Source organism: Chiloscyllium plagiosum, unplaced genomic scaffold, assembly GCF_037043375.1.
Source record: "Chiloscyllium plagiosum isolate Xiang-an unplaced genomic scaffold, Cpla_swu_hap1 HiC_scaffold_36, whole genome shotgun sequence".
Lineage (NCBI taxonomy): Eukaryota > Metazoa > Chordata > Chondrichthyes > Orectolobiformes > Hemiscylliidae > Chiloscyllium > Chiloscyllium plagiosum.
This window is the reverse complement of record NW_028270174.1, coordinates 66,450,068-66,738,425: the sequence shown is the minus strand read 5'-3', so window position 1 is coordinate 66,738,425 and position 288,358 is coordinate 66,450,068.

The following is a 288,358-nucleotide window of genomic DNA, read 5'->3' as shown; positions in this document are numbered from 1 at the left end:
CTTTAAATCTTTGCTCTCTCACCTCCCGTTTATAGCCTCTAATTTTGGACTCACTTCCCCTTGGCTATTCACCATTCTTAGCAACCGTATTTTTTTGTAAAACTTTACAACGTCACTCCGTAGCCTCCTCTGCCCAAGAGAACTAGTTAGGACAATGTTACAAATATCTCCAACGTATCTAACAAAGCGCTGGACAATGACGGCAACTCTCCTAGATGCCAATTTTTCCACCATGTCCACCTGTAATTGTACCCCTTGGTCTCTCACTGTTCGACAACACTGGCCAGGGCCCTCCCATTAACTGTGTCATTCATCCCTGGTTTGTCTTAACAAAATCCAAAACCTGAATTAAACTCCATCTTTCATTCCCTGGTCCACTGGCCCAGTTGGTCAGAGTATTCACTGTATTCGATAACTGTATTCACTGCCCACTACACCATTAATTTGATCATCTACAAACTTACTAATAATGACTCCTATATTCTCAACCAAATCGTTTGTGTAGGTGATGCATATCAGTGGACCCAGTCCTGAACCTTATGGCACACCGCTGGTCACAGGCCTCCAGTCTGAACAACAACCCTTTCCCACCGCCCTCTGTCTCCTATTGTCAAGCCAATTTTGTATCCAGTTGGCTAGTTCCCCTTGATCCCATGTGAACTAATCTTACGAACCAGTTAACTTTGCTAAATCCTGTCAAAGACCCTGCTGACTTTAGTGTAGACAATGTATGGTCACCACTTCAACAAAAGTATCAAGTTAATGAGACCTGACTTTGTACGAACAAAGCCGTGCTGACTATCTTTCATCAATCCTTGCCTTTTCCAAATGAATGTGACTCCTGTCTGGCAGAATCACTTCTATAACTTATCCACCATTAGGCTAATTGGTCTTTAGTTCCCTGGTTTTCTATTGCAACCTTTCTTAAATAATAGAATGAAACCATATTCCTGTCATGGAGCCATAAAGCATGAAAACTGACCCTTCACTTGATACCCACCATAATCTCAAATGAAACTCATCCCAGCTGACTGTTGCTGGCCCAAATCCCTCCAAACCATTCCTGTTCACATACTCATGCAAATGTCTTTTAAACGTTGTAATTGTACCCACATGCACCAATTCCTCAGGAAGTTCATTCCACACTCAAACCACCCTCTGTGTAACAATTTGCCCCCATGTCTTTTTTTTTAAATCTCTCTCTTCGAACTTTAAAATGTGATCTCTCCTCTTGAGAATCCCCCACCCTGAGGAAAAGGCACCTACCATTAAATTGATCTATATATCGCTTTTTTTTCATAAGGCAATTTTTCAATCTCACGCCTTCCATACCCAGCAACATCCTGGTTAATCTCGTCTGAACCCCTACAACTTAATAATATCCTCCCTATAACTGGGCGGCCACAACTGGATGGAGTATTGCAGAAGAGACCTCAGCAATGTCCATATAATCTCAACATGACGTCCCAAATCCTACACTCAATGGGCTGAGCAATAGTCAAACATGCCAAGCAGTGCCTTATCCATCCTGTGAAGCAAACTTCAAGAAATATGTAACTGAACCTGGAGGTCTCTCTGCACTAAAACACTAACTGAGGCCCGAACGTTAATTGTATAAGCTCTACCCTTGTTTGTTGTACTAAATGTATTAGTTGCATTTATTCAGATTCAATACCATCTACGGTTTTTCAGCCCATTTACCCATATTATCAAGGTCCCTTTGTAATCTTAGCAAACCTCCTTCACTGTCCACTATGCCACCCTCCAGCCTTCCAGCACCTCACACTTGGCTGTCAATGGTACAAATACCTTTTCTAGGGGCTCCACCATTTCTTGCCTAACATCCCACAATGTCCTGTGATACACTTAATGAGGTCCTAGGGCTTTCCATACCTTTGTGTTTTAAAACCTCCAGCATCACCTCTTCTATAATATACACTCTTTTCAAGTCGTAGAGATGGACAGCATGGAAACAGAGCCTTTGGTCCAACTCATCCATGCTGACCAGGAGATCTAACATATCAATCCCATTTATCAGCATTTGGCCCATGTACCTTAAAACCCTTGTTATTCATATTCCCATCCAGATACCTTATAAATGTTGTCATAATATCAGTCTCTGTTACTTTCTCTCTCAGCTCATTCCATGCACGCATCACCATGTGCATGAAAAAGCTGTCGCTTCCGTCCCTTTTAAACCTTTTCCCTCTAACCTTCAACCTATGCCCTCTAGTTTTAGACTTCCCAACCCCTGGGAAAAGACCTTGAATGTTTACCCAATCCATGTCCGTCACGTTTATATAAACCTCTGTCAGGTCACCCCTCAGTCTCCGATGCTCTACGGAAAATAACCCCAGCATATTCAGCAACAACCCTGGCAACATCTTGTAAATCTGTTATGAGCACTTTCAAGTTTCACAACATCATTCCTATAGCAGGGTGACTGGAATTGCAGAGAACTCCAATTGTGGTCTAACGTATTACTCTTGTTCCCGGAGTTCCCCATTCTTTGTCCACAGTAACTTCTGGAGTGAAAATTTTGTTTAGGTTCTTAGTAAATATCCTGCAGTTCCACACATGAATTGCCTCATTGATATTTAAGAGCCCCAATTTTGGCCTGAGGTACTCGTTTACTTTTAATATTTTATACAATCACGTTTGGATTCTCCTTATCCTTCTCTGCCGAGGCTTTTTCGCATATCCTTTCTGCATTACTGATTTCTACCCAAAGTATATTCCTACAGTCCCTGTGATCCTCAGGGATTCCCTTGATCCAGCTGGCTTTCCCTGACATGTGCCCCCTTTTCCGTGACCAGACCCTCAATAGACAGCCAGCATTTCCAAATGCTGTCAGCATTGACCTACATACAAACAGGAACATGTTGGCGCTGAACGCTAAAATTTTCTCACTTTTAAAATATTCTCACTTTCCAGACTTCCCTTTCCCTGCAAATACATTCCCCAGTCACATTTTGAAAGTTCCTGGCTAATTCTATCAAGATTGGACTGGCCCCGTTTTATAAACTGAACTTGTGGATCAGGCCTGTCCTTTTCCAGAGCTATTTGTAAACTCGTTTTCCCGATCTTGTTTCCCAAGGAGTGGTCAGGTTTTGTCCCTTTCTCTTTTCAGGCCGTTTACATATTCACTGGGAGTGTTCTGGAACGCAATTACCAAATTCCTCCCTTGCAAACACTGAACACTGGCAATCCCAGTCTAAGTTTGGAAAGTTTAAAAACATCCCTAAAATTACAGCCCTATTATGATGATTGATATTGGAGATCCCCCGACATATTTGTTCCTCAATCTGCCACTGGTTATTCGGGGTTAGTAGGACAATCGTATCAAAGTGATGACACGTTCTTATTTCTGAGTTCCACGTAGCTTCATTGGGCGATCCCACTGGAATATCATCTCTAAGTACTGCTGTGATGATTCATGCAAACAAAACCCACCACCACCACGCGTCCTCTCTTGCCTCCCCTTCGATGCTTCCTGTCGCATCTCCACCTTGAAACAATGAGCTGCCAGTCCTGTCCCTCCCTCATCTGTGTTTCTGTAATCACTATAATCTCCCAGTCCCATGTTCAAATCCATGCCCTGAATTCATCTTCCTTAGCTGTCAGGCTCCTTGCAATGAAAGAAATGCAGTTTATTCATCAGTTTCCCCCCATTCCCTGTTATGTTCTTGCCTGCCTTGTCTTTTGAAATCACGCTCTTTAACTTGTGTAACAGCCTCAATCTTCGTTCTGACCTGACAACTGTTTAAGGTCCAATACTTTGCCATACCAGTTTATATCCTCTCAAGCAGCTCTAGTAATTTACCCCATCAGGATATGGGTCACCTTCCCGCTCCCAGTTCAGGTGCCTTCCCCACCCTGTCTACCTGTGCTGACCTCTTCAGGGATCAATGGACTTATCCATCAAGGTCCCTCTGTTCCTAAGTACGCCACAAGGACTGACCATTCATTATGTATGTCCGTTGCTTATTATACCTCCCACAAGTTATTACCTCACATTGATCAGAAATAAGCTCTGCTCAGATTATCATCTGATTGACATCGGACTGCAGCCTGAGACCATCCCCTCACTGTGGACAACACCCTCACCTTTCATGGCATCTGCAAACCGACTAATGACACCTTCCGCTTTCACAGCCACGCCATTAATGTACATCATAAACAACAGTGGTTCCTGCACAAATCCCTGTGGTACACCCGCTGGTGGAAGAATTTCAAACACAAAGACGTCTATCCGCTAATTTTACATCCAATTTGCCAACCTGCCTTGGATCCCAATGGCTCTTTACCTTTGGATCAGCCTTCCATGACGGACCTTGTCAAAGGCCTTATTCAAGTCCATGTAACCCACATCATCTGCACTGCCCTCATCAATATTCTTAGACACCACTTCAAAAACTGAATTCCTTAGACAGTATCTTCCTCTACTTAATCAGTGATGAGCTGAAAATGTGTTGCTGGAACAGCGCAGCAGGTCAGGTAGCATCCAGGGATCAGGAGAATCGACGTTTCGGGCATAAGCCATTCCTCAGGCTTATGCCCGAAACGTCGATTCTCCTGATCCCTGGATGCTGCCTGACCTGCTGCGCTGTTCCAGCAACACATTTTCAGCTCTGATCTCCACCATCTGCAGACCTCACTTTCTCCTCAATCAGTGATGACTAAGCTGAGTTGAGCCCTGCCTTTTCAAGTGTTGATTCATCCTCAGAATTGTTCCCAATAAGTTCCCTCCCGCTGCTGTCAGACTCCCTGTTCTGTAATTACCTTGTCTATTCCTGCTGCCCTTCCTGAACAAAGGAACCACATGAGCGATCCTCCAGTCATTCGGCACTTCATCTGTGGCCAGATCCGCCAGGGCCCCAGCAATCTCCTCCCTTACCTCCCATAGCAGCCTGGGATACATTTCATTGGGCACTGGGGATTATCTCCAACTTTACGCCAAAGAAAACATTTAATATCTCCTCGTTATTGATGGTACCATGTTATAGAACCTCACCATCCAAAATGAAGTCCCCGGCTACAATGTTTTTCTCCTGTGTAAATACAGATGGGAAGTATTCATTGAAGACCTCAACTACTTCGTCTGGCTCCATGCACAGATTGTCCCTTTGGTTTCTAACAAACCCCACTCTTTAGCTGGGAATCCTCTTCCTCTAACTATACTCATGAAATACCTTGTGACCTTTCCTTAACAGTATTTTAATGAGGATATTTCATGGCCATTCTTTGCTACTCATTTTTAAGGACCCCCTTGCACTCTTGATACTTTTGAATAACTTCGCCTGTTTCCATCGGTCTGTACCTCCTTCATCCAGCTAACATATCGCTTGACCAGTATTCGCTCTTCAGGGACCACACTGACCCTGAATTCTCACTGTATCACTTTAACATTTTTCCTCTTTCTGAATGTGAACGTAACTGCAAATAGTTCCTCCCAGTCTGTGTTTGCCAGACCCTGTCTCCTGATAGTGATAATGCCCAGTGACAGTGATATTATAACGATTAGGGGGCTTACCACAATTTGGCCTCTTCACTTCTGCAATATTCATTTTACAAAATGAATTTGAAAACTAGTGTTATGACAACCATCGTCAAAACATTACAAAAATCCTTATGTTTGCCATCTTGTCCAGCACCTACAGCCCATTCTGTCTGTAACATCCAGCCCTTACTGACCTCCCCACCTGTGTACCTTCCTCCAGCCTCTGCAGCACATGATGTCACTGTAACTTTCTCCAGTCCCCACGGCACTCCTCCATCCTGTCCTACAGTCCCCCATTACCTTTAACCCAACACCATCCATTTCACCTCCCTGTCTGTACAGAGTCCTTCAGTTCTGTAGCGTTTCCTGCCAACTCTCCCTTTGTATAACGTTCTGAAGCCACTTGAACTGTCCCAATATCTGTAACCTTGCCCTCTCTTTCCATACCTCTCTGTCTCTGTAACAAGCTCCCTTCTCTACAATGTTCCTTACCTCTGACCACCTCCAGTCAGTACTAACCTTTCCAGATCGCGAACATCCTGCAGCCACTGAAATCATTACAACCTCCTCTCAATTGTTGAAACAACTTTCATTCACACAACTGCCTCTGTCTATAACCTCAGCCAGTCCATAGAATCCTTGCTAACTCTGGAACCTCACTCAGTGTGTACAACTCTGAGTAGTACTAACTTCATTCAGTCTTCCCAACCGTCCCTACCTCTAATTGCCTGGAGATTCCACAGCCCTCCCTATTGCGTTGACCTCCTTCAGTTTCTCTCATGGACACCATCTATGTAACCTTGTCCTATTCCTGACTATATATTCCTCCTTTTCCAATAAACCCTTGTGAACTTTGGAACCTGGTTTAATGTCTGCAGTGCTCTGTATAATCAGACACAGGGATGGCTCAGTGGTTAACACACAGCCTCACTACGCCTGGGACCTGCCTTCGATTCCAGCCTTGGGCAACTGTCTGTGTGGATTTTGCATGTTCTCCCTCCGACTGTGTGGGTTTTCTCGGGCGCTCTGGTTTCATCCCACAGTCCAAACGTTGCATGATCAGTGGATTGACTATCATAAAGTGTGGTTTAGGTGAGTTAACCATGAGAAATGCAGTGTTCAATGGATAGATAGGGCGGCACGGTGGCACAGTGGTTAGCACTGCTGCCTCACAGCGCCAGAGACCCGGGTTCAATTCCCGCCTCAGGCGACTGACTGTGTGGAGTTTGCACGTTCTCCCTGTGTCTGCGTGGGTTTCCTCCGGGTGCTCCGGTTTCCTCCCACAGTCCAAAGATGTGCAGGGTCAGGTGAATTGGCCATGCTAAATTGCCCGTAGTGTTAGGTAAGGGGTAAATGTAGGGGAATGGGTGGGTTTCGCTTCGGTGGGTCGGTGTGGACTTGTTGGGCCGAAGGGCCTGTTTCCACACTGTAATCTAATCTAATCTAATCTAATCAAATCTAATCTAAAGATAGAGGGGTGGGTCTGGGTCAGATGCTCTTCAGAGGTTTGGAATGGACTGGTTGGGCCGAATGGCCTGGGTCCTAGCTGTGGAGATTCTATTCAGATTTTTGTCCAGTCCTGCCAACCATCCCTGTCCCTTGAACCTTGCCTCATCCCCAGTATTCTCCTTAACACTGTAATCTCCTCCAGTCTCTAAGACACTCCTTTCCGATGTAAACTTCTCTAGTCCTTACAAAGATTGATATGTCTGTCACCTCTACCTGTTTTTAGAACCCTCCCTATAACTATTGAAATTTGTTACACCACTCCCAATCACTGTTCCCTCCTGAAACTCCCATGAACATTCATATCTCTGAAACTCATTTGGACTGTCTCAACTTCCCTTTGACAGTGATGTGCTGAGACTTGCTCTATATCAGTGACGTAATTAAGTCTTGGCATCCCTCATTATTGTAACATCCCTCCAGTCTTACAACCCTGAGGGTCTGTAGAAGCTCTGAGTCTGCAATCTCTTCCACTCCCCATAATACATTCTCTCTGAGCTTCTCTGTCGTCAATGAAACATTCCATAACACTGTCTTTATCAGTGAAACCTTCACCAAAACACAACCTTCCCTATCTGCGTAAATCCCTACACCAGTCCCTATCCCTCCGTCTCACAGTATAACCTTCCATGTCTGTGTATTCACCTTCAGTCCCTACATCCCTCCCTATATGCGTAAAAAAATTCTCCATGCATTTTTACTTCACTCTCTTCAACAGTCCCTGTCAGTGTAATCTCTTCCAGACCTGAAAACTCTCCCTCTCTTTCACTTTCTCAGGCCACACAATCCTCACTATCTGTAATCTACTCCTATCTGAGAAACCTCCCTCTGTAAACTGTTCCAACTCTTCAACTCTCCATAAGCTGTTACAGCCCTCCTTATCTACAAATCTTCTTGCAGGCCCTTAAAGACCAACAGACTGTGGATACCCGACCACTATCCCTATCTGAGTAATCCTCTCAGGTCTCTGCAGCACTCCTGATCTGTAGAACTCACTTCAATGCCTGTGACTCTCCCAATCAAGTTTCTACAAAACCCACTATCTATTTAACACCCCCTGTCAATATTAGCTCATTCACTGTCTCCACCATCTACCCATCTCCATAACCTTTTCCAGCTCTTATACCCCCATCTGTGTAAACATCACCCTCCTCTACAACCTCCTCCTGTTAGTGCTGTGCTCCCTTATCTGTGAAACTCTCTCCAACCAAACTTCCTGCACCAATCTCTGAAAAATAGTCCAGATTCCACATCCTCCATGTCTGAACAACCTGCAGAATCTAAGCCTTCCTGTATCTATAACCATCTTCAATCATGACTGCCCTGCATAACTCTGTTTGTTCGTCCAATCAATACAAACATCTTTATCTCTGTAATCTGCTCAGCTCCCTAAAACGCTCCCTGTCTGTGATCCAGCCCTGTCCTACAAACATCCGTATCCCTGTAAACGTCTCCATCCCTCCCAAATTTCCAAACTTCATGAACCCCTGTCATCCCTGTAGCTCTCCACATTTCTGTAACCTCCTGTGGCTCAAAGGTCCTCCCACCCTGTGAAACCACCTCCCCTACCCACATCCCTCCCATTCTGGGTCCTCTGCTCCAGATCAGACCATTGCTGCCTCTGTAAAAACCTCCACTTCTGAAAACTTTTCCCATTTATGTAACCTCATTCAGACCCCATACGCTCCAGCTTCTTGCATCCTCTTCCTGGCATTGCAAACAAAACCACGTGTTTATGTAATATCCACCAGTGCATACACCCTCCTCAACTCAGTAACCTTTTGCAGTCCTAACAACACACCTAAACTGTGAAACCTCTTAATTCCCTACAGTCCTCCCTCCCTCCTCAAATGCCTTCATCACCATGCAACCTCATAATTACTGAAGCCTCATTTTGAAACTGCAAACCTCCTAGTGTCTGAAAAATCATCCTGTCCTGATATTAGTCCCTATCTCTGTAACCCCCGCAACCCTCCTGTGCCCTTCTGGGGAACATGGCAGAGGAGGGAAGATTTGTGGAGTGCGGGCCATGTTACGGAGGTAGAATCCTGGGAATTCAGATTTGGTCGAATGTCTGTGGTGTGCAGATTATTGGAGAGGACTCTAAAGACAGGATATATGACTACTTGGAAAACCATAGTTAAAATAGAGACAGTCAGCATGGGTTTGTGAGGGGCAGGTCATGCCTCACAAACCTTATTGAATCCTTTGAGGATATGGCAGAATACGTTGATGGCCCATTCAGAAAATGAGGAGGCATGGGAAACATGGAAATCTAAGAAGGGCTTATGCCCGAAACGTCGATTTTCCTGTTCCCTGGATGCTGCCTGACCTGCTGCGCTTTTCCAGCAACACATTTTCAACTCTGATCTCCAGCATCTGCAGACCTCACTTTCTCCTCATGGAAATCTATCTGTCTGGATACAGGATTGGATGGCCCCGAGAAGACAGAGTATGGCAACAGATGGACAGTATTGAGCCTGAAGCTCAGTGACCTGTGGTGTTCTGTAATAGTTGGCTCTGGGATCCTGCTCTTTGTGATTTTTATAAATAACGTGTATGTGGGTGTTTGAGAGTGGGTTAGTAAGTTTGTCAATGAAGGTTGATGAAGTCGTGGGTAATGTGGAGGGCTGTTGTTGTTTGCAATGGGATATTGACAGGACGCAGAGCTGGGCTGGAAGTGGCACATGGAGTTCAATCTGGAAAAGTGTGAAGTGATTCATTCTGGAAGGTTGCATTTGAATGCAGAATACAGGGCGAAAGGCAGAATACTTGGTAGTGTGGAAGAGCAGAGAGATCATGGGGTCCATGTCCATAGATCCTTCAAAGTTGCCACGCACATTGATAAGGTTGTTAAAAAGGCATATGTTGTGTTGGCTTTGCTGAGCAAGTGGATTGATTTTAAGAGCCATGAGGTTTTACTGCATCTTTATAGCAGCCTAGTGAGACCACACTTGGAATATTGTGTTCAGTTCTGGTCCCCTCTTTACAGGAAGGATGTGCAAGTTTTAGAGAGCGTACACAGGAGATTTATCAGGATGCTGCCTGGAATGGAGGCATTTCTTATGAAGAAAGGTTGAGGGAGCTAAGGCTTTGCTCATTGGAATGAAGAAAGGGGCGCAGCGACTTGGTAGTGCTGAACAAGATGATGAGAGGCACAGAGAGAGTGAATAGTGAGAGAAATGGTTGTTACAACGGGGTATAATTTTAAGGTCAATGGAGGATGGATAAAAGGATTGAGAATGGTATGTGGTTGGAATGCATTGACAACGGTAGTAGTAAAATTAGATGCTTTCGGGACATTTCATAGACTCTTGGGTAGGCACACGAATGATAGTAAAATGACTGGTATGTAGATTACTTTGATCTTACAGTTGGATAAAAGGTTGGCATGGCATCATGGCCGAAGGGTCCTGTGCTGTACTGTTCTGTGTTCTACGTTCCGTATGGTAAAGTGGGTAATAAGCTCAGATCAGTGTAAACGAATATGGCATTCTGGAGGAGCTAGTCACCTGGATACAAAATTGGCTTGATGGTAGGAGACAGAGGGTGATGGCAAACATGTTGTTTTTCTGAGTGGAGGCATGTGACCAGCGGTGTAGTGGGCCCACTGCTGTTTGTCATTTGGATAAATGGTTTGGATGGGAATATTGGTTTCCGGGTAAGTAAGCTTCTTGGGTGACACTGACATTGGTGGTAAAGTGGTTAGTGGAGAAAGTTATCTATGATACAACAGGATGAACAGTACTGCTGGGATTGTGGGCTGAAGAATAGCAGGTTGAGTTTAATTATATATATATGTGAGGTGTTCCATTTTGGCGAAACAAACCAGGGACTTGTACAGTTAATGTCAGGCCCTGGGTGGTGTTGTCAATCAGTGACGTAGGGACGCAGGTACACAGTTCTTTGAAAGTTGTGTCACAAGTAAACAGGCTGGTGTTTGGGATGCTTACCTTCATTGGGCAGAGCATTGAGAGTAAGAGTTGGGATGTCATGTTGTATCTGTACAAGACATTGGGAAGGCCACCATAAAAGCATTGCTGATCAGTAGGAAGAACTCATATGGTTAACCTACCTGCTTTAGGCAAGGACATCAAATATTCTAACCTGGTCTGGCCAACATTTGACTCCAGACCCACATCAATATGGCTGACTCTGAGGAGCCCTCTGGGTAATTAGCAGTGGGGTCAAAGAATGTTAGTCCAGGCAGTGACAACCACATCTCATGAATGAATAAATAAAAATACATATGTCTCTCCCTACCTCTGCAAACCCCTCCAGCTGCAGCAATCCGTATTGGCTTTGTAACACCGTTCAGGCCCTGACCACTCTCTGTAACCCTCACCACCTCCAGCACCTTCCCCTTCCCCGTTCCTGACGTGTCATTAAACCCTGACAATGATTCCCCTTCCCACTGCCCCCATCCTGCTAGCAAACCCTTTGCAATCCCTTTAACTCTTATTCCTAAAACCCTCTCTTACTTCAGAATTTTAAATAGTTTTTGGTGATCTTCTCAACCTCATACTCGACTTTGTCCTGAGTGAGGGACAGGTGTGAGTTTCTTGTTGAGTTTTTGTCTGTTTCAGTGGAATGTCCTTTTCTTGAATGGTTTACACTGTTCCTTCAACTGTTTTCCACTGTTCATTTACACACACGTTTCAGTCTTTTTAGCCTATTTACCTTGGTCAGTTTTCCTCTTAAACTCATGTAATTGGCTATTTTTGTTTTTAATTGTAGCTTGTCCTTTCTGTGATTCACTTTTAACATTTTATATTGCTTTAAACTGCACTTTATCACAATTTCCCGGAGGATCTCTCCAGGTGACATTACTCATTCACTAAGTTTCATCACACAACGGTCGATCTGACATTGTACAACTGGCTAGGGCTGTAACTATGTGTTATTCAAAGAAAAACTGAAAACAATTGTCCGAACTCCCCTTCCAATATCACTGTTGTCAGTGTAATTGTCCCAGATTATACGAATTTTGAAGTTTCACTGAATTGTCATTATGCCTTTATTAAAAATTCCAATGAGTTCCTGTTTAATGCAGCGATGAACAATGAAATGCTGTTTGGTGGTCGAAAACTGTTCTGCTGCTTGTAACCTTGGCAAGTAGTAACCAGAATTTACATTCGGACTGACTCTACGTCATGATCTGCGGCCAAATGCTTTCTCTGTAATGCCTTTGGTATCCATTATTGATAGCGATGTCCATTTTTGCCTGAAATTCCGCAAGGTTGCAAATCATTGAATATTTATGTCCACCTTTTGTTCACCCTGTAACCACGTCACCCTGGTGTCTAACTCTCTTTTATCTCTGTCACAACTCTATCTACCTTATTGCAGAGACTTTGTCCATTCCAAATAAAAACATAATATACGTTTCCTACAATTTCCTGTCACAAACCGATTCCCAGATGTACAGTTTTAGTTAAAATCTGTCCCTTCCTGTTCCTTTCTGCTTGTCTTCAGCCACATCCCCATGTTGTTCCGATGCTTCTATTCTATTTGGATTGGAAAGCTCCTTTCACCTGAAACCTGTCCCTGCATTCGCTCTGTCAGTTTGAAGCCCTGTCCATAAGCCTACTAACATGATTGGTCACGACACTGGTTCCAGCATGGTTCCAGTGGGACCATCCTAATGGATTATATTTTAAATCAGGTATGGGGTGTGGGTTTCTCTGGCTGACCAGCCTTTCTTGCCCACCCCTAGCTGCCCTTGAGCTGAGTAACTTGCTCGGCCATTTCAGAGGGTAATTGAAAGGCAATCACTTTGCTGTGAGTAAGTCGTGCAGACCACGTCAGGATGGGAAGATGTCCCTAAGTGTCTTTTTGATGAACGAACGCTATTTTGGATGTCAGCAATAGTTTTGTACTTATTAATGGATTGTTAATTGCAATTTTTAAAATGTATGGACTGCAAATTCCACCACTTCTGATGGTGGGATTCAAACCTGTCTCCAGGGTGATGTTTTGGATACATGCTCTAGCAATAATTCCACTAGGCCATTACTTCACCTGCTCAAAGGTTGTTCATTGCTGAGCAATGATGATCAATGAACCTAAACCTATTCTTCTGACATAACTGTTTCATTATGAAATCTTTCTGCACTCTGCTGATATCACTCAGTCTCTCTCCATGTGGTATCCCTCACTGTGAGGGTCTAAGTGCTGCCTCTGTCAGGGTGTCTCTCGCTTTTGCAGCTACTCCAGATCCTGAGCTAACAGAATTTTCCAATCCAGAGAGACGCAACAGCACAGGCCAGGGATGTAGACTGGGATTTTCTAGATCTCTCTGGGACTCGGTGCCATTCTCCCTGTGTAACCCTCACTGCATCAGTCTAATTTCCAATTCTGTCTATTTCTCTGCCTCCTGTCAGTAGTCAGGAATTTCCTGACTCAGTAGACTTCCCAACTACGGGTGTCTCGTCCATCACCACATTGAACATGGTTGGTCAGCCAGAGGGACAAAGGGCAGGGAGACTGGAGTCTTCAATAAATCCTTCAGTGAGGTAAGATCACTCACAGTGCACAGAGCAGGGAGCAATGAGAGAGTTCCAAATATCTGCTATCAAAAGATGACATAGATACAGTGCTGGAGGGGGAAGAGAGTACAGGCACACCCCAGGCTCAGTCACTGCCCCTACTGTCAGTTCTGTTGTTCTGAGACTCACTACTCCGCAACACTACCTGTGGCAAGTCTTGCGGAAGAGCGTCTTCAATTATTTTTAACTCCAATAACATTTCCTGTCCCTGTAACCTCCTCCTTTCCCAATAGTCCCTCCACATATTTGAAACGTACTGCATTCCAGACTAAAATCCCTATATCTGTAACTTTCTTCAGTGTCTACAACATGCTTTATCTCGGTAGTCTCCTCCTCCAATAACTGGAGGTAGAGCCATGCTGCACAGAAACGGTTCTTTGGTCCAACTAGTCCACGCTGTCCAGAGTCCCTGAACGAGTCGCATTTCCCTGCATTTGATCCATATCCCTTCAAACCTTCTCCTCTCCATGTACCTGCCCAAATGTTTTTCCCAAGTTCTTATTATACTTTTCTCTACCACGTCCCCTGGAAGCTCATTCTATACCTGCACCATCCTCTGTTTGGAAAAGTTTCTCCTCCAAACCCTTTTAAGTTTTTTTTTTCTCTCCCATCTTATAATTATGTCCTCTAGGACACAGAACATACAACATGGCAGCGCGGTACAGGCCCTTCGGCCCTCAACGTTGAGCCAACCTGTGGAATCAATCTGAAGTCCATCTAACCTTCCGTTATCCATTCTCAACCACATGCCAATCCAACGACCGTTTAAATGCCCTTAAAGTTGGCGAGTCTACTACTGTTGCAGGCAATGCATTCCATTCCGTGACTATTCTGAGTACCACTGACATCTGTCCCATATCTATTAATTAATAATAATATTAAGATCTACCTCAATGTAAAGCTATCTCCCCTCATGCTAGGCATCGCCATCCGAGGGAAAAGGCTCTCACTGTCCAACCCATCCCACCCTCTGATTATCTTGTATGTCTCAATCAATTGGCCTCAAATGTCTTCTCTCGAACAAAAACAGATTCAAGTCCCTCAGCCTTCGTCATAACTGGAGGTTATGAACCCCTTCCCTCCGTACCAGGTAACATCCTAGTAAATCTCCTTGGAACCCTTTCCAAATCTTTCACATCTTTCATCTAATGCGGTGATCTGAACCAGAGGCAACTCTCCAGATGTGGCTGCACCAGAGTTCTGTACAACTGCAGCATTATCTCATGGTTCTGAAACTACATCCCTGTACCAATAAAAGCTCACATGCTGAATGCCTTCTTAACAACCCTATCAACCTGGGTGGCAACTTTCAAGAATCTATATACATGGACACAGTGATCCTCTGCTCATCTGCACGACCCCAAGATCTGCTTTACCTACATCGACCTGTTTGGTCACCTCAAAGAAGTCAATAAGGTTTGTGGGGCATGACCGACCCTTCACAAAACCGTGCTGACTATCCCTCATCAACTTATTCATCTCCAGATGGTTATAAATGCTAGCTTTTACACACCTTCCCAACACTTTACCCAGAATCAAAGTAAGGCTCACAGGTCTATAATTACCAGGGTTGTCTCTATTCCCTTTCATGGACAAGGGGACAACATTTGTTGTCCTCCAGCCTTCTGGCACTATTCCGATAGAAAATGGGCGACATAAAGATCAAAGCCAAAGTCTCAGCAAACTCCTTCCTGGCTTCCTAGTGAAGCCAAGGATAAATCCCAACTGGCTCAATGGACTTACCGATTTTCACACTTTCCAGAATTGCTAACACCTTCTCTTTCTGCAGTTCAATCCCATCTAGTCATGGACCCCATTACCTTGGGGTAAAGACATTGGCTAATCAACTTACCTGTGCCCTTCATGATTTTCTAAACCTTTATAAGGTCACCCCTCAGCCACGTACACCCAATGAAAATGCGAAAGACAATGATATAAATATTTCTGCTCGTATCCCTGCCACTACTTTGTCACAATATTCTGGGATACATTTGTTCAGGATCTAGGGCTTTCTCTACATTTGTGTTCTAAGACCTCCAGCACCACCTCTTCTGTAATGGGGACTCTTTACAAGCCATCACTGTTTCTTTCCTTTGTTTCCTAGTCTTTGTCCGCAGTATGTTCTGACATGAAATGCTCATTTAGGCCCTCGCCCATCTCCTGTGTGTTTACAGTTGGATGGCCTCACTGATCTTTGAGGAGCCCTAGTGTCTGTCCAGTTGTTTTTGTGTAGTTGTATGCTGTAGAAAATTATTTGCATTCTCCTTAGCCTTATCTGCTAAATCTATCTCATCCCCCCCATGTTGCTTTCCAGCATATTCAGCCTCTCCGATTCTGTCAAACCCTCCAGTATCAGTAACACCTTCTTCTGATCAGGATGATCAGAATTCTATGGAGTACTCCAAAGCTGCGCTGACTATCCCTAATCAATCCTTGCCGTTGCAAATGCATGTAACTCCTGTCCCGCAGAATCGCTTCCAACAATGTACGCACCACTGACATCAAGCTAATTGGTGTTTATCTCCCTTGCTTTCCCTCGCAGTCTTTTCTAAATACTGGCACAACATTAGCCACCCTCCAGGCTCCCTGCCCATCACCCGTGGCTGCCAGTGATAGAAAAAAATCTCTTTATGGGACCCATAATTTCTTCCTGAGCTTCACACAATATCCTGGGATATGCTTGATTAGTTCCCATGGAATTGTCTCCCTTATATGCATTTAAAAACCTCCAGTACCTCCTGTTATGTGGGGTCTTCTGAAGACATCACAGTTTAATTCCCTGACATCCCCTGTCCTTCTCCACAGTAAGTTCAAACATGATATTTTTGGTTAGGATCTCACCCATCTCCTGTGATTCCACACTTGGATTGCCCCATTCATCTTCAAGGAGCCATACTCTGCCCCTAGTTAATCTTCTGTTGTTAATATACTTGTAGAATCTCTTTGGATTTTCCTCAGCCTGATCTGCAAGCGCTTTTTGTGGTCCCCTTTATGCCCTCCTGATTGCGCTCTCAAGTGAAATCCGAATTATAATCCGAATATATTTAATCTCTCCTCATTGCTAGTGCCCTCTATACCAGGAAACTTCCTGGTGAACATTCTCTGCACCCTCTCCAAAGCATGCACATCATTTTGGTAATGTGGCGACCAGAACTGTATGTAATATTCTAAATGTGACCGAATCAAAGTCCTAGACAACTGTAATGTGACCTGCCAACTTTTGTACGCGATACCCCTTCGAATAAAGGAAAGCATGCCATATTCCACCGTGACCAATTTACTGTCCTGCGTTGCCACATTTAAGGAACAATGGGCCTGAATACGCAGATCTCTCTGTACATCAATTTTCCCCAGGACTTTTCCATTTCCTGTATAGCTCACTTTCCAATTAGATCATCCGAAATGCATCACCTCACATTTGTCCGGAATAAACTCCATCTGCCATTTCCCAGCCCGCCTCTCCAATCTATCTATATTCTGCTGTATTCTCCAACAATCCCCTTCTCTATCTGCTACTCCACCAATCTTAGTGTCACCTGCAACCTGCTAATCAAGGAACCAATACCTTTCACCAAATCATTGATATGTATCACAAGCAGCAGTGGTCCCAGCACGGATCCCTGTGGAACACCACTGGTCACAGGTCTCCATTTTGAGAAATTCATTTTGCAATCATTCATGTGTCGATCTAAATATACTTAAATGTCTCTATTATATCTGTCTCTAATATCAACACTGGCAATACATTCCACCCACCCACCACACTCTGTGTAAAGAAGCTACCTCTGGCATCTCCCCTCAACCTTCCTCCAATTACCTTACAGTTTTGCCTCCTAGTTATAGCCATTTTCGCACTGGGAAAAATCTCAGGCCACCCACCCTATGTCTGCCTCTCATAATCTCGTTCCTCTATCAAGTCAATTCTCATCCTTTTTCATTCCAAAATGAAAAGCCCTGGCTCCCTCAACCTTACTTCGTTAGACCTCCCCTCCAGACCAGGCAACATCCTGATAAGTCTCCTCTGCAACCTCTCCAAAACTTACACATTTTTCCTGTAATGAGGCAACCAGAACTGAACACAATATTCTAATTGTAGTCTAACCACAGGATGTATCGAGCTGCAACATAACCTCACAGCTCTTAAACTCACGGCCCCTGCAAACGAAAGCCAACATATCATTGGCTTTCTTAACAGCCCTAACAACTTGGTTAGCAACTGTGAAGGATCCCTGGACATTGACCCAAGATTTTTCTGTTACTCCTCACTGTCAAGAATCCTGTATTAACACTGTAAAGGTTTTCTGCAGAATCCTTCAAACGTAAACCCTCCCTATTTTGGTATTTTCCTCCAGTCCCCACTACACTCTTAAACTGTGAAACCTCTTCCAGTCCCTACTATCCTCCTTTGCTCTGCAACCTCTGTAAGCATGTAGTTGTAGTCGTGTGGTTTAGGCGATGGGTTAGAAATCCATTGGGGCTTGCCCACACAGGTTCAAATTCTGCACAACATGGCGGTGGGGTTGATCGGTGCCAGTGTCCGGAGGTGTTCTCTAACCTGCTCTGTGAGAAGGTGTCCCATGTCCTCAATGTACAGGAGATGAGGAGACTGGGCGTCTTCTCACAGCGCACTTCACAAAAAGTCTCCAGGATACCTGAAAATCAACCCAATGACCAGTTGCCAAACATTTCAACTCCCCCACCCACTCTGCCAAGAACATGCAGGTCCTGGGCCTCCTCCAACCGCCACTCTCTCACCACCCGACGCCTGGAGGAAGAACGCCTTTTCTTTTGCCTTGGGACCCTTCAACCTCATGGCATCAATGTGGACTTCACCAGTTTCCTCATTTCCCCTTCCCCACTTACCGCAGTTCCAACCTTCCAGCTCAGCACCACCCTCATGACCTGTCCCATCTGTCAATCCTCCTTCCCACCAATCTGCTCCACCCTCCACTTTGACCTAGAACTCTTACCACATCTCCAAATACCTATTGCACTCCCAGCTACCTTCACCCCAATCCCACGTCCTCCCATTTATCTCTCCACCCCCGAGGCTCCCAGCCTCATTCCTGATGCAGGGCTCCAGTCCAAAACATCGACTTTCCTGCTGCTCGGATGCTGCCTTGACCTGCTGTGCTTTTCCAGTACTACACTCTCAATTCTGATCGCCAGCAGCTGCAGACCTCAATGTCTCCTGTTTATCAGATGGGTCAATGGAGTGAGGAATGGCAGATGGAGATTAATTTAGATAAATGTGAGGTGCTTCATTTTGGAAAAGCAAATCCTCACATGACTTATACACTGAATGGTAAGGTCCTAGGGAGTGTTGCTGAACAAAGAGACCTTGGAGTGCAGGTTCATAGTTCCTTGATAGCGGAGTCGCAGGTAGATAAGATAGTGATGAAGGCGTTTGGTATGCTTTCCTTTATTGGTCATAGTATCGAGCATAAGAGATGGGAGGTCATCTTGCGGTTGTACAGGACACTTGTTTGGCCACTGTTGGAATATTGCGTGCAACTCTGGTCTCATTCCTATCGGAAGGATGTTGTGAAACATCAAAGGGTTCAGAAAAGATTTACAAGGATGTTGCCCGGGTTGGAGGACTTGAGATACAACGATAGGCTGAATCGACTGGGGCTGTTTTCTGTGGAGTGTCAGAGGTTGAGGGGTGGCCTTATAGAGATTTATAAAGTCAGGAGGGGCATGGATAGGATAAACAGACAAGGTCGCTTCCCTGGGATGGGGGAGTCCAGAACGAGAGGGCATAACTTCAGGGCGGAGAGATTAAAGATTTGAAAGGGACCTACGGGGCAACCTTTTCACGCAGACAGTGCTGTGTGTACGGAATCAACTGCCAGAGGAAGTGGTGGAGGCAAGTAAACTTACAGCATTTAAAAGACATCTGGATGGCTATATGAATAGGAAGGAATTAGTGAAATAAGTGCCGGTAAATGGAACTAGAATGGTTATGATATCTGGTTGGCGTGGACGAATTGGACCGAGGGGTCTGTTTCTCTGCTGTACATCTCTATCACTCTATGAATCTATTTGTTTTTCCACTGTTCATTTACAGCCTGACATTTCAGTCTGTTTCCTCTGTTTACCTTGGTCAGTTCTCCTCTCACACTCATGTAATTGGCTTTCTTTCTGACGCTCGGGTGTGCTTTATGGTCATTTGAAAACTTAGTAATCTCTTTGAATTCCACTATATTGCAATCTCCTGGGGAATCTCTGTGTTACATCACACCTTCACTCAGCTTCATCACTCAACGGTCAATCTGAGATCAGGATATCCCTAGCCATCTGCACAATATGTTATTCAAAGAAACACTGACAAAAAGAACATTCAAAGAGCAGCTCTGATAATATCAGTGTGACTGTCCCAAATCATGCAAAGATTGAAGTCTCCTAAAACTATCATCAAGCCTTTGTTACAAATTCCAATGAATTCCTGTTTAATGCAGGGAGGAACAATGAAATGCGTCTAGGCAGCCGAAAACAAAAGTTCTTCTGCTTGGGTTTGTGACACATGGGACCCAGAATTCACATTCAGGCTAATTCAGCCACATCATCTGAGGCCAAATGCTTTCTCTGTAATGCCCTTGTTATTGATTACTGTCAGGGTTACCCATCCTGTACTCCCATTCTGCCTGAGATCCCACAAGGTTGTGGACCATTGTATATTTACGTTCCACCTTTTGTTCACCCTGTAACCACATCTCTCTGCTGACTAAATCCCATTTCTCTCTCTGCCACAAGTCTATTATCTTATTGCAGATACTTTGGCAATTGTAAAAAATATATATATAATTTATTCTTTCCCACAATGTCCTGTCGCAAACCAATTCACTGACGTACAGTTTTAGTTAAACTCTGTCCCATCCTGTTCCTTTCTGCTTGTCTTCAGTCACATTCCCATGCTGTTCCGATGTGTCACCTTTTCTCTTTGGATTTGGAAAGCTCCTTTCACCTGAACCTTGTGCCTGCATCCTCCATGTTAGCTTAAAGCCCTGTCCATAAACCTACCAACATGATTGGCAAAGACGCTGGTCCCAACGATGTTGTTTTTAATTCACTCGTAGGATTTTGCTGTCTCTGGCTGCCCAGCATTTCATGCCCACCCCCGAGCTGCCCTTGAGCTGAGTGCCTTGCTAGACTAATGCAAACGGCAGTTTAAAGTCAACTCCATTGTTCTGCATCTGGAGTCATATGTAGGTCAGAGCAGCTGCCTACCATTGATTTCCTTCCTGAACGAATATTGAGCATTCAGATGCTTTCCCTGCCACTGGCATTAAATTCTGGATGAACAGGCTAGTGAGAGTAATGTTAAGCCATCGCCTGGCCCACTCATAGCTCCCTCATCCCTGAGCACTGATCTCAGTGCACCGTGAATCAAACCCCTTCTTCGTGACCGTGGTTTGATCCTGACACCTTCCAGCAATCTGGTGCTATCATTCAGTATCTCTCCATGTGACATCTGTCATTGTGAGGGTCTAATTGCTGCCGGTGACTGCAGCTTTTGTAGTTACTCCAGATCCTGAGCCAACAGAATTCTGCACTCCAGGGAGACAAAGCAACGCAGGCCAGGGATGAATACTGGGATTTTCCAGTCTCTGTGGGACTCAGTGCCATTCTCTATATGTAACCCTCACTGTATCAGTCTATTTTCCCATTCGGTCTACTTCTCTGTCTCCTGCATATATTCAGGACGTTCTTGACTCAATAAACTTCCCAACTGCTGGGTGTTTCATCCATCATCTCATTGAACACAGATGGTCAGCCAGAGGGCAGGGAGATCTGGAGTCTTCAATAAATCCTGCAGCGAGATCAGATCACTCACAATGAACAGAGCAGAGCGAATTTAAGGGATCAAAATTTGGTCCGGAAGACCTGACACAGATACAATGCTGAAGGATGAACACAGATCATGAAGGTCCCAGACTCAATCTCCACTCTCTTGATAACTTTCAGCACTGCAGTTCAGAGACTTCCTATGGCAATATAGGAAGCTCAGTTATCAATCCTGGCCCGTGCTGCCTTAGTGAGCATCAGGACAACATAGGGGAAAGAAGGCCTCCTTAAGAAGGTGGTATTGAAATCTGGGATCTTTCTGTTCCCTATTCCCCCTCTCACAGCGTCTCTTGTCATGTGATAGAGTCATACAGCAAGGAAACACACCTTTTGGTCCATCTCATCTGCACCAGTGTCTTGAAAGGTTGTAATTGCCAGAAAAGTTCCTATTTCTATAACCCCCACCCCTCCCATTATCCTGCTGTATATTTGAAAACTACTCCAATGCTGACGACTCTCCCTATTTGTAAATTGCTCCAGTCTTGATAACATGCCCATCTCAATAATCCCATCCTGCACTCAGTACAATAATCCCATCCTGCACTCAGTAAAATAATCCCATCCTGCACTCAGTACAATAATCTCTATTTCTGTAGTTTTCCACAATAACTACAGTCCATCCTGTCTCTGTAAAATCCTCCAGCCCGGACCAAAATACCCCCCTATGTACCTTCCTCAAGCCCCAAGAGAACATGATATCACTGTAACCTTCTGCAGGCCCGATCCCATTCCTGTCTCCTGGCCTACAGCTCTACACGACCTCTGTAACCATCTCCCATGCCTACCGACCTTCTTATCTGTGTAAACACCTCCAGACCCTTTTCCAACAGAAACAATATTCCCCATCTCTGTGCGCTCCTCCCTGCACCTCAAGCACTCTCTCTTTGTGTAGCTCTGCAGTTTAGGGTGCCATGGTAGTTCAGTGGTGAGTACTGCTGCCTCACAGTGCCAGAGGCCCAGGTTCGATTCCGGTCTGGGGGGACTGTCTGCATGGAGTTAGCACATCCTCTCTGTGTCAGCATGGGTTTCCCCCAGGTGTCCCATTTTCCTCCTACAGCCTGAAGATGTGCAGATCAGGGGAATGGGCCATTCTAAACTGCCCAGAACGTTAGGTGCATCATTCAGAGGAAAGTGGGTCTGGGTGGATTACTCTTTGGACAGTTGGTGTGGACTTGTTGGTCTGAGGTGCCGTTTCCATACTGTAGGGAATCTAATAAAATCTAAACTGCGTTCCATATTACTGACCCTACAAATATCCCTCTCGGAATTAAACACCCCAGTCTCTGTAAACTCCGACAGTTGCAACATCCCTCCTTATTCGTGTAACCTGAAACCCTCTCAAAATGTGGAGACCCCACAATCCTCCCTATTTGTGTAATCCTCTCAGGTCCCTGCATTTCTCCCAATCTGTATAACCCAATCCAATGTTTGTGACTCTCCCAATCCAGTTGCTACAAGAGTCACTATCTGTGTAACATTCTCCCGTCACTATCAGCCACCCTATCAATGAAAGCTCCTCGAGTATCTCCATCCATCTAATTTTCTCCATAACCTTCTCCAGCTCTTGTAGCTTTATCTGAGTAAATATCACCCTCATCTATAACCCTCCCTACGGCAGGAACCTTTCCACAGATTCATCACCCTCTGGCTGAATAAATTCCTCCACATCTCCATTCTAAAGAGTCGTTCCTTCACTCCGAAGCTGTGCCCTTGGCCCCCAGTCTCTCTGCTTAGTTAAAACATCTCCCCACCCCCGTCTACTCCATCCAGGCACCTCAGTATTCTGAAAGTTTGAATGAAATCCTGCCACCGCCGCCTCTGAAACTTCATCAAGTACAGACTCAGAGACTTCACCAACTTCTCATATGACAAACATTTCATCGTGGGCTCTTTCTTGTAAAACTAGTTCTTGTACCCCTTCACATCCTTTATCCAGACTGTTAAGGGATAAGATGTACAGCGTGGTCTCAACACTGCCCCCTGCTGAATTCCCCTCACCAGCTCCCATCGTGTAAACGACCCCTTTATACCTGCTCTGTCTTCTGCTAATCAGCCAATCCTCTACCCATGCCAAGCATGTTGTTCTGAAATTGAAATTTCATTTCACAAACCCTGCTGGATTTGTTTTCCTGTCTGGCTGTAAACAAGCAGAGTAGATAAAAGGGAGGAATGGTTTGTCGGCATTTTCTGAAACCTTTCAACAAGGTCCCACTGAAGAGGTGGATAAGCAAAGTTGGCAAATGTGGGATTGGAGGGAACGCACTGGCATGAATAATTCTTCAACCGAAAACTAAGCGTGAATAAATGGACTGGTGCTTGACCCTAACTATTCACAAAGGGATTCGATGCATTTCATGGATGGACAAAATCTACTGCTTCCATGTTTGTTGCTGACACAGAACGAGATGGGAATGTGGATTGCGTGGAGGAAGCAAAGGGGACATGAACAGTCCATGAGCTTCCCGTGTGCAAATTCATTGATGGGATGTGGCCATACTTGCTCGGCCATCATTACCTTTCCATTTGTAATTCCCTGGAGAAGGTGGTGGTAAGCTGCCTTCTTCACCCACTGAATCTTTTAGGTGCAGGAACAGATAGATTGCTCGGAGGATGGAGCGTGGCTTGGAGGACACATTGGAAATGCTGGTGTTGACGTGCACCTGGAGCTCCTGTCCTTCCCGGGTATAGTTGTTCCGGGTTTGTGAAGGGCTGTTGAAAGGGCCTTCCTGAGTGACCTCAGTGCTGTTGTAGATATTTTATTTATTTATTCACTCGTGGTCATGAGCATTGCTGGATGTATTGTTGATTTGGAGTTGTCCCTGAGCTGTGTCCCTGAGCTGCCTTCCTGAGCCACTGCACCAGCCGTTTGAACTGTTGTTATCTGTGTACCCTCCAGCAGGCGCTACAGCACTCCTCACCTCTGTAACTGCGTACAAATAATGCAGCTCTTCCTTTATATGTGACATCCTTCTCTGCTGACAACTCTTATTGTTCATCAGAATGTCTCAGCACTTCCATTCCCATCTGTGCGAGTGATCTCTAAAATTTCTTTATTCTTCTTTACACTTCTGATCATCTATAACCTCTTCCTTTCTAAATTTGTAACCCCTCAGTATTTGTGTCTCTCCATATAACTGTATTTAATGACAGCACACGTTCCCTTCCTTTAATCTCTGTGAATTACATTGGCTGGTTGTGCTAAATTGGTACTTTTCATCCTCCTTATCCATCTTGGCTCTTCCAGCCCCTGCAATCCCACTAATTTGCAAAACTCCCATTCTCCGTGCCTCCTTATGTCCTGAGGGTCCTTTTTATTTTATTAGATTACTTACAGTGTTGAAATAGGCCTAACAAGTCCACACCAACCCTCTGAAGAGCAACCCACCCAGACCCATTCCCCAACATTTACCCCTTCACCTAACACTACGGGCAATTTAGCATGGCCAATTCACCTAACCTGCACATCTTTCGACTGTGGGAGGAAACCCACGCAGACACGGGGAGAATGTACAAACTCCACATAGACAGTTGTCCGAGACTGGAATTGAACTATGGTCTCTGGCACTGTGAGGAAGCAGTGCTTACCACTGTGCCACCGAGAAACAGTCAGGGAATAAAATAATATCCTGGTGTCTCCCTCCCAATTCAGTTTTCCGGTTTGGAAGCTGATGAAGGTGCTGGCTGCTCAGGGGAGGGCAGTCGGAGCCATGTCTGTGGTACCACAAGCAGCCTGACTGTACAGCAGGGGAAGGAGAAGGAAGGAGGAGCAATATTCACAGGGGAGTCAGGAAAGTGAAGAAGATGTCAGCGTGTCTGTAATTCCAGGATAGTGGCGTTAAGCATGTCACGGTGTCTGTAGGACATTCGTCTGTGAAGCAGTGAGCAGTCAAAGGTCATATCCATGTTGGTAGGGATGACATGGGTAGGAAGGGTGAAGTGGTCTGGGAGTCAGACCTTTTGGAGCTAGGTGGATGGTTAGCAGACAGGGCCTCAAATGTAGCAATCCCTGGAACACCCCCCGCTGCCATGTACAAGTGAGACCAGAACTCAGAGAGTTTTAGGTAGATGAGAGTGTGACTGGAACGATGGTGCAGCAGGAAGGGCTTCGGCTTCCTAGGACATTGGGACTGGTTCTGGGGAAAGCAGAAACTGTACAAGCTGAATGGGCTAACGTGACAGAGCTGGGACTGAATTTCTTACGGGGTGTTTGGGAGGAATTGAAAATAACTTGGTGTGTTTAGGATCCTAAAAGGAATATTAGAGAAGACTACCAGGATTCTCAAAATAAGGGGACATGCAGTTGGTACTAATTTACAACAACAAGTTTATCAGTGGGAGATGGAGTAAGAAAGACAGCCTTAATCTGAGGTACTCTGCATGGACATGAATGGAGTGTGCGGAGTTCCAGATGCAGATTGGTGTGTGGAAATCTGATGTACTGATCACTGAAAGCTGGCTCAATGAATGGCAGGACTGGTGTTAAATATTGCTGGGTATAAATGATTCCAAAATTATAGAAGGGAAGGGAAAGGCTGAATCTAGAAGTATTGGTTATGATTAGCGTTAGTTAAGGAGCCCAAGAGAAACAGGATCCGTCCAAGGACAGAATGAATTTGGTGCAGCTACAGAACAAAAGGTATACAATTACACTGTGAGGTACAGTCTGTCAGCAAGCAACCAAAGAAATGATGGAGAATAAATATGCAGGGTCATTTGAGAGCGATGACAATACTACAGATTAGTTATACTGAGAAACTTAATTTATCCCGATATTGACTGGGTTACTGGTGCGCAGGGTCATGAGGGGCCAGTATCCCTGGATTACATCGAGGAGACCACACTTCAGGAGTATGTGTCCAGCCCAAGAGATCATGTACTGTTGGACCTCGTGCTTTGGAAAGAGGTGGACCAAGTGGATCCAGTGTCAGTAGGGGATGGTTTTGGGGCGCAGTGATCATTTTATTATAATGTTCAGGATGATGATGGAGAATCATCATGCAAATATGCAATAATTGTGACTGAGAAACATTAGTTGACTGATGGCAGCCTTTAATCGGGCAAGAATGAAGCTGGGAACTTTTCAACAAGGCCAATGAAATGGTAGCTTTAAATAGTGGGAACCAGGTCAGATTGAGATGGGGCTGCAGTGTGACCATGACTGAGATCTGAATAATCAAAGGTTTCCGCAGTTCTACAGGAAGGATAAATAGGCCAACACAGTGAAGTAGCATTGTTTATAAAGGGTGGGGTCAGTATTATTGTGATGCTAATCAATTTACACACTGCTCCTCCCAGCCCTCTCCCCTCATCCCTGCGTATTGATTCTATCAGATATTGGTAAACTTTGAAAACTTCAGAAAATAGCAGTATAGAGAAGATCACTCTATCCACTGTCATCATTGGACAAGATGTAACATTGTTATTTAAAGTCCTAGTTCTGTCTCCCCGGATACTATAGGACTTCAGCTGCAGATCCCGGCACCTTTTTAAAATGGTTTGAGAGTTTCTGCTTTTACTCCGCTTCCATGTGTGCCTCCCAGATCCCAACCATACTCTGGGTGAAATAACAACGTTCCTCACCACTTTTCTGATATTTCAGCCAATTATATTAAATATTCACCACTGGTAAAGCAGTTTACCAAAAGGAACAAGATGCTATTTCCCTCTGTACCCAGGCCTCTGACAGCATGTGCACCCCAATCAAATCTCCTCTCAGCATCCCCCGTTCATGTCTTTCCTCAGAACTGGAGGAGAAAGTGAGGACTGCAGATGCTGGAGATCAGAAAAAAATCCTGAGGAAGGGCTTATGCCCGAAACGTCAATTCTCCCGTTCCTTGGATGCTGCCTGACCTGCTGCGCTTTTCCAGCAACAAATTTTCAGCTCTTTCCTCAGAACTGCACTTCCACTGTCACAGGGTAACGAATCTCCTCTGTACTCTCTCCAGTCCAATTCCATCCTTCCATGTGATGGGGTGACCAGAACTGCACCCCATCCCCAAGCTGTGACTGAACTCATTATTTATGCATTTCCAGCATAAGCTTCCTGCTCTGAAATTCTGCACTTTGGCAGATAGAGGAAATGATACCATTTGCTACATTAACGAGATTATTGATGTTTCCAGGTACCTTCATTTATCCGCCACACAGACTATGCTCTCATTTATTGTCCATTCCTCTCTATTGTTGATGTCCCCAAATGCCTTGCCTTACACTTCTCTGAGTTGTTTGCTCCATTCACCAGGACCCCATCGTTTCTGTTTTTAAACAGTGTGCCATGGGATCTCTCATTAAATCCAAGTAAGTCACATGCAGTTCCAAGTTACTGCCTCAAACCAATACACTCATTTTAATTACATACGATCTTCCTTGAACAAATCCAGACGAACTGTCCTGGAGTCACTGGGACTTCCTCAGTGACCGTTTATCCACTGTCTCGGAATTCCAGCCTCGACCTATTCAGTCAGTCCCTTGCTCCACATTAAACAAAGTTGCGGTATTAGCCGTTCTCCAAGCCTCCAGCACCATCCCTGCATCCAGTGAGGATTGGATAATGTAGGTAACTATAAGGCAGGGGATTTTCCCGGCTCCTTCTAACAGTCTGGAACATTGTGTTATCCCTTTTTAAGGATTTGAATCTCCTTTGTAATTCTCCGCTCCAAGTTTGTTGCTCCCAATGTTTCACACTGCATCCCTACTTTGATTCAGACAGACAGAGGCCTAAACCATCTTACGATTTAGTCAAGTCTCATTGTAGTCATGTTTTATGGAGGGTTTCTCTCCACAAGGTGAAGTGCATTTTCTCATGATACCATCCCCAATCTGCCTCATTAACCACCCTCCCTGCACACGTGGTTATCTTCTCAACTGACACTAACACGATGATCTTCCCCTTCGCCATAACAGCTGCCAACTGCCTGGATATCCCAGAATGCACCGGCCTCCCTGCTCCAGGGGCCATTACTTAAAAGGCATTACACTCTTAGATTGTCAATCTGAAATGGCCCAGGAGATAGCAGAGGGGGTAAAACTGGGGCTTCACTTTGTGGACAAGCCCATGAGGTTCTGGTGGATGGTATGGTGCACGAGAGGGACATTATCTTCCCACAGGATTGGCAGGGGAGGCCATGGCACCAGACCCTGCCAGCTTGATCCGAGGCTTACCCCTGGGTCAGTGAGGTGCTAGCCTTCTGAGTGAATGTCCAGCAGTGTAGGAAGGAGGTCAATGACCTTCTGTACTCCACCAGGATAAGTGCCACCATCTGCACTTTGTGAGCTCACCCTCACTCTATCTCTGTTACTGCACCCACCTCCCACCAAGGCTCATGTTCGCCCACTCTCACTGAATGCAGAACCTTCTCTTCGTCTTTCTCTAACCGCTTCTCTGTCCCTCTGCCCAACTCTGCCTGGTGTCTGTGCTGTCTACTCACTAACTCAGGGCACCTCGCCACCTTTTCCCCAGCTGTCCCAGCACTAACAGCTGTACCAACGTTTTCCATCTCCTTCAATAACACTTGTTAATTTTCACATTCCAGAAGGAACCGTTCCACAATAGGAGGGAAATACCCAAGAGACGCATTGGTCTCACTAACATTCAGCTCCTTGTCCTCTCACAGGGGGAGAGTCCTGAGCCCAACAACCACGAGAGGCTGACTGACCGTGTCCAAGCTCCCGGACTGGGATCTGAGACTCCACCTGACTGACTGTGCTGGGCACCGTGACTGACTGTGGACAATGATATTAAGCTTCCTGCTTTTGTGTCTGTGCTAAACACCAAGACAATACAGCAGGCAGGTGAATATTGTGTTCAGTTCTGGTTGCCTCATTACAGGAAAAATGTGTAAGTTTTGGAGAGGTTGCAGAGGAGACTTATCAGGATGTTGCCTGGTCTGGAGGGGAGGTCTAACGAAGTAAGGTTGAGGGAGCCAGGGCTTTTCATTTTGGAATGAAAAAGGATGAGAATTGACTTGATAGAGGTACGAGATTATGAGAGGCAGACATAGGGTGGGTGGCCTGAGATTTTTCCCAGTGCGAAAATGGCTATAACTAGGAGGCAAAACTGTAAGGTAATTGGAGGAAGGTTGAGGGGAGATGCCAGAGGTAGCTTCTTTACACAGAGTGTGGTGGGTGGGTGGAATGTATTGCCAGTGTTGATATTAGAGACAGATATAATAGAGACATTTAAGTATATTTAGATAGACACATGAATGATTGCAAAATGAATTTCTCAAAATGGAGACCTGTGACCAGTGGTGTTCCACAGGGATCCGTGCTGGGACCACTGCTGCTTGTGATACATATCAATGATTTGGTGAAAGGTATTGGTTCCTTGATTAGCAGGGATAAGACTGCAAGACAATAATTCTGTCAGCATTCAAGTCAGCTCAAAGTGAGTGTGTACAGACACAGAGTGAGCGGCCCAGAGGGACAGCCCATGAGCTGAGTGTGTGTATTCCTGAGCACAGTGTCCTTGCAGCAGCATTGAAATGAGAGTTGTCAGTGCACCCTGGGCTGCAGCATTGAAGTACAGAAGTGTATTGTCAGTGGGTTGGAGATGTGCCGGGATGGCATGGTGAGGCTGGCATGTGACAGATACCAGCATTGGAGGGTGTGGAGTACATGTAGCTTCTATCAGTGCAGTGTCCCCTGAGATGTTGATGTCCAAGATAGAAGGCCGTAGGAGAGTGGGGCGAGATGGAGTCACCAGTTACCAGTTCGAACTTTCATGTCAAATTCTCCATATTCCCCACAGTGTGAGGCAGGATATGAAACTGCAAGTTTTTGAGGAGAGATCTACTGAATGTGGCCGTTGATCATCAATAATAATTCAGTCAACATCTTGCCACTCGCGCACTCAAATCTTGTTTTAAAGAGCAGTCCAGCATAGGAACAGGCCCTTCAGCCCAGCAAGCCCACACTGACACATGATGCCGTTCTAAAGTTAAAAAGAAAGTTTTTGCTCCGACACCCTCTATGTCATTCTGTTCCCTACTTACTCATATTTGTGCCAAGATCCCTCTGAAACCTTGCTATATTAGCTTCTTCTCCTCTATCAATGCATTCCAGGCACTTGCACATTCTATCTGCAAAAGCAAAAATAAACCTTGCCGATCATATCTCCCGAACTTTCTCCCTTTTACCTAAAACCTATGGTGCTGAGTAATTGATATTTCTACTTTGAGAAAAAAGCTTCTAACTGTATTTCTATCTATGCCTCTGATAATTTTGTAAATATTTATCAGGTAGCCCCATAACCAGTGAAGCCCAGTTGGAAACAAACCATGTATGTTCAATTTCTCCTTCTGGCTAATATCCTCCAAACCAGACAACATCCTGGTAAAACGTTTCCATACCCTCTCCAACACTTCCACATCGTTCTGCTGGTGTGGCAACCAGTACTGTACACAATATTCTAAATGTGCCCGAAGTAAGCTTCTCTACAGCGGGAATATGGCCTGCTACTTTTCATACTGCATGCTCCAATGCCTGTCTGCAAGTTTGCCATCAGTCTTCTTGATCACTCTATCCACCCGTGTTGCCACTTTCAGGGAACTGAGGAGCTGTACACCTAGATCCCTTTGGATATTGATGCGGCCAGTAGTTTTTCCATCCACTTTATACTTCTCTCCTGCATTAGACCTTCTAAAATGCATCAAGTCACAATTGTCCAGATAAAGTTACATCTGCGTTTTCTCTGTCCAAGTCTGCAGCTGACCTATATCCTGCTGAATTCTCTGGCAATCATCCTCACAATCTGCAACTCCGTGAAAATATTTTCAGATCTCCAGTCACAAAAAACACTGTTCCGCCACGACTCTGTCTTTTATGACCAAGCAGTTCTCTGTCCATCTCACTAACTGACAGCTGATCCCATTTCACTTCACCTTCTGTATGAGCCTGCCAGAAGGAACCATATCAAAGGCCTTGCTAAGGTCCAATCGGCCAACATTTAGCCCCATGCCCTCATCAATCAATTTTGTCACTTCCTCAAAATAATCAATCAAGTTTGTGAGACAGGATCTTCCCACACAACTACATTGACTGTTGCGAGTAAGTCCATACTAGAGTACTGTTGGAGTTGCACTCATTCAGACAAGCGAATATTCCATCATATTCCTGACTTGAACCTTGGAGATTAGATTAGATTCCCTACAGTGTGGAAACAGGCCCATCAGCCCAACCAGTCCACACCAACCCTTCGAAGAGTAACCCACGCAGACCCATTCCCCTGCCCTATATTTACTCCTGACTAATGCATCTAACACTATGGGCAATTTAGCATGGCAAATTCACCTGAACTGCACATCTTTGGACTGTGGGAGAAAACTGGAGCACCCGGAGGAAACCCACGCAGACAAGGGAGGAATGTGCAAACTCCACACAGACAGTCACCAAGGCCGGAATGGAACCTAGGACTTTGGTGTTGTGAGGCAGCAGTGCTAAGCACTGAGCACTTGATAGTTACTGTACAGTGGGAGGTATGTTGGACCATGATGGTTCCTGTACAGTGGGAGGTATGTCGGACCGTGATGGTTACTGTACAGTGGGGGATATGTTGGGCCGTGATGGTTACTGTACAGTGGGGGCTTTGTCGGGTCGTGATGGTTACTGCACAGTGGGAGGTATGTCGGGTGTGATGGTTACTGTACAGTGGGAGGTATGTCGGACCGTGATGTTTACTGTACAGTGGGAGGTATGTTGGGCCGCGATGGTTCCTGTACAGTGGGAGGTACGCCAGGCTGTGACTGTTACTGTACAGTGGAAGGTATGTCGGGTCGTGATGGCTACTGTACAGTGGAAGGTATGTCGGGTGTGAGGTTGCAGACTGAGTTGTACAGAGTACGATTCTGCTGCTGCTGATGGCCCATTGCACCTCATGGATGCATCATCATTTGTTGCTCAATCTGTTTAAGGTCTGTCCCAGTAGAAACCCGTATCATGGTGAGGTGGGTCTGAAAGATGTAAAGATAGCCCTTGCTCCCGATAATGACCGTGCAGTGACCTATTCTTACCGATGTATGAAATGGAGAGGAGTATCTGCAGTAGGTAGATCGGTGATGATGTGGTCAATGATATGTTTCCCTTTTATTGATTCCCTTATAACCTGCCACAGAGCAGTCTAGCAGCCACAGGATCCAGCATCAATGCTGAACACTGTATTGATTTTGTACCAAGGAGCTACCCCCTCCGCCTGGTAACAATGATCTATAAACAACCATGTCTTGCAAGTATATCCCTTCTGGTATGCCACCTCAACTCTGTAATTCTGCACCTTGGACCCGATCCTGAATGAAGGTGTTATAAAGATGATGGGCTCCTGCAGCACATGGCCTCTTACATTGAATCCATCATAAAGCATATCCAGTGTTTGTTAGCCCCAACAATGTCAGTATCCAAACAGAATTGTACAGCTCCATTGATGGCCAGTATGATCCCAGCCCAATGACCTTGTGTGTGACTTGAGCTGGAAATCTCTGTGTAAATGTTTGCAGCATTGTTCTAACCATTAACAGCAAAGTCTTTTTACTGAAGTTTCGATAGCCTTTCATAATACCAACTTTTAGATTGCCCAATAAGCATTATATTCACCCAAGTATTCAGTTCACTTTTATAACAGCAATATGATGAAAACAGTGCCCAACTCACAGTAAGGAGCATTGAAATGATGAGTCTCATTACCGCACCCAAGACCAAATTATGATTAAATACAAGGACTTTGAAAATATACTGTTATTTTCCCTTTTATTAATATTGTGAACTCACAGTCGACTCTCCTGCTCCTCAGCGGCTACATGAATGGCTGTGTTTTTTTTCAGCACCGCACTTTTTGACTCTGATCTCCAGCATCTGCAGTCCTCACTTTCTCCCTGCTAATATTCACTCATAATCATTTTCATGGCAACAATATCACTGTGTGTTTAAACATGTTACAGTCAGATATGAGTACATTTTGAATTGCTTCTGTCTTTCTCAGAGCTCAGTAATATGGGATGTGAATGGTAGTGTCTGTGTGATGCTTGGTGTGTAGGCCATGCCTCTGAGAGACTGACAGATGGTTTAAACAGCACATCCCTTCAGCTGTTTCCAACAAACAGGTTATTGCCTGGACACTAACAGCCTGAGCTCACAAAATCCAAAGCACAGTGTACAACATTGGGCAGGTCTGGACAATATTTTCATTTTGATTTATTCATAGAATATGATTGGGCCAGCATTTATTGTCCATCCCTTGTTGCCATTGAGAAGGTGAGGGTGAGTTGCCACATTGAACCACTGCAGTCGATGTGCTATAATTAGACTTACAATACTTTGAGGATCTGACTAGAAACGTTGATGAGGGTCGAGCTGTGGATGTGGTGTATTTGGACTTCAGCAAGGCATTTGATAAGGTTCCCCATGGAAGGTTCATTCAGAAGGTCAGGAGGAGTGGGATACAGGGGAACTTAGCTGTCTGGATACAGAATTGGCTGTCCAACAGAAGACAGTGAGTTGTAATAGAAGGAAAACATTCTGCCTCGAATTGAGTAGTGTTCCACAGGGCTCTGTCCTTGGGCCTCCACTGTTTATAATTTTTATTAATGATTTGGATGAGGGGATTGAAGGATGGGTCAGCAAGATTACAGAAGACACAAAGATTGGAGGTTTCACTAACAGTATAGAGGGTTGTTGTAGGCTACAGCGGGACATTGACAGGATGCAGAAATGGGCTGAGAGGTGTCAGATGGAGTTCAACCTGGATAAATGTGAGGTGATGCATTTTGGAAGTTCGAATTTGAAAGCTGAGTACAGGATTAAGGATCGGATTCTTGGCAGTGTGGAAGAACAGACGGATCTTGGTGTGCAGATACATAGATCCCTTAAAATGGCCACCCAAGTTGACATGGTTGTTAAGAAAGCATACGGTGTTTTGGCTTTCATTAATAGGGTGATTGAGTTTAAGAGTCATGAGATATTGTTGCAGCTCTAAAACTTTGTTTAGACTGCACTTGGAATACTGCGTCCAATTCTGGTCGCCCAATTATAGGAAATATGTGGATGCTTTGGAGAGGTTCAGAGGAGGTTTACCAGGATTGGAGGGCTTATCTTATGAAGAGAGGTTGACTGAGCTCGGACTTTTTTCATTGGAGAAAAGGAGGAGGAGAGGCAAGCTAATTGAGGTACACAAGATAATGAGAGGCATAGATAGAGTCGATAGCAAGAGAGACTATTTCCCAGGGCAGAACAGGCTAACACAAGGGGTCATAGTTTTAAGCTTGTTGGAGGAAAGTATAGCGGGGATGTCAGAGGTGGGTTCTTTACACAGAGAGTTGTGAGAGCATGGAATGTGTTGCCAGCAGCAGTTGTGGAAGCAATGTCATTGGGGATATTTAACAGACTGCTGGACATGCATATGGTCACAGAACTTTGAGGGTGCATACATGAGGATCAATGGTTGGCACAACGTCGTGGGCTGAAGGGCCTGTTCTGTGCTGTACTGTTCTATGTTCTATGTTGTAATACCATTAGGGAGGCAACTTGAAACAGTGACACTGAAGGAATGGCAATATACTTCCCAATCAGGATGGTGGGTGACTTGGAACAGAATGCGAACATGATGATGACCCATGTGTCTGTGTCCCTTGTCCTTCTTCACAATCATGGTTTCAGAGATACGCTGTAAGAAACCTTGTTAAATATCTGCAGGGCATCGTGTCGATGGCAGGTCTTGCTGCTCTTGAGTGTCAGTGTATGAGGGGTGAAGCTGCATTCGCAGACAAATGGGGAGCAGGCGGGTATTTCATCGTACACACATTCAATGTGTGTCTTATAGATGGTGTGCAGGCTTTTGGAAATCATGATGTATGTTATTTCTGCAGGATTACTAGCCCTTGAAATACTCTTGTAGCCAATTAATTTATATGCGTCAAAGTGTGACGCTGGAAAAGCACAACAGGTCAGTCAGTATCTGAGATACAGGAGAGTCGAAGTTTTTCCGTAAGCCCTTCACAGAAATGGGTAATGAAATTATATGGTCAGTCCAGTTCTGGTTAACGGTAAGCCCCGGGATATTGGTCATTGGGAGTTCAGTGATGGTGTTGATATTGAACTTTAGAGGATATGATTCCATTTTCAATTATTAGAGGTAGTCGTTGTCTGGCATGTGTGCAATGGAATGGTACTTGTCACTGTTAAGCACACACCTTCATATTCCCAAGTCCTGGTTGCATTTGGATAAGGATTGCTTCAGTATCAGAGTAAATCACAAATAGTGTTGAATATTGTCCAATCATTGGTAAACATCCCCAATTGTGACTTCACTTGAGTAGGGATGGTCATTTATGAAGCAGCTAAAAATTATTGGGTCTAGGGCAGAGAGCACTCTTACAGCTCACTGATGTTGTCCCTCTCTCTGCGCTAGGAAGCTGGTTTCTAGTTCCACCTGCTCCAGACGTGTTTAGCAACATATCTGAATGCAATATTACAATATCTACCATGTGGAGCTGAGTGATGACGTGGTTAGTTGGACAGCTGGCTTGTAATGCAGATTAATACTAACAGTATGAGTTCAATTCCTGCACTGACTGAGGTGTCTGAAAAGGGCTGTCCTACTCGAACTCTCTCTCACTTGAGGCATGATGACTGTCCAGTTAATCTACCGCCAGCCGTCTTTGTCGAACGAGAGAGCAGCACTATCATCCTGTTGGGGCATGGTGCCCTAACTTTCGATTTCTGATCTACAGGCTTACCCAGAAACCCCTCCCCTTGGAAACTGCGGCAGAGCTGAGATGGTTGCTCTCCACCACCCTCAGCCACCTTCCTTTGTACCAGGTGTAACTTCTGCCAGTGCAGACAATTCCTATTTGCTCCAGGTTTGCCGTTAATCCTGGATACAACATTTGGTCAAATGCAGTTATGATCATGTTAAAAGTGCAGTCACTGTCACCTCACCTCTCGAATTCAGCTGTGTTCTCTTGTTATACATCGTTTAGCTGAAGATTGCCATCTGGAGGAGACTAAATTTGACCAACCCATCGATATTTCTGTCTGAACGTTGTTGTGCAAGTTTCAGCCTTAGCTTTCCTATTATTGTGCTGGGCTCTTCAATCTTCGAGGAAGGAGGTATTTTTGGATCCTCCTTCTCCAGTGAATTGTGTGATTGTCCACAACCACTCACCCAGACTGTATATGAGTGGATTGCAGAGATAATTGGTGATTCATTGGTTAGATCTGTGTATCATTTGCTATTTATACCATTTGATGAGTAAGGGGCCCAATTTAGTAACTTAATCATTCTGAGATGTATTTAGTGCTACTATAGGCAGGCCTTCCTGTATTCTCCATTTAACAAGGGTGTATCCCTGAGTTGATGGTCAGGATAAAGTGGAGCACATGTCAGGCAGTGATAGTGAAAATTATAGCTGGAAATGTGTTGCTGGAAAAGCGCAGCAGGTCAGGCAGCATCCAGGGAACAGGAGAATCGACGTTTCGGGCATAAGCCCTTCTTCAGGAATGAAGAAGGGCTTATGCCCGAAACGTCGATTCTCCTGTTCCCTGGATGCTGCCTGACCTGCTGCGCTTTTCCAGCAACACATTTCCAGCTCTGATCTCCAGCATCTGCAGACCTCACTTTCTCCTCCTAGTGAAAATTATACTGGAGTACAATTCTGCTGCTGTTGGTAATGACCCGAATCACCTCACACAGGCCAGTGCAAAATTCCAAAATCTATTGGAAATCTGCCATGTTTAGCGCAGTGATGGTATCACAAATATACAGGGAGTCTACACGATATAAAAGTGGAAATTTGTCTCCAGAAATACTGTGTGTGGTAGTCACCATTCCCAATACGGTCATCGAACAATGTGTCTGCAGCCAGTAGGTTGGTGAGGATGAGGTCAAGATTGTTTCTACCTGTCAGTCGTTCCCCCCGACCCTGTGCAGATGCAGTGAAGCAGTTATGTCCTTTTGGACCCTACACCTCGATCAGCAATTCTGCTGCTGTGCCCCTCTTGGTGTTGGTTTTGAAATGGCGCATCCAGTATACATTCTCCAGCTCTGTCACTCTCTCAGTGCTTCCTCCAAGTGTTGCCCAATGTAGAGGGACACTGATCCGCCAGCTGAGAAGGGGTGTCAGCAGGAGGTTTCCATATTAGTGTTTGATCTGACACTGTGAGGCTGAGAGAAGTGAATCAGCAGGAGGTTTCCGTGTCAGGCTTTGATATGGCCCCATGAGGTTTTATCATGTCACATTGTTGCTTGAGCAGTCTGGAGGATATCTCTCTCAATTCTGCCATAAGCTCCAAGGCATTAGGAAGGAGGAGTTTGCATGGTCTACAGGGCCTTTTATTTTTATTACTGCCAGCAGAAGGGCCTCTCCTGTGGGTATGACACTGACTCTTTGGCTCTTGTGACGTCCCCACGTCCTCACTATCGCTTTTTAAACTCCTCCAAACTCTATACCCCTCCCTATCTGTAACATCTTCCAAACCCTACACCCTTCACTATCTCACTAATCACCTACAAACCCTACACCCCTCCCAGTCTCTCTAGTCGACTCCAGCCTCAAACCCGTCCTATCCCTGTAACTTCCTCCAAACCTTATCCTTTCCCCATCTCTAATGTCCTCCAAATGCTATGCCTCCCTATCTCTGTAACTTCCTCCAAACCCTCCCTACCTCTCTGTACACCTCCAAACTCTACACCCCTCCCTATCTCTATCACCTACTCCAGCCCCATAACATTCCCTCTCTCTGCAAACTCCTCCAAACCCAGATCCTTCCTCATCTCTCTAACCTCATCCAAACCCTACTCCTCTCCCTAGCTCTCTCACCTCCTCCAAACCCAGATCCCTCCCTATCTCTCTAACCTCCTCCAAACCCTACACCCCTCCTTATCTCTCTCACCTACTCCAACCCCATAACACTCCCTATCTCTGCAAAGTCCGCCAAACCCATATCCTTCCTTATCTCTCTAAACTCGTCCAAAGCCTACTCCACTCACTAGCTCTCTTATCTCCTCCAAACAAAGATCCCTCCCTATCTCTCTAACCTCCCCCAAACCCTGTCCCCCTCCCTATATCTCTGACATCCTCCAAATCCTACAACCATCCCTGTCTCTCTAAACTCCTCTAAATCTGACATCCCTCCTTACCTCTCTAACCTAGTCGAAACACTACACCCTCCCTATCTCTCCAATACTCTCCATCTCCTTCACACCTGCCTATCGCTGCAACCTACTCTAAACCCAGATCCCTCCCTATCTCTCTAATCACCTCCAAAGACTACACACCTTCCTATCTCTCTAACCTCCTTCAAATTCAACACTACTCTCCATCTCTGTAATATTTTCCAACTCCTTCACCTCTCTCTAACTCTGCAACCTTCTCCAAACTCAGATCCCTTCTTATCTCTCTAACCACGTCCAAAATTTGCACCCCTCGTTATCTCTCTCACCACCTCCAAACCCTACATCCCTCCCTATTTCTCTAACCTCCTCCATCATCTACATATCTCCCTTTATCTGTGACTTACTTCAGCCCCTACAACCGACATATCTCTCTAAGCTGCTCTCAAATATACCCTTTCGCTGTAATCTTGTCCAGCCACTCCCATTCTCGATCTTTGTAAACCTCACCCAACCACGAGACTCTCATGGTCTCTGTAACCTCCTCCAGCATTTCCATACCGCCCCATAATTCTGGCATTCTCTAGTCCTCTACCTTTTATTATGTATATAACCTCCATAAACTCGTTTAGTTTAGTGAGGGAAAGGGATAGGTACATGCCACAGGGCAAGAGTTATCAATGGGGGAAGAGCAATTGTAACGTGATTTAGCAGGACTTATGATGCATAGAATGGGTAGAAAAATGCAAGGGATGGGGATAATCGAAATATGAAGCTGATTTAAAGAGCAGACATCGCGTGTCCTTAAATAGCATGCCCCTATCAGGCAGGGAGGAAGTGATAATGTAAGGGTGAACTGTGGTTTACTACAGAAATTACATCTGTTGTTAAGAAGAAGAAGGAGACTTATGTGACGATGAGACGATGGAGAGTTACAGATTAGCTACGAAGGATTTAAAGAGAGAGTTAAGAATAGCAAACAGAGGACATGAGTAGTCTTTATCAAATCGAATAAAGGAGAATCCTACAGCTTTGTATAGATACGTTAGGAAATCAAGGATAACTAGGGTAGGGATAGAGCCAGTCAAAGACAGAAGTGGGAAGTTGAGTGTGGATTCTGTGGACATCGGAGAGGTGCTAAACGAACATTTCTCATTGGTTTTCACTGAAGGATAGGAGAATATTATGGAGAAGAATGAGATGCGAGATATTTGACGAGAAAGGATCGAGGTTGGTAAGGAAGAGGTGTTATCAATTCGAGAAGGAGTGAAAGTGAAAATGTCCCCTGAGCTGTATGGGATTTACTTGAGCATTCTCTGAGGTGCTAGGGAGGAGTTGTTGAAGCCTTTGACTTTGAGTCTTCATTGTCTACAGGTTTAGTACCAGAGGACTAGAGGATTGCCAATGTTTGCCCATGGTCAAGAAGGGCAGTACAGATGACACAGGCAATTACAGACCAGTTGGCCAAATGTGTGTGTAGGAAATATTTTGGAGAGGATTATAAGAGATAGGATTTATAATCATCGAGCAAGCAACAATTTGATTGCAAATAGTCAACATGGTCATGTCTCTCAAACCTCATTGAGGTTTTGAGAAGGTGGCAGGCATGTGTAAGAGGGTAAGGCAGTTAATGTGGTGTACATGGACCCCAGTAAAGCCTTTGATAAGGTTCCACATGGTAGGCTGTTGGAGAAAATGCAGAGGCATGGGATTGAGGGTGATTTAGCAGTTTGGATTAGAAACTGGTTTTCTATAAAAGGCAGCGAGAGGTGGTTGATGGAAAATATTTGGCATGGAGTCCAGTAACTATGGTGAGCCACAAGGATCTGCTTTGGGACCACTACTGTCATTTTTATAAAGACTTAGATGCAGGCATAGGTGGATGGGTTAGTAAGTCCAAAGATGACACTAAAATCGGAGGAGTAGTGAACAGTGTGGAAATATTTTGTGGGTTGAAGAGGCACTTGGTCAAACTGCAGAATTGGGCTGACAGTTGGCAAATGGAGTTTCAATGCAGCTAAATATGAGACGATTCCTTTTGGGAAGAATACTAGGAAGGCGGGATACTTGGTCAATGGAAAGATTCTTGGTAATGTGGATGTGCAGATGGATCTTGGTTTCCATGTACATAGATCCCTGGAAGTTGCTACCTAAGTTGATTGTACTGTTAAGAAGTCAAACGGAGTGTTAGGTTTTATTGGTAGAGGTATTGAGTTCTGGAGCCGTAAGGTCATGCTGCAACTATGCAAAATGCTAGTGCAGCCACACTTGGAATATTGTGTGCAGTTCTGGTCGCCCCATTACAGGAAGGGAATGGAAGCATTGGAAAAGGTGCAGTGGAGATTTACCAGGATGTTGCCTGGTCTGGAGTGAAGGTCTTATAAGGAAAGGCTGAGAAACTTGGGTCTGTTCCCATTGGAGAGAAGAAGGCTAAGGGGGGATTTAATGGAGACATACAATGTGATCAGAAGATTAGATGGGGTAGACAGTTAAAGCCTTTGTCCTCAGATGATGACATTAGCTTGTACGAAGCGGCATAGCTACAAGACTGATGTCAGAGGCAGGTTCGTTACTCAGAGAGTGGTAAGAGCATGGAATGCCTTGCCTGCCAATGTACTTAACTCAGCCACGTTAGGGGGAATTATACAATCCTTGGATAAGCACATGGATGATGATGGAACAGTGTCGGGGGATTGGCGTAGATTAGTTCACAGGTCAGTGCAACATCGAGGGGAAAATGGCATGCTCTGCGCTGTATTGTTCTATGTTCTATAAACCCTTACATCTTCCCCACTTCAGTAACTACACGCAGTCACTGCAGCCCTTTTCATCTCTGTACCCCCTCCACCCACTTCATTCTTCTCTATCTACGTAAATTCCTCCAGCCGCTCTTCACCTCCCCACCTCTGTGATCTTCATTCATCATCGGCGGTCTTCCTGACCTCTGTCTCCTCCTCCAGCCTCTCCACACCTCTCTATCGCTGACATCCTCCAACATCTAAACCTATTCGTATCTGCATAACCTCCACCAACACATACATCTTCCAGCCCTTCACCCCTACTGATCTCTGCAATCTTTTGCAGTATCATCAGTCCTTCCTATCACTGTAGCTTCCTTCAGCGGGTATATCCTTCCATATCTCTGGACCCACTCTAGTAATTACATACTACCCTCTCGCTATAAACATCACAAGCTCCTCCATTCCTCCCTGCCTTTGGAAAAACTTACAGCCCCCACAGCCTTCTCTAATTTTGTAAAGTCTTCTAGCACACACACCCCTCCGTATCTCGGTAATCTCTCTGTTCTATTGCAGCTTCCGCTCATCTGTAACACCCTCCTGAACCTATACCTCCATGTCACTGTAACTGTATCTTACCTGGAGCTCATCCATATCGCTGTGAACTTTGAGATGGCGAATACTACATACTCGCCATTGACATGCATCCACAATCTTTGAGATGGCGAATACTACATACTCTGATACCCATTGACGGATATAATTTCACATCATCTTAGTCCCAGATAAGTTGCCCCTTATCCTGAGATCCTGTCATCATGTTTTGGATTCCCAGACCCACAGAAATAATTTCTCAGCATCGGCCCTATAAAGCTCTTTCCACTCAGAAGCTTTTGCTCCTCAAACAAATCACTTCTCCATTTCCTGAGACTCAAGAAAACTCGATTAACTCTATTCACAAATGCAGCAAGGGACACTCAGATGCCAAACAGTGAAACATTTGTGTATTATTCACTGATAGGTATCAGGCATTGCTGGGTGGCCATCATTTATTGCACATATACTGTTGTTCTGGACAAGGTGGTTGTGTGCTGCCCATGCAGCAGGACCACCCACAATAATGTTAGGGAATAAAAGGCGGAATATTCATCAAGTGACACCCACGAGACTGCGATATATCCAGTCAGGATGGTCATTGAGGTCATGTACAACTTGCAGGGTTAGTCTTTCCGTAGATCTGTTGCCCTTACTAGTTCAGATGATCAAGGCTTGAAAGGTGCTGTTGAATGGACTTTGATAAATGTCTGCAATGTATCTTGTAGCTGGTACACACTACCTCCATTGAGGGTTGATGGTGGAAGTAGTGAATGTTGTGGATGTTGTGGCAATCGTGCTAGACTACATATGTACCCTTTGATATACATGGGCAGCATAGCTGTTCTAGATATGGTCTTAGCTACATTTTGGCAATACGACTTCAATTTGTTACAATCAGTGTCTCAAAGTAATTTATTTGAACAATTATCTGCTGAAATGAGTTTGTAATTGGCTGCATGATCGCCGTGCCATTGCAATGTGGAACACAATACGATCAGGACAGGATGAGGTTGTTGAAACCTTTGTGCCTGATCCACAATTTAAGGAGATTATAACTGATTTTTCTTTAACTCCTTTTATGTCTTTGGCCCAAATTTGTCACGACCCTTCCTTCGCATAAGGGTTTCTCTCTCAGATATTCAGGTGTAAACAAAGAACGAAACAATACCAACCAAAAGAGATAGCAAGATGGGTGTTGAGTGGATAACCTGAAATGTAGGCTGTAGAGGGACAATTTGAACGATGGGGTAATGTCGTTCTCTCATTGCCTTTGCTTCTGTTGCGAATAGTTTCTTCGACAAAGACAGTTGTTCAGCTTTTCAAAGTAAAAAATAGATTGTGGTTGGCATGCATCAAGGAGGTTGCATAGTAAAAGTGGGAAATTGGGTGGAGGTAATAATGCTCATTTGAAGGGCCAGTGAGGTCAGTATAGGCTTCCTTCACTTGAACAAAACTATAATTATGAATGATCTCGGATGAATTAAGTATTCATGAAAAGACAGGAAACAGAGTGAAGTATTTACAGTTAATTTTTGTGTGGGAATGTGTGCTGTGAGGAAGATGTAAATATTTATGAATATGGAACGGGCCTCCACATGGGCAACGTCATTGCAAATGACATATGATACAGAAACGTGAATTTATCCACTTTATTGGAGAAATTAATAGACATTATATTTCATAACTGGAAAACGTTGACAAGTACAGATATAAATAAAACCCAAAGTGTCCTTGTCAATGCGCTGCTGATGTCTAACTAACAGGTGCAGCAGGCTATTTGGAAAGACAGTGGAATGAGAACCTTTATTGTAAGAGGATGTAAGCACAAGGGGAGGGACGTCTTGCTTCAGTTGGAGAGGAACTTGGTCAGACTGCACCCGGAGGACTCTGTGCAGTTTTGGTTCTTTCTCTCAGTAAATATTTTATTGCCATAGAGAGAGGAAAAGGAAGGTTCAATAAGCTTCTACCAAGGACAATGTTATCAAAGGTGTCCATGAGAAACTTGGCCTTTGTTCTCTGGTGTTTCAAGGAATGAAAATTATTTTCATTGGAAGTTACAGAACACTGATTAGATTCCTACTTCTAACTAATTTCTGGCTATTCGTGGACCATTTATAAATTCAGTTGTATTCCGAACTGTGTCTGACTCCAATGGGAGACAGATTGATGTTCTCACAAACACAGGAATAGTAGCAGACTGGATACCACAAGGCATTGGGACAGCAATATGCCCAGCAGCTCTCCGAGTATGTTCTGCCTTACTGTTCAATGATGTTTGTTCTGATAGTTCTCAACTCCACTTTCCTGCATTTTCCCCTGCTCCTATGATTCACTGACTAAATATTCCTCTTTTTGCCCAGTAGTTTTGATGGGCTGAATGACTTCCCCATATTCTTGTGAACCCAGGTTGAGGTACTGAATGAGCTTTTTTCTCTGTTTCTAGGGAAATGCGTAGTGTCTGTTACGTGAATGTTTGCTAGACTTTAACAGCACAAGTTTGAATGTTGCCTATGTCTTTTTGCTCATGGGCACAAATGGCTTCAGAATCTGAGTGCTGAAATTTTTATCTGAACATTGTGTAGTCTTCAGTGCATATCCCCACTTCGGATTGGTGTGAACTCAATTGGCTGAATGGCCTGCTTCCACACTGCAAGAATTCCCCGCTGACCAACTGCAGATGCCTGGGCTGAGGGAGATACCCTGAGAATCTCCTGCAGACATTCCCCACGGTTGAGATGATTGATGCCCACCGATAATAATCACCTTCCCTTGTGCTGCGAATAACTCCGAGCAGTGGAGAGGGCACAATCGGTTCTCATCCATGCGAGTTTGCTCAGGCTCCTTCATGCCTTCCTCAGTCTAATACTGCCTTGAGTACAGGGCCAGTCTCTCTTACCTGAGCGGCTGTGTTCCCTCTTTTATTCATATCAACAGGTCATGGTGTAGAAGCAGAGAATGGTTTCTTCAAACAGAAGGAAGTGATTGTCAGGACTTTTCTTACACAGAGAGTTAAGGGAGCTAGATCACTAATAGGGACCAGTGGTGTCCTGCAGGGATCGGTTGTGGGACCACTGCTCATTGTGATTTTTATAAATGAATTGGATGAGGAAATGGAAAGGTGGTTTAGTAAGTTTGCCGATGATGTGAAGATTTGTGGAGTGGTACATAATGTGGAGGGCTGTTGTCGGTTGCAATGGGGCATTCACAGGATGCAGAATTGGGCTGAGAACTGGCAGATGGATTTCAACCTGGAAAAGTGTGAAGTGATTATGTTTTCAAGCTCGAATGTGAATGCAGAATACAGGGTTAAAGTCGGGATTGTTGGTAGTGTGGAGGAACAGATGGATCTTGGGATCCATGTCCATAGATTCCTTACGTTTGCTACCCAAATTGTGATAGGGTTGTTAAGAAGGCATTTCGTACTTCAGTTTCCATTAGCAGGTGATTGAGATTAAGAGCCGTGAGGTAATGCTGCAGCTCTATAGCGCTTTGGCTAGACCACACTTGGAATATTGTGTTTAGTTCTGGTCACTTCATTCTAGGAAGGATAAGGAAGCTTTAGAGAGGGTGCAGAGGGAACTTACCAGGATGCTGACTGGACTAGAGATCAGGTCTTATGAAGAAAGGTTGAGGGAGCTATGGCCTTTCTAATTGGAGTGAAGCAGAATGAGAGGTGATTGGATACAGGTGTACAAGATGATGAGAGGCATAGATAGAGTGAATAGCCCCCAGAGAGATTCTTCTCCCAGCAGAAATGTCTATAACGAGGGAACGAGGGTACATAATTTTAAGGTGATTGGAGGAAGGTTTTGTGGAGATGTCAGAGTTCGAATCTTTACACAGAGAGTGTTTGTGCATTAAAGATAATGCACGAAAGTATATCGATGAGTCTGATCTTAGAGTCGGAGAAAAGATCAGCAGAGCCTTGAGGACCGAACGGCCTGTACTGTGCTGTACTGTCCTATATTCTCTGATCTACAAAAGTATTTAAAGAGACTTTAGATCGATTGTTACCAGTCATGGTGTTGAGTGCTATGAAGAATTAGGCATGAAAGACGACTTGAGACCAAGAGAAGATCAGCCATGATCTTACTGAAGGGCAAGGCAATCTTGAGGGGTGGGGTAGGGAGCGAACGACTTGCTTCTGTTTCTATGTTCTCACATTCTATTATTGGAATGTTACAGGGTGTTATTTTCCTGGAAGTTTGGTTATTGAATGTTATAGTCAGGGAGTCCAGAGGATTTTCTGAGCCATCTCTGGGTGATGTGTCCGAGCTGTATTCACAGTAAACCTGGTTTGATAACGTGACCAACAAATGGAACACATTTTGCAGAATGCGGAATCTCTGTAAAGAGAAATTAGGGGCCTCTTTGATACCCAGTCTGGGTTTTCCAATTACATTTTTCAAATCACCTAAACCGTGTGGGAAAGTATTGAGGGACTGAATAGTTTCCTCTGTTTCTGTGCACGAGGTGATAGCAGTACGTAGCCTCCCAGTGCTCTTGTCTAGCAGGTTTCAGGGGCTAAATAGAACACAGAAACATGGGACTGAAGAAAAGTAGCTGGTCATTACACACTGTGAGACTTCTCCACCAGGCACTAAGATTGTGGCTGTTCAGGTTGTGGTCTCAGCCCCACATTCCTGTCTGTATCCAATTATCCATGACTCACTTTATCCATGGACAAATACTTAACTAATGCATCTTTGAATAAATGTAAACAAAGAAGCACCACAATCTTTTGGGGAAGAGAATTTCCGCTCGAAAGGCCTTTAGAAATTTTCCTAATCCATCTTATCGAATCAGAGAGTCAGACACCACGGAAACAGACATTTTTGTCCAAATTGTCCATGCTGACCAGACATCCTAATCTGATCTAGTCCCATTTGCCAGCATTTTGCCAATATACATCTGAACCATTCTTATTTGTGTATCTATCCAGATATATTTTCAATGTCTAATTATACCCGCTTCCATGGAAGCTCATGTTCTCTGAGATAATCTTCCTCACTGTCCACTGCACCACATTTTGCTGTTATCGGTAAACTTACTAATCATGCCTCTGATAATCACATCCAAGTTGTGTATATACATGATGAAAACCAGCAAGCTCAACACTGATTCTTTCAGCACACCACTGGCCACAGGCCTCCAGTCTGGAAAATAATCCGTTACCTTCAAGACAATTTTGCATCCAATTGGTTAAATTTCCCTGGATTCCATGGGACCTAACTGCTTTAAATTTTCATTTTAATGCTGTAACTCATTTATTTTAGCTGATCTAAACATATTTTCATAATCACATATTTACTATTGTTTTGTTTCAACTATCTGATGAAACAACGTCTTTGCCAATGTCACTTCAGCTTCCTCGTCTTTACATTTTTGATCTCTCCTGTTTCAGCTGGTGACATTGGGACCTTGTTACCCCACAATCAGGAAAGATTCCAGGATAAGGTTCTTGCGTTGCTACAGTTGCCTGTGACTCCACTGGCTTTTCAACCAGAGCAGGCAGCACTTCTACCGATGAATCGTCTATATACTTTACAAGGACAAATTGTATTCCTGGAGCTGAAAGTTTGTCCAATACTCCCACCACAATTTCTCGACACTTTACTGGACACTCCATCCCTGCTTTACATAATTATGTGCTTTTTGTCTCACATGAATTCACTTTAGCAGTACCTTTTATGGAAATACTCCTTCAGGAATACACACCTTTGCATCCTTCAGCATCACAGACTGAGAGGATCCTGTGTCTCTTAATAGTGTATCCTCTTTATCTGCTTCTCCTGACCTATGTGAATGCACTTTCCCCTCGCAGGTATATTTTATAAGCAGATCTGGCATTTCCTCCTTGACCATCCTCAGATCAACTTGTGCACTCTGATGCAGCTTCCTAGCCTCCACTGCGCTTTCTGTTACTGCTCCAATAAAACTCCCAGGCTTATCCTGTTTTCTTTCATCTGTTTTCTTTTCCCTAGCCCACCAACAGAGTGATTGCCTGTGACCTAATTGATTGCAACGAAAACATCGGAGCTTTTTTGCTTCTTTGTCCCCTTCAAGGGTTTCCTTTTTACGCTGTGGTAAGTTATCCTTCGGATCTTCACTGAGATCTCCATATTCATTTCCATGTGAGGATTTCTCTATCCCTCATGAACTGAAATTGATTCGGGAAGCCAAAATGTGTTTTATGGAACAATTCATTATCATCTACCTCTTCAGCTGCTAACCTTGCGGTTTTCACTCTCTGCTCTTACACAAGAGTTTGCACTACTTCAGGCAATGAATCTTTGAATTCCTCCAAAATAATTATCTCTCTAAGTGCATCATAGATTTGCTTGATTTTTAAAGTTCTTATCCATTTATCAAAATTACTTTCTTTGACCCTTTCAAACTCAATATCAGTTTAACTAGGGTCACTCGTAAGATTCCTGAAATGTTATCTATAGGCTTCTGGCACAAGCTCATATGCACTTTCTTCATCTCCTCATACTCCCCAGATTCTCTCCTCTGATATTGTTGCAGATACCTCATTAGCTCTACCAAGTTTCATTTGGATCATCAAAACCCTCGTGGCCACTAGCCACTGCAATTGTTTCGCCACTTTTCCAAATGAAATGAAAACGATTTCTATATCCTATTCATCAAATTTAGGCAAGGTGCGAATATACTTAAAAAGTATCTCACCAGGCTTTTGACTAGCATGGGTTTGCTAATCCTCATGCTGTTCCTCACTAAGATTACATTCAGCCTCCATCGTTTTCAGCTGACTTTCCACTCTCAGTGTCCACCTCTGAAGATCAAACGCTCTCTCTTTTTGTTTCTCTCCAGCTAAAGCCATTCATTTTTTTTTCTCTTTCCTGGATAAACCAATTTGTTCTCTTTGTTTCTCTTTTAATTTTTGTCGTATTGAAAACTGCTTCATTTCTGCTTTTGACTCAAGCTGCTTTATTTGCGATTGAAGTTTAGTCATTTCTACAGACCCCATTGGAGTTTCCAGCAAATTGGAATGCTGAACTATTGCTGCAATCATCTCATCTTTCCTCACATTAGGAGGTAGCTTCAACTCTAGCTTGTCTACTAATTCCCGCAGCTTGGACTTATGTGCATTTTGTGAAACTCCCAAGGTTGATTCTCCCATCTCCAAAACATCTTTTGTGACTGTAGGAGTTATTGCTATCTGAAGCTCTGTTTACACACCAAATCCACACACGAACAAAGAGACACTAATACCTGCCACTCGTTGTCTTAATTCCGCAAAGTCCCCCCAAACTGTTATGGACCATGCCCGACCCCTCAAAACATTTTAAAGCAGGTAGACCAGACGTAATTTTGGTATTTGTTGAAGATTAGTGGAAAGTGGGTATTCACAGAGTGAATTAGCTGGTCAGACTGCTTAGTTTTAAACAAACAGACTTTATTCACCAAATTACGGAATGAAGCACATGAACTGAAACTAGAATACCCAACTAAGGTATCATATCCAACCGAGAGACTATCCAGAGTTTAGGATATTGTTCCAAAATACTTGCAACAATCCCAATAAACAAACGCTTTATCACAAACAGTAAATCTGATACAAAAAGCTTACAGGTTATGAGGTCGGAAGGACAGAAGGAAGGGGAGAGCGTCCAATTTCCATAGTCACTCTGACTCAACTAACCCCCAAACTGAACCAATCTGCCCAGCTAGAGAGTTGGCCATGTCCTCTTGATTATACAAGTTTTTATTTAAAAACTTTAAAGCGTTCTGCCTGATTAGGTATAAACAAAAGGACCCCGAATGAACCTTTCAAAAGTCAGACATATTGGAGTCTTAGGTCGTTTAGAACTTCTCTGAAGAAGAAAAATCAAGGATAACATAACCTTGTAAAAGGACTGGCTTTGTGACAACATGCCACATTTGGCTTTGGACTGAATTCAAACAATGAAGTCAATAAAGTGTGTTAACGTGCTTGTGAGTTTATATAAAAAAGTGCTGAAGCACATTGAGTGTTGGAGATACAAAAGTGCTTCATTAGATCAATTAAAGGAATGCCCAGGCATATCCACATTTCCTGTGTATTGGAGTGCAAATATATCCACTGTAATTATATTGGCTGGTGCCTGTTCTAGTCGAGGAGAGATCGACACGGTAACGACATCTAGATTGTGGTTTTTGAGGTTACAGTATTGCAAATGGACAACGGAGCAGAATCGTCGAGCTTGGGATAAGAAAACATCCACTATTCTCTCTCACAACTAACGTCACGAGAGCAATTGATGATTTGACCAATAGTCAGAGATGCCAACAATCAATCCAGTCCAATTGTCTTTGTGAATTGAAGGAACCATACTGAAAGGTGTTAACTGGATCTGTTTGTTCAGTGACTGTAATTGATGCCGGACTCCATGGATTCTAAAGATGCTACTGGATGGTATCCCTCTCCTGTTAGTAAGGGGCTTCTTGCAATGCTTTATGCTATTATAACAGCAGATGCATCGCTTCCAATGCTCACAGGGATCAGCAGCTGCAGAGACAGGAAAAGGAGAGATAAACATCTGAGAATAGACTGGAATGATCCATTACTTGATCAGAATCTGAGAACATTAGACTGGAAAGCTGCAACAATGGACAGGAGATTATCCTCGGGTCTTTTTTCTTTCCTGGTCCAGGTCAACATTACCATATCAGATATTAGGTGCACTGATGATTATCCAGGCGGGTTACTATCCTATCCTCGCTATTGTTGGTGTTCCTGGTAAGTTTCTTCATCTCTATCCATTTATTAATCTCTTTAACCATGGCAAACTTCTTTGCTATTTCTGTTATCTATATATGACAAAGACGGAAACTATTGTCTTCAGTTTCAAATGCAAATTCCATTCATTCCCCACAAATTTCAGAACCTCCCACAACACCGCCCTCACAAGCATCTGAGAACGAGACTGTTCAGAATACCGAAGTACCTTTTTTCCCTGAATTCATTTACGTCTCGGTCTTCTGTCCATTACCAAACCTATCCACTACCCGCTCGATTATATCCCCAGGCACCATCTTGGCATTAATGTTGACGCTTAATAAATCATTATTTATGCCTTGGTAAAGTTCAGACGTTATGGTTCCACCTCTCCTCTAAGCACACTTTCAGTTGCAAATATTTTGATCACAACCTTGTTCTTGTCTCTAAAGTAACTTAATGACAGGAACACTCTCTCAGAGCAGTAATGTCTGAAGAAATATAATTCAGAGGCACAGATTATTGCACAGAAAGACACTCTTCCACATCCTAACACAGATGACGTCAGAAAGTAAATTCAAATGACAGGAATTGGAAATAAAAGCAAATTTTACGAATAACAACCACAACATCTCCAGCACTTTATCAATGCGTTTATCTATTTCACTGATGTCCTTTGGTAAAGAAAACTAGCGTTATTACCTGATCTGGCTTAAGACTGATATCAGACCCACAGCAATGTGCTTGGTTCTGTACTGCCTGAAAGAATGACCACACAGTAAAAGGCATTTGGTAAGGTGAACAATGCTGCCCCTGTCAGCGATGCAGATATTCCAAGTAATAACAAAATTAAAGATTAAATACAACAAAGAATGATGCAATAGTTCAGAAACAATAAACGAAAAATGCCAGAGAAACTAAGCAGATTTAGCAGCCTCGGGTCAAGAGAAAAACAGAATTGGCAATTTGATTCTAATGACCATAGTTCAAAACTGAACACAGTTGGGAAGTAGTGTGATTGATGATGGTTCCTGCGACATCTGTTATGAAAGGGCGAAGGACTGAGTTGAATAGATGGAAAGATAGAGAGAAAGAAGCAAACAAAGGGATTGTTGATGATTAGCTGGGATGGAAATTAAAAATGAGATTAATCTTATTTATTTTTCTCCTGTTCCCATATTTCTGAAAATCATGACCATGTAAGGTGTACATCAAAGTCCCTGTTTAAAGTGATTTATGCAGATTTTTCTCTCTTCCCTGAATGTGATCATCTCCCTTTATTCATTAGTGGGATGCTGGGCCAGGATTTAATTCCCTTTCCCCATTGTTCTTGAGAAGGTGTTGGTGAGCTGCCTTCCTGACCCACTGCAGTCCGTGGGCTGTAAGTATTCAGTGCTGAGGTCGAAGCTTTTCATTTCTTTGAGGCTTTGAAGTGAGTGATATAACCGTGTGGCTGGCTTGGCCATTTCAAACTGCAACTCAAAGTTAACCAGATTGCTGTGGATCTGGAGTCCCATGTAAGCCCGACAAGGTGAAGATGGTAGATTTTCATCCCTGAAGGGCATAAGGGTGCCGTAGGACAATCGACAATGGTTTCATTGTTTCATTTGATTCTTAACTCCTGATATTTTATTGAATTCAAATTCCAACATATGACGTGATGTGATTCAGATCCGGGGTCTGATTCCTTGGATTAATATTCCGGAGATAAAACAGCTAGGCCATCACCTCCTCAGCATCACCAATCAACTCGAATGGCAACAGTGGTGTTGTTGTTGGTGTGACTTTGTTTCATAAGGCTAATAAATGATTTGGCAAAATATACCATCCTTCTCTTTTTGTATTTACGAGAAGGCAAGATGATGGGAAATGCTCTTTGTGAAATGGAGCTGGATGTTCATGGGCATGGGTCACTAACAGAATTCATACAGAACAGCCGGGTGCTGGCAGGTGGGATTAGATTAGGTTGGGATATCAGGTCGACATGGATGGGTTGGACAGAAGTGTCTGTTTCCATGCTGTACACCTCTATGACTCTATGACTCAGCAAGTAATCAGCACAATAAATGAGTAGTGTCCTTCATTGCAAAATGATTAAAGTATAAGTGTGAAGACTTCGTCCTGCAGTTGTAGAGTGTTTTTGAGACAGTATTTCTCTCATTTATAATGAATGATCTCCTTGCTACAGAGAGACAGTGTAATGGAGATTCACCAGACTAATCCCTGCGGTGATGGTACCATGAGGAGAGTGTCAAGGAAATGAATGTTTAATCTGTAACACTATAAAAAGAATAAAAAGTGATTGCATTAACCCTTGAGCATTATGAATTACCACTCATTATTTCCAAAACAAAACATTGATAGCATTAAATATAACATGCTTTCCGTGATACATGTCTTCACATTTGGACAAATACATAGATCGGAAAGATTTAGCAGGTTATAGACCAGGCGCAGAGAAATGGAGTTAGCATGGATGGACATTTTGGTCAGGATGAACTAGTTTGGGCTAAAGGGCCTGTCTCCTTGCTATAGGATTCTGTGACTCTATGATCATTTACAGAGTTCCGTAGATCTCCCATGTTGGTTGAGAGAGAGGTGCAGGTTCTGAATGAACTCTCAAGGTCTCGATGTGCAGTTGGTGTGTGACCCTGCACTGAACGTCATGTTTTTCACAACCTGTCAGCAGCCGCCCTCTGACAGCGTTCGGCATTCCCACCAGATTCTGACCTCCATACAGGACACTATCCTGTCTTCTCTGTCACTAGCCAATCTTTTTTTTTGCTAAAAGCTGTTCATTGGCTCAAGGAGACTCTGTCCTTGATGTTTTCGGAGGGACAATAAACGGGACGGGCTCCGATCAGTCTGGTTTTGTACAGACACGAAAAGGATTTTCAGAGGCCTTTTATTTATATGTAAACAGATGAAACTTCGGGCCAAAGTAGTTATGCTTTAGAAGTGACCTGTATAATGATTGGGGAGTGGTCAGCTCTTTTATCTGAGCTAGCTGAGTTGAGCTGAGCTAAGCAGTTTTCAGTTGAGTCTTGAACTGGAAGTTCAACAGGTTAGAATAGTAATGGCTCTTTCAGCCATTACTGGCTGAACGCCAAACCTTTCCTGGGTGTGCATGCAGTGACTTTGGAAATTTTACAAAAATTGAATAAGACCAAGTTGCAAGAATTAGCAGAGAAGCTGGAATTGAAACTGACTGCTTCTGTGAGGAAAGGAGAGATAATTACAGCAGTGGCTCGTCAATTAAACTTTCTGGAGAAACCATCAGAATCTATAGAGATGACAAGAATTCAGTTGCAAATGAAGCAGCTTGAGTTAGCTGCGAGAGATAAGGAAAGGGCAGCATAAATGAAACATTTGAGTTACGATTAATCGCAGAAGAGAGGGAAAAAGAGGGAGCAACTGAACAGAAAGAGAGAAAAAAGAAAGAATGGCAAAAGTGAGAGCAGCAGGAGAGAGAGAAAGAGAGAGCTTTTGAATAGCAAAACTGATATTTGAAAAGGAAAGTCAGTGTAAAATGCTGGAGATAACGGCTGAGGGTAGGTATAGTAAGGAAGTCAGTGAGGATGAGCAAGTCTTGGTCGTCAGAAGTCCAGTGAGAAACAGTTTGAGCACGTTCAAGTATTGCCTAAATTTGATAACAAGAATGTGATGCCTTTTTCATCTCATTTGAAAAGGTGACTAAATAAATGCAGTGGCCAGAGGCAATGTGGACTTTGTTGATCCAAAGGAAACTTATAGGTAGGACTGGTGAGGTATTCACATCCCTATCAGAGGAGGTATCTGGTGAGTATGAAGAGGTAAAAAAAAAAAGCCATTTTGTCTGCATAGAGCTTGTTCCAGTAGGCTATAGACAATGTTTCAGGAATCTAAGGAAGCATCGTGGTCACACCTACATTGAGTTTGAAAGGATCAAACAGACTAATTTCGATAGTTGGATGCGAGCTTTAAAAATCAAACAAAACTATGATGACCTTAGAGAGATTAGTATTTGGAAGATTTCAAAAAATCACTGTCTGAAGTAGTGCAAACTCGTGTGGAAGAGCAGAGAGTGTAAACAGTAAGGTTTGCAGCTGAAGTGGCTGTTGATTATGAACTGGTCCATAGACTTGGTTTAGCTTTCAGATACAGTTGCAGTCTATAAGAGATACAAACTGAGCAAAGAGATATCCTCACGTGCAAAGGGAAAGGAAAATCTCAGTGACGATCATAAAGATAATTTACCACGGTAAAAAAGAAAACCTTGAGGGGGACAAAGTAGTTTAAAATACTCTGGTGTTTTCATTGTAATAAAGTGGGCTACACAAAATCATAGTGTTGGTCGGCTGGGAGAAAACCAGATGTAGGATAACCACACAAGCCTGGACGTTTTGTTGGACTAGTAACAAAACGCACAAGGGAAGATAGACAACTGCCTCAGAGTGTACAAGGTGTTCAGAGGATGTGCCAGATCTGCTTATAAAATCTACATGAAAGGGTAAGATTTATTTGCATAGGCCAGAAGTAATTTTGTAAGGGGGTTCCAATATTAATTGGCATAGGATCTTTTCAGTCTGTAATGCTGAGGGATGAGGATATATGCACTTTTGAGAGACTATTGCCAGAAAATGTGCTTGTAACAGGAATTCATGATGAGACAAAAAGTTCTCAGTTATGTAAAGTTACGCTAAAGTGTCCCGAGAAGTGTAGATAATGTTTGGTAGGAGTGCTGGACAAATTCTCAGCTCCAGGAATAAAATTTGTCCTTGCAAATGATATAGCTGATTCACAGGTAGGCGTGCTGCCTTCTCTAGTTGAAAAGCCAGTGGAAATGAAAGCAACTGAAAACCTGGAGAATGTTTCTCCAGAAATTTTCCCTGATTGAATGATCACAAGATCACAGATGCACTGATTGAAGCAGGATATAGGCTCAGATAAGGAAGCTGACGTAGAGTTATCCAAAAGTTGTTTTGGATCAGTTAAGTCGAACTTAGAAGGAGCAAGTAGGAAAACATGCAAGTATTTCTAGCTCTGCTAAGCGCATTGATTTGCAGCAGAAAATGAGGAGTTACATGAGTTCTGTCAAAAGGCATTTAGCAAGAAAGAGAATGATTGCATTCCTGTGTGTTATTATTTAACAAATGATGTCTTAATGCGGAGATCAGCACACATTGAAGCAGATCAGACGTGGGCAGAAATTCATCAAATTGTTTTGCCTGTTGGGTACAGAAAGGAGATGCTGCGAGTGGCATATGAGCTACCACTTGGAGATCATTTCGTGGACAGGACAATACAGGCTGAAGTACAAAGATAATTTCACTGGCCTGTACTACGCAAAGATGTAGTTGAATTTTGCCAGATGTCTCAAACATACACAGGCAGTAAGAAGACCTGCAATTTCAATACATATTCCAGCATTTGAGGAACCTTTCAGAAGAGTCTTGATAGATTGTGTCGGCCCCTACCTCAAACACAAAGTGGGAATAAGTATTTATTAACAATAACGGATGCGTCGACTAGATTTACAGAGGCAATCCCATTATGCAGCATCACAGCTAAAAAAGTTGTAGAAAAAAATTACTTAATGTTTTTACTAGATACGGACTACCAATAGAGATCCAGACAGATCAAACCTCACATCTGAACTATTCAAGGAGGTCATGGATAACTTGGGAATAAAGCAATTCAAATCTACTGCATACTATTCGGAATCACAGCGAGCATGACAGAGATGGCATCAAAAACTGAAGACCATGTTGAAGGTTTAAGGTCAGGAATATCCAAATGATTGTGAAAAGGAAATTCCTTTTGAACTATTTGTGATCAGAGACGCACAGAATGAATTGAACAAATTCAGTCTATTTGAATTAATTTGTAGGCATGAAGTAAAAAGACCATTAACATTGGTTTAGGAGATATTAATAAGTCAGAATTCAGAGACCACCCATTTCGACGATGTGTCAAATTTTAGGGAATGATTAAATAGAGCTGCGGAGTTGGGTAGACAGCATTTAAAAGTATCGGAGCATACAATTAAACAGGAAGTGTATCAGAAATCAAAAATTCACAATTTGTACAATTGGTACCATACATTAGGAGCATCTCGGAACTGACTGCCAGACTACTGAGACCCCTAGGACTCATAATGGCACACAAACCAACAGCCACGCTCAGACAACAACTCACCAGAACAAAGGACCCGATACCCAACATGAGCAAGACGAATGTAGTGTACAAAATACCATGCAAGGACTGCACAAAACACTATATAGGACAAACAGGAAGACAGCTAACAATCCGCATACATGAACATCAACAAGCCACGAAACGACACGACCAGCTATCCTTAGTAGCCACATACGCAGACAACAAGCAACATGAATTCGACTGGGACAACACTACTATCATACGGCAAGCCAGACAGAGAACAGCCAGGGAATTCCTAGAAGCATGGCATTCATCCACAAACTCCATCAACAAACACATCGACCTGGACCCAATATACCAACCACTACAGTGGACAGCTGAAACTGACAACCCGAAGCGGCAGGGACAGACCACTATAAACACCGGAGGAAACATCAAAGAAGAGCTTCGCAGGAGGCTCCCAAGCACTGATGATGTCGCCTAGCCAGGGGACAAAACGTTTGCAACAAAAACTTCCAGCTCGGCGAACAGATCTGGTGGTTTTTAGTCATGGAAGGAACATTTAGAGCATTTATCGGCTTTGTGCGATCAACTTCAGAAGGCAGACTTGGTGGTAAACCTAGCTAAAAGTGATTTTTTTGAAATCCTAAGTCACGTTCCTGGGTCACGTTATTGGACATGGACAAATTGCCCCATGAGATACGAAAACGAAAGTTGTTGGGGAATGTTTCACACCATCGACAAAAAGAAATACGCAGTACTACGTTCCTGTGATTGACTGGATTTTACCGAAAATTTGTGCCAAACTTTAAGCAGTGCGGCTGCTCCACTCACCAAATTCTCAAGGGCAAGAACTCTCAGTGGACAGAGGACTGTCAAAAGGCATTTTACAGCCTAAAGACTGTGTTAATACTGCCCCCAGTATTAGCTACACTAGATTAGACGAAGCCTTTCAAGGTGGCTATCGTTGCCAGTGATGTGGGTATTGGTCCTATGTTCCTGCAGGAGGATGATAAGGGAATAGAAAGACCTATCAGGTATTTTTCTGGGAAGTCGAACGTTCATCCACAGAAATGTTCAACGGTGGAGAAAGAGACTTTAAAGTTGGTGTTGGCATTACACCAGAACAGTGTTTATATTACCAGCAATGCATCTGAGACAATCGTCTACTCTGATCACAACACATTGACATTTGTGGAAAATATTAAGGACAAAAATATCAGACTGTTTATATGGAGCTTGTTGCTGCTGCCATTCAATCTGACAACTGTGCATGTGGCAGGTCGCGAAAATGTGAAAGCTGATGAGTTATTGAGAGTCGAATGAGATACGGAGGTGTTAAATGGTGGGTGTACCGCGGCCTGAATTTGCATGGGTTTGTGCATGTTTGAATGTTTACAGTTAGTATAGTGTATATCTCCGTTTTGAGACTACCAACTGGGTTTGAAGGGTTAAAAATGCAGCCATCTTTTAGCACTGATGGTTTTTTTTTTTAAGTGGGGCAGACATGTCACAAAGCTAGTCCCTTTTTTGTCGAAAAGCTGTTTCTTGGCTCAAGGAGACTCTGCCCTTGTTTTTTTCAGAGGGACAATAAAACGGGGCCAAGCTCAGATCAGTCTGGTTTGGTACAGTGATGAAAAATGTTTTCAAAGGCCTTTTGTTTATATGTAAATAAATGAGACTTCAGGCCAAAGTGGTCATGCTTTATAAGTGGCCAGTATAATGAACGGAGAGTGATGAGCTATTTTAGCTGAACTAGCTGAGCTGAGCTGAGCAGTTTGCAGTTGAGTCTTGAACTGGGAAGTTCAACTGGGAGCTATGTGGAAATTCTCTCTCTTTTCTGACCTTCAACTTCAACCTGGCAGTATGTATTCCATTTATACTGGTTTATATTGGGAGTTTGCTTATTGGGACAGTTGTGTATATTTGGAACAGCATAATTAAGTCTAGCTGAATTGGTTTAATTCTGTCGTGATCCTTTATTCTGTTCATGGTGTTGCATTGCGTAATTTTATGAATAAAGCTTTTGTCTGTTTTAAAATCTAGTAGTCAACCTAGGTAAATTACTCCGGCTAATTTTCATTGTACACTTAACGAAACAAATTGCAAAGGTATCCTCTGGGCTGCCTGCTTAAAAATGTTTTAATTAGTCTAGCCTAGCCCATAACATCGCGGAGAGAAGATGCCTCCTTGGTACTTGGCACAAACCAATCACTTTCCCTCCTCATGATCAGCTAATCACGTTAACATAACACGTGTGGACCATTAGCAATGGAGCCAGGAGGAACAACATGGAGTAGTCTGTCTGTGCAGTCTGTGCCTCATAGGTTTGTCGTGTTGCAGCAACAATGACATCCTCCTATTTCAGTCTAACAGTTTGGAGGGGCTGAATGGCCTCTTCTGTTCATGTGTCAGTGTCTCGATGAACTTAATATCTTCCTCCTGACCCAAGGGCAGAGGTTCAAGGACTTCAGTGGGCAACCCTTGGTTGCTGCCTACCAGCACGTTGTGCTGACTAGACTCTATCTTCCTGAGTTATAGGAGACAAACAGAAGGCTGGAAGAACACAGCAAGCCAGGCAGCATCATGATCTGGGAAAGTCAACAGTTCAGGTATAACCATTCTTCAGAACTGGGTTGCGGTGTAGGGGGAGCTGCAGATAAATAGAGAAGGGAGTGGGGTGGGGAGATCAGGAGGATGGTGAGTTACGGCTATGTGGACACAAGTAGTATGTGCAACCTGGTTGGGTAAGGGGAGGGATGAATCCGGTTGGGATCTGAAAGGTAGGGCTGTTAGGTGGAATGGAAGACCTCCCATTCACTTCCTATTTCAATTCTCTTTCCCAATCCCTTTCCGACATAGTCATCCTTGGCCTCCTCCATTGCCACAATGAACCAAACCAGAATTTGGAGGAACAAGATCTCATCTGTCACCTGTGCAGCCCGCACCCCGGGGACACAACATTGAATTCTTCAATTTCAAATAAACTCCCTTCCAGTCCCCCGACTCCATTCCCAAGCCCTCCCCTCCCTTCCATTCCTCTGAGCAACCTTTTGTCCAGCCACCAACTGGATTCAGCGCTACCATCAACAACTTGCTGATACACTTTGTCTGTGTTCACTTATCCCCACCTCGCCACTCTGCCTCCTCATCCCTCACCCGCTACTTTATCTATAGCCCCCATTACTCCCATCCACAGCCCTGATGATGGGTTATATCCAAGGATTTCACTTCTCAAAGTCTTGATGCTGCCTTGTTTATTCTGTTCTTCCAGCTTCCTGCGTATATATTTTGGATTCCAACACCTGCTTTTATTTTAAATTGTCTTCTTGTGTAATAGGCAGGAGGGAGTGAACGGATTGTGCGTCTTGTTATCCAATAGATCTGATGGGCTGAATGGCTTCCTTATATTATTGTGAAACTAGCTAGAGTTGCTGAAGAGGTTCCTCTTTAACCGTGGAAATGTTTAGTGGCCAGCAATGCTTTTGATTAATGTTATCTATACATTAACAGCACAAGCTTGAATGTTGTTCAGATTTGATACTTTAGTACCTTAGGAGGCGACTCATTGTTCTGAACTTTGTATAATCTTCAAAGAACATCCCCACCCATGAACGTATGACAGAGGGAAAGACATTGATGAAGCAGCTGAAGATGTTTGTGCCAAAGAAGCTCCTCTGAGGATTGCCCACAGAGATATCCAGGGACTGGTAGGATTGATGTCCACCAGCCCCATTGTGCTCTGAATGATTCAACCAGCGGGGTGTTTACAACTGATGCCCATCAAGTTCAATTTTGTTCAGTCTCCTTGATATCTGGCTCAATCAAATTCTGCCATGATATCAGGGCCAGTCACTTCACGTTGTGTTCATATCTTCTATCCGTGTCAATAGGCCAAAGTATATGTGTGGGGAGTGGTTCCTTCTCTCAGGGAATAGTGATGGTTGGGGCCAGACAGTTAGGGGAGGCTAGATCACTGAAATGTTTGGGGGTTGCGAGTGGATGTCAATGGGTTTTGACCCGTGAGAGAGTCGCCGGCTACAAAAAAGTGGGGCATGTAAGAGAAATTGCAGCCGAGTGCAAATCAGCCCTGACTTACTGAATGGAAGGGCAGGTCTGAGGGGATATGTAGTTTGGTTTTATTCCATAGTCCAGTCATTTTGTGGCCTCTTCCATTCCCTGTGTTACTGACTTCAAGTAGCTGAATAGATTGATCCTATTGTTGTGCAACTGGATACTGGTGCTGCATGATCTGGGTACAGTTTTATAGGCCCGAGGGGCTTATTGGCCTCCTCCTGTAAATGTATATCAGGCTCCAGGGACTGAAAAGCCTCATTCTGTTCTGCTGTAACTGAAATCCATATCGACTAAATCTACTGCCCTTTGAGAAAGTGAACACGGCAGATGCTGGAGATCAGTGTCGAAAAGTGTGGCACTGGAAAAACACGGCAGGTCAGGCAGCATCAGAGGAACAGGAGAATCGATGTTTTGGACGTTCCTGATGAAGGGCTTGTGTCCAAAACAGATTCTCCTGCCCCTCGAATACTGCCTGACCTGCTGTGCTTTTCCAACACCATATGTTTTGAAGTCTACTGTCCCACCAAGTCAATCTTCTTGGTCACTTCATCCAATTACATTAAGAGAATTGTCAGGCACAAACTTCCTCGCACAAAGCCACACTTACTATTCCTAATCAAAGCCTGACTTTCTAAATGCATGTAAATCTTATCCCTCAGAACCTCCTCAAGTAACTTTCCTACCACGGATGTTCAACCTACTGGTCTATAGTTCCAAGGCTTTTTTTGTTCAGTTCTTCTTGGATAAGGGCACAACATTTGCTATCCTCCAGTCTTCCAGGACATTACCTGTGGTTACTGATGATCAACATTATAAGCCAGGGTCCCCGCAAATTCTTCTGGAGCCCCTTGAGGTGTTATTGGATATATCGGGTAAGGACCATGAGATTTATCCACTTTCAAACATTCTAGTACGTCCAAAATCTCCTTTACTATGATTTGGATTGTCCCTAAGATATCACCACTAACTTCTTCAAGTTCTCAAGTAAACATGTTTTTCTCCACGGTAAACATAGAATAGAAATATTCTTTGAGGACTTCACCCATTTCTTGTAGTTCCACACATACCTGTCCACATTGGTCTTCGAGGGATCCTATTTTCTATCCAGTTATTGATTTTTCTTTTAATATATTTAAAGTACCTTTTTGGATTCATCCTAATCTTCTCAGCCAGGGCTCTTTCTTGCCCCCTTTTCACCCTACTGATTTCCTTTTTCAGCAAATTTCTGCATCTCTTATATAGCTCCAGGGATTCCCTTGATCCCAGCTGCCTGGACCTGAGCCAAGCCCCAAGTTCGAACATGAACCTGTGGACCAGTTTTGTCCCTCTCCATAACTATATGAAAACTAATAGAACTATGGTTACTGGTCCCAAAGTGCTCCCCCACTATTAACTCAGTCACCTGTCCTGCCCTATTTCCTAAGAAAATGTCGAGTTTTGTCCCTTCCCGAGTAGTACACTCTATATACTGCTTCGGAAACTTTCCTGACGCATTTAACAAATTCTACCTCATCAAATCCCTTAACTCTCTAGCTGTTTCAATCTGTATTAGAAAAAATAAAATCCCCTATTATGATAACACTATTGCTCCTGCAGGTCTCCCCTCTCTCCCTGCATATTTGTTAATCTCATCCCTGTTGACTCATTGGGGGCCGGAATTACAACCCCAATCACCACACCATTCCATTCCTGTTTCTTAACTCCACCCACAAAGCCCCACTGGGTGATCCATCAGTTATTTTATTTCTGATTACTGCTGTGGTTCTCCCCTTAATCAGCAATGCAACTCCCCATCCCCTCCTTCCACCATCTCTGTCTCACCTAAGCACCTGTTCCCTAGCACATTAAGATGTCAGTCCTATCCATCACTTAGCCATAATTCTGTAATGGCTATAATATCACAGTCCCACCTACCTATCCATGCCCTGAGTTCATCGGCATTATCTGTCAGGCCTCTTGCATTGAAACAGATGCAATTTATTCCAACAGGCATTACTTTCCCTCTGTCGTTTTCCAGCCTAACCTTACTATTTCTGATTACCGTATCTCCTTCCACTTGCCTCCCTGCTCTTGAGGATACGACCACCTGCCAATCTAGTTTAAACCCTACCTTGTAACCCTCACAAAACTGGCCGCCAAGATAGTGGTATCCCCTCCAGTGCATGTCTCGGACGGTAATCTCCCTCTCAGGAGATTATCACTGTCAACGTTTTTTTATAAATGCTTCTCCTAGCTCTCTGTAATCACGTTGCAGGACCTCGTCCCTATTTCTACGGGTATCATTTGTGCCAACGAGCATAATGATTTCTGGCTGCTCACCGTCCCCCTTCAGAATGTTCTGCAGCCACTTGGAGACAGCCTGGACCCTAGCACCTGGGAGATAGCCCACCATCCTGGATTCCTGTTTGCTACCACAGAATCTCTGATCTGTCGCAATAACAATCGAACCTCCTATCTTTAATGTCCTGTACACCTTTACCCTTTCCCGCTGTGCCCCAGAGCCAGTAGTAATACCACCAACTTGGCTACTGCTACTTTCCCCTGAACGGTCATCACCCCCAACAATCCAATATGGTCTACTTGTTTTCGAGGGGAATGGCCACAGGGGATTCCTGCACTCCCTTTGCAATTCCTGATGGTCGCCCATCTACTCTCTGCCTGGAACATGACAGGAAGCAAGGAACGGCCTGTTGGATTAAATTGTGTTTATTTAAATACAACAGGACTGACAGATAAGGCTAATGAACTCAGGGCGATGGAATATTAGTCATTAAAGAAACATCAATAGGGGCGTGTCTATGAATTTGTCAGTATTTCGGATGACCCTGAGTGCATCCTAGATTAGATTACCTACAGTGTGTAAACAGGCCCTTCGGTCCAACAAGTCCGCACCGACCCACCGAAGAGCAGCCCACCCTGACCCACTCCCCTACATGCAATATTACGGGTCATTTAGCATGACCAATTCACCTAGCCTGCACATCTTTGGACTGTGGGAGGAAACCGCAGCACCCAGAGGAAACCCATGCAGACACGGGGACTATGTACAAACTCCACACAGACAGTTGCCCGAGGCAGGATTTGAACTCTGGTTGCTGCTGCTCTGAGGCAGCAGTGCTCCTGGGAGACCGTGTTAGGGAGGGATGCTGGGCGGCACGGTCGCTCATGGGTTAGCACTGCTGCCTCAGAGCACCAGCGATCAGAGTTCAAATCCTGCCTCGGGCAACTGTCTGTGTGGAGTTTCCTGTGATTTCCCGGTAACACTTGTATAAAAATCTGTCTGTCTCGGCCTTGAAGGTATTTAATGATCCAGCCTCAACACTCCTCCGAATTTTCTACAATTGTTTCCCTCTCACTGATGTGAGACTTGGTCTTTAATCTGGTGATTTGCCGACTCTATCTTCCATAAAATTCCAATTCTTCCTCAACTCCTGTATCAATTTGCTCAAGGGTCTAACGGTCACTCTCACTGAATCCAGGAACCGCTTCTCCAAACTAAAGACCCATTCGTAGGATGTGTTTAACATATTCTCTGGCTCTGTGAACAGGCTGCCCCCTTAGTCCCTAACACTCCCATTCTTTCCTGCGTTACCTTCTTCCCCTTAAAAAAAAATGACTTTGGATTCTTGCTAATCTTACCTGCTAATGTTTTATCAAGCCTCCTTCTGCTCTTCCACTAATTTTTTTTAGGTTTAGCCCTTCGCTTTCTATATTCTTTTAGGACCTTCATTGACCTGCTCATTGGTACCTGTTTTAAGCTTCTCTTTCCTTTTTCATCCTATTCTGAATTTGTGTCCACATCTGAGGTTCTCTGGCCTTGTTTTCCTAAATTTTATCTTCGGTGTAACATGCTGGACCGACACTGCCATCAATTCAATTTTAATCAACTGATCCCCCAACCCCCGCCCCACCTTGTTCTGCTACAGTTTCACCCAGAAGTAACTGCACTTTGGCCACATCCTGTCATTTGTTTCCATAAAACTTGTCTCCCCAATGCAAAAAGCTCTTATTTTTCTAACATTTTTGGGGTCATTTCCTTAGCAAAGTCTAAATGTGTGATATCACATTCACTGGTCCTATACTGCACTCCCACTTCTGCCTGGAACAGCTGACTGGTTTCATTCCCCACAGTGAGGCCCAGCACTGCACTGCCATTGTTGCATCTGCTCTATGTTGATATAAGAAGCTGTCTGGAATAAATGTCAAAATACCTGCCCCCATTTAAAAAGTTATCACTGACCTAATGAATATTTGGAATAGACATGTCTGAATGTAATGATTCTATTATTGTTTTTACACACCTCAATAACTTGGTTATATACCCGCTCCCATACTTTCCTTTATCTGTGGGTCTTTAATATATCCCTAGCAGTCTTTCTGTCATAGTTTTGATCCTGAGCTGTAACAACCAAGCCTCATTAGAAGATCATTTCAAGATGTCGTCCCTTCTTACGCCAGTGACTGACTCCATTATAAATAAGGCAACACCATTTCTTTTTTTACCCGCTCTCCTGTCCTGACTATAGTTCTGGTACCACAGAATTATGAGTTGTCAGCCTCAATATCCCTCAAACACATCTCCGTAATGGGAAAAAATGTCCTTATAAGGTTGTTCAGGAGGTGTTTGATGTGTTCATTAGCCGAGGGTTTGAGTTTTAGAGCTGCGAGGTTATGCTGCTACTCTATGGATCCCTGGTGAGTCCACACTTAGAATATTGTGATTAGTTCTGGTTGCCTCGTTATAGGAACGATGTGGAAGTTTTGGTGAGGGTGCTGAGGAGATTTATCAAGATACTGCTTGGACTAGAGGGCATGTCTTACAAAGAAAATTCGAGGGAACTCGGGTGTTTTCCTCATTGGAACGACGAAGAATGGAAAGTGACTTGACAGGGGTGTTCAAGATGATGAGTGACATAGATAGAGAGGACAGCCAGAGACTTTCTCCCCGGGTGGAAATGGTTCTCGAGGGGTATGATTGGTAATTGGAGGAAGGTTAAAGGGAGATGTCAGAGGGAGCTTTTTTACCCAAAGAGTGGTGGGTGTGTGCAATGAACAGCCAGCAGTTGTCGTAAAGTCAGCTCTATTAGGGATATTGAGATGGATAGGCAAATTAATGTTAGTATAATGAAAGGTATGTAGGTTAGTCTGATCTTAAGAGTAGGATAAAAGGACGACAGAATGTCAAAGGCCGAAGGGCCTGCACAGTGCTGCACTGTTCTACACTGTTCTATGTTTCCAGTTTCACCCAGCTTGAGGATTCCCATCAGTTGTTTAACGTATGAGGGAGTGATGTGTGTGAATCAGGAAGGTTTGGAGGGATGTAAGGCCAAAACCTCCAGTTATGGTATACATTGTTACAGTCACCTGAAAGCCAGTATAATATGTGTGGTTACTTGGACCAGACAGAATCCGCCAAGTTCAGTTATTAATGTGATTTTTGGTTTGCCGTTTGCTGCTGGTTACTTCACATAAATTTTACTGTGTGATCCATGTAGTAATCTCTGACCATTCACAAAGATGTACAATTTTATTTTGATACTGGAGAATGCGAAGGTGACATTTATTGGATATGGATTGACAGGTCTCTTTGTGAGACACAAGGCACTGCAATAGATTGTCAACTTGTGAACGTCTTCACCCATGTCTGATCGGGGTGCAGATGCATGGAGTCTGGGAGGCAGGTCAGGTTTCATCACCATAGGTAACTTGTATGGTGTGATTCTGGCTCTCCATGTCAACACGTCTGCTCTCTGGGCCAGGCTCTGACTGAAGATGAATTTTAAAATTTGGTTGATGGTCAGCCATTAGTATCTAACCTGGACAACATTTGTACCGACACTGAGACCAGTGATAGTCTGTTGACGGGTTCTCCCCCTGCCTAAGGAGGATTCCAAATTCTTTGTTTTGAAGTAGTGTTTGACTGACTGCCCTGAACCAGGTTAGAAGCTCTATGCGCAGATTTTGGAACATGCCACTGAGTCTCTCTGTATCACAGGCAGCTGTGAGGTCCAATAACACTAAATGATTTCAGATCTATTGGAAGCAATTTTCAGCGTATCTCATTGCAAGGTGGTGAGTTCACTGACCAGAACAATAATCGGATGTTTGCTATATTTCATGAATTGGGCAAAAATAAGCTGTGAATGATAATCATTCAACTGAACGATAATCTCTTAAATCAATTATTTGATTCTATATTCATGGAACTAAAATAGAAACTCCTGTCAAGAGTTTCTAATACAGAAATAAAGTATGTACATTTTCTTTTATCGAAGAAAGAACATAACTCTCGTGGTAATCAGAATTAGATATTCAATGTCAGGATTCAAAGCAATGTTTTGCCACTCCAATAATTTTAAAGTGGTTGGCTTCTGAGTGATTGCATGTTCAGAGTGAGCAAACGATTGAACATACAAATAGAATTAGCGTTCTTATACATTTTAAATAAACAATCAGTTTAATTTCTTACTGAAATGTGCGATCTTCAGCTACTTGCCAACAATATAAAAATGGCAATAATTCAACATGGACTGTGAATATTAAACTAAATAAATTATTTGTGTTATCAAATTTTAGTGAATAATAATTTGAAAACTTCTAATTTTCAGAATGAATGATGTTTAATATGAAATGTTGAGAGTGAAAAAAAAACAACGAACATAATATAATGACAGTGAAAAGTCAGAGCTTTCCAAAGGGTTTTGTGACAAGCAATGATATATTTGTTTTAGTAATTGGAAAACAACATGTAAAATATTCATGTTCTGAGTAATAATTAGACTTCATAATGAAGCTGACCTTGCAATACTTGCATTTTAAATGCTTATGCTGCACCAAATAATCAGATATTTGCGAGCATTTACATAGTGAAATAATTGGATACTGACTTTTATTCACAGCTGGCACATGATAGAGTACAAAACTTTAAAGTACAGGAGGAAGCCATTGGCCATTATGTATGAATCAGCTCCAAATATGTCTCCCAAGCACCCCTCATTTGCCAGACCTCCCTCTGTTGCCCGTTACATTAATAATTTCCAAATATATATCCAGTTCTCTTTTGAATCTTCATCCACAACTTGCCCAGCCAGACAATTCCAATTCGTAACGACTCTCGAAATAAAGACATTCTTCCTTATTTCACTCCTAGCTGTTTTGCTGACAACCTTGAAATTAGAATTCCTTGATGCTGTAATGCCAACTAATAGAGTATTCTTTTTCTACTCTGCAACTTTTTTCATACTTTTGAGCACCGCAATAAATTCACATCTTTGTCTGTTCTGCTCCTGGAACAATAAGCCTTGCAAGAACTGTAACAAACACTACACGGAAAACTAGCAGAAAACTAGTCTCCAGGATATATGAACATCAACTAGCCACAAAAGACATGATCCCAACACTAATTTCTTACATACTGATGAGGAAGTACGCCACTTGGACTAGGTCTGCATATCCATCCTAGGACACGCCAAACAGAGACAAGCACAAGAATTCCTAACCGGAACTACATCAACAAACACATCAATTTTGACTCCATCTACCATCCTCTGAGAAAAAGGGCATGAAATGACATAATAGACACAGGAAATTACATTACCAACTCAAGGAAACCGAAACATTTAAATAGAAAGTGGTAGATAACACCAGCACTTCACTGGAGGCTCACTTACTGAGTACAGTCAATGGAACAAACCAGGAACTGCCATTAGCTATTACTTCAGAATATATCAGAGTGCTCATAGCTGCCACCACATAGAATCATTGAATGAAAATGTGAGCCTGCACCACCAAGTGCATATCCAAAGGCTTTTTAAAAGTTTGTGAGATTATCTGCTCAATCACCCGCCTAGGAAATGCATTCCAGGCACATGTCACCAGGGGCCGAACGGCGGCTAAGGGTTCGTGGGCGGCATGGTGGCACGGTGGTTAGCACTGCTGCCTCACAGCGCCAGTAGACCCGGGTTCAATTCCCGCCTCAGGCGACTGACTGTGTGGAGTTTGCACATTCTCCCCGTGACTGCGTGGGTTTCCTCCGGGTGCTCCGGTTTCCTCCCACACTCCCAAAATGTGCAGATTAGGTGAATTGGCCATGCTAAATTGCCTGTAGTGTTAGGTGCAGGGGTAAATGTAGGGGAATGGGTCTGGGTGGGTGCGCTTCGGCGGGTCGGTGTGGACTTGTTGGGCCAAAGGGCCTGTTTCCACACTGTAAAAGTAATCTAATCTAATGTAATCTAATCTTAGTGGCTAGCACTCCTGCCTTAGAGCGCTGGGGACCCAGGTTTGATTCCAGCCTCAGGTGACTGCCTGTATGGATTTTGCACATTGTCCGAATGGGTTTCCTCTAGGTACTCCGGTTTCCTCCCCCAATCCAAAGATGTTCAGGTTAGGTGAATTGGCCATGCTAAATTGCACAAAGTGTTCGGGATGTGTAGGTTAGGTGCATTAGTCAGGGGTAAATATAGGAGGAACATGTTTGGGTGGGTTACGCTTTGGAGGGTCAGTGTGGATTTGTTGGGCTGAAGGGTCTGTTTCCACACATTGGAACTTTATATTATATGTCTGTGCCACTTTCTCAGTTCAGTACAGACTCCACAAACCATCTCTCAATCCCCTGCCTTTCACTTTAAGTATTTTTCCCTTTGTTTTTGACCTTTCAAGTAAGAGAAACAGCTGCTGTCTGTTCATCCTCTCCATACCCCTTATGCTCTGAACACCTGTACCAGGTTTCCTCCTCAACGTTCCCTGCTGCAAAGAAAAAAGGAGCAATTTTAGCTCTCGCCCTTCAAAATTTGAGTACTTACTTGTCTTGTTAGTTCAGATGTGCATCATCTCACATTTATCAGTGTTAAACTTCATCTGCCATTAATCTGGACATAGAAATCATCTGTTTAAATTATCCTGTAGCCTAACTCTTTCCTCCTCACTGTGAAGATCCCAGCTAATCTTTGTGTCATCCCCAGCATTAGTTATCATTCCACTGCCACCCATCTTCCACATTCTCACCATTATCATTTATGAATATCACAAACAAACCTTGATTTCCTTTTTATTCTCCACATGTTATTCACAAAGGAATAATTAAGAATTCTAGTCTCTTGTTGTTCTTTTTTTGAGGAATTTACAGAGTGATGTATTCAACACCTATTATGAGTGTGCTGCAAATACCATTTTCGACACAAAGTTAAATTCAGCTTTTACACGCTGTCCCTCAGCATGTCTTATTCATAAAGCTTGTAACTAACTTAGGTTGAACTATGGTTTGGCACCTTGCATTGGAACATTAGGCTTTTGTGTGGCACTGTCCTTTGTAACAATAGTCAGAACATAAGAAATTTTGCATCTGCAGGATGGACACAGATTCATTGCTTGTATCAGTTAATGTGATGAGGATAAATATTCAATTAAATTCTCTGTTATGGACAAACTGAAGGAGAACAAATCATATTCTCATGTCTACCTTGAATTGGAAGCAAATACATACTGTTAAAAAAATTTAAAATGTTGAGACACAACACCAGGGGAGAAAAAAAACACGTAACCTGCATTTTATGGAGATACAAAACCACAGAGTGAATGTACAATCTGATAAAGAATCAAGTGATAGAAGAAGAAGTACATCAAATCTTAATTTTCAATGGAATCAGATCCCAATTTTCCTGAACAGTGGTGGTTTTCACCCAACCTCACTTTTCCAAAAACAAGCTTTACCCAGTCATTAAAACTTCATTAGCCATTCTTCCTCCCCTTCCTCCTCTTTCTTTACAGTCCTACTTCCCTTGCACGACCCCTTCTGCTGCCACATACTCTTCCACGGATGATATCTCTTCACACCCTTCTGCCACTCCCACTGTAAGTTACACCAGTTCCCTAGTTACTCCCACTTCTACTGGCCATCCCTTACCCCTTTTTGCTTTCCAACTGGAGAGATGGGAGCTCCTGGCTTCTGTGCTGCTGATCATCTCAATCTCAGTGAATGATGAGATTGAGATGATCAATGCCAAATGTCTACTCGTGTATGTCTGTCATTGTCCAATGCACCATGAATATGGTGGGTTTTCTCCCCATACAGCGTGGAACGTTTTTTTCTGTCTCTCTGTCACAGTGCTTAACCAAACAGCCTCATCCCAAATAGGAAACACCTCTCCTCAGAATCAGACGTCCATGCGTCTGTTTGTCCTTAAATGTTGCGAGGACAGTGACCACATTGTTCAATAAGCCGTGTTCTATCCTTTTTCTCTTTAGTATTTTAACTGATTTTCCAATGTCAGTTGAGGTGAGATCAGAGTAACTTCCCTTGCCATCAAAGTAGCATTTGACTCTGTAGCATCATTCGCCCTCAGCAAACTGTGGTTAATGGAAATCAGAGGAAATTCTGTGCTAGTAATTTCCTCAATGAACAATGACACCTTCCTCAGAGCTAAAGGGAATGACAAGTAAACTCTGCCCTTTCTAGTGCCTTCCTAAACCATGGATGGATTTGTCTTATTACTAACATCAAGATACATTCAGTTTTCACAGTTTGGTCTAAAGTCTCAGAAAAGTAAGACCTTGCTGGTTGATTGTCACCCCAATGAAATCACAGTATTACAATAAGATAACGATTCCGATTATTTTCAATCAGTTACTTTCTGAGGACTGATCGTGCGATGTCGCTGCCACAGTGATCAACATTTTCTCTTCCCAACAGCATCACTTCACATTTGCTCAAGGCTGCACTATTACCCAATTTTACTTCATTCTCTAGCTCATAACTTAGAGATGCCTATGAGCCTCTGGACCCTGCCACCCCACCATACCCTGCGCTCTGAGTCCATCCCCTCCCCAAAGCCCACCTCCTGAAGTGTATTCACCATCCCTCCTAACCTTCCACGCTCCAATGCAGAATGTTCTGTACTCAGCAAGGGTCTCAGCTTTATCCCTCTGTGCCCCACTTTAATGAATTTCAGGAATGACATAATGTTGAACTCCTCTTCCACCATCTTCTCCTCGGTGTCCATTCCTTCCCCATCCTCTCCATACCCCTTATCCCATAGACCCTTCACCCAACTCCAACACTCTCCCTCAACCTGGATCCATTCCTCTGGCGTTTACTTGAATTCAGTCTGTTCAATGAGAACGCTCCATGGGAGTTTGGTTGTCTTACGTTCTCTGTATCCCCCTCACCCTATCCAATCTATCACCCTCAGAACAGATTGTATGCTGTATGCTTCGATCCAACCCTGACTATGTTACTCAGCCTGTGCCGATAAGGGTGGTGCTGCTGTAGCTCACATCTACATTTCAGAGGCTGATGTGCCAGCTCTCAGATACCTCCACATATCACCTGCTGGTCCATAACCCTACCAGAGCACATCAGGCTATTTTATTAACTAAATCTGACCACATTTTATCTGGAGATTCCCAGCCACTGGCCCCCCCTCCCCCACCACTCACCCCCACCTAACAGTCCTGAAGCTGATGGTCTTCTGATAGCAGAGTTCGCTTTTATCTCCTCCTGATAATCCACAAACAGAACTGCCTGGGCAGACCCATTGCTTCAGCTTGCTCCTGCCAAGCAGAGGGGGTGCATGGATACACACGTGGGCCCAAGTTATACCTGTTCCTTCATGAGGTACGTAGACCATTCCTTGTTCCAGTTCTATTCCAGTTCTGTTCCACAACTCTTTCTCCGATATGTAGATTATATCATCGCTGCTGCTCCTCTCTCTTGTCCAGAAATGGAAAAGATTATCCTTTCCAATTTGCACATTTCCCTCACTTTCACCTGGTCTACCTCTGACTCCTCCCTTCCTTTCCTCGACATCTCTGCTTCTATTTCTGGGGATTGACCGGTCACTGATATCCAGTATTAACCCACCGACTCCCACAGCTACCTGGAGTATACATCCTCACACCCTGTTTCCTGCAAAGACTCTATTCCATTCTCCCAGTTCCTTCGTCTCCACCGCGTTGCTTCTGATGATGTCAACTTCAAAAATTTGGCCTCTGAAATGTCCACCTTCTTCCTCAACCGATAACTCTTCAGCACTGTTATTGACAGGGCTCTCAAACAGTTCCGACCCACCTCCTGCACTTCTACCCTCAGCCTCTTTCTTCCCTGCTGCAACAGCGTTCGAGTTCCCCTTGTCCTTACCTACCATCCCACCAGCACTCACATGCAGAAGATCATCAATCTGCGTTCCCCCACCTCCAGCGAGATGCCACCACCAGACACAAATTTGCCTCCTCTCCTTTTTCCGCCTTCCGAAGCGACCAATCCTCCAGGATACCCTGGTCCGCTCGTTATTCACTGCTCAAACCTCCCCCCCCCCACCATCTCCCCCAGCCCCCACCACAGGTACACTTCACTTTTCCCTGTTGGAGGTGTTACACTTTACCATTTACCTCCTCCCTCGTCACTAACCAAGGGCCAAACATACCTCCCAGATGAAGCAGCATCCTATCAACATTTCCCACAATCCGGTCTACTACATTTGCTGCTCACATTGTGATCTGCTCTCCACTGGGGAAACTAAAGGTAGACTGGATGACTACTTCTCAGAATATCAAAGCTGTACCTATGCAAAAGACCCTGAGTTTGCAGTTGCCTGCCAGTTTAATATCCCATCCTGTTCCCTGGCCAATATCTCTGTTTCAGGCTTGCTGCAGTGTTCCAGGATATTTCAGCGCAAGCTGGAAGAACAACACTCATTTTCCGCTGGTGGACCCTGCAGCCAATCAGCCTCAACATAATGTTCAAAATGTTAGGACTGAATTCCTCAATGCCTCTACCTATACACCAGGCCGAGTTCTCGCGTGGCCTTCCATTACTCACCCCCTATTGTTAGCTGCTAACAGACTCCATTAACAGCTATTCACTCTCTGCTGTATATTAATCAACATTTTCAGGGCTAACATCCGTTCTGAGGAAGGGCCACTGAACTAGAAACGTTAACTCTGATTTCTCTGCACAGAAGCTGCAGACCTTTTGTGGAAACTTCGGTTTTTGTTTCAACAATGTCTCACAATGTTTTTGTATCACAATGCAATACGTCATGGATAGTTAGAGCTCTGTCAAACATAGGAACTGTAATTTCTCATTTAATGTCCATAAACAAATATTTGAAATTCAACAGAGATAGCAGTTTTGCTTATGTCGTACTGATCAGTCAATTTGCCACAGTTCAGAAAGAAAAAAGATATCGATAGAGGGATCTCAGCCGGTCTGGCACCATCTGAGCAGACATACACAGAATTACCTTTGATTCCAATTTGACTATTTCAGAACAGTGTCACATCATATTCGATATGTTAACTCTGTTTCTCTCTGCAGATACTTCCTTATCTGTTGCGCTTCTACCATCATTTTCTGTTTGTATTTCATGTTTCCGTATCACTATATTTTATGTTTCTTGACAGGGCTACATGCTGAATTTGGTTACATACGGACAATGTAGTCCTTTCCTGTTCCTATTATAGTGGGTGTGTCTGTGACAAATGTGCTACAGCCAAAATCTGTTTCTTCCTTAAGATTCAAAGGAAAAAAGAATATTTTTCTGATTACCCTGTAAATCTCAGGAACTCCACTTTGTTTGAAAAGAAATTTTAGAGGCAGCTGAAATTTCATGAGATAATAGGAATAGATTATTGATGGTGGAGCACTCTGTGTCCTTCGTTGAACTAGCTTGTCTACCCCCTCTCCAAAGGCTTTGATTACATATCACAGAATTATTTACAGGAAAAGTGGGGGAAACTCAGCCCATTGTCTCTTCCAGCTTGGAATGACAATATCTCTATTGTTAGTCTCCTGTACTGTCCCCATAGCCCTCCACATTTTGTTATCAGTGTCTGCCAGATATGAACAAAATGATCAAACTCAACCAAAAAATGTAAACAGAACTTAGCGGGCATGCTCAGCAGGTCTGGCAGTATCTGCAAAGAGAAATCAAAGTTAATGTTTCTGGTCCAGTGATCCTACTCAATCTGTATTCCCAATGATTAAATGGTGTGTATATGAAATATGGTTCACTTTATCACATTTAAAATTATCCTGCTTAGTTCACATTGTCATTCAGTATTGCATCACCCAAATGTTGGCTATTTCCTTGTTGTGCATTAGATTTAATTCTGTCTGTCAGAAAGAGTGATGATGACTGGGGAATATCATTGAACTTCCCATGTAGTCTCCAAAGCCACTGCCCCCATTCCACCCTATCTCCCAGCCAATAACATGTTCATTCGAACATGACTTACTAATTCATAAGTCTAAATGAATAAGTTCATTGTAATTATCACTTTTGGTTTTGGGCTGAGGCCAAAATGCGTAAAATATGGTTTACAGTAAATTTGTATATACAATTTACTGAAGAATATTCTCTATGGAAGTTTCAAAGTTGCCTTATTAGAATAGGGAGAGGAACATTCAGAGAAGTCCACACTTCCTGTCTATGTTCAGAGCAACTGTGCCCAGTGAGGGTGTGTTGGCTGGCGTTTGTTCCTGTGGAGGAGAGATCCACGCAGAAACAACATCCTGACTGTGATTCTTTTTTGGGGGTGGAGGAATTTGGGGAGAGATGGTTACAGCATAGTAAACGGACAACAAAGCAGAATCATCTAGCTTATGAAAAGATAACATCCATCATTCGCCCTCACAACTGACTTCACTAGAGCAATTGGTGATGGGAGATGTGACCAATAGCCAGCAATGCCAACATGTCGTCCAGTCCAGTTATTTTGTGAACTGAATGTGCTGTATTGAAAGCTGGGACTGTTTTCTCAGTGACTGTGATTGATGTCAGTCTCCATGCAATGTTACTGTGTCACTGGAGGGTTTCCCTCTCCTATTGTTGAGGAGCTTCATTCAGTGTGCTATCCCAGTGTGGTAGCAGATACATCAGCTCCAACACTAACAGAGATCAACAGCTGTGTAGACAGAGAGAGGTCAGATCTGAATCTGAGAATAGCGGACTGGAAGATTACAACAGTGGAGAGGAGGTTTTTCTTGAGTCTTTTCAAGATTTCCCCCTATTGGGAATTTCTACCATATCATATATTCACGGTGCTGATGATTATTGTGGACAGGGTGAAGTGTGTGCTACTACCCTATTCTTGCTACTGTTGGTGTTCTCTACCTCTGTCCATTCATTAATCCCACAAGCAAGTTTGAAATTCGTTGCAATTTCTGTTACCTATATTTGTCAGAGAAAGAAACTATTGTCTTCAGTTTCAATAGCAGTCTACATTCATTACCTATGAATTGCAGACCACTCCCTCACAAACATCTGCGAACAAAACTGTGCACAACCTCAAGATCCCTTTTTGCCCTGAACTGATTTATGTCTCCTGTTTTCTCTGTCACCAAACCTGTCCACTCCCAGCTCCTAATATCCCCAATCTTTATCTCTGTGTCAGTGCTGTTGTTGATCAAACCATTGCCTACACTTTGGTAAAAATCAGACTTGATGTTTCAAACTCTCTGCTGACCACTTTTCCAATTACAAATATTTCAGTTATAAAATTGTTCTTGTCTCGGAAGTTACTTCATGTTTAGGACATTGTATGAATGTAGGAATGTTGCTGGATGTAATTCAGAAGCAAAGTTTATTAAAGGAAAGATATTATTTCAAGTGATTTGTTTCAAGTCCACCACAGCTGATGACAAAACTTAAATAAAAATGATAAGAATTGGATTAAAAGTGAATTTCACAAAAATAACCATAAAAGCAACATTTTGTCTGAAAAACCTTCCTGTCTCACTGATCACCTTCGGTAAAGAAAACTAATGTTATTACCTGGTCTGAGTAATTTGAGACTTCAGACCCATGACAATGCGTTTTACATTATATTGGCTTGTGAAATGGCCTCAGAGTCAGGGCAATTAATGATGGTCACCAAATGCTGCCCTTGGCAGAGATGCCAACATCCCACGAAATAATAAAATTGAAAGTGAAATTAAATAAAGGATGATTCTGAAAATCTGACATTATACAAGGAAATGCAAAGAAACGAATAGAAAGTGCTGGGGATCTTTCCAGAAATGACAGCAGGTGGAAAAGAGTGTGTTTAATACCATTGACAGGGAAGTCTTTTTTGAAGGGAAGGAGGAATAAATAGAGAAAGAGAGATATAGAAGAAAAAGAGCAAACAAAGAGAATGATGATCAGCTGGGCTGGAAATAAAATGTGAGATTCACCTCATTTATTTTTCGCCATTCCCATCTTCCTGAATATCACGTGCATGTACATACAGGTATTCCCCGCTTTTCAAAAGTTCACTTTTCGCCACTTCCCATTCTGAATGAACTACATTAGCACCTTGTTTCGCTAACCAAAAGAAATCCGCACAGGATTTTCACTTTTACGAAGAAAGGCGAATTTTTTCCCCATATAAATTAGTGCTACTGCACTTTACATCATAGGAGCTTCCGAACGGTTTCGTAGGAACACTCTACTTACAGATAGCGAGGAAACCTGTATATATCTAAGATCATGTTTAATGCGATTTGATTCCCCCTGTCTGTCTTCCCTGAGTGTGGTCATCTTCTTATATTTGTTAATGGGATATGGGTATCTCTGACTGGGCCAGCATTAGTTCATTTTCACAGTTGCCTTTGAGAAGACCTTGAGCCATTGCAGGCCACGTGATTTATCTGATTCGATTTGATTTATTTTAGTCAAATATACAATGGAAAGGTTTGTTTTACGAGGAGTGCAGGCACATGATAGTAAACAGGAAAACAGAGATCGTGGGGTACTTAGCCAGGAAGAAGCTGTTACTGAACCAGCTGACATGTGTTTTCAAGCTTCTGTACCTTTTAGCATGATGGCAGAAGTTGTGGGAGATCTTTACAGGCATGAGATGGGTCTTTGGTAATGTTAGAACTAAGAAACTTCCAGTACAGGAACAGGTCATTCGGCAGTCAAAGCCTGCGCCGATCCAGATCATCCATCTAAATCAGTCGCCTATTTTCTAAGGGTCTGTATCCCTTTGCTCCCTGCCCTTTCATGTGTCTTTCTGGAAAAATCTTAAATGGAGCACCACTGGTCACAGTTCTCCATTTTGAGAAACTGCCTTCCTCTACTTCGCTCTGTACCCTGTTGCCCAGCCGGCTCTTTATCAATTTAGCTAGCACACCCTGGACACCATGAAACTTCACTTTCTCCATAACCCGACCATGGGAAAACTTATCAAGCGTCTTCCTGAAGTCCATGTACATGACATCTACAGCCCCTCCCTCATCAATCAACTTTGTCACTTCCTCAAAGAATTCTATTAATGGGTAAGACATGACCTTCCCTGCACATAACCATCTTGCCTATCACTGATAAGACCATTTTCATCCAAATGAGAATAGATCCTATCCCTCAGTATCTTCTCTCGCAGCTCCCAAACCCTGATGACAGGCTCACTGGTCTATAATTAACTGGATTATTCATGCGACCCTTCTTAAACAACTACTTTCCAGTCCTCCGGGACCTCAGTTAAGTTCAAGGATGCTACAAAGATATCTGTTAATGCCCCAACTATTTCCGCTCTTCCTTCCCTCAGTAATCTGGGATAGCAGTGGAGCTTCTCATCAAAAGGAAGAAGGTAGCTTACATAAGGCGGAGGAAGCCAGGCTCAAGATCAGCTCTAAAGGATTACAGGCAGGCGAGGAAGGAGCTCAAAAATGGTCTGAGGAGAGCCAGGAGAGGGCACGAGAAAGGCATGGCAGAACGGATTAGGGAGAGAACAAAGGCATTTTTCACTTATGTGAGGAATAACAGAATGGTCAAAGAAAGAGTAGGGCCGATCAGGTATACCATAGGGAACTTCTGTGTGGAGTTTGAGGAGGTAGGGGAAGCCCTAAATGAGCTTTTAGCTTCTGTCTTTACGAAATAAACTAACTTTGTAGTGAATGAAACCTTTGAAGAGCAGGTGTGCATGCTGAAATTGATAGAGATGGAGGAAGCTGATGTGCTGAAAATTCTGTCAAACATTAAGATTGGCAAGTCGCCAGGCCCGGACCAGATTTGTCCTCGGCTGCTTTGGGAAACGAGAAATGCAATTGCTTCGCCACTTGCGAAGATCATTGCATCCTCACTCTCCGCTGGAGTCATACCTGAGGATGGAGAGAGGCAAATGTAATTCCTCTCTTCAATAAAGGAAATAGGGAAATCCCCGGCAATTACAGACCAGTAAGTTTCATGTCTGTCGTCTGCAAGGTATTAGAAAAGGATTCTGAGGGATATGACTTATGACCATCTGGAAGAGCATGACATGATTAAATATAGTCAACACGGCTTTGTGAGGAGCAGGTCATGCCTCACAAACCTTATCGAGTTCTTTGAGGATGTTATAGAAACGTTGATGAGGGTCGAGCTGTGGACGTGGTGTATATGGACTTCAGCAAGGCATTTGATAAGGTTCCCCGTGGTAGGCTCATCCAGAAGGTCAGGAGGAATGGGATACAGGGGAACTTAGCTGTCTGGATACAGAATTGACTGGCCAACAGAAGACAGCGAGTGGTAGTCGAAGGAAAATATTCTGCCTGGAAGTCAGTGGGTGAGTGGTGTTCCACAGGGCTCTGTCCTTGGGCCTCGACTGTTTGTAATTTTTATTAATGACTTGGATGAGGGGATTGAAGGATGGGTCAGCAAGTTTGCAGACGACACAAAGGTTGGAAGTGTCATTGACAGTATAGAGGGCTGTTGTAGGCTGCAGCGTGACATTGACAGGATGCAGAGATGGGCTGAGAGGTGGCAGATGGAGTTCAACCTGGATAAATGCAAGGTGATGCATTTTGGAAGGTCGATTTTGAAAACTGAGTACAGGATTAAGGATACGATTCTTGGCAGTGTGGAGGAACAGAGGGATCTTGGTGTGCAGGTACATAGATTCCTTAAAATGGCCAAGTGGACAGGGTTGTTAAGAAAGCAGATGGCGTTTTGGCTTTCAGTAACAGGGGGATTGAGGCTAAGAGTCGTGAGATCTTGTTGCAGCTCTATAAAACTTTGGTTAGAACGCACTTGGAATACTGTGTCCAGTTCTGGTCGCCCTATTATAGGAAATATGTGCATGCTTTGGAGTGGTTTCAGAGGAGGTTTACCAGGATGCTGCCTGGACTGGAGGGCTTATTTTATGAAGAAAGGCTGACTGAGCTCGGACTTTTTTCTTTGGAGAAAAGGAGGAGGTGAGGGGACCTAATTGAGGTATACAAGATAATGAGAGGCATAGATAGAGTCGATAGGCAGAGACTATTTCCCAGGGCAGAAACGACTAACACTAACAAGCTGGCTGGAGGAAAGTATAGAGGGGATGTCAGAGGCTGGTTCTTTACACAGAGAGTTGTGAGAGCATGGAATGCGTTGCCAGCAGCAGTTATGGAAGCAAGGTCATTGGGGACATTTAAGATACTACTGGACATGCGTATGGTCACAGAAATTTGAGGGTGCGTACATGAGGATCAATGGTCGGCACAACATCGTGGGCTGGAGGACCTGTTCTGTGCTGTATTGTTCTATGTTCTATGTCCTAGATGTTGGTAGCCTTTCTGCGGCAACGAGCCGTGTAAATAGAGTGAATGGTTGGGAGATTGTCTGTGCACCCAACCTTTTGTAGTTTCTTATGGTCCTGGGCAGAGCGATGCTATATGAAGCCGTGGCGCACCTAGACAGTATGCTACCAATGGTGTATCTGTCAAAGTAGTGCATGCTGAATTTCCTGAGCCACCTGAGGAAGAAGAGGCGTTGTTGAACCTTTTAGACTGTCACACCTATGCAGGAAGACCAGGGTATATTGTCAGTTATTGTCACTCCGATGGAGTTGATCCTCTGCACTTCCTCAACCATTGCTGTAGATGACGGCGTGTTCCTTTCCTTTCTTTCTGAAGTCAATGATCAGTTCCTTACTATTGCCGAATTTGAGGGAGAGGTTATTATCAAGTCCTCAATCTCCTTTCTGTATTCTGACTCATCGTTGTTTGATATCCCTCCTGACTTGGTGATGTCATCAGCGAACATGTAGCTGGCGTTGTTTGGAATTTGACAACAGAGCCGCGTGTGTACAGGGCGTACAGTAGGGGGCTGAGGACACAGCCGTGTGTGTACAGGGAGTACAGTCGGGGGCTGAGGACACAGCCGGGTGTGTACAGGGAGTACAGTCGGGGCTGAGGACACAGCCGTGTGTGTACATGGAGTACAGTCGTGGGCTGAGGACACAGCCGTGGGTATGCAGGGAGTATAGTAGGGGGCTGAGGATACTGCTATAGGTGCACGGAGAGTACTATAGGGGGCTGAGAACACATCCTCCAGGAATTCCAGTGTTGAGTTTTATTGTGGAGAATGTGCAGATACCTATCTTCACAGATTGTGGTCTGTGTGTCAGAAACCAGGGTATCCAGTTGCAGGGGGTGGAGCCGTGATCAAGGTCACGGAGTATTGAGATCAGCGTGGAAGGGATAATGATGTTGAAGGTGGTGCTGTCGTCAATGACCAGGATTCTGGTGTAGGCATCCTTGTTGTGCAGATGCCCCAGGGATGAGTGCAGGGCAGGTATATGGCATCCGTTGTGGACCCGTTACATCAATTGGCACATTTTCGGACAACAGGTCAGGCTGGCAGAGTGAAGGTGGTGTGGGCCATAACCAGAGTTGCAGAGCACGTCATGTTTATTGAGGTCATAGCCACTGGGTGGTAGTCATTAAGGAATGTTGCACGTGCTTTCTCACTTGCAAGGATGATGATGGTCTTCTGGAAGCAGGTTGGGATTTCGGCTTCAGGAGGGTGAGGCTGAAGTTGTTTGTAAATACCTCTGCCAGTTGGGCCTCACAGGATCTGAGTGCTCAGCCGAGAACACTCTCCAGGCCTGTCGCTTTCCTTGACTTGACCTGCAGGAAGACATCATGTTTGCAGTGGTGACAGCGGGCACAGGTACATCCGAGGCTGTCAGGGCAGGTTTCATGCTGGCAGTCACAAGTCATTCATAATAGACATTCCCTCCACCACCACCCTCAGTCATCATCAACACACAGTGACATTGGTTGTTGTGAGCACCACACCGTTAGTGTTGAGACAGAGTGACATCATTAGATTGGGATTGTGCGCCATCAAGTCCTTTGTCACCATAACGGGGTAATTCACAACAATTTGGGGGCAGTGTGTGCTCCTACTGGGTGTCAGTGGTGCAGGGAGTGAAGATGTTACAGGTATAATTCCAGTCAACTCACTGCTTGAACATGAATGGAGTCAACCACCTTGTGTGCTGTGCCTTTTCAATGGTGGACAGTCCTTAGGGAGTCAGGAAGTGCCATTTACATGAACCACCTGAGGAAAGGTTGAGGCACTTGGGGCTGTTTTAATTGGAGAATAGAAGTTTTAGGGATGACTTGATAGAGGTGCACAAGATGATTAGGCGTTTAGATAGGCTTGACCATGAGAACCTTTTTCCACTTATGGAGTCAGCTATTACGAAGGGGCATAGCTTTAAATTAAGGGGTGGTAGGTATAGGACAGATGTTAGGGGTAGAATCTTTACATAGAGAGTCGTGAGTTCATGGAATGCCCTGTAAGTATCAGTGGTGGACTCTCCCTCTTTATGGGCATTTAAACGGGCATTGGATAGGCATATGGAGGATAGTGGGCTAGTTTAGGTTCGGTGGGCTTGGATCGGCGCAACATCGAGGGCCGAAGGGCCTGTACTGCACTGTATTTTTCTATATTCTATGTTCTAAAGGACGTGAGGGCATTTTTGTTACGTTTGGAGATGATACAGTGATTGTTGGATGGGCAGGCGATATTCATGAAATGGGAAGGCTGCAGAAAAGCTTGGACAGTTTAGGGCTGTGGGCAAACTCGTGGCTGATGGAATACAATACGGGAAGGTGGGAGATTATGCACTTTGGTGGGCGGACTAGAGGCAGACACTACGTTCTAATAGGATCCATTAAATCTGAAATACAAAAGGATTTTGAAGCACTCGTCCTCTGTTCTGGTTATTGTGCAGGTTCAGTTGGCAGTTAGGAAGCAAACGCAATGTTAGCATTCATTTCAAGGGAGCTAGAATACAAGAGAGGAGACATAATGCTGAGAATGTAATGGGCTATGGTCAGACGGCGTTTGGAATATTGGGAGTTATTTTGGGCACTATCTCTGGGGAAAGATCAGCTGGTGTTGGCGGTGATCCATCCTGGGGATGGTGGCTTGTCATGAGCGGCAATCTGTGTACTCGATGGAATTTAGAAGAATGGGAGGCGAGGTATCTGATAGAAACTGATTGATTACTGCAAAGATTGATACAGTCAGTGTATAGAAGATATGTTCAGTAGTCATAGCAACTATGACAAAACGGCAGTTTCACAGAGAAGGAATGGGCTGAATGGCCTCAATCTATAGCAATATCTCATGCTCTTATGGTCATGTTGTCTATTATTCAGTGCAGAATTGTAAGTCTCTGAGCAGCTCTTGTAACCCTTGTATTTGTATGTTGATTTGACTTCACGATCTGTTCAATGGTAACCCCTGTGATATGGACGATGGGAGGATTCAATGTCGGCCAGAAGTCCATTAAACGTTGAATATAAACAGCTATGTGTGAGTCTAATCTGGCAGGAATACACTGTCTCTCAAATTATTGCCATTTTCAGTCTGGTATTTTCGAAGGATCGATCCTGCTATGCTAGTGTTGCTGAATTTAACAAAATAGTTGCAATTTATCACAATACACAGTAACAATAAGTCGTCGAACACTGAACACCCATCTAATAATAGAAACGTCGATAATGTTCGATATAAGAAATACTGCTTTCCTGTTCATGTTCAAATCAGATAACCTATCCCATCGAGATGCTCAACTGGAACTATTTTAAAAAAATCTTTTTTTTGATGCGTGCATCGCTGTATGGGCCCACCATACTTGTCCGTCCCTCATTGCCCCTTTGAGAAAGTGGTGTTGAGCTGCATTCTTGAACCGCTGCAGTCCACCTGCTGTGTGTTGACTCACAATGCTATGAAGGAGGGAATTCCGGGGTTATTACCAGTAACAGTGAAGGAACGGAGATATATTTCCACATAAGGATGTTGATTGGTTTGGAAGGGAATTTATAGGTGGTGGCATTCCCATAAGTATGCTGGCCTTGTCATTCTAATGTAAGTGTTCGTGGGATTGGAAGATGCTGTCTGAGGATCTTTGCGGAATTTCTGCATTGTGTCTTGTACATAGTACACACTTCTGTTACTTAGCGACGGTGGTGGAGGGAGTGAATGCTTGTGGATGTGATGCCAACCAAATAGACTGTTTTGTCCTGGTTGGTGTCAAGCTTCTTTTGCCTTGTTGGGTCTGCACTCATTCAAGCAAGTGGGAGAATTCCATCTCATTCCTGACTTGTGACTTTTAGATGATCGACAGGCATTAGGAAGTCTGGAGGTGAGTTACTCGCGCAGTATTCTGCTCTTACATTTATGTGGTCAGTCGAGTTGAGTTTCTAATCAATTATAACCCCCAGGATATTGATAGTGGGGAACTGAGTGATGATAATGCTGCAAATACTAAGTTGTGATATTGTTTCTTATTGGTGATGGTCATTGTCTGGCATCTGTGTGGTGCAAATGTTTCTTGCCACTTGTAAGCCCAAGCATGGAGAGGGACAGATTTGTTGCATTTTGGCATGGACTGCTTCCGTATCTGAGCATTTGTGAACGGTGCGGAACATTGTGCAGTCATTGTAGAATATCCCCACGTCTAACATTATGATGGAGGGAAGGTCATTGATAAAGCAGCTGAAGATGCTTTGATCTAGGATTCATCCGGAGAGTCACTGAAGGTGTTGTCTTGTGTGGTGATGAAATGTCTGATAATGAAACTTCCAGTTCAGCGAGCTAACCTACATCCATGTTATCCTGAGGGACTATTGCACAGATGTTCTGGAGCTGAGATGACTGACTTCCAACAACAATGAACATCTTCCTATCTGTCAGGTATGACTCCAATAATGGAGTATTTTCCCGCAATACCGTTTTTGCTCGGGTTTCGTGAAGCCACGTTTGAATGAATGTAGCCTTGATGTCAAGGGTGGGAATTCAGCTCTTTCTTCTGTGTTTGAACCAAGGCTGTAATGAGGTCAGGAGTTGAGTGTCACTGGTGGAACCCAAACTGGGTGTCACTGAGCAGGTATTGCTGAGCAGGTGCTGGCTTGATAGCACTGTTGATGTCCCCTTCCATCACTTTACTGACAATGGGGAGTAGACTGATGACGTGGTATTTGGCAGGGTTGACTTTGTCCTGCTTTTTATGTACAGAACACACTTGAGCAGTTTTTCTTTTCCCCATTGTTGGTTAGTAACCATACTGAAACAGCTCGGCTAAGGGAGCGGGAAGTTCTGGAGCACAAGCCTTCAGGACTATTGTCAACATGTTAATAGGGGCCAAAAGCCTTTGCTGTATCCAGTGCCTTCAACCGTTTCTTGATATCAGTCAATTGAATTTGTAATGATGGAGAACACTGGAGGAGACCGAAGTGGATCATCCACTCGAAACTTCTGAGTGAAGAATTCTTCAGCCTTATCTTTTGCACTGATGTGCTGAGCTCCTCCATCATTGAGGTTGGGGATATTTGTGGAGCCTCCTGCTCCGGTGAGTTGTTTAATCGTCCGCCACCATCCACGATCAGATTCGTAGGACTGCAGAGCTTAGATCTGATGTGTTGGTTCTGGGATCACTTAGCTCTGCTTGTCCCTTGCATTTTATGCTATTTGGCATGCAAATAGTTCTGTTTGGAAGTTTCAGCAGATTAATATTTTATCTTTATGTATGCCTGGTTCTGCTCCTGGCTTGCCCTCCTGCACTCTCTTTTGAACCAGGTTTAATCATCTTGCTTGATGGTAATTGTTGAGTGGGGGATATGCTGGGTATATGAGATTACGGTTACAGGGACTCCCAGAGCATCGACCTCCCGACTTTATCGCACTGAGCTGCCTCCTGTGCTAGATCGGTCCTGCCTTTGGGACAGGACATATCCCCGGAGGGTGATGGTGCTGTCTGGGTTATATCTGTAAGGTAAAATTCCGTGAGTATGCCTACGTCAGGCTGTTGCTTGATTGGTCTGTAAAACAGTTGTCCCAATTTTGGCACGAGTACTCATTGTTAGTAAGGAGGACTTTGCAGGTTCGACAATAATGTTTCTAACGTTCACTTTTCCGGTATCCAGGTCAATACATCCGGTTTCATTTCTTTGAGATTTTGCAGCACATCTGACTGACTCGCTAAACCATTTCAGAGGGCGATTGAGAGTCAATCACATTGCTCTGGGTCTGGAGTCAACGGTCGGCCAGTCCAGATGAGGAATGGAAAATCAGTATATCAGTGAACCAGATGGATTTTTTTGACAATCGGCAACGATTTCATTCTCATAGGCAGAATCTTAATTCCAGGGATATTTTTAAATTATTGAATTGAATTGCCACCATCTGCAGTGGCAGGATTCGAACCTGGATCCACAGAACAGGTGCTGATTTTCTGGATTAATAATCTCGCGGTAATACCATGTTGTACTCAACTGTTATTCATTGTGTTGTCCTGTTTTGCTATTATTGTTATGTTATTGTGGAACCTCATCCTTCAGTAAATCCTGATTGAAATGCACGGTGATGAAAGTCATCCCGACTGCTCGAATTCCATTCAGTCTGTTTTATTTGAATAGAGATGTCAAGACAGCTGCACTTCAGAGAAGAACATGAATAGATAATGGTAATTGTGCACTGTACCTGTCACCAGACCAGTGCGTCTGTCCAGACACCGAAAGTACTTATTGTGGGTCAGACAACCGCGGAATTATTATAGCACAAATGGGAGTCAGACAGCCCATCGTGGGGTCACAATCTCGTCAACGGCACAATTGGAGCGAGAGAGAGTATGTGGAGATAAATTGTGTGAGAGAGAAATAAACAGAGAGAAAGAAAGAGAAGAGAGATAAACTGAGAGAGAATAGAAAGGGGAACGATTAACTGAGTGGGAGATGAAGAGGTGTTAGATGAAGGTGAAGTTAAATAGATCAAAAGACAGCATGAAGGTGGATAGATATGGACAGACAGAAGTTAGAAGTTATATTTAGAAATACCTCTGGACTGCAAGCCCTTTGTCTCAGTATCATAAACTGTGAGCAGTGTGCTGGTACTGGCTGTCAGCCCAGATCACTTGTTCCCAATAATATTACAGAGCTAAGTTACTAACAGCTAAACAAAATCCATTCGGCCAATAGATTAGTATCATAGAGAAATTGGACTTTTAAAAATAGACTATTCCAAGACCAGCAGGAAATGATGACAGTCGCCACTGTGTGCGAGACTGGTCCAGGGAATCTCAGTCAGGTGGATCACTGTCGTGGAAATTAAACTGACTGGAATCAAATGCTAACAAGAGCAAAGAAAAAGCTTTATTTTTACCTACTGCAGTTGGCCGATGCACTTGGCAAAAACGCCTTGTGTAAGGGCACTGAACATAATTAACGTATTCCTTTTATGCCCTTCTTATCACACGCTCAAGGACAAGGGCTGGGAAACATTCGAGTTCTTATTTTCTCATCCCCTTGCCGTGGACATAACTGTCTTTATGTTTTCCTTCGCTTTTTCTGCTGAATTCGACTGCTCGCCAGGCCAGGTTGAATGTTTAAAAAATTCAGCAAAGACAAGCTGTCTCTTCGACTGCACAATTCAGCAAAGTGTTTGCAACGTTCGGAAAAGTTTTAAATTTAGCATAGCATTCGCTTTCAGATTTCATACAAAATGTTACTTTTGTTAATTTCCCCTTACATTTCCCTTTTTTGTCATTTTATGGCAACAAGGACAAAGAAAACAGAGCGAGAATTAAAAAAAGAAATGTACAAAACAACATTAAAAAAAAACAGAGCCAGATATCTTTCCATCAGCGACCTTAACAGCTGCCCGTGTTGTAAGGAGCACTTCAAACGGTCCCAGTCACCTGTTCGCCTTCTCGCTTTTCCTCCTGAGGTTTTTCACCACTATCCAGTCTCCAGATCGTGCAACTTCCCCGCTGCTGATTGGGGTAGTGTTGCTTTCACTTGATTCGATGCTTGACACAAAAGTGTAGAGAACTTTACACAGTAACAAAAAATCTCATCCTCACAAAGGTCTGTTATCTGTCTTACCTTAGGTCATGGGCCCATTCCTGTAATTGGTGGCCTACCAAACAAAATCTCAAACTGGCTAAGATTAGCTCTTCCTCTCCTCGTAGATCTTATATACGTTAGCAAAACTTTGTTCATGTCAACCCTAGTTCCTCACAACATTTCGTCCATTTATATGTTTTAGGGTAGCATTTTCTCTTTCCACTGCCTCACCGCTCGCTGGGTGGTAGGCACAGTGTTGTTTCATATTTATTCCCAAATAATCACGGATCCGCTGCAAGGCATTATTGACAAATGGTGTCGCATTGTCACTACAAAGGCTTTCAGGGATGTCCCATCTTGGAATTATTTCAATTAGAAAAGCCGAGGCATGGCATCCTGTTTTGACGTGGGAAATGCTTCCAACCATTTTGAAAACATACCAACTATAATCAGACAATATATGTTCCCTCCGCTGGGAGTTAGTTCAAAGAAATCCATCTGTAAATGCTCAAAGTGTCTTTGGGATTGGGGGCGTGCTGCCTGTCTCGTCTGTAATCCCCTCCCCACATTATTAGTGGCACAGATAACACATCGTTCACAATATTTCTGGGATTAATGCGTAAATCCCTTAGTGTATCAGTGTGCCGAAATCCTGTTGTACATCTCCCGTTTTGACACATGGTCCTTACTGTGTGTCAGTTTGGCGTAGAATGGAAATAATGATTGTGGTAGACAGGCTTTACCATTAGGGCCACAACACACCCCTTCATTCATGCTGCACACTGCCCTTGTCCACTTACGCTTCTCCTCCAGCATTGCCTGTGACTGTAATTCCCGTACGTCTGCTGTTGGGGTGCGAATCTTTGTCATACACATGTCAAACTGATTACTTCGCAGCTGCTGGGCTGCCGTCCTTGCTGCTGTGTCTGCCTTCGCATTGCCTTAAGAAATAGAATCGTTATTTTTTGTGGGGGCTTCACATTTACATACAGAAATTGATTTGGGCAGTAGCACCACTTCCAGGAGGTCAGAAATCAGACCACGGTGTGTGATGGGCTTTCCAGTGGAGGTCAAGAAGCCCCTGTGTTTCCATAGGGTTCCAAAGTCGTGTACAAACCCGAATGCATATCTGCTGTCGGTGTAAATATTCACTGGCCTTCCCTCAGCCAATTTACATGCCTCAGTCAAGGCAACTGCTGAGAAAGGAATGATCCCACTTTGACTACCTCTTGAGTAGTCATTACAGCATATGCAACACATTTCTGGCCTGTCTCCTTGCTCCTGAATGTTGACCCATCCACAAAAGCCTCCATATCCGGATTCTGAAGTGGAGAATCCTGCAATTCTGGTCTAGGGCTGCAAATTTCATTAGTTACAGCAACACACTCATGTGGGTCTCCGTCTCCTTCTTTGGGGAGAAGGCTAGCAGGGTAAAGGAAGTAACATCTCTTTATTGTAATGTCAGGCGTCTCCAATAATACAGTGTTATATCTGAGCCAACGTGCTGATGATATGCGTGCTGTCTTTTACTCGGAAAGCAGTAAGGATACTACATGTGGGACCAGTAGGGTTAATTCACCATAGCTGACTATATCCCTGAATGCTACAACAGCCTTTTCAGATGCGGCCATGGTTTGCAAGCATTTAGGCCATCCTGCCGCTATGGGGTCTAGTTTAACTGAAAAACTAACCGCAATCGTTCCCCTATAAGCCTGCAACCGGGCAGAGTCATGCAGTCACGCTTCTCATCTACCGTTTGTACAAAAGGCTTGTTTGGATTCGGAATCCCCAATGTAGGTGTAGTCTATGCTGCTATCAAGCAATCATCTATACACTGCAGAAGCGCTGACCCCAGGGTTAAAACAAAAGTCTCCAGAATCCTGCATAGAGCCTCATTGTAAATGGTGGGGGACTCACAGTAACCTTTACAAAGTCATGTGAAGTTGTATGATTTCTCTTTGAATAAAAAAATCAAATCAGAATTGACTATCTAGGTGTACCAGTGCACTTAAAAATGTATTTGCTAAATCCACAACAGAGAATCATTTACTGTCCGGTGGAATTTGATCTAATATAGTACAGGAGTTAGGAACATTTGAGGCGCGCGGAACAACAGAGTTATTGCCTGAAAAGGGGGATTCAAAGATTGGAGTAATTCCTGCTATAGCCTCAGGTTTTAACGGGTATTCTGCTCTGCAGCGGTGCCGTAAATCTCTCCCGTAGCACAACTCCTGATGCACCCATTGAGTTCAGGAACCTTCCACTCAACTTTATTGGCGTTGACTCTCTGAACTGGCTTGATTTAATGACTGAATATGCTGCCCCTGTGTCTACTAAAAAAATTAACTGGTGTACCGTCCACATATAACATAGAGGTAGGCATCGACTTATAGGCATCGTTGTTATAATGGACGTATTGTCCACACTTCGCAATCGCAGTGCTCAATATCGAGGTGGGACACGTCTCAGAGCCAATAAGGTTAGTCGAAGAGATTAGCATAAGCGAGTCTTCATTGCCAAGCATAAAGGAAAGAGGCTTGCCTGTTCCTTGTGGGCTGCCGACCTCGAACTCAGTCTTCCCCTGCCAGTCACACTGCTGCCTAGCCTCCAGGGCCGAGTGAGCCTGTCTGTGCGGGCACTGTCACGCCCAGTGGTCCATTGCTCCACAAACTAAGCACCTGCCAGATCGACCTCTGCCAGCACTTCTTCTGCAACCCCTTCCTAAACCTTCCCCTCTGCCTCTCTCTTTTCCCGCAGCATATCCCTCCAATGGCTGGATGACCATTTGCATCAAAGTAAGCTGAGCTTTATGCTCTTGCTGTCCATCTTTAGTTTCCACCTATCCTTCTCCTGGGTAAGCAATTTTTCAGCATGTCTCACATTTTGTTCTATCAAATTCAGTTTTCCCGTGTCCCAGGTAATATATGTGCCTTTTACCTTTTTCACTATTTCGTCCTTCATTCCATTGATGAAGCTGTTCCTCAGGTGTTCCTCATACGCCGTTTTTTTAGCCATTATGTCGTCGGGTGGTCTCAGTCCACTATGGATGTTATGGACTTCAGTGAGGCTCGTAAGGTACTGGGACACTGTCTCACCTTCTCCTTGTTTACACATTGCAGTTTTGGTCATATCCATTCGCACTGGGAATGCCTCCCTACAGGCGATTGCCAGTGCTGAAACAAAAGCACTAAAGTCTCCATTTTCTTCCGCTTGTGGGTCGGTTGATCTGGCATGGACATTTATGGCTGACCAGTTATACATGATTTTGGTGACATCAGCACAAAGCTTTCATCCCAAGAGGCGTCTCATCGTATGCAATGTGGGACGGAGGTTGGTACAGAACTTCGTGACTTATTCGGTGAACTTATTCCCTCCAATCTTACGTGGATTAGGCAACTGCCCAGAGGCACGTCCGAAATCTTTAATGGTCCATGTTCAGTGGACCCACACTGGGCACCCTTCTGGACCTGCAACATCAACCATTGGTGCTTGCAGAACTACCTGGTAAGATGATCATACGCCAATACTCTCACCGCCTGACTCATCATCCGTCAAGGGGTGATCGCGGACAGACTCTGGATACCTTCCAGTCGTGGACTGGGCATCCTTCTTTTGGCCTTCTTCCTTCAGTTGGTTGGCTTTGGCATGCCATCGGTAATTCAGCAGACCCTGAGGCTGCGGTCGCTAACTTGGGATCTTCACCAGGCAGATCTTGGAGGGCTATTCGTCTCGGAGGGTAGCCATGTATATCAGGATCTGAAACAGACTTAAGGCACTGTTCAGCTTCGTTAGGTTGTTTTCTGCACACGTCTGCATGTGCTCTAGTGTTTGTACGTATATTTGATATGTCTTTTACTAGAGATTTCCTTTCACTGATATCAGCCTCAGCCTTCCACATATTATAAGCACTCCAATTCCTAGGTTCTATTTTCCTCTTCCGCTTCTCCTACTGTCTCTCCTCCAACCGTGACCTCAGTATTTCCAATTGCCTTTTACTAAAATCACATTCCTTGATCCACAATTCTAACTGCTTTACAGACTCTGGGCCGTAATTAATTAACATATATTGTATTGTTGGTTGGCCATTCCAAGTCCTCTGTTAACCCTCTTTTTGTTTGGTCTTGCTGAAGCCCATTTTCCGCGTTACTGGAAAAGTGTTCAGCTCTCTCGCGGTGCCGTTATCTTTTCCATTTAACTTGCCTTTACCTCTGGAGGTCTCCTCTCGCATTGGGCACGTCCGCCACAATGCCTTGTTTTTTTTGTAAACCAAGAAACCACGTACCCGGTATGTCTTTGGCGAGTCAAACTCAACCTGTGTTGATTCCAAGTCTAAAGCCACCCTTAGCCTGCTGTCTCTTAACCACTTTAGAGACGGCAATCCTTTCCCTTGAGTTTTGCTCGAATACTGTGCGAGAGTTTACTGAACCCTCTTCCTGATTAATTTATTCTCTTAGAATGAGTCCCTACATAGGATTATTAAAGCGACGGCTCTTACCCCAACACTATTCCATTCAAACCCCCAGCTATGGCGCAATCCACAGACTCCCAGTCCTCTCACGCAAAGGGGACACTTCAGTGCTCAAGATGATGTGAAGGACCGTCAAGGCGCTGCCACCTGCGCCTCCTAGGAATCTTCAGAATCTTAGCTAAACGCGGGATATTGGACGAGCCCCCACGTTTACTGTCATGGAAATTAAACTGACTGAACTCAGAAGCTATCAAGAGCAAAGAAAAAGCTTTATTTTTAACCACTGCAGGGAACCAATACACTTGGCAAAACAACGCTTTGTGTAAGGACCCGGAACAAAATTCATATATTCCTGTAAACTATTCTTATCACACGATCAAGAATAAGGGCTGGGAAACATTCGAGTTCTTATTTTCTCATTCCTTTGCCGTGGAAATAACTGTCTCTATGTTATTCTTTTCTGCTGAATTCGACTGCTCGCCAGACCAGGTTGAGTGTTTACAATGTTCAGTAAAGACATGCTGTCTCCTCGACTGCAGAATTCAGCAAACTATTAGCAAAGTTCAGAAAAGTTTGAAATTTAGAATTTATATAGCTCCATATCAGGAGTGCATTTTAACAACCTATCCCTTTGTCGTGTGCATATTTCGGTCTGTATAGAAAATCATTTATTTCCTGTATTTTGTATTGCATAAATGTATTTCATTAATGTTGTCTCTGTTAATATCTCATTGTCGATGTATCCTTGAATCTGTTCTTTGTATGAGTTATAAAGAGCACAGTTCCAATGCTAGTGATTGGGGAACATCATTGTTCCTCCGCCCAGACTGAACAGCCATGTCCCCGAATCCTCTCCACCTTCTTTCTTTTCCCCAATGTCATAACCACAATGTAAATGAAGTCCAGTAAGTGATACACCGTCACAGTTTCTTAGCATCGATAACATCAACAACATGACCCACACCAGCCCTCTCTGATTCTGGAATAACAATCTGAATATTGCAATGATTGATCTGTAGTTACAGGATGTGTTTCTCCATGTAAGAGCAGAGAAGTATGTTTATGTTCTGTTAAACGTCTGGCATCATTTCCATACCCAAGGCAGACTGAATGATTACACGCAAACAATCTTCCATCTTCAACAGTCCTTCCTTCAGTCACACTCAAATATTACACCCAGAATGCACTAATGTTCAAAGTTATTTTGAATTTTAATGAAATAGTATTGAATTGAAAGGGATTAACTGAGCTGTTTATTCAGCAATTGTGATTATGTCAGTCTCCATGGATCCTATGCGTCTCTCTTCTATGAATAAGGAATGCTTTCAGTGTTTTATCCCATCGTATGAGCGTGAGCATCACCCACACCAGTAACAGGGAACCGCTGCTTCAGAGAGAGGCTGAGGAGAGATCAGAAACTGATAGCATTAGACTGGAATGTTCCAACACTGGATCAGAATCTGTGAACATGAGACTGAAATTCAAACTTTGTGAGAAGATTTGTAGCTCGGGTGCTCGTTGTTGTGGTTCTGTTCACCGAGCTGGGAATTTGTGTTGCAGACGTTTCGTCCCTGTCTAGGTGACATCCTCAGTGCTTGGAAGCCTCCTGTGAAGCGCTTCTGTGATGTTTCTTCCGGCATTCATAGTGATTTGTATCTGCCGCTTCCGGTTGTCAGTTCCAGCTGTCCGGTGTTCCAGTGGTCGGTATATTGGGTCCAGGTTGATGTGCTTATTGATTGGATGAGTGCCATGCCTCTAGGAATTCCCTGGCTGTTCTCTGTTTGGCTTGTCCTATAATAGTCGTGTTGTCCCAGTCGAATTCATGTTGCTTGTCATCTGCGTGTGTGGCTACTAACGATAGCTGGTCATGTCGTTTCGTGACTAATTGGTGTTCATGGATGCGGATCGTTAGCTGTCTTCCTGTTTGTCCTATGTAGTGTTTTGTGCAGTTCTTGCATGGGATTTTGTACACTACATTGGTTTTGCTCATGCTGGGTATCGGGTCCTTCTTTCTGGTGAGTTGTTGTCTGAGAGTGGCTGTTGATTTGCGTGCTGTTATGAGTCCTAGTGGTCGCAGTAGTCTGGCTGTCACTGGTCGACTGGGACAACACTATTATTATAGGAAAGAAGCGCTTCACAGGAGGCTTTTTTCCTTACTCCCTTGTTAAAAAGGGGTGTCACGTTAGTGTGTTTCCAGTGCACTGGGATCGTTCCTTACTTAACTGGTTCTTGCAAGATAAACACGATTGCCTCCACTCCTTCTTCAGCTATCTCCCTTATAACACTGGAATGTGGTCCATCTTGTCAAGGTTATTTAACCACCTTCGTGTTATTCAATTTTTATTCTGTCATGTTCTCAATAGTCGTGGCCATCACACTCAGCTCTGGCCCCTCAATCTCTTGAATGTTTTACGAATTACTCGTGTCTTCCACCGTGAAAGCTGATGCAAAGTATTTATTCAGTTCCTTGACCATTTTCTCGTTCCCCACTGCTATCCCTCCAGTATCATTTTCCAGTGGTCCATTGTTCACTTTTGCCGCTCTTTTGTACTTTATATATCGGAAGAATCTGTTACAGTCTTCTTTTACATTACTGGCTAGCTTACCCCCATATTTAAAAATCTCCCTCCTTATTTTGTTTTGTTTGCACTCTATTTTGTCTTTGTAAGCTTCCCAATCCTCAGGTTTCCCACTGCACGATGCCACATTATATCCTTTATCTTTTGCTTTTATGCTATACCTGATTTCCTGTCATTGCTGTTGCACTACCTTTCCTGCCGGGCCCGTCTCCCAGTCAATTATCCCCAGCTCCTCCCTCATGTCTCTGTACTTGTCTTTATTCAGCTGTAATACCGTTGCTTCTGATTCTAACTTCTCCATCTGAAATTGCAGAGTAAATTCAATCATGTTATGATCATTGCCTCCTATGATTTCCTTCACCTTAAGCTTCCCTCATCTACTCTGCCGACACAAGTTGCTCCATGAAGCCATCTCCTCGACATTCCACAAATTACTTTTCTTGTGAAGCACTACCAACCTGAATTGCCAGTCAACCTGCATTATGAAATACCACATGGTCACTGCAATTTTACCTTTCCTTCAGATCTTTCCACCTCTTGGTGTGTCTTGCACCCCAACTCCCTGTACATACTGCATTTTTTCACCTTTTTGATTCCTCAATTCTACCGACACAGATTCTACACCATCTGACCTTACTTTATTTCTTATTATTGATCATTAGCTCAATTCCATTCTTAATAATGAGACAACTCTATCTCTCTGCCCACCTGCCTATTCTTTCGGCAGGATGAATATCCTTGAATATTCAGCTCCCAATCCTGATCCTGTTGCAGCGATATCACTGTAAAGCCCACTATATCGTACAAGCTAATTTGTGCATGAGTCACAAGCGTGTTTACCTTATTCCTTATACTGCATGCATTCTGATATAGTAGTTCAATCCTGTGTTACCCGTCGCTCTTCTTCTGATAATTTGTTTGTCCAGTCGTTGGTACCTACACTGACACTGATCACCGAATCATTCCCCTCCCGCTCCAAGTTCTGCAACCCAGATGAGATATCCCAAACCCGAGCACCAGGTAGACAACCCAAGCTTCAGGACTTTCAATCCCGATCACGGAGAACAGTATCTATGCCTCTAACTATGCTATCCCCAATTTTCCATCATTGGGCTGCATGGTGACACGGCAATGCTGCGTCACAGTGCTGGGGACTCGGATTCAATTCCAATCTCTGGGTCCTGTCTGTATGGACTTTGTACATTCCTCTGGGGTCTGGATTGGGAACATTAACTCTTTTCTCTCTCCACAGTACGTCTCTGTGTTTGCTTCAGATTTCTACCATCTAGAGTATTTTTGTTTTTGTTCGATGGAGAAATGCAGCAAATGTGACAGGTTTTTGTAAAAGCAGTCGTGCTTCGCGGGTTCCTCTGGGTGTTTAGGAATCTTGCTCCGCCATTTGTGTGAGTGCAGTGTCCCTGGCTACCCACTCCATCTCTTTCAGTCCCTCAGTCCATCGTCACTACATGCAGTCTTTCCTTGTGCCACCCCTGGGACTCCCCACACCCATTGCCTGCCTTCACAGGACTGTGCACACAACGACACTGGGAACTTTCTGACCCACTGGGGATGCTAGGTAAAGATGCTGCCATTGAAAGGAACATAATAAGTAGAATCCATTTGAATAGCAAAGCTGAGTAAACAGGTTGAATGACATCCATCTGCTCTGACATTTTCTAATCTTCTGTTTATCCTCGTACATCTGCAAACAGATGGTCAATATGTATGCCTTGTCAAATACGCTTGGTGGCGGGGATAGATATCAGATCCTCTGGTCATTGGACTGATTCAGTGGTCTCACTTTCCTGACGTCGCACTTTTTTTTTATTATCAAGTCTATCTACTTTAAAGAAAATGCCTTGATGGAGTTGTGCTGAAAGGATATTTGAATTTTGGAGACATTAGAATATGTCACGTGTGAGTGAGATTAGAAATAGGAAGATAACACAATTAACTGCACTGCCAAAGAGCTAGTAGGGGAGGCAGCACTTCTGATATGTGATCATTGGGATTCCCGGGTCGATAGAATATACACAAGAAGGACGGGATGATCCTGAACTGGCAGCAATCTCCGAATTGTGGATCGTTGGGATTCCCGGGACGGTAGGACCTACACACAAGAAGGACGGGTTGAACCTGATTTGGCAGCAATCTCCAATATGTGAATCATTGGGATTCCCGGATGGGTAGGACCGACACAAGAAGGACAGGACAGACCTGAACTGGCAGCAATCTCCTGGCAGGCAGGTTTGTCATTGTCCCTTAGGAGGGTTTAAACTAGTGTGTGGCGGGAGTGGGGAGGGTGGGGGTCAGGGAAAGGGGCGTGGGGAACGACAGCAGTAGGTCCACAGGAACAGTGACTGAGGAGAGTTGTAGATTAATATCAGTACAGCTAAGACCAACTGCAAGCAGGCAGAGTTACTGAACACAGTGGACCTGGCAGTCTGAAGTGTGCTGATGTTAATGTGAGGAGTCTGTTTGTTTGGACAGATATTTCGAGATCCCTGCATGTCAGAAAACAGGAAGAGATAACGGTTAATTGTCCGATGTGTCCTTCAGTGGATCAGCTTGTCTCTCTAGGCACCTAAAGTGTTTACTTTGGGTCAGTGAAATTCAGAATTAATACAGCACAGAGGAGGCCAATAAGGCAAGCATGCGTCCACGAGCTCTCCAACTTGACCACTTGAAAATAAAGAGAATGATCGGAGATAGGCTGAGAGGGATAGAGAGGAATAAACAGAGAGAAAGAAAGTGAACTGAGATAAACAGAGTGGCGAGAAAACGGAACAACAGAATGAGTGAGAGCAACGGATGTCAGATGAGTGTGAAGTAATCAGGAGGCAGCATGAGGAGAAATACACAGAAATTTCATTTATAAACTCCGAGAGACTGCAAACGCGTTGTCTGGTGCCATACCCTGTGATACTGGCTATCATCCCAGATCATTTACCACCAATGACATCACGGAGCTGAGTTGCTGACAGCTAATCAGAATCCAATAGACCAATAGATTGGCTCCAGAGAGAAGGTGGATTAATTTAATTATTCTGGGCCAACATCAACTTGCAACCCCTCTCGACACTGTGTGAGAGACAGGGCGAGAGAATCTCAGTGATGGGGATTACTGACAGACGGGAAATCAGGATCTCAGCTGCGGGTCAAATAATGATTGACAACGTTTGCACATCACTTCCATGGTTTTGTAATTCACATTTCAATTTATATAGCACCACATAGTAAGTGTATTTTAACAACCTTGTCTCTTTGTAGTTTTCATATTTTGGTATGTACACAAAAGTTTATTTTGCCCCTGTGTTTTGTGTTGAATAAATCAATTTTATTACGGAGGAAGAAAAGATCTGTTCCGATGGGACAGTCATCATCTGAACCGTGCTGGGACCAAAGTCCGAGTGAATCCTAACTAGGACTGTAGAACATAGATTTAAACTGATTAGGAGTGTGTGTGTGTGCAGGGTGGGGGTTCAGTTACAGGGTTTAATCAGAAAAGCCGAATTAAAAGAGGAGGTAAGAGTACAGAACTCAGGAGAGGTTATTAAAATCTCCAGCACAGACAGAAATAGGATAGAGCATCTGGGAATGTTTAACGATCAAACTTCAAGCAAACTGGTCAAATGAATGGCATGACAGAAGGTACAGTTAATACAGGACTGACCATATTATATCTGAATACATGCTGTACAAGGAATAAGGAAAATCAGCTTGTGGCACAGATTGAAATCGGCAGGTATGAGGTGATGGGCATCACGGAGAAGTGGCTGCAAGGGGATCACGATATTTAAGGACATTTATCCTATTGAAAAGAGAGGCAAGTGGGCAGAGGGAGTGAATATGAATTATTAGTAAGAAATGAAATTAAACCAATAGTAAGAAAGGAAGTAAGGTCAGATAGTGTAGAATCTGCGTGGGTGGAACTGAGGAAGCACAAAGGTAAGACAACCACATTTGGAGTCTTGTACAGGGCTCCAAAGAATAGTCAGGAGCGGGGGCAGAAGATACACCAGGTGATAGAAAAGATGTGTAGGAAAGGCAAAATACAGTGATCGTGGGTGATTTCGATATGCAGGCAGACTGGGAAAATCAGGTTGGTAGTGGATCGCAAGGAAAGAAATTACAGGAATGTCTATGCGATGTCTTTTTTTTTGCAGAAGCTTGTGGTAGAGCCCACTCGGGTAAGACGATACTGGATCTAATGAGGCAGGCTAGATAAGAAAGCTTAAGGTGAAGGGAAACTTCGGAAGCAGTGATCAGAACATGTTTGAATGTATTCTGCAATTTGAGAGAGAGAAGATATAATCAGAGGTAAGAGTATTTCAGCTGAATAAAGGCAACTACAGAGGCATAAGGGAGAAGCTGGGTAGGATTGACCGGGAGAGGGGTCCAGCAGGAAAGGCAGGGGAACAGCAATGGCAGGAGATTCCAAGATTAATTCAGAAGGCACTGCAGAGATTCATGCTGAGGAATAGAGGCATGGTACAGGAAGGACGAGGCAACTAGGGCTGGCAAGGGAAGTCAGGGATTGCATAGAAGCAAAAGGACAAGTATATAATGTGGTGAAGGGTAGTGGGACACTAGAGAATTGGGAAACTTACAACGATCAACAGAAGGTAAGATAAAAAAAAAACGGAGGGAGAATATTAAATGTCGGGGTAAGCTAACCAGTAATATAAAGGAGACTATAAGAGGTTCATTAGATAGATTAAGTGCAAAAGTGAATATGGGCCACTGGAAAATGATGTTGGAGAGACAGTAGTGGGAAACAAAGAAACGAATGAGGAACTTCGCATCCGTCTTCATGGTGGAAGATGTGAGTAATTTCCCAAAACATGAACAGAGTGAGAGGGCAGAGCTGAGTATGGTGGCTATCATCAAGAAGAACATGTTAGAAAACTGAATGGCCCGAATGTGGATAAATAATCTGGACCAGGTGGACTACACCCCAGCATTGTAAGGGAAATACCTGAAGAGGTAGTGCAAGCATAACTGGTAATCTTTCAGGAATGACTAAAATCAGGAAAGGACCAAGTAACTGGAAAATGTCTAACATGACACTCCGTTTAATAAGGGAGTTAGGCAGAAGATGGAAAATTACAGACTGATTAGCCTAACGTTAGTTCTGGGTAACATCCTGGAATCCATCTGAAGGATGGGACTTCTGAATACTTGGAGGTCTTTGGTAAAGTAGGACAGAGTCAGCATGGTCAAGGGGAGATCTGGCCTGACAAACCTGCTAGAATACATTGATTGAGTAACGAGCAGATTAGACCAAGGAGAACCAATAGATGTTATCCACTTGTTCCTGAAGAATCCTTTGACAAGGTGCCACACAGAAGGCTACTGAGAAAGATAAGGGCCCATGGTGTTAGAGGCAAGCTGCTAGTATGGATAGAAGTATGGATAGAAGCACGGCTGTCTGACAGAAAGCAGAGAGTAGGGATAAAAGGGTCCTTCTCAGGATGGCAGGCAGAGACAAGTGGTGTTCCACAAGATTCAGTGTTGGGACCACAACTATTCATTTTGTGCATTAATGATTTACATGAAGGAACTGAGGGGATTCTAGCTGGGTTTTTCAAACAGTGCAAAAATAGATAGAGGGACAGGTAGCATTGAAGCGGTGATTTAGCTGCAGGAGGGTGCTCTAGCGCATCTCCTCAACTTCCCACACCTCTGCCCTTGAACTCCACTCTTCCAAACGACAACAAGCACCCCTCTGGTGCTCGCCTTCCATCCCATCAACCTCAGGATACAACGCATCATCCTCAGACATTTCCGCCACTAAGAGTCAGACTCCACCACCTGAGATTTACTTCCCTCCCAACCCCTATCAGCAGTCTGTAGAGACCATTCCCTTCACAACTCCCTCGTGAGGTTCATGCCCCCCACCCCCACCAAGCCACCTTCCACTCCTGACACCTTCTTTGCCACTACAAGAGGTATGAAACCTGTGTCAACACCTCCCTCCTCACCTCCATCCAAGGCTCCAAACGATCTTTCTACATCAGGCAAAGAACATTCTATGATTCCAAACACTTCACCTACTCTGTCTATTGCTCCTGGTCTCCTCTCCATTGGGGAGACAGGACATCAACTTTCAGACGGTTCAGGGAACACTCTCAGACACACACACCCAACAACCCCACTTCCCTGTGCTTGAATACTTCAACTCTCCCTCCCACTGCACCAAAGACTTGCAAGTTTTTGGCCTCATCCAGCCAAATTCTAGCCAGCAGTCGTCTGGAGGAAAAATTCATCATCTTCCACCTTGGGACCCTCTAACCACACGGTATCAAGGGCAATTTCACCAGTTTGATCATCAGCCTTCCCGCCACCTTATCCCAGAACTAACCCTTCAACTCAGCACCACCCTGTTTAAATGAACTACCTGTCCATCTTCCTTCCCATCTATCCACTTCACCTTCCACTGTGACTTATCACTATCACCACCCATCTTCATCTAGCTATCGCCTTCCAGCCCCAGCCCCTCTCATTTATCTCTCAGCCCCATTTCACCCACCCCCCTCATTCCTGATGAGGACTTTATGCCTGAAACGTCGAATCTCCTGCTCCTCGGATGCTGCCTGACTGGCTGTGCATTTGTAGCACCACATGTTTTGCCTCTGATCTCCAGCATCTGCGGTCTTCACTTTCTCCTGCTGAAGGATTTTCACAGGTTTGGGGAGTGCGCAAAGAAGTGGCAGGTGGAGTATAACGTGGGAAAGTGTGACGTCATGCACTTTGCCAGGAAGAATACAGGCATGAGGAATAGCGAGCAAGTTCAGAAGTCTGAAGTGCAAAAAGACGAGGGAGTTCTAGTCCAGGAGTCTCGAAAGATAAGCTTCCAGGTTGTCAGTAGTTAGGAAGGCAAATACAATTATGGGATTTATTTCAAGAGGGCTTGAATATAAATGCAGGGATGTACTTTTGAAACTCTATAAGGCTTTGGTCAGGGCACATCTAGATGATAGTGCACAGTTTTGGGTCCCATATCTCAGTAAGGATGTACTGGCCCTGGAACGTTTTCCAAGGAGATTCACGAGAATAGTCCCAGGAATGAAAAGTTTAACATATGAAGAACATCTGAGGGCTCAGCGTCTATATTTAATAGAATTCAGAAAGATACTGGGAGGTCTAATTGAAACTTACAGAATATTGTAATGACCTGGACAGAATTGATATTGGAAATTAATTTCCAATGGTAGGAGAGACGAGGTCTCGAGGGGACAGTGTAAAGAGGAGACCGTTTAGAACAAAGGTAAGGTGGAACCTCTTCAGCCAGAGACTGGTGAATCTATGGAATTCTCTGCTACAGAAAGCTGTCGAGGCAAGGTCATTGAGTATATTTAAGAGTGAGACAGATAAGTTCTTGATTGCAAAATTGATCAAGGGTTACAGATAGAAAGCGAGAGAATGAGGATGAGAAGTTTAACCGCCATTATTGAATGGTGGAGCAGGTTCAATGCGCTGAATGGACAAATTTCTGCTCCAATGTCTTCTGGTTGCTTGGTTCATATTGGCTCTCCTCATTCCTCATTGGAGATGTATCCTGGAATTTATCTTCATATGATTTATAAAGAGTAACATTCCAATACAGATGACTGGGAAATATCATGTTCCCTCCCTCCAGTCTCAGCAGCCAAGTCTCCAATATTATAATCACACTGCAATTGAAATCCAGTGAATGATACTTAACCACATTTGATTAACATCGACAACATTAACAGTAAGACCCTCACCTGCCCTCTCTGATCTTTTGAATAGCCATCTGAATTGTGTGACACATCATATTCTCTGTTAACATATCCATGCCATTTGTCTGTGGTAACTCATGTTGTTGTAGGCACATTTTCCTGTCTGATTATGGACTAGAAAAGTTCCCTCCATATTTTACTGACATTATAATCACTGATCAGTAGTTACAGACTTTATATTTCTATTTATAAACGGAGAAACAGTTTATGTTCTGACAATCCTTTGACATTACTCCCATATCCAAGGTAGATTGAATGATTGTATACAATCAAGCTTCCATCTCCAATATTCCTTCCTTTAGTCACCCCCATATATCTCACCCCAAATGTGTAAATTTTAAACGTTGTTTTGATTTTTAATAAAATGAATATTGAAATGAAAGAGGTTAACTGGATCTATTTGTTCAGTGACTGTGATTAATGTCAATCTCTGTGGATCCTAATTATCCCAGTGGAGAGTTTGCGTCATTGAATGATAAATGGGCTCTGTAAATGTGTTATTCCATAGTATGAGTAGGAGCATCACTGACAGCACTAACAGGGATCATCAGCTCGAGTGAGAGGGGGTGAAGAGATCAGAATCTGCGAACATTAGACTGGAATGTTACAATACTTGTTCAAAATCTGAGGACCTAGAATTGGATTGTTCCAACAATGGATCAGAATCAGAGAACATTAGGCGGGAATGGTACAACAATGGGCAGGAGTTTATACTCGGGTCTTTACTATGTTTCTCGGAATCGGATAACATTAACATTGCGGATCAAGTGTATCCTTTGGATTATTCACGGTGGTTACTATCCCATCCTCGCGATAGTTGGTGTTCCTGGTAAGTCATTATATTTGTCGACTAAACCGGGTTGATCTCAATTTCTGCTCATGATATATACATTTTAGAAAGTGGAAGTCAATGTCTTCAGTTCCAAACAAAAATTCCTTTCCTTATAAATTATAACTAACAAATTACTATTTATAAATTACTCACTGATATGCGAGATGGAACCAGACTGTTCTCAAACTCCATAATTCATTTTCAACTTCACAAATATACATCTCCATGTCCTCCCCACCCACCAATCGTGTCCAATACCACCATCATTGTATCGCAGTCTCATCTCAGTCTCAGTGCAACGTCTGAATAAACCATGATTTGTGACTTTGTACAATCTGGATGCAACAGTTTTAAGTTTAGTGACATGTCCGTCACTAAATAATTGCTCTTGATGATGTTTAACTTGTTCTCTGCACATATGGGAAGACAGTTTATGATGGTCAAGCCATTGACTCAAAATTTAGAACAACAGAATATCTCATGAAGGAAATTGGTGGAATTTAAAAGCAACCATTATCATTTGTTATAAAAACCCATCTGCTTGCCCCATGTCCTTTAGGGAAGTCAATGTGTCATGCTTCTCTCGTCAGGTTTCTGTGTGACCTCTGCGATGAACATGTGGGGTACTGTACCTTTAAGAGAATTACATGCCAGCAATAACTACCTTACAGCATCATGTGCTCTGAAAAATAGATATAATGTAACCTTTGGTTGAAAAACTTGATTAGCTCATTGTCTTGAGCCAAAAACAAATTCAGCAAAACACTTTAAATTATACCCCAAAATACCCACCTCTAATCAAGTTTGAATTTAGTGTATTGACAATCGTAAAGGCCAATGACACAGTCGAATGGTTTGGGGGTACAAGACCGTGGAAAATTGTACAGTTGAGAGGAGAACTACCATACTACTAGCATGCAAAGACTGCCTGAAAAATAGCTCTCTTAAGGGTACTTTTATTGATTAGCAACTGGTGAAGCAGAATCCCCAAGAAGAAAAGAAAACAGGAATATGGTGAAGATCCGAAAGCTTCCTGGTTTTGAGGTTAGAAGTTTTGCTTTGTAAATCTTCATTCGCCGTATTATCAGACTAATATTGTGGAGGGGGAAGGTAAAAGATAGGTTAGAGGAAGAAGTTGTAAACAGTAGTTCGTTTATTATTCTCTGTTATACTTTAAGAATAAAGTTGTTAATTTTTGCTTTTAATAGTTTTGGACTCTAGAATTATCACACATTACTGCATGGGATAAATCTTTTCTCTGTTTCTGGTTTTAATTAAGCAGGAGAATTGCTCCTGTGTTGTGACACTACAAACCCCCAGCAATGTGTTTAACTCTTTACTGTCCTGTGGAATAGTTGAACCAGCCACTCAGTTCACGATCAGCATAACATATTGGCCTCACCAGGGCTGCATACATTCTGTGAGAGAAGATCAAAAGTAAACATAGCTCCCTTCCTCTGCCTCTTTCAGGTATTCTTACAGCTCATTTCTATTCAGGTAAGTGACCATCCCCTAGTTTGGGTGTATTCAATCTCATCAAAGTTCTCCCCGAGAGTGTTGCATATCTCAATAGGCAGCGCTGGTGCTGGCTTTATTGATGCTGACGTACGGATGTAAGGGACTTATGAATTCCATGACAGACGTAGTGCATAGAGAAGAAATGGCGATGTCTAAGTGAGAGAAAAGGATTATTGCGATCATTCCTGAGAGTGTTTTTGAGGCAGTTTTTGGGGTACTGTGGATAGACTTTCTCTGAAGTTTCACTGGACTGATCCCTGAGATAATGGCACCATGAGCAGTGAGTGAAGCTCAGTGAGAGAATAAGGGGTAATTGCATTGAACCTTAAGGGAGATGGACAATCACTCATGATGTTCTAAATAGGCACTGATACAGAGATGAATTCCATGGCATTTTTGTCACTCGGGTTACATGATTCTCGATAGTTTAAGAGCCTTTGCGAACGTTCCACCCAACTGCACGCACTCCCTATTTTGATTGAGACAGAGAGAGAGAAAGAGAGAGAGGTTCAGGCTTTTGAATAAACTCTCCAAATATTAATACAGTTCAATTGGTGTGTAATCCTGCAGTGAATGTCATGTTTTATCCATAATCCCGACAGGAGCCACAAGACCTTCATTATAAAAGAGTTAACTCTTCCTTGCAACATCTGACCTCAATGGAGAACATGGGTGTGTCTTATCGGAGATGGAAGATGCCTCGTTGAGACTTGACACAAAATATTTGGCTTCCCTCCTCACTGCCAGCAAATCGTGTTAAAGTAGCAAACGTTCTACAAATAGTGGAGCCAACATTAACACCATAGAGCCCTCTATCAGTGCAGTCTCAGTTTCATTGATTTGTCATGTTGGACTATCAATGACAACCTCCTTTTCCTATATAAGTGTCTCGAGGGACTGTTTAGCTTCCTCCTCGGCTCATGGAGAGGAGAAAGTGAGGTCTGCAGATGCTGGAGATCAGAGCTGAAAATGTGTTGCTGGAAAAGCGCAGCAGGTCAGGCAGCATCCCGGGAACAGGAGAATCGACGTTTCGGGCATAAGCCCCTCCTGAAGAAGGGCTTATGCCCGAAACGTCGATTCCCCTGTTCCCTGGATGCTGCCTGACCTGCTGCGCTTTTCCAGACACACATTTTCAACTCCTGGTCTCATGCAACAGGTTTAAGGGTCTGATTGGGCTCTGCCTGCTCCTGTTTAACAGCTCGGTGAACTGTCAGACCCCCTCTCTTCCTGTGGAACAGGCAGGAGGATTGAATGGGCTGTCCCTATTCTTGTTCAGTAGTTTGCTGAATGGCTTCCACATATCCGTGTGTAACCAACTTGAGATGGTGAGTGAGGTCCTCTTTGAACTGTAGAAATGCGCAGTGTCTAGCCGTGCTGTTACATGAATGTTACCGGCACTTAAACAGCTCAAAACGGAATGTTGCCCGCGTCCTGCTGCACATGGACACAGAATGGTTGATGAGGGACAAAATGCTCTGAGCATTGTGTGATCTTCAGTCCTCATCCCAACTTCAGATCTTATGATGGGGAAAAACATTGATGGAGCAGCTGAAGATGTTTGTGCTGAGGAGGTTAACCTGAGGATCTCCTGCAGAGATGTACCGGAACTGAGAGGACTGTTGGCCACTGACTACAAGCATCTTTCTTTGTGCTCTGAAAGACCCAGACAAGTGGGAAGTTACACCTCATTCCCTTTCAGCTCAAGTAATTAGGTGGCCCCGATGCCATCCTCAGTAAAATACTGCCTTGATATCAAAGCCATTCACTCTTTTCTGAGCCCCTGTATTCACCTCTTGTTCATATCAATAGGTGACGGTGTATGTGTGGGGACTGTTTTCCTCTCACGGAGGTTAATCACTGTCAGAAATTATCTGGGCTAGAGAGTTATTGGAGCTACATCACTGAAAGTATTTAAGGAGGATGTTGATGGATTTTTGACCTGTCAGAGAGCTAAGGGGTGTGACGAATTGGCATTAAAGAGGAGTTAAAGTCAGCAGTAGATCAGCCATGATTGTATACAATGGCTTGATCTTCCGAATACCGATCCTGATCTTTCTGTCCTCATACTCTGTAATTACAAAGTTAATGGTTGTAATTTTCCTAAACGTTCTGTTATTGAATGTTGCAATTAGAGAGAGTAAAGTATTTTGTGAGTCATCTCTGAGTGAGGTATGGGGGCTGTATTCATAGGGAATGTGGGTCAATAATATGACCAACAAACTGAAGCACTAGTTGCAGAAAAGAGACACTCTGGAAAGAGACCAGAGGCATCTTTCGAACCCAGCCTCTATTTTCCAAAAACATTTTCCAACTCACACTAAACCGTGCGAGATAGTCTAGAGGGAATGAATGATATCCTGTGTTACCGTAAATCAGGTATTTGGAGGAAGTGGCCTCGATCTGCTCCTTGCATGAACGTTGAGGGGTTGAATGGAACATCAGAACGTACGGCTGAGCAGCAGGAGTGGGCCACTTTTTCACCGTTCTACCACGCACAAAGATTGTGGTCTCAACAGCACTTTTCTGTCTGTATACCATTTTCCTAAATTCACTTGCCTGTCAAATGTCACCAAAGACAACTTTGAATAAATGTAAACATCCAGGCACCACATAAGTCTGGTGAAAGGAATTACACTTGAACAGCCCTTTGAGAATATCTCATTTGTGTTCCATGCAAAGTTGGAGGGTCACTGTTTCCTTTTTCAGTCCCGTTCCTCCACTGGTTACACCAATCTTAAATGCAACCAGTTTAGTGATGTGGCCAATGATATAGGTCTCAGAGTAGGTAATTCTCGCGAGAAATGTGAGACAGAGAAATTTGAACTCATAACAAATGTTAAAATGATGGAGTCGCAAGGTTTGATCAGGGCTAATTATCATGACTTTATCAGAAGGAAGTCGCATCTAATGGATTTGATTGAATTAGTTTGAGAGGTCGATTGTTTAGTTTTGGAGGAAGGCATTTGACAAATTTCCAGCTGGGAAACTGAGAAATAATGTAAAATCTCACAATATGAAGGATAACTTGACAAGTTACAAGGAAAATTGTCTTAGTGGCAGCAGGCAGAGGGTGGTGGGAGAAGGTTGTTTTTGTGACTAGAGACCAGTGTCCCCTGGTGTACCACAGGATCAGTGCTACGTCCCTTATTGTTTGTGTTATTCATAAAAAGAAGATGCGAATGTGGAGGGGGCTAGGTGGAGAGTGGGGGAGGTGTGACAAGTAACTGTATGTTTGACATAAAGATTGACCGGTTGGTTCGCAGTGAGGTGGAAGGCCTTAAGTTACAGGAAGATGCAGATGATTGGTCAGATGGGCAGATCAATGGCAGATGGAATGTAACCCTGATAAATATGAGGTAATGCACTTTGGCAGAAGGAACCAGACAGGGGAGGACTCAATGAATGGCAGCACACTGGGAAGCTCAGATTGTGCTTCTCCATACATCCTTGAATGTGACTGGACAGGTTAATGAACTAGTTAAGAATTAGACCTTGGGTGTAGCGTTTCCAAATCAGCGCGTAGATTATAAGAGCAATACAGGGCTTTGGTTCGGCCAAAGTGGAGTACTGTATGTAGCTCTGGGAGCCACATTCCAGGAAGGATGTGATTGTACTGGAGAGGGTGCAGAGGTGATTCACCAGGATGTTCCCTGGGATGGAGCATATCAGCTATGGAGAGAGGCTGGTTAAGCTCGGATTGTTTACTTTGGAGCAGAGAACGTTGAGGGGTCCGTGATTCAGGAGGATAAGATTATAAGCGACGTGGACAGGGTAGATAGACAGCAGCTGTTCCTTTTAGTCAGAGGGTCAAGAACAAAGGAGTACACTTTTAAAGTGACGAGTTTGAGGTTCAGAGAGGATTTAAATATTTTTCCACCTCGAGGATGTGGGGTTCTGGGATTACTTCCTGAGAGGGGAATTATCACAGGTAACCTCACAATCATTAAAAAGTACTTGGACGAGCACTTGGAAGTCTCATAACATTCCAGGCTATGGGCCTGGTGTAGGAAAGTGGGACTAATATAGTTCGTGCTGTATTTCTGTTGGCACAGAGTCTATGCTCCTGTGAGTGTATGGTGTGGAAGGTCAATTGTTGAGCAGTTTAAAGCAGGAATTGATGGCTTTCTGAAGAGTATATTCAAAAGGGTTAAAAGAGCAAACTGTAATAGCTTGTTAAATTATGTCAATTCGAGAAATATGACAAAACAAGTGCAGTTACCTTACAGTTTGAACCAGAGAATAGAGAATGGGAAACAGGGAAATGGCAGAACTATGAAGCCACTACTTCAGTTCTATCTTCACAGAACTTTCAAACAATACTAGGAAAACCAAGTCTGGTGTGGGAAAATGATAGAGTATATCGAACATAGAGCATAGTAAGTAAATGCTTTAGAAGAAATTATTGTGGCTGAAAGTAATGGTCATAGGCAACACTAACGTAGATTTATGAAATGGGAATTATGTTTGAGAAACAAACTGGAAGACAAATGAAAGAGAAACAATGGATGTAAAACATGTTGATTTTTAGAAAGATTTTGGGAAAGCACCAAGCCAAATTTACAAAATCAAATCTGAGTGGATTGAGGGCTAATATATGGCTATGTTTCTAGAATGGGACAGCTGGCAGGAAACGGTGAATAGAAATAGACAGACTCGTCAAGCAACAGCCTGACATTGTCTGTAAGGTATGATTCTGTGAGTATGACTATATCCCAGACACCCCAGTACCTACGCCGAATATCTCCTGTCTCATCAGTAGCACGAACACAGCAGACGTGGCGGCACAGTGGGATACAGTTGGAAGGGAATTGCTCTTGGAGTCCTCAACAGTGACTCCATATTCCATGAAGTCTCATGGCATTAGTTTGCATATGGGAAAGGAAACCTCCTGCTGATTACCATGTACCAGCCTCTCTGAACTGATGAATCAGTACTCCTCCATGATGACCAACACTTGGAGGAAGCAATGAGGGTAGCACGGATGCAAGATCTACTCTGGGTGGGGAATTTCAATGTTCACCACCAAGAGTATCTCAGCTATAGCATTACTGATTGAGCTGGCCAGGCCCCAAAGGATATAACTGCTCGACTGGTTCTTCAGCAGATGGGGAAGGAACCAACAAGAGGAAAATACATACTGACCACAGACTTACTAATACTGCCAGTTGCAGAACGTCTGTCCATGACATTATCGGTAAGAGAGACCACCGCATAGTCATTGTGGAGACAATGTCACACCTGCACATTGAGAATAACCTCCACCATTTTGGGTGGTACTATCGTGGTGCTTAATAGGGCAGACTTTGAACAGATCTAGCAGCTCAAATCTGGATGTCCATAAGGTGTTGTAGGTCATCAATAGCAGTGGAATTGTACTCCCGCATAACCTCATGGCCTGGCATATCCCTCTCACAACAATTACCATCAATCCAGAGGATCAACATTGGTTCAGTGGAGTGTGCAGGAGGGCAGGAGCAGCACAAGGAATACCTGACAATGAGGTGTCAGCCTGGTGAAGCCACCAAAGAGGACTACTTCTGCACCAGCATAAGCAGTAAGTGATAGACAGATCTAAGTGATCCCACAAGCAAAGGAACAGATCTAAGCTCTGCAGTCCTATCACATCTAGCCGAGAAACGTTGGGGACAATTAAACAATTCACCGGATGAAGAGATTCCACAAATAACCCCTTCCTACATGATGGAAGAGCCCAGCACTTCAGTGTATAAGATAAGGCTGATGCATTCGCAACAATCTTCAGTCAGAAGTGCTGAGTGGATGATCCATCTCAGCCCCCTCCAGTGGTCCTCAGCAATTCAGTTACCAGTCATCAGCCAATTCGATTCAGTCCACGCGATATCCAGAAACGATTGGAGATACTGGATACTTCAAAAGGTGGATAATCTGACACTATTACGGCAATAGTACTGAAAACTTGTGCTCCATAACTAGCCAGACCCCTAGCCAAGCTGTTTCAATACAGTTACAACAATGGCTTTTCCTGATTATGTGGGAAATTACCCCAAGTATCTCCTGAATGTAAAAAGCAGAACAAATCCAATCCGGTCAATTACCACCCCATCAGTCTACTCTCGATCATCAGTAAGGTGGTGGAAGGTCTCAGTGCTTTTAAGCAGCAACTTGCTCAGCAATACACTGGTCAACGCTCAGTTTGGGCTCCACCAGGGCCATTCAGCTCCTGACCTCAGTACCGTGGTTCAAACATGGACAAAAGAGCTGAATTCCAGAGGTGGGGTGAGAGCAATAGCCCTTTAAATCAAGGCTGCATTCGACTATGTGTGGCATCAAGGGGCCTATGCAACACTGGAATCAATGGGTATCAGGGGCAAACTCCCTGCTGGTTAGAATCATACCTGACACGTAGGAAGGTGGACATGGTTGATAAAGATCAGTCAACTCAGCTCCAAATCTGTAGGAGTCCCTCGAGGGGTGGCAGAAAACTTCTTTAGGGCTACTTCATCAATGACCTTCCCTCCATTTTAAGGTCAGCAGTGGAGATGTTCGCCAATGATTGTACAATGTTCTGCAACATTTGTGGCTCCTCAGATACTGAAGCAGTCCATGTTCAAATGCGACAAGATCTGGACAGTATCCAGGCTAACAAGTGGCAAGTAATATTCCGGCCACACGAATGCCAGACCATGACCATCACCAATAAAATATAATTTAACCTGCCCCTTGGCATTCAATGGTGTTACTATCAGTGAATCCCCCAGTATCAGATTCCTGGTGGGTAATCATTGCTCACAAACTCACTGGTCTCGCCACATGAACACAGTAACTATAAGAGCAGGTCAGAAGCTACGAATATTGCGGCGAGTAACTCACATCCTGACTTCCAAAAGTCTGTCCATCATCTACAATGAATAAGTCAGAAGTGTGATAGAAGAGTCGCAATTTACCTGGATGTGTGCAGCCCCAACAACACTCAAGAAGCTTTATACCATCCAGGAGAAAGCAGCCAGTTTGACTGTCCCTTCATCCACAATGCTCCACCATCAACGCTCAGCAGGAGCAGCAGTGTTTTACTATCTACATGCTGCAATCAAATGATTCACCAAAGATCCTCAGAGACCATCTTCCCAACTCCCATGTCTATCTAGAAGGACAAGGGCCACAGATGTATGGGAATACCATCATCTTCAGGTTCCCTCCAAGGCATTCACCATCCTGACTTGCAAATATATCACCGCCCCTTCACAGTCACTGGGTCAGAATCTTGGGATTCCCTCCCTAATGGCATTGGAGGCCAACCACAGCAGGTGAACTGCAGCGTTCAACAAGGCAGCTCACCTTCTCAAGGGCAACTAGGGACAAGCAATAAATGCAGGCCCAGCCAGTGACTCCGAGATTCACGAAATAAATAAATAGAAATTAACAGAGGAAGGTTGCTGAGGTGTCACAGGGATCAGTGCTTGGGGCCCAGCTGTCCACAATGCCCTTTAAACATTTGGTTGCTGGAATCAGATACAATATATCCCAGCCTGCTGACAGCACTAACGAATGTGGGATTGTGAGTGGGTGAGGAGGACGTAAAAAAAGCATCGAGAAGACTAAGACAAGTGGAGTGAATGGGTAAATACGTGACAGATGGAGAACAATGTGGATAGGGGTGATGGTGTGCCCTTTGGTGGAAACGATAAATTGGCAGCCTACCATTTGAAAGGGATTGGTTGAAGCATGTTATTCTACAAAGGGACGTATGCTCCTTTCTGTTGTTTCCTTCTGCATAAACCTCTGAGGCCCATGCAGCGCAGTGAGGTCTGCAACCAGAAGTCAATACTGGGCATGGCATTGGGCACGCTGCCCAGTGTACACAGACCCACCAAGTGGGGAGCTGTAACACTGAAAAGGATCTGCATCTCCCTGTACCCCAGTCGCTGAAAGCAATATTGCAGAAAAAGAAAGCAGTTAGGAAGATAAATTGTGTGATGACTTTCATTTCAGGGTGATTTGAGTCCAGGTGAAAAGGTGACTTACTGCAGCTGTACAGGGCCTTGGTGAGACATCATCTCGAACATTGTGCAGCATTATGTGCAGTTTCGGTCTCCTTATCTAATAAAGGACAAGCCTGACATTGAGGGAGAGCAGTGAAGGATGACCAGACTGATCTCTCGGATGACGGGCTTGTTGTGGGAGTAGAGTTTGGGGAGACTGGGCCAGTATTCCATGGGCTTCAGGAAAATGAGTAGATATCTCAGTGAAATATACAAAACTCTGACGGGGTGAGCCAGATTGGAAGTAGGGATGATAATTCCCCTGGCTGGGATGTCTGAAACAAGGGGCCACAGTATTAGGTACAGGCAGTCACTCTGCATTGAGATGAGAATAAATGTCTGCACTCACTGACTGGTGAACATGGAGAATTCCCTCGCACTTGGAAACCAATACACTGATTATAAATAAGGATTTAGAGACAGAAAAGGGATGGTGGGAGAGCAGGAGTACGGTGTGGAAATGAAGGACCAACCATCATTAGAGTGAATTGGGTAGCAAACTTGATGGACCAAACGTACTACTGCTCTTCCTATTTTATAGCTTCCCAAGGTTACTCACATTAACGGATATGTACATCGTGTGGGATAAGTGCATTGAGGAGATGTTTTCCATGAACTAGAATGGGGGAGGCTCAATGTGTTGTATGACCTACTCCTTTCCCGCTGTTTCAGTGCAGTCTATAGGAAATGTTGTCACAAGCTCTCAGATGTTAGGAAGGGGGTCTCTGCAGGGTCGACAGGACTGTGTTCCCATTCCCTTTTCCGACACTGATGCTGAAGCCGGGTGCTCTGTCCGGTTTCATCCTTTCAGACCTTGGAGTAGTTTGATACAAATGACTGCCCTTGATTGGCCGTTTCAGAGATCATTGAAATTTATATCACATGTCAGGGTCGTTGGAGTCACTATTAGGCCAGCCCAGGAAATCACGGGAGATTCACTTCCTAAAAGTACATTGGAGAAGGAAATTCTGTTTACAATCCAAATTGGCTTCAAGGTCACTGTTACTGACGCCAGATTTTAGATCTCGATAATTTATTAATTGTTTTTAACTTCCACGAGCTGCCAGAGCATTAGCCTGGTCTGGATTAGTAATCCAGTGACATTTCCACAACAGCACCATCTCCACATGGGGACCTGTCGGAAACCACACTGAACAGCTCATTTCTGTTCTGCTTGACAGTCTGTCAAAAAGAACTCCCACCAATTTGACTGTCGTGATGGGACTGAGGTGTGGTAATTGTTTAGATTGTAATTATTCCCTTCTTCGGGGATGGGACTTAGCTGAGTAATTTTCCACATTGCCAGGGAGATGTCAGAGTTGGAGCTGGAATGAAACAGCTTCCCCAGGGACAGGGCATGTTGTGCAGCAAAAGTCTTCAGTCCTATTGCAGGAATGGGGTCAGGGCCCATTGCCTTTGTCGTATCGACTCTGTTCAGCTGTTTCTTCATCTCTCGGGCAGCAAATCAAATTGGTTGAAGACTGGCATCTATGATTTCGTGGGCATCATGATGAGGGTGAGGTGGAATATCGACTCAACACTCCTAGCAGAGGCTGGTGCAGATAAAACATCCGTCTCTTTTATACTGATGTGTAGGTCTGTTCCATTATTCCGGATGGGTATATTTGTGGAGCCCTCTCCTCCAGTCATTTGTTTGATCGTCCATCACTATTTATGAGTGAACGTGACAGGACTGCAGGGCTTCGATCAGATCTGTTGGTCATGTCTGGTAGCATTACTGAGTTAGCATCAGGTTAAAGTTCATGTGATTTTTTAATTCAAATGTTTAATTCACCTGAATCCTTTTCTTTGGGAAATACCATCTTGTTTTTAAAGTGAATGTGTTTCCTCTGTTTCTCTCCCTGACCATGATTAAGAGCTCTGTCGTGTCAGTGATGCCAGCCTTACGTAGTTTCAGAGCCAATGAATTCATTGGATTCCCAATCATCTTCACCACATTGTATGTTTCCTCTTTTCGTTTGATGCCTTATCACTCATGGCTGCCTTGTCCTCCCATGAGTATGTTTCATCATCTTGGGGTTGAATTGTTGGTATTATCTTCCCAATTATCCCCACAAACTCCTGCTATTGCTGCTCCATGGTCTTTCCTGCTCAGCCTCCCTTCCAATTAACTCTGGCCAGCTACACCCGCATGTGGTTATAATTACGCAATGTAACTACAAAGACATTACATCTTGAGGAGAGCGTTAGATATAAACTGAAAGAAGGAGTTTTGAGAGATGGGACACGAAGAATAATTGGTGGACTTCTTAACTAGATACAAAAGAAGAACGAGAGAGAGGATATAGATATGGAGATGTGGAAAATGAGGCAACCACATTATCGAAAGTAGGAGATGAACATCCCCCAATGTTTTGGCAATGCCTGTGTGCTGTGGTCCTTTGTACAGTGCATGTGCAACAGAGTAATATGTTCAAATGCTGAGTCTGATGCCAGAATATTTATCTCCAATAATATGACAAACACTAGCGTTGGGAAGAACCCAACAGGCCAATATATTGAAGTCCCGGTAGAAAGGGAATTAACTGAAATAAGTTGAGACACCAGAATGACGAATTTAGAGCACACATCCTAGTCAGAATGAGAGAGTAGAGTTGGGAATCTCAGAAAAGGAGGGAACGTTGAGAGGATCAAATCATGTTTTAATGATTTATCAATTTTATACATCATATGCATCATTTTTCGTTACATGTGTCTCTGTTGTTCATTTACAATGTGTTATGCACATGTGAAAAATCCTACTTATCTGCACACACACATTGATTAAACAGTGAATATAAAATCACTTTTCCACCATTGAAAGTGTCCTGTTGTCATATTACCAGGATACATGAACGCCAACTGGCCAACAAAAGACATGTTCCATTATCATTATGTTCTATACATACATACAAAGAAGTGCACCACTTTGACTGGGACAAAGCATACACACATGCAAAGGCACTGAAGGACCTTCTTGGAGGAATGGCATTCTAACCAGAAGTCCATGAATAAACGCATCAATTTAGATCCTGTCTACATTCTCTTGTTAAAATAACCGGAAATGACATCACCCACTTTAAGAAACCAAGATCTATAAATAGAGAGGCGGGACATACCACCAGAGTTTCAGCGGAGACTCTCATTGACGATATCACCTAGTCATGGTGACGAAACTTCTGAAAAACAAACCTTCAAGCTCAGTGAGCTAACTTGCATACATATAAACTGTTATTTTTATTTTATTAATGAAATTTGGGAGTTCTCTGTCACCAACGTTTTAACTGATTATGAGGTGAGGTGAGCTATTCTGGGTGTGTGATTTTAATTAACAAAGGGATTCTACATTGATGTCATAGCAGTTTGGGGCCTTGCCGTATGGATTTGGACAGATTTGAACAGATTTGGGGTACAAAAGGTCCCAGCAAATTCCAGCACGTGGCAATTAATGACCTGGATCTTCACATAAAACCAGTGGGAAAATTAGTTTACTTTTGTTAACTTGTGGCTGGTTAAATTAAAAGTGAGAGAAATGGCTTTTAACATTACTAAAGAGGTTTCCAAATTTTCCAAGGAAGTTTAGAAAGACAGAAGGAGGACATTTTTTAGAATTAGTAAATAGGTTGGAATTGGGTTTAACCAGGGACAAAAGGGAAGCTGAAATTGTAATGGAGTTGGTCAAACACTTTGATGTATCAGAGAAACAGGCAACTGCAGTAGAGTTAAAAAAACTAAAATTGCAAATGTGGCAACTGGAGTTAGAAGATAATAAAGGGATGGAAACAGAGAGAGAAGAAAGAGAAAGAGAGGAAAAAGAAAGAGAGAGAGGATTTGAAATTCAGAAATTGTGAATTAGACAAGAAAGTTAAATTAACAGGATGGAGATGAAGGGAGAACAAGGGATGTATAAAACAATGTTAATAACTTGCCATATTTCGGTGAGAAAAATGTCAAAACCTGTTATATTTCATTTGAAAAAATGGCTAGGCAGATGACGTGTTCAGTGAACTTGCGGGTAATGCTATTTCAGACTAAGCTGGAGGGCACAGCTGGTGAGGCATATGCAGCACTGTCAGATGAGGGGTCAAGAGATTATCAAGATGCCAAATTGGCTCTTTTGATTGATTATGAATTGGTACTAGAAGCATATAGACAGAAGTTCAGAAATATAGAGACGGAACCAGGTCAGATTTATCTTGAGTTTGAAAGAATTAACCACAGTCATTTTGATAGGTGGATGCTGGCCTTAAAAATGGATAAGACCTGTGAGGCTCGAAGGGAGATTAATCTTTTGCAGAAGTTAAAAGACTCACTTCCAGAGGTAGTAAGAATCCATGTGAATGTGCAGAAAGTTCAAGAAGTGCGAAGCGCGGCAGAAATGGCATGTAAATACGCATTGGGGCATGAGATGATGTTTAGATTCTGGCAGGATTTTCATCCTGTGAGGGATAGAAATTGGGAGAAGGGAAGGTAACAAATTACAAAGCGAACAGTAGCGCACAATAGTTTACCACAGGTGAAAAAAGAAGCCCATGGGGGCTGAAAGGTGGTGAAAGGCCTCAGCTGTTCTTACTATAAGGGTGTGGAACACATAAACTTACAGTGCTGATGGTTTAAGAAGGGCACGGGGTAAAAGTTGTTTTCACTGCAGTAAGTTGGGACACACCGTGCTGGCCATTGAAGGAAGACACTTTGGGGAAAGATGTGGTAGAAGAGGCTAAGCCCAGTGGCATTAGTGAAACTGGTAAAAGAGACCCCAAGTGGAGCCGAGGAGCTGCAGGAGATTGCACAGCCTAGGCAAGGGCTGGGTCTGGAGGCAGTGCCTGATCTCTCGAAAGAATTCGCCTCTGTAGATAAAGTTTACTCAGAAAGAACAGAGGGAGAAGGACAAGAAGTTATAATTTTGTGAGATACCGAATCTGCTCAGTCTCTAAAGGTTGAGAAGTGAGGCTCCCGAAAAGCACAACAGATCAGGCAGCATCTGCATAGCAGAACAATCGAATATCAGGCAGAAACCCATCGTCAGGAATGTGGTGGGCGGACAAGGGGGCTGAAAGATAAATACAAGGGTAGTAGCTGGGTTGGTGGGAGGGTCACTGGGAAGGCAATAAGAAGATGTAGGGGGACTGTTAGTGATATGTCGGTGGGGAGGGTGGAGTTGATAGGTAGGAAGGAAGATGGCCAGTTAGGGCATTTCAAGAGGGCAGTGCTAGGTTGAATGGTTGGATCTGGGAGAGGGTGGTGGAGGGGAGATTTGGAATTTGGTGAAGTCAAAATTGATGCTGTACAGTTTGAGGGTTCCAGCTGTTTTACCACCGTTGGGTGTTCTATCACCCTCCTGTCCGACCTATCGCCATCACACCCCACCTGCATCTACCTATCGCCTTCCAAGCTCCCTTTCACCCAGCTCCACCCACACCCTCCAATTTATTTCTCAACCTCCTTCCCCCTCCCTTACCCCCCACTTTTCTGATGAAGGATTTATCCCTGGAACGTCAATTCTCCTGCCCCTCAGATGCTGCCGACGAGTTATGCTTTTCCAACCGCCCACTTTTCAACTCTAGCCTCCAGCATCTGCAGTCCTCACTTTTTCTCACCCTCTAATAGTAAGATATGGAAGTATTTTCACTCTTTCTGGCATGTTATTCAAGAGCATGATCATTTGTGGAATGGGGACAGAAATTAAGCATTCCCTTGTGTAACATCAGGATGGAGTGCCAAATCAAGATTGGGGAAGTAACAGTGAGAGTGTCAATTCCAGGATTACAGTTTGTTCTTGGGAAACATTTAGCAGAATCCAAGGTGGGAGAGGCTTTCCTTGTGGTGGAGAAGCCAAAGGAAGACTTTGGAATTGGTGAGTTAAAAGAAAATTACCCAGGATTTTTTTTTCCAGACTGTATCGTAACAAGGTCCCACTGTCATAAGTTACAGCAGGAAGAAAAAACGAACGAAAAGACAAATGGGTTGATGCCCAGTGAACTGACACCCTGTTTGATGTAACGGTGCAGAAAAAACCTGAACAAGCAGAGGATCAGGCAGAGGTGTTTAGTCCAGAAAGGCTAATAGACTTACAACAGATATATATACACACACATACACATGCACACACACAGAAAAGGAATATATTGCCGAAAGTTATTAACTTAAAGATAGAATCCTAAAATTAAAATGGAGACCCCGATATGTTACTGCAGAAGGGAAATAGGCGAAAGTGTACCAGATTGTGTTAGCAGTAAAGTACAGTGTTACGGGTAGCTCATAAACTAACTACAGGCTGTCACTTAGGTGTACAGAAAACTCAGGCTAAGGTACAGAAGCAATTCTAGTAGCCTGGAATGCACAAGGACATGGTTAATTTTTGTTGAACGTGACATACACACCAAATGGGCGGCACGGTGGCACAGTGGTTAGCACTGCTGCCTCGCAGCGCCAGAGACCCGGGTTCAATTCCCGACTCAGGCGACTGACTGTGTGGAGTTTGCACGTTCTCCCCGTGTCTGCGTGGGTTTCCTCCGGGTGCTCCGGTTTCCTCCCACAGTCCAAAGATGTGCAGGTTAGGTTAATTGGCCATACTAAATTGCCCGTAGTGTTAGGTAAGGGGTAAATGTAGGGGTATGGGTGGGTTTCGCTTCGGCGGGTCGGTGTGGATTTGTTGGGCCGAAGGGCCTGTTTCCACACTGTAATCTAATCTAATCTAAAAAAAAAAATCTTAGGTAAGTCACAGGCAGTAATAAAACCATCACTTTTGTTGCCAATTCCGGCATTCGAAGAACATTTCACATGGGTTATGATTAATTGTGTATCTCCCCTTTCTAAAATAAAAGTGGAAAACAATATTTGCTGATCACAATGGATATGCCTTCCAGATTTCCAGCGGCAATTCCATTACGGAATGTTAAGCCAAAAAGGGAGGTGAAGGAGTTGGTAGCTTTCTTTACTCGCTGTGGACTGCCCAGAGAGATTCAGTCAGACAAAGGGTCTCGTTTTACTGCTCAGCTGTTTAAGGAAGTCATATAGCATTTTAAATCAAGGGCGTCCCATCCTGAATCTCAGGGAGCCTTGGAAAGTTAGCATCAGACACTGAAGACCATGTTAACAACGTATTGTTAGGATTACCCGAATGATTGGGATAAAGGTGTCCCATTAAATTGTTTGCTATTGGAGATGCCCCAAATCAATCTACTCACTTTACTTCCATTGAGTTAATATTCATACATCAATTGAGAGGTCCTTTGAAATTAATTAAATATAAATTGACAGGACCGAAGTCGGAAATCTCACACTTGGATTATGTATGTGGGGTGAAGGAGAGAGTGAATGGAGAAGGTGAGTTAGCGAAACAGTATCTGAAGAACACAACATAGAGTGAAGCAGTTGGCAGATAAAAACTCTGAAACTTTGAAGATTTAACATGGGGATGACGTATTAGTATTGCCACCAGTGGTAAGAAATCCCTTCAAAACCTGGTTTAGTGGCCCCTTTCAAATTAAAAAAACAAATGTGGAGTCAGTTAAACTATCTAGTAAAGATACCGGAGATGACAAAAAACTTTATCGAAATTTCATATGGATGAATAATGCACCAGCCACATTTAAGACACAGGAACAGAGTTGTGGCCACATGAACAAATTGTGCAGCTTATCTGTATGATGTAGTGATCTTTAGCAAGTGATTGAAAGCTCACATGATACAGTTGGCAGAGCATGATGAACGATTACACGAAGCAAACTTGGTAATAAACTTAAAGAAAACAGAATTCAGGAAGGCAGAGGTGACGTTGTTGGGACATTACATTGGACATGGAAGGTTGACCCCATGGAACACAAAGACGAAGGGCTTTGAGGAATTTCCACGACCATTCTCGAAGAAAGAGGATTTTTGGAACTGAGTGGATTCTATCGGAAGTTTGCTCCAAACTTCAGCATCGTACTCGCACCACTGATGTACTTCCTAAAGAAGAACATAGAATTGTTGTGGACGGAACAATGCCAAGAGGCATTTGAGAATTTTAAAACAGGATTAATCACCACACCAGTTTTAGCTACAACAAATATTTTGAAACACTTTGAAAAATTATGTTTGATGTTCGGGATATAGGGTTCGGAAATGTATTGACACAAAAAGATGATGATGGAATTGAGTAACCAATTGGCTACTTGTCGAAAAAATAGATATTCACCAGAAAAAAAAAATACAAAATCTCCATTATTGAACAAGAATGATTAAGTGTCACACTGGCCTGAAAATATTTTAATGTGTATATGACAAACAAATTGTCGGAGATGGTTGTGGACAATGACAAATCTCTCGCATTTTTTGGAATATTTAAAGACCAGAGTATGAGACGATTTCATTGGAGTCTTACCTTACCGAATTTAAACTTACAAAATGTACATGCTGTGGCTCCTACAATATGATAGCAGATGTGTTTTCACGGTTTAAAGGAAAAAGTGTAGATAAGATTTGACTTATTCCAGTGTTATATTGGTGTGCAGAATTAATATGAATGATATAACTGAGATTAATACTTTTGTGTTTCATAAAATTGGGATTAAGAATTAGAGGAAAAGAAATGTAGCCATCAGTTCATTCTGATGGTTCATTTTATTTTCTGAAGCGGGGAGATGTTATGAAGGCAAAAACATGTATGGGGACTTTAAGACAGGACGGCATTTGCTGAATAAAAATTAAAGCCACAGATGCCAGCTAAAGGTCACTCTGTTCCTCATGTCACCATTCGCTGGGAAATGGATACCTGAGTTTTGGTTGCTGTTTTGATAGCCATTCAAATACAACGAAAGTGTTTAAATAACGCTCAGGATACCAGAAGCCAACAGAATTTGAATATTATTGTTTGGACACCTGGAAAGCAATCCGATATTGAGAATTATTATATCATGGGGAGTATATAAACCCAGCATTTTGAACACTGAAGGGAGAGCTACTGCTATCCAACAGCAGAGCAACTGCTGTAGAGCAGGAGTGCTAACTGGCCATCTCAAACACTCTCTATCAAAGATACATGTTCATGTAAACCTACTTGCAATTTAAAAAAAATGACCCAGGGAGATCAGCAGCTGAAAGAGTGAACACAGCTGGGAAGATAGAGACTTTATGGTCTTGAGATTGTAATGTTTAATATGTGAGTTGTTGGAACAACATATTTTTACAGAGTTGGAGTCAGATAGTAAGTAGTTAAGAAAAGAGGTACTTATATTTGTGAATAGTGGTTGTTTAGTGTTCACTATTCTAGTTAAGAAACTAACTTGTTAATTTTTGTTGAAATAGTGGAATGTAGGAGACCTGTGTAGCTCATATTTTAACAGATTATGAGGTGAGGCGAGCATTTCTGGGTGTTTGGTTTTAATTCACAGAGGGGCTGGACTCCACCTTGTAAATGTCCATCCACGCTAACCCCATTTCCATGAAGTTGGCCCATATCCTTCCAGTCCTTTCCTATCCACATATTTATCCAAATGTTTTTGAAATGTTGCTAATGTACCGCCCTCAACCACATCTGCTGGCACCTCATCCACGTAACAGCCCTCTGTGTAACGAAGTGCCCCCTCAGGTTCCCTTTTATTGCTTCCCCTTTAACCTTAAACTGATCCCCTCTAATCCTCGATTCTCTACACCTTGGAAAAAGACTGAGAGCATTAACCCTATTCATATTTTATACAGCTCTATAAGGTCCCCCCTCAGTCTCCGACACGCTAAAGAAAAGGTCCTAGCTTGTCTAACCTCTCCCTATAACTCAGACCATTGGGTCCTGGCAACGTCTTTGTACATTTCTTCTGCACTCTTTCTAATTTAATAACATCCTCCCTATAACAAGGTGACAAAACTGAACACAATACTTCAAGTGCGGCCTTACCAAAGTCCTGTGTAACTGCAACATAAGTTCCAAATATCTACACTCAATATCCTGCTTGATGAAGGCCAATGTACCACAAGCCTTCTTCACTGCCCTGTCTACCTGTGACTCCACTCTTAGAGAACCGTGCACCTGAACACCAAGGTACCTCTGCCCATGTACCCCTTACGGCCCTCCCATGCACCATGGAACTCCTACCTTGATTTGAGTTTCCAAAATGCAAGACCTCACGCTTCTATATTAAATTCCATTTACCATTTCTCGGCCCACTTCCCCAACTGCCGAAGGTCCTGCTACAATTTCTGATAAACTTCCTCACTGATCATGCTCCCCATTACTTTAGTGTCATCTGCAAACTTATAGTCATACCTTGTACATTCTCAACCAAATCATAGATAACAAGCAGCAATGGACCAAGCCTCCAGTCTGACAAGCATCCTTCCACTAAGCCCTCTGCTTCCTACCATCAAGCCAACTGTGTATCCAATTGGCCAGTTCCCTCAGCATTCTATGTGATGTAACCTTCCTGAGCAGCCTGCCATGTGGAAACTTATCAGGGGCCTTACTGAAATCCATAGAGACTACGTCTATCACTCTGCCCTCATCAAACTTCCTGGTCACTTCATCAAAGGATTCTAAGAAATTTGGGAAGCATGATTTCTCACTCACAAGTCTATGCTTACCGGTCTGAATCAAACCCTGTGTAAGTAATGGATGCAGTCAATGGTATGCTGTCCTTCATTGTAAGATGATTCAAGTACATAAGTAAAGCCAGCTTCCTGCTGTTGTAGAGCCTTGCTGAGAGAGTATTTGGGGCACTCTGTACAGATTGGATCTCCTTTATAAGGAATGATCTCCTTACCACATACACGGTTAATGGTAAAATGAGGATAGAGTGAATAAGCTGAGTATTTAATCTGTCGAGCTGTGAGTGACGAAGAAATGGTGATGCTGAAGCATGAGGAGTGGCAGGGGTCACTTACTTCCAAAAGAGACATTGATAGGGTGGGAAATTCCATACTTTTACCAAGATTGATTGGTTTGATTTATTGCCACGTGTACCTCAATACAGGGAAACACTTTATTTATGAGCAGTGGAGAGAGATCATAGTACGCATGACCAGACAGATCATAGGGTGGAAATAGGATTGGGCAGAGTAAGGCATACAGAATACACTGCACAAGACAAGCACTCGCCAAGATCAACATGAACACAGTTAGCATTATTTTAACTTAGAATCTAATGTGGATTTCCTAATAGTTTATATGCCTTAATTAACTCTCCCCACGTTATTATGCAGTCGGCGTGTGAACCCGGACTGAACGCCATGTTATTCACAATCCCCAACAGCAGCCACAATACATTCCATCTGAAACAAGTAACCATTCCCACCAGCTTTTGCCCTGCATAGAGAACACCAGGATGATTTCTCAGAGATGGAAGGTCTGAGATTTCACACAAGACATATAGCTTCCCTCCTCACCACTAGAAAACCACGTTGAAGTCCCACCTATGTATCATGAGCAACGGAGCCAGGAGGAACAACGTGGAGCAGTCTGTCTGTGCAGCCTCTGCTTCAATTGTTCATCATGTTGGAGCATCAATTAGGAGATACCTAAGACTGCCGGTGCTGGAGATCAGAGTAGAGCGTTGATTGCTGGAAAAGCACAGCAGTTCAGGCAGCATCCGAGGAGCAGGAGAATCTACGTATTGGCATAAGACATTCATCAGGAATCAGCATAAATTACCTCATTCTGCCCCCCACCCCCCCGTGTCAGTGCATTGAGGTGGGAATGGCCTCCTTCTGTTCCTGTATAAGTAACTCAAGGGACTGACTTGCTTCAAACTCGTCCGATTGGACAGGGCCAAGGGCCTGACTGGTTACCCCTGGTTCCTGTTAGACAGCTCATTGTACTGACTAGTGTGACAATGATTAGATTAGATTAGATTACTTACAGTGTGGAAACAGGCCCTTCGGCCCAACAAGTCCACACCGACCCGACGAAGCGCAACCCACCCATACCCCTACATTTACCCCTTATTACCTAACACTAAGGGCAATTCAGCATGGCCAATTCACCTAACCTGCACATCTTTGGACTGTGGGAGGAAACCGGAGCACCCGGAGGAAACCCACGCAGACACGGGGAGAACGTGCAAACTCCACACAGTCAGTCGCCTGAGTCGGGAATTGAACCCGGGTCTCTGGCGCTGTGAGGCAGCAGTGCTAACCACTGTGCCACCGTGCCGCCCAGCTTCAGCTTTAAGAGGTTATTTTTTCCTGGTTTCTTTTAAGAGAGAGATTGAACGATCGTTACCAAGCTGGCTAGTAAAGACCACTTGTGTAACAGCTAGGGAGGCCTTGGGTTTGTTTTAATGCAGCTTGAATGTGTGTGGCCAGTTCTCACAGATTAGGATCTTTGAGTTTTGGTTTCTCAGTAACATCAGAAACTATTGTGGTCTCCACAGAGTTGGAAGCTTCAGTGAAGGTTTTCTGGCTGCTACTCTCTCTGAAATTTCTCTTGATGCTGTTTTTAATTCCTGGATTGGAGAGATGTTTGTGACAATCTGTGTCTGAATATTTCTTTTTGCCAAGGGCTGTGTTTATGGGATTTTCCTAGATTGGAACAGTTCATCAGTCGTAGTTCTTATATCTAGTATTCTGTTAACTTGTCCAATAGAATTATATTATTCTAAATTCCTCTTTCTTTGGTTTCATTTTCTCTTCCGTGTTTAAGTAGATGGCGTTTTGCTTCACACCGAGTAGTTTGACCAGTCACATTGTATCTGGGACAGACACTTTATATTTCCTTTAAAATAAGAATACATTAGAGTCTCGGCTGCTGCCTTCAAATATTTTCGAGGGGCTCTCGTGTGGTCCATCACATTAGACTCCTTCTCTTCATGAATAATAGGCTGGAGGCACTGAATGGGCTGTACCTGTTCTTCTCCAATAGTGTCAATGGGCTGAATGGCTTCCTCATATTCCTGTGAAAACAGTATGAGATGCTGAATGAACTCTTGTTTTACTGTGGCAATGTGCAGTGTCAGGCAGTGCTGTTACGTGAATGTTACAGACCATTTAACAGCACAAGCCTCAATGGAGTCTGGATCCTGCTGCACACGGACAGAGGCCAGTTCAGGAGCTGACGGGGAACATTGTGGAATCTTCAGTGACCATCCCCACTTCTGATCTTATGGTGGGGAGGGTGGGGGCTGGGAGATATTGATGAAGCAGCTGAAGATGTTTGTGAAGGAGAAGCTACCCTGAGGATCTCCCACAGAGGTGATCAAGGACGGAGATGAAGAACATCTTCTTTTGTGCCATGTTTGACTCCAAACACTGGAGAGGTTACTCTGATTCCCATTAAGTCCAGTTTTGTTAAGCTCCTTTATGTCAACAGAAGTCAACCACAGCCTTGATATCGGACCCAGTCATTTTTACCTGAACCCTTGTGTCAACTTCTTTTGTTCATATCAATAGGCCATGATATAGGAGCATCAAGTGTTTTCTTCAAACAGGTAGTATTAAATGTCAGGATTTCTCTTCTCAAGAGTGTTGGGGGAGCTAGATGACTGAACGTATTTGAAGGGGAGGTAGATGGATATTGACCTGTCAGAGAGGTGAGCGCTATGAAGAATTGGGTATGAAAAAGAATTTGACAGCAAGAGCAGATCAGTCATGATATTATGAAGGGCAAAGCAGGCTTGGGGAGTAAATGACCTGCCCCTGTTTCTGATGTTGTCACATTCTGTTATTGGAAAGTTAGTGGGTGTTATTTTCGTGAATGTTCTGTTCTTGAATGTTGGAGACAGGGAGCCCAGAGGATTTTGTGAGCCATCTCTGGGTGCGGTATGGGGGCTGTATTCACAGTGAATCTGGGTCTACAACATGACCAACAAATAAAGCACAAGTTGCAGAGAGGGGAAGCTCTGAAAGGGAGATGAGGGGCCTCTTTTATACCCAGCCTGGTTTTCCAATTACATTTCCCAAATCACCTCAAAGCGTGTGGGACAGTCTTGAAGGGCCTACTTTGACCCTTCTCCACCAGGCACTAAGACTGTGGCCTCAGCTCCACTTTCTTGTCTGTATCCCATTATGCGTGACTCACTTCTCTGTCAAATATTTAACTAACGCAGCTTTCAATCAATGTGAACATAGAGACACGATGACCTTCCAGTGAAGAGAATTCCGACTTGAAAGGTCCTTTCAGAATTATTCCTCATCCCTCTTATAGAATCAGAGAATCATGCAGAACGGAAACAGACCCATTAGTCCAATCTGTTCACTCTGATCAGATATCAAATCTGATTTAGTCCCATTTGCCAGCATTTGGCCAATATTCCTCCTGTGATTGTACCCGCCTTGACCACTTCCTCTGACAGCACTTTCTGTAAACACACCACTCTCTGTGTGAAACATTTACCTTCAGATCCCTTATAAATCATTTGCTCTCTCCTCTTCAACCTTTGCTCTCTTGTTCAGATTCCCCTATCCTGGGGAGCAGAACATGGCTGTTCAGAATATCCGTGCCCCTGATGATTTTATAAACCTCTAAACTCTTACCCCTCAACCTCTGACACTCCAGGGGGGAACACTGCAACGTAATCAGCCTCACCCTACAGCTCAAACCTTCAGTCCTGGGACATTCGTGTAAGTCATTTCTGCAGAAAACCGCGTTGTACACAATATTCTTAAAGTGGCCTCACCAACATCCTGTACAGATACAACATGCCACTACAATCCCTATACTCAATGCTCTGACTGATTAAGGCAAATGTGCCAAATGTGTTCAGCACCACTCTGTCTACCTGCGACTCCACTTTCAAGGAACAAAATACCTGCATCGCTCGGTCCCTTTGTTCCACAACACTCCCCAGGACCTTATCATTAAGTGTATAATTTCTGCCCTGATTTGCGTTCCCAAAATGCAAAACCTCGTATTTATCAAAATTAAACTTCATCTGTCAGTCCTTGCCCTTTTGTCCCATCTAATTGTGGTCTCATTGTACTCTGAGATAATCTAATGCACCACCTTTCTGATGTAATCTGTAAACTTACTAATTATGGCCCCAATATTCACATCTAAATCCTTTACATAAATGATGAAATGCAATGTACTCAGCACTGATTCTTGCAGCACACTGCTGCTCACAAGCCTCCAGTCTGACAAACATCCTTCTCCCTTCAAGTCAATTGTGACTAGCTTCCTCTGTATCCCATGTGACTGAAACTTACTATCTACCTACCAATAAGAATGAAATACTAGCTATGAAGAGAGGTTGAGTAGGTTAGGTTTATTTTCTGTAGAAAAAGGAGGGGGACCTGATTGAGGTTTGCAAAATCATGGAGGGTATAGACAGGGTGGACAGAGACAGGCTTTTTTCTGAGGGTGAAGGATTCAATAACGAGAGGTCGTGCTTTCAAAGTGGAAGATGGAATGTTTAAGGGTGATACGCGCGGTAAGTCCTTCTCACAGAGGATGGTGGGCATTTGGAACGCGTTGCTCGCAGAGGTGGTAGAGGCAGGCACCGCAGATTCATTTAAGATGCGTCTGGACAGATGCAGGAGAAGGTGGGGAGCAGAGGGAGACAGATGCGTAGGAATTGACTGACAGATTTAGACAGTACATTTGGATCGGCTAAGGCTTGGATGGCGAAAGGCCTGTTCCTGGGCTGTAAATTTTCTTTGCTCTTTGTTCTTTAAATGAACACCGTGCTGAAGTCCATATAGACAATGTCTACCAAACTGCCTTCATCAATCTTCTTTGTTATCTCTTCATAAAACTCAACCAAATTAAGGAGACATGATTTCCCATGTAGAAAGCCACGTTGTCTATTCTGATCAGCCCTTGCCTTCCCAAATGTATGTAAATGCTATCCGTCAGAATCCCCTCCATCAACTTACCCACCACTGACATCAGGCTCACCGGTCTAGAGTTCCCCGGCTTTTTGGGTCACCGTTTCCTTTTCTAGTCCCACTCCTCCACTGGTCACAACAAATGTAAAATGTAACCAGTTTGGTGATATGGCCGATGATGTCGGTCTCAGGTTGGGTCAGGGTCAGTTTCAGGAACAGATCAGGCTAGTTTCTTTAATTTGTTGAAACAACACGTTTATGATCCAGAGCAATGTTACTCAAACTATGATGGAAAAATGAATGGCAAACTGTTTGGGTATTGCAAATATATAATCAAAATTTCCCTTTCTAAAAACACACACACACACACACACCCACGCACACACACACACACAAACAAAATCTCTGCAATTTTAACTTGAAAGAACTTTGTCCAGGTATTAGTGTAACTCATGACAAAATGAAAAATTGAGAGATTGTCCAAAATGTGAATCTGCTTCTGAAGATATTCTACTTGCAATGGGATTTCATCCTGGAACAGTTAGATTTGGCTGAATTCCCTTTGCTTTAGGCAGTGAGTTGATTCCATTGAATTCTGGTTAAGGATCACCCAAAGGGTTGCACGGTGGTTAGCACCGCTGCCTCACAGCACCAGGGACTTGGGTTCGATTCCAGCCCCGGGCGACTATCTGTGCAGAGTTTGCATATTCTCCACTTTTCTGTGTGAGCTTCTAATGGGTGGTCTAGTTTCCTCCCACATCTCAATAAGTGTAGGTTAGCTGGATTGGTCTTGCTAAATTATCCATAGTGTTCAGGGATTTATAGGTTAGCTGCATTAGTCAGGGGTAAATGTTGGGGAACGGGTCTGGGAAGGTTACTCTTTGGAAGTTTGGTATGGACTTGTTGGGCTGAAGGGCCTCTTTCCACACTGCAGGAATTCTATAAAAACCAAGAATGGTAACGATGACTTTAGAGTTTGTTTTAGCTCGCACACATTGCTGTGACGAAGAATAATGAAGGAGAGAGAGTTCAATACGTCGTTCCTTCTCGGGCAGATTATATTTTCTCCCTCTCTGAGCTGAATCACACAGTAATGTCATCCTCTCCTAAACTGGAACATGTGAGGTCTCCTTGTACATTGTCCAAACTATGTCTCCATCACATTCCCTGTTCCATGTAGGTGCGTCATTGCTGCTGTCATGCATAGAGCCATACACTTAGTAGAAAATGGTCTCGGTCAATTTGAAATATGTTTACATGGTCATGCATCATTAAAAAATAAAATGTTCAATTTATTCAAAATACCTGTGTTAAAATGAATGTATTTTTAAAGAAATACAGAAATTGCTGGAAAAGCTCGGCAGGTCTGTCAGTACCCAGATGCCTTTTACATGCTGCAGTTGTACCAGCCTCCATCACTTCCTCTGGAAACTCATTCCATACGCATACCACCCGCTGTGTGAAAAGGCCTTTTCAAAACCTTTCCCCTCTCACTTTGAACCAATGCCCTCTAGTTTTGAACGCCCCTAACCTGGGGGAAAACCGTAACTACTCACCATATCTATGATCATTCTGATTTTATAAACCTTTACTGCTGCGAAATGTGACTCCAATCAACACGAATAGCTGTGCTTTCAATTATCCCGGGCCTAAATTCTAAAATTCAATACTGACACGTCTTCCTTCTCCATCAAATCACTATTCTAAATCCATTTTAATCAGTTTGTTCAGATGTATCATGAGACACTTCTGTGGGCTTTACACCAAGACCTTTGTGCTCGGAGGTAGGGACACTAGCATCACTGGGCAATACCCATAAAGCTATAATATTATTCTCCTGTGTGTTTGCTCATCAGCATGTGACATACCTCTGCAACAGGCACGACTTGAATTCAGAACTTCGAGCTCAGAGCTAGGGACACTACCACACATGTTCAGGAATTGGAATCAAATCCAGAGCTCTGACTCAGAGACAGGGACACTACCCACCACACGACATACCCAGATTTTGGGTCATATTTGAGTGCCCGCTTTCAGCTCGGTGTGGATTTATTATAATCAGGTTACCATTACTGAACTCCACAAAACACTTTGTATTGTTAAACAAATGCAAAATATTTGTCTCAACTGTAGGATATTGAGTGTACGTACTGTGCCATCAAAATTAACTATGAACATCTTTAATCGCTATTATCTGTAGCCTGCAATATTAGGGAAAGAAATCCTGCAGACACACTCTGCACAATGAAGGATCTCAAATAGATATTTATTACTGAACACCAGAGACGGAGAAAGAGCATAATTGCTGGCCCCAAAGCACCGATCACTATTACCCAACTCTCACGTGCGACGGCCCTCTTCCTAAAACCATGAAATGATACCAGGCCGCTGATTAATGTCCAGTCTCTCCTCCCCACTGACTGTGTCTGCAATCTGTCCCTCCTTCCCCTAAACACGCAAGGCAAACCAAGCTCAGGGTCTTTGTGAAAATCAAGGCTGGAGTGTGCAGGCCTCCTGGAGAGGGATGGGCATTTTAAAATTGAAGGGGGAGGGGGCAGTAGTATCACACACTGGGCTGAGCGGTCGCAGATGGAATTTAGTTTGGATTCATGCGAGGAATTGGATTTGGTAAATCAAACAAGAACAGGACATATATAGTTAAAAGTAGGGTCTTTGGCAGTGTTGCAGAACAGAGACCTAGGCCATCAGGTACAACTCTTTAAAATTTGCATCTCAGACAGATAGTGTGGTTAAGAAGGTATTTAGCACACTTGTCTTCATTGGTCAGACCTTTGAGTATCAGAATTGGGACGTCATGTTCAGGTTATACAGGACATTGGTAAGACCTCGTCTGGAATACTGTGTCCAGTCTGGTCACCCTGCCCACTCATTCCATAGGCACACCACTCTCTGTGTGAAAAAGCTATCCCTTAGCTTGCTTTTAAATGTTTCCCCTCTCACCTTAAAACTATGTCCTCTAGTTTTGGACTCCCCTAACTTAGAAAATACCTGGTCTATTCATTTGATATTGTTGACCTTGATATTATTAAGCTGCATAGGGTTCAGAAGAGATTGACCTGGATATTGTTGGGAATGGAAGGAGTGAGTATTAAGGAGAGGCTGAATAGGCTGAGACGTTTTTTACTGGAGAGTATGAGATTTAGGGGTTACTTTACAGAAGTTTATAAAAGCATGAGGAGTACAGATAAGCTGAAGGGCGGATGTCTTTTCCAGAGAGTTGGGGATTCAAAACTGAGGGATATTTTAAGGTGCGAGGAAAAAGATATACAAAAGTCATGAGAGTGGGGTAATAATTTTAGACAGAATCTGGCTTGTGTGTGGAATGAACTTCCAGAAGATGTGGTGAAAGCAGGGACAGTTACACCGTTCAAATGACATTTAGATCAGTTAGAGCTAGACACAGTATTCCAGAAGATGTCTCACCAATCTCCAGTAAATTCTCAACATGACATTTAGAGCCCTGGCTGTATACGAGCACAGATTGTTGATGATATCAGGACATGTGCGGAGACCAGTAACTATCACAGATTTGTTTCAGAATCTGAGCTGTTTACAGGGGGAGGTGTAGGAGGGACCCTCCGTGCTCCCTTCCTGGGAGGTGGTGGTGACGATGTGTTATGAGCTCACCCTCCTGTAACTAAAACAATGGGGATTCCATTTGTACCAGCTCGACACAAAAGGGAAATGGCATCAGGGCCACGGCTTCTAAGTTGTGCCAGGGGGGAACGGAGCTGCCAGTGGGTTTAAAGTGAGAATTGCCATTCACTATACATTGCTCCTTACTCGGTCGGTGGGACGTGGATGTTTCAGAATCTGCACACGAGAATTCCCGGTCCTCTGCACCTCAAACCAGGGTCCGACCCACATGGCGTGGGTAGGGAGTGAGGGAACGGATATCTGGCACTGCACCATCCGGCTTGGCCTTTTAGAACATAGAACAGTACAGCACAGAACAGGCCCTTCAGCCAACGATGTTGTGCCGACCACTGATCCTCATGTATGCACCTTCAAATTTTGGTGACCGTATGCATGTCCAGCAGTCTCTTAAATTCCCCAAAGACCCTGCTTCAACAACTGCTGCTGGCAATGCATTCCATGCTCTCACAACTCTCTGTGTAAAGAACCCGCCTCTGACATCCCCTCGATACTTTCTTCCAACCAACTTAAAACTATGACCCCTCGTGTTAGCCATTTCTGCCCTGGGAAATAGTCTCTGGCTATCGACTCTATCTATGCGTCTCATTATCGTGTATACCTCAATTAGGTCCCCTCCTCTCCTCCTTTTCTCCAATGAAGAATGTCCAAGCTCAGTCAACCTCTCTTCATAAGATAAGCCCTCCAGTCCAGGTAGCATCCTAGTAAACCTCCTCTGAAACTTCTCGAAAGCATCCACATCTTTCCTATAATAGGGCGACTAGAACTGGACGCAGTATTCCAAGTGCGGTCTAACCAAAGTTTTATAGAGCTGCAAAAAGATCTCACGACTCTTAAATTCAATAACCCGGTTAATGAAAGCCAAAATACCATATGCTTTCTTAACAATCCTGTCCATTTGGGTGGCAATTTTAAGGGATCTATGTATCTGCACACCAAGATCCCTCTGTTCCTCCACACTGACAAGAATCCTATCCTTAATCCTGTACTCAGATTTCAAATTCGACGTTCCAAAATCCATCACCTCGCATTTATCCAGGTTGAACTCCACCTGCCACCTGTCAGCCCATCTCTGCATCCTTTCAATGTCCCGCTACAGCCTACAACAGCCCTCTATACTGTCAACGAACCTCCAACCTTTGTGTCGTCTGCAAACTTGCTGACCCATCCTTCAATCCCCTCATCCAAGTAATTAATAAAAAATACAAACAGTAGAGACCCAAGGACAGAACCCTGTGGAACACCGCTCACCACAGACTGCCAGGCAGAATATTTTCCTTCTAATACCACTTGCTGTCTTCTGTAGGACAGGCAATTCTGTATCCAGCTAAGTTTCCCTGTATCCCATTCCTCCTGACATTCTGAATGAGCCTACCATGGGGATCCTTATCAAATGCCTTGCTGAAGTCCATATACACCACATCCACAGCTCGACCTTCATCAACATTTCTAGTCACATCCTCAAAAAACTTGATAAGGTTTGTGAGGCATGACCTGCCCCTCACAAAGCCGTGTTGACAGCATTTAATCAAGCAGTCCAGTTGCTCTTCCAGTTGGTCATAAATCCTATCCCTGAGAATCCTTTCTAACACCTTGCAGATGACAGACGTGAGACTGACTGGTCTGTAATTGCCGGGGATTTCCCTAATTCCTTTCTTGAAGAGAGGAATCACATTTGCCTCTCTCCAGTCCTCAGGTACGATTCCAGTGGAGAGCGGGGATGTAAAGATCTTCGCAAGTGGCGAAGCAATTGCATTTCTCGTTTCCCAAAGTAGCCGACGACAAATGTGGTCCGGGCCTGTCGACTTGTCAATCTTAATGTTTGACAAAACTTTCAGCACATCAGCCTCCTCCATCTCTATCCATTCCAGCCAGCAGTCCTGCTCTTCAAAGTTTTCATTCATTACAAAATTCGTTTCTTTCGTGAAGACAGATGCAAAAAACTAATTTATGGCTTCCCCTACCTCCTCAGACTCCACACGCAAATTCCCTATGCTCTCCCTGATCGGCCCTACTCTTTCTTTGACCATTCTCTTATTCCTCACGTACGTGTAAAAGGCCTTTGTGTTCACCCTAATCTGTTCTGCCAAGTCTTTCTCGTGCCCCCTCCTGGCTCTCCTCAGACCATTTTTGAGCTCCTTCTCGCCTGCGTGTAGTTCTCTAGAGCTGAGTTTGACCCTAGCTTCCTCCACCTTATGTAAGCTACCTTCTTCCTTTTGACGAGAAGCTCCACCGCTCTCGTCATCCAAGTTTCCTTTATCTTACCACTTGCCTGTCTCAGAGGAACATATTTATTCATCACTTGCAACAACTGTACCTTAAACAGTCTCCACATGTCTATAGTGCCTTTACCATGGAACAATTGCTCCCAGTCATTGCTTCCTAACTCATGTCTAATCGGATCATAGTTTCCTCTTCCCCAATTAAATATCCTCCCATTTTGCCTAATCCTCTCCTTCTCCATAGCATTGTAGAATGTGAGGCAGTTGTGGTCCCTATCACCAAAATGCTCTCCCACCGCAAGATCTGAGACCTGCCCCGGCTTGTTTCCGAGCACCAAGTCTAGAATGGCCTCTCCCCTCGTCGGTCTGTCAACTTACTGAGTTAGGAAACACTCCTGAACACACCTTACAAAATCAGCTCCATTCAAATCTTCTGCTCGAAGGAGATTCCAATCAATATTGGGAACGTTAAAGTCACCCATGACAACAACCCTACTACGTCCACGCTTTTCCAAAATCTGCCGACCTATGCTCTCTTCCATCTCCCTGCTGCTATTGGGTGGCCTGTAGTAGACCCCTAAAGAGGTTACTGCTCCCTTGCTGTTCCTAATTTCTACCCATATAGAGTCAGTAGGCAGATCTTCCTCGACAATGGAAGTTTCTATAGCTGTGATACCGTCTCTGATTAGTAGTGCTGCACCCCCTCCTCTTTTCCCCCCTCCCTATTGTTTTTAAATGCTCTAAATCCTGGAACATCCAGCAACCATTCCTGCCCCTGAGAAACCCATGTCTCTGTTATGGCCACAACATCATAGCACCAGGTACTGATCCATGCTCTAAGTTCATCACTTTTATTCCTGATACTCCTTGCGTTAAAGCAAACACACTTTAACTGATCCCTTGGTTCCTTTCCAGGAAACTCCTTCCCACTGGCTGGTCTACCTCTTGCTATTGCCTCATCCACATCAACTCTCACCTCTGGTATACAGCTCAGGTTTCCACCCCCCTGCCATACTAGTTTAAACCCTCTCGAACTACTCGAGCAAACCTTCCACCCAGGACATTGGTCCCCTTCCAGTTCAGATGGAACCCATCCTTCTTGTACAGGTCCCACCTTCCCCTTGTTTGTATGTACCCTTGTTTTTTTACCCTTTGACTAATGGGAACAGCTGTTGTTCTGCCCATTCTGTGTCACTCTGCCCATACCTCTCATGCGTTTATACACTTCTGTTAGTTTCACCCTCACCCTTCTCTGCTCCAAAAGCAAATCTAGCCTATCTTCATGGTTTGAGTTCTCTCTTGTCTTTTTACATCTTCCAAAGTGCAGCATCTCACATATTTCAGTGTTACTTATTATCAGCCATTGATCTGGCCATCTGACAATCCGTTTGTACCCTCCTGTACCTAAGACATTCATGATCACTGTGATCCACCCGGTTAATCATTGTGTCTTCCATAAAATTGTTTATCATCCTCCAAATCCCCACCATCTCCCACATTCTTATCATCAATATTTATGAATTTCAGAAACAACCTTTGATTTTCTTCCTGTTCCACAGATGTTGTTGCAGAATTGAGAATTCAGTCTCTTATTTTTTCTATTTTGGTGAATTTACAGTGTGAATCAGTTGTGGTCTTTTGTGAGGGAGCCACAAATAGTATTTTGGGTGTGGAGAGGAATTCTGCTTTAATACCCCGCCCCTCCGCATGTATTATTCATAAGGCTTGGAAATCATCAACTTTGGACTAGCTTTTGGCACCTTGCCCTGCAAACTTTCCATTTGATGTGGGCCTGGAGCTTATTCTTTACAAATTACGCTGCAGTAGTCAGAGCTGAAAGATCTTTTTCATCTGCAGGATGGACACAGGCTCATTCATTAATTGTTTGAAAGAGCTAAAGCAATGATGATAGAGGTTGATTTAAATTCTGGATTATAAACACACTACAGAAGATCAATTCACGTTCTCATTTCTACGTTGAATTGAAAGCAAATTAAAAGACCAAACACCAACCGATTTGAACATTGTTTAAAAAAGTGATGTCATTCTGAAGTAATGCATTAAGGAAGACCATACATCAATTTTTCTTTTGAATATTGTGAGGACATTGTTCAAGCAAACAGTGTTCTTGAATTTTGCTCCTTATTATTTCAACTGATCTTCCAATGTAATTTGAGGTGAGATCAGAGTGACTTCCCTTTCAGTTGAAGCAGGACTTGACTGAGCATGGAATCAAGGACCCTGAGCAAAACTGTGATTAATGGGAATTAGAGAACATTTTGCACTGGGAATGGGAACAATGGGAAATGGTGTCTGTTATCTGTGGGGTTTTGTCACTGTTGACTGTTTGCATTTCAGGTTTACATTTACATTTACATTGTCCACAGTATTCCCGAGTATAGTGACTTCGTTTGGGGGGCAGGGGAAGAGGAGGGGGAGGGGACATGTTGTCTCAGGCTTTAGCACGGCTGTCTCACAGTACCAGACCCTGTTTGTGGGGGGGGGGGGCATGGTGTCTCAGTGGTTAGCACGTTTATCTCACAGTACCAGGGACCTGTTTGGGAGGGGGCCATCGACTCTCAGTGGTTAGCACGGCTGTCTCACAGTATCAGGTATATTCCAAGTTGCATGTCATTCTGACTAGGGAATAATTAGCTGTTTCTTCACAAGTATATGTTAAAAGTCTTGGAATGTTCCTAGAAACAGCTCTATGTGGATCTGCATCACTTTGGATTGAAGAGGTAAATCAGGACAACTCTGTGTCATTTATTCCAGAGCCATTGGGGATGACAAATAAACTCTACCCTTGCTCGTGCCTTCCCAAACCATGGATGAATATTTCCTGTGACATCAGGAGCATGATAAGAAGTTGATAACAATTGGGATCAGTACTTCAACCAGTTACTTTCAGAGGATTGATCGTATGATGTCATGATGACCGAGTTCAACATTTTCAAAATGCATTATGACAGTGGCAATAAATTATCGGTATTTAGGGAGCTGTCACTCACAGAGGTTTTAATTTTTCATTCAAAAACCATCACCAAATACTTGAGAGTCAACAGAAATGGCAGCTTCACAGTTCCCTTTCAGATCAGACAACGATCCACAGTCCAAAAGATTAACTAGGTTGAAAGTGCTGGAAAACCATAACCGGTTCTGAGCAGAGAGAAACACAATTAACCTTTTGAGTCCAATATGAGTTTTTCAGAAGAGGATCATATCAGACTCAATATGTTTCTCCCTCCAGATCTTGAACCATCTCTGGGGTTTTGTCACTGTTTACTGTTTGCAGTTCAGGTTTACAGTTTCCACAGTATTCCCAAGCACAGTGACTTCGTTTGGTGGTGGGGGGGGGGGGGGGGGGGTGGGCATGACAGGGGGAGGGGGAGGGAGAGGGGGCATGTTGTCTCAGGCGTTAGCGTGTCTGTTTCACAGTACTAGGGACCCGTTTGGTGGGAAGTGGGAGGGGGAGATGGTGTCTCAGTGGTAAGCACGGCTGTCTCACAGTACCAGGGATACGTTTTTAGGGGAGGGGGAGGTGGGCATGGTGTCTCAGTGGTTAGCACAGTTGTCTCACTGTAGCAGGGACCCAGTGTTGGTGGAGGGGGAGAGAGGCATGGTGTCTCTGTGGTTAGCACAGCTGTCTCATACTACCAGGGACCCAGTTTGCTTCCACCCTCAGGACTTGTTGTATTGCATTTTCACATTGTCCCTGGGTCTGCAAGTGTTTCCTCCAGGTGCTCCAGGTTCCTCCCACATTGCAAACCGGTTCAGTCGATTGACCATTCTAAATTACCAATCGTGTACTGCTCGGTGTATTAGCTATGTGAGATGCAGGGATAGATTAGTAGTTGGGTTAGCCATGGGAAATGCAGGAGTAGGGCATGAGATGGGTCTGTGTGCAATGCTTTTCAGAGGGTCAGTGTGGATTCGAAGGGGCTATGTCCCATAAAATAAGGAAAAAAATGTTAAATCAAACAATGGAAGATACTTGAAACCTGAACTAAAAAGAAACAGAGTGCGGGGAAAATGGAGCAGGTTTGGCAGCGTGTGTCGAGAGAAAAACAGTGTTAACCTTTTGAGCCCACTGACCATGTATCAGATCTGAAAGCAGCCGGGAATTAATCTAATGTCTGTTGGTGGGGTAAGATAAATATACGGGAAATAGAGAGATAGAATACATAACCAAGGATTATTGATAATCAGCTGGGATGGAAATAAAATGTGACATTATTTTAATTTATTTTTCACCTCCTCCCATATTCCTGAGTCTAATGCACGTGTGGGCAAATATCCACGTCCCTGTTTGAAGTGAGTTCTGTCCCCTCCATCTATTTCCTCAGTGTGGCCATTTTCTTTCCTTTATGAATGGGACATGTTTGATGTTGGCTGGGCCAGAGTTTATTTTTATTTCCTATTTGCTGTTGAGAAGCTGTTGGGAAACTGCCTTTCTGAACCACTGTACGTCGATGTGGTGTCGGCTGCCAGTGCTCAGGTCCAACTGGTTTCACTTCTTTGAGAACTTGTGTTATAGCTGAATGGTTGGCTTGGCCATTTCAAAGGGCATTTGAGAATCTACCATTGCTGAGGGTCTGGAGTAACATGTACGTCAGACCAGTGAAGGTAGCAAGTTTCCTTCCCTGAAGGACGGTAGTGAGCCAGGGGCTTTTAGTTTTAACAACCATCAATGTTTCATTAGATTGTTAATTCCAAATATTTTATTGAATTCAAATTCTACCGTCTGCTGTGGGGAGATTGAAGGCCGTGTTTGGGTCATTACCTGGGTCCCTGGATTTATAGTTTGGAGAAAATAACATGAGACCATCACCTCCCCAACAACTCCTTCAGCAATAGCAGTGTTGCTATTATCATGACTGAGGTAAGGAAAATTGTGCATTTACATTGTCAAACACTTCCATGGAGAACAATGCTGTTAATAATTCAGGTGACAGTGTCTATGCAGAGATCATATAGATTTTCAGCTCCGAATAGAAACTGAAGTGAAAAGCATTTTTTAACGTTGAGTGGATATGCCTGTCTACAGCGTTTTGACTTGTTCCTGTCGTGGAAAGACAGTGCAGGTTCTGTGGATGATATTCTCAGACTTGTGGTGTCACCTGCTGCGATCATTCAGGCAGATTTGAGAGTCTCACGTTCCCACTCTGGACAAGGTGTGGGCACTGCACTTAGAGAGTGTCTGGGTCTACAGGGAGGAGCAGGACATTGCACTATCCTGAAATTTCCACAAATGTTTTCCAATGACATATTTTTCCAGATGCAAAGTGTGAATCCAGTTTTTGTGAACAATGTGGAGGTCACAGAGCTGTGAACCTCCTTCAGCATATCCAATAGTCTCACACCAGGGAGAGGTCTGTATTAAAAATCTCCAACAATGGTTTTGTTCTGGAACATTCCAGGCAGGAGTGGGTGACATACCCATTATGCCAGAGTGCCATCCTCTCGTGGTTTCATGAGGTGACAGAGGCTATAGTGAGGTAAATAGGTTGGTTCTGTCTCCACCAAGGAAGCAACAGAATATCCTCCTGAAATATTAAGGAGCAGAGTGACTGGGGCAAATGAGAAACCACAAGAAATTAGAATTATTAAAGTGGAAATAATTGTATTGAAGCTTGGTACGTTTTTGGACCAGATGAGTGATGAATTGAGAGGGTCACAGATTTAGTGTTGGGGAGTTGTGTTTGCTGGATAGATCTGTCCGGAGCAGGACCGGACACAATGGGTCACTGGCCTCCTTCTAAACTGTCAATTCCATAATTCTATGAGGGAGGTCAAAGTTGGTCAAAGCGCTTTATGTTATGGAAAGGGTCCTGCAGACTTGAAAGTAGCTACTGTGATCGCAAATACTTAAAACAGGAGAGAGAGAGTGGTAAGAGAATATCAACTGATGGATAAATTGATGTCAGTAATGAGGAAAATATTAGAACTTTTTTAGTCATTAATGACAATTAGATCTTTGGAGAATAATTATATGATTTGTAGAATCAGCCGAGATTCAGGGAAGGGAAAATCGTTTTTGATAAACTAGTAGGAGTTTTTGGAGGATGTAGATTGTGACATTGACAAATGAGAACCAATGGGAATGGTGTCTTTGAATTTTCAGAAGGCATTTGACAGGTGAGCGAAGAACGTGAGAGTCCTTCAGTAAGGGGTGAATATACTAATTGGATTGAGAATTGGATAATGGGGAAAATACAGAGAGTAAGGTCCTGCTCTGAACTGAAGGTCATTGCTAATAGTGTATCAAATGTATCAGTGCTTGTAGCACAGCTGTTCACAAGGCAAAGAAATAATTTGAATGTGAGTAACAAATGCAGTCCTTTCCTTTTTGTATTTGTTAGAAGATGAGTGGTTGGGAACTGCAGTTGTGAAAAAGCAAGTAATCAGGACAGTGAATGTATGTTGTCCTTCATTATAAAATTGTTCAAGTAAAGGAGTAAAGCCATCTTCCTGCAGTTGGAGAGTGTTGCTGGGATAGAATTTGGGGCACTGTTGGCAGATTTTCTCTCTTTTGTAAGGAACGATGTTTTTGTGATCAAGAGTGCAAAGGAGCTTCACTAGACTAATTCCTGGATGATAAAGCGAGTATAAAGGAAATGAGTGTTTAATCTGTAGCACTGCGAGAGAATAGCAGGCGATTACATTTAAACTTGAGGATTATGGACTAACACTCATTATGTCGAGAAAAAGACGATGATTTTTTTGAGGAATTGCATTTTCCACATGATACGTTTTTTCCCAATATTCCACATAACTGTGTTGAATCCCCATGTTGGTTGAAATGTAGCTTTAGGCTCTAAATGAACTCTCACCGTCTCAGTGTGCAGTTGAGTGTGACCCTGCACTGTTCATAAATCTGCCAGTAGGCACAATGCGTTATTCCTGAAAAAGTTGGCCATTCCCACCAGCTTCCGACCTCCACAGGAATGCCAGTCTGTCTTCTCAGAGATATAAGGTATTTTCTTGAGACTTTGCACAAACCATCCATTCTCCACCCTCACCTTCAGCAAACCACATTAAAGTGACACGTGTCTACCACAAGCAATAGTCCCAGGAGGAACAGCATGCAGCCGTCTATCTGTGGGGTATCAGTAACATCCTCCTATTTCTGAATAAGTAGCTTGACAGGCTGCAATGCCTCTTCCTGGTCATATGGAAGTGGCTCAAGGACCTGACTTAGCGACTCCTGGTTCCTCTTTAACACATCGATGTGCTGACTACACTCTTTCCCTTTTTGTGTAATAGACAGAAAGGACTGAATGGGCTTATCCAATAGATTCAATGGGTTGAATGGCGTCCTTGTATTCCCTTGAAACCAGCGTGAGGTGCTGAATGAGCTCTTCATTTTTAACTGTGGAGATGAGCTATGTCTCGCAGGATGGTTACATGAATGTTACCTAAAGCACAATTTAAATGCTATCCAGGTCTTGCTGCACATGGACACAGACTGTTTCAGCGGCAGAGACGTGACAATATATTCTGAACATTGTGCGAAATTCAGAGAACATCTCCCACTTCTAACTGTATGCTCTGAGAAAGATGTTGAAGCAGATGAAGAAAACTACGTTGAGGATGCCAGCAGAGATGTCCTGTGACTGAGATGGTTAATCTTCACACAACACAAACATCTGTCCTTGTGTTCTGAATGGCCTCTAACCATTGAGGAGTTTACACATCATTCCCATTACATTCTATTCTGTTCGGGTTCCTTGATACCATCCTCAGTTAAATCCTGCTTTGATATCAAGGCCTGTCAGACTTACCTTGTGTTCAAATTTTGATTCATGTCAATAGGTCATGGTGTGTGTGCACGGAGTGTTTCCTTCTCACAGAGGGTAGTGACTGTCGGGACTTCTCTAACCCAGAGGTAAGGGAGATGGATCACTGAGAAGTTTGGGGGGGTGGGGTACACAATGCATATTTGACACATCAGAGAGTTGAGGGCTGCAGGAATTGGGCACAAAAGAGGAGTAGAGGAGTGAAGCAGATCACTCATGATCTTATTTAAGGGAAAGATACGCCTAAAGGGCTGAATGACTTATTTGTGTTTCTGTTGTTCTCGCATTCAGTTATTGGAAAGTTATTTTCCTGGAAATCCTGCGATCGAAGATTGCAGTCAGGGAGACGAGATGATCTTGTGAGCCACCTCTGGGTGAGATTAGGGAACTGTACACATAATGGATCTGGGTCTGCAACATAACCAACAAATGAATACAGTTCTGTAAAGAGAGAGGAGTTGCTGTGGTTCTGTTCGCCGAGCTGGAAGTTTTTGTTGCAAACGTTTCGTCCCCTGTCTAGGTGACATCCTCAGTGTTTGGGAGCCTCCTGTGAAGCGCTTCTGTGGTGTTTCCTCCGGCATTTATAGTGGCCTGTCCCTGCCGCTTCCGGTTGTCAGTTTCAGCTGTCCGCTGTAGTGGCCGGTATATTGGGTCCAGGTCTATGTGTTTGTTGATGGAGTTTGTGGATGAGTGCCATGCTTCTAGGAATTGCCTGGCTGTTCTTTGTTTCGCTTGCCATATAATGGTAGTGTTGTCCCAGTCAAATTCATGTTGCTTGTCGTCTGCGTGTGTGGCTACTAGGGATAGCTGGTCGTGTCGTTTCGTGGCTAGTTGATGTTCATGGATGCGGATCATTAGCTGTCTTCCTGTTTGTCCTATATAGTGTTTTGTGCAGTCCTTGCATGGGATTTTGTACACTACATTAATTTTGCTCACGCTGGGTATCGGTTCCTTCATTTTGGTGAGTTGTTGTCTGAGAGTGGCTGTTGGTTTGTGTGCTGTTATAAGTCCTAGTGGTCGCAGTAGTCTGGCTGTCATTTCAGATATGTTCTTGATGTATGGTAGTGAGGCTAGTCCTTTGGGTTGCGGCATGTCCTCGCTCTGTTGTCTTTCCCTTCGGCATCTGTTGATGAAATTGCGTGGGTATCCGTTTTTTTGCGAATACCTTGTATAGCTGTTCCTCTTCCTCTTTTTGCAGTTCAGGTGTGGTGCAGTGTGTTGTGGCCCTTTTGAATAGTGTCTTGATGCAACTTCGTTTGTGTGTATTGGGGTGGTTGCTTTCATAGTTCAGGACTTGGTCTGTGTGTGTTGCTTTCCACTGTACCTTAGTGGTGAATTCTCCGTCTGGTGTTCTCTGTACCCTCACGACTAGGAATGGGAGTTGGTTGTCCTTTTCTTCCGCTCTTGTGAATCGGATTCCTGTGAGTGTGGAGTTGATGATCCGGTGTGTATTCTCTATTTCTGTGTTTTTAATGATTACAAAGGTGTCATCAACGTATCTGACCCAGAGTTTGGATTGAATTGAATTGAATTGAGAGAGGATTAGGATGTTTCACACTGGCACCGATTCTTTCTTTTCCCAAGAATATTTTCCAACACTATACCAAACTGTGTGTGATAGTCTTCAGGCGCTAAGAAAAAGTGAGGACTGCAGATGCTGGAGATCAGAGTCGAGACTGTAGTGCTGAAAAAGCACAGCAGGCGAGGCAGCATCCGAGGAGCAAGAGAATCGACATTTCGGGCATAAGTCCTTTGTCAGGAATCCTGATGAACATTTTATGCCCAAAACGTCGATTCTCCTGTTCCTTGAATGCTGTTTGACCTGCTGTGCTTTTCCAGCACTGCACTCTCGAGTCATCAGGCCCTGAATGGTCTGCTCTGTTTCTGTGTACCAACTCATCGGAGTAAATGCTCTTGTCTGGCAGGTATGAGGAGCTGAATGGAACATAGGGACGTTGGACCGAGGAGCAGGATTGGGTAATTAGACAATTTGAGCCTTCTCCAGCAGACTGTAAGATTGTGGCTGATCAGTTTGTGGTCTAAGCCCCAATTTCCTATCTGTAGTTCATTGTCCTTTACTGTCCAATATCTAACTAACTTTGACTAAAGGCAAACACACAGGCAATACAAACTTTTGGGGAAGAGCATTTCCACTCAAACCGTCCTTTGTGAATTTCTCCTCTCATGCTCAGACTGCGGTCACTGTTATATTTTATAGTACCGCTACTCCACTGGTCATTATAAATTTTAATTGTAACCAGGTTGTTGTTTTGGCCAATGATATTGGTCTTAGACTAGATCACGTTCTTTATGAGGGACAAGTCAGTTCGGTATCTTACATTTGCAAAAATAATTCACCAAATCAAAGATACTCAAAGTAAGATGGAAAGATACATGACAAGCAGTTTGGACAGATATGTGCATTAATATTTATCTTTCAATGCATAAACAAACACATTTTGTGCACACACACAGACACACACACAGGTGCACACAGACGCACCCATACACATGCCTGAAGACAGACAGAAAAAAAACCTCTGCCGAATACCAGATCGAAAGAGCTTTACAAGAAATATTTAGATTCAAGACAAAAAGGAAAAAAAAAACTAAATAATAAGTATTCTGCCTCTGAGGTTATTCTGCTCACACAAGCTGTTGGCAATCAGATTCCTTCCTGTGACATTTGGAGTTGGCTGAATTCCCTTTGCTTCAGGCAATTTGGATATTCGAATGAATCCTCAACAGGAATTCTTCATGAATGGTAAAGATGACTGACAGGATTTCACCTTGCATACGTTGCTGTGAGAAGGAAGGAGGAAAGAGAGGGAGCAGCAATCTGTGGCTTCTCAAGAATGTTGCATTCGCTCGATCTTTTAGCAGAAATATGTAATAATGTTATCTGACCACCATACTGGATCATGTGAAGCCTCCTTGAACATCCTCGAGATTGTATGACTCCATCCCTGTAACCTGCTCCCTGTAGAAGAAATTTATGAAGTATGATTTGAAGATACCTTTGTACATGTCCTCATAATTTTTGTTCAATCAATTCATGTCGTCAAAGTATCTGTTTTAAAATGAGTACATCATTCTCTTAAATTTGAATCCTTAATTCTTGTCTCACATAACCGTAGGAAATGTCCATCAGCTATGCAACTAATAGACTATCCTCAAGACCTTATATGGTTCAGTATGAATTTCACTCATTCTCAATCCTGAAGTACTCTGAACTGTAGAGGTGTATAAAATGACGAGGGGAATGGAAATGGCATGGTGACATTTCCTTGATTGGGGGAATCCAAAACTAGATCAAATAAATTTAAGGCGAGAGGGGTAAGATTTAAAAGAGACAAAAGTGGTAACCTTTTCATGGAGTCTATGGAATGAACTGTCAGAGGAAGTCTTGGAAGCTGGGACAATTATATAATTTAAAGCCCATTAGTTTGGTGCATGAATAAGCAGTGTTCAGTGGGATATGGGCCAAATGCTGCCAAATGGGACTAGATTCCTTCAGGACATCCAGTCGGCCTGGGCAAGTTGGACCAAAGTTTCTGTTTTAATGGGGTAAGACAGAATAAGGCCTTCATTCCAGGAAAAAAAAGTAAAGTGAAACATTTTAACAAAGACTCGAAAACAATTGAGTATATTTACCATTCAGTTTAGGGAATCATAGCTATATAAAATGCTTCTTATGTGGCCCCTATAGACATGGAGTAAAATGTCCTGACAGCCTTTGTATACATTAGAGTCATTCCATATACCTTCCTAATCACTCGCTACGTTTGCCTAATAACTTTGTCTGATGTCTGTACCCGGATTTATAAATCCCTTTGCACACTGAGTTTTGCGACCTCGCGCCATTTAAACAGTTTATTGTTGTTTTATCTTTCTTTCACAGTACAAACCTCGGTAGCACAGCTTATGCTGTTTCTGCTGAAGGTTTCCACACTAAACTCCCCTGTCTATATGCCATTACAGACCCTCTATCTCCACTTGACATCTGATTGAATGACTATCCTGGTGACTGAGCTAATTGAGCTCCAATACAATAAGTCCCCACATCCAAATCCTTGACAGGTTCGAAGTAGTTGTTGATCTTGCACTGATCTCTGAAGTACTACGCTAAGTTAAAGTTTTCCAACCTGAAAATTAGCATTTATCCCTTACGTCAATTTCCTGATAGTTACTCAGGGCTCCACGTTCCTGTGTGGCAGCCTAGAAAGACCTCCTCCTGTGCTGTGTATTGTACTCAAACAGCTGAACGACTTCATCCTCTCCCTTTATAAATCCTTAGGGGGCACAAAGGTCTCCTTGTGTCTCATTGTACCGATCCTGACTGGTTGAATGAGATCTTCCTCTCTCTGTAACAGCCTCGAGGGACTGAGTGAGAGAACAACACATGGGGCAGGAGCAGCAGTTGACCACTCAGCCCCTCGAGCCTGCTGCACCATTCGGAGTGTGCATTGTTGACGTGATTGTAACTACAATCCCTTTCCTGTCCCCAATAAACATGGATTCTCTTGTTCATCAAAGGGCTACGGAACTCAGCCTTGAGTGTGTTCAGGAACCCAGTCTTCACTGCTCCCTGGTGATGAGAACACCACAGATCACACAGTCCCAAAGAGAAAGGAACATCCCCGTCTCAGTCTGAAATGGGAAGGTCCTTATTCTCAAAATGTGTTCCCCTCAAACCTATCATCACTCTTTCGAAACACAAGGACACAACAATTAGGAACAGATATAGACCATTCAATCCCTCAAACCTGTCCACATTTCCATTAACTCGCTTCAATCAAATATCTACCAAATGTGACCTCCACTGAAGTTAAAGGAATTCCAGATACTATAAGCTCACAAGAGTGTAGGAAATAAGAACATACAACAATACAGCACAGTACAGCCCTTCAGCCCTCAAAGTTGTGCCACGCTTTTAGCCTACTGTAAGATAAAGCTAAACGACATACCCTTAATTTTACTATCTTCCTTGTGCCTATCCAAGAGTCACTTAACTGTCCCTAATGTATGTGATTCTACTACCACCGCTGGCAGTGCATTCCACGCACCCACCACTCTCTGTGTAAAAAACAAACTGCCTTTGACCGCTCCCAAAACCTTTCCCAAACACCTTAAAATTATGCTCACCGCGTGACAACCATTTCCGCCCTGGGAAGAAGTCTCTGGCTATTTACTCTGTCTGTAACTCGCACCATCTTGTTCAGCTCTATGAAGTTACCTCTCATCCTTCTTTACTCCAATGAGAAAAGCTATAACTCCCTCAAGCTTTCCTCATAAGACAAGCCCTCTAGTCCAGGCAGCATCCTGGTAAATGTCCTCTGCAGCCGCTCTAAAGCTTCCACATCCTTTCTATAATGAGACGATCAGGACATTTCAACTGTGGTCTCACCAGGGCTTTATAGACCTGCAGCATAATCTCGCGGCTCTTAAACTCAGTCCCCCTGGTAATAAAAGCCAACACACCATACGCCTTCTTAACAGCCCTATCAAATTATGTGGCAACTGAGAGACCTACAGACATGGACCCAAAGATCCGTTTGTTCCTCCATACTGCTACGAATCCTACATTTGACCCAGTAATCTGCATTCAAATTCGACTTCCAAAATGAATCTCTGCACAAAATAGAACACTGGAACAGGGTGAGACCATTTAGCCCCTTGGATCTGCTCTGCCGTTTGATCACGGTTTAAATGTTCCTCAGCCACATTCTCCTGCCTTCACCAACTGACCATTGATTCCCTTATTCATGAAAAACGTACTTATCTCTATCTTAAAGAAACCACTGTGTCTGTCTGGGGGTGTCTGCATGTGTTTGTGTAGAAGTGTCCATATCTGTATGTATGTGTGTTGTGTGTCTAATGTGTCTATGTATGTTTGTGTGCATCTCTGTGAAATGATGGCTCTGTGGTTTTGGGGGTAAATCCACTGAAATTGAGAGAAACCCTTACTCCCCTCCTCTACCTCTACGTCTGTCCCTGATAAGTTTATAGTCATACAATGCCACCCTCTGCTCGTCTCCCCATGCACTGCACAAGTGTCAGTTTTGTTTCTATCAGAGGACATCAAATACTGTGAATCTTTCACATTGCACGGCTGTTTGGTTTTGTAAATATCTCTGGGTGCACAGAACAGTTTTGTCTGATACCTAGATATATTACCACCACCACTGGGCCAGTTTCAGGGCTTTTCAATCCTTTCTCACTTCTACCTTGTACGGGTGAATTATAAAATCTTTCAAATTAAAGAACATGTAATAAATTCATCACATCACATTACAAATGGTTTGGTCAGAGTTGCTTGGATGTAGTTGCAGTGGAAATACTCTTTAAGGTGTACACTCTGTGTAATCTTCAAAGAAAAATCATTTCCACATTGCAGAAAAGCACAGATATTACTCCTCAGGAGCATTAGCCACTCTGAGTGTCCTCGTACAATTATGATCCTCCCTATGCCCAACTGTGTGTGTGCGTGTGCAGATAGTGCTGTCAGTTTGGATGGTGCTATGAACAATCTCCCTCTCCCCACCTCCTAGACTGAATCCCTTATGGTTTTCTCCCTCCACTGCCATCAATTCAGTAGAGTGGGAAGGCCAGCAGAGGCGGACATTGCATCACTTTAAACACTACAGAGGTTGGCAGATCCGCTGTGCACATGGATACGCACAGAGGTACGCAGATACACTTAGATATTAATATAGATACATAGGCACACAGAGAATGGTGCGGTCACACAGATACTAAAGCAGACACACAGAGACAAATTCCGATACACTGATGCATGTGCACACACAGATTTACAGGCATCAGTACAGACACATCACAAACACTGACACACTGGTGTTTATACAGACATGGAGAATCTGCCAGTATTTACTTTTCGCGTGGTGACTTTCTCAATATTTCACTCGATCGCGTGGTGTGTGCCAATATTTCTGTTGATTCGTAGGGATTCCTCTGCATCCTCACTATAGCTTCCACATCTTTTCTATAACAAGGCGACCAGAACTGAACACAATGTTCCAAGTGTGCTGTTACGACACAGCAATGAACCCGTTTGTTAATTAAAGCAAACACCCAGAAATGCTCACCTTGCCTTATAATCTGTTAAAGCACGAGTGACAGAGAACTCGAAAATTCCACTATTTAAAGAAAAATGATATCAATTTATTCCTTAACTTTAAAAGTGAACATTGAAAAACGACTATTCACAGCTCTATGCTCCCTTTCTCTGAACTGTTTGTTATCTGCCTCCTCCTCTATAACAATATACGGTTTCCTTTTAAGACATAACTAAATTAAAATTACACCATTTAATTTGAAAACCAGACAGCGGCTGTCATCTCCAGTCTCCTCTTCCTTTCAACTGAGTCGTTTTCTGTCTTTTACTGCAAGGGTATTTCATGCAAAAACCCCCCATAAATTTGATAGAGAGTGTTTTGCATGGCAGTCTCTGTAGATGGCAGTTTACTCTCTGTCTAAGTTGCATAATGTCTACCGCTTTATCTCCTCAACAACAAGTCATCTCTGGTTCAATGTTGGCAATACAGTAAAGTCAAAATCTGTTGGGTTTATTATCCGGAGGCTTAATTTAAACAGATTCGTTAAATATGAAAAGTTGTCCAAAGAACAACTGAAACTCAAGGTATCTTTTTAACAGCCAAATGTTACATATTTTCAATTTTCCAAGTACATTATGAGACTGCTATCTAGTTATATGACAGGTGCTTACAAGCTTTTAATGAAGAACAGCACTCAACTTCATAGAGCTGCAGCATAACCTCACAGCTATGAAACTCAGTTCCCCGGCTTTTAGAAAGCCAATTCTGTATCTAGATAGCCAGATTTCCTTGTACCCCATGCCTCCATACTTTCTGAATGAACCCACAATTGGTAACTTTATCAAATGACTTTCTAAAATTCAAATACACCACATCCACTGCTCTACCTGCATCAATGTATTTTTTTCACAACCTCAAAAAGTTCAATAAGATTTATGATGTACGACCTGTTCCCCACAAAGGAATGCTGCCAAATTATGGTTTTCGAAGTAATCATAAATCGTCTCTCTCAAATCCTGTCCAATAAATTGCCCATCAATGGTGTAAGAATTATTTGCCTCTAATTCCCAGGATTATCTCTATTCCCTTTCTTGAACAAGGGAATAACATTTGCCATCATCGCAAAACGCACAGCAATCTCTTTTCTCGCTTCCTTTTGTATCCTAGGTTTTTTCCCCATCTGGCCAAGAAAATTTGTCTATCCTTGTGATTCTCAAAATTTTCAACACATCCTCCTGTTCTAACATATCTGCCTGTTTAACGCTGTACCTAAAAACATGAAGGTCCCTCTCCCAGAGGTCCTTAATGTATTTTGCCAGAGCTGAGAGGAGAGAAGGAGAAGTGAAGCGAGGGCTACCGGGAAGGGTGAGGTTTCCCGCATTATAAGGGGCTTAACTCAGGAGTCAGGCCTCCATTTGTCGAGAGGTACGAAGGAAGAGCGAAGGACTTCTGGGAAGTCATATATTTATGTGTTTGTGTCACCCGATTATGCACCAGATTGGTAAGGTAAGGAGTTTTTTTTTCAATTCCTTATTTTTTTCAACAGCCTATTTGGGAATTTACAATAGTGGGAATGGAAGTTAGGGCAGTTGAATGTTCCTCCTGCAGAATGTGGGAGGATAGAGTCACCACAAGTGTCCCTGCTGACTACATCTTTGAAGTGTGTCCACTTCAACGCCAGGAGCACATGGAATAAGGTGGGTGAACTTGCAGCATGGATTGGTACCTGGGACTTCAATGTTGTGGCCATTTTGGAGATATGCTTAAGAACAGGGACAGGAATAGTTGTTGCAGGTTCCAGGATTTAGATGTTTCACGAAGAACAGAGAATATGATAAAAGAGGGGGAGGTGTGGCATTGTTGCAGAAAGGATGTTTGGGGACTTGTCAACTGAAGTAGTATGGGCTGAAGCTGGAAACAGGAAAGGAGAGGTGATCCTGTTGGGAGCTTTTTATAGGCCTCCGAATAGTTCCTGAAATGTAGCCGAAAGGATAGCAAAGATGATTCTCGATAGGAGTGACAAAGACCGGGTAGTTGTAATAGGGGACTTCAACTTTCGAAATATTAAACGGAAACGCTATAGTACGAGTACTATAGATGAGTCAGTTTTTGTCCAGTGTGTGCAGGAGGGCTTCCTGACACAGTATGTAGACAGGCCAACAAGGGGCAGAGCCACATTAGATTTGATACTGGGTAATGAGCCCGGTCAGATGTTAGACTTGGACGTAGGTGAGCACTTTGGTGATATCGATCACAATTCTATTATCTTCACTTCAGTGATAGAAAGGGATAGGTGTATACCACTTGGCAAGAGTTACAGCTGGGGAAAGGCAATTACGATGCCATTAGGCAAGATTTAGGAAGCATATGATAGGGAAAGAAACTGCAGGGAATGGGCACTTTAGAAATGTGGAGCTTATTCAAAGAAAAGCTACGGTGTGTCCTAGATAAGTATGTACCTGTCAGACAGGAGGAAGCTGTAGAGCGCGGGAACCGTAGTTTATGAATGAAGTGGAATCTCTGGTCAAGAGGAAGAAGGCGGCTTATGTTAGGAAGAGATGTGAAGGATCAGTTATGGCACTTGAGGGTTACAAGGTAGACAGGAAAGACCTAAAGAGAGAGCTCAGAAGAGCCAGGAGAAGACATGAGAAGTTGTTGGCGGATAGGATCAGGGCAAACCCTAAGGCTTTCTATAGGTATTTAAGGAATAAAAGAATAACGAGAGTAAAATTAGGACCAATCAAGGATAGTTGTGGGAAGTTGTGTGTGGAGTCAGAGGAGATAGGGGAAACACTAAATGAATATTTTCAACAGTATTCACTCTAGAAAACGACAATGATTTCGATGAGATTACTGAGATACAGACTACTAGACTAGGTGTGATTGGGGTTCACAAGGAAGAGGTATTAAAAATCATGCAGCGTGTGAAAATAGATCAGTCCCCTGGGTCGGATGGGATTTATCCTAGAATCCTCTGGGAAGCCAGGGAGGAGATTGTCGAACCTTTGGCTTTGATCTTTAAATCGTTATTGTCTACAGGAATAGTGCTAGAAGACCGGAGGATAGCAAATGTGGTTCCTCTGTTCAAGAAGGGGAGTAGAGACAACCCTGGTAATTATAGACCAGTGAGCCTTACTCCAGTTGTTGGTAAAGTATGGAAAAGGTTAGAAGAGATGAGATTTATAATCATCTAGAAAATAATAATTTGATTAGGGATAGTCAGCAAGGTTTTGTGAAGGGTAGGTCGTGCCTCACAAACCTTATTGAGTTTTTTGAGAAGGTGTTCAAACAGGTATATGAGAATAAACCGTTTGATGTGGTGTATATGGATTTCAGCAAGGCATTTGATAATGTTCCCCACAGAAGGCTATTGTACAAAATACGGAGGAATGGGATTGTGGGAGATTTAGCAGTTTGGATCAGTAATTGGCTTACTGAAAGAAGACAGAGGGTGGAGGTTGATGGTAAATGTTCATCCTGGAGTTCAGTTACCAGTGGTGTACCGCAAGGGTCGGTGTTGGGTCCACTGCTGTTCATCATTTGTATAAACGACCTGGATGAGAGCATAGAAGGGTGGGTTAGTAAATTTGCTGACGACACTAAGGTCGGTGGATTTGTGGATAGTGATGAACGATGTTGTAGGTTACAGAGAGACTTAAATAAGCTGCAGAGCTGGGCTGAGAGGTGGCAAATAGAATTTAATGCGGAATAGTGTGAGGTGATTCATTTTGGTCAGAGTAACTGGAATGCAAAGTACTGGGCTAATGGTAAGATTCTTGGTAGTGTAGATGAGCAGAGAGATCTCGGTGTCCAGGTGCACAAGTCCTTGAAAGTTACTACCCAGGTTGACAGGTTTGTTAAGAAGACTAACAGTTTTCTAGTTTTTTAAAGAGAGGGATCGAGTTCCACAACCATGAGGTTATGCTACAGCTGTACAAAACTCTAGTGCGGCCGCATTTCTGGTGTACATTTCTGGTCACCGCATTATAAGAAGGATGCAGAAGTTTTGGAAAGGGTGCAGAGGAGATTTGCTAGGATGTTGCCTGGTATGGACGGAAAGTCTTACGAGGAAAGGCTGGGGGACTTGAGGCTATTTTCGTTAGGGAGAAGAAGGTTGAGAGGTGACTTAATAGAGACATATAAGATAATCAGAGGGTTAGGTAGGTTGGACATGGAGAGCCTTTTTCCAAGTATAATGACGGCAAGCACGAGGGGACATAGCTTTAAATTGAGGGGTGATAGATATAGGACAGAGGTCAGAGGTAGTTTCTTTACTCAGAGAGTAGTAAGGGTATGGAATGCTTGGCCTGCAAGATAGCAGACTTGCCAACTTTAAGCACATTTAAGTCGTCATTGGACAAGCATATGGACGTACATGGAATAGTGTGGGTGGGATGGGCTTCAGAATAGTATGACAGTCGGCGCAACGTCGAGAGCCGAAGGGCCAGTACTGCGCTGTAATGTTCTATGTTCTATGTTCCCCTATCTTCTCCTGCCCCTGGCGCAAGTTCCCTCCACTATCCTGATGAGCCGCACCCTCACTCAGACCATCATCTTGTTCCTCACAGAAGTGTAGCACATCTTAAGTTTTACCTTAATCCTACTCACCAAGTCTTTTTCATGCCCGCTTCACGTTCTCTTGAGATTATTCTTCACTTCGTTCCTGACTACCTTTTAACCCTCTAGAGCCCTGTCTGATCCTTGCCTACTTAACCTTAAGTTATCTTCCTCCTTCCTCTTTAGATATTCTACATCCATTGACACAATGGTATATGGAGCTGTAACTGGATAAGAGCTGCACATACTGTCACTTCCAGCATGGGCTGCAAGTTTCCCCACTCTGGGCAGTAATCTAATACAGTGTTACTGAACAATGCACTGGGGAGGTGTACACTGTCCTACATGCTGGCAGGGCAACTGCTCCTGGTTTACTGATTAATGCACTGGGGCGATGTACACAGCTCTACATGCTGGGAGGGTAACTACTCCTGGTTTACAGATCCATGCTCTGGGGTGGCGTACACTGCTCTACATGCTGGGAGGGTAAATGCTCCAGGTTTACAGATCATTGCCCTAGGGTGGTGTAAACTGCTCTACCTGCTGGGAGGGTACCTGCTCCAAGTTTACACAGCAATTCTCTGCTGTTCATTGTGTAGCTCCCAATGCTGGAGAGGTAGTTCATGGACTGGTGTGGTCTGCACAGATTGCTGGGTTGTATCGAACAGTACACTAGCCTTGTCTGAACACTGCTACATGCTGCACAGATATATCATCTGGATTATGATGTCTGATTCTGTGACGTGGATTTCAGCTGATTTGTCAGCACATTTACTTTATATTCTTATTTTTGTTATTGGACCTATGAAAGTACTACTCATCTAGTTAATCCCATTTGTCTGAGAAGAGCCACATCTACTGAACTTGTCGATCAAGTAATCATTCAATTATAACGTGAATATCCGTTCTTCTGTACCTTAACCTGGCCATTGGTGCTCATATCCCTGGAAACCCGGGGAAATCATTATGAAGCTCAGAAACAATGTGCAAAATGTATGGTTCGTGCTCTCCTGTACATCCCGTCTGTGGGTCCCATTTGGCTCCATAGTGTATCGAGAGCTGGCATTGTAAAGCTCAGAAATAATGAAATGGTATGTGTCAGGCTTCTGTTCACTTCCTGGTGTGTCGCATGTGGTGCTCTACGGACAGGGCTGTGTGCACCAGGCTGTTGTACACTTCACAGTTTGTCCCATGTGGTACTCCATGGACAGGAGTCTATGTGTTTGACTGTTGGTCACTTCCCGGTGTGTCTCATGTGCAGCTGCATGGGCAGGGGTATGTGTGTTTGGCTGCTGTTCACTTCCTGGTGTGTCCCACGTGGTGATCCATGGCCAGGGGTGTGTGTGTTTGGCTGCTGTTCACTTCCCGGTGTGCCCCATGTGGTGATCATTGGACAGGTGTGTATGTGTGTGTGCTGGGCTGCGGTTCACTTCCCGGTGTGCCCCATGTGGTGCTCTATGTTGGACAAGGGTTCCAGTAGCTTTAGACACACCTTTGAACCTTGTTCTGTGCGTGTCTACTGAACCCCTGTGCTTGTCCCTCTCAGATGATTGTGTGGTTAGTAACACGAGGAAACCTCTCGAGTATTATTGTAAACGAGCAGGCATATAACTTGTAGCTGAGGAACTTCTGACTGACTCCTGTTATTGAAAAGTCAGTGTATTTGCTGGGGATGGTTTGCTGGATGTTGTGCGGTGAGCTGCCTCAGACATTCAGGGAGGCCTGAGGATTTGGTGGCCCAACTCAGGATGGAGCAGAGGGACTGTAGTTACAACATCTGTGTCTGTAAGATGAACAACAAATGGAGCAGAGGCTGCACAGAGAGGAAGATCTGAAACCACGGAGCGAGTGTGTGTGGGAAAAGGGATCTGCTGCATCCAGTCTGCGTTTTCCAGGAACAGCTTCCCAAGTTACATTTAACTCGAGCAGAGTGTGAGGGGACCCTGATTGAACAAGGAGCTGGTCACAGACCGGTGTCACTTCCTTAAACACGACCTGCAGCTTCACACCAGGGGGAGAACGGTGCTGCCAGTGGTTGTTAGGGTCACTGTTTCATTCAGCTACTATGATCCCGAACTTTCCAGGCAAGAGTGGGTGACAGCTCCATCATCTCCCAGTATGTCGACATCAACGTCACCATTTGGAGTCGGAGGATACATACGGTGATTAAGAGCAATGGGGTCCCTGGGAACATCAGGGAGATGGAGCAACATTTCCCATGTCTGATCAGGTCAGAATGAACCCTCCAGTACACACTGCATCACGAAGTCCTGTAGTCTTTCTCCGTTTCAGTAACATACTGCCTGCCATTCTTCCTAAAAAGAGACAGACTATATATTATCTTAAATCCCATTCACTAAACTTTTATCCATTAACTTTACCTGTCCATAGCTGAAAACTGTGTTGCTGGAAAAGCGTAGCAGGTCCGGCAACATCCAAAGTTCAGAAGAAGCGACATTTCGGGCATCAGCCCTTCTTCATGGCCGAAACGTCGATTCTCCTGATTTTTGGATGCTGCCTGACCTGCTGCACTTTTCCAGCAACACATTTTTCAGCTCTGATTTCCAGCATCTGCAGTCCTCACTTTCACCTGTCCATATCCAATTACAGACTCTCCACCTTCCCTTGATAATTTAGCTTCCTGTTTATCTTAGTTAAATCGGCAAACTTAGTTATAGTATATTTGTTCCACTCCTCCTGATCATTGATAGAAATTGTAAAGAGCTGATGACCCTACACTGGTCACTGTGTGACTCCACTGGTGACGTTCTGTCAAACTGACTAAGGTTGATTTTTCCGGAGTGCCTGCTTCCTGTATAATAACCAGCCCTCCCCCATTTATGTGTAACACATTTAAAGGGCTGAATAAGAACGAGGAGCATCAGTTCGGCAATCCAGCCCCTCAGGCCTGTTCTGCCATTGAATACAATCATGGTTGATGTCATTGCGGCCTCAGTTCTCCGTTCCTGTCCGCTCTCCATGTTCCTTAAGTTACTCAATATCCCATCACCTAGTGCACTCTGGGCAGTGAATTACATAGATTCCTAATCCTGTGAGAGAAGTAGGCTCTCCTCACCCCTGTTTTAATTCTCCCCCAACTCATCCTGAAACTATGGTTTTAGGATCGTTCGAGATTGTCCCACATGAGGAAATACCAACTTCACATCTACATTGTCAATCACCTTTAAAATTGTCCAGAGTCTGACATCTCCTCTCATTTTTCTAAACTCCCAGGCAGTGTTTGCCTGAACTGCTCAATCGCTCTTTTAAGGAGAAACTCCCCATCTCTGGAGTCATTCTAGTAAACCACTTCTGAACTGCGTCCATGGCAAATGCATCCCTCAGGACACCAAGACTGCGCACAGTACTCAGTTGCGATCTCACACCTCCCTCCTTTTATTATGTATTGTTTTAGAAATAAATGCCAAAGTTGCACTTGCCTTTCTCATTGTCTGCTGTACCTACATCAGAGTATTCTGTAGTATGGACACGGGCAGCCAGATCCCTCTGCACCTGATCATTCTGAAGTCTCTCTCCATTTGGATAATAATTTGCCTTTCTGTTACACTGATCCAAACGGATACACTTATACTTTTCGTTGTTCAGTTTCTTCTGTCAAATGTTGCCCCCAACCTATACATTTTCTAACTTCTTGCAATTTCTTACCTGAGTTAGTGTCATCTGTTAATTTTGTTATAACATGTTCTATCCTCTCAACTACTTAAGACTATAGATTGTAAATAGTTGAAGCCTGGGGACCAAGACATATGGTTTCCTAAAAGTTGAATTTTGCCAAACAGAAAATGACCCATATTTCTTCCTTCTCAATGCATTTTGTTGCTTCACTAAGCCTGTATCCAAGCTGATAAATTACTTTTAATCGTAAATGATCTTATTCAATGCCTTCTGGAAGTCAAAATATTTCATCTCTAGGACCACAATGATCCAAATCATGTTGATTCTGATGGATTGTGGTTTGACTTTTCAAATTTCTTGTCATTAATTCCTGAATAATCGACTTTAACAATATTTCATAAATTTGAACAGTTTTTTTCACTACTCTATATTCCATTGCGAAGGTGATAATTCTAAATTCTTACCTCTCTATAATCTATTTGTTCGCTCCAATCCTGTATAATTGGAACATGGCGTGAAATGACCTGCTGTGATTGCTCTGTAAGAGGTCTGAGTCGTTGAATAGACTCATTCTCTTCCTTGTGCACAAAATAGATGGGCTGATGTTTTTCTCGTGTTCCACACCACCATCTCGATGGTCTGCCTGTCCTCTTCCTGTTCATGCGTAACGATAGTGAGAGTTTATGCAATCTTCCTGTTGCTGTATAACAGTTTGAGGGGCTGAGAAAACCTACTCATATTCCTCTATCACAGGCTGGAGATACTGAATGGTCTTTCTTGCATCCCTGATATAGGACTGAGGGAATGATTGGCCTTCTTCTGTTCCCATACACGAGACATGTGAGATAAAATTCTTCCTCCTTTCCCCTAAGAAATCTCATAGTTTGCATCCTTCTCCAATTCCCGTGCAACGGGCTCGATGGGACTGAATATCCTCCTGGTATCCCAGTACACCAATCTCCAGTCCCTCTTCCAGTTTCTGTGTTACAGACTTGAGGAGGCTGAATAGACTGATCCTGTTGCTGCATAACAGGATACTGGTGCTGCATGGCCTACTCTGGGCCCAGTGTTATCGACTCGAGGAGCTGACTGGCCTCCTCCCGTAACTATATATCAGGCTCCAGGGACTGAATAGTCTCTTCCTGTTCTGGTGTAACAGGGTCAATGTCCTTCGAGACACTACCTACTAATAAATGACAGAAGGCGTTGAACGAGAGAGTGCCCATACTCTGAAGCACTCTCGTCTCCATATCTGACTTACAGAGATGAACCATTAATATAGTCTTTTTTCTGTATAAAGTCCTGAAGCTGAAAGTAACAAAAAAGGTCCCTCCCAGATACCTCATATTCCTGGCTCAGCTGCTCAAAATTCATCATGACCTCCCTGTCAAAAAAATTCTCCCAAACAGGAAACTCATCTGGACACCCAGAACCTAAAGCCAGAATCCGTCAATCCCAGCTGGAATCCTACCAATCCTACAATGGGAGTGAAAGCCGAAGTTTTTGTTTTGTGAAGTGCCCTCAACTTGTCCCATCATGCTTTCACTGTGTTAAGGACAATCGGTTTCTGCAATTCTCCATAACAGTCCTCATCTTGTCCATGAACAACAGATTAATAAGGGGACAATTTGTCTAGAAGGCCTCGATGTCCAGCCAAATTGACCATGGGTCCTGGCAAGCCCAATCAGCCACATCGGAAAGCAAGGAAGTTGGTTGGTATTTCTTAAACTATGGAAAATCGACACGCCCCCATTTACTGTAGAAGCTGCAACTTGTCCAGGTTAATAGGAGGCCATCTGTGACGCAAGATGAAAGATCAAAGCCAACTGTTGAGCCTCCGTAGCGCGTGCCTGTGCAGCGTCAAAGGGAGCATTGGGATTGGGTATCATAAGCAAGGAAGGACATTCATTTTAACCAGAGTTAACCCATACAGAATATTGGATGATTCTGTCTTATATTCTCTAGCAACTGCACAAAGTTAGCTTTATATAATTAATCGAATTCTTGGATGACAAAAATACCCGAAACCTCCTTGTGACCATCTGAAAGGGATTCAGATTCCACCACAAGGTCGGATACTCTATTAAGACCCCCAACAGGGGTGGCCTCCGATTTCATAAAATTGATTTTATACTCTGAGAAAGATCCAAATAAATTAATCATTCGTATTAAACAGGACACAGACATCATTGGGTTAGTTAGAAAGAGAGGAGCGCCATCTGCTTAAAGGGTGATCGTATGCCTTCCTGGTCCTACCTCCTTGCCAGTGATATTGGCGTCCCTCCGGATGCCAATGGCTCAATCATTAATGTAAATGGTAACAGTGAAAGAGGGCAACTTTGTTGGCTGCCACTGTCAATACTAAAATTGTCAGATCTTATACCATTAGTGAAATTCGCTGCTTTTGGGTCACTATATAACACTGCCATCCACCTGGCGAAGACCCCTCCAAGACCAAACCATTCAAGGACATAAAAGGTGCACATCCACTCCATCCGGTCATGTGCTTTCTCTGCATCCAGAGATACCCCCGAGCCTGGAATCGAACCTTGCTGGCACACTGGAACCATATTTAGCACTCTTCTAATATTATCAGAGGACCTACGACCCCTAATAAAAATGGTCCTCTTTCACGATGGACCTTCAAAGCCAGCATTTTCGACAAAATTTTAAAGTCCACGTTTAATAATGAAATAGGCACATACAAAGTGTAATCCTCTGGACTTTCCCTCTCTTGAGAATAAGATAAATATTTCCTTCTCTCAGAGAGGATGGGAGGCAGTCCTGACTGTACGAATAATCGTACATATCCAACACTGGCCCAGCCAGCATGTCTATGAACTCCTTCTAAGTCTCACTCCGAAAATCCATCTGGGCCGGGCTCTTTACCACTCTGGAGCTGCCTCAATGTCTCCTGTATCTCTCTGATTATCAGAGGGGCATTCTAAATAGACGCCTGCTCTGAACTTACACCTGGGAGGTCCAAGGTCGTAATAAAGGACTCCATTGTCGCCAATCAGTCCTCCAAGCCCGCTCACTGGAACAACACAGAGTAGAACTTCCTGAACGCTGCATTAATCTTTTTGGGATCGCGGATGATAATAGCAGCAGTCTTCTTTCTGGCCAAGTACGCCTAATATCTACCTGGTTATCACAATGGAGAAAGTGAGGACTGACGATGCTGTAGATCAGAGCTGATAACGTGTTGCTGGAAAAGCATCCAAGGAGCAGGAGAATCGACGTTTCGGGCATGAGCCGGAGAATCGACGTTTCGGGATCCTAAAGAAGGACTCATGCCCGAAACGTCGATTCTCCTGATCCTTGGATGCTGCCTGACCTGCTGCGCGTTTCTAGCAACACATTATCAGCTCTGGTTATCACCATGCTCGAATACCTTCTGTTTTGCAAAATAAATCTCTCTCTTTGCTCTCTGGGCAAATGCAGCATTCAGAGCAGTCCAGAGGGCTGCAATCTGCTGCAATTAAGTTATAGACGGTCTGACAAATTATGGTGTATCAGCTCTATTCAGCCGAGCCTCAAGCATATGCTGCTGTTCTCCCTTCTGCCGCTTCTGAGTCACTGAGTAAGAAATAATCAAATCCCTTGTATAGGATTTGGCAGTCTCCCATAGCACCGTCGGATTACTGGCCGTACGTAAGTTCATGTTCCAAAAAAATTTGAATTCCCCCGAAAAATACTCAATGAATTTGCTATCCTTCAGGAGGAAAGAATCCTCGTGCCAGTGCCGTGAGCCTGTCCCATCGCCACCATCCTTGACCTCCATGTACACTGCCACATGATCAGAAATGGTTCCCAATTCTAAAGGACAGCATCTAATTTAAAAAGACCAATGGGGCAAACAACAGTCAACCCTAGTATAGCATTTATGTGGGTTAGAAAAAAAGGTGAAGTCCCTATCTTCAGGATGAAGACATCTCATACATCCACCAACCCAGCTACCTGCTCAGGTCCACCAGCTGCCTGGGTGGTGGGGAAATACATCCGATACCACTCGACATCTTATCTACCTCGGGGCCCACACGTCAGTTAAAGTCTCCCCTTAATTGTACGACCAAGAAGCTTCCAGCACCTGTTTTTCTATAACGCGCTGGAGTTGCTCAAGGACTGGACAGGGATGTTAGCCCGATCCGGGCCTGCACACTGCGACCCGGTGGGCCCGCTCGACCCACACCCAGTCGGCCCTGACTTCCAGTTTCAAAAATTGTGTGAGCCATTGTTCCAAGAAGCTGACGAGCTGACTTTCTTGTTCCCGTTCCGGCAGCCCGACCAAACTGATGTTCTTCTGACGGCTCCAATTTTCGAGGTCCTCGACGTGCTCTACTAAGGTCTGTATCTACCATTCTAGGGCTTAGACTCGACCCGCTGAGGATTCTATCATGGTTTCAAAAGCCGCAGTCCACTCTTCCACCTCCAAGACATGTGGTCCGAGACGCTGGATCTGCTGGTCATGCTTCTGAAGCTTGGCTGACATCAGTTCCAGCATGGTTCAGGTCTCCTCCATTGCTGAATAACCAGGGAAAAATTAGGATCCACTTCGAAACCAAGGGGGTAATCAGTATGTGAAACTGGGGAACATTGATAGACTGTAACACAAGAGCTTCACATCTGTTTTAATTAGGAGAAGGAAGATGTACGTACAGAATTCAAGAAGATGGACTGGGAAGCTCTCGAACAAATTGATATAAGATGCAAGTTGGGATTGATGGTTTTGGATAATGTAAAGTCCAGATGAGTTGTATCGCAGGATGCTGTTGGAGACAAGAGAGGAAATGGCCTGTCCTAAATGTTTTAGTCGAATCTGACCACACAAGGGAGGTGCTAGAGGACTGGAGAACAGCTACGTGGTCCCAAGTTACTGGAAAGTTGGTAGAGATAGACAAGTGTCTCTTGGTGTACCACAGCAAGCAGTGCAGTGTATCAAATTATTTGTGGTATTCATAAATGATGTAAACGTGAATGTGGAGGGGGTGTTAGGGGGGGTGATGGTTGAGCATAATAAGTCATTTTGTGTTTGACACAAAGATCGGTCAGGTGGTTGACAGTGAGGAGGAAGGCCTTATTTTACAGAAAAATACAAGTGGAATGATCAGATGGTGAGATCAATGGCAGATGGAATGGAACCCTGATAAATATGAGGTGATGCACTTTTTAAGAAGTAACCAGATGGGGGAGGGGGTATTCAATGAATACCAGAACACTAGGGACGCCAGAGGGTGTTTCTCCACACATCCCTGAATGTGACTGGACAGTGTAATAGCCAGTTAAAAAGTCACACGGTACTGTAGGCATGGTGTCTATTCATCGAGGCGGCATAATATGAGTTAACATGCCATTGGTTAGGCCATAGATAGAATATTGTGTGCAGTTCTGGGAGCCACGTTACAGACAGGGTTTTGGGTTCTCAGGAACATCAAAAACTATTGGGGTCTCCACAGAGTTGGAAGCTTCAGTGGAAGTCTTCTGGCTGCAATTCTCTCACGATTTTCACTTGATTTGTTTCCCTCCTCGATTGGAGAACTGCATCTGAGCATCTGTGTCTGATCTTTCCTTTTGGCCAAGTACATGTATCAGAACACTTAATTATTAATAGAGTCTAGGCCAACGCCTTCAAATATTTTTGAGGAGCTCTGCTGTAATCCATAACACGTGACGCCTTCTCTTCCTTATAATTGATTGGAGGCATTAAATGGGCTATATCTACACTTCTCCAATAATTCCATTGAGCTGAATGACTTCCTCATATTCCTGTGAAGCTATCGTGAGGAGCTGAATAATCTCCTCCTTTTAACTGTGGAAACGTGCAGTGTCCAAAAGCACTGCTACATGAATGTTACAGATACGTCCAACAGCACAAGCCTGAATGTTGTCCAGGTCTTGCTGCACATGGACACAGACTAGTTCAGGAGCAGAAGGGGATCATTTTTCCTGAATATTGTGTGATCTTCAGTGAACACCCAAACTTCCAATCTTATCGTAGGGGCAAGACATTTATAAAGCAGCTGAAGATGTTTGGGCTGAGGAAGCTACTTTGAGGATCTTTTACAGACATGTCCAGGACTGCATGGATTTTTGTACACAAAACACAATCATTGTGCGTTATGCTTTAAATCACTCTAATCAGGGAAGTTTACAACTCATTCCCATTAAGTGCAATCCTGCTCAGGCTCTTTGAGACCGTCCATGGTTAAATGGTGCTTTGATGTCAGGGCCGGTCACTCTTCCCTGAGCCCTTGTGTTCACATCATTTGCTCATATCAATAGGCCACAGTGTGGGGCAGAGAGTGCTTTTTGACCAGTCAGAATTGAGGGCTCTGATACGAAAGAGGATATTAGACCTTATGATCTTATTTGGGAGAAACCCGCTTGTGGGTGGGGGGGTGGGGGGGAACGGGTGTGGGTGGCGTGTGGATGAATGATATATCCCTGTTTGTGGCCTTCCCACGTTCTATTATTGGAAAGTAGGGGCTGTTATTTTCCTGGAAGCTCTGTAATTGAATATTGCCAGATTGTCTGGACCATCTCTGGGTGAGGATTGGAGGCTGTATTCACAGTGAAACTGGGTCTACAACTTGGCCAACAAACAAAGCACAGCTTGCAGAAAGGGGAAGCTCAGTTACGAGTGATGAGGACCCTCATTCATACGACTGCCTGGATTTCCTATTACACTTTCCAAACCAGCCCACACTGGGTTTGACAGTTTTGAGGGGCTGAATGCTCTCCTCTGTTCCTGTGATAGGAGTAAGTAGCCTCCAACTGCTTCTGTCTAGCAGGTTTGATGGGCTGAAGGGAACACAGAAACAGGGGACTGAGGAGCAGGAGTGGGTCATTAGACACTTGGAGACTTCTATACCAGGGACTAAGATTGTGGCTGATCAAGTTGTGGTCTCAGCTCCAATTTCCTGTTTGTGTGCTATTATCCAAGAATCACTTCTCTGTCCAATATTTAACTAACTCAGTGTTGAATAAATATAAACAAAGAGACATCTCAAACTTGTGGGGAAGAGAATTCCCACTTGAAATGCCTGTTTAGAATTTCTGCTCATCCTTCTTATAGAGTCATAAAGCATGCAAATGTGTAAGTGCTGACCAGATATCCCATTATGTTCGAGTCTGATTTGAGACCATTTGTCTCATATTCCTCTAAGCCTCCTTATTCAAATAGCCAGACTCCACCACTTCCTCTGGGAGATACTTCCATATGGACACCTCCCTCTGTATGAAAACATTGCGTCTCAGTTCCCTCTAAAATATTTCCCCTCGTACCTTAAAACAGGTCTCCAGTCTGAAAAGCAATCCTCTACCAACCTCTGTCTCCTCCTTTCAATCTAATTTTGTATTCAATTGGCTTAGGCGTACTGGTTCCCATGTAAGCTAACCTTACTAACTTGTCTAATATGCAGAATGTTGTCAAATAACTTGTTCCAGTCTGTATGGAAAACATCTACAACACTTCCTTCATCAATCTGCTTTGTCACCTCTTTAACAAACTCAGTCAAATTCGTACAACGCGATTTCTCATGGAAAAAGCCATGGTGACTATCCCCAATCAATTCTTGCCTTTGAAAATGCATGCAATTGGCTATCCCTCAGAATCCCCTCCAACTCACCCACCACTGATGTCAGGCACACTGGTCCAGAATTCTTTGGGTTGTTGGGTAACTGTTTTATTTAGTACTGCCACTCTTCCATTGGTCACAGCAAATTATCGGTGTAACCAGGTTGATGATATGGCCAATATTATCGGTCTCACATTGGGTTGGGTCATCCTCGGAAGAGGTCAGGTTGATTTCCTTTATTTGTTAAAATAACAAATTCAGAGGTTGGTAGAGGATTGCTTTTCAAACTGGAGACCTGTTTTAAGGTACAAGGGGAAATATTTTAGAGGGAACTTAGACGCAAAGTTCCTCAAACTATGATGGAAAGATGAATGTCAAACAGAATAGAAATTTAAAAAAAAATGTACATTGATATTTCCGTTTCTAAAAATACTGAGGATCACAAACATGCACAGACACACACACAGATACATGCACAGACAAGCACACTCAAACACAGACACACTCAAACACACACACAGACGCAAAAACACGGACACACACACAAGTATACGCACAAAAACAGACAAATGCATGTACCATAGACCGTAAATAATTAGAGCAGAATAAAAGGCCATTTTGCCCATCCAATTTACTGAGCTACTGATCATAGCTGACACGCTTTTCAAGACAATTCTCCTGCCTTCTCACAAGAAGCCTTGATCCCATCATTAAGCATAATTTATCTAGTTATATCCTAAAGATGCTCATGTGTCTGTGTGTCCGTGTGGGTCTGTGTGCATGTGTTGTCTTCGTGTGTGTCCCAGTGTCCTGCCCTGTGCTCCATGTTGGGGTTTTAGCAGTATTGAGGCACATCTTTGTAACTTGCTCTGTGCCTAACCATTGAACGCCTGTGTTAATCACCGTCTGCTGCTCATGTGCTCAGTAACATGAGGAATCCACATTACTGTTAGTGATTCAGACCAGGCTTCTCACTTGCATTTGACTGACATTTGACTTCACTCGAGTTTTTGTACGTTCAAGGAAGTTTTGGGGATGGTCTGCTGGAGGCTATGTCTTAAACTGCTGTGGAAATTCAGGAAGGCCAGAGGCTTTGGTGACCCATTCTGGATGAAACATGGTGACTGTAGTTACAGTATCTGGATCTGCAACATGCCCAACAAATGGAGCAGAGACTGCAGAGAGGGGAATCTCTGTAAAATGGAACGAGGGAATTGCAATCAGATCAGTCATGGTTTTGAAGAATGTTGGAGCAGGATTGAGTGGCTCGCTCATGCAACTTATTCAGATATTTCGGTTAGTAACAAGCCGATTTCCCTCTTCTCCCAGTGTCCCACTCTGGTGGGTAGTGAGTCACCTCCTCCTGTTCCTTGGGAACAGAAATCTGGGGCCTCTCTAGCCTCCAGATTTCCCTGTATCCCAGTCTCGAGCGGTTGAGTGACTGCCTCTTCCTGTGTCCCAGTCTCGAGCAGTTGAGTGACTACCTCCTGTTTCTCCCTGTTCCTGAGCAACCATTTAAATGCTCTGAATGATGTCACAAGGTTAAGAAAGGACTTGATAGCAGAGAATTTCAAACTTGGAGCAGCATTAGACAAAGGTATCTAGAAACTTCTGCACCAAACATTTTATGTGGCCCGTCTGTTATTTTATTCCTGCCTCCTTTTATAAACAGGGTGAAACATATACACCAGTGCAGTGTTCCGACAATACTCCCACATACAGGGAAGACAGATTAAAAAGATTAAAAGATTTATGGTCTATCCCTCAGCAAACCTCATCCATTCCATCCAAACCGAGGCTGCATAAATCTTTAAACCGTATATTGTAATGAATTAGTACAGTAAATGTCACATTTTACCATGACAGTCACTGACTACAGCATTGCACCTTTCACCAAGATCTTCTCCAGAAAGTGCGCGAGCTGACTGACCACGTGATGCCGATGCAGAATTCCAGTTCTCTCCAAGATATTCCCCTCCCGGTTTTGAAATAAAGTTCCTTCTAAATATAGACTACAAATCTCACATTCAGGCACAGTTTCAAGGCTGGCAGAGCAGATTACATTCCTGCTTTTAGCTGAGAGTGCATTTGGCAAATAGAGGGATCCTGAGGCTGGGATTTGCTGTTCAGCTGGTGCCAGAGACGATCTCCCATAACAGTGAATGGGAGCTCGCTTTATAAAGAAAGGGGTGCAATTCACTCATTGTGTTGCAGCGAAATTGCGTTTAATAAACACACCTTATTGGATAACTGTCTGTATATTGAATGGAGGATCTTAATTGATGGACCAAAGCGAATACAGTAGTTCCTATTTTATATGTTCCGATGTTTAAACATACTAAAGGATATGAACACTGTGTGGGGAAAACTTAATTGAGGAGATTTTCACCATGAACTAGAATAGAGGATGCTCAGTGTGTTGAATGACCTACTCCACTCCCGATATTTCTGTGCAGTCTGTGGAAAGCTCTGTATATGTTGCCACCTGCTCTCAGATGTTAGGAAGGAGATCTCTGCAGGGTCAATAGGTTAATGTTTCCCATTCCAATACTGAGGCTGGTGCTTGGTGATCGGTACGGTTTTATCCTTTAAGACCCTGGAACAGTTTAATACAATAGAGTGTCTTGCTTGGCCGGTTCCGAGACGATCGAAGAGTTTATCACATCTCTGTGTGTCTAGAGTCACGTTTAGGCCAGACCAGGAAAGCAGGGGCGATTCACTTCCTGAAACTACATTGGGGAGGGAAATTGGTGTTTACAATCGACATTGGCTTCAAGGTCACAGTTAATGACTCCAGGTTTTACATCTCGATATTTTATTAATTATAGCCTCCACCAGCTGCAGACCATTAGCCTGGTCTGGATTAGTAATCCAGTGATATTTCCACAACAGCACCATCTCCATATGGGGACCTATCTGAAAACAAACTGAGCAGGTATTTTCTGTGCTACTTGACAGCTCTGTCAAAAAGAACTCCCACTAATGTGACTATTGTGACGGGACTCAGGGCGTGGTAAATGTTCAGACTGTAGTTATTCCCTTGTTATGGGATTGGACATAGCTGAGTAATTTTCCACATTGCCAATGAGAGTTGCAGCTGGAATGAAACAGCTTGCCCAGGGACACGGCTTGTTGTACAGCACAAGTCTTCAGTCCTATTGCAGGAATGGGTTCAGGGCCTTTGTCTTATCTACTGTGTTCAGCTGTTTCTTCATGTCATATACAGCAAATCAATTGATTAAAGACTGGCATCTGTGATTCTGCGGACAGCATGGCGAGGGTGAGGTGGATCATCAGCTCAACACTTCTGGCTGAGGACGGTGCAGATAATACAACCATGTCTTTTACACTGATGTACAGGGCTGTCCCGTTATTTAGGATGGCGATGTTTATGGAGTCCTCTCCTCCAGTGAGTTGTTTAATATTCCATCGACATTTATGTCTGGATCTGGTAGCACTGCAGAACTTCGATCTGATCTGTTAGTCTTGGGATCATTTCGCCCTCTGTATCAGATATAAGTCCTGCTGTTTCGAATGTAACCAGTCAAGTGCGATAGCTTTAATTGATTATTATCAGGTTTAGGTACACATGGTTCCGACCCCATTATGTTCACTCACACTCGTCACTGAACCAAAAATCGGCTTGATGGTAATGGCAGGCTGAGGGATTATCCTGGGGAAAACGTTACAGAGTGTAGTTGAATACAATTCTGTTGCTGCTGTGATTGTGCTGCACCACATGAATGCCCACTTTGAAATCCAATATGTTCAATTCAATTCTACTTACTGTCCCCCAGTTCACACCAAGACCCATTCACCCATCAGCTCTGTACTCGGTGTCTTAACCTGGTTTCTGATGTGGTAACACTTCCATTATCCTATTCTCATTCTGCTGAGGGTCTCTCCCTGGTGTCATGCCTCCAAGTTGTAATTTTACTCAAACCCCTTAACATATGTATCTGAATCTTTTCCATTCCCCCATGCCATTTTCTGTGCTTGATGTGAATGTGTTCCCCTCTGTGTTAGACAGGGCGTTTGAACATCTTTAACACACGTCTATGGAACTTGTTTAAAAACAGAAATTGCTGTCGAACCTCGGCAGGTCTGGCAGCATCTTGTGGAGTGAAAGCAGAATTAATCTTTCAGGACCAGTTACCCTTCCAGAAATCTCCCATTTTCTCCAGCAATTTTTGCATTTTCATTTCCAGGATCCACAGTTATTTGTTTAAGTGAAAACTTGTTATGAGCCTATTCATTTCTAGAGAAACTCATCAGGTTTGGCATCATCTGCAGAGACAGAGAAACAGAGTTAGCGTTTCAAATCCCGTATGACACTTATTCAGAAATGAAAAGGATTGGAAAATGAGCTTTATAATCCCCTGACAGATGTGAGGAGTGGGTTGACGGGTAAAAGAGTCAAAAGATAAATATGCTTTTAGTAGTGGTGAACGAGAAGACCATGTGAAATAGCTTTAAATTACGCTATGAATGGGGACAAGGGGTTGTCTCTATTGAGTGAAAGATAAAGAAGATGCAACCACACAAGGTCATAGGGAGGCCAGGAGGGAGAATGTACGGAAACAGGAGAACAGTTATAATGGGGTCAGTCTGTAAAGTTATGAAATTGTACATTAACGCCTAAAGGCTGTAACGTGCAAAAGTGTAAAGTAAGGTGTTATTCGAGCTTGGGTTGTGCTTCCTTGGAACATTGCAGCAGACCAGGGCCAACATGTTAGCATGAGAGCAATGTAGGTTATTGAAATGGGAAGCAATGAGAAGGTCAGGGTTATTTCTACAGACAGAGTGGGAGTGTTCCACAAAGCAATCTCCGTTTGGTCTCGCCAATATAGAGAGACTGCATTGTGAGCAGCAATGATAGGAGACCAGATTGAAAGTTTACAAGTGAAATGTTACTTCACCTGGAAGGTATGTTTGGGGCCTTGGACAGTGAGAAGGGAAGAGGCGAATGAGCAAGTGTTGCAGCTTCTGCAGTTGCATGGGAAGGTGCCATGGCGGAGTGGGGAAGTGTTCGGGGTGATTGAGGGTGTCACAGAGGGAATCGTTCCTGTGAAATACAGTGGGCGGGAGGGGAAGATGTGTTTGATGGTGCTGTCCTGCTGGAGATGGTGAAAATGGCATAAGATGATTATGTGAATGTGGATTCTAGTTCAGGAGGCAGTGCGGATAAAGGGAGATCTATCATTGTTCTGGGGAGGAGGGGATGGAGTGAGGGCAACACCGTGGGAGATGGGACAGTCACAGCTGAAGGCCCTGTCCACAAACGTTTGGGGATTTCTGGTTTGAAGGAAAAAAAGGTCACGTCAGACGCAGCTCACTGGAATGTGGCATCACCAAACAGAAACAACAGCCATGGAGAATCTTAGAGAATAGAGTCAGCCTCCCCGATCATGTGTTCAGCCACAGGCAGAAGTTCCCCCTGAATGATTGAAAAGAACCAGGCATCTAATTTGAGGATTTCTGCCCCACATCTGATCTGAAGCAGAATGTGAATATAGACCCAGAGGAAGGTCAGTGAGTATACGTGAGCAAACATTCAAACAGATATCCCAAACCGCTCAGTACTTATTGTTTCTGTTCAAAAAGGTGAACCACCCATGGTCTAAAGCTCTCAAGCATACTGTTGATGAGCAGTAGTGGAAGGCCAGATTTATAATGGTTATTTCAGGGACCATAAGCAGATGGACTTCAGCTGTGCTTCCTAATTTACCCCCCCCCCCTCCCAGAAAACCCTGCCAATGCTGCTTCATCCTCTTCCCTGCTTTTCTCCCCTTTCCGATTCCAGGTTCTCCCTCTCCAGTTGCAGAGTAAATTTTCTCACGTTATGGTCCCTACCCACTTCACCTGAAACTCGTTGGTCAAGTCTACCTACTGTGCAGTAACACCAAGCTGCGTTTTGTGCTGCCATTTTGCCTCTGGTCTCAATGTGTCTCGGCCTCTCCATCATGCTGCTTCACACCGTCCACTCACATCCCGTTCCGGAAAGTTTCCTTCTTTGAGGAAACTTTATTAAAAAACACCTCTTCCCCTTTGCACTGAATTCACACTAAGATCCAAATTTCAAAAAGCATACTCAGTCTTCATCTCACTCTGCTGAAGGCAACTGCAAGCCGACCGTGTGGTACAAGAATTCCCCTTCTTATATGGTTCAGGCTAGTGATGCGCTTTCACTGTAGAGATCATCGCCCCATCTGGACAAAGCAATTCAGGTGTTTGACCTCTTATTGGTACTCGTAACATTTCCTGCTGCCTTAGTACTATAACATGGAGAAAACCAAATCACAGTATGAAGCATGGGCTGAGTGTCGTTTACCTGTCATTTGAATACTGTTTCAAATTTGCAGTGCTAAACTTTAAATGCTTGTTCGTAAAGTTAATGCCAGATAGCGTGTTGGAGGTTGACGGATGATATTGTAGAAGTTTATAAAATCATGAGAAGTATGAATAGAGTGACTAACCAAGGTATTTTCCACGGGATGGGGGAGTTCCACCATAGAAGGCACAGGTTAAAGGTGAAAGATGGAAGATTTGAAATGGACGAAGGGCCAATGTTTTCACACAGAGGGTGATGTATGTATATGGAATGAGCTGTCAGAGGAAGAGTGGGAGGTGCAAGTACAGCGACAACATTTAAAACTCATTCGGAGAAACATATGAATGGGAAAAGTTGAGAGGCATATGGACAAAATGCAATCAGATGGGACTAGTTTAGTTTGGAAAACCTGGTCAGCATGGACAAGCTGTACGAAAGGGTCTGTTTGTGCGCTATATGACTGTATGAGTCTAGAAAGCGAGGAAAAGGGGAGAAAAGACATGATGCAGTAAATTGGCAAGAAATACAAAAAAACAAGCAGCACGAGCTTTTCCGAGCATATAAAAAAAGTTCAAGATGAGTGTGTGACCTTAGGTAGAAATTAAGGCAGGGAAGTATACTGAGGATAATTGGAGGGTGTGACTGAAGAATTGGCTACAGGGAGCAGACAGATAATTTACACCCATGTTTTGCATCATTCCTCACAGGGGAAGGCACAGTAAGTATTTCAATGATGCAAACAAAATGTTAATAGGAGGGAAGTTCTTGAACCGTCTCTGACAAAAGGAACAAGGATTTTTCTAATAGATAAGAGTAGGCAGGCCAGCAGTAATTCATAGCTGATTTTAAAAGAAGTGGTCACCGTCTTGGGGTCATGGCGCCCGCTCTATCAGATGTTAGTTCTGCTGTTTGTTAATGTAAGCAGTAAGTGCTGTAGCTTGAATGGGTTGTCATCAGGTTTCGGTACACACGGTTCTGACTGTGGCATGTTCACCCACACTTATCACTGAACTGGAGATCGGCTTCATGGTAATGGTAGACTGAGAGATTATATTGTGGTTGAACATAATTCTGCTGCTGCTGCTATGATTTGCAGCATCACATGAATGCCCAGTATGAGGTGCAATATCGGCAATACAATTCTGCTGCCTGTCCTCAATTCGCACGGGGACCCGGTCACCCTTCTCCCCTGTACACAGTGCCCTATCCCGGTTTCTGATGTGGGAACGCTTCCTTTTTTTAAATTCTCATCCCGTTAGGGTATCTTCATGATGCCATGCCTCCAATTTGTCGCAAAACCATGCTGACTGCTTTAATCACACAATGCTTTGCCAAATAGTCATAAATCCTATCCCTCAGGATTTTTTCCAAACTTTTCTGACCACAGATGGAAGACTAACTGGTCTCTAATTGCCAGGGATTTCTCTATTACCCTTCTTGAAATAAGAAACAACATTCGCCTCCTTCCAATCCTCTGGTACGACTCCTGTGGAGAGTGAGGAGGCAAATATCCTCACCAGCAGCTTAGCAACTGCCTTTATCGCTTCCCGGAGCAGTCTAGGATAAATGTGGCTCTGGGGACGTATCCATCTTAATGTTTTCCAAAATTTCTAGCACATCAACTTCATCAATCTTGACCTAGTCAAGACTGATCTGGCCCAGCTCCTCTAAGTTTTCTTTTACAACAAGTTCCCTTTGCTTGGTGAAAATCGACGCAAAAAAACTCATTTAGGGCTTCTCCGATCTGCTCAGACTCCACGCATACGTTCCCTACGTTATCCCTGATTGGCCCTACCTACTCCCTGATTATTCTCTTATTCCTCACATATGAGTAAAATGCCTTTGGATTCTCCCTAATCCTTCTTGCCAACCTTTTTTCGTGCCCCATCATGGCTCGCCTTAGTACATTTCTGAGCTCCTTTCTAGCAAGCCTGTAATCCTCTAAAGCTGTGCTAGATCCTTGCTTCCCCCATCTTACGTAAGCTGCCTGCTTCCTTTTGACGAGACGTTCCTCTGTTCTCGTCATCCAAGGTTCCTTAATCTTACCCCTTCTTACCTGTCTCAGAGGAACACATTTGTGTATCACTCGCAACAATTGCTCCTTAAACAGTCTCCACATGTCTGCTGTGCCCTTTCTGTGGAACAATTGCTCCCAGTCTGTACTTCCCAACTCCTGTCTGATAGCATCATAATTTCTTTTTCCCTAATTAAATATCTTCTCTCAGAAACTGCTCCTTTCACTCTCCCAGACTATGCGACATGTGAGGCATTTGTGATCACTTTCACCAAAGTGCTCTTCCACCGTGAGTTCTGACACCTGTCCTGGCTCGTTGCCGAGCACCAAATCCAAAATGGCCTCTCCCCTTGTCAGTCTGTCGACATACTGAGTATGGAAACCTTCTTGAACACACCTGACAAAAACGGCTTCATCCACACCATCTGCACCTTAGGAGGTTCCAGTCGATACTGGAAAAGTTGAAATCACATATAACAATAATCCTGCTACTTTTGCATTTTTCCAGAATCTGCCCACCTATGAGATCTTCAATCTCTCTACTGCTATTACGTTGTCTATAGGAAACCCACAAATGCTGTGACTGTTCCCTTGCTGTTCCTAACTTCCACCCATACTAACTCAGTAGACAATTCTTCCTCAACAACCTTCATTTCTGGAGCTGTGACGCACTCTCTGATAAGCAATGCTACACCGTCCCCTCATTTTCCACCCACCCTGTTGCTTTTTAAAATTATATTACTTACAGTGTGGAAACAGGTCCTTCGACCCAACAAGTCCACAGCAACCCTGCATAGAGCAATTCACCCAGAACCATTCCCCTGCATTTACCTCTTCATCTAACACTACATCTTCACCCAATCTACACATTTTTGGATTATGGGCGGAAACAGTAGCGCCCAGAGGGAAACCCACAGAGAAAATAGCAAACTCCACACAGTCATTTCCCTGAGGTGGGAAGTGAACCCGCTTTTCTGGCGCTGTGAGGCAGCAATGCTAACCACTGCGCCACCGTGCCGCCCCTGAAGATTTTTAAACGTTCTCAACCCCGGAACATCAAGCAACCATCCCTGTCCCTGTGAAACCTATGTCTCTGTTATGGCCACGACATCATAGCCCCAAGTACTGATCCATGCTCTAAGTTCATCACTCTTATTTCGGACATTTCTTGCATTAAAGCAGACGCACTTTACCTGATCCCTTTGTTTCATCGTGTGAGAAACCTTCCTGATAGATTCAATATATCCTGTCACTGTCCTGTCTGCAATTAACCCCCTCTCAGACATGTGATCTGATTTCTACCCCCCTGCCAAACTAGTTTAAACTCGCCAGAATCACACGAGCAAACCTCCCAAACAGGACATTTGGGCCCCTCCAGTTTAGGTGCAACCCGTCCTTCATGTACAGGTCCCACCTTACCCAGAAGATATCCCGATGGTCTAGGTATCTGAAGCCCTCCCTCCTGCACCAGCCTCCCAGCCACGTGTAAAGCTGCATTCGCTGACTGTTCCTCATCTCACTAGCTCGTAGCACTGGTAGCAAACCTGAGATCACTACTCTACTCGTCCTGCTCTTCAGCTTCCAAACTAACTCTCTGTAGTCACTTTTCAGATCCTCAGTCACTTTCCTGGCTATATCGTTGGTGCCAAATGATCTGGTTTCCACAGCCTTCCACAATTTCACCACTCTCTGGCTAAAGACGTTTCATCTTATCTCCGTTCTAATGGGTTTTCCCTTTGGTCTAAACCTGTGCCCTCCTACCAGTGTAATCGTCCTCCGAATTTTGTCAGTATCCAGGTCATTCAGTATTCTGTAAGTTTCAATTGAATTCCCCCTCATCCTTCTAATCTCCATCGAGTATAAACCCAGAGTCTTCAAATGTTCCTTATGTGTTAAGCTTTTCATTTCTGGTGAACCTTCTCTTGACACACACCACGGCTAATACATCCTTCCTGAGGCATGAGGCACAAAATACTGGAAATGTGGTCTGACCAGAGCCTTAGAAAGCCTCAGAATCCCCACCATTAGATCCTACTCCTCTCGAGATGAATGACAACATTTTATCTGCCTTCTTAACTACTGACTCAATCTGCAAGTTTATCTTAGGCGAATCCTGTGCTTGGAATCCAAGTCCCTTTGTTACTCAGATTTCTGAATTCTTTTCCCATTTAGTAACTAGTCCATGCCTGTATTCTTCATACCAAAGCGCATTACCTCACACTCTCCCACATTGTGTTCCATCTACTACTCCTTTTCCCATTCTCCTAAACTGTCAAATTCTTTCTGCAAGCTCCATGCCTCCTCAATACTACATGCCCCTCCACCTATCTTTGCATCATCTGCAAACGTAGCCAGAATGCCTTCTGCCCCGCCACTCAGGTCAATAATCTATAAGGTGAAATGTTGTGGTCCCAACATTGGCTCTTGTGGGACATTGGTAGTCACCGGCTGCCGTCTTGAGAGGGACAATTTTATCCTCACTCTGCACCCTGCCAGAGAACCAACGTTTTATCCATCCTAGTACCTGGCCTCTGACTCTGCAGCCTCCTGTGTGGTACCATATCAGAGGCATTCTGCAAGTTCAGATAGGTAACACTCTCTGGTCCAACCTGTCATTAACTCCTCAAAGAATTCTCATAATCGTGAGAGCAATGTAGGTTATTGAAATGGGGAGCAATCAGAAGGCCAGGGTCATTTCTACAGACAGAGTGGAGATGTTCCTCAAAAGAGTTTCTCTTTGGATCACTAGTGTAAAGGAGACTGCATTGTGAGCAGCAATGACAGGAGCCTGGATTGAAAGTGTACAAGTGAAATGCTGCTTTAACTGGAAGGTGTGTTTAGGACCTTGGACAGTGAGGAAGGAAGAGGTGAATGGGCAAATGTTGCAGCTTTTGCATTTCCATGGGAAGGTGCCATGGGGGTGTGGGGAAATGTTCGGGATGATGGAGGGTGCAACAGAAGGAGTGGTCCCTGTGAAATACTGACAGTGGACGGGAGGGGAAGATGGATTTAATGGTGCTGTCCTGCTGGAGGTGGTGGAAGTGGGGGAGGATGATTCTGTGAATGTAGATTCTTGTGCAGTAGGAAGTGAGGACAAGGGGAGATCTATCATTGTACTGGGAAGGAGGGGACGGAGAGAGGGCAGAAGTGAGGGAGACGGGACAGACACAGCTGAAAGCTCAGTCCATCAGAGTGAAGGGATTTCTCGTTTGAGTGAAAAGGAGGACATGTAGGAAGTTTCCCAAAGGAATGTGGCATCATCTTACAGAAATGACAGAGGCAGGGAAACTGGGAGAATGGAGGCACCCTCAGCTGATCATGTGTTCAGCCAGATACGTAGGCTCCCCCCCAATGATTGAAAAGAGCCAGGCATTTCAAATGCAGATTTATGTCATATATCTGGTCAAATACGGAGTGTGAAAACAGACACAGGTGAAGGTCAGCAGATATGTGTGAAAGGAGGGGGACATTTAAGCAGGTACTGCTTAATAACGCTCAATAATGTTTGACTCTGGTCAAAAAGATGATATGAAGATGTGAAGACGAACCACCCATGATACACGAAGGCTGTGAATTATGCTAATCAATCACAAACTTAACAATTCAGATTGTTGAGCTCTAGCGTCGGCCATATTCGGGAACTTAACTTTTGGAACCAGAAGCAGATTGTATAAAACAAAATACAAAGAAAAATATTCCAAAACTGGTAAGAAATATGAAAAGAAACTAACCGCAAGATTTTTCCCATATCAAATAAAAAAACGTTCATGATGCATGTGTGAGCCTTGGAAGAAAGGCAGGAAAGAATATGTGGGACACCTGGAGGATGTGACTGGGGAACTGGTTTCAGGGAACAGGCAGAGAATTTAAAGCAGTATTTTACATCGTTCCGCATAGGGGAAGGCACAAAGAGTTTCAACATTATAAACAAAATTGTAGTCAGATCCAAGTTCTGCATTGTCTCTAACAAAACGAACAAGGCCTTTCTTAAACAGAAACGACCAAGGGTAAACAACTCATCAGCAATTCATAGCTTGTTCTAATAGAAGTGGTTACAGAGTGACTGGTGGCACTGTGTGAAATATTCCATAACTCTCTGGATTACAGGAGTGTTCCAGTGAAACTGACGAAACTCCAAAGTGGCGCCTGTCTTCAAGAAGAGAGTGAGTCTTCAAGTGTTTAGGTGGTCCCTTTGTTTGAATAGTGGAGCATATTTGAGAGGTTTAATGGCCTCATGATACACTTTCACCCTGAGTAATTTTAAAAAAAGTAAACCTCTGCTCCTTCCTCTGATGCGTTACATACTCGGGGATGAACAGTTTGCGAAAGTTGAATTATTTTAAAAATTATCTGGAACATTGTACAACGACATCATCCAGAGAACTCTAGAAACAGCACTCATAAGAACATTTTATAACCATGTTGGGGTCTTGCGTAGGTGTGTGTGAGAGAGAGAGAGAGAAGGTGCTGCATTGCAGTGGTGAGAGTGCTGGAGCCTTATTCTGGGGAAGGCGCTAACAGATATACAAATAGTATGAGAGAGTAGAGAGAATATGGCGACCCTTATCCTGACAGAGCGGGGAAGGTTATTGATGTTTTTCCTGTATTGCTGGACTTTTCTTCGGACCGCAGATACTGCACTGAACTGGGTGGTGTGCTCAGATCATGCTCGATGGGTCTGGTGGTACGCGTCCTCCTGGGAAGAGGATGGTCCCGCTCTATACTAGACCATTCACCAGGACTTCCGTGCCCCTGTCGACAAGCTGTGGTGTAATTTCGCTAATCTGCCATGCTCGGGGTAAACTGTGCAGGGCAGATCCAAACTGAGAAAGTTCAACCGTGTGCCCATTGGTCTTTTAACGATGGCAGCATTGCCAGGGATCACTGAATATCCAGGAGTACCTGGGCGATGGTGCGTAACTCCAGCCATGATGGGTGGGAAAGTCGGGCTGTTATTGAATGAGAGGGACATCATGGGGTGGGGTGGGTAGTTAATGAGGTGAGTTCGATAAGATAACACCAGGAAATTAGCTCTGCCTCGTGCAGACATTCCTTCTGTCGCACTCAATGAAAATGGCACTGAGACAAATTATTGTTCGATTTAGCCCAATGAGTCGAAGACTCTGCTGATCCTACTTCCAGTTACGAAGCTGCAGGACAAATGCTTATCCAAACCTCTCCAACATCTTAACTTTCGCCAATATCCTGCTCGACCATCATTCCTGGAAACAGTGACCTATATTGCAAGATGCTATCGAAATGTTTTCATTTCACAATTTTTAAACCTACCATCAGATCCTTCTGTGAAATTCTCTCTCAATCTCCCCCTCGCTTTTAACCAAGCTCCTCCCATTTGTTGGTATTAAAACTGATTCCCCCGCCATCTCTCTCTGGCCGTGAGTCTCACATCCACAGCACCCCTATACCATGCCACAACGTAGATATGGAGCTGTAAATGGAGGGAACTGCACATCCTGTCACTTGCAGCATGAGCTTGCAAGTTTCCCCACGCTGGGCAGTGATCTAACACAGTGTTACTCAACAATGCAGTGATTGGTGTACACATCTGTGTATGCTGGGAAGGTAACTGCTCCAGATTAATAGATAAATTCATGCTATTCACTGCACAGCTCCCCATGCTGCACAGATATCCAGTCCGTGTGTATAGAACAATGCCTTTGTGTGTTCTGCACAACGCCCTGTGCTGAAAAGATTATCTGGTCCAAATTTATAGATCAGTGCATTGTTGGACCGATAAGTAGTGAACTGGTGAGTTCTAAACAGTGTTCGATCCTGGACGGATTGCTGAGCAGTACACCAACCTGGTCTACGCAGTGCTTCATGCTGAGCAAGTATCTCATCAGGGCTAATACGTATCTGGACTGGATCTGAGAAGTGGATTTAGTATCCTATATAATTCCTACATGATTATCATTCCTCCAGCTCTGCCCATTCCGCTGGTAAATGTGAGGTTATATGTTTCAGATAGAATTTACTTGGTCAAAATATTCGACATTAAGCAAAACACAATTTATTCGAATACTGTCGATAAAAGACAACAAAAGGAAAAGGAACTTGCAATAACTTAATTATGTTGGAAAACTTAGCAGAATAATAGTTTACTTAATAGCTATACAGTAACTGCTCCAATATGGTATCGTCCAATAAGCACACAAATGTCAAAAAATAAATGCAGGAAAAAGATTGTCTCACATGCAGTTCTCCAATCCAGGAGGAAAGAACATCAAACAACAGTTCCGAGAGAAATCACAGAGAGAGTGTGTAGCACTCGGGAGAGATTTCCTGCCTTCCAACCCTGCTGAGATCCCAGCAATAACTGGTGAAAGGTAAAACTAAGAATCATGGTTCTGTGAGAGTTTGACCATCACTCCACAGGACCAGGTCGTGTCTGCAAGAACACAAGGAACGGACTGTATCTACATCGTCTATAGCTCTGTAGGTGCCTCTCAAAAATGCCTAAACTCACCTAAGCCGTTTAATGCTGGACAGACAAAAGTCAAAGTTAAACATAAATAAATAAAACGAAAAGATGCAGCAGGCCTGGTGATCAGACACAGACGGCCTCGGGAGCCCAGCAATTCCTACACTGTCAAAACACAACAGAATCATCAAGCTTGTGAAGAGAAAGAATTATCTCGCTCCATCACCTCTATGTTTACGACTGGAGATGTGCCATTAAACCAATAAACAGTGATATCAAAATCACACCCACACCAAGTATTATTGTGATATATCAGAGTTGCCGTGAAATGGGTTAACTGGAGCTGTTTGTTCAGTGACTGTGATTAATATCAATCTTCCTGGACCTAATTGGTTCACTGGAGGATTTACCTCTACCATAATTAGGGCCTTCTTTCAACTTGTTATGCCATAGTATTCGGCGCAGAGTCAGCCTCAACAAGATTGGGATCAGCAGCTACAGAGAAAGAGAGAGAGATCAGAATCTGAGAACATTATAATGTTACAACAATGGATTTTAATTTGAGAATATTAGACTGGAATGTTCCAACAATGGATCAGAATCTGAGATCATTAGACTGGAATGTTACAATAATGGACAGGAGTTTATCCTTGGGTCTTTATTGGCTTTCTTGGGATTGGGCACGGTTAGAGTTGCGGATAGGAGCCGTACTGATGATTATTCAAGCTGGGTACTATCCCATCCTCGCTATTATTGGTGTTCCTGGTAAGTCTGTCTCTGTCAATTCTATAAACGATGCTGCATGTTATTGCCAATCTGGTTGATTATATTTAACAAATACATAAACTTTCAGTCACAAACGCCACTTCCTTCTCATGCATTTCCAAACTACTTACTCATAAACATCTGAGAAGGAATAAGACTGTTCGGAACCTTGAGTCTCCTTTTTACCGTGAACTGTTTTATGTCTCCATATTCTCTCTGTCATCAAAGCTGCCGACACCTACCTACAAAAGATCCCCAATTTCCAGCTCTGCCTGGGTTCTGTTGCTGACTTCGCCATCATCTACCCCTTCGTTAACGACAGATTTTATGGCTCCAGTTCTCTTCTGACCTCTCTTCCAGTTACAAATAGTTTGACCACAAACTTGTTCTTGTCTCTACAGTTACTTCACAAGAGGGACTCTTAAACAGAGTAATAATCTCACTGGCTATATAACTCAGCGGCACAGGTTATGACTCTAAAAGCATTGTCTGAAATCCTACCACAGTCGATGACTAAATTTAAATTCCAATGACAAAAATTGGAATGAAACCTAATTTCACTCAAGGCAACCATAAAGCATCAGGATTTATTTTCTTATTTTATTAATAAACTTTGGTAAAGAAACATAACATGTTTGCCCTGTCTGAACTAAGTGTCACCTCAGATCCACAACAATATGGTTGCCTCTATATTGCCTTGACAAATGGCCGCGTGGTCAAGGGCAGTTAGGATGGACAACAAATGCTGCCCTTGCCAGTGATGCTGGCATCCCGCGAAACAATAACATTAAAGGTGAAATAACCAAGGAAATGCGGATGTTGGCGCTCTGAAATAAAATTCTCCACCATCTAAAAAAATGTTGAAGAATCTCAGCAGGTATGGCAGTCTGTCGGAAGAAACACAAATAGCGTTTCGAGTTCAGTGAACCTATCAAAACTGAATGCAACTGATAAATAATATTATTATATCAGAGATGGTTGGAAGGGTTAGCGGGAAGTTTGTGTTGATTGGATGATGTCCAGCAAAAGAGAGAGAGAGAGAGAGACAGAGAGAGAGAGCCAGAGAGAGAGAGAGAGAGAGAGAGAGAGAGGGAGGGAGAGAGAGAGAGGGAGAGAGAGAGAGAGAGAGAAAGGAAAAGCAAGCAAAAGGATTCCTGATGATAGACTGGAAGGAAAACAGAATGGGAAGTTATTTATTATAGGATGTCCCTGCTTACCGTGAGTTATGTTCCTCTATCTCTCGTCTCTGAGTGTGGTGATCAACTCCATCAGCAATACTTATAGTCGCTGAGATAGAGAGAAACATAATGTTCCATTGTCAACTGCTTCTCTAGAGAAAGGAACTGTTACTGTGCGACTGCGTGGAGATGTAACAGCTTTCTCAGCCAGGAAGAGAAACTGAGGAGACCGAGGCATTTTCAACATTGAATGGATGCACTATTGGTGTGGGGAATTGACTTGCTGCTGTCATCTAGAAAGTCAGTGGAGGCTCTGTGGATGGTGTTCTCAGGATTGTGATGTCAGCTACTGGGTTCATTCAGGGAGCCCCGAGGGTCTATGGACCTCACTCTGAATACTGCATTTACAGTGTGCCTGGGTCCATGGTAAACAAATGGAGCTGTGGCTACAAAGAAGGGAAGCTGTGTAAACTGGGAGGAGCAGGGAACTGTACTATACTCTCTGGGATTTCCAGGAAGATTTGTCTAAGCTGCACCCAATCTGGTGTAAAGTGCAAAACCAACTTGTCTCAAAATTGAGGTGGTCATTGAGCTGTATCCCGTCCTTCAGTATAACCTGTAGTCTCACACCAGGGACAGGACTGAGCTGACTCTCACGATGAATTAAACTGGATTGATTCTGGAACTTTGAGGCAGCAGTGGGTAATATATCCACCATCTCTGAAGTGCAGTCCTCCGATCCTCCAATGTATTCACAAGCGGACAGAAACTACCTGCCTGCTGAGAGGAATGCGTTGGTTCCATCTCCACAGAGGAAGGTACAGAAACTAACTTCCAGAATTATTAGGGAACAGAGTGATTGGTAAATATGGGAAACTGCAAGAAATCAGAATTAATGAAGCGTATGTTATTGGAAATCTAATTGAATTGATGTTTCATACGTTGCTGCATCTGATGAGCTACATCCCAGAGTGATTCAGACGAGAACAGATCTAATGAAAGAATTACTAATTATTCTTCAAAGCTAGTTAGATTCTGGAAAGAATTCTGCAGACTGGAAAGCAACTATTGTAAACTTAAATATTTAAAACAGGATGGAAAGGGAAAACAGAAAACTAAATAGTTTGATGTAAGCTATGAGAAAAAAATATTGGAACCTTTTATAAGGAACGTGACAACTAGATACTTGGAGAATAATGATATGATTTGGTAGAGTCGGCCTAGATTCAGGAAAGGGAAATGATCTTTGATAAACCTGTGTGTGGAGATTGTCCGTTGTGACATCGACAGTTGAGAACCAATGGGAGTGGAGTATTTGTATTTTGAGAAGACGCTTGACATGTTTGAATACAGGTGAATGGGGAATGTTCGAGTCCATGGCTAACGATGTGTTTAATCTGTAGCACTGTGAGAGAATAAGAAGTTGAAGCTTGATGGGTATGGACAGAAACTGATTAAGGTGAAAATTTCATACTTTTCATTAAATGTTTGACAGTTTACATGCATCTGCAGAGCCCCCATGTCGATTGACAGAGAGGTACAGGCTCGGGGTGGAATATATACCACATGGATTAAAATTTGGGTAATGGAGAAGAATACTGTTTTTCTCTGGACTGAAGGATTGATGGGTGGCAGCAGGATCAGTATTTGGACGATAACTGTTCATAAGGTGTAAAATGATTTAGATGTGAACAACAAATATCATCATGTACATTTATATTTATTAAATGGTAGAGGGGTTGGCGAGTGCTTTTGTTGAAAAGGACCTGGATGTTCTTGGTCATACGTCACTGACAGAATTCTTACGGGAACAGGAAGTAAATGATATATGGCTCTTCATGCAAAATGATTGAAGTACAAAAGTTAGAATATCTTTCTCACAGATCGTGTTTTGTTGAGAGAGTATTTGGTGCATTGTGTAAAGGTTTGGTCTGTTTTATAAACAAATATCCCTTTGTCACTGAGAGAGTGCAAAGTAGTTTGACCAGACTAAATACTGGCATGGTGTTACCATGAGGTGAGAGTGCAGTAACGATGTGTTTAATCTGTAGCGCTGTGAGAGAATAAGAAGTTGAAGCTTGATGGGTATGGACAGAAACTGATTAGGGTGAAAAGTTCATACTTTTCATTAAATGTTTGATTCACGACAGTTTACATGCATCTGCAGAGCCCCCATGTCGATTGACAGAGGGGTACAGGCTCTGAATGAACTCTGAACACTGAATGCACAGTTACTGTGTGACACTGCATTGAATGTCACTTTGTACACAACCCTGTCAGCAACCAAAATACCATCATTCTGAAACAGTTGGTTATTCCCCACCGATTTCTGACCTCCACGCAGACCATGGGTCTGCCTTCTTGGAGATGGAAGGTAACTTGGAGAATGGCTAAACAATGTTGGTTTCATTCCGACTGCCAGAAAACCATGTTAAAGTTACACATATGTACCATGAGTAATTAAGGCATGTGGATCAATTTGGAGCAGTGTGTCTGTGTAGCCCCTGCTCCATTTGTTTGTGATGTTGGAGCATCTCTGACACTTTCCTGTTCCTGTGTTAGTGGCCTGACAAGCTGAATTACCTCTTTCTGTTCCTTTGTAAGTGACACAGGGTGTGAAATGGTTCTTTCTGTTACCATGTACGTTACATATGGGAAAGAGCAGACTCCCTGACTTCCTGTGCAACAGGTAGGAGGAACTGAATGGTCCATCCCTCTTTTTGCCCAGTAGTTTTGATGGTATGAATGGCTTCGCCACATTCTTGTGAAACCAGATTGAGGTGCTGAATGAACTCGTCATTTCACTGTGGAAATGTACTGTGCTGTTACATAAACGTTGCCCAGACATTAACAACACGATCTTGAATATTGTCCAAGTCTTGCTGCACATGGTCACAGACTGTTTCAAGAGCTGAAGAGGGACAACCTGTCCTGAAAAGTTTGTAGACTTCAGTGAATTCCCCCTCTTCTGCTGGCACGGTGGCTCAGTAGCTACCACTGCTGCTTCACAGCATCAGGGTCCAAGGTTCGATTCGATCCTTGGGCAACTGTCTGTGTGGAGTTTGCACATTCCCCACTTGTCTGCATGAGTTTCCTCCGGGTGCTCCGTTTTCCTCCCACAGTCTGAAGATGTGCACGCCAGGTGAATTGGCCATGCTAAATTGTCCATTATGTTAGGTGAATGAGCCAGAAGGAAATGTGTCTGGGTGGGTTGCTCTTCGGAGGGTCGGTGTGGACCAGTTGGGCCGAAGTGCCTGTTTCCACATTGTAGGGAATCTAATCTGCTCAGTTTGGACTCAATGAGCTGAATATCCTCCTTCCACACTGTAGGGATTGTATGATGACAAAGTGAAGATGCCTGGGCTGAGGAAGCTACGCTGAGGATCTCCGTGTCCCACGGATGAGATGATTGATGCCCACCAATGATAATTATCTTCCCTTGTGCTGTGAATGACTCCAAGCAGTGTAGAGGTCATAATTAATTCTCATTGATTGTGATTTTGCTCAGGCTCCTTGATGTCATCCTCAGTCAAATACTGTCTTGAGTTCAGGGTCAGTCTCTCTTACCTGAGCCCCTGCGTTACCACTTTTGTTCATATCAATTGGTCATGGTGCAGAAGCAGAGAACATTTTCTTCAAACAGAGGGTAGTGAATGTCAGGAATTCTCTTACACAGAGAGTTAGGGGAGCTAGATCACCGAATGGGACCAGTGGTGTCCCGCTGGGATCAGTTCAGTGACCTCTGCTCTCTGTTATTTTCAAAAATGACTTGGATATGGGTGTTGAAGAGTGGGCTAGTAAGTTTGCCGATGATACAAAGGTGGTTGGAGTGGGACAGAATGTGGAGGTTTTTTGTAGGTTGCAATGGGACATCGATAGGATGCAAAGCTGGGCTGAGAAGTGGCACATGGAATTCAAACTGAAGTAATTCACCTTGCAAGCTCGAATGTGAATGCAGAATACATGGTTAAGGGCAGGATTCTTGGCAGTGTGGAACAACAGAGGGATCCTGGTGTCCGTGTCCACAGATCCCTCAAAGTTGCCACCCAAGTTGATCGGGTTGTTAAGAAGGCGTATGGTGTGTTGGCTTTCAGGTGCAGAGGGATTGAGTTTAAGAGCTGCGAGGTTATGCTGCAGCTCGATAGAGGCATGCTCAGACCGCACATGGAATATTGTGTTCAGTTCTGGTCTCCTCATTATAGGAAGGATAATGAAGCTTTCGAGAGTGTAAAGAGGAGATTTACCAGGATGCTGCCTGGATTGGAGGCCAGGTCTTACGAAGACACCATGAGGGAGCGAGGGCTTTTCTCATTGGAGGAAAAATAGATGAGAGGTGACTTGATAGAGGTGTACAAGATGATGAGAGGCAGAGAGAGAGTGAATAGCCAGAGACATTTTCCCATGGCAGAAATGTCTATCACTAGGTGGCATAATTTTACGGTAATTGGAGGAAGTTTTAGGGGAGATATCAGAGACAGATTCTTTACACAGAGAGTGGTGGGTGTGTCGAATGCACTACCATCAGTGGTAGTAGAGTCAATACGTGAGGGAAACTTAAGAGATTCTTGGATAGGCACATGAAACAAAGTGAACGGAAGCATGTAGGTTAGAGTAGGACAAACAACACAACGTCAAGGGCTGAAGGTCCTAACTGCACGCATTCATGGAGAACTTTGAGCTCAGAATCTGCACGAATTCATGTAAAACTCCGTTATCTCACTTTTTAGCTTAGAATCAATCTAATCATCATGGCATAGTCAGAGAACACAGGAGGCCAACACCTTCAACATTTTGTCTTGCTATCAACATTGTTCACAGCTCAACTGAGAATGCAACTTTTTTTAAATAAAAAAGCTTTTGTGATTTACACATGAAAGAAGTGAAACTATCATGGTATTCTAACAGATGAAAGGCTTAACAGACAATCAATTTTTCCACGTATAATTTCAGTTACATCACACTGTAAATTGTTGCTATAAATTCTGTGTTACGATCGAGCCCTCCACTATCACCTGGTGAAGGAGCGATGCTCCATAAGCTAGTGTGCTTCCAATTAAACCTGTTGGACTATAACCTGGTGCTATGTGATTTCTAACTTTGTACACCCCAGTCGAACACCGACATCTCCAAATTAGTACTGTTCTTTGTTCTGTGTTCTATGGAAGTGCTCAAGAAGACTTGAACATTAAGGATGATTTGAGACTTAGAACATAGAACATAGAAGAATACAGCGCAGTACAGGCCCTTTGGCCCTCGATGTTGCGCCGATCCAAGCCCACCTAACCTATACTAACCCACTATCCTCCATATACCTATCCAATGCCCGCTTAAATGCCCATAAAGAGGGAGAGTCCACCACTGCTACTGGCAGGGCATTCCATGAACTTACGACTCGCTGAGTGAAGAACCTACCCCTAACTTCAGTCCTATATCTACCCCCCCTTAATTTAAAGCTATGGCCCCTTGTAATACCCGACTCCATACGCGGGAAAAGGTTCACACTGTCAACCCTATCTAACCCCCAATCATCTTGTACACCTCAATCAAGTCACCCCTAAACCTTCTTTTCTCTAATGAAAACAGCCCCAAGTGCCTCAATCTTTCCTCATACGATCTTCCTTCCATACCAGGCAACATCCTGGTAAACCTCCTCTGCACCCGTTCCAGTGCCTCCACATCCTTCCTATACTATGGCGACCAAAACTGCACACAATATTCCAGATGCGGCCGCACCAGAGTCTTATACAACTGCATCATGACCTCAGGACTCCGGAACTGAATTCCTCTACCAATAAAAGCCAGTACGCCATATGCCTTCCTCACTGCACTATTTACCTGGGTGGCAACTTTCAGAGATCTGTGTACATGGACACCAAGATCCCTCTGCTCATCCACACTACCAAGTATCCGACCATTAGCCCAGTACCCCATCTTTTTGTTATTCTTCCCAAAGTGAATCACCTCACACTTAGCTACATTGAATTCCATTTGCCACCTTTCTGCCCAGCTCTGCAGCTTCTCTATGTCCTGCTGTAACCTGCCACATCCTTCCTCACTGTCAACAACTCCTCCGACTTTCGTATCATCCGTAAACTTGCTCACCCAACCTTCAAACCCCTCTTCCAGGTCATTTATAAAAATGACAAACAGCAATGGTCCCAAAACAGATCCTTGTGGAACACCGCTAGTGACGGCACTCCATGAAGAAACTTTGCCATCAACTACTACCCTCTGTCTTCTTCCATCCAGCCAATTCCTAATCCAAACCTCCAACTCACCCTCAATGCCATATCTCCGTATTTTCTGCAGTAGCCTACCATGGGGAACCTTATCAAACGCCTTACTAAAATCCATACATACCACATCTACCGCTTTCCCCTCATCAACCTCCTTCGTCACCTTTTCAAAGAATTCAATAAGGTTTGTGAGGCACGACCTGCCCTTCACAAAACCATGCTGACTATCCTTGATCACATTATTCCTATCCAGATGTGCATAAATCCTATCCCTTACAATTCTCTCTAAGACTTTGCCCACAACAGAAGTGAGACTCACCGGCCTATAGTTACGAGGGTTATCCCTACTCCCCTTTTTGAACAAGGGAACCACATTTGCTATCCTCCAGTCTTCTGGCACTACTCCAGTAGACAAAGAGGACATAAAAATCAAGGCCAATGGCTCTGCAATCTCCTCCCTTGCTTCCCAGAGAATCCTAGGATAAATGCCATCAGGCCCAGGGGACTTATCTATTTTCACCTTTTCCAGGATTTCCAACACCTCTTCTCTACATACCTCAAAGCCATCCATTCTACTTATTTGTGACTCAGTATTCACATCGACGACAATGCCCTGTTCCTGAGTAAATACTGGAGAAAAGTATTCATTCAGTGTCTCCCCAATCTCTTCCGCCTCCACACGCAACTTCCCACTACTATCCTTGACTGGACCTATTCCTACCCTAGTCATTCTTTTATTCCTAACATACCTATAGAAAGCCTTAGGGTTTTCCCTAATCCTACCGACTAAGGACCTTTCATGTCCCCTCCTTGCTGCTCTTAGCTCTCTCTTCAGGTCCTTCCTGGCTACCCTATAACTCTCAATCGCCCCAATTGAACCTTCACGTCTCATCTTGAGATAGGCCGCCCTCTTCCATTTAACAAGGGATTCCAATTCCTTATTAAACCACGGCTCCCTCGCACGACCCTTTCCTCCCTGCCTGACAGGTACATAATTATCAAGGACACTCAATAGTTGCTCCTTGAACAAGCTCCACATATCATTTACACTCTTGCCTTGGAGTCTACTTTTCCAAGCCACACATCCTAAGTCATGCCTCACCGCATCATAATTTCCCTGACCCCAGCTATAACTCTTGCCCTGTAGTACACACTTATCCCTCTCCATCACGAGTGTAAAAATCACCGAATTATGGTCACTATCCCCAAAGTGCTCACCTACCTCTAATTCTAACACCTGGCCTGGTTCGTTACCCAGAACCAAATCCAGTATGGCCTCACCTCTTGTTGGCCTGTCTACATATTGTGTCAGGAAACTCTCCTGCACACATTGAACAAACACTGACCCATCTAACGAACTTGAGCTATAGCTTTCCCAATCAATATCAGGAAAGTTAAAGTCCCCCATAACAACCACCCTATTACTGTCACTCATCTCCTGAATCACCTTCCCTATCCTTTCTTCAATGATTCTAGGACTATTAGGAGGCCTGTAAAAGACTCCTAACAGGGTGACCTCACCTTTCCTATTCCTAACCTCAGCCCAAACTACCTCAGATGGCAAGTCCTCATCCATTGTCCTTTCCACCACTGTAATACTATCTTTGACAAGCAATGCCACACCTCCCCCTCTTTTACCCCCACCTCTGACCCTACTAAAACATTTAAATCCTGGAACCTGCAACAGCCAATCCTGTCCCTGTTCTAGCCATGTCTCCGTAATAGCCACAACATCGAAGTCCCAGGTACCAACCCACGCTGCAAGTTCACCTACCTTATTTCGTATACTTCTTGCATTGAAGTATACACACTTCAAGCAACTTTCCTGTTTACAGACACCCTCCTTGGAAATTGATGCCATGTTCCTAACCTCCCTACACTCCAGGCCCTGCACCCTGAAGCTACAATCTGGGTTCCCATGCCCCTGCAGAGTTAGTTTAAACCCCCCCCCCCCCCCAAGAGCACTAGCAAACCTCCCCCCAAGGATACTGGTGCCCCTCAGGTTCAGGTGTAGACCATCCTGTTTATAGAGGTCCCACCGTCCCCAGAAAGAACCCCAGTTATCCAAAAACCGGATTCCCTCCCTCCTGCACCATTCCTGTAGCCACACATTTAAGTGTTCTCTTTCCCTATTCCTCGAATCTCTATCACGTGGCACGGGTAACAAACCAGAGACAACAACTCTGTTCGTTCTAACTCTGAGCTTCCAACCTAGCTCCCTGAAAGCCTGTCTAACATCCTCGGCACTCCTCCTACCTATGTCGTTGGTGCCAATATGGACCACGACTTCGGGCTGCTCCCCCTCCCCCTCCAGGACCCGGAAAACACGATCAGAGACATCACGTACCCTTGCACCTGGGAGGCAACATACCAAACGTGAGTCTCTCTCGTTCCCACAAAACCGCCTATCTGTGCCCCTAACTATCGAGTCCCCAATTACTACTGCTCTGCTCTTCTTCACCCTTCCCTTCTGAGTAACGGGGACAGGCTCCGTGCCAGAGACCTGAGCCCCGTTACTTACCCCTGGTAAGTCATCCCCCCCACAAGTATCCAAAACGGTATACTTGTTCTTGAGGGGAACGGCCGCAGGGGGTCCCTGCACTGGCTGCTTCCTCCCAGTCCCCCTCACTGTCACCCATCTATCTGCCATCTTTGGAGTTACTACCTCCCTATAACTCTGATCTATGACCCCCTCTGCCTCCCGAATGATCTGAAGTTCATCCAACTCCAACTCCAGTTCCCTAACACGGTCTTGGAGGAGCTGGAGATGGGTGCACTTCCTGCAAGTGTAATCGGCAGGGACGTCGATGGCATCCCTCACCTCATACATGTTGCAGGAGGAACATTGCACTGCCTTCACTGCCATCCCTCTAAAGCTAATTTTTATTTTAAAAAAACTGGGTCTAAAGAATACAACAAGAAAAATTCAGCACTTACCTACTTACCAAAACAGGTGTTATTATTAGGTTAGAGGAGGAGGGCGGGTGGGAGGCACTACCCGTGTAGTGCCTCGGGTTCCTCTCCTTCGCGCTTTTAAAGGGGGAAAAAACCTACCCAGGTAAGCTTACACTAACTGCTTCCGGGTCTCGGCTGCCCCTCTGGTCGTCGTCACTTCCCCCTGGTGCTCCCGCTCTTTCTGTGAAGAGAGAGTGAAAGAGAAAAAAAAACACCGCTGCCCGCTACCGGTAAGCACTTTTAAAACCAAACGGTCTTACCTTCGCTGCTGCTCGCACTGGAAATGACCGACCGCTTCGACGGGTGAGTATAAATACTCACCGCTTTCCTTCCCGGCTGCCCCTCTGGTCGTCGTCACTTCCCCCTGGTGCTCCCGCTCTTTCTGTGAAGAGAGAGTGAAAGAGAAAAAAAAAAACACTTGGAGCAGGTCAGATTGATCTTAGTGAAGGTAAGGCAGGCTTGGGATGTGAATGACCTGCCCCTGTTTCTGATGCTCTCCCATTCTGTTATTGGAAAGTTAGTATGCGATATTTTCCTGGAAGGTCTTTTATGGAATGTTGCAATCAGGGAGACCCGTGGATTTTGTGAGCCATCACTGGGTGAGATTTGGGGGCTGTATTCACACTGAATCTGGGTCTACAACATGATCAACAAATGAAGCACAAGATACAGAGAGGGGAAGCTTTGTAAAGAGAAATGAGCAACCTCTTCCATATCCAGCCTGGGTCTTCCAATTACATTTTCCAAACCTCCCAAACCGAGTGGGACAGTCTCGAGGGACCGAACTGTTTCCTCTATTTCTGTGCACTATACTATAACAATAAGTGGACTCTAACTGCTCCTGTCTAGCAGGTTAGTGGGGTTGAATGGAACACAGAAATATGGGACTGAGGAGCAGGAGAGGGTCATTAGAGAATTTGAGACTTCTCCACCAGGCATTAAGATTGTCGCTGATCAGATTGTGGTCTCAGCCTCAGCGTCCTGTCTGTGTCCCATTATCCGTGACACACTTCTCTGTCAAATCTTTAACTAACTTAGCTGTGAATACTTATAATCAGAGAGGCATCATAAACTTCCGGGCAAGAGAATTCCCATTCAAATGGCCCTTTTAGAATTCTTCCTCATCCTGCTGTGAGAATAAGAGAATCATACAGCATGGAAAAATATCCTTTTGTCCAATTTGTCCATGCCAATCTGGCATCTTAATCAGATCTTGTCCCACTTGCCAGCATTTGGCCCACATCACATGATCCATTCCTATTTATGTACTATCCAGTTACATTTTAAACGTGTAATTGTACCCGCTTTCAAAACTTCCTCTGACAGTACACCCACCAGCCTCTGTATGAAAAGGTTTCCCCTCAGGTCCTTTCTAAGTCTTTGCCCTCTCACCTTCACCCTATGCCGTCTAGTTCTGGACGCCCCTACACTGGGAAAATGATCTTGCCCATTCAGACTATCCATGCCCCTCAGGACTTTTTTAAACCTCTGACATGTCACCATTCAACCTCTGGCAGTCCAGGGGAAAAAGCCTCAACCTGTTCATCATCTCCCTGTAGCTCAAGCCCTCAGGTTCCAGAAAATCCTTGTAAATCTTTTCTGCACCCTTTCAAGCTTAGCAACATCCATCCTTTAGCAGAGTCAGCTGATATATACGCAATATTCTTAAAGTTGCCTGACCTAAGTCCTGAACAAGCTAAACACGTTACTCCAACTCCTCTTCTCAATGTTCTGACCGATTAAGGAAAGCATGTCAACCACGTTCCTCACTACTCTACCGATCTAAACTCCACTTGCAAGGAACTATGAATCTTCACCCGTAGTTCTCTTTGTTAAGCAACATTCCCCAGGGCACTACCCCGTTTAACTTACCAAAATGAAAAACCTCACAAATATCTAAACTAAACTCCATCTGCCAGTCCTTGGCTCATTGATGGTCAAGGATCCCGTTATATTGTGAGATAATCTTCTTCACTGTCCACTGAACCAATTTGGTGATGTTACCTGTAAACTTACTAACCATGCCTCCGATAATCACATCAAAGTTGTTTATAGCCGTGATAAAAAGCAGTGAGCTCAGCACTGATTCTTTCAGAACACCGCTGGCCACAGGTCTTCAGTCTGGAAAGCAATCCATTACCTTCAATCCAATTTTGTATCCAATTGGTTAGCTTTTCCTCGATTACATATAACCTAATTTTAGTAATCTGTCTTCGATAGGGAACCTTATTAAATGCCTAGCTGAAGTTTGTGTAAAAATTGTACACCACAGTGTCTTCTTCAATCTTCTTTGTCATCTCTTCATAATACTCAATCACATTATTTAGACATGATTTCCATCACACAAATCCATATTGACTATCGCTAATCATTCCTTGTCTTTCTAAATAAATGCAAATTCTATCCCTCAGAATCCCCTCCAAGGAACTCCTCGTATCTGACGTGGGCTGATTGAGTCGATAATTCCCTGTATTATTTTGGCTCACTTCTCCCTTTTCTAGCCCCACTCCTCCACTGCCCACAGAAAATAATTATAACTATGCTGGTGATATGGCCAATGATATAGTTCTCAGAGTATGTCAGGGTCCGTGTTTGGAACAAGTCAGGCAGATTTCTTTAACATACTAAAACAACATGTCTATGACCAAAACAAACTATGATGGAAAGAGGAATGACGAGAGGATATTGCAAATATGTACAGTAATATTTCCCTTTGAAAAATACTGAGAAACACACACACACAGACAGACAGACAGACACACAGACAGATACACACACACACAGACACACACACACACACAGACAGACAGACAGACACACACAGACAGACAGACAGAGACACACACATGCACACACATACAGGCACACACACACACGTATTGTCGATAACAAACTGAAAAGCAAAATATCTGCGCAAAGTTAACTTGAACGAACATTGTCCAAATATGATTCGACCTTATGACCTAAGAAAAAATGAGAGTTTGACCCAAATGCTGTTCTATTTGTAGAGTCATCAAGTCCTACAGCATGGAGACAGGCAGAGAGTCCCTTTAGCCCAAACTCGTCCATGCTGACCCAAATATCAAACCACACTAAACTCATTTCCCAGCACTTGGCCCATCGCATTCTCGACCTTTCCTGTCCATGTACCTGCCCAAATGCCATTAAATATCGTTAATATAAACGCTTCGACTACTTCTGTTGGCAGCTCATTCCCTTTGTGTACCACTCTCTGTGTAAAACAGTTTCCATCAGTTTCCCTTTTATTCTTTCCCCTCTGACCTTAAACTGATGCTCTCCCCTCCTTGATTCCCCAACTCTAGGCAGAAAAGGTTGTGTCCATTCACCCTATCCATGTAAACTTCTATAGACCCCTCTCCTGTGCGCTAAAGAAAAAAGTCCTCGCTTGTCCAACCTCTCCCTATAATTCATACCGTTGGGTCCTGGCAACATTTTTGTAAATTCCGTCTGCACACATTCCAAATTAAAAACATCATTTAGATCACAATGTGACTAAAACTGAACACAGCACTACAAGTGCAGCCTCACCAACATCCTGTATAACTGCAACATAACAAGAGAAAGAGAGATTGAGAGACGACTTCATGGAAGATCACAGGTTTAAGAATGCTGAAATGAAGATGTCCTGACCGATGCTTGCTAGTGTGGCAAAAGCCTTCTTCATTGCCATGTCTAACTATGACCCCACTTTCAGAGAACGGTGGACCTAAACTCCATGGTCCCTCTGCTCAACTACACTTCTTAAGGTCCTACCAATCACCATGAAACTCCTATCTTGATCTAACGTTGCCAAAATATTCCTCAGTCCACTTCTCCAGTTTGATCAAGGTCCTGCTGCAATTTCTGATATACTTCCTCACTGTCCACGATACCACCTATTTTAGTGCCATCTTCAAGTTTCCTAACCATGCCTTGTACATTCGCAAGAATATCATTGATACAGATAACAAACAGCAACGGGCCCAGCAGCGACCCCTGAGGCACTTCATGCGTCACATGCCTCCATTCCGAGAGCATCCTTCTACTATTACCCTCTGCTTACTACCATCAAGCCAATTGTGTGTCCAATTTGCCAGCTCCCTCTGGATTCCATGCGATTCTAACCTTCCAGACCAGCCTATCAATGGCAACCTTGTCAAAGGCCTTACTGAAAACCACACAGTCTACCGCCCTACCCTCATCAACATTCCTGGTCACTTCATCAATGAACTCAAACAAATTTGAGAGGCATGATCTCCCACTCACAAAGCCATGCAATCTTTCCAGTCTAAAAACAACTATTAATAATAATTATTAAAATTAATAATATCAAACTAATAAATAATAATAAGATGACACTTTCAATGGAGAATAAATTATCCATGGTATGTGATATTGGAACGTGCATAATGGGTGAAGAGCAGAATAGATTTTGTACCTGTGTCATTGAATTGTGTTGAAAAAAACAAGGGTGGCATGGTGGTTCAGTGGCTAGTACTGCTGCCTCATAATGCCTTGGATCCGGGTTTTTTCCAGCTTCGGGTGACTCTGTGTGGAGTTTGCATATTCTCACTGTGTTTGTGTGTTTCCTCTGGATGCGCCATTTTCCTTCCACAATCCAAAGATGTATAGGTCAGGTGAATTTGCCATGCAAGTTACCCATAGTGTTATGTGCATTCGTCAGGGGTAAATATAGGGTAGGGGAATACAACTGGGCGGGTGACTGTTTGGAGGGTCGGTGTGGTCTTGTTGTGCCAGACGGCCTGTTTCCATACTATAGGGAATCTGTCAAAAAAACTATTTCTAAACAAACCTTATCTTTCCAAATGCATGGATATCTCATCCCTCAGATTCTTCTCAAGTAACCTACGTACCACATGTGTTAGATTCCTGGTCTATCGATCCCAGATTTTTCTTTGCTTCCCTTCTTGAATAATGGCACAACATTTGCTAATCTCCAATATTCAGGAACCTAACCTGTCGCTAACGATGATGCAAAAATATCAGCCAGGGTCCCCGTAGTTTCTTCTGTAGCGTCTTGCAGTATTCTTGGATGCATCTGTTTAGGACCATGAGACTTATCCACCTTCATACGTTCTACTGCATCAAACACATCTTCTCCTGTGATATTGAATTACCCCAAGATAACACTACGACTTTTGTCAACCTCCCAAGTTTCATGTATTTGTCCACAGTAAAGACAGAGGAGAAATATTCATTGAGAATCTCGCAAATCTCCTAAGATTCGAGACATGCATGTCCATTTTGGACTTTGAGGGGTCATATTCTCATTTAGCTATTCTTTTTACTTTAATATACTTAATGAACCTCTTTGGATTCACCCCAATCTTCTCAGCCAAGGCTATCTTGTGCCCCCTTTTCGCCCTCCTGATTTCCTTCTTCAGTAAACTACTGTATCCCCTATACATCTCCAGGTATTCCCTCGATCCCAGCTGCCTGGACCTGAGTCACGCCTCCTTTTTTGCTGGTCAAAGCCTCAATATCTCCTGACATCCGAGGTTCCATCTTCCTATCAACCTTGTCTTTTACTCTCACAGGAACATATTGACCTTGAACTGTCGACATTTCACTTTTAAAATCCTCCAACTTGCAGGAGGTCCCTTCGCCTGCAAACAAACTCCTCCAACCAACCCCTACAAGCTCCTGTCTCATTCCATTAAAATTCGCCTTGCCCCAAGTTTGAACCTGAAGATGTGGACCAATTTTGTCCTTCTCCATAACTATTTAAAAATTAATAGAACTATGTTTATGGGTCCCAGAGTGCTCCCCCACTGTCACCTCAGTCACCTGTCCTGCCCTAGATCTTAGAATAGGTCACGCTTCGTCCCTTCGCGATTTGCACCCTCTACTTACTGCTTGAGGAAACTATTCTGAACACACTTAATAAATACACCCCATCTCAGTCCTTAATTCTATGTCATTCCCAGACTATGTTAGGGAAATTAAAATCTCCTGCTAATGCAATCCTATTGGCCCTACAAGTCTCCCCAGTCTGTCTACATATTTTTGTTCCCCTAATTCCTCGTTTATTATTTGGGGACCTATAGTACAATCCAAATCCTATGACCATTCTCTTCTTATTTATTCGCTCCCAGACAAATCCTCACAGGATGATCCATCAGTTATTTTATCTCTGTTTACTGCTGTGTTACTCGCCTTAATTAACAATGAAACTCCCAGTCCGCTCTTTCCACCATCTCTGTCCCACATAAATCACCTGTACCCTGGTACTTTAAGCTGCTGGTGTTGTCCCTCCCTTAGCCATGTTCCAGTAATGGCTATAATATCCCAGTTCCACGCACCGATCCATGCCCTGAGTTCATCGGTCTTACCTGTCAGCCATCTTGCATTGAAACAGTTGCAATTTAATTCAACAGGCATTCCTTGCTCCCTGTCATTGTCTAGCCTGACCTGTCTCTTCATTTTACTGTTTCTGATTACTATATCTCCTTCCAGCCTCGCACTTGCCTCCCTGCTGTTGAGGATCCCACCCCTCCCCAACCCCAGCCAATCTAATTGAAACCCTCCCTTGCAGCAGTTGCAAACCTGCCTGCCAGCATATTGGTCCCCTTCCAGCTCAGGTACAACCCGTCCTTCCTGAACACGTCACCTTGCCCCACAAAAGATCCCAGTAATCCAAAAATCTCTGTCCCATGCACCAATTCTTTCGCCACCCCTTCATTTACTATATCCTCCTACTCTTTCCCTCACCAGCACGGAGAACTGGAAGTAAACTGGATATTACCACTGTCTTTTATCCTTTTCCCTAGCTCTCTACTATCACTCTGCAGGATGTCAATATTATTTCTATCTGCGTCACTCTGTCCTTTGTACCAATGTGCACAATGACTTCTGGCTGCATCCCACCCACTCCCCCCGCCCCACCCCCCTCCCCCCAATCCCCAGTGAGAACGTTCTGCAGCCGCTCTGAGACATCCTGGACCCTGGCATTTGGGAGGCTACACACCATTCCGGATTCCCATTTCGAGCCATAGAATCTCCTATCTGTTCCCCTCACTATTGAGTCGGATAATTACTTCTGCTGTTATTCTGCTTGCACAGCCTTCTGACAATGGGATTTCTATTTGAAACAGTTGAATTTGGCTGAATTGTTTTGCTTCAGACAATAGGGAATTCCAATGAATCCTCATAAGGAATCCTCCATTAGTGGGAAAGACGGCTGGGCTTTTTTTCAATCCCACACATTGCTGTGATGAGCGATAGGGAAACAGAAATGGAGCAATAGAACGTTTCTCCACAGATAGACTACATGTTCCATCTGTAAGTTAAATCAGTCACGTTATCAGTCCCTCACTGGACTCTGTGAGCTCTTCTTGAACATTGTCCGACCTATATGACTCCATCACATTCTCGACTCCAGGTCAGTGCGATATTGCAGAATCAATTCATTAACAATAAATGGTCATACTTGTTTTGAAGATGTGTTAATATGTGCTTGCATAATGTAAAAATAAGCGTTTCATGTCTGCACAATATCTGTGTTAAAATGAATATTTTTAAACATATACAGTAATTGCTGGTAAAGCTCAGCTTGTCTGTCAGCATGTCGGAACAGAATTCAGAGTTTAATTTTTCGGTCCAATGACCTTTCCTTTGAACCTGACTTATTCTCAAAGTATTTCCCCAGTTTTATGCTCCCACACAAGAAGAAATATCCATCTGGTATTCACCAACTACACCGTTCTCAAGATCTTATGTCGTCAATACAACATCCCTCATTCTCAGGCCGAACTGTTAATTCTTCATAACGTAATGCCTTCATCCCAAGAATGCGTAAAGCGAAACATCTTTGAGACGTTTCGAAAGCAATTTTGTTTTTTTTATTTCAGTTTAGGCAGTTATAACTACACGTAATTCAACAGATGTAATCTCAGCAATGCCATGTACTGATGCAGAAAACATCGCTAAGATCATACCCAACACCCCTTGCACAAAACAGGATCACGACATTTATCTTCCAAATCACTTGCTTCATCTTCATGTACGAAGACACACAAATCCCTCTGTAACACTGAGTTCTGCATTCTCCTTGCATTTAAATAAATTTCTGATATTTCGTCTTTTCCATAAAACAGAACATTTCCATCACATATATATTGTACTGTTTTTTTTTCTGCTGAAGCTTTGCTCACAGCCATCCTCTGTCTATATGCCATTTCTTGTTGCTGTGCCCTCCCTAGTCTGTGTCGCATTGAAGACATTTTGCACTCCCACTGTGTCCCATTGCAGAAGCACTGCCCTCCTCCGTCTGTATCCCATTGCTGATGCTCTGCCTCCCCGTCTGGATCCAGTAGCAGACCCTTTGCCCTCACCCATCGGTATCCCATTGCAGACGCTCTTTCTCCTCTTGTCTGTATCCCATTGCAGACGCTCTGCCCTCCTCCTGTCCGTATCCCATTGCAGACACTCTGCCCTCCCCCTGTCTGTATCCCATTGCAGACGATCTACCCTTCCCTGTCTGTATCCCATTATAGACGCACTGCCTTCAGCTGTCTGTATCCCATTGTCGACGCTCTGCGCTCCCCGTCTGTATCCCATTGCAGATGCTCTGCCCTCCCCGTCTGTATCCCACAGCAGACGCTATGCCTTCCCGGTCTGTATCCCATTTCAGACGCTCTGCCCTCCCCTGTCTGTATCCCATTGCAGACGGTCTGACCTCCCCCTGTCTGTATCCCGTTGCAGACGCTCTTCCCTCCCCCTGTCTGTATCCCATTGCAGAAGTGCATCCCTTCCCCAGTCTGTCTCCTATTGCAGACACACTGACCTCCCCCTGTCTGTATCTCATTGCAGGCGCTTTTCCCTCCCCCAGTCAGTGTCACATCGCAGACGCTCTTCCCTCGCCCTGTCTGTATCCTATTGCAGACGCTCTGAACTCCCTTGTCTGTATTCCATTGCAGACGCTCTACCCTCCCCCGTCTGTATCCCACTGCAGACAGTCTTCCCTCCACTGTCTGTATCCAATTGCAGGTGATCTGTCCTTCCCCTGTCTGTATTCCATTTTAGACGCCCTGCCCTCCCCCTGTCTGTATCCCATTGCAGATGCTCTGCCCTCCCCCGTCTGTATCCCATTGCAGACGCTCTGCCCTCCCCCTGTCTGTATTATATTGCAGATGCTCTGTCTCCATTTGACATCTTATTGAATGACTATCCAGGTGCATGAGCGAACTGAGCTCCATCTCCTTTATCCGGTTCATTAGAATAGATTGTATTTTGTTGATGAACTCACACAGAACCCTGAAGAATTCCACTCGTTACAGCTTTCCAAACACAAAATGAGTAATGTTCTCTATTCTGCATTTCCTGACAGCTACCCAGGGCGTCCCTGCTTCACCATAACAGCCTGGAATGGTTATATGGCGTTCCCCTGTGCTGTGTAATTTACTGAGTACTTCATTTTGTTTGGTGCGGCCTGTTTGGTGCAGCCCATTTTGCCGCAGACCCATTTAGGCGCAGAACTATTTCAGCGCAGCTCATATTTATTCCTTTTCAGGCTTCGATAAAAGCATTAATCAAAGCAATAAATTAAAAATAATGTTGATTCCCTTCAGTAAAAATGTTAAAAAGACACTTGAGTATGTATAATATTGACTCAAAATTTTCTTTCAGAGCTAAAATGATAATTGGCTTTGCATTTATTCACATTGAAAACATTCCTGAAGCTATTGAACATTCGTCTGATGCGCTTCCATATGAATTGCAACCGCTGCTGGACTGGTTCGAGGATAACTATGTAGGTAGAAGATTACATAGAGAAAATGGTCGGCGTCCACCGCTTTTTCCAGTTGGAATGTGGAATTTATTTGAAAGAACTTTAATCAATGAGGACAAAACAAACAATCATGCAGCAGCTGCCCACAGGAGATGACAATGCGAACTTGATGTGGAACATCCAGTTATTTGGAAATTTATTGACAGTTTACGGAAAGTTCAGAGAGGAAGGGACATTTACTATAAGCATCTGATAGCAGGGCACGATATTCCGTTGAAATTAAAGAAGCAGATGTGAGAATACAAACACTGGTAAGAAGATTTAGTGAGAGAAATGATGTCGAGTATTTACTAATTTTGAATGAACGTCATGTTTTACATTTTTCGTAATGAACTTATATCGTTTATTTTTTTCTTTCTAACATTTTTACTGAAGAGAATAAAGATTATTTTTATTTTTAGTCTTTCATTAATGCTTTTAACTAAGCCTGAAAAGTGAGAGAGATGAGATTTGAAATACCAGCGAGTTTAAATTGAGAATTGCTCTTTGCTGAACATTGCTGCTTACTTGGTTGGTGGGACGTCGATGTTTCAGAATATCCACGCAAGGTGTCCTGGTCCTCTCTGGTTACTTCCAGGATCCTGCCCACATGTCGAGGTAGAGGGTGAAGGAACGGATATCGGGCACTCTAACATCCGGCTTGGCCTTTTATGTCCTATTCTAGGATGTTTCTCCTGGAATGGGAGAAGAGGAGGGACGGAGTGAGGGTGGGAGTGGGCATCCCTGCAATTAGTGCTATTGTAGTGGAAGGGGGAAGGGTGAGATGTCCGGAGGGAGTCTGACCACAGTGTTGTATCCATGCAGTGGTATTAGTGTGCGGGGCTATTCCGTCAGTGACAGAAAAAGTGGGGGAGGGAAAGTGTTGAATTCAACAGTGAGTGTAGTCGTGCTTGAGCCTTATTTGGAGATAGAGTGTGAGCCTTGTTCGGGGGTAGGTGTTATAACAGATATACAGTGAGTGCGAGGGAGCAGAAGAATATGGTGACACTTATCCTGGCAAAGTGGGGGGAAAGAATATTGATGCTTGTCCTGTATTGCTGACCAATTCTTCAGATTATCTCAGCGTTGAGGTGAGTCTCCCTGAACGTCTTGACCAAGTCTATCGGTAATAACGCCACAGACCCTTTCCATCACTTCCCACAGAATCACTTTGGGTGGATCTTACAAATAGCAAGGTGAAGCAAACATTAGTGTGTTATATATGAAAACCAAATCTGTCACGTAAATACTTTACAACATATGCTCTGGAAATTAGGTATGCAAGTATATGCAAGGGGGAGCAATGACACAGTGGTATTATCGCTGGGCTCTTAACCCAGAGACACAGGTAATATTCTGGGGATATGAATTCAAATCCTGCCATGGTGGAATTTGAATTCAATATGTATCTGGAATCAAGGGCTTATGATGACAGGAATCCATTTTCGATTGTTGGAAAAACTCATCTGGTTCACCGATGTCCTTGAGGGAAGGATTACTGCTGTCCTTACCTGGTGTGGCCTGCATGTGATTCCAGACTCAAGACAATGCTGCTGACTCTTAACTGCCCTCTGGCATTGGCAATAAATACTGATTATCCAGCGACGCCCTCATCCTGTGAATGAGTAACAAACAATCGTGGGTGCTGCAGTAATAATGGATGGTGTCAAGTTGCACCGAAACTGCATTGACTACTAATACTGTGAAGAAAAATTTCCGAAAGTGTGTATGAGGTAGATTGAACAGTATGTTGTGAACTAAACTAGAGAGCATGTTATTTCAGATTTGGTGTTATGTTGTCAGGAGGACTAACTAATAACCTTGCTCTGAAGCAGCTTTGGAGGAATAGTGACATTAATACGTTGCATTTTTACACGGCGTCTGAATACAATATCGAATGTTTGAACATTCTGGACAAACATCATGGAAGCCCAGAGGCTAGAGGGTCAAGTACGCTCCAATGAATTGGGGAAGTATAATATAACATTCAATGGGAGAAGCAATGATTGTGAGAGTCATAGAGTCCGACAGTACGGAGAAAGGCCCTTCAGCCCAAACTGGTCCATTCCAAACAAAATGTCGATTCACATTAACCCCATTTACCTGCCCTTGCCCCATATCCTTCTTATTCTTTCCTATCTGTGTATTTGTCCAAATGCATTTTAAATTTTGTGAATGTACCCCCTCAACCACTTCTGTTGGCAGCTCATTCCATGTGAATACCACCCTGTGTGTTAAAAAGATTGCCCCTCAGGTTCCCTTTTACTCTTTCCCCTCGGACCTTAAATTGATGCCCTCTAGTCTGTGGGTTGCTCAATCCTGTGGAAAAAAAGACTGACTGCATTCACTCTATCCATGCTTCCCATGATCCTATACACTTCTTTCAGATCCCCCTCAGTCTCATACACTCTAATGTAAAAACTCCGAGCTTGCCTAACCTCTCACTGTATCTCAGATCGTTGAGTCCGGGCATCCTCCTGATAAATTTCTTCTGCACTATTTCCAGTTTAATAACATCCTTCCTATAGCAAAGTGAACAACACTGAACATATCACTACCAGTATTGCCTCACCAGCATCCTGTATAACTGCAACATAACTCCCTAATTTCGATACTCATTACTCTGACTGAGTGCCAAATGCCTTTTTCCCTGCCCTGTCTAACTGTGACTCCACTTTCAGAGAACCTTGAACCTGAATTCCAAGGTCCCTTTGTCTCAATACACTCCTTAAGAACCTGTCATTCACCATGAAACTCCTATCTTGATTTGACTTTCTAAAATGCAAGAACAGACCCTTATTAGATTAGATTTTTTAGATTACATTACAGTGTGGAAACAGGCCCTTCGGCCCAACAAGTCCACACGGACCCGCCGAAGCGAAACCCACCCATACCCCTACATTTACCACTTACCTAACACTACGGGCAATTTTTAGTATGGCCAATTCACCTGACCCTGCACATCTTTGGATGGTGGGAGAAAACCGGAGCACCCGGAGGAAACCCACGCAGACACAGGGAGAACGTGCAAACTCCACACAGTCAGTCGCCTGAGGCGGGAATTGAACTCGGGTATCTGGCGCTGTGAGGCAGCAGTGCTAACCACTGTGCCACCGTGCCGCCCTTATCTGTATTAAACTCCATTTGCCATTTCATGGCCCACTTCCTCACCTGATCAATACACTACTGAAATTTCTGATAATCTTCCTCACTGTCCACGATACTACCTATTTTAGTGTCACCTTGAAACTTATAATTCATGCCTGTACATTCTCATCTAAATCATAGATGTGTGGAATATGTAAATATATATCTATATATATACAATATACATGCATAAAACAAACAATAATAGTCCCAGAACCGACCCCTAAGGCATTCCACTCATCGCAAGCTTTCAGTCCGACAAGCATGCTTCCACTATTACTCTATGTTTCCTACCATCAAGCAAATTTTGGATATGATTTGCCAGCTCCCCCTCAATTCCATATGATCTAAACTTCCAGAGCAGCCTACCATGTGGAACCTTACTGAAGGCCTTACTGAAATCAATATACCACCATGCCTTTGTCAAACTCACTGGTCATTTCACCAAAGCACTCTCACAAATTTTTGAGCCATGATCCCCCATGCACAAAGAGGTGCTGACTGCTCATAATCACACCCTGCCTTGCCAAATGCATGTTTCTCGTCTCTCTCAGAGTCTTCTCAATAAACGTACCTACTAGAGATGTTAGGTTTACTGGTCTATAATTCCCAGGTTTTTCTTTGTAGTTCTTCTTGAATAAGGGCACAGCATTTGCTACCGTCCAGTCCTCCAGGACCTCACCTGTTGGCGACTGATCATACAAAAGTACCAACCACGGCCACCGCTATTACCTCTCTGTCCTCCTGCAGTGTTCCTGAATATATCTCGTCAGTACCAGGAGATTTATAGAAATACTGCATAGTCGGAAAGGTATGTCTACTTATTTCAGGTGAAAACACCAAAGAATGAGAAAGTGACTTAATGATGATTAACATAACAAATTAAAGAAGATAGTAATCACAGGAATTGACTTCAGAAGAATTCCAGACATTGTGGAATCCTAAGAATTCTCAGAAAATTGCAATCCAAAAAAGGAGGGCCATGAAACTGATCAGGAAATCAAAAAGCGAACATGCATGCAAACAAACAGGAACACAAAGACTGCAAAAATCTATAATCTATATTTCAAAAGAAAAAAAACATAGTCAAATGTGGAAATTTGCAATCGGGAGAAACGAGTTTATGGTGGATAATAGGGAAATGGCAAAGCAAATGGCCAGTTACTTTACACCTGTCTTAATGGAGTAAGATCCGGAAAATCACGCAGAAATACGAAGTGATCATATAGGACTTGTGGAAGTAAAGACATAAAGTCAATTCATATCAGTAACAAGGCAATATTGAACATGCAGCTGGATTGAGCATTGCTAAGCTTGACAAATCAGATGTACTTCAAATCTTCAGAAATAAATCACAAATAGAAGTATTGATTGCATTGTCGATGACTGCGTTCTATTTTCCTGTACATTCTGCAGAGTCTGGAAGCTGGTGTAGATAGATGCACATTAGTAAACGTGATCCAAGCACTATAGGTGAATGTTAGGGATCCAAACATCTACAAAGAGAAGATGAGATAGTGTGGAGAACTGCTGACAAATTAAATTGACATTTGTCGGGAAACTGTAGGAATATATTATATAGGATGTGATATTGGATATTTAGACATTAACAGCAAAATCTAAGAGACTCAGTATGCATTTCTGAAAGGGAAATCATACTTGATAAACTTTGGAATTGTTTGAAGTTGATTCGTGCAGCATAGATAATGGGGATCCAGTAGAATTGGCATATTTTAGATTATCAGAAGGCTTTCTATAAGAACTCACACAGTGAGTTGGAAAATGCAATGATGTGAAGGGTATTTGGAGGAATATATGTAAGTGGAAACTTAAAGTTTGGTTTGCCTTCCTTTAAGGGAGTCAGAATACAGATGTAAAAACATGTTGAAGCAGTTTCACAGAGTGTTGGTGACAGTGTACCTGGAGTATTGAGAACAGTTTTGGTGACCAAATCTGTGAAAGAATATACTGACCACAGAGGAAGTGTAATGGACATTATCCAGATAAATCCCTCAGATGGCGAGATTGCGTGATGAGGAAACTCGGCCTATGTTCTCTAGAGTTTCAACGAATCAGCGTTGGGTCACTGTGAACTTTATAAAACTCACAAAACATACGGCAAGTTGGAAATTAACAGGAAATTTATCAGGCTGTCTAATGCACATTCAAGGCAAATAATGGCAGAATAAGGGACAAACCATTTAAGACTGCAATAAGGAGAAAATTCTGTGCGTGGATGGGACTGACTAACACAGGGGCAAGGCAGAGCAAGATTACGGAGAATCCCCAGAGAACCTGCAAGTGTGTCAAGTGGAACAGAATAACCAATGAACACGTAGGACTCATTAGTGACTTGGCAAGTTGCATCTAAATCAACTTTAGTAGTAGGAGAAAGAGGGGAGTGGGAGAAGGCTGTTTGTGTGACTGTAGGCTAGTGTCCAATGCTGTACCACGGGCATCAGTGCTGGGTCCCTTATTATTTGTGATTTGGAGGTGCGAGTGTTGGGCTGGGGTGGACAAATCTAAAAATAGCATAACACCAGACTAGAGTCTAACAGGTTTATTCGGCAGCACTCGCTTTCGAAACGCAGCTTCTTCATCAAAATGCGCAACCACGTGATATAACTGATGTTGTGAGATTTTTAACCTTATTATTTGTGGTATTCATAAAAGATGCAGCTGTGAATATGGACGAGAGGTGGGGCGTGTAATAAATAATTTTGGATTTGATACATAGATTGGCCGGGTGGTTGGCAGTGAGGAGAAAGGCCTTATGTTACTGGTAGATACTGATGGAATGGTCAGATGGGTGGATCAATGGCAGCTGGAATGTAACCCTGATAACTATGAGGTGATGCAACTTTGGAAGAAGGAACCAGACAGGGGAGTACTCAATGAAGGGCAGCACACTAGAAAGCTCAGAGGGTCTTCTCCACACATCGCTGAATGTGACTGCATAGGTGAATACAATCTGGGAAAGGCTAGGGGAATGTAAACATAGCCTTTCTTAATCGAGGCATAGATTATAAGAACTATGCGGAACTGTGGTGAGAGCAAGATGGAATATTGTGTGTAGGTCTGGGAACAACATTACAGGAATGATGTGATTGTAGTGGAGGGGTGCAGAGCAGATTCAGCAGGATGTTCCCTGGGATGGAGCATATCAGGTATGGAGAGAGGCTAGATAACCTCAGGTTGTTTAGTTTGGAGGAGACAAGGCTCCGAGGTCTGTAATTGAGAAGGATAGGATTACGAGGTACATGGACAGGGTGAATAGACAGCAGCTGTTGCTTTGACTCAAAGGGCCACATTTTTAAAGTGAAGGATTTGCGGTTTAGTGAAGATTTGAGAATTGTTTTTCAACCAGAGGGTGTTGGGGTCTGGAATGCACTTCTTGAGAGTGGAGTTGTCATGGTAACCTCAAACCATTAGAAACCACACGGTTGTGCACTTCAAATGCTTTAAGATTCACGGCTACGGTCTTGTGTCGGAAAGTGGGCCTAATGTAGACCGTGCTGCATTTCTGGTAGTACAGAGCCTGTGCTTCTGTGATTGGAGGGCTGTGGAAGGTCAATCATTGAGTAGCATAAGGTAGGAATTGATGGGTTTCTGTACAATATCTTAGTAAAGTTGTTAAGAGAGAACTTGTAATATTTTTGGAAATATGTCAATGGCAAAATTAAGAGAAAAAAGTTGCAGATTTCTTAGTCTGATACCAGATAATTGAGGACCGGAAATTGCAGAACTATGGAGCAAATACTTTAGTTATGCCTTCACAGAAGAAAACAAAACAAAAAAGAAAACTCCCTAGCAATACTAGGAAATTTAAGTCTTGTGAGAAAAGTGGAATAGAATGAAAATAGCAACTAAACAGTGTGGACTTGTTGGCCTGCAGGACCTGTTTCCACACTGTAACCTAATCTAATCTAATACTGGGAATGGCATTGCCACGCTGACAATTGTATATAGGCCCAGCACGTGGGAAACTGTAACTTTGAAAGGAATCTGGAACACCGTGTACACCAGTCACTGAAAGCAATATTGTAGGAGTAGAAAGCAGCAAGGAAGATAAATGCTGTATTCACCTTCATTTCAGGGGGTGAACAGGAGTACAGGAGTAAATGTATCTTACTGCAGCTGTACAGGGCCTTGGGGAGACCCCATACGAACATTGTGCAGTTTTGGTCTCTTTTCCTAACAGACGACCAACCTGACATTGAGGGAGAGCAGTGAAGGATGACCAGACTGATCTCTGGGATGACAGGCTTGTTGTGGGAGCAGAGTTTGGGGCGACTGGACCTGTATTCCATGGGCTTTAGGAAAATGAGTCGAAATCTCAGTGAAATATATAACACTCTGACAGGGCGAGACAGATTAGAAGCAGGAATGGTAATTCCCCTGGCTGGGACGTCTAAAAGAAGGGCCACAATATTAGGTACAGACAGGCCACTTTGCATTGAGATGTGAATAAATGCCTGCACTCAGAGTGTGGCGAACCGGGGGACTCTCTCCCAGATCAGGCTGTGGAAGTCAAGGGGCAGAATATATGTAAGGATTTCTGGAAACTAAAGGGACAGGGAGAGAGCAGGAGTATGGTGTGAAGATAGAAAATCAGCTATTATTCCAGCTTGTTCTCCAATAACCCAATAACTGTGTTCCTGTGCAACACTGTGTTGTACAAAATCTTGCAATATTAATAATGGGGTCTATGGAAAATGAGGGTAAGTGGCAAACTCCCAAAAATATCAGTAAAAACCAAAAATTAAATTTGATCTAACACACAATAGGACAGTCTAAATAAATCTTTAAATTACATGCTGTAATGGAACAGTGCTGTAAATGTAACGCTTTCACACTACAGTCACTCACTGGTGCACCGTACCTTTCACCACAATCTTCACCAGAAAGCGTGCGGGGTCTGACTGACCATGTGATGCCGATGCCGAATTCCAGTTCTCTCCAAGATTCTCCCCACAGTTTGAAATAAAGTTCTTTCGAAATATAGACTACAATTCCCAGTTTCAGGCTCAGATTCAAGGCCTGCAGAGCCGAAAAAATTCCTGTTTTTGCTGAACACATTGATTGTACCTTTTGTAGACAGAGGGTTTCTGGGGCAGGATTTGCTGTTCAGCTGGTGCCCGACAAGGAATCGCGTCACAATAAACGCCAGTTCACTTTATAGAAAAAGTGAATTGCATTGCAGCCGAAATGTATTTAATCAACACGCGTTATCAGTCAACTGCCTGTACATAGAATGGAGGCGCAAAACAGATGGGCTGAATGGACTACAGCAGTTCTCATTTTATCTTTCACAATGTTTAAACATATTAAGGGATATGTATATTGTATGGGGAAAACTGCATTGAGGAGATGTTCGGCCATTAACTAGAATAGGGAAAGCTCCATGAGTTGTATGAAGTATTCCTTTCCCGATGTTTCTCTGCGGTGTCTGGGAAAGCTCTGTAAATGTTGTCACAAGCTCTCAGCTGTTAGGAAGGAGCTCTCTGCAGGGTCGACAGGATTGTGTTTCCCGTTCCCTTTTCTGATAACGAGGCTGGTGCCGGCTGTTCTCTCCGGGTTTATCCTTTAAGACCTCGGAGCAGTTTGATACAATTGAGTGCCTTGCTTGCCCGTTTCAGAGACTATTAAAAAGTGTATCACATGTCTGTGTGTCTGGAATCACTTTTTGGCCAGACAGGAAAGCACGGGGGATTCACTTCCTGAAAGTACACTGGGGAAGGAGATGGACATCTATAATCGACATTGAATACACAATCACTTTTACTGACACCAGGTATTAGATCTCGATATTTTATTAATTGTTTTTAACTTGCACCAGTTGCCAGAGAATTATCCTGGTCTGGATTAGCAATCCAATGACAATTCCACAACAGCACCATCTCCACATGGGGGCCTATCGGAAACCACACTGAACCGATTATTTCTGTGCTGTGTGACAGCTCTATCAAAAATTACCCCAACCAATTTGACTATCGTGATGGGACTGAGGGCTTGGTAATTGGTCCGCTTGTAATGATTCCCTTCTTAGGGGATGGGCCATAGTTGAGTAATTACCCACATTAGGAGAAAGTGAGGACTGCAGTTGCTAATTACCCACATTGCCAGGGAGTTGTCAGAGTTGGAGCTGGAATGAAACAGCTTCCTCAGGTACACAGCTTGTTTTGTAGCAAAAGTCCTTAGTCCTATTGCAGGAATGGTGTCAGCAACAAATGCCTTTGTCGTATCTGTCCAGCTGTTGCTTCATGTCACGTGCAGTGAATGGAATTGGTTGAAGACGGGCATCTGTGATTCTGAGGGTATCATAGTGAGGGTGGGGTGGGTAATCGACTCAACACTTCTGGCTGATGATGGTTCAGATACTGCATCTTTTGCATGGATGCACAGGGCTGTTCCATTATTTAGGGTGGGGATATTTATGGAGTCCTCTCCTCCAGTAAGTTGTTTAATGGTCCATCGACTTTTATGCATGGATTTGACAGGACGAGAGAGCTTATATCTGATTTGTTAGTCTTGGGATCATCACTCTCTCTGTATCAGATGTTAGTCCTGCTGTTCGTAGAGTAACCCGTCAAGTGCGGTAGCTTTAATGGGTAGTCATCAGGTTTAGGTGCATGTGATTCCGACCCGACCATGTTCACCCACACTCGTCACTGACCCATGGATCGGCTTAATGAAAATGGTAGACGGATGGAATATCCTGGGTGAAAAGTTACAGATTGTCATTGAAATCTACAGTATCAGATGATAATCAAGTCTTAGCTGCAATATCTACAATTCAATTCTACTGACTGCCCCCGCCCCCAGTTCACACCGAAACCTATTCACCCATCAGCCCTGTATTCATTGACGTGCTCTGGTTTCTGATGCGGAAATACTTCCATTTTCATATTCTCATTCTGCTGGAAGTCTTTACTTGGTGTCACGCCTCCAATTTGTTACATAAACAATATCCATTTAAGGTACTAATCTGAATCTTTTCCTTTCAGTAATGTCATCTTCTGTATTTGAAGTGAATGTGTTTCCTTCTGTTTTTCTCCGTGACCATGATTCAGAGCTCTGCAGCATCAGTGATGCCAACCTTATGCAGTTTCAGAGTTCAAGGAACTTGTCACCATGCATTGCTGTTCAGTTCCCAGTGTACGACGCTCCATGTTGGACAGGATGTTTGGGCATCTTTGACAATTGTCGGTGGAAATTGTTCATAATCAGAAATTGCTGAAGAAATTGTTAAAGATGTTGCAGAATTTTCTGGAGTGAATGCAGAGTTAAACTTTCAGGTCCAGTGAACCTTCTATAAAGGTTTTTTATTTTTATTTCCAGTATCCATAATTATTTATTTAATTGAAAAATTGTTCTGCGCCTATTCATTTCTGGAGAAACTCAGCAGGTCTGTCAACATCTGCAGAGAAAGAGAAACAGAGTTAGCGTTTCCAGTCCAGTGTGACAATTCTTCAAAACTGAATACAATTGCAAAATGGTCTTTTAATCCCTTGCCAGATGTGGAGGATGGGTGGCAGGGAAAAGAGTGTGTGGCAAAAGAAAAACGGGCTTTTAGCAGTGGTGAATGAAAATATTTTGTATAATGGGTCGAATTTAAGGTGTGAATGGGGGAAATGGGTTCTCTCTATTGAATGCAAGATAAAAAAGACACAACCACACAAAGTTATACGGAGGCCAGGAGGGAGAATGTTGACCATGTGTATTATATAGATTTGGCCACAGATACGTTTTCACTGTCGTCATCATCACCCCCTTTAGATAAAGGAATTCAGGTGCTTGACTTCTTATTGGCACTAGTAAGCGTTTCATGCTGCCTTATTATTGTAATATGGAGAAAAATAAATCACAGTATGACATTTGGGCTGAGTGTTGGTTACCTTTCATTTTTAATATTGTTTCAATTTTGCAGTGCTTATCTTTAAACGCTTGTTCTTGAAGTTAGCATCAGATGGAATGTAAGATGTTGAGGAGTGACATTATAGAAACTTATAAAATCATGAGCGGTATGGATAGGGTGAATAGCCAAGGTATCCAAACATACAGGGAATAGGTTTAAGGTGAAAGAGGGTAGATTTAAAAGAGAGTAAGGGGCAGCTTTTTTACACAGAGGGCGGTGTGGGTATGGAATGAGCTTCCAGAGGAAGAGTGGGAGATGCAAGGACAGCTACAAAATTTAAAACTCATTTGGACAAACATATGAATGAGAAACATTTAGAGGCACATGGACCTAATGAAAACAGATAGGACCTGTATAGTTTGGAAAACCTGGCAAGCATGGACGTTTAGAAAAGCTTCTCTCAGAGTCAGGGTGGTTTTGTGAAAGGGAAATAATATTTTGCCCTGTAAAATCATGCAAAGTATTCCTGGAGATGCCTGAGAATGTAACAACGGACTTGATAAAGGGGATCTGGTAGACACGAGAGATTTTCCACAAGGTATTACAAAACAAAAGTTCTTACACAAAACAGAAGCTCCAGGACGTCGGATACTGTATTAACATGGGATGATGGTTGGTTAACACGGAAATCGGAGAGTCAGGATTAATGGATCTTTATGGCGAAGGTTTATCTGCTGGAGTACCACAACTATCAGTCTGATGGCATCAGTTATTTGCAATCTATACTGACAGCCTGAAGGAGGGAGTTGAGTGCAATATACATCCGAGTTTGGGGATGACACTGAGAATCAAAAGGTAGGCTGTTACTGAATAGAGAAGACTTCCAGAAAAGGAACAGTAAAGGCATTGAAGTCTTCCTGTGTATGAAAAATAAAGTCAGCATGCTGATGCGGCAAGTAACTTGTTTGGTACATGAGGCGGTTTCCTGGGAAGAAAGGGTTGTGTTATTGAGAATGTCTAAGATGGTGAGGCGATAATTAATTGGGGTTTAAATGAATGAGGAGTGATAATGCTGAAACCTACAAGACACAGAAGGGGTTGGAGAAGGTAAATGTTGAGAAGTTTTTTCCATTCTTGAGCAAAGTGTCGAACTCGATGATACAGATACTGAATAAGGAACATCGATTTCAATCTGAGATGTAGAGTAATGTCTTCTCTCCGAAGGTAGTGAATGTCTGGAATTCCCTAACTCAGAGAGGTGTGGAGGGATACAAGGAGTCGGCAAGTGAGTGGAGTTGAGCCTTGGAGTAGGTCAGCCATATCCTTATTAAATGACAGGGTTAGCTTGAGGGGCCGATTGACCTACTCCTGTTCCTATTTATTAATTTCACATGTTATGCTTTTGGAAAGTAACGGGTTATTTTGCTGGAAATCGTGTTGTGCAATGTTGCATTCAGGGAGAGCAGAGGATTTGTTGTTTTAACCCTGCGTGAGGTATGTGGCTGTATTCCCAGCGTATCTGGGTCTGCAACATGACCTATATCTGGAGCAGACCTTATAGAGAGATGAAGCCTGGAAACAGGGACTGGGGGGTGGGGGTGGTGGTCATGTCCTGATCCAGCCTGGATTTTCCAAGTAGAATTCCAAAACTACACCTAACCATCGCAGTGGCCTCGATCTGCCCCTGTTTAGCATTCCCGAGGGCTGAATGGAACATCAGAACACAGGGCTGAGGGACACAAGTGGGCCATTCGGCCCTTTCACACTACCCCACCAGTAAATAAGGTCATGGCTCATCTCATTGTGATCCCAGCTGCACTTTTCATTGCATGTACCATTATCCCTGATTCACCTGTCCATGGAAAATCAGACAAAGCCAGCTTCAATATAATATAAAGTTCCAGCCACACCAACCTTCTGGGAAAGAGAATTCCCACTTGACTGAAATCCGACTTTGTGGATTTATCCTAATTCCTGCTCTGATGGATGTTGGAGGGTGTCACCGTTTTCTTCTCTCGTCCCATTCCTCCACTGCTCACATTAAATTTTAAATGTAACCAGCTTGGTGATATGGCCGATGACAAAGTTCTCAGACTGAGTTAGTTTCAGTGACAGGAACAAGTCAGGCAGATTTCTTTAGTTAGCCACAAGTAACTAATAAAACTAACGGATGCGCATGGTGGATCTGTGATAGCACTGATACCTCCCGTCACCAAGTAGCTGCGTTCAGTTCCAACCTCGGGCAACCCTCTATGTGGATTTTGAACATTCTCCCCATGTCTGTGTGGATTTCCTCCCAGTGTTCTAGTTTTCTCCCATCGTCCATACATATGCAGTTGAGTGCTGATTGGCCATGCTAAATTGCCCATAGTGCCCAGGGATGTGTAGGTTAGATAGGTTCGTCATGGGAAATGTAAGGTTACATGGGTAGAGTAGGGGGGCAGGACCGGGCGGGATACTGTTCCGAGGGTCAATGTGGACATGATAGACGGAATGTCCTGCTTCCACACTGTAGAGATTCTATAAAAACAACAAGAAGTTTGGACGATACAAACACCCAGTGGGTATCTATCTGATCCACTCTCCTCTAGGTTTTGTATGTTTCAGTAAGATCACCTCTGATTCCAAGAGTAACCTGTTAAAGCCTCCATAATGTAAGACCCTCATCCCTGAATACATGAAGTGAAACATCTCCGAACTGCTTCCAACTTAATATATCCTTTCTCAGGTAAGGAGACATAAGTAATCTCACACACACATGAGGTTACTTTGTGTTTTCTCAATGGTGAGAGTATTTGGAACTCTCTTCCCTGCGGAGCATTGGAGGCAGAGATATTGAATATGTTTGAGGCACAGACAGAAGGTGCATAAAGAATAACTGAGCCAAGGATTATCGGGGAATGGCAGGAATGTGCAGTGTTGGGGAAATGCTGACAGTGGTACAAAATCACACTGCTCCAGCACATCTAGGAATACAATGCAAAATGAAATGATAATATCGATAAAATGTTAAGGGGAAATCCCAGATGGTGGCGATCTGGAAGGCCTGCTTTGTTGGGCTCTGGATCACTGCACGGGCAAAGTGGTTCCCTAACCCACTCCATCCCAGCCATTTACTTAAAATGCTTAGTTTTGGAAGGTTTTGAGAGTTGGCAGTTGTAGTATCCTTAGTTTGTGTAGTTTTTAAGCTCTACGAGACTTTGTTTACTAATGATCAGTAATTCGAGTTCTTCCTCTCTCGAGTTCAAATGTTGCTACAATGTGTTCTGGGTAATGATGTACTTAAATGGTCTACCTGGAGCATTAAGATGAGCCATTGGCCAGAAAAGAGGAAAAATTTACTTACTAGTCTTAAAAAGAGAGAGTGGATGTTGTCCTACTGCAGGAGATGCACCTTGATGACAAGGAACATTTGACATTACAGCAGGTCGGGCTTGATCGGGTTTATTTCTCGACTTTTAATATTACGAGGAGGGGAGAAGCCATAATGGATAAAAAGAATCTTCCATTTAACCTATTAGATTGTATTTGACACTCACGGGAGGCTCATAATACCCAAAGCCTTGAACTATAGTAAGGAATATAGTATTTTGAATGTTTATTGCCCCCCTGCTCCCCCCCCCCCCCCCCCCCCCACCACCACCACCACCACTCCTAGCGTACCCTCAAAATTCAGTTATCTTGCATCGTGGCACATTACTGTAGAAGTTTTCAAAAGTCTTATGGACCCCACGGTGGACAGAATGTCGAAAGGTGCCCCAATACCCTCATTATAATGTAAGCAATTAGTGGATACGTGTGCAGAATGAGAGCTGGTGGATGTCTAGTGGCAGATCCACATCACAAGCAGGGATTTTATTTTCTTCTTTAACTGGCATAAATGCCACATGAGGGTTGATTTCTTCCCCATTCCTGCAACAATCTTAGATTCGGTGGCATCCTGCACAATTGGGAATATTACCATTTCTGACCATGAAGCAGTATACTTATTGATTAACATTAAGTGCAATATAATAGTTTCGAGACACTAGCGAATGTATCCCTTTATTCTTAAGACTAGTTGGCTAATTGAGTAGTTAGATTAGATTAATTACAGTGTAGAAACAGGCCCTTCGGCCCAAAAAGTCCACACCGATCCACGCCCGACATTTGCTCCTTCACCTAACACTACAGGCGATTTAGCATAGCCAACTTACCTAACCTGCACAATTTTGGAGTGTGGGAGCAAACCCACGCAGACACAGGAAGAATGCGTTAACTCCACACAGACAGTCACCTGAGGCAGGAATTGAACCCGGGTCTGTGGGGCAGCAGTTGCTAACCATTGTGCCACTGAGCTGACCACTACAACGAATTCAGATCTTTCTTAGCCATTAATTCAGATTCAACGAATAACTCATCCACTCTATGGGAAATTGCTAAGGCTTATGCCAAGGGTATAATTATTCCTTATGATGTAGCAGAAGGGGGAGCAGGAACGCTGGTTTGAGGCAAAGCTCAGGGCAGCCGAGAGTGCATACTGTGATTGTCGCTCAGTGGCTAAGCTGCAGAGGATTACAACGCTTCGGTCTACAGTGAATTGCACCCTCACACAGACAGCCAAGAAGGAACTTACTTTTGCAAAACAAAGACTGTTTGAACATGGTGATAAGCCAGGCAGGTATTTATTCTATCTTTCCAGGAAAACGAGCCCCCCTCTTAAGCCATTACCTCAATTAGGGAAGATATTGGGATCCTAACCTTCCATTCCAAAAGATTAATGTCTCCTGTCTGAGATTTTTCATCGAATTATTTCAGAATGAACATTTTGAGGATAGATGGATTAAGATGGAGTCATTTTCCAAGAACCTGGGTCTTCCAGGAGTAATCCCTGAAGAAGTGTTGAGCCTTAATGTACCATTTTCAGCACAGGTGGTTGTGAAGCAGCTTCAGAATGTAAAGGCGCACGTTCCTGACGGATTTCCTAGTGAACTTTATAAATAATTTATAAACCTATTGTCAGGGCTGATGTTTAACGTGTTCTGACCCTCATACAGTCAGGAACCCCTCCCTCCATCCTTAATAGAGGCTCATATCTCTGATGCTGAAGAAAGGAAGACCCCGGAGGATGGTGCTTCTTACACGCCAATCTCATTTTTAAATGTTGGTCTCAAAATCCTGCCTGAGATCCGTGCATTAAGGTGGAATCTTTGCTGCCTTCCGTTACCAAAGAAGACCAAACCGGTTTTATAAAGGGCCGCAGATCTTCCTACAATGTTAAGAATGTACTCAGTATGATCCAATAGTGTCAACAAGAATCTGTCCAGGGATTATTGATCTCTTTAGATGAGAGAAGTCATTTGATTGGGTTGAGTGGCCGAATCTCTTCTGTACATTAGAATGGTTTGGTGTACGCAAAGTTTTTATCAAGTGGGTGAGGGTCATTTACCGCGATCCTTTGGCTGCAGTTCTCACTAATCAGTAATATTAATATTTCTCCAGGCAACCGATAAGGTTGACACCTTTCACCATTGTTGTTTACGTTGGGGATTGAGGCACTGGCGGAGGCCATCCATAGGGATGCCAACATATCTGCCCTAGACGTGGGATCGAAGTCATGAAAGATTACATTATATGCAGATTAGGGTCTTATGTTTTTGTCAAATCCCACAATTTCGGTAGTTCATGTGATGCGATGCATTGATTCGCTTGTTGCCTTTCCGGGTGATAAGATTAATTTTACAAAGTTGGAGGCCATGCCTACGGGAGGTCTTAGGGAAATACCTGATACTGAGGGCAAATCCTGGTTTCCTTTTAAATGGTCACGGGGGTCGTTTCCCTATTTCAGTATCTTCATTACATTTGTCTTTGATCATGTATTTAACGTGAACTGTGTCCATTTGTTTGACAAAATTAAACAAGACCTTCAAAGATGGAGGCATTTCCAATATCCTGGCTCGGTCAGGTAGCTGTTATTAAAATGAATGTCCTTCCTCATTTCCTACACCCAGTTCAAATGCTTTCTATGATGTTTCCCAGACAGATATTTCGGAAACATAATGGCTGGTTTAGCTCTTTTATTTGGCACCATAAGCGATTCTTTATCTAGCTAAAAAAATTGCAACTGGCCCACAGATTGTGAGGAGTAGATCTCCCCGATTATAAGCAAGCAATTAAGTTTTTTTTCATCGTATGTTAGTGCCTGGGTCGCTGAGGTCTCGGCATCAATATGGCTAGACATTGAGCCCTCTCAGACAAAGTGAACCCTTATTACTCTGTTGTTCTTAGATAAAATGACAACATTTATGGAATATTGTCATAAAATAATGATTATCAATACTGTTAAAACTTGAAGGACAATGCGTCAGATCGAGGCAATACAGCCAAAACCATGTTTCTTACCCCTATAATTGGTATACCGGGGATAATGTATTCCAGGTTTAAACTGTGGTCAGCGAGGGGTGTACCTGTTTTGGGTGATTTAGAATTATAGTATCCCTACAATGTGGAAACAGGTCCTTGGGCCCAGCAAGTCCACTTCGATCCTCTGAAGAGTAACCCACGCACACCCATTCCCCTACCATCTTATATTTACCCTGATTAATGCCCCAACTTACAGATCCTGGAACACTATGAGCGATTGAGCAATGGCCAAGTCATCTAACATGCACATGTTTGTGACTGTGGGAGGAAACCTACGCAGTCACAGTTCAGAATATACTAACTCCACACAGCCAGTCACCCAAGGCTGGAACCAAACCCATGACCCTGGTGCGGTGAGTCAGCAGTGCAAACCACCGAGCCACCACGTGTTACTAGAAGGAGAAACAATGATAACGTTTGATCAAATAACTCGTAAGTATGGACTACCTAGTAGAGACTTCTTCTGTTTTTTTTCCAGATTAGAGATTTGATTAAAAAACACAATTTTAAAAGACACTTATAGATCCAGTACAGAGAAGCAGGTGATTATTACCCTTTACCATGGGATTAGTACCCTTTACCATTTGTTGGAGAGTGTTCCCGCAGAAAAGACTGTGCAGCTTCATGACGTCTGTGCGAGAGAGTTGGGGATTTAGATCTTTTCGGAAACATTCGAGGATATTTGTGAAAATGTTCGAAGGATTTTGATCTGTAATAGAACCCAATCCATGCAGTTGAAAAATCTTCATAGGTACTATCTGACCCCAGATTTTCTCTCAAAATTCAAAGTGGGATTATCTTCAGCGTGTCCTAAATGCAGAATGACTACAGACACTCTTACTCATTGCATGTGGTCCTGCTGCAGGCTTCGTATATATTGGAGCACTGCGTTAGGTGTGGTAAAATGGGTCTTGGGGACCTAATTGGAGATGGACCCGGTTTTTCTTTTCCAGGGCCTGCCCAGAGTATCTTACGCAGATGCACATGGGAATAAAAAGTATATCCTTACTTTCTATGCTAGGAAAAATATTATGTTGTGTTGTAATTCTGAAAACTCCCCGGGTCTGTTGAGACTTTGTAAGTTCATCATGGAGAATATCCATTTGGACTTTCTCACCAGCATGGTGCACCAAAAATAGAGATTAATATAAGTCATAGAATCAAAGAGTCATGGAGATGTACAGCATGGAAACAGTCCCTTCGGTCCAACCCGTCCATGCCGACTAGATATTCCAAACCAATCTAGTCCCACCTGCCAGCACCTGGCCCATAACACTCCAAACCCTTCTTATTCATTTACCTATCCAAATGCTTCTTAAATGTTGCAATTGTATCTTCCTCCCTGACATCACCTGGCAGTTCATTCCATACACGTACCACTCTCTGTGTGAAATTGTTGTTCCGTAGTTCTCTATTATATCTTTCCCCTCTCACCCTAAACCAATACCCTCTCGTTCTGACTCCCCGACCCCAGGGAAAATACTTTACCTATTTACCCTATCCATGCCCCTCATAATTTTGTAAACCTCGATATTGCCACCCCTCAGCCTCCGACGCTCCAGGGAAAACAGCCCCAGTCTGTTCAGCCTCTCTCTATAGCTCAAATCCTCCAACGCTGGCAACATCCTTGAAATCTTTTCTGAACCCTTTCAAGTTTCACAACATCTTTCTGATAGGAAGGAAACCAGATTGCACGCAATATTTCAACACTGGCCTAACCAGTGTCCTGTACAGCCACAACATGATCTTACAACTCCTGTACTCAATACTCCCATCACTAAAGGAAACGCCTTCTTCACTATCCTATCTATCTGCGACTCACCTTTCAAGGAGCTATGAACCTGCACTCCAAGGTCTCTTTGTTCAGCAACACTCCCTGCGACCTTACCTTTAAGTGTATAAGTCCTGCTAAGATTTTCTTTCCCAAAATGCAGCACCTCGCATTTATCTGAATTAAACTCCATCTGTCACTTCTCATCCCATTGGCCATTTGGTCAATCTAAGGTGACCCTCTTCGCTCTCCACTACACCTCCAATTTTGGAGTCATCTGCAAACTTACTAATTGTACCTGTTATGCTCGCATCCAAATCATTTATGTCAATGACAAAAATTAGTGAATCCAGCACCGATACTTGTGGCGCTGCACTTGTCACAGGCCTCTAGTCTGAAAAACAACCCTCCACCACCACCCTCTGTCTTTTACCTTTGAGCCAGTTCTGTATCCAAATGGCTAGTTCTCCCTGTATTCCATGAGATCTAACCATGCCATTCAGTCTCCCATGGGGAACCTCATCAAAACCCTTACTGAAATCCGTATAGATCACATCTACCCCTTTGCCCTCATCAATCCTCTTTGTTACTTTCTCAAAAAAACTCAATCAAGTTTGTGAGACATGATTTCCCACGCACAAATCCATGTTGACTATCCCTAATGAGTCCTTGCCTTTCCAAATACATGCACCTTCTGTCCCTCAGGATTCACTCCCAAAACTTGCCCACCAACAAAGTCAGGATCACTGGTCTCTAGTTCCCTGGCTTGTCCTTAATACCCTTCTTATGTTGTGGTTCTGTTCGCCGAGCTGGAAGTTTTTGTTGCAGACGTTTCGTCCCCTGTCTAGGTGACATCCTCAGTGCTTGGGAGCCTCCTGTGAAGCGCTTCTGTGATCTTTCCTCTGGCATTTGTGGTGGTTTGAATCTGCCGCTTCCGGTTGTCACTTTCAGCTGTCCGTTGCAGTGGTCGGTATATTGATTTATCCACCTTTCAAGACATCCAGCACTTCCTCCTCTGTAATATCGACATTTTGCAAGGTGTCACCATCTATTTCCCTACATTTTATATCTTCCATATCCTTTTCCACAGTAAATACTGATGCACAATACTCCTTTAGTATCTCCCCCATACTTCCTGTGCTAGTAAAAATATTCTGTTGTATTGGATGTCTGAAAACCCCCCGGGTCTGTTGGGTGGTTGTAAGCTCGTCATGGAGAATATCCCTTAGGACATTCTCACCAGTATGGTGCACCGAAAAGCAGAGATTTATATAAGATATGGCAACACTTTTAGGATTACCGCGATACATGCTTATCTGCCATTCTAAAAAGGGCTTTTATATAGCCATGCCGATATTATCTAATGAATCACATATTAGGAATTATGAACGTATGAATGTGTATCAGTTCATGCTCTCGAAGAACGAGAGCTATCACTTTGTTATGCTGAGCCGTATTATTTATTTATTATTTTTTATTTATTTTTGTTTTTCTTCTGTCCGTTTAGAGACTTTAACTTATTTTGTATATACATGCACATGGGTGTAATTTTGTTCAGTTGTTTGAGTTGTTTTGTTGTTGGTTTAATATAATAATAAAATATCCTATTCAATAAAAAAATTGTTAAAAAATTAAAATGCTAACATTGATAGATTAGAGTCCCAAATAACTATCATTAGAGAAACCACTCATGGTGGTTTACGTTGAAGGTCAACACACGGGTGATGGGGTGAAGTTGAGAGAGCATCCCCTTCATGGTAACCTCTGTCAGTGGGGGGAATTGAACCTGCGCTGGTGGCCTTCCTCTGCACCACAAACCAACCATCCAGCCAACTGAGTGGGAGACTGAGTAATGTTGCACACAGAATCAGTCACAAAAAAAGGGCAAGAGAAATTTTAATGACAAGGGAAAAGATGGATTCGAGTTAAAAATGTTCTCTGCTAGAAATTATATTTTATAATGACACAAGTGTTTGGAAGCTGCCTTTGGTTGAATACAATAAGATGAGACAAGTGAAATAACCAGAATGACTAATCATGATTAGATATCGATAACCATAAAATAAGTGCATGTTTTTGATTGGTCTGTGGAAAGCATGCTGACTGATGCATGAATTTATAAATCAGATGAAATATATCGTAAGACGAGTCCGTCCCCATGAGAAATGCCTTCTGAACACATGCTAGAAGAAACCCGTGGTATGAAGTATCTGAGAATCGTCTGCTCGGTAACAGGAACCTGGGGGTTGAATGACTGGAAGTTCCTGTAACATGGAGCTGAGAAAACCATCAGATCACCCCCGAACGTATTGAATGTTGGAGCATGTTTGAAGTACTGAATGGCCTCATGATGGATTTTAATTGTGTGTGATTTGAAAAAGGTACATCTCGACTCCATTCTCTTACGTGTTACGCACTGGGGTACAGTCGTTTTCCTGAAACTGGGAATAAGTTGGAACAATACCTGGAACATTCCATAATTGACATTCTGCAGAATATTCTCTAACTATGTGGGGGGCATTAGAAAGACAAGAGAGAAAGAGAGGGAAGGTGCTGCCTGCAATAGTGAGAGTGGTGGAGCATGATCCTTGTTCGGGGGTCGGTGCATTCAAATATATACAGTGAGAGTGAGGGAGCAGATTAAATATGGTGACCCTTATCCTGACAGAGTGGGGAAACTTATTGATGCTTGTCCTGTTTTGTTGGACATTTCTTCAGACCCCAGAAACTGCACTGAGCTGGATGGTGGGCTCAGCCCATGCTCAGTGGATCTGGTAGTGTGGCCCCCTCTGGGTCCCCTTTTGTACTAGCGCATCCACCAGGACCTCCGTGCTGCTGTCGACAAACCGTAGTGTAATTTCCCCTTCATTGCCATGCTTGGGGAAAATGTGCAGGGCAGCTCCAAACTGAGAAATCGCAACCGTGTGCCCATTGATCTTTTAAAGATGGCACCAGTGTCAGGGATTACGGAATATCTAGGGGCATCCGGGTGAGTACCTCCAGTCATGATGGGTGGGAGAATCGTGCTGGCATTGTATAACAGAGACACTATGGAATGGGATGTGTAGTTAATGAGATGAGTTTGGTAAGATAGTACCAGGAAACTAGCTCGGCCTCGTGCAGACAACCCCTCTGTCACACTCAATGAAAATGTCACTGAGACGGTTTTTTGTTAGGTTCAGCCCAGTGAGGCGAAGACTCTGCTGTCCTCACTCCCAGTTACAAAGCTGCAGAACAAATGCTCATCCAAATCTCTCCATCGCCTGAACTCACAGCAATATCCCTTTCACTCATAATTCTTCGAAATACTGACCCGTGTTGCATGATACTATCGAAATGTCTTCATTTCAGCATTCTGAACCTGTGAACATATCCTTCCATGATATTTTTTTCTCAGTCTCCCCTCCCCCCACCCTGTCTTCACCCCAAAACACACTCATTTACAGTCATATTGCTCGAGACTGCCTGTATGACTGGCCATTTGGCCCAGCTGGTCCATGGCAACCAAAATGTCCATCGAGACTCACCCCATTCCCCTGCCCTTGTTCTGTATCCCTCTAATCCTTTCCTATCTGTGTATTTGTCCAATTGCCTTTTCAATGTTGTTATTGTACCAACCTCAATCACTTCCACTGGCAGCTCCGTCCATATGCGTACCACACTCTGTGTAAAAACGTTGCCCCTCAGTTTCCTTTTAATATTTTTTATCCTTTCCAAACATTAATGCATATCCTCCAGTCCTCGATTCCACAACCTTGGGAACAAATTTTGAAGTATTCGCCCCATGCACACCTCTCATGATTTTATAAGGGCTACACTTCTATAAGAACCCCCACAGTTTCCTACGCTGTAAAGAAATAAGTTCTAACCTGTCCAACCTCTGCCTATAACTTAGAGCCTTTAGCCCAGGGAAGATCTTTGGAAATTTGTCCTACGTACTTTCTTGTTCAATAATATCCTTTCTAGAGCAAGGTGAACACAACTGAACAGAAAACTCCAATACAGCCTTACCAACATCCTATACAACTGCAACATAACGTCCCAAATTCTATACTCAATGTGCTGATGAAGGCCAATGTGCCAACAGCCTTCTTCACTGTCCTGTGTATCTGTGACTCAAATTTCAGATAACCATGCACTTGATCTCCAACGTCCTTTTGTTCCACTACACGCCTTAAGGCACTATCATTCGTCATTAAATTCCTACCTGGATTTGACTTTCCTAAATGCAAGACACTTATCTATATTAAACTCCATTTGCCATTTCTCAGCCCACTTCCTCAGCTGATCAGGATACTGTTGCAATTTCTGATAATGTTCCTCACTGTAAATGATGTCTCCTAATTTGGTGTCATCTGCAAACTTACTAACATTGCGTTGTGCACTCTGGTCCAAATCATTGATATAGATAACAAACAGCAATGGGCCCATGACCGATCACTGAGGTACTCCACTCGTCACAGGCCTCCAGTCCGACAAGCAAACCTCCACCATAGCCATTTGCTTCATAACGTCAAGCCAACTGTGTCGCCAATTTGCCAGTTTACATTGGAGTCCATGCGATCTAACCTTCCAGAGAGGCCGACCATGTGGAACCTTATCAAAGGCTTTACTGAAATCCACATAGAATATGTCTACCACCCTGCCCTCGTCAAGCTTCCTGGTCACTTCCTCAAAAAATCTTTCAAAATTTGTCAGGCATGATCTGCCAGGCACAAAGCTATGCTGACTGCTCCAAGTCAAACTCTGTCTTTCCAAATGCATGCATATCTTATATCTCCGTACCTTCTTAAGTGGTTTCCAGAAACAGATGTGAAGCTTACTGGTCTATATTTCCCAGGCTTTTCTTTGCAGCCCTTCTGAATAAGGGCACAACATTTGCTGCTGCCCAGTCTTCCGGGACCTTGCCCCTGAACTATCTTCTCTCGCCTCGTGCAGTGCTCTTAGATATATCTGGTCAGGACCTAGAGATTTATCTGACTTTGTGCATTCTAATATGTCCAACAGCACCTCTACTGTGATATGGACTGTGCCAAGGTATCGCAACTAACCTCCCAAAGGTCACAGGTCTTCATGTCTTTCTTCATGATAAACACAGAAGGGAAATTGAGGACCTCACCCATCTCTTGAAGTTTTTCACATGCGTGCCCATTTTGGATTTTAAGGCGTCGTATTCTCTCTTTAGTTGTTCTTTTTCTTTACTATAGTGAATTTGGATTCACCCTAATCTGCTCAGCCAAGGCTATCTCATACCCCACTTTAGCCCTGCTGATTTCCTTCTTCAGTAAACTCCTGTATCCCCTGTGTACCTCCAGAGATTCCCTTGGTCCAAGCTACCTGTTCCTGAGCGACGCCTCCTTTTTTGCTGGTCAGAGCCACAATATCTTTTGTCATTCAGGGTTCTCTCTTCCAGCCTTACTTTCCCTTCACCCTCACAGGAACATGCAGACCTTGAACTCGAGCTATCTTACTTTTGAAGCCCTCCCACTTTCCCGGGATCCTTTTACCTGGAAACACACTATTCCAATCAAGCCCTGTAATCCCCTGCCTAATTCCAACAAAATTCGCCTTGTCCCAATTCAGAACTTGAATCTCTGGACCAATTTTGTGCCTACCATACCTATTTTAACATTAATACAACTCTGGTCACTTTTCACAAAATGCTCCCCCACTTTACCTCCGTCACCGATCCATCCCTATTTCCCAACAGTAGTTCGAGCTTGTCCCTTCCCGAGTAGGATACTCTATATATATCTTGTGGAATCTTTCCTGAACACACTTAACAAATTACGTTCCATCTAAGTTCTTAACCTTCTGGAAGTCCCCGTCTATGTTAGGATAATTAAAATCACCTATTATGACAACCCTATTGCTCCTGCAAGTCTCGCCAGTCTTCCTGCATATTTGTTCTTCTAATTACCAATGATTAATTGAAGGCGTACAGTACAACCACTATAACATTACCATCCCCCTCTTACTTGTTCGCATCATTTACAAAATCTCATTAGATACTAGCTCAGTTATTTCATCTTTAAATACTCGAGTGATATGCGCCTTAATCAGATCTATTGGTATTTAAATTGTTTCCATTTACATCTCTTCCTCGCAGTGACTTTCACATTCACAGCACCCCTTGTCATTGCACTGTGGAGATATGGAGCTGTAAATGGATGGGAGCTGCACATCCTGTCAGTTCCAAAATTGGCTGCAAGTTTCCGCACACAGAGCTGCGATCTAATACAGTGTTACCGAACAATGCAACAGTCTGGGTTTATATATGAAAGAAACAGTGCGGAATGCACAGCTCCCCACGGTGGACATTTAGCCCAGGATTATAGTTCCAGCATTGGTTTGGGCTGCACAGAGTTTCACTCTGGACATAGCTGGGTTGCATTCAGCAGACACTAGCCGGATCTACACAGTGCTCCATCCTGAATATGTAATGGATGGTCTTGTTATGTGAGTTGGATTGCGAATGTGAGAGAACTAAACATCTGGCAATGCCTTTATTTTGTGTTTTAATTTTTGTGATTGGACTCTTCAAATCCTGACTCATCCGGTTAGACCCATCCCTCTGGATGAGTCGTGGTAACTGTTGTTACAGCATCTGTGTCGGCAACATGACCAAAAAATGGAGCAGAGGCTACAGAGAGGACAGTCTCCGTAAAATGGAATGTGGGAATCACCATTAGATCAGCCGTGGTCTTAGTGAATGTTGGGGCAGTTTATTCATATATTTCTGTTTGTTCCAAGCAAACTCTCCTTCTCTCCCAGTGTCCCATTCTGGTGTGGAATGAGTCACCTCCTCCTGTTCCTGCGTAACAGGATTCTCGGGCCTCAGTAGCCTCCAGATTTCCCTCTGCCCCAGTTTTGAGCAGCTGAGTGACTGCCTCCTGTCCCTGTGTCCCAGTCTCGAACAGTTGCGTCTCCTGTCCCTGTGTCCCAGTTTCAAGCACTGCATGATTCCCTCCTGATCACAAGTTTGTGAAAATACATGTCCTCCTCCTGCTCCTGAGGAGCAGGTTCCAGTAGCGCATGCTCACCTGCTGCTCCTGTGGATTTGAGGTGAGGGACTGAATGGCCTCTTCACATTCTTTACAGCTTTTCTTGACTAAAGGCCTTTCTCCTGTTTCTGTAAAACACCATCAAATTCTGAATGATGTATTTTTGTATTTCACTCTCAATAATTGAGCAAACAATTGGCAGAATTCAGATACTGAATAGCCTCCTCCTGTTCCCCTGTTATACACTGAATAGACTCTCAGAGATGTACAGCAAGGAAAAAGATCGTTCGGTCTGGTCATCCATACCGCCAAATATCCTAAATCAATGTCATCCCTCTTGCCAGCAGGTGGCCCATCTCCCTCTACACACTTCCCAGGCATATATCCATCCAACTGCCTTTTAAATGGTGTAACTATACCTGCCTCCACCACCTCTTTGGGCTGTTCAATCCATACAAACAGAAGTCTCTGTGTGAAAATGTTGTCCCTCATGTCCCTTTTTAAATGTTTCTCCTCTCACCTTAAACCTTTGTCTTCTATTTTGGACTCGTCTATCCTGGAAAAGACATTGACTGTTTACCTTATCTATGCCCCTCATGATTTTATAAACCCCTTTAAGATCCCCGCTCAGCCTCAACACTTGAAAATAGACCCAGCCTATTCAAACTCTCACTGTAACTCTGACCCTCCAATACCTGCAACATTCTTTGAAATCTCTTCTGCACTCTGTCAAGTTTGACAATGCCTTTCCGACAGCAGGGTGACCAGAATTAAAGGCAATATTACAAAAATGGCCAAACCAATGTCCTGTACAGATTTAACATGTCATGCAAATGCTTCGACTCAAAGCACGCACCATTAAAGGGAAGATCACCAAGAGCCTTCCTCACTGCGCTGTCTACCTGTGACAGCACTTTCAAGGAACGGAGAACCTGCACCACTAGTCTAGCTTTGCTGCCTCACAGGGCAGCGACCTGGGTTTAATTCCATCCTTGAATGACTGGCTGTGTGGAGTTTGTACATTCTCCTCGTGTCTGCGTGAGTTTCCTCCGGGTGCTATGTTTTACTCTGACAGTATAAGGATATACAGGTAAGGGTAGATTGACCATGCTAAATTGCGCACCGTACCCAGGGATGTGTAGGGGAGGTGGATTAGCCATGGGAAATGCAGGCTCAGATGGATAGGGCAGATGTTTGTCCAGTAGGATACTGTTTAGAGGTTCGGTGTGGCCTCGATGGGCCGAAAAGCCTGTTTCCTCACTGTCGGGATTCGATAATTTCTATGGAGTTCTCCTTCATTGGCAGCTTTCGAAAGGGCATTACCTATATGTCTTGCCATAATTTGTCTGCCAAAATGCAACACCTCACATGTGACGAAAATATACTCTATCTGCCACTCCTCAGTTCACCTAAACAAGGTCCCATTATAGTCTGAGAGATCATTCTTCACCACCAAATTTGGTATTATCTACAAACTTACTGACCATCCTTCATATACTCAAATGCAAATGATTTGTACAAGTGACAAAGGTCGGTGGACCCATTATTGATCTTTGCGGCACGCCATTGGTCACAGGTCTCCACGTTTAATGAACAAATGTCCACTGTCACGCCCTGTCTCCAATATTCAAGAAAATTTTGGATCTAAATGGCGAGTTCTCCCTGGATCCAAGGAAGTCTAACCTTGCTAGCCAGTCTACCACATAAAACATTTTGGTAACCTTACTGAATTCCATAAAGACAACATCCACTGGCCTGCCTTCATCAAACATCTTCATCACTTCCTCAAAAGATTTCACCGAGTCAGTGAGACTGATCTTCAATGTACAAAGCCCTCTTCAGTCCTTGTCTTTTCAAATGCATGTACATCCTTTCCAACAAAATCCCCTCCAACAATTTAGTCACCACTGACGTCAGGCTCACCGATCTATAGTTACCTTTTTTTTCCCTTACTTTTTAAATAATGACACTATGTTAGCAGCCCTCCAGTCTTTTGACACCTCACCTGTGGAAATCAATGATACAAATATATCAGCAAAATTCTGACCAATCTCTTTCCTAGCTTCCTACAAACATTTGGGATACAACTGATCAGGTCCCAGGGATTTGTTCACCTTTATGTGTTTTAAAATGTCAAACATCCCCTTGTAATTTAGACACCTTTCAATGTATCACTATATATTTATTCATTCTCTCGCTCTTGTAACCTCCTCCTCATTAAATACTGAGGAGAAATTTTGTTTTGTTTCCCTCCAATCTCGGGTGGTTCCACACATAGGTAGTCTTACTGATCTTTAAGGGGCCCTGTTCTCCCCCTAGTTAATCTTTTACCATTAAATGGTTTGTAGAATTTCTTCAATGCCTCGTTAACCCTATTTCTAAAGCCATCTCATGTCCACATTTTTCTGGCCAGATTTCCGCATTGACTATGCACTTTCTGCCCTTATACACCTTTCGGGATTTACTTGATCTCAGCTCTGTTTACCTGACATATGCCTCCTTCCTTACCTTGACCAGAGCATCAATATATCTAGCCATCCAGCATTCCCTGCAAACACCAGCCTTGCCCCTCTCACTAATAGGAACATGTTGGCTCTGGACTCTCTGAAACCAAGTTTTGATGGCCTTGCATTTTCCAACCATCCCTTTACCTGTGAATAGGGTATTCCAATTAGCCTTTCACAGGGCTCGCCTAACACTTTCAAAATTGGCCTTGTTCAAAGTTAGAACTTTAATGTTTACATCAGGTCTTTCCTCTTCCACAACTAATTTAAAACTAATATTTATGCGTAACAGAAAGTTAAACAAACACTTCCTGCCCCTCTGTAACTGGCTCGAGAGGCTGAATGGGCTCCTCGTGGCCGTCTGTAATATACTGGAAAGGCTGAATGGCCTCCTCTTGTTTTTGTGTAACAGACCAGAGACATTAATTGAGACAGCATCCCGTGGACGACGAACAGCCGTTAAACTGTATCTGATGGAGGTCCATCCCTTCTCAGTTACAGAAACATAACCAACACAATGTATTCCCGGTGCCCACTCAGTAACATCTCACACAGATGCAGCGACACATCTCTTTGTTTTGAATGATTCTGTTGGAAAAACCAAATGTGCTGAAAAATGTGTTGCTGAAAAAGCACGAAACGTCGATTCTCCTGCTCCTTGGATGCTGCCTGACCTGCTGCCCTTTTCCAGCAACACATTTTTCAGCTCTGATCTCCAGCATCTGCATTCCTCACTTTCTCCTTGTTGGCAAAATGTGCCAATATTCTAGATTTCCACCTTTTCAAGTAGCAACAGGCTAATATGGGCTGAATGGCCTTCTATTATCCCTCTGTAAGGGACCCATAGGGACAGAATTGCATCGGCCTGTTGCAGAGCAGCAGTCTCAATGTTCTGTCTCAAGATTATGAAAGGATTTGGTAGCAGGGCACTTAAAACCAGGAGTAGCCTCACACTGGTCAATAAGGAATTTAGAAACTTGCCCACCCGATCTTTCTTTATGCAACCGATCTGATATTTTATAACAGCTTCTTTCATAAACAGAGAGGAAGATATATAGACCCCTGCAGTGTTCTGTTAATACTCTCATATCCAAGTTTAAAAAAAGATTTAAAGATTTATGGTCCATTCCATTTTTTATTATCATTACATCCAAACCCAGTAAATGTTCTCTTTTGTAGTTATATGAAAAGTGATGTGTGGAACTGGTTAATTGAGCCTGTTTGCTCAGTCATGATTTGGAGATGCCGGTGTTGGACTGGGATGTACAAAGTTAAAAATCACACAACACCAGGTTATAGTCCAACAGGTTTAATTGGAAGCACACTAGCTTTCGGAGCGCCGCTCCTTCATCAGATGATAGTGCAGGACACACTTCTAAGGCACACAATTTATAGCAAAGATTCACAGTGTGATTTACAGTGTGATGTAACTGAAAAATACCTTGATTGTCTGTTGGGTCTTTCATCTGCTCGAATACCATGATAGTTTCACTTCTTTCATATGTAAATCACAAAACTTTTTTTTAAAAATGCTGCATTCTCAGGTTAGCTGTAACAGTGAGTTTTAGCTAGACAATATATTGAAGGTGTTATCCCCCTGTGTTCTCTGTCTATGCCATGATGTTTAGATTGATTCTAATCTGAAAAGTGAGATAACAGAGTTTTACATGAAGCCATACAGTTTTTGAGCTCAGAGTTTTACATGAATTCATGCAGTTTTTGAGCAAACTACAATGTAACTCTGCAAGTACAAATTCACCCCACAAAATATATGTGTGCATGTGGGTATTTGTCGGTTTGGATATGTGTGTCTGTGTCTGTCTGGGTTGGAGGGTTGTGAGTGTGAGAGAGAATGTATATATTTGTGTAGTGATGTAGAGTGTCTTAAGTCTGTGACGGGGTGCATGTGTGAGTGTGGGAGTGTGTGTGCGTGACTGGGGTGGGGGATTTTGCCGATCAGTGAGAGAGAATGTATATGTGTGTGCATGAATGTACAGTAGTCTAAATCTCTGAGAGAGTGCCGTGGGAGTGTGTGTGTTTCTAAGGGTGTGTGTGAGTGTCTGTGTGCATGTCTGCGTACATGTGTATCCGTATGTATGTGTGTGTATAGGAGTGTCTGTGTGTGTGTATACATTGCAATGGTGGTCACCTGTAATGTGACATGAACCCAAGGTCCCGGCTGAGGCCCACCCTATGTGTATCGAAATTAGTTATCAGCCTCTGCTCGGCCACTTTTCGCTGCTGCCTGTCCTGAATTCCGCCTTGGAGGATGGTCACCAGAATGTCCGAGGTTGAATATCCTGGACCACTGAAGTGTTCCCCAACTGGGAGGGAACCCTCCTGTCTGTTGATTGTTGTGCGGTGTCCATTCATCCATTGTCGTAGCCTTTGCTCAGTTTCCCGGTGTTTGTTCAGTGACTGTGATTAATGCCAATCTCCATGGATTCTAATTATTCCAGTGGAGGGTTTCCATCTTTAAATAATAAATGGGCGCCGTTCAATGTGTTATCCCATAACATGGGCGGGAACATCACTGACAGCACTGACAGGGATCAGCAGATTTGGAGAGAGGGGGAAGCGAGATCTGAATCTGAGAACATTAGATTGGAATGTTCCAACAATGGATCAGAATCTGAGAACATTAGACTGGAATGTTCCAACAATGGATCAGAATCTGAGAACATTAGACTGGAATGTTCCAAAAATGTATCATAATCTGGGAATATTAGACTGGCATGTTCCAACAATAGACAGGAGTTTATCCATTTATGTTTGGTATCTTTCTGCATTTAATTGGTGGCCATTATTGCGAATCTATTACGTTCTTCTCATTACTCATTATTTTTATTATCCTTTCCTGGCTATCGTTGGTGTTCCTGGTAAGTGTCACTGTCCAGATTTTTCTTTCTATAATCCAGTTATGACTGTATTACTTCTTTCATATAGTCTACACTTCTTGTCCTTATTATCTTCCTGTTGAAACTCTCAATCCATAGATTCACTCTACAGACTACTGCTAACTCCATCAATTAATGTGTTCAATTCCTGTCTCGCTCTCTGCTCTGACATTATTACTCATGGGTCTCTATGTTGACCTACTCAGTTTCAGCGGAGAACTACAATTTATTGTATCATTGCCCTTGTTATTGAAGTATTAACAGCATGGAGATCATTCTCTACTGTTCTGGTTACAAACTCTACTTCCTTCCACTGTTTCCCTCCCATCCCTGGCCAATATCTGCGGCTGAAGCAGACAAGTCACAACTGTGGGTGATCCCTTTGACCATGAGCTGATTCATGACACCATACCCTGACCATTTCTCACTTGAAATACTCACCACTCCAGAATATATCTCACTGGTTTATTCCATCCCCTGTTTGAACCTTGAGCTATGAAATACAGGCTTAAGGAAGCCAAAAATCTGCCGCTGACGCTCCGGCTTCAAACCTGCCGAAGCAAATCTGATTCGAATTCACACCAAACTCCCATCCATCTGTCATTCATGTGTATGCCGATGTATATTGCTATTGTCTCTGGCAATGCCTTTATTTTGACATTCTCAAACACTTTATCTCATCTGTCCATGAAACTTCTCTCGTTCTCTCTCTGTCGATTAAGAAAAAGCCTGCCAGTTGTTCTTATTTAAAATAATTTACTCCTTGTGCCTTCCTTCTCAAACAATGAGTTTCGCATTCGACAATGCCTTTATTCAATGTTCTCATTCTTGTAAGTTTTCTGTCGAAGATCTCAATTCTACAGTTAGTCCCACTACCCTGTCTTTCTCCCCATATTTCCACAACATCTTTTCAGTTAATTAACTGTCTGTTTAATGTGAATCTTTCTGTTCATCTGTATCTTTCCCTGGCCTTTGTTTTTGGCTCCCTAGTGTATCGAGTGCAATCATTGTGAAGCTGAGAAACAGTGAAATGGTGTGTGTAAGACTGTTGTTCACTTCCCGGTATGTCCCATGTGATGTTCCATGGACAGGGGTGTTTCAGAAGTTATGAGACACATCCTTGTAACTTGGTCTGTACCTGCATTTGTCTCTCTCGGGGCGGCCTTGCGATCAGTAGCACGAGAAAGCCCCTAGAGTAAAGGACCAGGCATCTAAATTGTGTGACAATGCTGTCATTTTAAAAAAGGTTATTTTCTCCTTTTTTTTAAAATAAGAAATCTTAAAGGCCAAACTGCCTATTGAAAACGGCTCAAGTAAATAACAACAGGAGTAACAATGGCCTAGTAACGTATCTTCAGCTGCTACTCTCTCTGACACGTGACTTGATGCTGATTCCTCCTGGATTGGAGAACTGTATGCAAGAATGTATGTCTGAATGTACCTTTTTGCCAAGGGGTGTGTTTATGGGATATTAGTATATTGGGACAGTCCGTCTGTAGAAGGTACTGTATCCATTATTCGGTTAAGATTTCCAATACTGAAAATGTGTTGCTGGAAAAGCGCAGCAGGTCAGGCAGCATCCAAGGAACAGGAGAATTGAAGTTTCGGGCATAAGCCCTTCTTCTCCTGAAGATTCTCCTGTTCCCTGGATGCTGCCTGACCTGCTGTACTTTTCCAGCAACACATTTTCAGCTCTGATCTCCAGCATCTGCAGACCTCACTTTCTCCTCTAAGATTTCCAATAGTTAAATTATTCTAAATTCCTCGTCATTTTGAATGGATTTTCACTAGAGTGTTTAAATATATTGTGTGTTTCTTAATGCCTAGTAACATCACATCTGGAACACCTACTTCACATCTACCTTTAAAATAAGAAAGGTTTGGCATCCAACCTACTCTCTTAAAATAATTTGAGGCAGTCTGGTTGGTCAATTGCAAACTGGGGTCTCTTGTCTGGTTCTAAATCGGTAATACCAAATTGGGTTGAGAATTACAATCCCTACAGTGTGCAAACAGACCATTCGACCCAACAAGTCCACACCGACCCTCCGAGGAGTAACCTACCCAGACCCATTCCTTTACCTTATTATCACACATTTTCCCCGACTAAGGCTCCTAACCCACACATCCCTGAAAACTATGAACAATTTAGCATGGCCAATTTACCTGACATGCACCCCTTTGGATTGTGGGAGGAAACCAGAGAATCCAGAATAAGCTCATGCAGACACTGGAGATTATGCAACGGGAGGCTATTGCGTTCAAAGGTCGTGTATGGTAGCTGTTAGTGTCTTTTGTTGTGGGTGTGAATTCGGTTGGTTTAAATAGTGGTTTGTGTATAAAGATTCTTTCAGTCATTAACTGGGTGTGGCGGAAGTGAGGTTGGCGGTTTTACAAAAGGTAATGAAGGCAAAGCTGTAGAAATTGACAGACAAGCTGGAGTTGGGGTTGCGTTTGTCTGTGAGAAAATGAGAGATAATTAAAGCTATAGCTCGGCAATTACATTTGGTAGAACTGTCATCAGACTCTTTGGAAACGACTGGAATTCAATTTCAAATAAGGCACTTTGAGCATGAGAAGGAATTGAAAGAGTTTGAATTATGATGAAAAGGAGAAATAAAAAAAGGAAATGAAGAAGAAAGAGAGAAAAGGACAGAAGAAAAGCAGAGAGTTTCAACTTAAAAAGTTAACAGTTAGAGAGGAAAGTTGACATAGAAGGCGGAGATGAAGGCAGACGGTCGGCGGGATGAGGAGGATAGTGAGGTTGAACAACCCTATTGTAACCAATGGCCTAATGGGGTTCTGTTTAAATGCATCCAGGCATTCTCTAAATTTGATGAGAAGGATGGGGAAGCCTTTTTTAATTTCATTTGAGAAAGAGGCTAAACAAATGCAGTGACCAGTGACCATGTGGATTTAGTTTATCCAAACAAAGCTGATAGGTATTTGCATCCCTATTAGAGACGGTATCTGGCCAGTATGGGGTGGTGAAGAAAGCCATCTGAAGTGCATATGAGCTTGGGCCAGAGGTCGACAGAGAGCATTTCAGGAATCTAAAAAAGGGTCCCTGGTTAAACGCACATTGAGTTTGAAAGGATCAAACAAAGTAATTTTGAAAGGTGGGTAAGGGTATTAAAAACAGAGCAAACCTATGACACTCTTAGAGAGATTCTTATTTTGGTGAAGTTCAACAATCCACTTCCGGCAGTCGTGAGAACTCGTGTGGAAGAGCAGAGAGTTAAAATGGCAAGGTTAGAAATGGCTTATGATGTTGATTGGGTTCAGAAATCAGAGATTGGTTTCTTTGAGAGGTTGTGAAGAATGTGTGAGATCTTCTTAAAACATATACCTGTGAGAGTGAGATTAACTGGCATAGGCCAGGAGTAGCAGGTAAAGAGGTTAGAGCATTAAGAGGTACAGAAGTATGTAACTCTTTTATGCTGAGACATGAGGAGCTATGTCTTTCAGAAGGACTATTGGAGAGATGAGAAGTGCTCCGTTATGTAACGTGTGATTGGAGTGTCCAGTGGAAATATCAACAGATTTATTTCACAATGGGGAAGGATGCCTTGAGCTTAGTGTTGGTGTTACAACATTTAAGCATTCAAATTGCGAATAACATACATGAGACAAACCTTAATCACTGATCGTGACCCGGTAAAGTTTTTGCAAAAGTCTAGGGAGAAAAATACCTGTCTGTTTCGATTGAGCTTATTATTGCTGCCATTCAGTTTGAAATTATACAGGTGACAGGGCGAGAACCCTACGTTTTGACACGTTGTGGAGACTTGGCAGGAATAAAATGCCTGAAATCGAAACTAGTTGTGAACATTTATATACTCACAGTCAATGTAATGTATATGCATTTCAGTCTACTGATAGAGGAAGATTAAGATGTCTAAAACGAATCCACCGTTGTATAATGATGGATTATTGTATTAACGACGGAGTTGTGAGAATTCTATCACTGTAAAAAGGTTATTTTCTCTTGGGTTTTGTTTTGAAGAGAGATTTTAAAGGCAGAGGTGCAGAACTCCTGTCTGAAAACAGTTTAAGTAAATAACTGTTTCATTAAAACGGTGGTAACGATGGAAGGGCAGTGGCCAGCTCTCCCAGACCAGGGTTTCTTATTTTGTTTTTTGCTGCAGCATTCAGAAGCTGCTGGGGATCCCAAAAGGGTTGGAAGTTTTATTACAGGATACCCAGCTGCTTTTCTCTGAGATCTCTGTTGATGTTGTTTCCCCCTGGATTGGAAAGCTGCTTGAAGGATCTGTATTTGAATATATCTTTGTGCCAAGCGGTGTAAACCAAGAAGGTAGGGTATCTATTGTTTGTGTAAGTGTTCCAACATATAAGCTATCCCAAAATGTTCTTTTCTTTGATTGCATTTTAACTAAAGCATTTGAATAGATTATATTTGCTTAATGTCGAGTGGTTTGACCAGTCACAACATATCTGTAAGGCACACTTCCCATCTATATTCAAAATAAGGAAAGGTTTGGGTTTAAGCGGCCTTCTTACAATATTTTGCGGGGATCTGGTCTGGTCCACAACACTTGTACCGAGGGGTTTCTGACTGACTCCTGTAATTGAAAATTTAGTGGAGGGGCAGGGGATGTTTTGCTGGAGGTTGTGCTGTAAGTTGCCTCAGACATTCAGGGAGACCTGAGGATTTGGCGACCCAACTCTGGATGGAGCATGGGGACTGTAGTTACAACATCTGAGCCTGCAACATGAACAACAAATGGAGCAGAGGCTGCAGAGAGGGGAAGCTCTGAAACCACGGAATGAGTGTGTGTGGGGAAAGGGATCTGCTGTATCCACTCCGGGTTTTCCAGGACCAGCTTCCCAAGCTCCACTTGAACCAGGAGCAGAGTGTGAGGGACACTGACTCAACAAGGCGCTGATCATAGAATGGTGTCACCTCCTTCAACACGACCTGCAGCTTCACACCAGGGGGAGGATGGTGCTGCCAGTGACTGTTCGGGTCATTGTTTCATTCAGATTCTATGATCCAGACCTTCCCAGGCAGGACTAGGTGACATATCCATCATTTCCCAGTATCTCAACATCAATGTTAACCATTCGGTAACGGAGGATATATATGATGGATGAGAAGCATTGTTTCTCCCTCAGCAGGGAACTGCCGGGTGTATTCAGTATAGTGGGATTCCAGATGGTGTACATGGCATCTGCAGGGTATCCATGTCAATGGGGAGAGGTAGAGGAACTGAAGGAGCTCTCTCTCTCTCTCTCTCTATTTATATTACAGGGTGTCCATGCACAGTACGTCATGCTGGCAGCAGTCACGGCCTCTTCATTCAGAAGCAGTTAGCCATTCTCATCGTCATCGGGTCTCCACGTACAAAGAAATGAATATATCTTGGATAAAGGCCGTCCCCTTGATGCACGTTTCAAAACACCATCCCCACCGCCAATCAACCACATTAAAGTATTCCATGTGCACGGAGAGCAAAAGGGTCACTTGGAGTGTCTGGGAGCTGACGATCTGCGATGGAGCAAAACCTCCCATGTCTGAACGGATCTGAGTGAACCCCCTAGTACACAGTATCATTAAGTCCTGTAATCCATCTCCATTTCAGTAATATATTGCTTTCTATTATTCCTGTAAATGAAATGACAGGTTATATCATCTTAAATTCCACCTTCCAAACTATCATCTATTGCCTTTACCTCTCTGAATCTATTTGCAGACTCTCCACTTTTTCTTGATAATTTAATCTCTTGCTTACCACAGCGACATCACCAAACTCAGCATCTGTATATCTGTTCCGTCCTCCTGATCACTAATATAGATTGTAAATAGTTGAGAACCCAGCGCTTGTCACTGTGACTCCACTGGCTACGTTCTCTCTAACTGAGTGAGACTGATTTATCCTGAGTGCCTGCATCCTGTATGATACCCAGTCCTCCCCCATTCCTGTCCAACACAGTTGAAGAGTTGAATAAGAACAAGGAGCATCTGTGATGAATCCAACCCCTCGATGAGGCTGATGTCAACGCGGCATCCGTTCCACTTTCCTGCCATCTCTCCATCCTAAAACTCTAGTCTCTTGTTGTAGATTGCGACACATGAAAAAGAAATCCACTCCACATCTACACTATTCAATTACTTTTAGCATTTTACAGACCTCAATGAGATCTCCTTTCATTCTTATAAACTCGAGAGTATAGGCCGAAACTGCTCAATTTCTCTTCATAAGACAATCACTTCAAATATGGAATCAATCTAATGAAGCTCTTTTGAATTTCCTCCAATGGAAATACCTCATTCTGCAGAACACCCAAACTGTACTCCAGTTGCAGCCTCACTAATGCCTTGCATAGCTGCACCAACACTCCCTACCTTTCTACTCTATGCTTTTATACATAAATGCTGAAATAATGCTTGCATTTCTCATTACTTGCAGTACCTGCAGGCAGGTTTTCTGTGATATGCAAGCAGACACCCAGGTCCCTCTGCACCTAAACACTTTGAACTTTATCTCCATTTAGATAATAATTTGTCTTTCTATGATACTGGCCAACTTGAATAGCCCATATTTATTCACTTTAATTTTCCTTGCCAAACGTTGGCCCATTCATCCAACCTATCCATATAGTTTTAAATTTCTTGCATCATGATTCCGAAGTAATTTCCTACCAATGTTAATGTCATCTGAAAATGTGGCACTGTATTTTCTATCCCATCAACCGAGTACAGTAATAACATCGATTGCAAATGGTTGAGGCATGAGTACTGAAATCAATGGCACCCCACAAATTGCATTTGCCAAAATAAAATGACACATTTATTCCATCTGACTCCATTTTGTTGGTTAACCAATCCTTCATCCAAGCTAATAAATTACTCCTAAACCCATGTTGTCTGATCTTACCATTTACTCTTTGGAGAAGCGACATATCCGATGCCTTCAGGAAGACCAGGTATGTTCCATCTCCAGGATTCCCACGATCCATATTGTTTGTGACATCTTCACATAACTCAAACAAACAATTCAAACACGATTTAGCCTTCGTAAAACCATGTTGACTCTGACGAATTGTGGTTTAACTTTGCAAATGTCCTGCAGAATGGACTCTAACAATTTGCCTTGAATTACAATAGTTTATTGTTACACTTTAGTCCCTAATGTATCCGATTATTATAAGTTCTTCCCTTTCGAAAGCCTTGACGTTTTCTTTGAATTCCTATTTAATGGGCAAACGTTTTTACACAGCTCCAAATGCTGTGTAAGAGCCATGTGTGGCTGAATGGACTCATCATCCTGCTGGTGTACAAACTCGATGGGCTGATGTCTTTCTGGTGTTCCCATCTTGCCATCTCCAAGGCCAGAATGACTTCCTCCTGTCGATGTTTTAGAGGATTGGGAGATTATGGAATCTTCCTGTTGCTGTCTAACATTTTGAGGGGCTGATGGGTCTTCTCATACTTCTCCATAACAGATGGAAATACTGAACGGTCTCCTCATGTATCCCGGAGATAGGACCGAGGGATTGATTGGTCTTCTCTTGTTCCCATACAACAGACATGTGTCTAAATTACCTCTTCCTTTTTCATGAAAGAAGTCCCAGATACTTTTTATCCTTATCCAATTCCCTTGCAATAGGCTCGGTGGCCCCCTGTTATCCCAATGTAACAATCTCCAGTCACTGTGTGACCTCTTCCAGTTCCTATGTTACAGACTTGAGGAGGCTGAATGGACTGATCCTGTTGTTGTTTAACAGGATACTGGTGCCGCATGGCCTACTGTTATAGGCTCGAGTGGCTGATTAGCCTCCTTCTGTAAATGTATATCAGGCTCCAGGGGCTGAATAGCTTCGTCCTGTTTTGGTGTAACACGTTCGAAGGCCTGAATATCCTCCTGTTGTTCCTGTGTAACAGGCTGGAGAACGGAATGGATTCCCCCACTATCTGTGTACTTCACTTCACTTGTTGACTCCTTCTGTCATCTATGTTGAAATAAGATCATCCTTAATTTTTGTAAACTCCAATGGCTATTGGGTCAACCTCATCATCGTTTCGTTATAAGCTAGCACCTTCATTGCAGGAATCAGTTGAGGGAATCATCTCTTTGCTGCTTCCAATATAAAAACACCCTTTCTCCATTGAAGAGATTAAATCTGTACACACTACTCCAGATGTGATCTCACTAAGACCCTGTACAGCAGCAGCAACACATTACCAGCCTGTTGTAAGGTTCCCACCCAGGTTGGAGCAGTCTCAGCTCTCTGGGGGAATATAGAGCATTGTTGGAAGATCATTGTCCTTCTCTACTCCACCAGCATAACGGGAGATCTGGAGAAATTAAAGTTTGAAAAGATCATAAATGATGTGGTGAGATGATCTCTACCATTAATCTCCCCAGAGCCCACGTCACTCAGATTCCACAGAATCCAGTAGGTGGAGCGTAAAAACAGCAAGGAGGAGCAAACATTGATGAGAGTTATATATCAAAGTGAAAGCTGCAATACAAATACTGGACATGTTATAAAACAGGAAATGAGATATACACATTTGTGAGTACTGCAGTAATACTATATGTTTAAATTATATCTAAACTGTGATAAGCCAATTGAATGCTAATGCGAGGAAAGGGATTTCATGACCACTTCTGAGATGGTTTACGATGAACATTATGTCGAACACTGAGCTCGAGATCAGGTTTTTTAGGAATTGGTGTTGAGTGATCAGAAGAGCTAATTTAAACTTTTGCTGGAAAGGACCTTTTGGGAACAGTGACCACAATGCATTGGTTTTCTTTTATGCTGTTTGAGTACATGGCAGTTTTTGTTTTATTTGAAGTAACCGTTAGAAATCTGAGTCATGCAAGCCATGAAAGTGTGAGGAGAAAGTGGGGACTACAGATGCTTGAGATCAGAGTCGAAGAATGTGGTGCTGGAAAAGCACAGTCAGGCAGCATACTAAGACCAGATAAATCGTTGTTTCGGGCATAAGCCCTTCATCAGGAACAAAGCTTATGGGCTGAGGGGACTGAGAGATGAATGGGAAGAGGGTGTGGCCGTAGGGAGGTAGCTGGTAATGCGATAGGTAGATGAAGGTGGGGTTGAAAGTGATAGGCGACGAAGGGAGACATAACACCTCACCTACTGCATCCATTAAACCCAATGTGGTCTTCTCTACATTGTCGAGGTAGGAGGTCAACTTGTAGATCATTTCAGAGAACATCTCTGGGACAGCCACATTGAACAATTCCATTGCTTGTAACTGAGCACTTTAACTCCCCTTCCCACTCTGCCAAGGACATGATGGACCTAGGCCTGATCCATCACCAAACCCGAGCCACCAGAAGCCTGGAGGAAGAAAGCCTCCTCTTCTGCATTGGGACCCTCCAACCACAGGGGATCATAGTGGATTTCACCATTTCCCCATTTCCCCTAATTGCACCTGATCTCGCTCCAACCTTCCAAGTCAGCACCGCCATTTTGAATGTTCCTATGTGTCCACCTTCCTTCCTATCAATCTGGTCCATCCTCCTCTCCGAATATCACTTTCAACCCCACCTTCATCTACCTATTAGATGAAAGGAGACAGCTCAGAAAAATGGCAGGTATTGCAGTAAGCTAGTAGATTCAGAGAAATGTAGGACCCAGCAAAAGGTGACCAAGAAACTGAGAAGAAAATCAAAAAGAGAAAAATCGTGCAAACTAAAGAAAAACATGAAGACTGCTAAAAAGCGTCTATCAATGTATGAAAAAAAATTAAAACAAGGTCAAATGTGGAACAGTTGGTGTGCGTTCAGGATAATTTATTGCAGAGAACAGAGAAATCGCAGGGAAAAGAAACAGTTTCTTTGTGTCTACATTCATGGAAGAATGTCCAGAAATTCTTCCAGAAATACCAAGTGACCATGGGACTTGTGTAAGTAAAGTCTAAGATCATTCTTATCAATGTTGGGGTCATCTTTGAAAAGAAAGCTGGATTGAGTATTTATACATCTGACAGACTAGATGTACTTCATGCAAGAATTTCAGAGGAAGCAGCAATAGACATATTGATTGCATCGCGGATTTTCACTTTATTTTCCGACTCATTCCCGAAAGACATTTAGCCAATCTGGATAAGGTTATAAAATATTATCCAACAGTTTAAGAAAGGATGAATTTGGAGAGTGGTGAACTACAGACCAATTATCTTGTCATCCACCGTCAGGTATCTGTTGGACTCGATTACAAAGAACATGCTACTAGATATTTAGAAGGTAATAACATAACTGGGGAGTGTGAGAATGTACCGATGAAAGGAAAACCAGAAGTGGAAAACATTTTTTTTTGAATTGTTTGAAGATGGTTCTTGTGAACATAGGCAATGAAGAACCAATGCATAACGTATAGCTGGATATTCATGAGCTTTTTTTTAAAAGAACTCACACAGTAAGCTCATAAGCAAAGTTAAAGCGAGAGGTATTGGGAAGAATATATGCAAATGGAAAGTAAAAATTAGGTTTACGTTCATGTCAATGTAATTGGAATATAGAGGATGTCGTGCACCAGTTGCATCGAGTGTTCATGAGACTACACTTAGAGTATTTTGTATCGTTTGGAGTCCCAATCTAAGAAAGAATATATTGATTACAGAGGAACTGCAAAAGGTATTATCCAGATTAATCCGTAAAATGGCAAGATTGTCTGATGTGGAAACTCAGCCTGTGATCTCGAGTTTCAAAACATGAGAGGTGATTGCAGTGAATCTTAGAAACATAGAGCGGACTGAATAACAGAGGGACATGAAGAAGTACAAGTAGGCGAGATCAGGAAGAATCCCACAAGGACAAGTAGAACAGAACAATCAGCAAACAGTTAGTGTCCATTAGAAACCAAAGGGGCAATCTGTGTGTCAAGCTGGAGAACATTGATGGATTGTTACATAAGACCTTCACATCTATTTTACTTGGGAGAAGGAGGAGGCAGGTACAGAATTCAAGAAGATGGACTGGGGAGCTCTTGAACAGATTGATGTAAAATACGAGCAGGGATTTGAGGTTTGTTCTGTACACATTTGGACCAATCTCTGTGTCTGAATGAGTTGTATTACAGGCAGCTGTTGGGGTCAAAGGAGGAAAGACCCTGACTGAATATTTTAATTAGAATCTGACCATAGGGGAGGTGCCAGAGAACTGGAGAACTGCTAATACGATTCCATTTCACAGTAAGGGTGGGAGAGATAGACCAGGGAACTATAGACGAGCGAGTATTAGATCACTGTTAAGGAAACTACTGGAAAAAATAGAGAAGGAGAAAATTGAACTCCAATCAGAGTTGCAAGGTTTGATCGGGGATAATCATCATGACTTTATCAGAAGGAAGTCACATCCAATGGATTTGATTGAATTAGATTTAGGAGGTGGATTATTTAGTTTTTAGGAACGCCTTTGACAAATTTCCCCCTGGGAAACTGAAAAATAAAGTAAAATCTCACAATATGAAGGGTAACTTGACAGGTTATAACGAAAATTGTCTGAGTAGCAGAGGGTGGTGGGAGAAGGCTGTTTGTGTAACTGGAGACAGTGTCCCCTGGTGTTGAGATCAGTGTTGTGTCCCTTAATGTTTGTGTTATTCATAACAAAATATAGATCTGAATGTGGATGGGGCAAGGTGGAGCGTGGGGGAGGTGTGATAAGTAAGTGTATGTTTGACATAAAGATTGGCTCGGTGGTTAGCAATGAGGTGGAAGGCCTTAAGTTACAGGAAGATGCAGATGGAATGGTCAGATGGGCGCATCAATGGCAGATGGAATGTAATCCTGATAAATATGAGGTGATATTTACTTTTGGAGATAGAACCAGGCAGGGGAGGACTCAATGAATGGCAGCACACTGGGAACCTCAGAGTGTGCTTCTCCACACATCCCTGAATGTGACTGGACAGGTTAATGGGATAGTTAAGAATTGGACGTTGGGTGTAGCGTTTCCTAATCAGAGTGTATATTATAAGAGCAATACAGGGCTTTGGTTCGGCCAAAATGGAGTACTGTATGTATTTCTGGGAGCCACATTACAGGAAGGATGTGATTGTACTGGAGTGGGTGCAGAGGTGATTCACCAGGATGTTCCCTGGGATGGAGCATATCAGCTATGGAGAGAAATTGGATAAGCTCGGGGTATTTACTTTAGAGCAGAGAAACCGGAGGGGTCCATGATTCAGACGGACAAGATTATAAGCGACACGGACAGGGTGGATAAACAGCAGCTGTTCCTTTTAGTCAGAAGGTAAAGAGCAAAGGAGCACACTTTTAAAGTGAAACGTTTGAGGTTGAGAGAGGGTTTAAACTTTTTTTCACCTAGAGGGTGTTGTGTTCTGGGATTACGTCCTGAGAGGGGAATTATCACGGGTAACCTCACAATCATTAAAAAAGTACTTGGACGAGCGCTTGGAATTGTCATAACATTCCAAGCTATGGGCCTGCTGTAGGAAAGTGGGACTAATATAGATCGTGCTGTACTTCTGTTGGCACAGAGGCTCCTGTAAGTGTATGGTGTGGAAAGTCAATTATTGAGCAGTTTAAGGCAGGAATTGATGAATTCCTGAAGAGTATATTCCCAAGGGTTATAAGATTGAACTGTAATAACTTGATAAATCATGTCAATGTGAAAAATATGAGAAAACAAGTGCAGTTTCCTTACAGTTTGAAACCAGAGAATGGAGAATGGGGAACACGGAAATGGCAGAACTATGAAGCCACTACTTCAGTTCTGTCTTCACAAAACTTTCTAACAATACAAGGAATACCAAGTCTGGTGTGGGAAAAAGATAGAGTACATGGAACATGGAACATAGTAAGTAAATGGTTGAGGAGAAATTATAGGGGCTGAAAGTAATGGTCACAGACAACACTAACATAGATTTATGAAACGGGAATTATGTTTGAGAAACAGACTGGGAGACAAATGAAACAGAAGCAATGGATGTAAAACATTTTGATTTTTAGAAAGGTTTTGGTAAAGCTCCAAGCCCAGTTTGCAAAATCAAATCTGAGTGGATTGGGGCTAATATATGGATATGTTTCTAGAATGGGAGAGCTGGCAGGAAACAGTGAATAGAAATAAACAGACTCGTCAAGCAACAGCCTGACATTGCCTGTCAGGTATGATTCTGTAAGGTATAAGTCCTTCCACATCGAGTCAAGAAACGTTGGGGACAATTAAACAATTCACTGGAGGAAGAGATTCCACAAATAACCCCTTCCTCCACGATGGAAGAGCCCAGCACTTCAGTGTATAAGATAAGACTGATTCATTCGCAACAATCTTCAGTCAGAAGTGCTGAGTGGGTGATCCATTTTAGCCTATGTCCCAGATTCCCCATCACCTTTTCCGGATATCTCCTGTGTCATCAGCAGGACGGACACAGCAGAGGTGGTGGTACATTGGGATACAGTTGGAAGGGAATTGCTCTTGACTCCGTATCCCATGAAGTCTCATGGCATTAGTTTACACATGCGAAAGGAAACCTTCAGCTGATAACCATGTACCAGCCTCTTTCAACTGATGAATCAGTACTCCTCCATGTAGATCAACACTTCGAGAAAGCACTGAGGGTAGCACAGACGCAAGATGTACTCTGGGTGGAGGATTTCAATGTTCACCACCAACAGTATCTCAGCTGCAGCATTACTGATCGAGCTGGCTGGGTCCTAAAGGATATAACTGCCAGACTGGCAAGTGGTGAAGGAACCAACAAGTGGAAAATACATACTGACCACAGACTTACTAATCTGCCAGTTGCAGAAGTATCTGTCCATGACGGTATCGGTAAGAGTGGCCACCGCATAGTCATTGTGGAGACAAAGTCACACCTGCACATTGAGAATAACTTCCACCATTTTGGGTGGTACTATCACGGTGCTAAATAGGACAGACTTTGAACAGATCTATCAGCTCAAGTCTGGGTGTCCATAAGATGCTATGGTTCATCTATAGGAGCAGAATTGTGCACCCACACAACCTCATGGCTTGGCGTATCCCCCTCACAACAATTACTATCAATTCAGAGGATCAACCTTGGTTCAATGGAGTGTGCAGGATGGCAGGAGCAGCACTGGGCGTACCTGACAATGAGGTGTCAGCCTGGTGAAGCCACCAAACAGGACAACGTGTGTTCCAAACAGCATAAGCAGTAAGTGATAGACAGAGCTAAGTGATCCCACAAGCAAAGGATCAGATCTAAGCTCTGCAGTCCTTCCACATCTAGTCTAGAAACATTGGGGACAATTAAACAATTCACTGGAGGAAGAAACTCCACAAATAACCCCTTCCTCCATGATGGAAGAGCCCAGCACTTCAGTGTATAAGATAAGGCTGATGCATTCGCAACAATCTTCAGTCAGAAGTGCTGAGTGGATGATCTAACTCAGCCCCCTCCAGTGGTCCTCAGCGATTCAGTTACCAGTCATCAACCAATTCGATTCAGTCCACGTGATATCCAGAAACGGTTGGAGATACTGGATACTCCAAAGGGTCCATACTCTGACAACATTCTGGCAATAGTACTGAAAACTTGTGCTCCATAACTTGCCACTCCCCAAGCCAAACTGTTTCAATACAGTTACAACAATGGCTTTCCCCGATTATGTGGGAAATTACCCCAAGTATCTCCTGTTTATAAAAAGCAAATATATTTCCAAGTCAGGATGGTGAATGGCTTGGAAGGGAACCTAAAGACGATGGTATTCCCACTCTGCCAGTCTACTCTCGATCATCAGTAAAGTGGTCGAAGATCTCAGTGCTTTTAAGCAGCACATGCTCAGCAATACCCTGGTCAATGACGCCCAGTTAGGGCTCCACCAGGGCCACTCAGCTCCTGACCTCAATACTGTGGTTCAAACATGGACAAAAGAGCTGAATTCCAGAGGTGGGTGAGAGTGACAGTACTTTAAAACGAGGCCGCCTTCGACCAAGTGTGGTGCTAAGGGGCCTTAGAAAACCTGCAATCAATGGGTATCAGGGACAAATTCCCCGCTTGTTAGAATCATACCTGACACGTAGGAAGATGGTCATGGTTGATGAAGGTCAGTCAACTCAGCTCCAAGTCTATAGGAGTCCCTCGGGCAGTGGCCGAAAACTTCTTCAGGGCTGCTTCATCAACGACCTTCCCTCCATTTTAAGGTCAGAAGTGGGGATGTTTGCTCATGATTGCACAATATTCTGCAACATTTGTGTCTCCTCAGATACTGAAGCAATCCATGTTCAAATGCGACAAGATCTGGACAGTATCCAGGCTAACAAGTGGCAAGTAATATTCAGGTCACACAAATGCCAGACCGTGACCATTATCAGTAAAATACAATCTAGCCTGCCCCTTGGCATTCAATGGTGTTACTATCACTGAATCCCCCAGTGTCAAAGTCCTGGTGGGTAATCATTGCTCAGACACTCACTGGTCTCGCCACATAAACACAGTAACTACAAGAGCAGGTCCGAAGCTAGGAATACTGCGGCGAGTAACTCACATCTTGACTTCCAAAAGTCTGTTCATCATCTACAATGCATAAGTCAGAAGTGTAATAGGAGACTCCCAATTTGCCTGGATGAGTGCAGCCCCAACAACACTCAAGAAGCTTTATACCATCCAGGACAAAGCAGCCAGTTTGACTGTCCCTTCATCCACAATGCTCCACCATCAACGCTCAGCAGCAGCAGCAGTGTTTTACTATCTACTTGCTGTAATGAAATGATTCACCAAAAATCCTCAGAGACCATCTTCCCAATTACGACTACGTATATCTAGAAGGACAAGGGCTGCAGATGTATGGAAAAACCATCATCTTTAGGCTCCCCTCCAAGCTAGTCACCATTCCGACTTGGAAATATATCACCGCTCCTTCACAGTCACTGGGTCAGAATCCTGGGATTCCCTTCCTAATGGCATTGGAGGTCAACCACAGCAGGTGGACTGCAGCGTTCAACAAGGCAGCTGGCCACCACCTTCTCAAGGGCAACTAAGGACAGGCAATAAATGCTGGCCCAACCAGTGACCCCAGATTCACGAAATAAATAAATAGAAATTAACAGAGGAAGGTTACTGAGGTGTCACAGGGATCAGTGCTTGGCGCCCAGGTGTTCACAATGCCCTTTAAACATTTGGTTGCTGGAATCAGATACAATATATCCCAGCCTGCTGACAGCACTAACGGATGTGGGATTGTGAGTGAGTGAGGAGGATGTAAAAAAACACCGAGAAGACGAAGACAAGTGGAGTGAATGGGTAAATACGTGACAGATGGAGAACCATGTGGATAGAGGTGACGGTGTGCCCTTTGGTGGAAACGATAAATTGGCAGCTTACCATTTGAAAAGGATTGGTGGAAACATGTTGATTTACAAAGGGACGTATGCTCCTTTTTGTTGTTTCCTTCTGCACGAACCTCTGAGGTCCCTGCAGCGCAGTGAGTCCTGCAACCAGAAGTCAATACTAGACATGGCATTTCCACGCTGACCAGCGTATATCGAAGCAGCAAGTGGGGAGCTATAACACGGCAAAGGATCTGCATCTCCTTGTACACCAGTCACTGAAAGCAATATTGCAGAAACAGAAAGCAGTGAGGAAGATAAATGGTGTGTTGACATTCATTTCAGGGAGATGTGAGTCTAGGAGAAAGGGTGGCTTACTGCAGCCGTAAAGGCCTTGGAGAGATCCCATCTCGAGCATTGTGCAGTATTCTGTGCAAGTTTGGTCTCCTTACCTAATAAAGGACAAACCTGACATTGATGGAGAGCAGTGAAGGATGACCAGACTGGTCTCTGGAATGACGGGCTTGTTTTGGGAGCAGAGTTTGGGAGACTGGGCCAGTATTCCATTGGGTTTAGGAAAATAAGTGGAGATCTCAGTGAAATATACAAAACTCTGACAGGGTGAGACAGATTGAAAGCAGGGATGATAATTCCCCTGGCTGGGACGTCTAAAATAAGGGGCCACAGGATTAGGTACAAGCAGGTCACTCTGCATTAAGATGAGAATAAATTTCTGCTCTCACTGACTGGTGAATATGGGGAATTCGCTCGCACCTGGAAACCGAGACACTGATTAGAAATAAGGGTTTAGAGACAGTAAAGGGATGGTGGGAGAGTAGGAGTACGGCGTGGAAATAAACGGCCAACCATCATTTCATTGAATTGGTTAGCAAACTCGATGGAACAAACGTTCTACCGCACCACCTACTTTATAGTTTCCCAAGGTTACTCACATTAACGGATATGTATATCGTGTGGGGTAAGTGCATTGAGGAGATTTTGTTCATGAACTAGAATGGGGAGGCTCAATGTGTTGTAAGATCTACTCCTTTCCCGCTGTTTCTGTTCTCTGGGAAAGCTCGGTAAATGTTGTCACAAGCTCTCAGATGTTAAGAAGGAGGTCTCTGCAGGGTGGACAGGACTGTGTTCCCATTCCCTTTTCCGACACTGATGCTGAGGCCGGATGTTCTGTCCGGTTTCATCCTCTCAGACCTCTGAGTAGTTAGATACAAATGAGCACTTTGCTTGGCCGTTTCAGAGACCATTGTAATGTTTATCACATGTCAGCGTCTTTGGAGTCACTTTTAGCCCAGCCCAGGAAATCACGGGAGATTCACTTCCTAAAAGTACATTGGAGAAGGAAATTCTGTTTACAATCGATATTAGCTTCAAGGTCACTATTACTGACACCAGATTTTAGATCTCGATATTTTATTAATTGTTTTTAACTTCCACCCGCTGCCAGAGCATTAGCCTGGTCTAGATTAGTAATCCAGTGACATTTCCACAACACTATCTCCACATGGGGACCTGTCGGAAACCACACTGCGCAGAGTATTTCTGTGCTGCTTGACATCTCTGTCAAAAAGATCTCCCACCAATTTGACTGTCGTGATGGGACTGAGGGGGTGATAATTGGTCAGATTGTAATTATTCCCCTCTTAGGGGACTGGACATAGCTGAGTAATTTTCCACATTGCCAGGGAGATGTTAGAGTTGGAGTTAGACTGAAAGAGCTTCCCCAGGGACACGGCTTGTTGTGTAGCTCAAGGCTTCAGTCCTGTTGCAGGAATGGGGTCAGGGCCCATTGCCTTTGTCGTATCTTCTGTGTTCAGCTGTTTCTTCCTCTCACACGCAGCAAATCGAATTAGTTGAAGACTGGCATCTGTGATTTTGTGGGCATCATGATAAGGGTGAGGTGTATCATCGACTCAACACGTCTGGCAGAGGATGGTGCAGATAAAACATCCTTCTCTTTTACACTGATGTGCAGGTCTGTTCCATTATTTAGGATGGGGATGTTTGTGGAGCCCTTTCCTCCAGTCATTTGTTTAATCATTCATCACCATTTATGACTGAATGTGACAGATTGCAGGGCTTCGATCAGATCCGTTGGTCAAGTCCGATAGCTTTAATGAGTTAGCATCAGGTTAAAGTTCATGTGATTCTGACTCTGACATGTTCACCCACACTCGTCACTGAGCCATAGATGGTGTTGATGGTAATAGCAGACTGAGGTGTCATCCTGGCAAAAAGTTGCAGGTTGTGGTTGAATACTGTTCTGTTTCTCCTGTGGCTGTGGTCTACAGCACTACATGAATACGCAGTTTCGAGCTGCAATATCTGCAATGCAATTTTGCTGTCTGTTCCCCAATTCTCACTGATACCCATTCACCCATCAGCCCTGCACTCAGTGACCTAACCTGGTTTCTGATGTGGAAATACTTCCATTTTGAAACTCTCATTCTGCTGAGGGTCTGTCTCCCTGGGTCTTGCTTCCAATCTGACGCATTCCGCAAAAGCATTTAACTAATCTTAATTCAAATATTTAATTCGCCTGAATCTTTTTTTTGAGAAATGCCATCTTCTGTGTTTAAGGTGAATGTTTTTCCTCTGTTTCTCTCCTTGACCACACTCTGTAGTGTCTGTAGTGTCAGTGATGCCAGCCTTACGTAGTTTCAGAGCCAATGAATTCTCTGGATTCCCAATCATCTTCACCACATTGTATGTTTTCTCTTTTGGTTTGATGCTTTATCACTCATGGCTGCCTTGTTCTCCCATGAGTATGTTTCATCATCTTGGGGTTGCATTTCTGATATTATCTTCCGAATTATCCCCACAAACGTCTGCTATTGCTGCACCATGGTCTTTCCTGCTCAGCTCCCCCTCCAATTAACCCTGGCCAGCTCCTCCCGCATGTCATTGTAGTTACATTGCTTAATTATAACCACATTACATCTTGAAGAATGCATTGCATATAAACTGAAAGAAGGAGTTTTGAGAGATGGGCAACGAAGAACGACTGGTGGATTTCTTAACTAGATATAAAGGGAGTACGAGAGAGAGAGAGGATATAGATATGGAGATGTGGAAAATGAGAAAACTATATTATCGAAAGAAGTAGATATACTTCCCTCAATATTTTGGCAATGCCTGTGTGCTGTGGTCCTTTGTACAGTGCAATATGTTCAAATGCTGGGTCAGATGCCATAACATGTTTCTCCAACAATATGACAGACACTAGCTTTGGAAAGAACGCAGCAGGCCAACATATTAATTCCTGGTAGAAAGGGGATTAACTGAAATAAGTTGGGAAACCAGAAACAAGAATTTATAACACACATCCTGATAAGAATGAGAGACTAGAGTTGGGAATCCCAGAAAAGGGGGAACGTTGAGAGAAAGGGAAGGTATCACTACAGATGAGGATCAAATAATGTTTTAATGCTTTATAAATTTTACACGTCATGTGCATCATTTTTCGTTAACTGTGTCTCCGTTGTTCATTCAGAATGTGTTGTACACATATGGACAATCTTCCTTATCTGAACACTCACTGATTAAACAATGTATAAAATAATCATTTTTCCTCCATTTCAGACTGTCCTGTTGTCATGATAGCAGGATATATGAACACCAACTGGCTACCAATAGACATGACCCACTATCACTAGTTTCTATACATACAGAAAAATAAGGACACCACGTTGACTGCGACAACACACACTTCCTAGGACAATAAAAAAGCCACGCACGAAAGTTCTTAGAAGCATGACATTCTAGCCAGAAGAACATCAATATACACATCAATTTAGATCCTATCTACCTTCGCTTGAACAAAAAACTGGGAATGACATCACGCAACTTAAGAAACCAAGACCTAGAAATAGAAAGACACGACATACCACTAGTGCGTCACCAGAGACTCTCACTGATGATGTTACCCACTCATGGTGAAGAAACATCTGAAAACAAACCTTCAAGCTCAGCGAGTTAACATACATACTTATAAATTGTTATTTTTCTCTTAATCGTGGAATTTGCGACTACTTTGTCACTCATGTTTTAACAGATAACGAGGCGAGGTGGGCTTTTCTGGGTGTGTGGTTTTAATTAACAGGGGAGTTTAACATCGATATCATAACAGTTTGAGGGCTTGTTGTATGGGATTTGAACAGATTTGGGGTACAAAAGGTCCCAGCAGATTCCATCACTTGGCAGTTAGTGACCTAGATTTTCAAATAAAACAGGTGAGATAATTCATTTAATTTTGTTTCCTTGTGGTTGGTTAATTTAAAAGAAATGGCTTTTAATATTAATAAAATGGTTCTGAGGTTTGAAGATGGTACCCACATTTGCCAAGAAAGTGTAGAAAGACAAAGGAAGGGCATACTTTTAGAATTAACATGTAGATTAGAATTGGGTTTCACCAGAGACAAAAGGAAAGCTGTCACCATAATGGAGTTGGTCAAGCACTTTGGTGTATCAGAGAAGCAGGCAACTGCAGTCCAGTTCAAAAAAACTTAAATTGCAAATATGACAACTGAAGTTAGAAGATAAAGAGAGAGACTGAAAAAGCGAGAAGATAGAGAAAGATAAAGAGAGGAAAAGGAAGAGAGGGAGAATTTGAAATTCATAAGGTTGGAATTAGATAAGAAAGTTAAATTAGCAGGATGAAGATGAAGGGAGAATGTAGGAATATATACAACTATGTTAATACATTGCCATATTTCGGTGCGAAAAATGGCAAAACCGTTTTTATTTCATTTGAGAAATTAGCTCGGCAGATGGCATGTCCAATGAACCTGTGGGTAATGCTAGTTCAGACTAAGCTGGTGGGTACAGCTTGAGAGATATGTGCAGTGCTGTCACATGAGCGAGCAAGAGATTATGCAGATGTCAAACAGGCTATGTTAAGTGCTTATGAATTGTTACTAGAAGAATATAGACAGCGGTTCAGAAATATAGAGACGGAACCAGGTCAGACTGAAATTGAGTTTGAAAGAATTAAACACAGTCATTTTGATAGATGGGTGCAGGCCTTAAAAATGGATAAGACCTGTGAGGCTCGAAGGGAGATTATTCTGCCGGAGACTCACTTTCAGAGATGGTAAGAATTCATGTGAATGAACAGCAAGTTCAAGAAGTGAGAAGCGCGGCAGAACTGGCAGGTAAATATGCATTGGTACATGAGATGAAATTCAGCTTCTGGGAGGATTTTAATCCTGTGAGGGATAGAAATTGGGAGAAGGGGAGATCCTACACTACAAAACATAGAGTCAAGCACACTTGTAATAGTTTACCACTGGTGTTAAAGAAGCCCAAGGGGGTTGAAAGGTGGTGAAAGGCCTTAGGTGTTCTCACTATAACAGAGCGGAACACATAAAATTACAGTGCTGATGGTTTAAGAAGGGCACTGGGAAAAGGTGTTTTCACTGCAGTCAGCTGGGACACACAGTGCTGGGCATTGAAGGAAGGCATTTTGGGAAAAGATGTGGTAAAAGAGTTTAAGCCAGTGGTATTAGTGAACCAGGTAAAGGAGACCCCAAGTAGAGCCGTGAAACACTTTATTTATGAGCAGTGCAGGGAAACACTTTATTTATGAGCAGTGGAGGCAGATCATTGTCAGCATGGCCAGACAGATCATAGGGTGGAAATAGACTTGGACAGAGTAAGGCATACAGGTTACCCAGAACAGGACGTGCACTAGACAAGATCAACATGAACAAGATGAGCATTATTTGAAATTAGAGAGTCCATTCATCAGTCTAACGTGACTTTCCTAATAGTTTATATGCCTTAATTAACTCTCCCCACTTTATTGTTCAGTCAGCGTGTGAACCCGTGCTGAACGTCAGGTTGCTCAGAATCCACAACAGCAGCCACAATACCTTCCATCTAAAACAGGTAGCCATTCCCACCCACTTCTGCCCTACATAGAGAACACCAGGCTGTCTTCTCGGAGATGAAAGATGCCTTCTTGAGACTTCACACAAGACATAGGTTTCTCTGCTCACCGCTAAAGGACCATGTTAAAGTCCTATAAGCAATGGAGCCAAGAGGGACAAAGTGGAGCAGTCTGTCTGTGCAGCCTCTGCTCCACTTGTTCATCATGTTAGAGCATCAATTAGGAGACAGTGAGGACTGCCTATGCAGGAGATCAGAGTACAGAGTGGATTGCTGGAAAAACACAGCAGGTCAGGCAGCGTCCGAGAACCAGGAGAATTGACGTTTCGGGCATAAGACATTCATCAGGAATCAGCATAAATTATCTAATTCTGCCCCCGTGTAAGTGCATTATGGTGGGAATGGCCTCCTACTGTTCCTGTGTAAGTGGCTCAAGAGACTGACTAGCTACTTCCTCGTCCGATTGGACAGGGCCAAGTGCTTGACTGGGTTCCTCTCTGACAGCTCGATGTGCTGACAAGTGTGACAATGCTTCAGCTTTAAGAGGTTATTTTTTTCCTGGTTTATTTTAAGAGAGAGATTCAACGATTGTTACCAAGCTGGCTAGTTAAGACCACTCGAATAAACTGCGAGGGAAGCCTTGGGTGTGGCCAGCTCTCACAGGTTAGGATCACTGGGTTTTGGTTTCTCGGCAACATCAGAAAATATTGGGTCTCCACAGAGTTGGAAGCTTCAGTGAATGTCTCCTGGCTGCTAGTCTCTCTGAATTTTCTCTTGCTGCTGTTTTTAATTCCTGGATTGGAGAGATGTTTGTGACATTCTGTGTCTGAATATTTCTTTTTGCCAAGGGCTGTATTTATGGGAGTTTCCTATGTTGGAATAGTTCATTAGTAATAGCTCCTAGATCTATTATTCTGTTAAGCTGTCCAATATAATTACATTATTCTAAATTACTCTTTCTTTGGTTTTGTTTCATCTTTCGAGTTTAAGTAAATGGTGTTTTGCTTACCACCGAGTAGTTTGACCAGTCACATTGCATCTGGAACAGAAACTTTACATTTCCATTAAAAGAAGAAAACATTAGAATCGTGGCTACTGCCTTCAAATATTTTCGAGGGGCTCCAATGTGGTCCATCACACTAGACTCCTTCCCTTCCTGAGTAAATAGGCTGGAGGCACTGAATGGGCTGTCCCTGTTCTTCTCCAATAGTGTCAATGGGCTGAATGGCTTCCTCATATTCCTGTGAAACCAGCATTAGGTGCTGAATGAACTCTTGTTTTACTGTGGCAATGTGCTGTTACATGAATGCTACTGACACTTTATCAGCACAAGTCTCAATGGAGTCTGGGTCTCGCTGCAAATGGACACAGTTCAGGAGCTGAGGGGGGACAAAATGTTCCAAACATTGTGGAATCTTCAGCGACCATCCCCACTTCTGATCTTATGGTGGGGAGGGTGAGTTGGGGAGACATTGATGAAGCAGCTCATGATGTTTGTGAAGAAGAAGCTACCCTAAGGAACTCCCACAGAGGTGACCCAGAACTGAGATGATGAACATCTTCCTTTATGCCATGTTTGACTACAAACACTGGAGAGTTTACTCTGATTCCGATTCAGTCCAGCTCCTTGGTGTCAACAGAAGTCAACCACTGCCTTGATATTGGGGCCAGTCATTTTTACCTGAACCCTTGAGTCACCCTCTTTTGTTCATATCAATAAGACATGATATAGGAGCACCAAGTGTTTTCTTCAAACAGGTTGGTATTGAATGTCAGGATTTCTCTTCTCAAGAGTGTTGGGGAGCAAGATGACTGAAAGTATTTGAAGAGGAGGTAGATAGATATTGACCTGTCAGAGAGGTGAGGGCTATGAATAATTGGGTATGCAAAAGGATTTGAGACCAAGAGCAGGTCAGTCATGATCTTAGTGAAGGGCAAGGCAGGCTAGGGGAGTGAACAACCTTCCCCTGATTCTGATGTTCTCCCATTCTGTTATTTGAAAGTTAGTGGGTGTTATTTTCATGAAAGTTCTTTTATTGAATGTTGCAGTCAGGGAGACCAGAGGATTTTATGAGCCATTGCTTGGAGAGGTATGTGGGCTGTATTCACAGTGTATCTGGGTCTACAACATGACCAACAAATGAAGCACAAGTCTGCAAAGAGACATGAGGGGCCTCTTTCATATCCAGCCTGGGTTTTCCAATTACATTTCCCAAATCACCTCAAACCGTGTGGGACAGTCTTGAAGGGCTGAATGGTCTCCTCTGTTTATGTGCATCAGGTTATAGGAATAAGTAGCCTCCAACTGCTCCTGTCTAGCATGCTTGAGCGGCTGAATGGAACACAGGAACATGGGACTGATGAGCAGGAGTGGGTCATTAGAGACTTTGAGCCTTCTCCACCAGGCACTAAGATTGTGGCTGATCAGGTTGTGGACTCAGCCACACTTTCCTGTCTTCATCCCATTATGCATGACTCACTTCTCTGTCAAATATTTACATAACGCAGTTTTCAATCAATGTGAACATAGAGGCACGATAATCTTCCAGCGAAGAGAATTCTGACTTGAAAGATCCTTTCAGAATTTTTTGTCATCCCTCTTGTAGAATCAGAGTCATGCAGAACGGAAACAGATCCACTAGTCCAATCTGTTCACTCCGATCAGATATCAAATCTGATCCAGTCCCATTTGCCAGCATTTGGCCAATATTCCTCCTCTCAGATACTTTTAAATGTACGACTGTAACCGCCTTCACTACTTCCTCTGACAGAATTTTCTATGCACGCACCACTCTATGTGTGAAACATTTACCTTTATGTCCCTTCTAAATCATTCTCCCTCTCGCCTTCAACCTATGACCTCTTGTTCTGGACCCCACCTATCCTGGGGAGCAGAACGTGGCTGTTCAGAATATCCATGCCCCTGATGATTTTATAATCCTCTATAATGTGATCCCTCAGCCTTTAACACTCCAGGTAGAAACACCTCAACCTAATCACCCTCTCCCTAAAGCTAAAACCTCCAGTCCCGGAACATCTATGTAAATCTTTTCTGCAGACAACCGAGTTGTACGCAGTATGCTTAAAGTGGCCTCACCAAAATCCTGTACAGATGCAACATACCATCACAACTCCTATACTCAATGCTCTGACTGATTAAGGCAAATGTGCCAAATGTGTTCTGCACCAGACTGTCTACCTGCGACTCTACTTTCAAGGAACAAATTACCTGCATCGCTCGGTCCCTTTGTTTCACAACACGCCCCAGGACCTTATCATTAAGTGTATAATTTCTGCCTTGATTTGCCTTCACACAATACAAAACCTCGTATTTATCTAAATTAAACTTCATCTGTCACTCCGTGCCCCTTTGTCCCATCTAATTGTGGTCTCATTGTACTCTGAGATAATCTACTACACCACCTTTCTGATGTCATCTGTGAACTTACTAACTATGGCCCCAATATTCACATCTAAATCCTTTACATAAATGATGAAATGCAGTGAACTCAGTACTGATTCTTGCAGCACACTGCTGCTCACAAGCCTCCAGTCTAAAAAGTACCCCTTTTCCTTCAGGCCAAATGTGACTAGGTTCCTCTGTATCCCACGTGACTCAAACTTACTAATCTGTCTACCAATCGGAATGAAATACCAGCTATGAAGAGAGGCTGAATAGGTTAGGTTTATTTTCCGTCGAAAAAAGGAGATTTAGGGGGTCCTGGTTGAGGTTTGCAAAATCACGAAGTGTATACACAGGGTGGATAGAGACAGGCTTTTTCCCAGGGTGAAGGATTCAATAACGGAAGGTTGTGCTTTCAAAGTGAGACGTGGAAGGTTTAAGGGGGATACACGCGGTAAGTACTTCACGTAGAGGGTGGTGGGCGTTTGGAACGCTTTTCCAGCAGATGTGGTGCAGGCAGGCACGGTAGATTCATTTAAGATGCGTTTGGACAGATGCATGAGTAGGTGGGGAGCAGAGGGATACAGATGCTTAGGAATTGACCGACTGATTTAGAAAGTACATTTGGATTGGCTAAGGATTGGAGGGCGAAGGACCTGTTCCTGGGCTATAAATTTTCTTTGGTCTTTGTTCTTTAAATGAACACCTTGCTGAAGTCCATATAGACAATGTCTACCAAACTACCTTCATCAATCTTCTTTGTCACCTCTTCAAAAAACTCAACCAAATTAATGAGACATGATTTCCCATGCAGAAAGCTATGTTGTCTACTTCGATCAGCCCTTGCCTTCCCAAATATATGTAAACGCTATCCCTCAGAATCCCCTCCAACAACTTACTCACCACTGACATCAGGCTCACCAGTCTATCGTTCCCCAGCTTTTTGGGTCACTGTTTCGTTTTCTAGTCCCACTCTTCCACTGCTCACAATAAATGTTAAATGTAACCAGGTCGGTGATATGGCCGATGATATCGGTCTCAGACTGGGTCAGGGTCAGTTTTAGGAACAAGTCAGGCTAGTTTCTTTAATCTGGTAAAACAACACGTTTATGATCCAGAGCAATGTTACTCAAACTATGATGGAAAGATGAATGGCAAACTGTTTGGATATTGCAAATATATAATCAATATTTCCCTTTCTAAAAACACTGACACACACACACACACACATATATACACACACACAGACAGACACACACATACACACAATCTCTGCAATTTTAACTTGAAAGAACTTGGTCCAAATATTATTGGAACTCATGACAAAGGAATTATTGTGAGATTGTCCAAAACGTTATTCTGCTTCTGAAGATATTGTACTCACACAAGCTGCTAGCAATGGGATTTCATCCGGGGAGAGTTTGGATTTGGCTGAATTCCCTTTGCTTTAGGCTTTGAGTAGATTCCAGTGAATTCTGGTTAGGGATCATCCAAAGGGTAGCATGGTGGTTAGCATTGCTGCCTCACAACACCAGGGACTTGGGGTCGATTCCAGCCTTGGGTTACTGTCTGTGTGGAGTTTTTAACATTCTCCCCTTGTCTGTATGAGCTTCTAATGGGTGATCCAGTTTCCTACCACAAACTGTGTAGGTTCGGTGGATTGGTCATGCTAAATTGTCCATAGTGTTCAGGGATTTCTAGGTTATTTGCAATAGTCAGGGGTAAATATAGGGAAATGGGTTGGGAAGATTGGTATGGACTTGTTGGGTCGAAGGGCATATTTCTACACTGCACGGATTCCATAAAAATAAGAATGGTAACGATGACTGTAGAGGGTTTTTTTTTCGCTCGCAGACATTGCTGTGATGAGGAACAATGAAGGAGCGAGAGTGTAATAGGCCATTCCTTCTCAGGCAGATTACATTTTCTCCCTCTCTGAATTGAACCACACAGTAAAGTCATCCTCTCCCAAACTGGAACATGTGAGGTCTCCTTGTACATTGTCCAAACAATGTCTCCATCGCATTCCCTGTTACATGTAGGTGCATCATTGCTGCAGTCATATACAGAGCCATACACTTCGCAGAAAATGGTCTCGGTCAATTTGAAATAGGTTGATATGTCCCTGCGTCATTAAAAAAAATAAAAATGTTTAATTTATTCAAAATACCTGTGTTAAACTAAATGCATTTTTTAAACAAATACAGAAATTGCTGGAAAAGCTCGCCAGGTCTCTCAGTACCCAGATGCTGTAGGTGTACCAGCCTCCATCACTTCCTCTGGCAGCTCATTCCATACGCACACCACCCTCTGTGTGAAATGGTGCCCTTTAGGCCTCCTCAAATCCTTTCCCCTCTCACTTTCCACCAATGCCCTCTAGTTTTGGACGCCCCTAACCTCGGGAAAAACCCCTGACTACTCACCTTATCCATGGCCATTTTGATTTTTTAAAACCTTTACCGCTGCAAAATGTGACCCCAATCAACACGAATGGCTGTACTTTCAGTCATCCGGGCCTAAATTCTGAAATGCAATACTGACACCTCTTCCTTCTCCATCAAATCACAATTCTAAATCCATTTTAATCAGTTTGTTCAGATGTATCCTGAGACACTTCTGTGGGCTTTACGCCTGGACCTTTGTGCCCGGAGATAGCGACACTAGCATCACTCAGCAATACCCATAAAGCTGTAACAGTATTCTCCTGTGTGTTTGTTCATCAGACTGTCCTGACATGCTGGAACATACCTCTGCAACAGGCAGGACTTGAATCCAGGCCTTCTAGCTCAGAGCTAGGAACACTACCACACAAGTTCAGGAATTGGAATCAAATCCAGAGCTCTGGCTCAAAGACACGGACACTACCCACCACACTACCATTCCCAGATTTTGGGTCATATTTTAGTGCCCACTTTCAGCTTGGTGTGGATTTATTATAATCAGGTTACCATTACTGAATTACAAACAACACTTTTTATTATTAAACAAATGCAAGATATTGGTCTCAACTGTAGGATATTGAGTGTACGTGCTGTTCCATCGAAATTAACTATAAATATCTTTAATTGCTATTATCTGTAGTCTGCAATATTAAGGAAAGAAATCCTGCAGACACACTCTGCCCAATGAAGGATCTCAAATAGATATGTATTACTGAACACCAGAGACGAAGGAAGACCTTAATTTCTGACCCCAAAACACCGATCACTCTTACCCAACTCTCATGTGCGACTCCCCTTTTCCTAAAACCATGAAATGACATCAGGCCGCTGATTACTGCCCTGCCTCTCCTCCCCACTGACTGTGTCTGCAATCTGTCCCTCCTCCCCCTAACCATACAAGGCATCCCAAGCTCAGGGTCTTTGTGAAAATCAAGGCCGGAGTGTTCAGGCATCCTGGAGATAGGGAGGATATTTTAAAGGGGGAGAGTGAGGAGGCAGTAATATCACACACTGGGCTGAGGGGTGGCAGATGGTGTTTAGTTTGGATTAATGCGAGGTAATGGGTTTGGTAAATCAAACAACAGCAGGACCTATACAATTAAAAGTAGAGTCTTTGGCAGTGTTGTAGTACAGAAACCTAGGCCGTCAGGTTTAATTCATTAAAATTTGCATCTCATATAGATAGTGTGGTTAAGAAGTTGTTTAACACACATGTCTTCATAGGACAAACCTTTGAGTATCGGAATTGGGATGTCATGTTGTGGTTGTACAGGACATTGGTGAGACCTCTTCTGGAATACTGTATCCAGTCTGGTCACCCTGCCTGCTCATTCCATAGGCACACCACCCTCTGGGTGAAAAAGTTGCCCCTTAGGTTACTTTTAATTGCTTCCCCTCTCACCTTTAGCCTATGTCCTCTAGTTTTGGACTCCCCGTACCCTTAGAAAATAACTTGACTATTCACTTTGATATTACTGACATTGATATTATTAAGCTGGAGAGGGTTCAGAAGAGATTAAACTGGATGTTGCTGGGAAAGGAGGGAGTGAGCTATAAGGAGAAGCTGGATCGGCTGGGACTTTTTTCACTGAAGAATATGAGATTAAGCAGTAACTTTACAGAGGTTTAAAAAATAATGAGGGTTACAGAGAAGCTGAAGGGCTGATGTCTTTTCTCTAGAGTTGGGGATTCAAAACTGAGGGATTTTGAAGGTGCGAGGAAAAAAGATTTGTGAAAGTCACGAGAGGTACTGATGTTAGCTGGCTTGTGTTTGGAATGAACTTCCAGAGGAAGTGATGAAAGCAGGGACAGTTACAATGTTTAAAGGACATTTAGATCAGTCCATGGATTAGACATCAGTTTGGATGGTGCTGTGAGCAGCTGCCCTCTCCCTCCCCCTCTCTGAATGAATCCCTGCTGATTTTCACCCTCTGCCAATGCCTATGCAGTGGCGTGTGGAGGCCAGCAGAGGTTGGCATTGCATCACTTTAAGCACCACAAAGACTGCCAGACCTGCCCCACACAGAGACACACAGATACACACACGGGAATGGTGAGGACACGGCATGAAGCTCACCTGGTAACTTAAATGTAAAATAAAGAAATGCTTAATTCGCCTTGTAAACTGTTAAAATATGAGGGACAGATCTGCCAAATAAAAACATCAATTTACTTTTTCACTCTGAAAGTGAACATTTTACATCAACTATGCACAATTCTGGGACCCTCTTTCTTTTAACTGCTTATTACCCGACTCCAGCTCGATAGCAATATACTGTGTCTGGGTCTGCCATCCTCTCATATGCACAAGTGCTTGTAAGCTCTCAGTTCTGAACAGCATTCCCTCTCTCTTAAAGGTACAGTACACACTTTCAACTTCATCACATTATACTCTGATGAATATTGATAAGTGGATCCTATCTGGATTACTTTTGCTCTGTGGTTTGTCAATATTTACTTTGCTCCGTCTGGTGTGTGTCAGGACTTTTGTTGCTCCATTGACAGCATGTCATTATTCGACATTGTCCATAGGAATATATCAGTATTTCACTTGCTCACACTCGTGTATGTGGGGCAGAATTTCAGTTGTTTCATGGGGACTGTGACTCTATAACAATCTGAATGTTTGTAGATGGCACCGAACCTGGAAGAACTCTGAAGTCTATGGAGGACAGTGCGGAACTCTAACAGGACAATCACATGTTGGTGTAGTGTTCAGGTTTATGGCAGAAGCGGATCAGTGAAGAGAAGTGTGAGATGATACACTTTGGTAGGAAAGACAATGAACGGCAGGTTAAAGCAGGCTGTGACATTATAAAGGGGCTTCAGGAACAGAGAGCGCTGCGTGTATATGAGCACAGATTGTTGAAGATGTCAGGACAAGTGGGGAGGGCAGTTACTATCACAGATTAGTTTCAGTATCTGAGCTGTTTACAGGGGAGGTGTAGGAGGGAGTCTCGGTGCTGCCTTCCTGGGAGGTGGTGGTGACGATGTGTTGTGAGCCCATCCTCCTGCCCACCGAGACCGTGGGGATTCCATTTGTACCAGCTCAACACAAAAGGGAGATGACAACAGGGCCACGGTTCTAAGTTGTGTCGGGGGGAAACGGAGGTGCCCGTGGGTTTAAAGTGAGAATTGCCCTTCACTGATCATTGCTCCTTACTCGGTCGGTGGGACGTGGATGTTTCAGAATCTCCACACAAGGCGTCCTGGTCGTCTCCGGCTCGTACCAGGGTCCTCCCCACTTGGCGGGGGGTGGGGGGGGGGAGGGAACGGATATCGGGCACTGCACTACCCGGATAGGCCCTTCCTATCTTATTCCAGACTGTTTCTCCTGAAATGGGTGAAGTGGGGGGAGGGAGTGAGGGTGGGAGTGGGTGGTCCTGTTGTTAGTGTTAGTGTAGGTGGGGAGGGGGTCATGGTGAGGTGTCCGGAGGGAGTCAGTCCACAGTGTTGTATCCATGCAGTGTTATTAGTGTGGGGGTGAAGTGGAGGAAGGGGGGAGAGAGAGGGAGAGAGAGAGAAAGAGACAGACAGAGAGACAGAGACAGAGAGAGAAGGTGCAGCATGCCGCAGTGAGAGTGGTGGACCATGAGCCTTGTTCGGGGCTTGGTGCTGTAACAGATATACAGTGACTGTGAGGGAGCAAAGCGAACACGGTGACCCTTATCCTGACAGAATGGGGAAGGTTATTGAAGCTTGTCCTGTATTGCTGAACATTTCCTCAGACTGCAAATACTGCACTGAGCTGGGTGGTGAGCTTAGACCATGCTCGGTGGGTCTGGTGGTGTCGCCCCCTCTGGGAAGAGAATAGTCCCCCTCTGTACTAGCCCATCCACCAGGATCTAGGGTGCCCCTGTTGACAAACCGTAGTGTAATTGTCCCTTATCTGCCATGCTCGGGGTAAACTATGTAGGGCAGCTCCAAGCTGAGAAAGCTCAATCGTTGTCCATTGGGCTTTGAAAGATGACATCAGTGTCAGGGATCACGGAATATCCAGGGGCATCTGGGTGATGGTGTGTACCTCCAGCCATGAAGGACTCCATTTACAAAGTTGTAGATCAAATGCTCATCCAAAACTCTCCATCATCTGACCTCACACCAATATCACTTTTTCCCATCTTTCCTGGGAAGACTGGCTCATGTTACAGGATGCTATCGAAATGTCTACTTTTCAGCATTCTGAAACCTGGGAACACATCCTTCCAGGACTCTGTCTCTCAGTCTCACCGTCTCTGTCTATTTCCCAAACCCCTCCCATGTGGTGATATTTAAACTGATTCCCCCGCCATCTCTCTCTGGCAGTGATGTTCACACCCACAGCACCCCCTTGTCAGGGCAACAATGGAGAGATGGAGCTGTAAATGGATGGGAACTGCACATCCTGTCACTTCCAGCCGGGCTGCAAGTTTCCCCACGCTGGGCAGTGATCTAACACAGTGTTACTGAGCATTGCACTGGGATGGCGGACACAGTCCTGCATGCAAGAAGGGTAACTACTCCTGGTTTACAGATCAATGCACTCGGGTGGGGTACACAGCCCTACATGCTGGGAGGGTAACCGCTCCTGGTTTATAGTTCAATGCACTGGGGTGGGGTACACAGTCCTACATGCTGTGAGTGGTTTACAGACTAATGCTCTGGGGTGGGGTACACAGTCCTACATTCTGCGAGTGTAACTGTTCCTAGTTTACAGATCAATGCACTGTGGTGGTGTACAGTGTCCTACATGCTGGGAGGGTAACTGCTCCAGGTTTGCAAATTAATTCACGGGTGATCACTGCACAGATCGCTGTGATGGTCAGTCATTCTGGTTGAGGTTTATAGATACTGCGATGATGTGGTCTGCACAGCTCCCAGTGCTGGACAGATATCTAGTCCGGGTTTATAGATCAATGCACTGATGTGGTCTGCACAGCTCCCAGTGCCGGACAGATATATGGTCTGGGTTAATAGATCAATGCACTGCTGTAGTCTGCACAGTACTCCACTCTGGACAGATCGCTGGATTGCATTGACCAGTGGAATGGATGAGTCTGGACAAATTGCTGGGTTGTACTGAGCAGTACACTGGCCTGGTCTACACAGTGTTCCATGGTGAACAGAAATCTCCTCTGGGTTGATGGTGTCTGGGCTGGTTCTGTGAGGTAGATTGAGAATGTGGTGTATCTAACACTTTCAGCTGATCTGGCAATGCCTTTAATTCCAATTCCTGTGATTGGACCCTCCGTCTATCACCCCATTAATGTAACAGTGTGCCCATGCACAGTACATCATGTTGGTGGGGTGGGTAGGGGGAAAGGTGATGGACAGGTGAAGGAGTTCCCCGGAATGTTCTGTCCCCGACATTCCATAACTGCCATTCCCCGGAACGTTCTGTCCCCGACATTCTATAACTGCCATTCCCCGGAACGTTCTGTCCCCGACATTCTATAACTGACATTCCCCGGAACGTTCTGTAGCTGACATTGTTTGTGAACGGCCGGACGTCAGTGAATTGAACAAGCGATACGATCCCGAGGGAGGAGATCCCGTTCCAGGGAGAAGGAGACACTGTTCCGAAGGCCCCTCAGGCAGTTAAAGGGGTGAATACGTTTTTCCGGCATTTACATTTCTTCACAACACAGGATCGACCACAATTTAGACCAAAAAACAGGAATTCCCAAACTCCGTTTGTCTTCAGGAAACTGGGAGAGAATCCTTCAGGACAGCAACGTTCCCACCCTCCGTATTAGGAACTGGGAAGGAGTGACCTGTGTCTGCTCTCGAGTGATCGAGTGTGTGGGAATGTTCTAGAAACCATCTGTCCTTATGGATGTGACTCTGTATGGTTGGGGAGGGAGGGTTTCTTGTGGTTTATGTCACATTTTTGTCATTAATTCCGACCTTCCCATTTGTTATTCCAGCTCCAATTATTTTAATAAATCCCTGAATACAGGTACACATTTGAAAATCTCACTGGGTCCCCGATCAAACGGGTCCCTTTGCCTCCAGGCTGGTGGATAATGGGTTTGTTTTCCTTCCTCATAGTTAACGTAGTGACCATCTACGTCCTGCTTTATAAAGATTGTGGATTGTCTCCATGTGTCAGACGTTACCTGGGGGCCATGGCAGCAGCGGATCTCCTGGTCATTATCCTCGACCTGATCCTGAGACACATTCCCATTGTTTATAAGGAACAGTTTTATTTCCTGAAGGACTCCGTCCCCGTGTGTAATATCCACGCTGTCCTGCTTTATGCAGCCACTGACTGCTCTGTCTGGTTCACCGTCACTTTCACCTTTGATCGGTTTGTGGCCATTTGTTGCCAGAAACTGAAAAGTAAATATTGCAGTGAGAAAACAGCGGCTGTGGTTCTGGGAGCAGTAACTGTGCTGAGCTGTTTAAAGAACATTTTCTGGTATTTTATGTTCAAGGCTCAGTATTCGCTGTGGAACCGCCCCTGGTTTTGTGATGTACCATACTCTGTTCAATCATCCAGTGTCTGGGTCACAATCGAGTCCCTCCACAACATTCTAACCCCGTGTGTCCCATTTCTCCTGATTCTGCTGCTCAATGTTCTCACCGTCAACACATTTTCGTGACCAGCAGAGCCCGCAGGAGACTCCGCGCTCACACCAATGGGGACGCTCATTCTGACACAGAAATGAGAAACCGAAAAAGATCCATCATTTTACTGTTTGTGATCTCGGCCAATTTCATCCTGTTATGGTCAACATTAATGCTGTATTCTATATGGAGACGGATGGATGATATTGTGGATACCGCTGTGTATCTCCATCGCTTCGTTAAGGAATTGGGCTTCATGCTGCAGCTCCTCAGTTGCTGCACAAACACCGCGATTTATGCCGTGACCCAGACTAAGTTCAGGCAGCAGCTGAAGAATGTGCTGAAATATCCCTTCTCCCAAATTCATCAATCAATCAAACTCCCTCATTAATCAATCCATCCAGGATTTTCTCATTTCAGTTCAGTGTTTCAGTGATGGAGCAGCCTGTCGCTATGGTAACAGACTGAGGGTAGCGCTGGTTTGTCAATCCATATCCCACAGGGGGGTAACAGGGAAACATTTCAATGTTTCTCACAACTCACGGGCCAGTGAGAAAAGGTACCATCCCACTGACTGTATCCATCACTTCCATTTGTAAACAATAAAAATGTTGATTAAAGCGTGCCGAGCAGCAGAGTGACCGATGTTGTTGTGTGTCTTTGTTTTGGAGAAGCTGATCTGGAGAGAGACAGACTCAGCCCCAAGTCCTGGTCCTCGGGGGAGGGGAGGGGACTGGGCCCAGAGCTCATGAGCTGGGTTTAACTCCCTCTGTCCCCCCACTGCAGCCTGGCCTCCCCATTTCCTCTCCCCTACTTTTTCTCCTCAATTCTGTCCCTCTCTCTCACCACCTCTCCCTTTCAATCTCCCTCATTCCCCCTCTCACACATTCACACACACCCAACCCCGGTGTTTCCACCTGCCTCCACACTTCCCATCCCCTCATCCTCACTTTCACTGTCCTGCCGTCTCTGTCTCCCTCCAGCTGTTCCATCTTTATCCTATTTTCCCCCTCATCCTACCGCCCTCATCTCAACCCCCTCCACACACGCAGCCTCACGTCCAACCACACACCCCCAACTCCCAGTCTCTGGATCAGAGGGAGAGGGAAGGGCCAGGGACCCAGAGTGTTTCAGAGAGACAGGGAGGGATGGACAGGAGGTAGAGATATTCAGTCAGAGAGAAACGGAGGGAGGTGGGGAGAGAGAGACACCAAGGGACGGGGTTCGAGCGTGAGAGAAGGTGGACAGAGTGAAGGAGCAGGGAGAGAGAGAGGGGAACAATAGAGAGATAGTGTGAGAGAGTGGAGGGAGGTTAGGCGAGGGAGGGAGGGGGAGGTCAAGAGAGGGGAGGGTGAGAGAGCGGAGGGGAAGATGGGAAGGGCGAGAGAGGGGAGGGAGGGGATGGCAAGAGGAAGGGAGGGGGATAGAGTGGAGGGCAAGGGGAGGGCGAGAGATGGGAGGGAAGGAGGGGATGTGAGACAGGGAGAGGGCGAGAGAGGGCCTGGGAGAGAGGGGAAGGCGAGAGAGGGGATGGGTTGAACGTGACAGTGAGGGTGGTGTGGGGCAGTGTGTGTCCTGCTAGTGGAGTGTGTGGTGGTGAACGTGACGGTGGCGGTGGTGTGGGGCAGTGTGTGTCCTGGTAGTGGAGTATGTGGTGGTGAGCGTGACGGTGGGGTGGTGTGGGGCAGAGAAATGAGATGCCGAAACAAATCCATCATTTTACTGTTTGTGATCTCGGCCAATTTCATCCTGTTATGGTCAACGTTAATGCTGTATTCTATATGGGCCTGGATGTATTATATTGGGTATCTCCATGGCTTTGTTTAGGAATTGGGATTCATGCTGCAGCTCCTCAGTTGCTGCACAAACACCGCGATTTATACCGTGACCCAGACTAAGTTCAGGCAGCAGCTGAAGAATGTGCTGAAATATCCCTTCACCCAAATCCATCCATCCATCAAATTTCCTCATTAATCAATCCATCCGGGATTTTCTCATTTCAGTTCAGTGTTTCAGTGATGGAGCAGTCTTTCGCTATAGTAACAGACTAAGGGTAGCGCTGGTTTGTCCATCCTTATCCCACAGTGGGGGTTACAGGGAAATATTTCAATGTTTCTCACAACTCCGGGGCCAGAGAGAAAAGGCACGATCCCACTGACTGTATCCATCACTTCCATTTGTAAACAATAAAAATGTAGATTAAAGCGTGCCGAGCAGCAGAGTGACCGATGTTGTTGTGTGTCTTTGTGTTGAAGAAGCTGAGCTGGAGAGAGACAGACTCAACCCCAAGTCCTGGTCCTCAGAGGAGGGGAGGGGACCGGGCCCTGAGCTCATGAGCTGGGTTTAACTTCCTCTGTCCCTCCACTGCAACCTGGCCTCCCCATTTCCTCTCCCCTACACTTTCTCATCACCTCTCCCCTCTCTCTCTTTCTGTACACTGGCTCTTTCTCATCACCTCTCCCTTTCACTCCCCCCTCTCTCTCTCGCACACCCCAACACCCGTTTCTCCACCTGCCTCCACTCTTTCCTCTCCCCCCAACCCGCACTCTGCCATCTCTCTCTCTCCCTCCCGCAATTTCGTCTCTACCCGATTTCCCCTCCTCCTACCTCCCACATCTCTCTATTCTCTCACCCCACCACCACCCCCCCCCCCACATTCAACACCACCACCCACACCACCCCTAGTCTCCGTGTCAGAGGGAGAGGGAAGGATCAGAGAGACAGAGTGCGTCAGAGAGAGAGAGAGGGATGGAGGGACAGGAGAGGGAGAGATTCAGTCAGAGAGAAACCGAGAGAGGGGGATCGAGAGTGAGAGAACGGAGAGAGAGTGAAAGAGCAGGGAGAGAGAGACGGGAACAAGGGATAGATAGGGTGAGGGAAGGAGAGAGAGAGACAGGGGAGGAGATAATGAGAGATAGAGGCGCGAGAGAGAGAGACAGAGAGGTGAAAGGGAGGGGGCGAGAGAGAAAGGGGGCACGTCTTAGAGAGAGAGGGACAAGGAGCGAGAAAGATGGGTAGGCGAGAGAGAGAGAGAAGAGGAGAGAGGGAAGAGAGAGAGAGAGAATGAGGAGGTGAGAGAGTGAGGGGGCGCGAGAGAGAGAGAGAGAGGCGGGGTGAGAGATAGAGGGAGAGACAAAAAAGTGGGATGTCAAGAGTGAGGTAGAGATGGCAAGAGTGAGAGGGTCGAGTGAGAGAGAGAGGGGTCTGCAAGTTTCCCCACACTGGTCAGGGACCTAACACAGTGTTACAGATCTATGCACTGGGGAGGTGTACACAGCCCTACATGCTGGGAGAATAACTGCTCCTGGTTTACAGAACAATGCACTGGGTTGGTGTACACAGCCCTACATGCTGGGAGAATAACTGCTCCTGGTTTACAGAACAATGCCCTGGTTTGGGGTACACAGCCCTACATGCTGGGAGGGTAACTGCTCCTGGTTTACAGATCAATGCACTGGGTTGGTGTACACAGACCTTCATGCTGGGAGGGTAACTGCTCCTGGTTTACAGATCAATGCACTGGGTTGGTGTACACAGTCCGACATGCTGGGAGGGCAACTGCTCCTGATTTACAGACGAATTAACGGGTGATCACGGCAGAGGTCGCTGTGCTGATCAGAGTATCTCGTTGTGGTTTATAGATAATGGAATAATGTGATCTGTGCATCTCCCCATACTGGATGGAGTGAATTGTTGAACTTCTCCAAAACAGGAATCTCTCTAAGGGTAGAGAGATTGCCTTGCCCTGTTTTTAATACCCTTACCCACCTTTCAAAATTATTTTGTTTGATCATTTCCAGGCAGGATTCTGATCCAATGCTGCAAATGAACAATTCAGTGGCTGAGCTATTTCAGGTTTTCTATTATACAATACATACAATATACCTTATACATTGTTGTATAGAGCTGCTTGTCTGTGCATAAATATTGTTTTGCATTGGAGCTGACCTATTTACATGTAAATATTACTGTGCATCAAACTATCTCAGTTTATTTATAACTTTCTTTGTATGGGAACTGTTTGTTCATAAATACAAATATTGTTGTGGATGGGAAGTGTTCATGTTTATATTTAAATCCTGTTTTGTTTTGGAGATGTTCATGCGTTTTCATAAGTATTTTTGTGCATTGGAATTGATGTGAATTATATCCCAGACCACAACAACTCGCTGCATCAAAACATCTGCCTCCTTGATACCTTTTGCTCAATTCGATGGGCTCTGATAACATCAGAGATAGCACATCTGCCTTCTGTGTCAGAGAGAGGAGTTACATTTCATTTAAACCCTTTCTCAATATCATTAAGAAGTGATTAATCAAAGAAACGACATGTTTTTACAGTTCAACAAAATAAAACAAAAAATTGTACAAAGTTAGAAAAATAAAATAATCTGGAGTGTATATGTCAATCCCTGTTTCCCTTCAGTGTTGTTATGGATTTGGTTGGACTGGGAACAGGGACTGCAGTTTAGAAATAATCGAATGAACAGCAGAAAGGAATCTTTTTTTTAAAATTTCACTGGAATTTCACTGAAAATTCTGAAGTCTGCTCTAAACCCACCAGATGCAGACTAATGTAAACTCCACATGGAGCAGTCAGACAGACTCACAGCAATGTGCTCTGACCCCACTAGAGGGCAGCCTATTGTAAACTCCCCATGCAGCAGTCAGTGTTAGGAACAAGTCAGACAGATTTCTTTAATCTGCTCAAACAACACGTTTATTACCAAAACAACGGTTCTCAAACTATTATGCAAAGAGGAATGACGAGAGGATATTGCAAATATATACATTGATATTTTGCTGAGAAACACACACAGACACACACACACACACAGACACACACACACCAGCACGCACAAACACACACGTATTGTCAATAACAAACTGAAAAGCAAAATATCTGCAAAGTTAACTTGAAAGATCATTGTCCAAATATGGTTCGAACTCATGACCAAAGGAAAAATGAGAGTTTGACTCAAATGCTGTTCTATTTGTAGAGTCATCAGATCCTACAGCATGGAGAGAGGCAGAGAGGCCCTTTGGCCCAAACTTGTCCATTCTGACACAAATATCCAACCACATTAACCTCATTTCCCAGCACTTGGCCCATAGCATTCTCATCCTTTCCTGTCCATGTACCTGCCCAAATGCCGTTTAAATATCGATAATATAAGTGTTTCAACCACTTCGGTTGGCAGCTCATTCCCTTTGTGTACCACTATCTGCGTAAAACAGTTTCCATCAGTTTCCCTTTTATTTATTCCCCTCTGACCTTAAATTGTTGCCCTCTCGTCCTCGATTCCACAACTCTAGGAAAGAAAAGGCTGGATCTATCCTATCCATGTAAACTTCTATAAGATCTCTCTCAGTCTCATATTCTCGAAAGAAAAAAGTCCTCGCTTGTCAAACCTCTCCCTATAATTCATGCTGTTGAGTTATGGCAATATTTTTGTAAAATCCATCTGCACACATTCTAAATTAAAAACATCCTCCTGATCGCAATGTGACTAAACCTGAACACAGCACGACAAGTGCAGCCTCACCAAAATCCTGTATAACTGCAACATAACTTCCCAACTGCTCTCCTCCATGTCCTGACCGATGCATGCTTGTGTGGCAAAAGCCTTCTTCACTACCATGTCTAGCTATGACCCCACTTTCAGAGAACGGTGGACCTAAACTCCATGGTCCCTCTGCTCAACTATACTCCTTAAAGTCCTACCAATCACCATGAAACTCCTACCTTGATCTAACGTTGCCAAAATATTCCTCGGCCTACTTCTCCAGTTTGATCAAGGTCCTGCTGCAATCTCTGATATACGTCCTTCCTGTCCACGGTACCATCTATTTTAGTGTCATCTTCAAGTTTCCTAATCATGCCTTGTACATTTGGATAAGAATATCATTGATACAGATAACAAACAGCAATGTGCCCATCACTGACTCCTGAGGCACTTCATGTGTCACAGGCCTTGAGTCCGAGCATCCTTCCACTATTACCCTCTGCTTACTACCATGAAACCAATTGTGTGTACAATTTGCAGCTCCCTCTGGGGTCCATGCGATTCTAACATTCCAGAACAGCCTATCAATGGTGACCTTGTCAAAGGCCTTAGTGAAAACCATACAGACGACGTACACCGCCCTAACCTCATCAACATTTCTGGTCACTTCATCAATGAACTCAAACAAATTTGAGAGGCATGATCTCCCACTCACAAAGCCATTCAATCTTTTCAGTCTAAAAATATATATTAATAATAATTATTAAAATTAATGAGAACATATGAATTAGGAAATAATAAAATCATTTCATTTTCAGTGGAGAAAAAAATTATCCATGGTATGTGATATTGAACGTCCATCATGGATGAAGGGCAGAATAGATTTTGTACCTGTGTCATTGAACTGTGTTGAAAAAGGTAAGGGTGGCATGGTGATTCAGTGGTTAGTACTGCTGTCTCATAGTGTTATTGTGGGATATAAATGAATTAATGTTATTTCTGCGACTATAAATTCTGATACAGAACAGGAATGAGAAAATATATATTCAGCAAAAAGAAAGGATATGTTAGCATGAGACGTGATTACAGAACAATGGTGGATGTATGTGCAAACAGGAAAACATCTGTTTCCCCACTTGCACGGAGACACAGGAACAAACCCTAATTAAAGAGGTCAAAGTGGCCTCTGGATAGAAATAGATGCTGATAGAAGAAAAGATATGACTCATCAATAACCTACGGTAGACTGACGTCAAACACCCTTATGGGAGTCAGAGATAAGAGTTTGTCACGGACAAGACAGGATAAACAGAAGTTGTGGGATAAGTCTGAAGGAAATGAGTGACGTAAGCGAAGCAGGGACAAACAATGGAATGAGTCAAAAATATGGGAATTTAAAATGTATAAATTGCGAGAGTTGGTTGGGGTATAGTGTGTATTTGTCATTGCCTTTCTAGGCATCAGACATTACACCCAGCTGCAGGTGTACAAATAAAACGACGCTGCTGTTTCAGTTATTTGGTCTCGGACTGAAATTATTGATGTGAGTGGGCTTTGTTTCTCACAATTGGGGGCTCGTGTCCGAGATTTTCTTCCATCACCGGGGGGAGTGGCTGGCCTTGGATACTGGAAAGACGCGTCCCGTTCCCCATTGAGGAGCGGTCTCGTGTCCCGGTTTGGTCTGCTCCCTTGGGTGACTGATGTGAATTCTATAAGAGAGACATCTGAATCAGACAGTGATAGGAGCTCGATAGAAGATACGGTGACAAAAGGGGCCAGGCAACTCTGCACAGACCAAGGTAAGAAAACCTTGGTGGCCGGGAAAAGAGGATGTTGTTCCTGACCCTCAATCCTCAGCAATAGAAAGGGGAGCTACAGTAGATGAAGAGGAGGCCTCCGGAGAATCTAAATCAAAGTCTAAGGGGGGAAAACAAAAGAAAAAGGGAAAAAACGTAACGACTTATCCTCTTCGGGAGGTACCCATAGGGGACAAAGAGATTGGGTTTATAAGTGCCCCCCTCACCAGTGGGGAGGTCAGAACATTTAAAAAGGAAATGAAGGTCCTGGTTGAGGATCCGGTGGGATTGTCCGAACAAATTGATCATTTTTTGGGGCCCAGTCTGTATACCTGGGCTGAATTAATGTCTATTTTGAATATACTATTTACTGGGAAGGAAAGGGGACTTATACGAGGAGCTGCCATTAAAATATGGGACAGGGAACACCCGATTGGAGATGGGAATGCTGGACAGGGAGAGGTGAAGTTTCCCCTCAGAGACCCCCAATGGGAAAACCAAAACCCGGAGCATAGAGAAGAAATGAGGGAATTGAAATACCTGATTCTAAAAGGAATAAGAGAGGCAGTTCCGAAGTCACAGAATTTGATTAAAGCCTTTGAAATTAGACAGGAGAAAGATGAGACTCCCTCATCTTTCTTGCAAAGATTAAGGGGCTCAATGCGGAAATACTCTGGAATGAACCCTGAGGACCCAGTGGCACAGGGTCTTTTGAAAGTACATTTTGTGACAAGAGCATGGCCAGACATACAGAGAAAGATACAGACGATAGAAGGATGGAGCGAAAAACCATTAGATGAATTGATGAGAAAGGCACAGAAAGTATTTGTAAAGAGGGAGGAAGAGAGACAAAAACAGAAGGTGAAAATGATGGTAGCTACAGTGGATGAGGTAATTAAGAGGAGAATGGAACCGATAGTGAGCAACCAGAGCGGCGGAAAGCAGCATGTCGGACAGATGGGAAGAGGAAGAGGGAGAGGACAAGGGGGAACATTTGATAGAGGGTTTGAGCGACAGGGGCAGAGATGGAAGTCTCTACAGGCAGGATGCTATTATTGTGGAAAGATAGGGCATTTTAAGCGGGGGTGTCTTGATCTACACAGGGAAGAAAGGGCAATTTCGCTTATGAATTATGATGAAGAATAGGGGTGTCAGGGGTTCCTGCCCTCGGGGGCCCACCAGGAACCCTTGATAAGCTTGAAGGCGGGACCCTGTAGGGAAGAGGTAGTCTTCCTAGTAGATATGGGGGCGGCACGGTCATCGCTAAATTTTAAACCAAAGAAAGCAGAAATGTTAACACGATCAATTACTGTTTCGGGGGTAAAAGGGGAAGGATTTACTGTTCCAGTATTCGAACCTATGATGATAGAAGGTCCTAAGGGTAGGGTTACAGGGGAACTGCTGTATATCCCTGATATAGGAAGTAACTTACTGGGGAGAGACTTAATTATCCTTTTAGGACTGGAGATTGGAATTCAGGAAAAATAATTAGTTGTACAACTGGCAATGTTGACAGAGGACGCAAAGAGAGAGATAGACCCTATAGTATGGGCTAGAGAAGGGAATCGTGGAAAACTACAGATCCCTCCCCTTTTAATAAATTTAAAACGAAAAGGAGACGTTATCTGTGAACGACAATATCCTATTTCCATAGAAGGTAAACGAGGAATGCAGCCAGTAATTGAGGGATTGATTAGAGATGGACTATTGGAACCATGTATGTCTCCTTATAATACCCCAATTCTACCAGTACGGAAATCTGATGGAACTTTTGGATTGGTGCAGGATTTGAGAACATTAAATCGGATAGTACAGGTCAGGCACCCAGTGGTGCCAAACCCCTACACGTTATTAAGTAAGATCTCTCATGATCACAAATGGTTTAGTGTGATAGATTTAAAGGATGCCTTTTGGGCTTGTCCCTTGGCGGAGGAAAGTAGGAATTTGTTTGCCTTTGAATGGGAGGATCCCAAGACAGGGCGGAAATAGCAATACCGGTGGACTGTGCTCCCCCAGGGGTTTACAGAATCCCCAAATTTATTTGGACAGATGTTAGAACAAATATTGGAGAAATTTAGCAGCCCCAAGGGGACTACCCTGTTGCAGTATGTAGACAACCTCTTAGTATCAGGAATAAGAAGAGAAAGAGTAGTAGAAGCCACTAACAAATTATTGAATTTTCTGGGCCAGCAGGGCCTGCGAGTATCTAAAAACAAATTACAATATGTGGAGCAAGAAGTAAAATACTTGGGACATTTAGTGAGTGAGGGTAAGCGAAAGATAAGCCCGGAGCGGATAGAGGGAACACTGGGGATGCCACTGCGCAGCACTAAACGAGAGTTACGCAAAATTTTGGGTCTAACGGGATATTGCAGATTGTGGATAGATTCCTATGCTCAGAAGACTAGGAAATTATATCTCAAACTAATAGAGGGGGTGCCAAAACATCTAAATTGGAATAATGAGGAAAAAGAACTAGTCGAGAAACTCAAAAGAGATTTGATTCATGCCCCCGTGTTAGCCTTACCTTCCCTAGATAAATCTTTCCACCTCTTTGTCACCGTAGATAAGGGAGCGGCTTTGGGGGTATTAACCCAGAGTGGGGAGGGATGAAACAGCCAGTAGCATATCTTTCAAAGCTATTGGATACAGTATCCCGAGGGTGGCCTGAGTGTGTGCAGGCTGTGGCTGCCACTGCACTGTTGGTGGAGGAAAGCAGAAAGCTTACATTTGGGGGAGCCCTAATAGTAAGCACCCCACACCAAGTGAGAACAATCTTAAACCAAAAAGCTGGGCGATGGTTGACAGACTCGCGGATTTTGAAATATGAGGCGATACTGATAGAAAAGGATGATTTACTGCTAGTCACCGACAATTGTTTAAATCCAGCTGCTTTTCTTTGGAAAGGGGAAGGAGACTCTCCTCAGAATCCAGGGCACGACTGCCTTGACATTATAGAATACCAAACTGAGGTCCGTATGGACCTGAGAGATGTTCCGCTTCATGCAGGGGCTAGACTTTTTATAGACGGGTCATCCCGGGTGACTGAAGGGAAAAGACATAATGGGTATGCAGTTGTAGATGGGACAAACAGTAGTGTGGTGGAGGCAGGAAGGTTGCCAAATGGGTGGTTAGCTCAGACCTGCGAACTCTATGCATTGGAGAGAGCCCTTAGGACATTAGAAAATAAAGAGGGAATAGTATACACTGATTCTAAATATGCATTTGGTGTTGTGCACACGTTCGGAAAGATATGGCAGGAAAGAGGACTGATCAATAGCCGGGGGAAGGAATTAGTTCATGAAGAATTGATTAAACCGGTCTTGGAATCTTTATTACTCCCCCGAGAGATAGCCGTAGTGCATGTAAATGGTCATCAGAAAGGAAATGAACCAGAGGTTAGGGGAAATAGATTAGCTGATGAAGTGGCTAGGGAAGCCGCCCTGAATCCACAAGAAGTGATGATTCATTCCCTAATACCTACTGTCCCAGGTCCTAGGGAAACTCCTATATTTACTGAAAGAGAGGAAAGAGAATTGGAGAGATTTAGGGGCTACAAAGACAGCAGACGGGCATTGGAAGTTACCTCATGGAAGGGAAATGTTAAACAAAATGACTATGCGGGAGATTATGGCTGTCCTACACCAAGGCAGTCACTGGGGAGTACAAGCAATGTGTGATTTAGTTCTTAGGAAATATGGAAGTAAAGGGATATATACCATTGCTAAACAAATATGTGAGGGATGCATAATATGCAGAAAGATAAATAAAAAAGTTCTGAGAAAACAGGCCCATGGAGGAAGAGACCCAGGATTGACACCCTTCCAGAGTATACAAGTTGATTATACTGAACTGCCTAGAGTAGGAAGACTATAATATATGTTGGTCATAGTAGATCATTTATCTGGTTGGGTTGAAGCATACCCCCTAGCTACCGCCACTGCAAATGGGGTGTCTAAAACAATATTAGAGCACGTAATTCCCCGATATGGGCTAGTGAACCGTATAGATTCCGACCAAGGAACTCATTTTACCTCTAAAGTGTTACAGAGGGTAATGAAAGGGTAGGGGATTTCCTGGGAGTTCCACACTCCATGGCATCCGCCATCATCAGGAAGAGTTGAGAGAATGAACCAAACACTCAAACAACAGCTCTCTAAATTGATAATAGAAACCAGACTCCCTTGGACCAAATGTTTACCTATAGCTCTCTTGCGAGTACGAACAGCCCCGAGGAAAGATTTGGGACTATCCCCCTATGAAATCTTATTTGGATTACCTTATCTGGGAACGTAGGGAGAATTGCCAATTCCCGAAACTAAAGATTTGTTTTTAAAGAAATATATACTGAACTTGTCCTCCTCTTTATCTTTCCTCAGAAAATAGGGTCTATTGGCACAGACTCCACCCCTTGAATTTGCTGTTCATCCCATCCGGCCAGGAGATTGGGTCTTAATAAAATCATGGACAGAGACTAAGCTGCATCCAGACTGGAAAGGGCCATATCAGGCTCTTTTGACTACCGAAACGGCAGTAAGGACAGCGGAAAAAGGCTGGACTCATTATACTCGGATCAAAGGGCCAGTGGACCCTCCAGTTGAGGAAGAAGTCTGGACAGCCGAATCAATACAAGACCCACTGAAACTCAGACTAAAGAGACTTTGAGTAATTGACTATACAGTGGCGACGTGAGCGCGGGATTATTTCAGTAAGATTGTATATTAAGCCTTTTTGTGTTTTAGCATAATGATTAGAATACTGGGAATGCTTAGAGTTATGATGCTAGCCCTCTTGGTATTAGGATTTTGTCAAATATCATTTTCATATGTATTATTAATGGTTCCTGAGTCTGATAATCCACAAGTAATAGACACTGATGTATGTAGCTTAGTAAATTGTGGGAATGTAGCTAATCAGAGACAATACCGCAGCTCAGGGATACATCTTAAGTTCTATGGGGATGGCTTCGGGGATGGTACCTGGTATAATGGTCTTGTCACAATACACCGGGCCCCCTTCCGACCAGCACGCGATTGTCCCGATAAAAAGTGTAACCCCATATATTTAACGATAAGGAAAACCACATGGCACGAAGCAGTTTTGGGGGTGGCACTTATGAGATACAATTAAATGAAACATTTGGGATGGAAATGAAAGCAAATGGGAAGGAGTTTGTGGGCTGTTGTTTTCGAATTAGTGTAGGACAGGGAAAACGGGTAGAATTACTGGGTAATGAGATACAACCTTTCTCCCCTCCCGATGATCCTAAAGTAGTAAATATTATAGAGGTAAAGGACTTGAAACAAACCATCGAGATAGAGACTGGGTACGGGGATGCAAATGCCTGGGTTGAATGGGTAAAGTATACTGTAAAAAGTCTGAACAAAAGCAATTGCTATGCATGTGCCTCCGGTAGGCCAGTGGCCCAGGTGGTTCTCTTTCTGCTCGGGTGGAAGCGAGACAGGAAGGGCATGAAATATATGATAGCCCTGTACCAGGATGAGACTGCATGGAATGATAGGAATTGTACCTCCCTATCTCTAATGTTCCCTCCCTTGGAGGAGAAAGATGCAAAAGTTCCCCCACAGTTGGAAATCACACGTCGTGTGTGCACAGGCGAGGTACGAGTCGGTCGAGAGATTTGGGGGAGCTGAAATTATGTACAGAGATTAAGAATTGTACCGAAATGGAGAAGGGAGGGAACTACTCAGCATTAAAGGTTCCCCGAGCGGATCTGTGGTGGTACTGTAGAGGAAAAATATTGAGACCCACCCTGCCTCCGGATTGGAAAGGGATATGTGCAATTATACAATTGGCAATTCCATTTATTTTGGCATTTGAGAAGGAAAAGATAGTAGGGAAAAAGGGAAGGGGTAAGAGATTACTGTTAGATACTTCCTTTGATGACAGGATTTATCTTGATTCAGTAGGAGTCGCTAGGGGAGTACCTGATGAATTCAAGGCTCGTAACCAGATTGCAGCAGGCTTTGAGTCATCTCTCTTTTGGTGGGTAACAATTAATAAAAATGTAGATTGGATAAATTACATTTTCTATAATCAACAGCGATTTATAAATTATACAAGAGAGGTGGTTAAAGGAATATCATAACAGCTTGATGCGACGAGTAGGATGACATGGGAAAACAGAATAGCCCTTGATATGATTTTAGCAGAGAAAGGAGGTGTATGTGTGATGTTAGGAGGAAGCTGTTGTACCTTTATTCCTAATAACACTGCGCCTGATGGTTCAATTACTCGGGCCTTACGGAGATTGACTACCTTAGCAGAGGAACTGGCTTAGAATTCAGGAGTAGACACATCTCTCACAGGGTGGCTTGAATCCTGGTTTGGAAAATGGAATGGGGTGGTGGTTTCTATCCTTACTTCCCTGATAGTAGTAGTCGGGGTATTGGTGGCCATTGGCTGTTGAATCATACCCTGTATACGAGGGCTCACCCAGAGGCTGATTGAAACATCCTTGATGAAACGAATGCCCCTCGGGGGAAATTTGACAGAGGAACTTTATCAACTAAATAATAAGGAGATGAGTGAGACTAAGATGGATGAAATCTCTGAAATGATGCTTGCGAATTTTGGGAACAATGTTTAAAAAAAAGACAAAAAATGCAGAAGATAACAAATGGTAATCAAAAGAAAAAGGGGAAATTGTGGGATATAAATGAATTAATGTTATTTCTGCGACTATAAATTCTGATACAGAACAGGAATGAGAAAATATATTTTCAGCAAAAAGAAAGGATATGTTAGCATGAGACGTGATTACAGAACAATGGTGGATGTATGGGCAAACAGGAAGACATCTGTTTCCCCACTTGCACGGAGACACAGGAACAAACCCTAATTAAAGAGGTCAAAGTGGCCTTTGGATGGAAATAGATGCTGATAGAAGAAAAGATATGCCTAATCAATGACCCATAGTAGACTGACGTCAAACACCCTTATGGGAGTCAGAGATAAGAGTTTGTCACGGACAAGACAGGATAAACAGAAGTTGTGGGATAAGTCTTAAGGAAATGAGTGACGTAAGCGAAGCAGGGACAAATAATGGAATGAGACAAAAATATGGGAATTTAAAATGTATAAATTGCGAGAGTTGGTTGGGGTTTAGTGTGTATTTGTCATTGCCTTTCTAGGCATCAGACATTACACCCAGCTGCAGATGTACAAATAAAACGACGCTGCTGTTGCAGAAATTTGGTCTCGGACTGAAATTATTGATGTGAGTGGGCTTTGTTTCTCACATTATGGATCCGGGTTTGGTTCTAGTTTCGGGTGACTCTCTGTGCAGTGTTTGCACATTCTCACTGTGTTTGTGTGGGTTTCCTCTGGGTGCTCCATTTTTCTCCCACAATCCAAAGATGTATAGGTCAGGTGAATTGGCCATGCTAAGTTACCCATAGCGTTATGTACATTGGCCAGGGGTAAATATAGCGGAGGGGAATAGGACTGAGTGGTTTACTGTTTGGAGGGTCGGTGTGATCTTGTTGGGCCAAATGGCCTGTTCACATACTGTAGGGATACTGTCAAAAAACTATTTCTAAACAAATCTTATCTTTCTAAATGCATGTATATATCATCCCTCAGAGTCATCTCAAATAACCTACCTACCACAGTTGTTAGGTTTCCTGGTCGATAGATTCCAGATTTTTCTTTGCTTCCCTTCTTGAATAATGACACAACATTTGCTCATCTAAAATATTCTGGAACCTAAACTGTAGCTAACGATGGTGCAAAAGTATTAATCAGGATCCCCGTAGTTTCCTCTGTAGCCTCTTGCAGTGTTATTGGATGCATCTATTTAGGACCAGGAGATTTATCCACCTTCATACATTCTAATGCATCCAACACGTCTACTCCTGTGATATTGACGCACCCTAAGATAACACTACTACATTTGTTAACCTCCCAAGTATTCATGTTTGTTTCCTCAGTAAAGGCAGAGGAGAAATATTCATTGAGAATCTCGCAAATCTCCTACGGTTCGAGACATGCATGTTCACTTTGGAACTTGAGGTGTCATACTCTCATTTAGTTATTTTTTTAACTTTAATATACTAAAAGAACCTCTTTGCTTTCCCCCTAATCTTCTCAGTCAAAGCGACCTTGTGCCCCCTTTCGCACTCACGATTTCCTTCTTCAGAAAACTACTGTATCCCCTGTACACCTCCAGGTATTCCCTCGATCCCAGCTGCCTGGACCTGAGCCACGCCTCCTTTTTGCTGGTCAAAGCCTCAATATCTCCTGACATCCAGGGTTCCCTCTTCCTAACAACCTTGCCTTTTACCCTCACAGGAACATATGGACCTTGAACTGTAGACATTTCACTTTTAAAATCTTCCCACTTGCAGGAGGTCTCTTCGCCTGCAAACAAACTCCTCCAACCAACGCCGACAAGCTCCTGTCTAATTCCATCAAAATTCGCCTTGCCCCAAGTTTAAACTTGAACATGTGGAGCAATTTTGTCCTTCTCCATGATTATTTAAAAATTTATAGAACTATGGTCACTGGTCCCAGAGTGCTCCCCCATTGTCACCTCAGTCACCTGCCCTGCCCTAAATCTTAGAGTAGGTCAAGTTTCGTCCCTTCCCGATTTGCACCCTCTACTTACTGCTTGAAGAAACTATTCTGAACACACTTAATAAATACACTCCATCTCAGTCCTTAATTCTATGTAATTCCCAGTCTATGTTAGGAAAATTAAAATCTCCTACTAATGCAATCCTATTGGCCCTGCAAGTCTCCCCAGTCTGTCTACATATTTTTGTTCCCCTAATTCTTCGCTTATTATTTGGGGGCCTATAGTGCAATCCAAATACTTTCACTATTCCCTTCTTATTTATTAGCTCCCCAGACAAATCCTCACAGGATGATTCATCTGTTATTTTATCTCTGTTTACTGCTGTGATACTCGCCTTAATCAAAAATGAAACTCCCCGTCCCCGCTTTCCACCATCTCTGACCCGCATAAATCACCTGTACCCTGGTACTTTAAGCTGCCGGTGCTGTCCCTCCCTTATCCGTGTTTCAGTAATGGCTATAATATCCCAGGCCCACGCACCGATCCATGCCCTGAGTTCATCGGCCTTACCTGTCAGCCATCTTGCATTGAAGCAGTTGCAATTTAATTCAACAGGCATTCCTTGCTCCCTGTCGTTGTCTAGCCTGACCTGTTTCTTCATTTTACTGTTTCTGATTACTATATCTCCTTCCAGCCTCGCACTTGCCTCCCTGCTGTTGAGGATCCCACCCCTCCCCAACCCCAGAAAATCTAGTTGAAACCCTCCCTTGCAGCAGTTGCAAACCTGCCTGCCAGGATATTGGTCCCCTTCCAGCTCAGGTACAACCCGTCCTTCCTGAACATGTCACCTTGCCCCACAAAAGATCCCAGTAATCCAAAGATCTCTGCCCCCTGCACCAATTCTTTAACCACCCCTTCATCGGCCATATCCTCCTATACTTACCCTCACGAGCACGGAGAACTAGAAGTAAACTGGATATTACCACTGTCTTTTATCCTTTTCCCTCGCTCTCTACAATCACTCTGCAGGATGTCATCACTATTTCTACCTGTGTCACTCTGTCCTTTGTACCAATGTGCACAATGACTTCTGGCTGCTTCCAGCCCACTCCCCACCCCCCACCCCCCACCCCCCAACCCCCAGTGAGAATGTTTTGCAGCCGCTCTGAGACATCCTGGACCCTGGGCATGTGGGAGGCTACACACCATTCCGTATTCCCATTTGCAGCCACAGAATCTCCTGTCTGTTCCCCTCACTATCGAGTCGGATAATTACTTCTGTTGTTATTCTGCTTGCACAGCCTTCTGACAATGGGATTTCTTCATGAAACAGTTGCATTTGGCTGAATTGTTTTGCTTCATGCAATGGGGAGATTCCAATGAATCCTCATAAGGAATCCTCCATTAGTGGGAAAGATTACTGGGCTTTTTTTCACTCCCACACATAGAATGTTTCTCCACAGAGCGGCTACATTTTCCATCTGTAAGTTAAATCAGTAACGTTATCAGTCCCACACTGGACTCTGTGAGCTCTTCTTGAACATTGTCCGAACTATATGACTCCATCACATTCTCGACTCCAGGTCAGTGCGTTATTGCAGAATCAATTCATTAACAATAAATGGTCCTACTTGTTTTGAAGATGTGTTAATATGTGCTTGCATAATGTAAAAATAAGCATTTCATGTCTTCACAATATCTTTGTTAAAATGAATATTTTTAAACATATACAGTAATTGCTGGAAAAGCTCAGCTTGTCTGTCAGCATGTATGAACATAATTCAGAGTTCAATTTTTCTGTCCAATGACCTTTCCTTTGAACCTGATTTATTCTTAAATTATTTCTCCAGTTTTATTCTCCCACATAAGAAGACATATCCATCCGGTATTCACCAACTACACTCTTCTCAAGATCTTATATGGTCAATAACACATCCCTCATTCTCAGGCCGAACTGTTAATTCTTCATAACATTCTTCTTGCCTTCATCCCAAGAATGCGTAAACAGAAATATCTTTGAGACGTTTCGAAAGCAATTGTTTTCAATTTAGGCAGTTATAACTACACATAATACAACAGATGCAATCTCAGCAATGCCCTGTACTGATGCAGAAAATATCGCTAAGATCATACCCAACACCCCTTGCACGAAACAGGATCACGACATTTACTTTCCAAATAACTTGCTACATCTTCAGGTTAATTTGATGTGATTCATGTACTAAGACAAACAAATCCCTCTGTAACACTAAGTTCTGCATTCTCCTTGCTTTTAAATAAATTTCTGCTGTTTTGTCTTTTCCACAAAACAGATAATTTCCATCACACATATATTGTACTGTTTTTTTTTTCTGCTGAAGCTTTGCTCACAGCCATCCTCTGTCTGTATGCCATTGCTTGTTGCTGTGCCTTCCCCAGTCTGTGTCGCATTGCAGACGTTCTGCACTCCCACTGTGTCCCATTGCAGAAGCACTGCCCTCCTCCGTCTGTATCCCATTGCTGATGCTCTGCCTCCCCGTCTGGATCCAATAGCAGGCCCTCTACCCTCACCCATCAGTATCCCATTGCAAACGCTCTGCCCTTCCCCTGTCTATCTCCCATTGTAGACGCACTGCCCTCGTTCTGCCCTCCGCTGTCTGTATCCCATTACAGACACTATGCCCTCCCCCAGTCTGTATCACATTGCAAACACTATGCCCTCCCCCAGTCTGTATCACATTGCAGATGCTCTGCCCTCCCCCTGTCTGTATCCCATTGCAGACGATCTACCCTTCCCCGTCTGTATTCCATTGCAGACGCACTGCCTTCAGCCGTATGTATCGCATTGTAGATGCTCTCCCCTTCCCTGTCTGTATCCCATTGTAGACTCTCTGCCCTCCCCGTCTGTATCCAACAGCAGACGCTCTGCCCTCCCCTGTCTGTATCCCATCGCAGACGCTCTTCCCTCCCCCAGTCTGTCTCCCATTGCAGTCACACTGCCCTTCCCCTGTCTGTATCCCACTGTAGACGCAATGCCCTCGCTCTGCCCTCCGCTGTCTGTATGTCATTACTGGCGCTTTCCCTCCCCCCGTCTGTATCCCATTGCAGACAGTCTTCCCTCCGCTGTCTGTATCCCACTGCAGACGCTCTGCCCTCCCCCGTCTGTATCCCATTGCAGACGCTCTGCCCTCCCCCGTCTGTATCCCATTGCAGACGCTCTGCCCTCCCCCGTCTGTATCCCATTGCAGACGCTCTGCCCTCCCCCGTCTGTATCCCATTGCAGACGCTCTGCCCTCCCCCGTCTGGATCCCATTGCAGACGCTCTGCCATCCCCCCCCCATCTGTATCCAATTGCAGGTGATCTGCCCTCCCCCTGTCTGTATTCTATTGCAGATGCTCTGTCTCCATTTGACATCTTATTGAATGACTATCCTGGTGCATGAGCGAACTGAGCTCCATCTCCTTCATCCGGTTCATTAAAATAGATTGTAATTTGTTGATGACCTCAAACAGATCCCTGAAAGAATTCCACTCGTTACAGCTTTCCAAACACAAAATGAGTAATGATCTATGCACTGCATTTCCTGACAGCTACCCAGGGCGTCCCTGCTTCACCATAACAGTCTGGGATGGTTATATGGCGTTCCCCTGTGCTGTGTAATTTACTGAGTACTTCATTCTGTTTGGTGCGGCCTGTTTGGTGCAGCCCATTTTGCCGCAGACCCATTTAGGCGCAGAACTATTTCAGCGCAGCTCATATTTATTCCTTTTCAGGCTTCGATAAAAGCATTAATCAAAGCAATAAATTAAAAATAATGTTTATTCTATTCAGTAAAAATGATAAAAAGACACTTGAGTAAGTATAACATTGACTCAGAGTTTCATTCAGAGCTAAAATGATAATTGGTCTTGCATTTATTCACATTGAAAACATTCATGAAGCTATTGAACATTTGACTGATGCGCTTCCAGATGAACTGCAACCGCTGCTTTCAGGATGGTTCGAGGACAACTATGTAGGTAGAAGATGGAAATGGTCGGCGTCCACCGATTTTTCCAGTTGAAATGTACAATTTATATGAAAGAACTTTAAACAATGAGGACAAAACAAACATTAATGCAGAAGCTGCCCACAGGAGATGACAATGCAAACTTGATGTGGAACATCCAGTTATTTGGAAATATATTGAGAGTTTACGAGAAGTTCAGCGAGGAAGGGACATTTACTATGAGCTTTTGATAGCAGGGCACGATATTCCGTTGAAATTATAGAAGCAGATGCTAGAATACAAACACTCGTAAGAAGATTTAGTGAGAGAAATGATGTGTAGTATTTACGAGGATTGCCCATAATTTTGAATGAACGTCATGTTTTAGATTTTTGTAATGAACTTATATCGTTTTTTTTTTATTTTTACCATTTTTACTGAAGAGAATAAACATTATTTTTATCTTTCCTCTTTCATTAATGCTTTTAACTAAGCCTGAAAAGTGAGAGAGATGGGATTGGAAATGCCTGCGATTTTAAATTGAGAATTGCTCAATTTAAGAACATTGCTGCTTACTTGTTTGGTGGGATGTCGATATTTCAGAATCTCCACACAAGATGTCCTGGTCCTCTCTGGCTCTTTCCAGGTTCCTCCCCACATTTCGAGGTAGCGGGTGAGGGAACGGATATCGGACACTCGAACACCCTGCTTAGCCCTTTATGTCCTATTCCAGGATGTTTCTCCTGGAATGGGAGAAGAGGAGGGACGGAGTGAGGATGGGAGTGGGTGTCCCTGCTGTTAATGCTGGTATAAGGGAAGGGGGAAGGGTGAGATGTCCGGAGGGAGTCTATCCACAGTGTTGTATCCCAGCAGTGGTATTAGTATGCGGGGCTATTGCGTCAGGGACAGAAAAGTGGGGGAGGGAAGATTCTGAATTCAATAGTGAGTGTGATTACGTGTGAGCCTTGTTCGGGGGTAGGTGTCAAAACAGATATACAGTGAGTGTGAGGGAGCAGAAGAATATGGTGACACTTATCCTGGTACTGTGTGGGGAAATAATATTGGTGTTGTATTGCTGACCATTTCTTCAGATCATCTCAGCGTTGAGGTGAGTCTCCCTGAACGTCTTGTTCAAGTCTATCGCTAATAACGCCACAGACCCTTTCCCTCACTTCCCACAGTATCAGTTTGGGTGGATGTTACAAATAGTGAGGTGAAGCAAACATTAGTGTGTTATATATCAAAACCAAATCTGTCACGTAAATACTTTACAACATATGCTATGAAAATTAGATATGCAAGTATATGCATGGGGGAGCAATGACATAGTGATATTATCGCTGGGCTCTTAACCGAGAGACCCAGGTAATATTCTGG